A 287,089-nucleotide genomic window follows, 5' to 3' on the forward strand; every position below is an offset into this window, starting at 1 on the left:
GTTGACACGTAGGTACATACTACAATTAGGTACCCGTCACGACCCCTACTGGCTGACCTGACCTGACCTGACCCTACCTGGTCTAAATGCTTCAAGACATCATCTATGATCAAAACTAACACGATATTCGTGATCAGCACCCCGAAAAAAAACCATAGTAGCCACATTTACGACTTTCTAACAGGTCCCGACTTTCCCCGACTTTTGAGTCATTGACCTGACCTGGAAGGTCAACCGATGACCTAGGACCTTAAAATTGGGTATCATCGGCTTCCTCTCGTAACATGCTCTTGACAACATGCTCGTTTTTTCCGCGAAGCTCTAGCTCGATCAGGGGCCAAACGCGATGGGGGTCGTACCCCCCCCCCCCCCATCGTGCCGTCGAAGGACGCAAAATGGCCTGTGCCGGCGAGGGCTAGAGCTATGGCAGTGGTACCAACGCATTTGTCTTGTCAAGACGCGTCGAATGACATATATTTTGTTTGGAAAAGGTTAAGTTTTATGTTGACCTCTCGTGACCTCGGATGACCTTTGGTTGACCTTGCCACAAGAAAGACCGAATTTGATGGAATTGTAATCGCTGATCACGAAAATGGCATCCATTTTGCTCTAAGCATTCATTTTAAGCCGTAGAATGGCAAATTGTCTTAATTATCGAAGCTGTCTGGAATCAGTGAAATAGCCTCTAGCAAGGATACTTTTCCGTGACTTTAGTCTTAGCCCTATTCTTGGCGGGCTCCGCCGGGACAAGAAACTAGCGGGGGGGCCGATTCGGCCCCCCCCCCTGAGATCTCGAGAACGAAGCAAGATAGCGACAAGCGGTAAACGGCATCGGATACGCACGGCCAAGATCTACAATTTTTACTAAGGTCATTTTCAGGTCAGGTCAAAGATGACGTCACAGGGGTCGAAAAAGTCAAAATGGCGGCGCTAGATATGGAGAGAGTTTTTCTCGAATAACTTTCGAATTAGTCAAGATAGGAACAAACTAAGGGCATCATCGTGATCCTCTCGTCAATCCGCATCGAATGATATATATGTTGACCTCGAAAGGTCAAGGTCAAAGGTTGACCTCAGGTCACGTGACCTCGAGGTCATCATGTATATCATTCGATGCGTCTTGACGAGCTGAACACAATGAGACCATCCACGCGTCTGTATCTTGTTCCTGTACGGAGTTATTGGCCAAAAACCTTTGGTGACCTTTGATGACGTCACATGACCTCACAGCTGCCCAACAGCAAAACAGACCTCAAGGTAGTGAAGGTTGATCGTATATGAAGTCATGTATGGTATATGGGGCCATTCCGACCCGTTTTAGTGGTAAAAACAGGGAGTTGATTTTTCCCCCATTGACTTATAATGGGGAGGTCGCGAAATTGACCTGACCTTAGGTCACCGATATCAAAATTCCGAGATTAAAAAATTGCACATACTGGTACCCTAACTAAACCCTGAAGAGAAGAAATTGATCGGTCAAAAACTCTAGCTCTGGCGTGATTGCAAACTTTTCTTAGGTAGGGTCACCAAACCGCCTCTGGTGACCTGACTTGAGGTCAGATCAACTCAAAATTTTCAGACATGTTGCGTAGAAGCCTTTTAGGAAAAGTCAGAAAATTTGAGCTTCCTAGCTCAACGCGTTTGGGAGAAATAACCAAAAAACCTCAGGGGGGGCTCCTGAGCCCCCCCCCGCCAGGAATAGGGTTAGGGCAGCCTTGTATCGTAGGATGAACCACAAATAGGGGCCTGATAAGTGATAAGCTTAACCCGCGCCCCACTGGGGTCTGCGTATAACACGCCCTACTGGGGGGGGGGGGGGGGGGGCTATTCATAGCCCCCCTCCTAACTCCGAAACTACTGGGCCGATCGTCAAAATTCAAACGGCGTCTGATAGCCCCGGAAAAACTGTCGAGCGAAACCTAATTTCATTGACCTCGAGGTCACCGATGACGTCACAGGTCAGGTCAAAGTAAAAATTATTAGCATTTTGGCTTCTTCACGTTTTGGGCTCTGGCCGCCGTCTTACAAGTCAGATCAGGCTCATTTTTGGTTCACACACTCATGAACAGATGCTCTAGATACTCTGAGGGTATCAAACTTGTGCTTTGATTTTCAGGTCAAGGTCAGGTCATCACAGGTCACGAAAATATTATATCATCCGTCGGTCACGTGACACATGTTTTATGGTCCATTTAGGCCAAACATTTCGAATTTAATGTCGTCTGTGTCATTCGAGGTCATTTTGAGTCAAATTTAGCTTAGGTCAGGTCACTTTCAGGTCAAAAAGGTCAAATTTTGAAGTAAAAATTTTTCAACAAAAAATGTGTCTATTGGATGCAGTTTGAGCTCAGAAACACGATGGTGCTATTTATATTGGCGTATGATGTCAAATTCGTGCTGAAAAATTGATTTGAAAAATTAATAATTGTTAACCCGCGCCCTGATGGGGGGGGCCATTTTGCCCCCCCCCCCTGTGGTTTTTCTTAAATAGCGAGAAAACGGCGGCGCGCAGCGCCGCCAAATTTTGGGTACCTTACCGGGCATCAATTTGACACCTTCACACAAAATTTCAAGTCACAGGTCACCTCAGGTCAGGAGTTATTGAGGTCAAACTGAGGTCATGTTCGAGCAAAAATGAGCAAAAAACATGACATCTTGAAACGCTCACCAATTCTACAGTTAACAAGCAATTTTAAAGTTCTTTATGTGGTTGTGTAGAGAAAAGACGGCGCTACAAAACTGCGATCTCGGATTTTCGAAATTTTGGGATTTTGACCCCCAAAAATAAAAAAAATGATTTTTTTTTAGAAAAACTCAAAAAATTTCCAAAAATTTTTCGAATTTCGAAAAAACCGGAATATATGTGATAGTCCCTGCGCTCTTCGATATACATACCAAATTTTAGATCGATACCTCTTTTTTTGGCCAAGTTATAGGGAAAAAACTGTTAAAAATTGATGACGTCAAATTTTTGAACTCAATTTTTAGCAGTTCTAGACCTCGTAGCGCAAAACGGAGACCACCATTGAACTCCCCGTGACGAGCTGCATCGAATCGATACCCATTTTATGCAAAAATATCAACTTTGAAATTTGACCTAATTTGACCTGACCTTGACCTGACCTTGACCTGTCCTTGACCAAAACGTGACCTAAGCTGGCCCTAAAGTCTGTCTGACCCACATAATCGCATTTGTCATGTAAAATGGACCATAAAACATGTATCACACGACACTTTCATATTGTGACCCCCCAGTGACCTGACCTCTGTGACCTGACCTGGTATCAGTGACCTCAAATAGCAAAGTATGTGTTTGAAGAACATTTCTCCATCGATGATTTTCAATGAAATGCATTTTACTCGATTTTACAACGCATTTCTTGAAATGCCTGTAAACGGTGAAAATTCGACCTTTGACCTGACCTGTGACGTCATCGGTTTGACCGAGGTCAATGAAATTGGGTCACAAGGTAGTTCCCCGCTGGGGCTATCCAACACCGTTTACCGCTTGTCGCTATGTTGCGTGGTTCTCGAGATCTGAGGGGGGGCCAAAATGGCCCCCCCCCCCATCAGACCGCGTTGCTCGGCAGACCCCATCTGGGCGCGGGTTAATTTTTTGCAATAATGCGTATAACTTGGCCATTTTTGAAGATATTTAGCTAAAATTTGCTAGAGTTAGTCATAATAATGCGTTCTATCACATATATTCCGTTTTTTTCGAAAAGTCAATTTAAAAAAAATATAAAAATATAATTTTTTAATTTAATTATATAAAAAATCTTCTAAATTTTAAAAATTTCGAAAATCCGAGATAGCAGTTTGATAGCGCAGTCTATTCTGAGTCCTTTCATGCAAAGAAATTGGATCTAGCTTAAAAATTGAGCTCTTGGGAGTGATTGCCGTGGTTCAATGTTTTGCGTCGAAATCGGCCCAACATGACATCACTCTGACGTCATTTCCGGCCGACCTATGGTAGGTACGAAGTTCAAATTTTGACACAAGGTGTGAAATTGATGCAGCCGAAGGTACTGAAAGTGTGGCGTCGATACGTTAACCCTCGCCCGCACATGCCATTTTCCCATCCTAGAACGCACATGGGGGGGGTGGTTGCCACCCCCCCCCCGCGCCATTTCGTTCCTGTTGGAGATAGAGCTTAGCAGTAAAGACCAAAAAGATTCTTTGGGAAGAGACGAATCCAATGATACCCAGTTTTACCTTCTCAGGTCAGTCATTGACCTTCCAGGTCAGGTCAAACTAAAAAATGTTGCTGTTTTGGGTCACCGTTGGATATCAAGTGTGCTGCTTATCAAATACCGATGACGATGCTGTTTTCTGGTGCCAAGCCAGCTAGAACCTCTTTGTCACACTACCCGACCAGAATTTTGCTGCTGAGGTCATTTCAGGTCAAGTTAGGTCAAGGTCAATTATATGTGTTTGTATGTCTGTGTGTGTCTGTGTGTATACTGATGTGTGTACCGACTGTTTTTGGGTCCATATTACATGAAATCATGATCTGAGAAGCTTTTACCAAAAATGCAGTCAAAAAACCTCAAAAAAAGTAAATTCAGCTTGCCTAAAACGCAATTATCTTAGGTGACCTAGGTTGACCTTGACCCTGACCTTGACCCCTGTACATCGTCGAACAACATGTTCCATGATAGGTAGGAGGTAAGACTGGCAAAAAAGGCCGAAATCAGGGTGTCAAAAGCTCATAAGGCCCATGGCAAACGCAAGATGTTGAGAATTGGCCATTTGGGTCATGACATGACCTGAAAAACAAGGTCATATCTCCGAAACCAAAAATCACAGAAACTTGAAATTTTCAGTGGACATCAAGAAAGGATAGAGGAGCAGCTATACGAAAAATCAGCCGTCTAGCTCTAAAAATGTTGAGTGCAGAGCAGAAAGACTACCTGGGGGGGGTGGCAACCACCCCCCCCCCCCATGTGCGGGCGAGGGTTAAGCGGTTTGGAAGTTATTGCAGAAAAACGGGAGGGGGGCTATAAATAGCCCCCCCCCCAGTGGGGCGCGGGTTAAACATTTCAAAACATCTAGGAATTTAGTACACAAGGTTTACGAAAAAGTGCAAAGTTTGAGGCAAAATTTGAGCATGTCCTTGACCTAGACCTTGAATTTTGATGGCACTTGTTCGGAATCCTCAGATTCTCTTCTTTCGTTTCGCACCCATTTTGGCCGGTTTTGTGCCCCCTGCCGCCCTTTGGAACACTTTTTGAGATCACCACAGATGTTGGTTTTGGCCTTTGACCTTGACCTGTGACCTTGAAAATCGACCTGAGGTAAAAAAAAATTGGTGCTTTAGAATCGGCTCATAAAGACCTTTTGTTTTGGTACCACTTTTATTTTCCGTAGTCCATTATGTAGGTACGGAGTTAGACAGTAGGGGAGGGGGGGGGGGCGAAAAACGCCCCCGGGCCTGGCCGGGTTAAACTTAAATTATTGTTTATTCGACATGTCTCGATGATAGAGATATGATGCTCTTCGAGTTTTTCGTGAAAAGTTACTGCAGAAACTTTTTAACCCGCGCCACGTTGGGCTCTGCCGACCAACGCGGCCCGTTGGGGGGCCATTTTGCCCCCCCCCCCTAAGATCTCGAGAACCACGCAACCTAGCGACAAGCGGCAAACGGTGTTGGATAGCCCTATCAGGGAACTACCTTGTGACCCAATTTTATTAACCTAGGTCAAACCGATGACGTCACAGGTCAGGTCAAAGGTCCAATTTTCACCGTTTACAGGCATTTTAAGAAATGCTTTGTAAAATCAAGTAAAATGCATTTCATTGAAAATCATCGATGGGGAAATGTTCCTCAAACACATATTTTGCTATTTGAGGTCATTGATACCAGGTCAGGTCACAGAGGTCAGGTCACGGGGGGTCACAATATGAAAGTGTCGTGTGATACATGTTTTATGGTCCATTTTACATGACATATGCGATTATGTGGGTCAGGCAGCCTTTGGGGCCAGCTTAGGTCACGTTTTGGTCAAGGTCAGGTCAAGGTCAGGTCAAGGTCAGGTCAAATTTCGAAGTTGATATTTTTGCATAAAGTGGGTATCGAATCGATGCAGCTCGTCACGGGGAGTTCAATGGTGGTCTTTATTTTGCCGTACGTGGTCTAGAATCGCTAAAAATTGAGTTAACCCTCGCCGGACCTATTGGTTTTCTACATACGCGCCGGCCGAGGGGGGGGGGCGGGTACGACCCTCCCCCTCGCCGTTTCGCCCCTGGTGGAGCTAGCGCGTCGCGGAAAAAACGAGCGTGTGCGCCGTTACGAGACGCAGAGATTGGTACCCGATTTTAAGGTCCTAGGTCAACCGGTGACCTCTGAGGTCAGGTCAAGTGCCCCAGGGTACGGTTCAGTTTTTGGTGAATTACTTCGCAAAAAACGGCCGCAGAGCCGCGATTTTGGCAGCATCGTGTTCGCCTCGCTCAGGCGCGTCGAATGATATACTTTTTGTTCGGGTCAGGTCAACTTGGGGTGTTGACCTCAGGTCAAGGTCAGGTCAGCACCCCCAGGTCACGAAGTTGGTCGAAAGAGGTCATGTCGCATATCATTCGATTCGGCAGGTCTTCCTGAGTCCATTGGTGGCTTTCTCGACTCGCTAGCTCAATTTGATCGGGAGTTATTGACGAAAAACTAATATGACCTTGATGACGTCATAAATGACGTCACGCAAGGTCAACATTGCAAAAGTGACGCATCTAACCTTGCAAGGAGTGCATCAAATCACGATTCTGTGTGCTTGAGATAGTTGGAGATCGTTCCCGGCGCCAGAATAGCAGTTTTCATTTTTCCCCATTGACTTATAATGGTGAGGTCACGAAAATGACCTGACCTCATATGACCTTTAGGAAAAATCCGAGATATACAAGTTGTGAGACTCATAATGGATACTAGATCCTGCAAGTTTCATTTCCCTGTGACATCTCCTCTGGCAGTGAGGGCGTTGCGAAGTCGCGACATCTGAAGACCGTGCAGAGGTTCACTTATGACGTCATAGGTCAGTGACCTGACCTGACCCAAAAATGCGGTTGGTGTCAAAAGATGCGGCTTGGATCAAAGGTCAGGTATGCCAAGTTTCAGCTCTCTATCGCCAGCGTGTTCGGAGCTATCGCGAAAAAACCCTATGGGGGGGGGCGGCACCCGCCTCCCCCCCTCGGCCGGCGAGGGTTAAAGGAAATAGTTCACTTTTAACATGGGGTTTTGAGCTGGAATAGCAGTTTCGTAGCTTGAGCTGAGACTAGCACAAATCAGGAGCTTTTACGGCTCAACGATCACCCTAGACGAAGATATTCCATTTCTCGTTCCGAAAAGAGTGCCTTGTAGAGGAATGCGTGCCTTGCACAGGAATGCAGCCACGTCATCGTCAGCCAATCAGCGTGCTGCTTACAGCCAATGCAGTATGCGTAGGTTTGAGCTACGCAATATGATTGGTCAATGCGTAATAAGCTTCCGCGTCAAACATTATTTTACATAGAATATAGTTCGTCCTATATTGAAATATAGAAAATAATTGTTTTTACAAAAAGGTTTTATTTTATTTCATGATTATTTTGAGCATAAAAAATCATAAATCAATAGCAAAATACCGATTTCAGGAAAGTGGACTGTTTCCTTTAAACAATTTGACGTCATCATTTTTGAACAGTTTTTTCGCTATAACTTGGCCAAAAAACGAGACGATCTGAAATTTGGTATGTATATAGCAGAGCACAGGGGCTATCACATGTATTCCGATTTTTTCGAAATTCGGAAATTTTTTGATTTTTTTAAGTTTTTCTAAAAAAATCAATTTCTTGAATTTTTTGGGATCAAAAACCAAAAATTTTGAAAATCCGAGATAGCATTTTTGTAGCGCCGCTTTTTGTCTACTAGACTATATAAAGAACTTTGAAATTGCTTTATAACTGTAGATTTGGTGAGCGTTTCAAGATTGCATGTTTTTTGCTCATTTTTGCTCGAACATGACCTCAGTTTAACCTCAATAACTCCTGACCTAAGGTGACTTAAGACTTGAAATTTGGTGTGAAGGTGTCAAATTGATGCCCGGGAAGGTACTGAAAATTTGGCGGCGCTGCGCGCCGCCGTTTTCTTGCTATTCAGGAAAAACCACAGGAGGGGGGCAAAATGCCCCCCCCAACGGGGCGAGGGATTAAGTCTCATAAACACAGCGCATAACGTATTTGTGGCGCTGGCGCAGACCGCCCAGCCTGTATATTATTCATCCACAAACACAGGTGCAACAGAAATCACAACATTGGCACAAGAGCATCACAACGACCCGACCTGAAAGACGCTCCGGACGAACAGCAACCCAAGGTCACTCGAGTGGCAATCGTGGGGTCAAAAACACGGTGCAACATTTCTACAACGGTATTAAGTACTTCATGATGTGAATTTCGAGCACAATTTCCGACAATCTTGCCAGGTCGAGCGAGTACACAGCAGTCAACATGTTACTGACGCTTGTAGAAGCGCTTGCAGGAGATGTTGTCGACGGTCGCGATCTGCCGGAAAACATCAAAACATGTCACGTGATGTTAAAAGCCAGCACATGGCCAGCACAATCATGAAATAAATAATGTCCGTTTGAAATACTGGAAAAACCTGACGTTTAACCCGCGCCCTGGTGGGGTCTGTTTATAACGCGACCTGGTGGGGGGCTATTTTTTGCCCCCCCTCGTATCTCCGAAACTACTGAACGGATCCGCAAAATTCAAACGGCGTTCGAAAGGCCTGTCAAATTTGTCGACGGAAACCAAATTTCATTGACCTCGGGGTCACCGATGACGTCACAGGTCAGGTCAAAGATGAAATGTTTCACCGTTCACGGGTCTTCTAGGGAATGCGCTATAACACCGAGGAAAACGCATTTTGTCGAGAATCAGCGATAGGGCGTCAGTTGCCTAGTAGATATGTTGCTATTAGAGGTCACTGACAATACCAGGTCACGTCACAGGTCAGGTCACCAAGGGTCACAGGTCAGGTCACATGAGCCCAACTTTACTAAGGTTGTGTGATGCATGTTTTATGGCCAATTTTTCATTTCCAACTCAATGGTGTTGGTTATAAGACTATCAGGAACGGCTTAGGTCACTTTCTGGTGAAGTTCAGGTCAAGGTCAGGTCAAGGTCAGGCCAAAAAAGGTCAAATTTTAAAATTGATAGTTTTGCATAAAATGGGTATTGATTCGATGCAGCTCGTCACGGGGAGTCTAATGGTGGTCTTTGTTTTGCGCTACGGGGTCTAGAATTGCTAAAAATTGAGTTTGAAAATTTGACGTCATCAATTTTGAACAGTTTTTTCGCTATAACTTCGCCAAAAAAAGAGGTGTCAATCTCAAATTTGGTATGTGGATGGACGGTGGCAAGGACTATCACATATATTCCGGTTTTTGCGAAATTCAAAAAACTTTTTGGATTTTTCGATCATTATATAAAAAAAAATTATTTTTTGATTTTTGGGGGTCAAAATCCAAAAATTTCAAAAATCCGAGATAGCAGTTTTGTAGCCCTGTCATTTCTACATCTTTTATGTACTTATCATTTTTTGTATTTGCAAAGCTATAGGCCTGACAGCTCTTCCCGCGAAACCCTTTTTTGGGTCGAAAACGGCAGAACATGACGTCACTCTGACGTCATTTCCGGCCAACCTATCATAGCCTTTGGAAAAAGTTTTGGTCACCATGTGTAAAATTGATGTCCGGGAGGGTACTGAAAATTTGGTGACGATCGGCGCAGCGGTTCTGGAGATATATCGAAAAGTCTGGAGGGGGGGCAAAAATAGCCCCCCCCCCCCCCACCAGGTCGCGGGTTAAGATCGTCACGTGATCGAGCTGTCTGAGACACAGCAAATCTATTGTGGTGAGCATTGCGGCGGAGAGAGAGAGAGAGAGAGAGAGAGAGAGAGAGAGAGAGAGAGAGAGAGAGAGAGAGAGAGAGAGAGAGAGAGAGAGAGAGAGAGAGAGAGAGAGAGAGAGAGAGAGAGAGATATGGAGGAGCTGTGCCCTCGACACATCTACCAGCTCGCTTTTTTCCCACCCTCTCTGCAAATAGCTCTTCATTTCATGCCCTCAACGAGCCAACAAAAGCGTCAGGTCATTTTCCAATTTGCCGACCGCGCGTCGGATGTTGATTGTTTATCGCGTAGATCATCGTTGGGGTCGGGGAATTGGAGAAAAACCCACCCCACTGTCGCCAGGGATGCTCGGTTCGTTGAACCATGGGTCGGTCGAGTTAAGCTGAGTTAGTGGATGTGTTGGAGGGGTAGGGGGAGGAGACTCACCGAGGTGATACCGGCGTCGGAGAACTCGCGGATGATGATGGAGGTCTTGTCGCCGACCTGCTTGTCGATGATCTTGTCGCCCTCCTTGGTGACGATCGACTGTGAACAGAAGGTACGGTATGTTAGGTTAGATTAGGTCAGAAACGTGTGATCTATTCGGTCACATCTTACCTGGACAGTTAGATGAAGAGTTGTCTCATTGAAACTGGTGAGGCCTGCTCTGACATGCTGATAACAAGCAGTTTTATTGGGTATTGACTATTGGGAGTTGAGTTTTAAATGAATCGGAAACCAGATAGCATTTCGTGCACACCAACTTGTCTTTTCCAAAGTTCAGCGACAGTTTCCGCCCGTCACAACCACAAAGCCGTCTAATACCGCGGCCGAGCTGTCCGAATACCAAACTGGGCAGTTTTCCTGGACACACAGCTCCCGTCTAATTTTTGCGGCCTCGGGCCGGCTGACGGCCACTGAGTCGACACGACAGTCGGGTCATTGACGTCACACATCGTGCCACGCCACCGTGACGTCATCGGTGGTAGGTGGTCGGCCGGTAACGCGGCGAGTCCGGGGCTGCGACGGTCGAGCTGAGTGCTGAGTGCCCGGCGGCCGAAAATAGCGACAGATGGAGACGGAGAGGAGATGGACTGCACGGCGACACACCACTCGCAACCGGCTCAGTGCTAATGCACGGCGCACGCGCCTTCAAGGAAGCAAAGGACCGCCGCACCGTCGCGCGGTTGGGGCATAACGTGGCGCTTTCATTCATCATATGCTATTTATTTACACTCTAACTTCCTTAGCTATCAACAAAGTCAATGAAGCAGCCTATCCAATTTTGCGAGAGCGACTGATATACCCTATGTCCAAAATCATCCCATTTTTGGTACGCACTCAAATAAAACATCTCCGGTTTTCTTCAATTAGGTACGGGATACCTTGTGCGCATATTTGGACCCACCCTCGACCTGACAGAGCCGTATAAATGTCACTGGACCGCTGGTTTGGTCCGTTTGTCCCGCGCTATCTCAGGTGGGGCGTAACGTAATATTTTGGCCGGTCTCGGCTGAAGTAGGTACCGCCTTTATAGAATGCATGTGACGTCCGACCACGTGCTAGTGCTTGTTAGACCACTCGCTCGTTTCTCGTGACTCATTTCGCCGCCCCCTGTTTATTCCCTCCCTTCAATGTTGTCAGATTGCTCCAAGAAGTGTGCGCCTTATCTTGTGGGCCTTGAGCCCACAAAACATTGTGAGTGGTAGTGTTTATATGGAGTTAAACTCGAAGACAATTTGAAAGTATTGATGGGGGGACAGTATAGTAGCCGAACAAACGCTCGGCCATCGGCATGCCACCGAACCAAGTTAGGGGTTCAATGACACCCATACTGCCCACACCATTAGCCTGCTACCGGCGTTCACATTCAGCCAAATTTCGACAGCCACGGGGCGGGACGGATCTGGGACGGGTCATGGCTAAGTATGACGTCGGGCCAGCGTCTGCCAGAGACTCGCAGTTCAGGGCCGGTCTCTGACGGTGTCGTCGAGAGCCCGGCTGCACGTGACTGCTTCTGAGCTCCCATTGGCTTCATCATGAAGTCGAAAAAGAAGCTATAGGAATGATTGGTCGTATAGGTTGTATATTAGATCATTTGCTTGCGTTATATAACAAGTACCGTATTGTATAAAAATATCTGAATATTTTTGTATAAATATTATCATTACTTGAGAATATATGAATAAGCATGTTAATATTTTGCTCGAGAACATGTTCGTCGTGACCAGTACCTGATAAATATTTACCTATCAGTGAAGTAGCTACTCCGGGTCTATACCGACAGCCCAATCGCTTATCCTAATAGGAAATGCATCATCCTCGCAGGAGAATCAGCTTCGGAGACTGTCATACGCGACAAATGGCTCTGGACGGTCCAATTAGTTAATGGACCGACGTCCCTCCCGTATTTGCCCTGTGCAAACGGGCTGGTCCGGAGCGGGTCATTTGGTGGCCAGACACAAACGGAGACATCGCTCATCTCGCGGTGACGGCCTGTTTTCTCAGCCGGGAGCGCACCTGAACGCGGGGAAAGGGCGCCGCTGTTGACTCACTGCTGACAGCGCAGGTTGACGTGACGGCGCCGTGCCGGGCTGTTCGTTCCCATCGCTACAGGGCATTGTATAAGGGTTTGACACGGTTACCACCTATTAACGCAAAATATGTATCCAACTGAACATAAATTGAGGCATCAAAATAAAGACGCAATAAAATAATAAAGTTTATATTTTTTGTTGTACTTTTTGTCGACATTTGCAATCAGTATATTCAACAAAACTTTGTTTTAGGTTTAAACGCGAACTCCATTTTGTCTGCAGAAGGTTTAAAACTTCGAATGCCCTCGGGAGCCGTGTGTACCCATTATCTGCTGACGGAACCCATCTCCTCCCCCCCCTCGGACCGCCCCCGCGGCCGGCCGGAGGCCACGTGGCTGGGGGTTGGGCCGAGGGGAAGGGGGAGGGTGGCCTGCCTAGCAACACCCCGAGCTGGGCTCACCGCGGCGGGCTCCGGAACGATTTATCTCAATGGGACTGGTCTGTGGCAAGAGCGGACTGCAGCTGGGTGAGTGCAGCGCCGCACGCCGCTCCGCCCCCGCGCGGCCCCGCCCCTGCTCTTCTCTTAGGCACGCACCGGCCGCCCGACAGGGGCAGACTGGCCAGCCCGAGGCCAATGATGGGTCTAAGCTCGGACTATTCTATTCTATGTCGTCGCCGAACAGCTATAAGATATCTGACAGCTGAGTCTCAGATTGCGTGAGGCCTCGGCAAGGCACGGTATTCGTGCTGGATAAGATAAGTCGTAGCAGCGTGTCATTATGTAACCCCAAATGTGTCGTCCGAACCGGTCAAATCCGGTCAAATAAAAGAGCATGACATCTCTTATGCTCTTGGTACCTGACGAGCAAAAACTGATTGCGTCAAGCGTTCTGCTGCCGAGTAGGTACGCCAAACATTGACGTTCAAGAATAAATTATTGTAACAACCATACCAATTTGAGTTGCTCCGTATTCTTTGGATAACAAGCTAGCAGCCAAGATTTTTATAGATATTAAAGCAATGAAAATACTACAAAAAAAGACGGCAAGCGATAACGAACGTAGAGCTGCTTGAACACCGTTACATTCTAAATTGTGCGCCATTCAAGAATAAAAGATGATGAACGAAGGTAGCGGATAGCAATGAATGTGAACACCTCGCATCACAGTATGCCTATACTGCATTATCCATTTTACAAATGCATTGCAATTTAGATGGACGAAAATGTTGTGTTTAGTGGGTACGTGCATGACAGATGAGGGAGCAGTAAGTACCAAAACGAAACTAGGTGATGGGTTGTGTAATAAAAATCTTCAAGTGCAAAAAATTGTTGCATTTTTATCATTTCTTCGACCTCTCCTTTCAACCGTATGAAGCTTTCTTACCCGCTGACCTCGACTGTCCTCGACCCCTGAGTGATACTGACCTTGACCTTGCGGCCGTCGGGGGTGGACTTCTCCTGCTCGACACCAATGGTGAACTCCTCCTCGTGGGTCTTGAACGAGGTCACCTGCTTGATCTTCCAGTGGTCGCCGTCGACGGTCACGGTCAGCACGGGCGTGGCCGAGGCGGCCGCCTTGCGGGTCAGCATGCCCACTCCTGTCGGGTCAGGAGGAAGGAGTGTTACCACGGTGGAGACAGGTGGGACCTACCCCAGATATCGAGACAAATAACTAGAGATATTGCATGAGTTCAGTCTAGGATTGCTTGATTGTTTTGATTGCTATACCATGGATGAAGAAGAACCTCCATGGCTATACTGTTTGATCATGTTCTTATTTTATCATAATTTGATACAGCATGAATAAAAACACATACAAGAAGTATATCAAAAGGAATAAGGATTCGAATTACAGAAGGCTAATGATACGGCGGCGTCCACAAACACTGTCCAATGTGCCAGCTTCGTATCTTACCGACAGCCTTCATGTACTCGTCGAAGTTCTCCGACGTCTCCAGCTTGTACTCTCCGTTGTAGGCGACCATGGTGGCTGTTTGGGTGTCGGCGGGCCGAGGAGGGAGGAAGAGACTCAGACGAGGGCGATTGGCAGAGTGGCGACCCTCGGCGCACCCCTCGGCTCGTCACCTCGCATTCACCGATAAGGCGGCGTGGCTCGGGCAAAGTCAAAGTTTGCTCAGTCGAAAGTGCGCCCGGTGCACACGCCTGTCGCGTCGCCGAGTCGCCAGGTCGGCCGTTGAAGTCAAGTGCTTGTCTACGTATTTTTTCGTAACCTTTTTCTAGTGAGATAGTGGCTTAAGCAGTCGGTGGAATTGTCGGCAAACATTTCTTTGGGAAGTCTCAAGTGACTTGGACCATGGCGCCAGATCAATTTCAGCTTTTAAGCCATAAAAAACTTGTCGAGATTGTTTATCTCTATTTTCTTCACGTCTGCACCTAGCGTGACTCGCGATACATACAGGTGATCCGATAAGTCTTATGTGCTTGCTTAGTGCTTACATTACATACCAATTTTCATGCTTACATGCCCTTCATGCTCTAAACCGGCTAGTTTCTATAGTACAATTACTATACAAGGGTTGTATGTACTTGTTTGACAACTGCTGTCAAGCTCAGTTGTCAAATAAAGATTGAGTGGGCTTTGGCGAAGGGTGTATCAGCGGCGGTTATGTTATCATTATGTATACGTACAGTATACAGTGTACACTGTGCATTGTTCAATGTTCATTGTATGTACAGAACGTTTATTTATAAAGCGAACTGCAAATATGCAGTTGCCACATGTGCGTTACAAACCCAATGTCAGTCCCCTTTCCATATTTTGAGACAGGCGACTGTTAACACACAAGAGCGAGCCACGTTAAAATAAAAATGTTTTTTTATGAAGTCATTGACTGACTAGGAAATAGCGCTGCTGGTTCGAGCCTATTCAAATAATACGGACCACCTCGATCCCGTTTAATTTACACAAAGAAATAATCTCAAGCATGACTTCTGGCTGCGTTCAATAGTCAGCTCAAACTGAGTGCTTAGGAAAGAGCTCCTAAAGTCCGTTTTCTTGTTGCAGGGTGAAAGTGTTTATCACAATCAACTAATTGGATTATTCGCTTTCGTTTCGGAGCATTGTGTCAACATCAAATGCAGTTCGCTAGCATCGTTCCTCTCACTAATGGCTCATATTTTAAAGACAACAAATTATTTATAATGCCTCAATTCCCGCATCTGTATGAGTATCTTCTCATTTGAATCACAATTCCAAATGGAAACGGACGTATTTGTTCGTCTTTGCAGGTAATATAAACGATACGAACATTGTGTGGAAAAGTCCTTATTTGAAGAGCTCCGTTTCAGAGACCGGCAGCTGCTGGCTCCCCTCTCACCCCCCCCCCCCCCTCCCCCTGGAACGGGCAGCTGTCGGCACGGCTGCGCCTATTATGTCGCGGCGTGTGCCGGCTGGGGAGGGACAGGGGAGGGCAATTCAAACGCCACGCGCTCTGCGGCCCAGGCTTTCCGCAGTCTTCAGCCTGCGCTATCAATAGCAATGATGCATCGCCTGGCTGGGATTTGTCACCTTAGGCGTCTCTCTCTCTCTCTCTCTCTCTTTCTCTCTCTCTCTCTCTCTCTCTCTCTCTCTCTCTCTCTCTCTCTCTCTCTCTCTCTCTCTCTCTCTCTCTCTCTCTCTCTCTCTCTCTCTCTCTCTCTCTCTCTCTCTCTCTCTCTCTCTCTCCTCCACCACATTCTCTCCAGTTCTAGCCCGCCGTAATCACGTCGTTCTCCATGGCCAACAAGAGGCTGGAGTCATCCAACGCCAGGATGACCCAGGTGATCACTCGACCTGAACCCGCCCCGGTCTGAAACGGCTCGGAAATGCCTGTCGTTAGGTGGGAGCGGGGCGTGGCAGCTGGGGGGGGGGGGCAGGTTTATCGGTGCCGCGATGTCGGGAGCTCAAGTTCACCCCCCTCCCCTCATGTAACGGGGCGGGGGCGGGTCAAAGGTCAGAGACAAAGTCCGACCCGTGCCGACCGATCGAACGTACTCGATCGGTGGTCTGATGAAATTTGGTGGACTAATGCTGCGACATCATTACTACCTCATTTTCCATTTCGGACAGCGGTATATAAATGAAGACAAGCCATGATTTGCTAGCTGTCTCGATTTCAAACTGAACTTTTTATTTTGTGAAAAATATTAAACGAAGAAGTTAAGAGTCTCTTCAAACCATAAGATAATATGCAAGTCATTAACGGTAGGGGAAGTTGGGGGAACGCCGAAGACTTTTTTTCTGACGCCCGTAGCACGCAAGGTAGACAACATACGCTATTCTTGTTGGCGTCATTCGAGAGGCCAGTCTTTTGCCTTTCAAACATACCAGGTGCATTTGATGAATTCGCATACCGTTAAGCGCACAAACTAAAAATATCAAAGAAGTGACTTTTTCGGCGTTGCCCCGGACTGCGGGGAAAGCCGAAAATGGGAGAAATGATCTACGGGGAATGCCGACATTGATGTTTTGCCATTTTATCTCCAACTTTATCCAGAATTCATCAAAGCTGACACACGTTTCAAGAGCTTGAGGACGCGGTGCACACTGGAAGTTATAATTGTGTGATATAATAAGAAAATGCCAGGTAAATCATTCCTTATAGGTAACAGGCCGTTGTGTCGGTTGAAAGTGTAATTTGTGTGACTAAAAATACGCGTTGCTATTCTACAGCAGTAAAGTCCACGTAGCGTGCTTTTAACACGTGCGTAATCGCACGTTTTCGGCATTACCCCAGCCAGCCATACTTTCATTTGCAGGCCCATAACTTTTCAACGTGCTGTATAAATTTCAAATAGGCAGCACACTTATGCAAAGACATGCTAAAGATTACTTGACCGAATTGGCCAGACAAACGGTAGCATAATGAGTAAGAAATGCAGCTTCAAAGGCGCATGTAGTACAAGGGAAACGTACCTTGAAAACGCTCTTGGCGCCCTCACAGTCGAAGTATTCCGAATGACGACTCGTAACAAACATGCGATAATTGTAGTCACTTAAGCTTCAGAGCATCACTGACAGGTGGCATCCATGTCTTACGGTTTTCGAAATATCTCGAATTTCGGCTTTGCCCCAACTCCGGCATTGCCCCAGCTTCCCCTATAATGTAAAATAATAAATAATGTCATTGCCTGATTAGGTATGTGTTAAAGCTTACATATATGTAAAAACACTGGTTAAATGAACGCGCGTCAAACTCATTTTACGGTACAAACTTATTCAAATAATCCTGAGAACAACAACAGACGTCCCACAAACATTTATCCTGAGAACAACAACAGACGTCCCAAAAACATTTTCACATTTTCGACCTTCGAGACCCACCATTCGTCAAAATGAATATGACTCGGGGTTATTTCTGTGGATCTTGACTAGTTTATGGCCCTCAAAAGGATGCTCAATCTGTTCAACCATGTTCCAGAAAGCGCATCGAACGATACCGTGCAGCCTGTTAATCATTAGAATACATAGGCGCGGGAGCCGGGGGGGGGGCAGTGGGGGCAGCTTGCCCCCCCAACTCTGGGGCCGTGGGGGCGATGCCCCCACAGCTTTGAGACGGAATACCACACTTTTTTTGCAAATGTTTTCTTTTTTTGTTGAAAAAGCCGAGGGGTGAAAAATAAGTGGCCTAAAACCGGTGAGAAAACTAGATTTGGGGGTACCCTAGGTTGATCTCTATTATGGTGTGCCACCCCAGTCGGAAAGTAGTTCCCGCGCCCCTGTTAGAATCAGGGGCGTAACTTTGTATACTTTTGGGGAGGCAGGTGCCCCCCCAACTTGAAATTTTGCCACCCCAACATTCCGTTTGCCCCCCCAACCTTGGTGGGCGCCCCCAGGCCCGAAAGGCGCCCTCACGGGCCAGCGGCGTCATAGGAGCGCGTGCGCCATCTTTCAAGGGGGCGCCATCGCCTATATGGAAATGGGATGCGTGAGAGGGGAACCTCTGAGGCCGTGGGGGCGCCTGCATGCGAAAGAGGGGCGCCCATGAAGTCCTCAGGGGCGCCTCAATGCAAAACACGGGCGCCTGAGATGGCCACAGGGGCGCCTGCATGCGAAAGAGGGGCACCTTATTGGCCTCTGAGGCCCTTCGGGGTGCCTCTGAGGTCTATAGTATAGGGGGCGCCCACATGAAAAAGGGCGCCCATTAAGGCCATAATGGCGCCCCAATACGAAAGAGGGGAGACTGCATGCCAAATGGGGGCGCCTCCGAGGCCCATAGAAAGAGGAGCTCCAGTTGAAGCCCAAAGGGGCGCCTCAATGGGAATTAGAGACGCCTGTGAGGTCTATAGGGGCACCTCTGATGCCCATGTCGAGAGAGTCGTCAGTCGTTTGTGTAACGTTCCTCAGGGATGGTGCGCCGCTTGCGGCAAGTAAAAACTTAGCTAAATAGCGTGCCCCATTGGTTAAAAAGCGCCCCTCGAGCCAAAGTGGTGCCCCTCTGACAACACGCACGTCTTATGTCATCTGTTTTGCTAATAACTAATGCCCCCGCATGCAGAGCGGCGCCCATCCGTTTATCAATGTGACCCTTCAGGTGGATGAAGCGCCCCTCTGGCCAATACCTTATCATCATTGTTGCTAGAACAGCGCCCCCAGTCCGTAGACTGCCCCATTGGCTCCTGAAGGCGCCCCTCGTGCCCGTTTTGGCGCCCCTCTGCACTGAGTAATGAAATGTATGTGGCCTACCAATTCTTAAGGGCGCTCCTTGAGTCATAATCATCGCTCCTCGGGGAGGGGGGGGGGGGGGAGGCTAGAGGGCCTAGATACCATAGCACGCTATAGTGTGTTATGGCATCCCTGCTGCTAAAACGGCACACTTAGCTAGGTTAGCGCCTCAACGGTTCATACAAGCGCCCCTCGAGCCGAAGTTCGCGCTCCTCTGACTTACATAATTTCCTTGCTAAGTACGACGCCCCTCGCTGGGCATGGGGTGGCGCCCCACCAGTTAACCAACGCGCCCCTTTAGCCACATGAAGCGCTCCTCTGGTCAATGCGGTCAATACCTTATTTCATCACTGCAGCTAGAGCGGCGCCCCTATTTCGGTGGCTGTTCCATCGGTTCCTGAAGGCACCCCTCGAGACAGTTTGGAGGCCATTTGCAGTGAGCATTAAAATTGATGTGGTTAAGAATGGCGCCCTCTGCACGGTGTCGCACCGATTCTAAAGGGCGCCCCTTGAGTCAATGTAATCGTCCCACAGGGCCTTGTGTGTTATGGTATCCCTGCTGTTAAAGCGCCACTCTTGCTTGGCGTAGCGTCCCAACGGTTCATAGCACCCATCGAGCCAATGTTAGCGCTCCTCTGACTATACTGGTATCCTACATCATCTTTTTTGTTCAAAGGGTGGCAAAATGTGGACCCGAGGACCCGGTCAAAAGAACCGGTCTGGACCCATATGGGTCCGGACCGGTTCCTGGAAATTTTCTGGCGGGTCCAACCGGGTCCTTCCATAAACCATACATAGTGGACACTACATATGATTGCAAAATATGAAGTGAATGGAAAGAAAACATTTGCTCATGTATGTTCCTTTGCACACTGTAGTTCATAAGTATTATCAGTGGGAAAAGGGCTGTTTTACACGATGCAATTAATGATTTCTACAAACGGTTTGTATTAGGTAATTGACTTTTGGGGAACGGGTCCAACTGGTTCCGATTCCAACTTAGACCGGGTCCGACTGGTTCCAGAAATGTCCAGCCGGGTCTGGTTCGAGTCTGGTTCCCAAAATTTTCACGTTTTGCCACCTCTAGATCAAAGCAGGAGTAATTTGTACCTATCATTTCGTGATAACTTGATATCACCTGGTGAGCCACAGACTTCTGCATGTCTCGGTATACAGAGGTATATGGGTGACCTAAGCTTGAACGCTCTCAGCCTGGGATTAACCCGCGCCGGGCTGGTGCTCCGCGACTTCCGCGCCGGGCGGTGAGGGGGGTGTCTGGTCTAACTCGGCTCCTGGGCCACGTAGCGACACGCAGTAAGCATCATTCGAAAGAGCGTCAAAAATAATGACGGAAACACTTCGGTCATTTTTTGGGTCAGGTCAAAGGTCAGGTCGCCTGAGGTCATCGAAGGTCAAATGTAGGCCATTTCAACAATTTTGGAAACTGCAACGGCTAACTCGGGACCAATAGAGCTACAGCGCCGCGGAAAAGCGCATTCGATAGCCCTTTTACAGACCTTTCTGACCATTGTTCTCAGATTTGACCTAAGGTCAACGGTTTAGCCTCCAAAGGGCAAAAACTGTAACACAGCAGTTTTCACGAAAACTGTTTTTCGGCAATAACTTTTGACTTAAGAGTGCACCGACATTACTTTTGGCAGCATCATGTTCCTCTCGTCGAGACGCGTCGAATGAACTATTTTTTTACCTTGAAAGGTCATTTTTAAAATTTGACCTCAGGTCAAGGTCATAACCTGACCGAAAAGGGTCATGTTGCATATCAGTCGATCCGTATCGTCGAGCTGAATACATATGAAGTGTTTTCATCGCTCTAGCACGCCTTTATCAAAAGTTACAGCCAAAAAACTGGTGGTGACCGTCTATGACCTGAGATGACCTCAAGGGCACACAGAGGGGTCACAGGTGCATTTTTTCCGATTCAGTGTATCATGTTTACCTATGAAACGATGTTTGAGAGGGTTCTAAATACCATTCGTCCAAAAAAGGCTCATTTCAATTTTCTCCCATTGACTTATAATGGAGAGGTCGCAAAATTGACCTGACCATAGGTCACTGATATCAAAATTCCGAGATAAACATTTTAGACATACTGTTACTCTTATCAATCGCTGAAAGTTTCAAGGCGATCGTTCAGTCGGTGTAGCTATGACGAGGATTGCAACTTTTTTTCTGAGGTGAGGTCTTTTGACGTGACCTGGTGACCTGACCTTGAGAGCTCTGGGTCTGAAATTTGCACATGTGTAAAAAAAAAGATGCATGAACAGGTGTGCCAAAAACGGCGGCGCGGAGTTTTGAGATATCTGCGAAAAACCGCAGGGGAGGTGTTCACTGCCCCCCCCCCCGGCCCGGCGCGGGCGGGGGGGGGGGGCAATTTTTTTATTTTTTTCGATGAGGGCAAATTTTTGCCACTGGTTTGCTTCTAGAACACGTGCGGAAAAGATGCAGTATGAAGTGTGTTCTTAACTTAAAAGGGGAGGCGTAAAAACGTCCCTTGCTTCTGCGTGGGGTGAAGTTCTACCAGTGGCGTATCCAGGGGAGAGGCCAAGAGGCCATGGCCTCCCCCTTTGGCATCAAACATGCAAGTGGGCCCTTTGGGTCACTTGAGTGCAGTGACGTAGGTACCCAAGGGGGGCCACGGGGCCCTGGTCACTTGAGGGGCCCCTGGTTACCTGAGGGGCCCTGACTATCTGAGGGGCCCCTGCGTTACCTAAGGGGCCCCTGGTTATCTGAGGGCCCCTGGTTATCTGAGGGCCCCCTGATTACCTAAGGGGCCCGTAATTACCTGAGACCCCCTGGTTATCTGAGGGACCCCTGGTTACCTGAGGGGCCCCTGGTTATCTAAGGGACCCCCAGCTACCTGAGGGGTCTCTGATCCCTTGGGTTGCCCCTGGCCAGTGTTCTGAAGAAACCCTGGTCGCCCAAGGGGCCATGTTTACCCGGGGATTACCTGGTTATATGAAGGGCCCCTGCAGTCACATGAAGGCATTTAGGTACCCGTGGAGCTCCTGGTATAACCGGCCCCCGGTTATCAGAAGGTCCCCTGGTCACCTGGTGGGCCCCTGGTCAACTGAAAGGCCCCTGGTCACCTGAGAGGCCCCTGATCACCTGAACAGCCCCTGATCACTTGGATTCAACGGCATAGCCAGGGGCGAGGGGCACATGTCCGTTATAAGGTTTAGGGTCCCCTCGGGCCCGAAGGACCCTGCGGTGCCAATTGGCAGCAGAGGGTTCGCGCTGGCCACGCTTCAACTGGAAAGGACACCACAGGGCTTGTGAGAACACCCCATGGTCTCTTGTGTAGTCACACTTATCTCCAGAAGGGCCCCACGCCGGGTTCTGAGGGACCTTGCCGGCCTCTGAGGGCCGTTGCCGGCCAATCAGGGATCAGCTGTAAGGGCCCCATACCCGTTTGTTATGGCTCCACGGTCCACACCAGTTTCTGATGGCCTTCACTGCCACCTCTAAGGGTCCCACACCAGTGCCTCTTAAGGGCCTACTTCGGTGGCTCTGAGGCGCCTCTGGCGCCTCCGAGGGCCCTAGGCCAGCGCATCTGACGACCACTTACCAGCGACTCTGAGGGTCTCCCGGCCTCTGAGGGTCCCTTGCCGGCCTATGAAGGGCCACCAGTAACTTTCAGGGTCAAACTGCGTCAAACTATCTTAAAATGCCATTTGATGGCCCTCATAGGCCAGCGTAGGGCCCGAGGCCAAGGCTGAGCCCCCCAGAGGCTAGCGTGGAGCCCTCAGAGGTCGCTTTGGCGGCCATAAAAAAGCTTAGACTTGAGCGTGGGACCCTTTGACGCTGGCGTAGAGCCCTAAGGAGCCAGCGCTCAGCCCTCTAAGGCCAGCGTGGGACCCTCTAAGGCCATTGTGGGGCCTTCTAAGGCCAGTGTGGGACCCTCTATGTCCAGCGTGGGGCCGTCGATGTCCAGCATTGGGTCTTTTAAGCCCAGAGACATGGGACCTTCTTAGGTCAGATTGAAGTCCATTGGCCACGGAGACCAGCTTGGGGTCCTCTGAAGACAATGTGGAGCCCTTTTAGGCAAGTGTGGGGCCCTCTGTGACCAGCGTGAACCCTCAGAAGCCAGCGCGGGCCTTCATATAGGCTGGCGTCGGGCCATTAGAGACCACCTCGAGGGCCTCGGCAGCCACTCTTCAGACCTTATGCATGTTTGGGACCCCTGAGGCCCTAAGGTAGGGGTGGCCCTTAAAGGCATGCGTGGGACCCTCAGGGGACATCGTGGGCTTCTAGAGACCGGCGTGGGTTCGAGAGCGGCATAGGGACATCAGAGCCTGACTCAAAGGCTCCCAAGAGCCAGCGGGGGCCCTGTGAGGTCAGCCATAGCATGGGTCTCCTGAGGCCATTATGGGGCCCGGAGGCCAGCGTGGTTCACTCTGTTGCCGGTGTGGGGCTTTCAGAGGCCAGAATGAGCCTTCAGAGGTCGGAGTGAGGCCAATGTGGGCGACATAGAGCCATCAGAGTCTAGAGCAGAGCTCAAACCGAGTCGGGCCCTTCTAAAGTTAAGGGTACCAGCCCTCAACCAGCGCAAGACACTAAGAGACTGACATCTGCCCTTTGAAAAATGCTACAATCTTTAAAAAAATGGCAAAGACATTTTGCTTTTGATGATCTTTCTAGCGACGACCAAAGCAAAAAAAAAAAACTACCGGGTGGCCCAGAAAAAACGTTCCCAATTTTAAATCAATATTTCTCAGAAAGTGATAAAGATACAACATTGAAACTTCCAATAGTCAATGCAACATATATTTTCAGTGAATGGTACGATTTTTATGTTATTCGGTCAATCACTTTTTGAACGGTTCGTGTTTCTAGCATGCCATGTAAAAATCACTTTTTTGCTCTGATGTTTACCAAAAATGTGAGTGAACGGGCCACTTCCATCTCGGCACCACGGCCTACAGCCATGACTGCTACTGGCAGCTAGTCTCATTGGTGGTTCAGGCCTCAGGGTGACACATTCCCTCTAGCTTTTTTCCTTATTCGGTCGATTTATTATTTGATCTTCTTGAAGGGAGGGCGATCAGCAGTAACCCATGCACCGTGCCACTCCTTCGACTCGAAACAGGACTTGTGTTGAAACGAATGGCATCCATTAACACAACTTTGGCTTAGTATTTGAATATTTGGCACATAAGTGTGACAAAAATATATAAAACAGTAACACACGTGCTGGTGTCATTCAAACCGTTTATTTTTTATTTTTTCTAACATGGTACGTCTAAGTCAATAATTACTTCCGTTCAACAACGGCAAAAAAAGCAAAAACGTCTTACTTGATTCAACATAAGATTGCTGACTTGAAAATGATGGTACAGTGTTATAATTTGGCATACCAATGCGCAAAGAAGTGACGCAAACTTGATGAAAATTTTGCCTCGTTATTTGCACTCGTATTTGAGATATAGGCCTCCAAAGTTCGGAACTTTTTTTTTGGGCCACCCGGTATATGCCTACTGCTGAAATAATTTGTACGCTACAGAGCTATCGATATCGATGCATTTTTCACGTTTCAACATTTTGTTTTTTAGATTGCCGAGTGTGCCTAAAAAGGCTCCCTCACATGGCAAAAGTGGCAAAGAACCGCACCTGGGCGTGAGTTAAGTACGCTATACTACTGGGGCCCCTAAGGTAAGGATGGGGCCCCTCGAGCAGGTTTGGCATCCCCCTTTCCAAGATCCTGGATACGCCACTGAGTTCTACAGATTTGTTTCTTTAATCTCGCCTTTTTATCAGTTGTTTTTTTCTTTTCTTTTTGTCAATTCATCAGTTCGTCTCGTTTCTTTAGAAGAACTACCATATGCGTTGTTTAATAAGGCGTCACTACCCTGGTCCCCAATTCCACTACCCGCCCCCGGTCTCTGGTCCCCAAAGTGCTTTCAAAATGTATTTGATTACAAAATAATTCCGCGCTTTTGGCGCGCTATTTCAGAAAAAACTGCAACATAACGTGCCAAAACACGACGGCACAAAAACAACGTGCTATGGTAAAAAAAAAATGCTGCCGTAAACTGAAATAAGACTTATTTCTAGACAGTCACGGGGAGGCGCCCCCATGCCCTTAAAAAGGCGCCCCTGACAGCGTTGCCCCCCAACGAAAACCAAAAAGTTACGCCCCTGGTTAGAATATACATTAGATTATATGGAAGTTCCAAAGGTCAAGTAAGGTTATTTACCACATGCCGAGATATTCCTTTAACTTTAGCACGTGCATTTGGGAAATGGCTTCGGCCCGCCTCGGCTAATGTTGAAGGTATTTGGGAAACGATTCGGCCCTAGGGCTTTTTGATTTTCCCAGACAAAGTTTTACTGAATATTCTGAGCGGAAGAACCAATTTCAAAGAAGATATTTACGGATTGTGTGTTCACTAACAGCAACAGCAAAAGTAAGTGACTGCGTGTTTACATACTTTTGCTGTCAACGTAATTCAACTAAACAAAGTTATCGTTCCAATGCCAATGTATTTATTGCTGCAGAGCATGGTCGGAATAATCATTATTTCTACATAATGCACGGAAAAAACGAACAATTTAAATGCGTGAAGCATCTTAACGTGCCACAATGAAACATTTAAAATTGCTCCAGCTGGGATCCAAGACGCGTTTGATTCAGCGTTTCACCCAATTTTTAGTTTTCCTCACGGTTTCCTCACTCCTGCTGGACTCCATATCTTTATTCTAACTTCTGGCGTTTCACCATCTTCATCCTCAGCTTATTCAAACCCTAAATAAGGGGGAAGTAGGAATTTCATCTTTCATACTCAATGCAGCCTAATAATGAAAAACACAAATAAATAATCACGGTGACTATAAATATGAACATAGTATTAATATAATATTAACCCGCGCCCCACTGGGGGGGGGGGCTATTTATAGCCCCCCCCCCTCCCGTTTTTCTGCAATAACTTCAAAACCGCTTGACGTATCGACGCCAAACTTTCAGTACCTTCGGCTGCATCAATTTGACACCTTGTGTCAAAATTTGAACTTCGTAGCTACCATAGGTCGGCCGGAAATGACGTCAGAGTGACGTCATGTTCGTCCGATTTCGACGCAAAACATTGAGCCACGGCAATCGCTCCCAAGAGCTCAGTTTTTAAGCTAGATCCAATTTCTTTGCATGAAAGGACTCAGAATTGACCGCGCTATCAAACTGCTATCTCGGATTTTCAAAATTTTGAAAATTCCGAAAATGTTATATAATAATATTCAAAATCTATATTTTTATATTTTTTTCAAAAAGTTTTTGACTTTTCGAAAAAAACGGAATATATGTGACAGAACGCATGATTATGACTAACTCTAGCAAGTTTTAGCTAAATATCTTCAAAAATGGCCAAGTTATACGCATTATTGCAAAAAAAAATCACAATTATTAATTTTTCAAATCACTTTTTCAGTACGTATTTGACATCGTACACCAATATAAATGGCACCATCGTGTTCCGGAGCTCAAACTGCATCCAATAGACACCTTTTTTGTTGAAAAATTTTAACTTCAAAATTTGACCTTTTTTGACCTGAAAGTGACCTGACCTAAGCTAAATTCGACTCAAAATGACTTCGAATGACACAGACGACATCAAATTCGAAATCTATGGCCTAAATGGACCATAAAACATGTGTCGCGTGACCGACGCATGATATAATATTTTCGTGACCTGTGATGACCTGACCCTGACCTGAAAATCAAAGTACAAGTTTGGTACCCTCAAGGTATCTAGAGCATCTGTTCACGAGTGTGGAAACCAAAAATGAGCCTGATCTGACTTGTAAGACGGCGGCCAGAGCCCAAAATGTGAACAAGCCAAAGTGCTAATAATTTTTACTTTGATCTGACCTGTGACGTCATCGGTGACCTCGAGGTCAATGAAATTAGGTTTCGCTCGACAGTTTTCCGGGGCTATCAGACGCCGTTTGAATTTTGACGATCGGCCCAGTAGTTTCGGAGTTAGGAGGGGGGCTATGAATAGCCCCCCCCCCCTCCCAGTAGGGCGTGTTATACACAGACCCCAGTGGGGCGCGAGTTAACACAATATTAAGATTAAAGTGTAAAATATCAAATGAATATGATATTAACTGTTGCGCCGGTACGGCATGTGGTAAATCTCTTCCCAAGCTTGGGCTGTGAAAATGCAGTTTTATTCACCTCGGTTTTTTGCTACGGACCTCGTGCCTACCGGCACTCGGTCCTCCGCACAAAAACCTCGGTGAATAAAACGCATTTTACCACATGCCGAGATATCCCTTTAACATTAGCACGTGCATTTGGGAAATGGCTTCGGCCCGCCTCCGCTAATGTTGAAGGTATTTGGGAAACGATTCGGCCCTAGGGCTTTTTGATTTTCCCAGACAAAATTTTACTGAATATTCTGAGCGGAAGAACCAAATCCAAAGAAGATATTTTCGGATTGTGTGTTCACTAACAGCAACAGCAGAAGTGAGCAAAATTAAGTGACGGCGTTTTCACTTACTTTTGCTGTCAACGTAATTCAACTAAACAAGGTTAGGTATCGTTCCAATGCCAATGTATTTATTGCTGCAGAACATGGTCAGAGTACCTACTCATTATTACAACATAATGCACGCAAAAAACGAACACTTTAAATGCGCGAAGCATCTTAACGATCCACAATGAAACATTTGGATATTGTTCCAGCTGGGATCTAAGACGCGTTTGATTCAGCGTTTCACCCAATTTTCGGTTTTCCTCGCGGTTTCCTCACTCCTGGGCCCAATCTCACCAAGTGCGGTAAACTCAATTTGGGGTAAAATACCAAACTACCCCACTGCGTAACTACAAAAATACTGTCCCAAAATTAAGTTTACATAACTTGGTGAGATTGGGCCAAGTGCCCAACCTCACCAAGCTAGTTTAACTAATTTCGGAGTAGTATTTTTGTAGTTATGGAGTGGGGTAGTTTGGTATTTTACCCCAAATTGAGTTTACCGCACTTGGTGAGATTGGGCCCTGCTGGACTCCATATCTTTATAGTTTATTCTAACTTCTGGCGCTTCACCATCTTCATCCTCAGCTTTTTCAATCCCTAAATAAGGGAAAAGTAAGGAATTTCATCTTTCATACTCAACGGCCAGCGCCGCCCAATAATGAAAAACACAAAAAAATAATCGCGGTGACTATAAATATGAACATAGTATTAATAGAATATTAGTATTATATTAAGAATATAATATATAATACCAGTTTATATTATATTCTTAGGTTTTACCTCGGTTTTTGGCTACGGACCTCGTGCCTACCGGCACTCGGTCCTCCGCACAAAAACCTCGGTGAATAAAACGCATTTTCCCAGCCCCGGTCGGGAATATATATTCCCAGCCCCGGTCGGGAATATATAATCCTTACCTTACAGGGCTCGGCTGCTGCGCTATCTGCTTCACTGCGGGTCGTAAGCTTCGTTTTTTTTGCAGTCTTACGTAATTACATCATATCATTTATAGCACGCTTGTGTTGATTATGGGCATATGACGATATTAATTAAAAATACATGTCGAGGTCACTGAGCTGAGAGCTCGACAATTCATAACGTCACATTCCGGAAATAACTTTTTACGGCTTTTCCATATCTATACCGACTTGGCAAATTAAGCAGTTCGCAGACTTTGTGGCAAATTGAGCGCACACGCCCCTCGGTACTTATAGAGCGAAAAATGGGAGAGCCAACTCGTCTGCCAGACATCGGGTACAGTGAACTCGGCGGGGCCGTTAAATTTACAACATTTCCCGCCACCACCGATCACTGATCACGACAGAGCCCCTGAGCCCCCAATAGGCAATAAACTGGGGGCCGATAAAGCCGTGGGAACCGGGTGTCTGAGAGCCACGATAGCGTGTCGCGAAATTGGGCGTCTGACTTCCGCTACATTGTCCGGGATGTCACCTGTATCCTATCGTAGCGTAAGCCTGAGCAGGTGTTCCCTCAGAAATCAGAATATCACAAACCCTTCTACTCAGAACACACGCTTATGTAATATGTTGATCAATAGAGCTATAAGTGTTAATCAGTGCTCTTGTTAGCTTCTGCTGCAAAACAGTACCTATACATCTCTTGGAGTCTTGACCACATCAAAGCAGCATGCAATATAACAATAATTTCATTCTTTCCAATCGACCTGAATAAGAGCCCCGTAAGCCCGACAGTGATCCGATCACATGGTGCCAGTATTACTCTAACTAGCCCATTCAGCCAGTAAGTAGTCTATCAAAGATGACTAGAGCCGCTCATGGGAGTAGCGCGTGCGAGGAGCCAGGGGGAGATCTCGGGGTACAGGATGTGTTAACTGTAGGTAGAATGTCCGCATCGCTGTGGCTCCATGTCACTAACTAAGTAATTGTGATCTCTTTACCCTTTGCGATTGAGGGGGGAATATCTCAAAAGGATCTTTTGGGGAATCCTACTGACTTCGTGTGTTTGGCGTCGCTTGAGGTACCGGTTGATATGACGAAAAGTCGATGACAAAATCAGAATGATACGGACCGGACCCACCATTTTTTTCTTCGAATTGTAAATTAATCCACTTTACCCCCGTCGGTCACACCATACGGTCCTAAAACATTGAAATAATGGTCGCGTCCGAGAATGCGTAGCGGATTCATTCATCCCCCTATTTTTCAGGTTGCAGCATCATGCAAGCTATCCGTCGGAAACCGTCGCGTCGGTCGCGCCACGGCGCGGTGGTCCGCGATCGACCTCTCGATACCGATGGTCCGGATGCTTCTATCGCGAGGGAGGACGACCATTGCCGTTTTTTGTCCTCACTGCACATCCGGTTCACTGTGATTGCTGCTGCGCGACTTTCAGTGGCCGGAACCTACATTTACCGGTCAATGATGACGTGAGAAAAGAGCGTCCAGTTTTCGTCCGTCCAGGCAGCCTGCCCGGTAATTTACCTACCAGCGGAGCTGAAAATCACCTCCGGTCTCTGCATTCCCATAAACTTTGGGTAATCAACTAAATTGGCTTATTCGGAGAACTCCAAGCTGAAAAGCTACTTCGAAGGATAATTGGAGAATCCCCGGTACATGGCATAATTAAATATAATAACCTCATCAGCAGGCTTGCTAATGCTCGTTTACGAAAATAACTCCGTAAGATTTATTCGAGCTTTTTTGTCCCAGAAGCAACATTATTATCTCTATCGAACCACATTTTTTCTTCAATTTCTCGCAGCTCCAATTCATCGTGCGTTTCAGTATAAAACCTGCAGCTCTCCGGCTGGGTTCCATAGGTCCCGCGGGTAATGTCGGACGCCGCACTGTCGCTCACCCACCGATCAATACGGACGGGAGCGTGGGCTGGCCGGGGTGCATGGGGACCCCCATCCCCGGCCACTGAGCGGACACCAGTCGAGTTCAACAGTCCCAGCTGCCCCTCCCCGGCCCAAGCCCTCCGCTTTCAGCGAGCCCGGCGGCGTCACAGCGCTGTGGCGTGAGCGGACATCTGCTCGGTTCCGCCGCCCCCAGGCGGGGCGAGGGGGTGAATGACTGGCCCGGTTTGTCACGTTTTTGTGTGATGGACGTCACAGACTGGTTCATGGTTCCACTGGGACGGTCCCAACGAAATGCGACGGTGGTTACTGGTTACAAAGTAAGTCTGAGGAACAAAATAAGTCTAGCGTTGGCAAATGCGTTGACTGATATTTTGTCTCCCAATGATACACGCCCACGTGTTTTAGAAGCGCGCTGTTTCAGGACGCTGTTTTGTTTTGTTTTGTTTCAGGCCTCATGGTTCCCGCAGCTGTCAAAATGTTTTCCCAGACTGAAACAACAGCCCTCACTGCCGCGCCAGGCGCCATGCGTTTTCACAGGAGGCCCTTGAAAATGCGGCGGCGTTGTTATCGTTTCAGCCGTAACCAGGGCGGCGCGGCAGGTCTCGAGTTGCCACTCTGCAGCCGTCAATCTCCCGACGCGATCAATACTCTGTGCCGACTACTGTACACGTTATGAGCTAACTCCGTCCCGGACAGAGCGGAAAAACCGCCAGCGGCTTCAGTGGACGCCGACAAACCGCCGCTTCTCGAGAGCATTCATCGACTGAGAGGTCTGTCAACACTCCCGTGTCACCGAATCTCTCCGCAAACACACGCACACGCACACAGCGCACCGACATACATAGACAAGTGTATTGGAGCGAGCCCATGTCACGCGGCGTCACGCAGGACCAGTACAAATCACGGTACGCGTCACAGCGAGTTGAGATTCCGCGTCACGCCGCGCCGAGCACGACGCGTCACGGACCACGAGATTCCGTCACGTTAGGCCGAGATTCCGTCGCGTCACGCTGACTGCGTGTGTCGCTCAGTCTGAACTGACTGAAGACTGTTTGGATCCCATCAGCGAGCCGATAAGCAGCGGTGGGTGGCTCCCATTTCTGAACTGAACTCGGACTGCGCGTATAGGACGCCGAGCGGCGCGCCAGGTAACGATACACAGAGGAACTCGCGCGGCAACGGCGGCGGTCGAGCCTGACTAGCTCCGGAGTGCCGGGAGCGCCGGCCGGGCAGGGCAGGGCGGCGTGCTCACGGCTGCCGCTTGTAGACCCGGGTAGCCTTCACCTCGCTCTCACCCTCGCCGACCGAGCACGACTGTGAACAACGGAAAATTCAATCACTTTATCGGCCTGCAGACGGCGGAATTGGGTGGCATGACGAGCATGTTGAGTTCGTGGCTCCGGATGTACGGCTAGCATGTATCGGTCAGACTCTGAAGCTAGCAGGCAAAGTTCATAGACAGAGTGTCACATAACACATCACGAGGCTGTCTAGGAGCTGACACCTTCACAGTCACATCCGGCCATGAGAGGTGGCCGGTGGGGATGGGCGGGGACTTGGATCACATAACGATCCCAAGACAAACCAGCATCAATTCACGACACCATTCCGTCCTATCTACCCAATAATCTTCGTCCGCTCGCAACCACCCAGCCAGTAACTCGCCAACCCTTTCCCCTCCTCTCCCATCACGATCATGACCAATAACCCCTCCCTCCCCGCCCGGGAGCAGTCCCGCCCCGATCACGATCAGCGCCGCAGCAGACAGGAAGTGACGTCACGGTGGTGTGAGGATGGCACGAGGGACGCGCGACCGCCGTCGGCCGTCCCGCCGTCCGCTCCCAGACTGCCGACCACGCCAGCCGGAGCAGTCAAACGACCGTAATTGTTGGCTGCGTCCGCCCGGATGCACACAGGCAACCGTCATGGATGAAAGAACCGCCCGGCGAGGGGGAGGTGGGGGCGTTTGTTCGTGGTACAGCCGCATAGGATAGGATCCTTTCTCGCTGACCACCTGTCCCCAGCCGTCCGAGGTCCGAGGACCCACCGTACCGCCAGCCGCCGCAGGACCGTTGCCACAGCCGCCCGAATGATTTGGCTCCGGTGACGGGCAGTGGCTGTCATCGCTACCTCCGCGCCACGGCCCCGCCGAGGGAGCGGGCGCGGCGGCGGCGGCGGCGGCGGCGGCGGCGGGCGGGCGGGCGGGCGGGCGGTGGCCAGACAAGTGGGGAGGGGAGGAGATCACGTGGGCTGCCACGCGGCAGACGCCGGTTCACGGCAGCAGTGAGGGGTTGCCGGCACTCAACAGCTCGCGCTGAAGTGCAGGGGAGGGGTGGCGTGGCGCTCAAGAGGCACGGAATGAGACGCCCGACTAGACCGCCAAAGGTCAAGTATCATGGTCCAGTGGAAAGATCGGGTTTGATTCTATGAATAGGGTGCGGACAGGCCACGTGGCGCGACGACTAAGGCTGGGGGGATCCATGTGATCGCAAGGCACCTCGCAGTTGCGATCAAACGTAAGTTGAATCGGAACAGATATTGGAGGGATCCATCACATCGTAGGCTAAGTAGATACGCAAGTTGTATCGCAAATGGTGAAGATACGAACTAACTTTACGAATCTTCTCGGTCGATCGGAAGGCCGATCGTAGCGAAGCTTTACCTCTTTCTCAAGAGAAAAATATAAGAAATTTTCAAAATTTTCACAAAACCGAAATATATGTTAAACAAATATGGTTGATGAACACGTGTGCAAAATTTGAAGTCGATTTCTTCAAAAATGGCTGCGCTAGAGCGTTTTAAATTTACACGTTGAAAACGGTCACTTTCACGTCATTTTTGTAATTATTTTTTTCAATTTTGAAGTTTAAAAAGTGTTTTGGGCAATTTTTCGCGTTAATTGCGAAAATCTGACCAAAACATGTATCGCACCATCAATGATCCGATACGCCATCAGAGGCCGCGCCGCGGACAGGTGGGCGCGGCGATACCTAGGCCGCGTGGGGGTTACACTAGTGTTCGGGAAGGGCTATGTCAACGCGAGGCAGGCCGCGGGGGAGCCGGTTGCGGCACCGGTCCGTATTTGTCGGCGCCTAGCAGTGCAGCGGTGCGTTTATGGCGGAGGGAGGGGAAGCGGTGTAGTGTCGGCAAGGCCGCACACAGGAGAGGGCACACGGCCCCCCCCCCATTCGAGTTGGGGCCCCTAATCTTTAGACCGCCGAAGACCATGTAAAATGAACTGAAATAATGATTAAAAAGACCGGGAGGGCCCATCTCGTTCCCCAGCAGGCCCATACGAGTCCATAAATGCCCAGTAGCGCAGCCAGGGGTATTGTGGTGAAATTTCAATGGCCCTCAAAAGACCTCAAAGGGCCCACAGATGGGGTCACCGGGTCCTCAGATGGTCTCGAAAGGCCCTCGGTTAGCGTCAAATGGCCCTCATCTGGTGTCAAAGGGCCCTCAGATGGCCAAATGAAGGGCCACAAGATGGCCTCAAAGGGCCCTCAGATGGGTTCAAAGGGCTCTCAGCCAACGTTAAACCTACCTCAGAAGACCTTAAAGGGCGTCAAAGGGCCCTAAACCTGCGTCAGAGGGCCCTGAGCTCGCGTCAAACGACCCTCCGAAGGCCTTAAAGAGTCCTTAGCTTGTGTCAGAGGGCCCCCAGCTGGTGTCAGTGAGCCCTCCTCAGCTGGCGCCAAAAGTCCATCTGAAGGCCTCAAACGGTCGTCAGCTGGAGTACAACGGTCCTCAGGTGCCGTCACGCGGCCCTCAAAAGCCTCAAGGAGCCCTTATAATGTCTCAAAGGGCCCTCATTTGGCCTCAAAAGGCCCTCACCTAGCGTTAACCGGACTTCAGAAGGCCTTAAAGGGCCCTTATCTGGTGTCAGAGGGCCCCCAGCTAGTGTCAGAGGGCCCCCCGGCCCTCAGTTGGCGCAAAATGGCCATCAGAAGGCCTCAAACGGTCCGTAACTGGAGTCCAACCGCAACGGTCCTCAGGTGCCGTCAAGCGGCCCTCAAAAAGCTTCAAAGGCCGCTTAGAAGGCAGCAAAGGGCCCTCATATGCCCCCCAAGGGTCCTCTGCTGGCGTCAAACGGACCTCAGAAGGTCTCAAAGGGCGTCAAAAGGGCCCTGAGCTCGTGTCAAATATAAAAGCGCCCTTAGTTCGTGTCAGGAGGCCCCCAGTTGGTGTCAGCGTGCCCTCAGCTGGTGTCAGAGAGCCCTCAGTTGGCATCTACTGGCCATCAGAAGGCCCCAAACGGTCCTCAGATGGCGTCCAACGGTCCTCAGCTGACGTTAACCCGCGCCCTGGTGTGGGTCTGAGCCACCTTCGCCCTGGTGGGGGGGGGGGGGGGCCAAAATGACCCCCCCCCCGTCTAACTCGAAAACGAAGAGGGCTAGGAAGACGCGGAAAAAAGCAAACGAAAGCCCATAACAAGTACGTTCGAAAGTATTTCGGTCATTTTTTCGCTAAGGTCAATATTGAGGTCGCTAGAGGTCATCATAGGTCAAATTTCAGTGTTTTCGGTGTTGCCGGACATATTCCGCTGTAGCTCGGAAACTAGAAGAGCTAGAGAGCCGCGGAAAAAAGCAATCGATAGCTCTTTTCAAGCTCTTTCGCCAAGGTTCGTCAGATTTGACCTCAGCTCAACGGTTTGGCCTACAGAGGTCATGCAAGGTCAACTTGGCAAATTTCTTTGAAAATGTTTTTAACTATAGCATGCATTCACGAGAAAATAGAGAAACGATTCATGCACCATCGTGCTTGGCTCGTCGAGACGCGTCGAATGATATATAGTTTGACCTCGAAAGGTCATTTTGAAAATTTGACCTCAGGTCAAGGTCATGACCTTACCGAAATAGGTCATGCTGCATATCATTCGATCCGCATTGACGAGACAAACACGATAAACGTCGAACGGAGTCTTTATCTCTATTCAATAACAAGTAAGTGCAGAAAAACCGCTGGTGACCTCTGGTGACCAGGGAGATGACCTAGCGTGACCTCAGCGAGGTCACAAGCAAATGGTTTCACATGGGCTGTGATTTGCTGACCCAAGACACTTCAATAACGAAATATAGGAACAATCACGCCCGATTTAGCTGAAAAACAACTACTTTTCGATTATCCCATTGACTTATAATGGGGAGCAGCGATGACCTGACCTGACCTTAGGTCACATTTATAAAAAATCCGAGATAGCCATTTTGTAGAGCTGGGTGACATCTTCAAGTACTGTAAATTTTACATCGATCGGATAAAAGCTGTGCCTTTGAGAGAGCTTTGAACTTTTTTAGAGGTGGTGTCAGTTTTGGTGACCTTGTGACCTGACCTGACCTGACCCGAACCCCCCAAAAAAGGACATGATGTAAAAATGTTGAATAAACAGCTATACAAAGTTTCAGGGCGCTAACTCAAGTGGTTTCTGAGTTATCGCTGAAAAACCACAGGGGGGGGCCAAAATGGCCCCCCCCCCACCAGGGCGAAGGTTAAGAGGCCCTCAAAAAGGCCTCAAAGACCCCTCGGCTGCTGAAGAGGCCCTTAGCCTCAAAGGAAACTCAAGAGACGTTAAACGGCCCTAAAAAGGCTTGAAAGGGCCCTCTGCTGGTGGCAAAGGGCTCGCATATGACATCAATAACAGCTTTGTCAAAAACGGACCTGAGAGACCTTGCCGGTCCCTGGTTATAAGGGACTCCTGTCTCTTGCAGTAACCTGAGTGGCCCACATTTACTGAGGGGCCCCTGGTTATTGAAGGAGTCCCTGGTTATTGGAAGGACCCCTGGTTATCAGAGGGTTCCCTGGTCACCTGGTGGGTCCCTGATCAATTGAAACCTCCCGATCATCTGAGCGCCCCCTGATTGCCTTGGTCTTGGCGTTGGCGTACAGTTTAAAGTCGTCGGCACACTGCGGCCTCCTCTTTCTCAACAAGTCCCTCTATTTCTTCTGCAGCGAGGGCGATTTCGTCAAAATACTCCTCCATCGCGAAGCCTCGTGCGCAGACGCAGTCTTCGGGGCGCTCGCTGCGCCAACTCTCGACGACAACTGACGGGCTCCAAATGGAACAGATGGACTCCGAAACGAACGCGGGAATGCCGACACATGATCCCTCCAAATGTACAGAGGAGGAGATGTCCCTGACAGCCCCTTTGCAATAGGGGTCACTTTTACACTATAGACGTATGGGGAATTCGACCTTATCGACATGGTACTACGAGGTCAGCTGATCTGCTTGGCATTTAAATCGTAGTAAAACTGGCATTTAAACGCTGCGAAACAACTTACGTACAACGTAGCTCCGATTTGCCCCTCTTTCTTTTTCATCCCTCCGATTTTCTTCCGATCAAGAGAAGTTTCGTACCGAGAGAAGTTTCGCAGCCACGTCCGATATAACTTACGATAGCACGGATCCCCCCAGCCTAAGACACTCCAAAGTCGCGAGATCGCAGTCCATTGTTCACGGCGTCCACTGAGCTGGCAACTTTGGGTGAGAAGATTTGGTAAGGATAATAGAGAATGTCGTCCCTTTGAAATGCAAATGCAGCTTATACCTACTCTTTCTCTGATGCATTTCATGTCACAAGAATTACAAAGACTGCTCATCAGAGGAAAACCTTTAGGCAAAAATAACAAAAGAGCAACAAGCAACAGTCTGAAGTTTACCCACGAAGGAAGCAATTTCGCCCACATGGAAACAAATGCGCGTCCGCAACCGGAAAAGGACAAAAATGATAAGGGGAGTTGTTATTGCGTGCTATGAAACACAAATCGAGCACATTTTAACAGCAGCCGAAACAACAAGCAACTCAATGAACTAGTGTTTAAAATAGTGTTACGGCTTTGAACATCAGGTGTCAAACGTCAAGGTTTCAGGTTTGAACGGTTTTGTATATGGATGATCACTGACGAGTCTGCCCGGAATGACCATTGACGACAAGCCATTGAAAGTTGGCGCATATCACATACCGACGTATGCAGGTAGCTATATTCAATGTATATGTGCATCATTGATTTCAAATTACAAGGAACAGTGTACATTTCCTGTATGCCTAAAATAATATCTATCAATGCATACCTTTGCTTGCAATAAGCTAACGGTACATAACTATGGCGATTACCAAACAACGTTCGACATACACATTTACAGTGTCAACATGAGTGTGCTTGTTGTTAGGGACTTTTGACTATCTAAGAAACATTTGCAAACATACAAATGTAGGCAATGAAGTAGATACATAACATATCAAGAAAAGGATGAAAGCAGCCGCACCTGCATCAGAGGCGGTACCGCCCGTAATTGATTCACTCGCTCCGTGACGGAAAACAAGATATATCTGGATTAGAAACGTACTTTAATCCATTCGCCGTTATTTCGTGTGCAATCACCAACCCATCAATTCAGTCTAAACAACGAATAAGGATTAAATCAACCCTTTGTTGAAAGAGCACGTGCTGACGATTAACCAGCCAAGCCAGCACTCACAAGCGACACAGTTGTGATATAATGCCACCCCTTTAACTCAATTATATTTTTCAGCGCTCGCTCCTGTCTTTTTAGAGCGATCGCCGCGTCTGTCCCAGCTCCGCAGTACCCCGTTCGTATTAGGCGAACGGTAACCGGGCTTCGTCAGACACCATCCGCGACAGATGTGTTCCTCACAGACAGGCGTGTCGGGCGGTGCACCTGTGGGGTCGAGCCTACCCGAGCCGTGACTCACCCCCGCTGAGATACACAGACACCAACACGACACCACCTGTAGGACACCACGTCCCAGCAAAGGAGTTGTGATTCACACGGATAGAGCAGCTGTGGAACGTACTGCTTGGCTTACCCCTACTGCAGTGATTTGGCTTACCCATGTAGACTTGCGTGTTACGCTGAACATCGAGTCTTGAAGGCGTGAACGTCCGCTATTGTGAGCGTGAACGTCCGTTACGTCCACTATTGTGAACGTAAGAGAAATGCGGAAGCCAGACAGAAGTAGAATACTAAAAGACTGAGACCGAACTTCCGAAAACGTTTTCACCCTCAGGTCACTCAGCAGGTCACTCCCATGCCACCCTCAGGTCAGCCCCAGATCACCCTCAGGTCACTCCCAGGCTGCCCTCAAGTCACTCTCAGGTCACTCAGCAGGTCACTCCCAGGTCAGCCCCATTCCACTCACCAGGGTCATGGTGTCTCCGTCGAAGGTGCGCCGGATCACCGAGTCCTTCTCCTCCTTCTCCTTGTTGCCCTTCTGGTCGTGCACCAGCGTGTTGCCCTCCATGGTGAGCGTCGCCTGCAGGGAGGGCGAGAGAGTTAGATCCAGAGTTAGATATGACTGTTCGGACTTCGGAGGGAGGGCAGACTGTTTGAGGGGGGGGGGGGGTAAACGGCGGAAACAGTGGAGTGACCAAAATGAACTGTGTGGGTAATCGAATGCATGAAATAAATGAAGAAATGAAATGAAAGGATTACTATCAGCGGTCATTGCAGTGTGCATGGATTACATGCTATGATATAAAAAGTTAGGCAGCAAACACGCTTATTTTCGAAGACATGTTACCATTAATCGTTATTAACCCGCGCCCCGCTGGGGGGGGGGCAGAATCTGCCCCCCCTCCCGTTTTTCGCCAATAACTTCTAAACGCGTTACGCCAGCGACGTCAAACTTTCAGTACCTTATCATACATCAATTTGACACGTTCCCTGAAAATTTGAGCGAAATCCGTTGGAAAATTTTTGAGAAAATGACGTTTTAGTGACGTCATGTTCGCCATTTTCGCCTCAAAAATCGCGAAATTTCAAACGCCGCTAACATCTTCATTTTTAAAGGAATCAAGACGTAACAAAAAAGGTTATACGTGATTCTACTTTGTCTATCAAATGGCTATCTCGGTTTTTTGAAAATTTTGGATTTTGGCCCAAATTTTTTCAAAAAACCGACTTTTTTGGGAAAATAATTATAAAATCCAAAATTTTGAGTATATCAAAAAAAACGGAATATATGTCAGAGAAGTGGTCTATGTGCACCTACATACCAATTTTGAAAAGAATCGGTTCAAAAATGTGGGAGTTATTCAAAATTTTATGACGTCAAGACACACAAAATTTTTGAAAAATGATTTTTTTGGAAGTTCTAGACCTCGTACGGAAACAAAAATAGCACCATTCGACTCGCCGTGAAAAACTGCATCAGATAGACACCTTTTTAGGCCTTAACAACCAACTTCAAAATTTGACCCCACTTGACCTGACCTTGACCTGACCTTGACCTGAAATTCATCCAGAGGTGGTCCATATCGCTAATTGAGTGTGCCTATTGAATTCTATGAATAAAATGACCCATAAAACTTGTGTCGCACATGCCCTTTTCTATATTTTGTTTTTGGTGACCTGACCTGACCTGAACTGACCTTGACCTTGACCTTTGAATGATATTGTATGCAACGAATATTGTCTTGGTAGCCTAAGAACACATTTTGGGCAATCAGTCTCAGTCCATTCTTCGGCAATTACGGTGCAAGGCCGATACTGTAGAAACTTGCATTTTGTACCCTTGACCTGACCTTGACCTGACCTCTGACCTACTTAAGCAAAAAAAATTGAGCTCTTAAGATTCGCCTCGTTGAGAGCTTTCGATTGCTGTTTTCCCCGTCTCTCTACGACCATCGGTTCGGAAGTTAGACAGGGGGGGGGCAGAATCTGCCCCCCCCCCCCCAGCAGGGCGCGTATGGCTGAATAGCCCAGCGGGGCGCGGGTTAACAGGGAAAAGAATGCCGGTAGATAGCTCATGCAAGTCATATGGACTCGCACCATACGATTTAAAATCACTGCCGACTGTGATAAAACGATTAAAGATGTGGTGGATTGGCGCGTGCTTCTCTTATTTGAGAGAACAAACGTCCATACTTGTAACTTCCCTCCGGCTAAATATATCATCATACTACACAGAGCAATGTTCGTAGAACCAGCTACAAAGGCGACTGCCTGGCGAAGTCATTACCAGACTGACAGGAGATTTGTCCGCCCAGTTCCACATGAAGTATTCTCAGGCAGATAAATGAACCAGCGATAAATTGCTGCATGGGTGGGAATGCATCATGTGCCATCCAAGGAAAATGGTAGCCGTTATCTGAACAGAATGGCTACACATCTCGAATGTTTGAAAGGAGCAGCTCTCTCTCAGTAAAGAACGCAGTTTCGCAGTTCGTGCAATCTTTCCACACTAAAATATTTACCAGCCCATCTGGCCAAGGAGCGACTTCGACGTACCACACCCGTTCCACTATCCCTGCAGTCTACTTAAGACGGGATCGCTGGCTGCCCCTCCCCCTCCTAGGTCTCATGAAACCGACGCCAGATGGGTCTCGATGCAAACCTTGCAAATACAGCTATACGAGCCACTAGCGTTGCACTGCTTCCAGAAGCCACTGGAATGCGACGGCTCTAAACAGAGTTTTACTTTTTTTGCAACCGTTATATAAGTGATGTTCAGTGATTTGATGCGGCATTATCTTAGGCACCGGTTCTATGTAGAGACTAGAGCATACACGAGTTTTAGACGGCTTCATGCATCAGGCCCATAAAGACAGCGCTTGCGGCTATTATATCCAAGAGCTGCAGCGGGGCTGGGGAGATTCATGGAGTGGCTCCAAATCAGCCAAGTAAACTTTATAGACGACAATACACTATAAGTGGCCACACACCCCCCTGTGCTGACTCCCAATCAGGACAGATTGTTAGTAAATTATGCAGCGGAGCGGTATCTCTTCCTATGCCCCGGCGACTGGCATACCATCGAGACCAAGACATCAGGAAGACGTCGGTATAAGGTAAACAGTACGGCATAAATGCTGGGTCTGGTCGGCCTCAGCGCGACAGAAACCCTTCCGTGCGTAGTACGAGACAGACGGGAGGTAGTTTTTGTCTGTCTGGTTTGGATAGCAGGAATATCCTTAAATACAATCGTTTTGTTTCAAATTGCCATTATTAGATTGTCTGATGCGTCTCTAGTAAGATGTCAATGACAAACTGTAAGACTTAAGACTGAGCCATTTGCAGTTGCCTTTCTGAAGCGTCTCACTGCTATATGAATCAACGTTGAAGATAGGAGAACCATTTATCAAATTCAAGAGCACCGTTTGGATGGGCACGAGTCATTCCTCGACAGGTCGTTGGGTTCACAAGACATCACGGAAGAGTACGCTTTGATGCTCGCTTAGTAACGAAACCGAACTTCACATACACAAGTAACTTTATACGTATGAATATCATGACCCCGTCAATGTGATTATTGACGAAAGCCAGAAGCCATCCGAAAATACACTAGCTTGAGAGGCAGCTGCTGTCAGCTGATAAAAGGCAAACCTCAGCAGCAGTGTTTCTAAAGCGACAAGATGGTTGGATTTTCCGCCCTAAGTACACAGTACATAAAAACACATGTAGTTACCATGCGGTAAATAGATGCCTACAGTCTAAGCGTGCTTGTGAGCTGGTATTTTTTGTTGTTGCCTCTACATAGCGATTAACATCTATCTCGATGGAGAACACGCGCCAATACATTTACACCAAATAAATTAATCAAAAGGGTACTTGGAAACAGGCAGGAAGGCGGACAGTGTATGCATTCCCTAACTCCTTTCCAAATGTTGATTAACCGAGCCATATCAGGTTGGCATGCAGTACGAGTAAGCAGGCATAGGAAAGTTTACGATGCAATGCCTACCAGGCTAAGACCGCTCTCAACGTAACATTATTTGCTTGCACACAGGAAAAGCGTACAGGAAGGCGCCACACAGTCTTCACTGGCTCAGGATTGGCTCTGAAGGATTTAAGCCTCTTGGTTGGGTCTCGCAGTGACAATATAAAAAATTAACCCTACTTAGTTCAGCCTTAATGACTAAAGTTGCCAACCTCCTAAGATCACTCACAATCATACGAGTACGCTGCCTTTGGACCCATTCTCTATGCTGCTGTCTGACCTGACCCAGCTGACCTGACCCGACCTGACCCGGGTCACTCACCGTGACCTTCCGGCCGTCCGCTGTTTCCTCCTCGAACGGCTCGCCCAGCTTGAACTTGATGCTGGTGGTCTTGAACGTGGTGATGGTCTTCAGCTCGATCTCGCCGTTCTCCTCCGTGATCTCCACAGTGGGCACCATGGTGTTGCCCATCTTGCGCATCATGAACCCCACGCCTGTCCGAGGGCAGAGGGGTCAGTTAAAGGTCAGAGAGTGGTGGCAAAGGTCAGGTGTGCAGTGGAGGTTGGTGGGTCGGTCGAGCCCGCACGATATTCGGAGGATTCCCACGCCAGGGATGCGGAGCCGTGGAAATTTCAGACGGCTCCGGCTCCGGCTCCGGCTCCGGAGAAAAAAATCGGCTCCGGCTCCGGCTCTGTCTCCGGGTGAAATGTTATGGCGGCTCCGGCTCCGGCTCCGGCTCCGAGTAAAATGGTCCGGCTCCGGCGGCTCCGGCTCCGACTCAGTACATCCCCTACGCAATCAATTAAATACGGGTGGAAGAAAAATTGGATTGGTTATACGCGTTACTCTTTGCCATGACCGGCTCACCGCGTCCCTGCGCAAACGCACCTCGGAGAGAACTGGCAGAACAAAGGGCTAGGAAGCGATGGCATTGGAAACGCAGTCGCCGCGAATCGGAGTTCAGTGAACCATCGTAAGCTGACACCCGTCTCGGCTGCATTGGGGGGTGAGGGGGGGGATGAGACGGTGCTGGGAGTCGCAGTCCACTGCACTGGTTTGAAAACAATGGCCGTCACCTGATGACTGGTCCTCATGTTCTGGGGATGCAGTAGACGTGGGGGGGGGGGGAAAGAGCAAACAGGAAGTTGTTTGCGTACTGTGGGATACTGGGGATATTCGGATTTTTTCATTCACTTGATGGCCCATGACGTAAGTACCATATGTTTTACTGCCTTGTACTGTCAAACCGAACTAGGTCAATTATTTTTTTTCCTCTTCAAAAAATAAGAAGGAGCCGGAGTCGCCCCCTTTTTTGGCGGCTCCGGCTCCGGCTCCGGCTCCGGGCTATATTGTTTCACGGCTCCGGCTCCGGCTCCGGCTCCGGGCAAAATATGCCGGCTCCGGCGGCTCCGGCTCCGACTCCGGCTCCGGCTCCGCATCCCTGATTCGTGGGGACGGATTTCGTTGTTTTCATTTTAAGGGCGACATTGTTTGATTGGATTTGCGTTTCGCATAGCTAAATTGAGTGCTAATTAAATTGAGGATGCATTAAAACTTTGGTGAGAAGTGAAATAAATATTCGGAATATTCGTCGTGGAAACCATAGAAGTCGTTAAACAAACATCGTAGAACATTCAACTTCTGGTTCTCACGAGGGGTATCGGTATTTCCTAAACACACCAAGCTACATATATTCGCATAAGTTCATATAGCCTCAACAGTCAACACCGTTATGTAGTGCCCAGACCACACATATTCGAGTCGCCCTCATGAGCCCCTACCGGTCTATAATCGACCCGATAGCAGGACGGGCGTCGCCTCACGTCGGCTGCGCAATGCCACGTGTCGCACCGTTGCACGTGGCAGGCACGGGACATCCTGGCACCGGTCACTACTGGCCACTGCTAACGGCCAAACGTTATCAGTCCGCTGTCAAACGGCCGGACACGCTGCACAAGCGGCATTCAATCGATTGCCATTGGTCATTGGTCAGAAATATGAGTCAGCATGTTGCAATGCGCAGCTACAGCGATTGTATGACAAATGCACTGAACTCTATAATGTGGAATGCGCATCGGCCGCCAAATGGTGTCCAACGGTGCCGCCATGTTGCGCAGACCAGAAAGCGGCCGCCGCCTGTGCTGGGGAATAGGGAATTCGGGACCTCGATTTACGTTTGCGGTCGCTGCATCCGTTACGCTCAAGCTATGTGGACACAGAACCCGGCATCTTACGCAGAATTGAGTGGAGAACAAGATGAAATCCTAAAAAATCATCAGCTATAAGGAACTAATACGTTAAACCCTTATAAGTCAATGGGGAAATATGAAAATTGTTATTTTGGCGCCGAGAATGATCTGAAACTATCTCAAGCATATAAAATCATGATTTCATGCACTCTTTGCAAGGTTCTATGCTTCATATTTGCATTGTTGCCCTTGCGTGACGTCATTTGTGACGTCACAAGGGTCACCATTTTTCTTCAATAACTCCCGATCAAATTGAGCTAGCGAGTCGGGAAAGCCACCAATGGACTCAGGAAGACCTGCCGAATCGAATGATATGCGACATGACCTCTTTCGACCAACTTCGTGACCTGGGGGTGCTGACCTGACCTTGACCTGAGGTCAACACCCTAAGTTGACCTGACCCGAACAAAAAGTATATCACTCGATGCGCCTGAGCTAGCTGAACACGATGATGCCAAAATCGCGGCTCTACGGCCATTTTTGGCGAAGTTATTTACCAAAAACCGAACCCGTGCCTTAGATCACTTGACCTGACCTCAGAGGTCACCGGTTGACCTGAGACCCTTACAGCGGGTTCCAACCAGTCACTCTGCATTATACTTTGCCGCATACGACCACTTTACCGCTTAATTCTAGTTTAATTAGCGGTGCATTAGCGAGGTGGGTTCAATCGACCCCCTCGGCCGGGGCAAATGTAGGTCAGGCGAGTGAATTTGAGGAATTCTGAAGATACGATCGTGTTCCCCACTCAATTCTGCGTAAGATGCCGGGTTCCGTATCTACGTACCTTGAACGTAACGGATACGGCGGCCGCAAACGTAAATCGAGGTCCCGAATTCCCTATTCCTCAACACAGGCGGCAGCCGGTTTCTGGTCTGCGCAATATGGCCGCCACCGTTGGACACTACGGCCAATAGGGTTGAAGCGGCATTGCTCCCCTGTGGACAAATGAAATCAATACAGGAATCCGATGGAAGGTTAACGGGAACGACATAATCGGCACAGAGGTGGTTGAACACGCAGTCTGGACAGCTCGGGGCAAGGGAGTAATGACATACGCAAATGTTACAGGCTCGTGAAAAGGGGTGCGCTGATCTGCCACTCCGTTCAATGTATAACCATGCTTGTAGATCAAGTACGGTTCATAGCTGATCTAGTGCCCTTGTTTATAGCAATGTCAAATGGGCTGGAGCCTATGCAATCGATGCTGCCGGAGCGTTACATATAATTAACGATCTCAGATATGTAACCTTACGATCTTAAGCGCACCTCAACTGCAGCCTGTAGGACGTTCAATACCCGGCTAGCTTGAATGATTTTAACAATTCTGAACTAATATGTATTTCTACAAAGTACAACACATTTTTCTTCAAACTTAACGAAGTAAATCGTTCAGCTTCAGCTTATCACCAGCCCAGACTTTGTCACTGATGCATTTTTATTGCTGTCAGAATTAAAACCGAACACCCGAACACGCACTAGCCAAATAGCTTTTAGAGACGATCAGATATGATAGCACTGAAATGTCAGACGGCTCAGTGCAATAAGTCATAAAATCATGATGCCAGTGGACCAGCTCGACTTTAAAAGATAACAACTAAATCGATCCACACGGCCGCTCGTCCATGCCGGCCCAGATACAAGTTCTGTACGTGGAATCTTCCGAAGTCTGGTCGGCTGATAACTAGCTCACCCAACCAAACTAAATCGGACGTCAGCAGTTGTTGAAGATCTCAAAAGTAATAGACAACCAAGTTGCAGGAGGCACTTCAGCATGGGACTAAACTCTTATACGTACGTCAATAGATAATAACGTACCGATTGCAGTTTTGAATTTTATCCCAATGGACATTTGGCAAGGTTTCGTTTCAAGGGGTTTCGTAATTCGTTATTACGAGCGAGCAAAGCGAACGAAGTCTTACATTGTTAGAAAGACATTTCTGTGAATGAGCGCCAAGCGGCCTCCCGGCCGGTCGTGGTCACGCTTTTGCGAATCTTATATCTCCGCAAACATGTTAGATCGATGTACTTGCAATAATTTTTGCAGGGTAGCTTCATCCCTTCTTCCAAGCATTAGACTATTCCCGATGCATGTGGAACGGGTGACCCCTTACGCACGTGTCGCGTAGAAAGCGAAGAGGTGTCACTTTTGTAACAACTGCAACGGTAATTATTGGGCCGATTGCGCTGAAATTTGGCATGTAGGTAGGCACCCACCAGGCAATACATTTTCATGTCTCGCAATTGGGGTGCTACTGAACGTGCGCACGTACAGGGGTCACTCATAGATCTCGAGAACGGCTCACGGCTGGACCCATTGCGTTCAAAGTTGGTACACGGTTAGGGGCCGCTGAGTATAGGGCAGGGGCGCTGGAACTACTTTCAGACTGGGGGGGGGGGGCACACCATAATAGAGATCAAACTAGGGTACCCCCAAATCTAGTTTTCTCACCAGTTTTAGGACACCTATTTTTCATCCCTTGGCTTTTTCAACAAAAAAGAAAACTTTTGCAAAAAAGTGCGGTATTCCGTCTCAAAGGGTCCCAGAGTTGGGAGGGGGGGAAGCTGCCCCCACTGCCCCCCCCCCCGGTTCCCGCGCCTATGGAGTAGTGTGCCGTGCAAAAGTCAATTGGAACCTACTATGCACGTGCGCACGAGCAGGGTACCGCTTCCAGATCTCAGAATGGCTGGGCCGATCGCGCCCAAATTGGGCACACTGCAAGAGACCGATGTCCCTTGAGTAAGCCGAGACGAAATGCCTCACTTTTTTTTAACTTTTTTCGTTTCGTTCTTTTCGTTGAAAAGGCCAAGGGGCGAAAAATAAGTGGCTTAAAATCGGTGAGGAAACTAGCTTATATGGTCGTCTAATTTCCGGGAAGTATCAGGTGTGCCCCCAGCCTGAAAGTAGTTCCCGCGCCATTGGTCGGAAGGTTCGGGGTTGGTTCGGGGATCGATCCCGGTTAAGGCCGTGTTACACTGACGAATTTTGGCCAAGACCCTGTCGCCGAATCACGTCGTGTAGGAAATCGGCGAACAGTTCACCGACAGAGGCGAACAGTTCGCCGACAGAGCCCGATTTGCAGAAAACGGGTGGGGGGCCCCCCTAATCGTGCGCGGGTCGAAGCTGATCCATGATTCGGCGAACATCGCGAATGAATGGCGAATCTGCTGCGAATAGTCGGCGATACCTTGGCAACAAGTCGGCGCACGCAGCGACATGTCGGCGGCGACTCGGCGACTGTTTGGCGATCGTGTTCGTTTATTATAAGTTCGGCGAACGGCCACGAAATTTTCATTTTTCATGAAATATTCGTGGCGGTCGTGACGAACCGTAAAAGTCGCGCGGTGGACAACGACTGGTCTGCGAAATGCCAAGACATTGGAAGAAAGATCCCGAATCGGTCCGCGACATAGGATGACTTGCATATTCGTGCACATTCGTGTACCAAAATTCGACAGTGTAACAAGGGCTTTAAGCCCTTGTTACACTGCCGAATTTCGGTACACGAATGTGCACGAATATGCAAGTCATCCTATGTCGCGGATCGATTCGGGATCTTTCTTCCACGGTCTTGGCATTTCGCAGACCAGTCGGTGCCCACCGCGCGACTTTTACGGTTCGTCACGACCGCCACGAATATTTCATGAAAAATGAAAATTTCGTGGCCGTTCGCCGAACTTATAATAAACGAACATGATCGTCAAACACTCGCCGAGTCACCGCCGACATGTCGCTACGTGCGCCGACTTGTTGCCAAGGTATCGCCGACTATTCGCAACAGATTCGCCATTCATTCGCGATGTTCGCCGAATCATGGATCAGCTTCGATCCGCGCACGATAAGGGGGCCCCCCCACCCGTTGTCTGCAAATCGGGCTCTGTCGGCGAGCTGTTCGCCTCTGTCGGTGAACTGTTCGCCGATTTCCTACACGACGTGATTCGGCGACAGGGTCGTGGCCAAAATTCGGCAGTGTACCCCCCCCCCCTAAGGTTTTTCGAAGATAGCGTAAAAACGGCGGCGCGCAGCGCCGCCAAATTTGGCACAGCCTATGGGGCAACCTTTTTACATATGACTTGAAAATTTCAGGTCCGGGTGACCTTAGGTCAGGTCACCAGGTCAGAAAAACCGGTACAAGGTCATGGTCAAATTTCAATTTTCTTTTTGCACCTGTCCAGCTCACAGTTTTGGACTGATTTCCTTCAAACTTTCAGGGTGTGCTAAGTTCACCGAGTTGTATAACATGTAGTTCGGGTTTTTTTAGGTCACTGACCTGAGGTCAGTTAGAGGTCATTACGTCGTAATGTTAAGCCTATGGGAAAATAATAAATTCGGAAAATACTGGAGATATCCGCTTCGTTCTATCACTTTTGTGCTTTGAAACCACAGTACTTAACAGCAGGTCACTTGGTGCTTCTTTGTTTGGTGTTCTTATCCATGGGTCAGGTCAAATGAGGTCAACTGAGGTCAAATGACGTTTTTGCCAATAACTTGGCACATAATGACGCTAGAGCTTAAAAAATGGTGTCATTGTGTTCCTGGTGATCAGCCGAATCGAATGATATGCGATATGATGCAATTTGGTTAAATTGAACTTAATTGATTAATTAAAGTTTACTTAAAAATTAAGAAAAACTTTAAGTACACTTAAGCAAGCTAAAAAGTATATCATTCGACGCGCCTTGACGTTCTGAGTTCACTGGTGCTTTTCATTTTGCTCTAGCTTAATTAGATCGAAAGTTATAAGCGAAAAACTTTTGACCTGTTTTTAGCGAAATTTTTACATTTATACCCCCAAAACCCCCCCCTAAATATTGACCTAGAGCAACCAAATTTGCACAGGGGCGAGAACTCCGGGGGGCCCACCTACCTACCAAATTTGGTGTTTCTAGGTGCCATAGGAGCCAATCGCGAGGGGGGGTCGCATCGACCCCCCCCCCCCCCCCTGCCAAGCCGTGTTATGAAAAATGCCCTGCCAGGGCGAGGTTACCTAAGGCCACTTTCTTAACCCTCGCCCGTAAACGGCGATCTGCCACCTTCGCCCATGCAGGGGGGGGGGGGTTGGTGCGACCCCCCCCCCCCTTGGCGTTTGAAAACGGAGCGTCGTAGAGCTTAGCGGAAAAGACCAACGGATTGCTCTCGCCGAGATCTCGCGATTGGTGGTATATTTTTTGGTCCTAGGTCAACATTTGACCTACTTTTGACCGGTCAAAGGTCAAATTTTCGGAAAAATAGAATTTTTTCAACATTCCGCGGCGATTGCGGCAAAACGGTGGGAGATATCGACTTGAAACCTTCACTATCGTGTTCCTTGATCAATTTTCTATCGTTTGGTATGTATTTCGTTTCCCTAGCTCTAAAAATGGCGCGTTAGGAGCGCCGGAGGTCGGCAAGGTCACAGTCGGCGGCAGAAATTCGAAAAATCAAAATTTAAATTTTTGAAATCTGATTGTATTTTTGGATTTGGAAGGTCCATTTGCTCCCTATAGAAGCTAATATTGCTGCATATTCCCATTGAGGTGACAAGAATTAGCAAACTAGTGGTTCGGGCGCTTTTCAAAAATAGTACCGGACGCTGTTCCTCTTGTGACGTCATAGCTCCGTGACCTGACCTGACCCGGTCAAGTTTCTTATACCATATGATAGCCAATACTTGCCCCAACATGCATGGGAAGTTTCATCACGATCCATCAACCGATGTCCGTACCACCGGCAGGAAACCTCGGGCGTTGGCACTCAGTTTGTGAAAATCCGGCCGGAGGCTGTTCCCTTTGTGACGTCATAACTCCGTGACCTGACATGACCCGGTCAAATTTTTTTTAACAAAAGATGCGCAAGGTTTGCCCCATAAGGTACCCGAAATTTGGCGGCGCTGTGCGCCGCCGTTTTTGCACTATTTCCGAAAAACCTCAGGGGGGGTTGCACCAACCCCCCCCCCCTACATGGGCGAGGGTTAAAGGGACCCTCCCACCTTAACATTAGTTTTGAGTTGAGATAGCCAAGTTTGCGGCCAGGCTCAGAAACCACCATTTATCCTGGTCGCAACCCCCGCAGCTTTATGGTGTTCAAGAAATTTCTTCCCTTTACTTGCAGGGTGGGACCAGCGTGGTCCCTATCTCTTAACCATTACGGGAATCTGATGACGTCATCAGGCTTTCGAACGTCCGTTAAATGTTTGACTAAAACGTTTTGTAGCACGCGGTGGTATATGCTGCTTTGCGCGCAACAAATGCCGCACTTTCAAATAAAGTCGCTAGGAACAGCGGAGATCCCAAAAAGTAAACAAAAGTAAAAGTCTAATATCTTGAAAACCGGTGAATATTTTTCGATGAAATTTGGTAGATATTCGTTTTTGCTCTTTCTGAACCGAGCGACATCGCTTTCATGCCAATTCATTAATTTTTTTAAAGGTGGGAGGGTCCCTTTAAGGAGATATTTTGTCCGGTTAACTTTTCCAAATGTTACATTTAATAGGTCGTTGGAAAGTTAAAAGTGCAAAGTTCCTCATAATAGGTGACATAAAGTACACAGACTATGGTAAAATGGGCGGATGAGGAAAATGAGAAATATCTCAGGCTATAGTGTGCTTTCAAGCAAAAGGCTGGAGAAAAAGCGGTCAAAAATTGAGCTCTATTAAACTACTATTTCAGTTTAAAAGCTCATTTCAAAGGTGGACTCTTTCCTTTAATGTTTACAGCCCCTGAACAATAACCATTGCAAAGGTCACCGGGGTCCATTGAAACGGCCTGTGGCCCTGTTTCAACTGACCCTCAGAGAAGCGTTTCAATTGACCCCATCCGCTCCCGCCATCTCGCACGCGCCGTAAAGCACATGTCAAACGAGCTGGAGGGACGGCATCATGCTGAATGAAGGGCCAAATAAGGTGTTATTCCGGAGCCAGGAGTTCTTCTTTCAGCAAACAAAGGTATATGAGATATCACAAAATATTCATAAAAACGATTTCTCCTAAACGCCCCTCAAAAACACAAAAACAAGTGTCAAATCAAAATTACCGTCCGTTTGCCGCCCAAACGCCGTTGACAAAGGAAGTGGTCGAGCGCGGATGCGCAGTGGTGTCGGCAACGCCATATGTTGCATACTGTTGAAAATAAAGCCATGTTTCATCTGACCCCGTGTTTCAACTGGCCCCGCTCTCCCGGACCTAGGTACTATTTTCGCATCATGTGCTTTTCATACGTGATGGTCGAATCAATAACTGCCATTAATTTTGAAGCTAATTAAAAAAATGATGGGATGGGATGAATAGTAGTCATTGCCCACCATGGGGTCTAAGTGTTACATGCATACCTACCTGGCTCTAAACCCGACTAACTAGTTAAGTTAACTACCTATCAGCCAAATCTTAAAATAATGAAACAAACTTTGTCGATGTTTTGGTAGGAAGGTAAAAAAGGACAAAATAAATGAACGTATAAGGCGGAACGGGAAAAAGTATATAGAAAAACATAATTCGACAATAAAATTAGCGCGCGAGCCGGCATCACCGTCAATTCTGAGAAATACGCACCCAATGCCTTCATATATTCGTCGAAGTTGTCGCTGCTCTCCATCTTCCACTTTCCAATCATGATATCGGTCATGTTTGCACTTCACTTTATCACAACTACTCTTATCACAATAGGTTCACCTCCACAGCTCGCCCCTCAACAGCAGACGACGGAAGTTTGCGCCGGTTATCAGCACGCCGCCAAACGCGCGCTGTTTTTGTCGCGCGCTCCAAGCTGCCATATTCGCCCAACTTGGGCGCTCGGCACTGGGCAGCCAGTTTAGGCTATTATCATCGGTGCGGTTACTGTGTCCCATCGGGCGCCGAAGATCGCCGCGAATGTGTTTGCAGGGAAAATACGGTTGGAGGGCGCCCTCGGAGGGAGCCATTCCAAATACGCCCTCCAAATAAATACGATTGGAGGGCTCCCTCGGGCGCCCTCCAACCGCATTTGTAGGCTGTAGCTCTCTAAGCGTAGCGGTAGTCGCCTATGTACCTAAGCCTGTTGATCACTGCCCTCCTGCCCACTAGCGCCCTCATTTGATCGGTGTACTCCCACCTATTGGCGCTCTCCTGTAAATAGGCGCCCTCTCACCCGAAGGCGCCCACCTGTAGGTCGCCACCCTGCCCTACACAATGGCGCCCTTCTGCTGGTCGGCACCCTCATAATTATTGGCGCCCTCCCACCTATTGCGCCCTCGTGAAATTTTGATGGCCGCCCTCCTCCCTTTTGGCAACCTCTTGTTGAGTGCCACCCTTCTAGACATTGGCGCCCTGGCCTACCTATTGGTTCCCTAGTCCCCCCCTGTTGAATGTTAATCGGGAGCCTTCTACCTATTGCCGCCCTCGTGTTAATCGCCGCCCTCCTAACCACTCGCGCCTTCTTGTTGATCACCGCCCTCCTATCCACTGGCACTTTCCTGTTAAATTGACGCCCTCCTCACAGGTCCCCTCCCGTTCAATGTCATCCTCTTGGGCAAAAGCACCCTCCTCACCATTGCCATCCTCCTGTTGATCGTCACCCTTCCACTCATTGGCGACTTCCTGTTGATGACCGCCCTCCTACCCATTGGCGACCTCTTGTTGATCGCTTCCTTCCTATCTATTGGTGTTCTCCTGTTCCTTGCCGCCCGTTCACCTGGTGGCACCCTCCTGTTGATTGTTGATCGTGGCCCTCCTACCTATTGGCGCCATCCTGTTGATCGCCGCCCTTCTACCCATTGGCGCCCTCCTGCTGCTCGCCACCCTCCTACCTATCGGTGCCCTCCTGTCGAAACTCAGGATGTTGGTCGGGGCTCTCCTACCTATTAGCGCCTCCTGTCGATCGCAGTCCGCCTCATGTCGAAACTCAGGATGTTGGTCGGGGCTCTCCTATATACCTATTAGCGCCTCCTGTCGATCGCAGCCCGCCTCCTGTCGAAACTCAGGATGTTGGTCGGGGCTCTCCTACCTATTAGTGACCTCCTGTCGATCGCAGCCCTTCTACCTATTGGCGACCTCGGTTGATCGCTGCCCTCCTATCATTTATCTACTCCTTTGGCATGTTTCCCAACTTAGCAGTTCTCTTGCACATATTTGATGTCTTTCCTGTGAAAACTGCCACAAATAAACGTGCATTCACTATTCAGCATAATGAATGAAGTTTACCAAAACTGTAGGTATACGCTCTACCATGCATAAAACACGTCTTTGGTCTTAACGTATTGATCTTGTTTTATGTGCATCATGACATCTATAATGGATCACGATTAAGTATTGTCAACAGGTTCGGCCGCAACAGCAGGCTAGGCATCTGAAGTTTCGGTGATTGAAGCTGGTTATTTAGGTACTCAACACTGTATGCATCTGTGAGAAGGTCATGAGGGCTGCTCGAGGTAATTTGGATAAGTCCGAGGAGGCTAATCGATCTCATGAGGAACAGTACTGCTATGGTTTATCTTTCTGTTGCTGCCGCCTTCTCGTTGTGCACTTGTGTTTACGCACCTTGCGCTCCGGTATAAATCCGATATGGTGGTCTAGTGTGCATGCCACCGCCAATAAACTTTTCTACATCGTCACTCATGGGCGAAGCTTCCTATACAGTTTGTGTGGCACCGGCCCCACTAAACCTTAGGCATTTTTACGGTACACCCTCAAATTTGGTAAAAGAGCGAGAAGAGCTTTAAACAGTGAGCACGTAAAAGATGTGCCTAAAAAGCGGAAGAAAAGGTTGTTTTCAAAAATTTCGCGCGCCTTCGGTGCGTACTTCAACAACACTTCTTTAGTAGGAACTTAGTATAGTACCTATGCCAATCACTTGCAACCTTTTCGTCACGTGTGAGATTAACCTGCGCCAGGACGTTTCTTCAGACATGCGGTAAAAAAAAAATCAGAAAAGGTGTCACTACGCTACGCGTCAGCGGCCGCCCGCTGACGTGCCGGGCGGCCGGCTGCCGCTGCTGTGGCGAAGAGGAGGCAGACACGCCGGCACACATCCTGCTACGCTGCCCGGCACTGATGCGACTACGCCTACGACATCTAGGCAACATACACCCGAGCGAGGAGGAGGTCCGAGGCAGCGGCGTGGTGGCGGCCCTGGGGGCCGCCAGGTACCTCCAGAGCCGAGAGGCTACGTAGCGACCGCTGCGTGGGGAAAAAACAACAACAACAACAACAGCTTCCGTTTTTTTCCCTGTTGGGGGAGGGAACTGGGTGAGCGAAAGGGACACACCTTTCGGTAAGTTGCTCTTACACGTGCTCTATAAAATGCAAACCATACCTAGCAAGGGCGGATCCAGGGGGGGCCAAAGGGGCCATGACCCCCCTTTGGCTCTGAAAGGGGGGGCCAACATATCTTTTGGCCCCCCTTTCATCCGTGCTGTTTCTCACAGCCGGCTAATTTTTCAGAATTATTTTCACCATTTCCATCGACGCTAAGGCCGAACATTAACTTTTTTGTTATTAATATGAACAGGGATTTACGCACGAACATTTTTTTGGCGTGCTGGCAACCGGCTTATGCAGCACACTGCACAGACAGCTTGATTTTCGACTATGCCCGTTTGGCTGTAACTGTAAGGCGCCGAGGTTGGCCGCCGAATTCTATCTGTCTATGTCCTGCTGGAAGGTAGCCCAAAGATCCTCGCTCGGGATTAGGGTCCGGATGGTAGCCGGTTATTTCTTCAGAACTCCGGCAGGCTCGATTGACACAACCACCTGGACCATGGTAGAGCAATGAGCTTGGCGCGCCGTCCTCCATGAAAATGCATGTTGACCTTCCATCGACCGTCGAGGATATGCGTCGACTCAGAACTGAGCCGCTGGAGGCTATTGGACCGTGCAATCTTTCCCAAAATCTTTTTCCAAAATCTTTATCCCTTAGGGGTAGAAACGATTAGAAACCGGATAAGTGTTGCCCTAGGTAGAGGACAAAACTTTTGCCGGACCCTGCATAAAACCACCTTGCAGTTTCCCTCCAATCGGCTTTGATCCAGCGGAAATAGTCACGCATTAACCTCTCTCCTTAACCCGCGCCAGGCCGGTCCTCGGTGCCAACCGCTCCGGGCCGGTGGGTGTCTGAACACCCCCTCTCCTTCTAACTCGGCTCCTGGGCCACGTAGCGACACGCGGCAAGCGGCATTCGAAAGACCTTCGAAAATCAAGACGAAAGCAGTCATTTTTTAAGTCTGGTCAGAGGTCTGGTCACCAGAGAACATCAAAAGAAAAATATTGCCTATGTATGTCAACACATTTCGAAACTCCGGCGCATAACTCAAGAACTAATAGAGCTGCTGCAGCGCCGCAGAGAAACGCATTCGATAGCCCTTTCAACGCTTTTTCTAAAGACAGTGCTCAGATTTGACCTCAGGTCAACGGTTTAGCCGCCAGAGGCAAAATTGAAAATAGCTGCTTTTACGAACAATGTTTTTGTTTAATCACTTTTGAGTCTTTGACTCATGAAACGTCGAGATCTCTCGTCGAGATGGCTCGAATGAACTATAATTTGGATCTAAAAAAATATTTTGAAAATTTAGGTCAGTGACATGATCGGGAAAGGTCATTTTGCATATCAGTAGATCCGTATTGTCGACCTGAACACATCGAATGTGTTTTCATTCCTCTAGCATGTCTCCATAAAAAGTTATTGTCAAAAACTGCTGGGGGCCTTTGATGACCTAAGATGACCCCAGGGAAATGGAGGGGTCATGGTTGCAACTTGCAATTTTTCGATTTAGCTGTCTATTTTAACTGTAACCCGATGTTTGAGTGTTTGGAATGACGTTCGTCCAAAAGAGCCGCCTTTCGATTTTCTCCTATTTACTCAAAAAGGAGAGGGCGCAAAATTGACCTGACCGTAAGTCACCGATATCAAAACTCCGAGATAAACATTTTATAGGTACATACTGCTACTCGTACCAGCCGCTGAAAGTTTCAAGGCAATCATTCAGTCCGTGTAGCTATGACGAACATTCAAGTTTTTCTGAGGTGAGGTTTCTTGAAGTGACGTAGTGACTGGACCTTTTTTAGCGACCTGGGTCTGAAATGTTCATTACATGTGCGGAAGGAAAGGATGCATTGACAGGTGTGCCAAATACGGCCGCCGTTTTTTTTAGATATCCGCAAAAGACCGCAATGGGGTGTCCGAACACCTCCCCTGCCCATAGGCGGTCCCAGGGGGGGCCACGGGGGCCATGGCCCCCCTTTGGTGCTGAAAGGTGGGGCCATACCATCTTTTGGCCCCACCTTTCACATCGAGCAAAAGTCCTAGAATAGCTTTTTGTATGTTTCATTTTCTCTCTTGCGCCATCAAAGGACGTAAATTTCACTCATGAGTGGGCTCAGTTTCGCATTCTGTCAATTTGGCGGTCAGCGTCGCTGGCACCGGTTCACGAGTTATGGCCGGATCTTATATGGAATATCAGCGTGGGTTTACTTGAGGCTCTCGTAGGCCCAGCAATGGCTGGCATGAGACCCTCTTCGCCAGTGGCGGGTGGGCCCCGCCAAATGAGCATGGCTCTACGACACATAAGACCTCATGGGTTGGTGCTGTGCACCTCAGAAGCCCGGTGGTGACGCCGTATGCCGGCTCGGTTTCTTACGGATTAGCGTCGGACCTCCGGGGCCTGCATAGAGTTTGCATGAGCTAGTATGTAACCTCAGAGGCCTGTATGTAATGTGTACTTGCAGTGGCGGTCGCTGGGGGGGGGGGGGGGGCATCAGGGCCATACCCCCCAAGGCACATAAAGGGGGCCATCATATTATTTGCCCCCCCCCCCCTCAAGCAACCGATGGGCCCCCATAGGTGTATGGGGCCCTGGCCCTGATTCGATCGTCACGAGGCTAAAAAAACACGCCCAGCTATTAATATAGCTCCCACACCGGTCTTTGAGCGTCCTACACTGACCTCTGAGGGAACTTCAGTGGCGGTCAAGCGCCCACGTTGACCGCTAATAGCCCACTTCGACCTCTGAGGCCCCATATCTGGCCTATGAGGGCCCCTAACCGGCCTCAGGGGCCCCAACCGGCGTCTGAGGGTCTCACACCGGTCTCCAATGGCCTTGTTGCTATCTTTGCTGTCCCAAGACGAACATTTAGGTGCCAATGAGAGCCCCGCACTGGCTGCTGAAGACCCGATGCCGGCCTCTCAGGGCCTGCATTGGCCTCTGAGGAGGGCCCATCTTGGCCTTTGAGGGCCCTCTGCTGGCCTCTGGGGTCCAACGACGGCTCATGCCGGTCTTTTAGGGCCCCACGCTGACCTCTGAGGGCCCCATGTTGGCCTGTAATGAGTAAGGACCCACATTAGCCTCTGAGAGCCCAACTCGGTCTCTGATGGTCTCAAACTACTGGCCTTTGCAGTCTGCAGGCCCTGTACTGGTCTCTGAGGGCCCTAAACTGGCCTCTAAGTGAAAACATACATGGGTGGGCTTCTGAAGATCACAGGGCCGTCACGCAGACTCCTGCACAGCCTTACGCTGGTCCTGATTGAGATTACTTTACGTCCTGATGGTCCCGCGCAGATTCCCTCATATTTCGACGTCGGGGCCCCATGAGCCGGTGTGTGGGGCTGGCAGAGACTGATGAAGTCCTTAGGGCTCAGGGCCAGTCTTTTTAGCAGTAGGACTATAAGACAGGTTGAGTGAGCCCCAATAGAGCCGTTGCGAAGCCCCGCACGAGTCGCGCGCGGCCTTCAGATGCCAATTTTGAAAACCAGGAACCTGTGGGGCCGGGGGTCTCCAGAGGTCGGTGTACCTACTTTCTCCCGCCGCCACACAACTATATGGGTAAATGTCATGGTTTGAAAATGCTCTCTGGGTTTCACATGCTTGTTCAAAGCAAGAGGTATCTGTACTTTTCCGAATTGTTTTATAGTGGTAAGGTCATGAATCCGCGTGCCCGACCTTCCAGTATATGCTACACCGATCCGGCGCCATGGTGCAGTGGCCCGACCGGTGGAAACACCGTGGGACGGGAAATGGAACTGGTGATTTTGCCTTAACCCGCGCGGGGCTGGGGTCTCCAGCCGAACGCGCGGGGCTGGGGGGGGGGGGGTAAATTTTACCCCCCCCCCCCCTTCCCTGTTATCTCCCGAACTAATGGTCCGATTTGGAAAATTCAAACGCCAATCGAAAGCTCTCATCACGAACAACTAAAAACATGTACTTAATTTAAAGTTTGAGGTCAAGGTCAAGGTCAGGTCAAGGGTACAAATTGCAAGTTTCTACAGTATCGGCCTTGCACCGTAGTTGCCGAAGAATGGAGTCATGGACTGAGACTGATCGCCCAAAACGTGTTCTTAGGCTACCAAGACAATATTCGTTGCATACAATATCATTCAGAGGTCAAGGTCAAGGTCAGGTCAGGTCAGGTCATGTCACCAAAAAACAAAATATAGAATAGGGCATGTGCCACACATGTTTTATGGGTCATTTTACTCATAGAATTCAATAGGCACACTCAATAAGTGATATGGACCACCTCTGGATGAATTTCAGGTCGAGGTCAGGTCAAGGTCAGGTCAAGTGAGGTCAAATTTTGAAGTTGGTTGTTAAGGCCTAAAAAGGTGTCTATCTGATGCAGTTTTTCACGGCGAATCGAATGGTGCTATTCTTGTTTCCGTACGAGGTCTAGAACTTCCAAAAAAGTCATTTTTCAAAAAATTTGTGTGTCGTGACGTCATAAAATTTTGAATAACTCCCACATTTTTGAACCGATTCTTCTAAAATTTGGTATGTAGGTGCACATAGACCACTTCTCTGACATATATTCCGTTTTTTTTGATAGACTCAAAATTTTGGATTTTATAATCATTTTCCCAAAAAAGTCAGTCTTTTGAAAAAATTTAGGCCAAAATCCAAAATTTTCAAAAAACCGAGATAGCCATTTGATAGACAAAATAAAATTACGTATATTCTTTTTTGTTACGTCTTGATTCCTTTAAAAATGAAGATGTTAGCGGCGTTTGAACTTTTGCCGTTTTTGAGGCGACAATGGCGAGCATGACGTCACTAAAACGTCAATTTCTCAAAAATTTTCCGACGGATTTCGCTCAAATTTTCAGGGAACGTGTCAAATTGATGTAAGAAAAGGTACTGAAAGTTTGGCGGCGCTGCGCGCCGCCGTTTTTTAAGATATCGCAAAAATTCGCGAGGGGGGTAAAATTTACCCCCCCAGCCCCGCGCGGGTTAAATTGAGCTTAAAGATTTCACGCAAGAATGAGGTGGATGAAGCATAAGTAATGCCAACTTTTTCGGCGCCTCTTGGACGTAAAAAATTAGCCGATCACACCCCCCTCCCCCCCCCCCCCCGGTGACGGATAAATGTTATGTCCCGCGAGTGTGACTTTGGCCCCCCCCCCCCTTTTGCTAGCGGCTGCGACCGCCAGTGCCCAGCCCCGGCGTGGGTTAAAAAAGGCGCTACTTGATGTTCGGTTGGGCAGAGCCTAGGATGATGTCACAGATTGGTGTTTACTGTTTGCACGGGCGCAGCCAGGTTGGTCCTCCCTCCCCCTTCCCCCGGCCTTGATGGTCAGTGATACGTGATTTTTTTAAAGAAATTTATTTTGTCAGCTTTACAAAATAAAGTGGCCGAAATCCGGGGATAGAATAGGATTTGGGGGTAGATTAGGTTCTGCGGGCCCTATCCTAGCGAAAAACCTACTCAATGGGCCGATTTGGCCCCTCCTTTCAGCTGATCCTGGATCCGCCCTTGTCCCCTAGTCGCTAAAAGCCAGGTCACCAGACAATGTCGAGTGACCTAACTTTAAAAAAACTTTTATGCATAGTCACTTAAGCTGAGCGGGTGACTTGACCTTTTGTGACCTGGAGCAAAAACAAAATACACACGATGCGAAATCAATGCAGCATAACCTATACCTACCAAGGCACGCAAAAACTGGTGGCGTAGTAAAAAAGCCTCCCCCCGTCCGCTGAGCAATCGTTAAGAAATTTAATCTCCCGACCATATGGCGCCCTCCTTGGGTGAGGTGGCGCCCTCCAAACCCTTGCCCCCCCCCCCCCCACTTCGCGATTTTCTAAATACGCCGCTGTGCATGGGTGCAGAAATCCAGCCATCAGCTGTTGGCAGTTGGCACCACCCGTTAGGTAGGAAACACGCTGGGCTAGGCTAGACATCAGTAGCGGCGGAACACCTTCAATTAAAGGGGGGCACTGCCGACTTTTAGTCCCATTCTTTCCATGCAACGCCCATTGGGCCAATGTTAAAATGCCAAAATCAAAGGGGGCACGGTGCCCCGGTGCCCTCCCCGTTCCGCCGTCTATGCTAGAAGTAGACATACAATACATAGAATCCGCAAGTCCTCACAGTGCTAAGTCCACATTGGTGACACAGCGTTTTAGATTTATTCAGCGGTGGCTTTATTAACCGGGGTCAGTTATGTTTCTATGGAGAAATCCGTGAACAGCTGAAGTGGCCACAATAAGCGGCTGAATTTATTATCCGGGGATTTATTAACCGGATTCTACTGTAGTCCTGGGCCAGGCCCTGGGCTAGGCCTTGAGCTAGGCATAACATCATTTTGCAGTCTAGGCGAATATCAAAAGTGCTTCCATATAATCAGCTGACGAACTGGCTAAGATTTAGCCATATCCTGCGCAGTAGTTTCAAAATATTGACACGTCGCTGTTCACCTGCTGGATTTAGTGACATTATGCTGCTGATACTGCTATTGCTCACTGCTGTTTAGAATTGTTTGCGCATTCTAAGCAGCACGCACCTGGAAACCAGAACACCGTCAAGTCCGTTTTCAAGCGTTTTCGAGGGCATGCCGTGTACTTTTGTTTGCAATAGGTAGGTCGAGATCGAGACTCAAAATTTGCTGTAATTTCTTCCGATCGGTGAGTACCATGGCGTGGTGGTTGGTTACTTCTTACATCAATTGAACTTTATTAAGGTTAGACCCAGGGCTAGGGAATAAGGTTTTTGGGGGTTCCCCAGCACCCGCTGAAATTGGGAAGCACATTTCTGGTCTAGGGGTAAGGTCTTGATTCAGCCAAGGCCCTAAATACAATTCAGCCATCCAGGTTCAATGGTATATGTCATGTCTAGGTCCTAACTACAATTGTGACGCTGTTGATACGAATATGAAACAGCAAAAATTTTAGGTTTTAGGTTAGGTTAGGTTGTAGGTTTGTAGGTTTTAGGTTGTAGGTAGGTAGGTTTGTAGGTTAGATTAGGTTAGGGTAGGTTTGTAGGTTGTAGGTTGGTAGGTTGTAGGTAAGTAGGTAAGGTTAGGTCAGGTTTGATTATGTTTTTTTCTTTTATTTGCGAGACATATGAGTATCATTTTTGGATTCAGGATGTCAAATAATGTAAAAATATGAAAAATTTATCAATGAAATCTTCTTAGGACTTAAACTTGACATTTACCAGTTCAATTCCTGAACAATGCACATGGCATTGCCGCTGCCTTGCCGCTTAACATGTTTTTAAATATACTTTTATAAGCTGACGTTCGATGTCTTTAGGTCGACAAAGATTCTACACTGGCCAATCCCGTTCAAGGTCAGTGGGGGCTTCGGCTGCTGTTATGGAATGTCATTGGCCGGACGACATAGAATCTTTGTCGTCCGAGAGACATCGAATGCGGGGAAAGTCTCCAGTGAGCACTGCAGTGCATCATTTTTTAGATTATGTGTGCCAACTGCCAACACAACTGTTCAGCACAGCCTAAGGGCCCGCTTAGCTCCATGCCAATTCTGCACCACAGTCACACCATGATAAATCGGCACAGCCCTGCATCAGTGGACTGCCTGAGCACCGGCAAGATCTTGGCAAGATAACCATATAACCATTGTAACAGATACTTCGCAGTCTTCAGACCGCAAAGTACCTATCTGTACAATGGCTGATGCATTTCCATTTGTCACAGTTGGGAAGGGTAGCAACTGTTCAGGCCCCATGGCAGGGCCACTACCACATCTCAAGAAGGGTTGGACCGACTGTGCTGAAATTTTGTACATGGCTATGGATTGCTCATTCACATGCCTTGCCTGCACAATACAGTTAGGTCTTTGCATTGTCCTTGTGTACATACATGGTTCACTAGTCACTTACTGAGGTCTTAGTGGGTTGACAAATGCCAGCTAAATTTGTAACACTCTTCAGTCTGCACCCTTATGTGAATGTTGATAAAGCGGAACCCACAACATGAACTGGTGTAGTCACATGGAACAACCTAGTCTCAGCTTGGAAGGTTGATGCCTTTGCTGTCAATTGAGACAATTTCAAAACGTTATCACTCACATTTGTGTTACTTTCATTTTCAGGTGTATTTTCAGGTGTACAAATAATCATCATGAGGCGGCCAAACTTTCCAGGTAAGAATGTGAAACATTAAGCTAACCACTGATAAGTGCAAGTAGTTAGCTTATGCTTATTGATAAGCTTAGCTTACCACAGAGAATAAGCTTGCCTACAATAGGCATAGGAACTGCCTTAACATTATCATAAAAGTAGCAAAGAAAAATTATTTCCAAAATCAATTTCAAGAAAATAAATCTAACTCCAAGAAAATGTGGGAGCTTCTGAAAAAATGTGCCATGGGAGGATGCAGCAGGCAGTCCTTGCCCAGTAGCTTTGTCAATGAAAATGGTACACAACTGGATGATGAAAATGACATAGCTGCTTCATTTAACAAATATTTCATTTCAATATGTGAAAAACTGAAAAATGAAATTCCTCCAAGCAACACTGACCCTTTAAGTTATATAATAAGTGATCATGCTGAGCATATATCCAAATTTGAGCCTACTAATTCAGCTGAGCTAAACTCGATCATCAAAGCCATGAAAAATGTTGGCTCAGGTATAGATGGTATAAATGCAAAGATATTCAAGTCTACCTACTCTACAATAATACCTGAACTTGTGCACTTGGTTAATCTCTGCTTGGAAAAAGGTATCTTCCCAGAAAACATGAAAATTGCAGTTGTCAAACCTATTTACAAAGCTGGCAACAAAAGCAGCATGTGTAACTATAGACCAATAAGTATTTTGCCTTATATCTCAAAACTTGTTGAAAAGATAATTCACAAAAGACTCATGGAATATCTCCTGCAACATAATATATTGTCTGCTAGCCAATTTGGCTTTCAAAAGTCACTTTCAACATACGAGTATATGCCCATACTTCTCCTGCAGGATACAATAATGAAAGTATTTGAAAAAGGCAACATTGCCATAGCTCTGTACATCGATTTAAAAAAAGCATTTGATACTGTAGATCATGACATACTAATAAGAAAATGTAGCAAATATGGCATTGTTGAGCAAGCACTTAGCCTGATAGAATCTTACCTTACTAATAGAAAACAATGCGTAGAATATAACAGTGCAAGATCTTCAATAGAAAATGTAAACATTGGTGTACCCCAGGGCTCCATTCTTGGTCCTTTGCTTTTCTTACTTTATGTAAATGATCTTCCAAATATTTGTAAAACAGCACAATGTTTACTGTATGCAGATGATACAGTCTTCATTTTTGAAGGTGGAACAGCGTTCCAGCTTCAAAATATGATTGACGTTGAATTGCCCATTATATGCACGTGGTTGCAAGCAAATAAACTTAGCCTCAACACAAAGAAAACAGTGTATCAAATCTACAATAATACACTCAATCCAGCAGAACTTAATGTAACATTATATGGTGATCCTATTGAGGCTGTTCAATCAGTCAAGTACTTAGGAATGATTATAGATCCGAACCTTAAATGGAATCTCCATATTGACCACTTAACAACAGTTATCAGTCGTAACATTGGGGTAATGAGCAGAGCAAAATTTTTCCTTGATAATCATTTGCTAACTCTTTTGTACAATTCACTGGTCTTACCATATATCAATTATTGTTGTGTGGTATGGGGATTCACATTTCCTTCTTACTTAAACAAAATTGAGTTGCTTCAGAAGCGAGCCATTCGTATTATTACTCATCAACATCGTTTAGCACACACAGAGGAAATTTTCAAAAGCCTTAAGCTTCTCAAAGTTCATAATATAGCAAAACAGCAGGCTATTATCTTAATGCACAGAAAACTTTCTTTTTCTCTCCCATCATCTGTTGGTGGATTATTTACCCTTAGTGACCCTAGCGATTCAAGGACCAGAAATCGTCAACAGTTCATTGAACCATTTATAAAAAGATTATACTGCACTCGTAATGTAACATGGCTTGGGCCTCGCATCTGGAATAAAATTATGGCAACTCAATTTAACGCTCAATGCATTATCAACATGTCTAAATTGCAAGTAAAGAAAATAAGTAAGGAGTATTTCCTAGAACACCCTGTGTAGCTTTTGTTTACATAAGTTCAATAATCAATAGTAAAATATGCAAATAAATAAGGTACTTTCAAATAGAATAATATGCATGCTTTGTATCACGTTGTAGTTTTTTATTCAACTCCTCCAAACACCTACTCGTATAGCGTAGCCTGTCAGCCACAGTGACTGTGGCTTACACCGAACCCACCCTTACGGCGTTGTGACCGGTGACCCCGACCAGCAACAAGCTCTGCTTAGCTGGAAGGGTTCATCCGGTCACACATGACCTTTTGCAGAATACTGACCAGAACCTGTGCTTTGTGTGTATGTATGTGTCCCTTTACTAACCCTGAATGAGTGTTCTTTTACATCATAAAACATGGTATTGTAAGTAGTGATTTAGTCTCCCGCTGCTTTCAGCGGGGACATCTTTTGCCGTTTTTTTTTCTTCTAACTAACCATACTTCCTCTTACCGACTAGTTGCTTATTTTGAGTTGTTTTCCGTACAAATACAAATACAAATACAAATACAAATACAAATACAAATTCCGTTTCTTAGCAGGGAGTGCCGCGACTTTGCCATTTTTATGTTTTCTCTGGTGGTAAAGTAAGGTTCTGTGAGTCGCTGGGCTGAGGGAGGGGGCACTCCTGGTCACCTATTAATGGGTGGCGGTGTAGTTAGAAAAAAAAAAATGCTCGTAATATGCCTATATACCTAATTGTCAAGGTCCTGAAATGTTACATGCTAGAAGCAGGGGATTTCAATTGGAGAAAAAACTTTCTTATTTTTCCAGGATCCTTTGGAAATGTTTTAGTAATGTTTTCTTGCCAGTGCATGTGCCAGTCGTTTGGTAATCTCAAAAATAGCAATCATCGTCGTCTTCTGCCTTCTAGACAGTAATGTTATGATATTTTGATCCCTTTCGATCTTTGTGCGTTCGATCACAACTCTTTTCCACGCTGTTCTGATTCAGCGGACCAGCCACTCCGTGGTGGCGCGGCAGTAGAAGAGGAAAACGACCTTCTGGAGAGTGAACTCAAAGGGAAGGTGTCTGCTCTCAAGTCTGTAAGTTGCAAGATTCCAGGGCGTAAAGTAATATAATGCTAGTGACGCATCATATTGTGAACACACACACCATGACACTTGCCTGTCTCGGTCAGCGTAAGAAGGTACACACTACACACGTTTCCCAACTCAGTCCCTGGCCCATATCTCAGCTACCTTCATCTTGTGGAAGGAATGAGAGGTCAAAAAGACCTTCCGTTTACCTAAAAGTTAGATAAAACTACGATCCGATCAACAGCTGTCAACGTTTAACTATAATTTGATGCGTCTCAGTGAGACTAACTTTTCGACGCCATCTGCGGTGTTCTGCTTATGTTCCATCAGAGTTGCTGCAAAAATGGTGGATGACTTCATATGGTCTGATCAGTGGTGATTGCCAATGGAGAGAGATGTCATAATGTTCATGTGTCATGATTCTGAAAAAATGTAGTTATTGCACTTATGCTCAAAGCAAGAGCTACGTACACCTTTTTACATGTTTTGTGGTGGCGTGGTTATTGATCAGTTACCTAACCTCAGGTGGCTGGTTAACAAATTCGAAATTCATGAATTAACTAGTCACCTTATGAATGTTGTAAATCTGAAACTAAGAAAACAAGTGTAGGGTTGACACAATCGCAAACATTGTTACATAACTTACCAAGTGACCTAATCTCAAGTGGTCGTACGTCAAAAAGTTATCACGGGATACATTTTGACGATGCCAAATGTTTAGTGTCTGCTTCCCTTTGTCGCCAGGGATAAAAAAGAATCTTTAGCAGATAATGAAATGAATGACTTGTCGATGTGAGGGACAAATGCTTTATTTTTATCCCGGTGTCCACCTAACGTACTTGTCGCTATTTTTCAGCTCACGATTGATATTGGGCATGAAGTTCGGTATCAAAATAAGATGCTCAACGAAATGGTAAGTTGTGGTCGCACCTTTCTGGATTGTTTTTGCATGAGCGCTTAGTGATCCTGCCGTTTGACGTTTGAGTTTCCCTAAATCCCAACAGACAAACGATAAATGAATTTATTTTTGCCTCGAGAGGAAAACCGATTAACAATGCGGCCTTTGGCAAACTTATATCTTTCATGTTAGCCCGTAGATGTAAATAAAGGTAAATATCGAGCAAGTGGGGAATTCGAATCCGTGTGGAACTGTGGACGATGCGTATTCTCCGGAGCAAGGGTTATTTTGACGAGTCTTTTGTTTCGATGTGCGTTCACAACGCAAAATCATAGCTAAAACACAATCCATTCATAATCAAATGGATTGATGCATTGCTCAGGTAGTGGCTCAATTCATTCATTTATCCCGACTTGCTCATTGTAAGGCATTGAAAGATATTTTACTTTTTACTGGGCTTTTCCCATTGTATGTATTTACGATCGTGGGCGACCCACACATGGCGTGGCGGATTTTTATCCAAACAATATACAGGCTTGAAAGTGATGTCATGATGTCATGGTGCCCAGCTCATCTTGACGCATTGGGCGATGAGCAGCAAAATGTAGTAGGTAGTAGTAATGACCTTAAGGTATTATCAGGGTTTTTCCCAAAATTTCGAAGTTGTTGAGTGTAACCTGAATGTAGAAGAGAGTGAGTGGCTGATACCCCAATCCAAAACCATCCATCCCAGAATTGCCTTAATTTCAAATGATAGCCCTCCAAAGCTCGTCTGTCTGCCATCCAATAGCTCCTAGCGACGAGATTAGGGCGCTTGAATAATTTATCCATGAACCCATGGGCCTAACACAAGCCAGATAGTTTCTCGAGACATTGACGATGCCAGGCTAAGCGGCGCTATGCCAGCCTTATGGGACAATGATCCTTCAACATTAGATATCGAACAAAATCGAGACTTTGTCTCTCTTTTAAAAAAAGGTTGCAGCACGTAACGGCAGTCAGCCCGTTACCCGTGCCCAGATCGCGTGGCCGTTAATCTTGATTCGAATCCTCGAATAAATCGTTAGTTTAGCGTATTATTGCTTGCTTGAAGGTAATTTGGGTAAAGACCTGCGTGGCGCCAATCCGTGGACAACAAAATCGTGAGTGTACAGTTTTTGGATGTGGATAAACCACGGCCATGGATCCACGGCCAACCGACCTGGGCGCCGCTTCTTCGTTGTTCAACGAGATCGTGCTAGGTAAGGCTTATTTGAAATGATGATGCATGAAAATGAAATAGGCGAAAGATAGCAATAACTCTTTGTACAATACATTGTTCAAAATATGTCGTAAATGTTCACAAATTCAAACCCTATCTTTTGTCTCAAATGGGCCACGTTTGGAAATAGCTGAGTCAGAGGCCACTAGCTGCACTGCTGAGTAAGCATTATTTATTTGTATTATCACTATACTACAAATCAGGCAAGAGTGGCAATAAAAATGCTTGTAACTGGTACAATCAAGCACTCATATAGTTCGTATGCATATGATTAGAGTCAGCAGAACCTGAGGAATCCAACAATAGGAAAACAATTGATCACTTTCAGTTTTTCAAACCCTGATAATCCCTTTAAATGTCTTTGGATATACCTGGCATTCGATGCATATCTTTTAGAGGAATGCGATTGCTGCAAAAAAGTTATTTTTGCGGATACAAAACGAAAAAGAAATGTAGTGAGACATCTTCAAAAACCAACGCTCCTTATCAAGTCTCGTGGTTTTACGACTACCCTGTGGTCCAATCCTTCGGTATGTAAGAGAAATTCTTTCCTTGAGCTATTTGTTAAATTTTTTCACCTCCTCCTAGCTCTCACTCTTCATAGTTAACGAGCTCGGTGTTGTTTGTAGGATATTGCCAGCCTTAGTCGGAAACGCGCACAGTTTTTACCTTTGGTGTTATTTTGGCTTTCATACTTTTCTCCTCACCTTGGCAAAACATGGTTCAGTATCCACGAAAGAAGTGACTGCGTGCTCTCTAATGCGGTTTGCCGCTTCTCAACACCTTGCTCAATACCTATTCGATATTTCTTGCGGACGCCGGACAGGTATCCGCCTTCCCGTCTATATCTAGGCTGGCTTAGACTTTCCGTGCGCGTCCCAAGGATCGGTGAAGCCACGGAGCAGTTGAAAATGTCCGTTAAATTTGGCAAGTCTCGACGATGGTCTCGGTGTGTTTATTTCGTTTCAGTAATTCGCACGCGATACAGTAGAATCCGGTTAATAAATCCTCGGATAATAAATCCAGCCGTTTATTGTGGCCAATTCAGCTGTACACGGATTTGTTTATAGAAGCATAAGTGACCCCGGTTAAGAAAGCCACCGCTTGATAAATCCAAAGCGCCGTGTCACCAATGTGGATTTATTAAGCGGATTCTACTGTATTTTCAGGACGACGAATTCGACTCGACGGGCGGCCTGCTGGGAAATTCGATGAAACGAGTGATGAGGATGGCTCGCTCGGGGCACAACCGGTACCTCTTCTACCTGTTCCTCTTCTCGCTGTTCGTCTTCCTGGTCATCTGGCTGATCATCAGATCCAGATAACCCAGCTGTTGTGATCATGTGACGATCAAACTTTGGTGAAGAGAGACAGGCGTTGTGATGTTTTTTTTTTCATTGTGTGCTCGGTGTCGAAGCGATCACTGGCTTTACCATTGATATACATGTCGGCTATTCCATTTTGCGCGAAGTTATATAACTGGAATAGGTACCTAGGTATGTTTGGTCACTTCAATTGCTAATAGAAAATAGATAATGATGGACCGAGTGGTATATGCATGTTCCAAGCAAGATGCTTCATGGTATTGGCAGGTTGCTGGGATAGAATTACTTGCCAACATCAATATTTTATTGTCATCTCGATGGTCATGACATACACGAAAATATATATAGTTTTACATTGTACTTCTTATCCTTGCAGCGCCGAATTCTTCAAGCTTTGTCCACTGAGAACCATCTGTTTAGACGTAGGCCGTGCGGAGCGGCGTAATGCGTGTCGTGCGGCACAGTATGCTGCAGGCGCCAGACTCACAGAGCCATCTATGGAGGGATTTCAGCAACTACGGGTCGTGCGGCACAGTATGTTTCAGGCGCCAGACCCACAGAGCCATCTATGGAGAGTTTTCAGTAACTACGAGTCGTGCGGCACAGTATGCTGCAGGCGCCAGACTCACAGAGCCATCTATGGAGTTTTCAGCAACTACGTGTCGTGCGGCACAGTATGCTACAGGCGCCAGGCTCACAGAGCCATCTATGGGGAGTTTTCAGCAACTACGTGTCGTGCGGCACAGTATGCTACAGGCGCCAGGCATACAAAGCCATCTATGGAGAGTTTTCAGCAACTACGTGTCGTGCGGTACAGTATGCTACAGGCGCCAGGCATACAAAGCCATCTATGGAGAGTTTTTAGAAACTACGTGTCGTGCGACACAGTATGCTTCAGGCGCCAGACACACAGAGCCAAGAGCGTCCCGTGCGGCCGGCCACGTCGCAACGGGGAGGGGGAGGGGACCAGAGAGGCAGTTCCCTCTCTTCTCCCGACTTCAAACAGGACACCCTCAGATCGGTACAGTGTGGACTAGATTTTCGGGCCGGAAAATGGGGTGTGGGGTGGGTGTGGCAATTGTGTTAAATTTGTGGAAATATCGGCAATTAAATGAAAATGCTATTTGAAACTAAGCTGTAGCATTTTTGATGCTAGGTATGTAGGTTCGTAGGTATGATGCTAGATTATAGTGTTTGCACGGTAGTTGATTTAAGCATTTATGCTCAGGACCGCGGAGTCGGAGTCGGTCAGTCAATAGTTCTGGCCGGAATCGGATCGACATTGCCGAGCTTTAAAATCAAGTCATGCTTTCTGCCATTTTACGCTCGTTTCCTACCACTCGTATTAGGCTGATTCGATATGAATAACCAAGACAATCTGTCCAGCACGGTTTGGATGTTGTTTCCTGCCGTAGCTCTATCTTCCTGTGGCGGCCAGATGCCACAGACTTCGCCCGAGTCAATTGTGTAGGGGAGTAACAGATCCGTTTGGCGACGGAGAAAATGAGAGACTTTATCTATTTTCCCAGATGGAGTTGCGATCACTTGCTAAATTATTTTCTGAGCGAAGTTTAGTTTTTTTATACTTTTAAAAGCAGCGTGAATACAAAAATGCGTCCGTTTTACTAAAAAGTCAACTCGTTGGACTACTTCAAACGAGCAATAAAGTACCAGCTCTATTTTAAAATTATCCATTTTTAACGTTTTTCAAATCATGAACCGGTGATGCATGCTGCAACAATCCTTCCTTTTAGCGCGATACAGTTTATGACAGATGTAAAAGCAACAGCCAAAAACAACATGTATTTGAACAAACACAAATTGTAAAATACTTATTCCATGGTGCCTGGTTTTACCAGTTGTCAATCCTCGACCTCATGTGCAAATGTGGTTCACGGTGCTCTTTTTCTGCATTGTTTTAACGGCACTTAATGGTTACACGTAAGCTGCACATTCCAAATAAGCGTCTTTAAATGTAAACATTATTTTTTCGTAAAGCGTCCTAATAAGCATTTCAGTTTACGTATATGGTAATACCAAACAAAAGCGCTGGAAACATATTTATGTAGAATTAGATTCCAACTACACGCGAATTCTATGCATCTGACTTGTATCGATTACATGGTATGATGCTAAACAAAAGACACAAATACACACGTTGTCCGCTTTCACCGAGTCGAGCCTAGTCATGCGTGTTTCTCAGTTCCTTTTCCGTGTTATCGATCTCCGGTCATATTCTGTTGTAGGCCGAGTGCCGACGCTCCTCACTTGTTGAGCCTCATTGCCGAATTCATTCGCTGGCACCTTGTTTCTCCATCTGTGAAGGGTTTTCAAAAGTCAATATTTGAATTGTATGTCGATGACCAGGGGACGTGATCAATCGACACATATTTATAGGCCTTTTTTATCGAGACTGTTCGAAAGTCTGGCGAGTGACAAACCATTTGACGACGTGAAGCTGTCATCCACGCGTCCTTGTTCCCACTCACTTTGATAGTTTTCTTCAGCCACGACTTATTGTTGAGGTCCATCTTCCCTTCAAAGTAGAAATCGTTGACGTGGTTCAGCAGCTGGTCAACCTTTTCGGGAAACTGGTTGGACGGATCCTTTTTCTGTAGCGGCGGATGAATCAGGATCTTTAGCACATTATGGAAATCCAAGTGATGGCAATATCTGAACGTGATTTGGTAAAAGAAAACATGAAAATCGTCTATGGAGTGCAGGGCCCAGTTTCACCAAGCTCTGTTTGGGGTAGTTTCGGCGAAACTACCCCAAACCAGTTTCACCAAATGGGGTAGGTTCTGATTGGACACTTCCAAACTACCCCATGGGGCAGTTCTTATTTTACCCCAAATTTGCCATGCAAACAGATGCTCACGGTCCGTGAGCAACTGAACAAGCCAATCAATCAGCTGGCTGTCGTCGGTTCTACCCCAAATATCCGACCGAAATTACGGCAGACATTCGTGGGGTAATTTGTGAATATAATACCAATTGTGAGCAAGAATTGACAGTAAAACAATAATCAGAACATCATTTATTGAAGACCAATCACCTGTCAAGTTTGAGTATGCATTATTCATAACATACTTCAAGTTTCATCCAAGTATTTTACTGCATGTAGCCTGCGCCACCTATTCTTGTGATCTGCAAGACGAAAACAAGTATTATAGATGTCGCCCATAGCTGAATGCCGGGAATTTTACTTTTTTAGCTATTAAAGGGTTTCCTTCAACAGTGACCTTGAATACCGGATGAGGAAGCCTTGAAATATAAACAATAAAAACGCACATTCTTCACGGTGGTTACATGCTGACGCTGTGCCTTGTTGAAATGATCATAGATTCATAGTACTTCAACTTGTGTGATCTATTCGAATTATCATTTGAGGTACCTACTACCTACATATAATATGCCTTACGGTCAATGTCCAAATATCCAACAAATGTCAAGACGCTAACAACTGAACTCAAGATAAAAATGCCGTACCTAAATCAGCAAGAGGATGTGTCGTGCATACCTAGGTAATTCTCATTAGAAATAAAAAGCATATGGTGCAAGTAATTCGTAATAAGCCGTTGTTGAAAATATCAGGCCAAGTGGATTCGATACTTTCCATATCTGTTTTTCATTTTTGTCTTTGTTGTGCATATCTCAATAAAGTTGCGTTAACCCTCGCCCGTATTGGTGTTTTTCCAGCCGCGAACGTATAAGGGGGGGGGGGGGTCCGTTGGACCCTCCCCTTGCCGTTTCGCCCCTGATCGAGCTAGAGCTTCGCGGAAAAAACGAGCGTGTTGCTCGTGACGAGAGGAAGCCGATGATGCCCAATTTTAAGGTCCTAGGTCATTGGTTGACCTTGCAGGTCAGGTCAATGACCCAAAAGTCGGGAAAATCGGGACCTGTTAGAACGTCGTGAAGTGTGGCTGTTATGGGTTTTTTTGGGGTGCTGATCACGAATATCATGTTAGTTTTGATCACAGATGATGTCTTCATGCATTTAGGCCAGGTCGGGTCAGGTCAGGTCAGGTCAACCAGTAAGGGTATTCGTAGTAGGTGGCAACCGCCTCTAACAGCTTCGTAACATGTTACGAAGGCACCAAAACTACTTCGTAAATGTTCATATGGTTGCTAAATTCGAACTCAGCTCCAAAAACTGGTCTAGAAACATGTAAAACTCGAAAAAGTGAACCGAGGTCATCAAAGGTCAATGACCTGACCTGACCTTCAGGTGACCTTGACACCCACCCTAATGCATGGGGGCAACATCATATCACATGTTTGAACGCTTGAAACCACGAAAAGACTGCAAACGCGCGGCTAATGCGAGCCGACATACGCCGAATCGCGATTCCGGCCAAACATGGTCTCGAAAAGTAGGTCACAGGTCAAAGGTCATTTGGGTCAGGGTCATGAAAATTTTAGGGTAGGTGTAAAATTGATGAACGCGAGGGTACTGAAAGTTTCGTCGCGATCGGCCGCTTTTTACGCGAGTTATTTGCGAAAAACCATGGGGGGGGGGTCCGTTCGACCCCCCCCCCCCTATACGGGCGAGGGCCGTGCCGTGCATCTGTACCGTATGTATTTTGTAATGCACATTAGAAATAAAAAGCATCTGGTGCAAAAGATTTGTAGTTAAAAGTCGTCAAAAATACCAAGCAATCGATACTAAAACATGCACTAATTTACTAAAATATTCTTATTATAAAACACTTAACATCTAATCTAATTTAACATCTAATGTAATCTAAAACATCTCATCTGAACATCTAATTTACTAAAACACTAATTAATTTTGAAACATTTGATACTATTCGATAATAAAACATGCCTTTTGTTCTGTATCCATCCATCATCCATCATATCCATCCATCAAGATTCGCGGTTGTGCATTGCATTCCTTTCTCAATAAAGTTGTGAATCTTGGAAACTGAGGTGCCATGGTGCCATCGTTACCAAGGTGATTGGTAGACAAATACAAGAAGCCAAATCAAATGTGTTCTTCATTTCACGCCGTCGTGAAATGAAATTCTCGACCAATCAAAACGTTCCGTTGTTTTGCTGATGCTGCTTGCTTAGCAAACATTCACAAGAGATGCCGAAACTACCCCATGGGGGTAGTTTGAGCTGGTGAAACTGGATTTTACCCCATGGGGCAGAATGGAAATCTACCCCATGCCGAAATTACCCCACTTGGTGAAACTGGGCCCTGGAGTCATTTCAAATTAACTGTTATCGTAAAAATGATTCATTGTTGGACCCAGTTGATGCGTGTTTATTCACAGACTCTTGCTTACCGATTCATCTGTCGAAGTAGGCGCCAGGGGCCCGACGTTGTTCAGTTTTGGTTTTCCGATACCGGTCATCAGCTTCATGCGGTTCACCAGGAATTCGATCACCTCGTACTCGTTACCCTGCTTCATCAGATCCAGTTTTACCTGAAACAAACGGCATATAGCGTCAGTCACAAAACTCATTTTCGCACAGAATGATAGACTTTAGCAGGATTAATCTACAGTAGCGCAAGAAAAATGTATCCAAACCTCCTGGAAACTCACCTCCTGGAAGCTTTTAATGATGACCGTCAGGAAGATATTGATGAAGATACACGTCATAGAGATTGTGAAGGTGAAGAGCATGAGTGGACCCAGGACCCGGTTGGCTGCCGAGATCCCCATGAAGTCGAACTTTCCCAGCATCATGGCGAATGAAGCCTCCACGCTGGCGATAATGTTTGTGAAGTCGGCCATCATCGATCCGAGCAGCAGGAAGAAGGTGCTGCTGAAGGCCACGAAAATCTGAAAACGTAGAAAATGATGGTCGTTACACTATATAAAATGATGATCATTACACTATAGCTCTACTAAATTACGTCTTTTTAGTTCCGCTTTTGTAGAACACAGTCAACTTGAAATTCTTCGAAAACTGCTTAAAATGTACTATGCTGAAGCAGTAAAAAGTGTGTTCTTAAAATGACGAAAATGTCTCCAAATGGGTACTAAATTGAACGTAAGAGTGCCTATTCCGCGTAAAACCATAAACGAAGAACATTCCTAGATAGTAATGACTGTACCGTGACCTGATAATGTCTGAGCCCATTTCATTCCTCATCTGTGCACGCTTCGCCAACTTACCACTACGAAGACGACAATGAATCCCACTAGGTCTCCAGCGCACTGTTTCAATGTCGAAGTGAGGAAGCCCATCCGCTTGTTGAACCTCAGAAGCTTGATGAACTTCAGTGTGCCAAAGAAGACCAAGAAACCTATGATGTATCCAAAGGTCTGCAAAAATCGCATCGGCAATCAGTTGTCGTTCGGGTTTGCGGCCTTGTGTGGGACGTCACTTATCATAAGGATCATTCATTCACAAATAGCACGCTTATTTAACTTACCTCGTCTAGGTAGTTGACGAATTGCAGTTTAATGTAGCCTCTTCCGCGAGTTTCCTTGAATGTGTCCATGATTCGATTCGCCATAAACAGTCTGAAACGCGACGGTGAGCCCCTCATATCAGAACACCGTTGTTTATAAGCATGCATGACGGTCTAGTTTTTCAGCTAACTACGTTTGCGTAATTCTGATGCTTTGGCTCATAACGTCAAGGGAGATTACTAAAGAAAGGCTTAGATACAATTAAACAACTATAAACAAAAAAAGTCACTATAAACAACAGTCAATAGACACAAACGATAGACACAATAAATGCCGTTAGCCGAATGCATGTGTCACGTAGCGATGGGTAATCAATATCATGAAAGTGACGAAGGTATAGAGGTAATGAGTAGGAGCGAAAAGAGCAGGGGTTGATTTCAGGCAGATATGAGTTCACGAAGGACTGTTTCACGACGCGCCTTACCTATAGAGGTAGAATACAACAGAGGTGTACCCCAAAGTGATGACCGTTAGTTCAAGGTAGTTCCAAGGGTCGTTCAGATATTGACCCTTTTGCTTCTTCGCTCTCTTGACCTCTCGCACGGTGTAGTAAATAATGAAGATGACAAAAGTTACCTGCAAGAGGAGTTTGTTTCATCGTGATCTTATAGGCAGTTTTGTACACCTTGGTGTAGACAGAGTATCGCATAATTTTACCTTGGGTTTGAACACGCGTCTAGTTTATAGCATCTCAATTAATGTAGAGTTGATTCAGTGGGTCAGTGTTGATGTTCTTAATTTGTTCCTCGCTTTCTTGAGGATTGTATCGAGGCCCACTCGTTCTAAGGTAGTTGATGTAATATTAGCAAACTCATCCTAAACGATACTATGAGATTTACTGTGATTACCATCAACCATTCTAGCTTAATGGTAAAATAACGTCAATGAAGTGCCACGGTTTCAGTTTTCGTCGACGTACTCACATCACAAATGAGTACAAACAGTCCGAAGCCAGAGTTATAAGTTTGGAGACGAACCGGCTGGAACTTGAAGAATGGGATTATTCCGCCTGAAAGGACACGGGGAAGAGTCGTTACTAGAATGTCCATCGCGAGCGCTGCTCATGCTGCTTACCATTTCAAACAAACGAAACTCATATGAATCAGCCACCCTGAGGTCATATGCACGCAGCTGACGCTTATTTCATGCAGAAATATTTGCATAATGCTTGCATAATGTCGCACTGCTCCGAAATAGTTCCCACGGGCGTTCCACAAGTACCATGCTTGAGACATGACCTCTACCATTTCTCACTCACCATCCGGTCCGAACTCTGCGACAATTGTGCAGCCGACGAACAGGTTGACCTGGGCGTTGAACAGCGAGAACTCGATGAACACGGCACGGGTCTTTTCGTCAATCCACTGCTGTTCCTGGAGCCGCCACATTTCGCTGATAAGACGAGCTCGACTGCCCTTCAGCTCCACGACGTAGCTGTAGACACACGGGAGGGGACACAGTACAGTCGCGTTGGTCCTCAGAAGAGCGAGAATTCTGTCAAGGCTGTGTGTGCGTGACAAAATATTTTGCCCATATTTATATGCAATAGAAGGTGCTTTGTCAATGGCTCGTTGCATGTTAAAACATTGAAACCTGAGGAACATTAGCGATATTTAACCTTCCAGGCGGTGGGGGGGGGGGGGCAATTTTTTGCCCCCCCTTTACTTTTTTCGATATATCTCGAGAACCGCTGCGCCGATCGTCACCAAACTTTCAGTATCCTCCCGGGAGCAGCTAGCGCACATGGTGACCAAAAATTTTTCCAAAGGCCATGATAGGTTGGCCGCTAATGACGAAAGAGTGACGTCATTTTTGCCATTTTCGACCCAAAAAAAGGTTTCGCGGGAAGAGCTGTCAAGCCTACAGCTTTAGAGATACAGAAAAATGTTTTAGACATAAAAGGTGTAGAATCAAAAGGGCTACAAAACTACTATTTCGGTTTTTCGAATTTTTCGAATTTTGACCCCCAAAAATCAAAAAATAGATTTTTTGAATATAATAGCCAAAAAATCCAAAAAGTTTTTCGAATTTCGAAAAAACCGGAATATATGTGATAGTCCCTACCGCCTTCTATCTACATACCAAATTTGAGATCGATACCTCGTTTTTTGGCCAAGTTATAGCGAAAAAACTGTTCAAAATTGATGACGTCAAATTTTCAAACTCAATTTTTGGCAATTCTAGACCTCGTAGCGCAAAACAAAGACCACCATTAGACTCCTCGTGACAAGCTGCATCGAATCGATACCCATTTTGTGCAAAAATATCAACTTTGAAATTTGACCTTTTTTGACCTGACCTTGACCTGACCTCCACCAGAAAGTGGCCTAAACCGTGCCTGATGCTCTTATAACCAACACCATTGAGTTGGAAATGAAAAACTGGCCATAAAACATGCATCACATAACCTTAGTAAAGTTGGGCTCATGTGGTGACCCTTGGTGACCTTTGGTGACCTGACCTGTGACCTGACCTGGTATGACCAGTGACCTCTAATAGCAACATATGTACTAGACAACTGACGCCTTATCGCTGATTTTCGACAAAATGCGTTTTACTCGGTGTTATAGCGCTTTCCCTAGAAGCCCTGTGAACGGTGAAACATTTTATCTTTGACCTGACCTGTGACGTCATCGGTGACCCCGAGGTCAATGAAATTTGGTTTCCCTCGACAAATTTGACAGGGCTATCAAACGCCGTTTGAATTTTTCGGATCCGTCCAGTAGTTTCGGAGATACGGGGGGGGGGGGGGCAAAAAAGAGCCCCCCCCCCCCACCGCGTGGAAGGTGGCTGGTAGGCCCACCGCCTGCCGGGTTAATAGCTACAATCTATGATAAAAGAGACGCATGGCACTGCGGGGACATGGTTTCTTGCCACTTATTTAGCTGGTGCATATCAGTACATGAATATGCCCATCAGATATACGCTTACCTATGAACGCGAATATGCTACCTATACGCATGAACCCCGGAGATCCAATGTCACTCACCCTCCGCCGCCGTACCAGCCGAGGTCTCCCCAGAACGGGTACGAGTCCAGGCTGGAGGCGCTCCTGTGACGGTACTCCTTCAGGTTGAACGGTCGCCGGTGGGCCAGAGAGGCGTTCCAGCCCAGGCCAAAGTCGCCGCTCTCCTCGTATAACAAGTTGCTGAACTTGTGGCACTCGCGGGTGAGGTTCCGCATCACCTTAGGTACGCGGCATGTGTCTGAAACGCCACGGGATTATGGTCAAGATAGGGTTCCAGAGCCATGCACTGTATTTAAAAAACAAGATGATTTTATAGTACCATTCGTCAAACTTTTCTACGCACTTTCCATTGCAAATGTGGTTCTAAACACGCAGCAGTTCACGAATAGTAGCCGCCGCAATACAGGTATGTTTCAGAAAATAGAAAACCTTTTCGATGGCCGTTATTTTTTTTTTCTCAGGTGCCGCTGCACCCATGGAATTTTCACTTAAATTTGAAACATATGCCTTCAAAGCAGTACATCATTTCATGAAACAAGCTTGGTTTTTCATTTACAAGGCATTCCGGACACCTAGCTGCTATGTGCGAGGGAGGAACACGGAAATGAGGTGGTCGCATCTTTGTAACTTACTCTCCTCTCTGATGCGGACCTGTCGCATCACCCCGTTGCCTAGCAACAGATGGACTCTGTCGCTGATGAGGTTCTTCTCCTTGCCACGTGGTTTTTGTCCCGAGTAGTCTGTGTCGATTTTCAGCTGGGGAACCATCACCGAGCGAGTCCAATTCCAGAAACGGCTCGTGTTTCGAACCTGGAATGGATGGACAAAACACACCTGAGACTCTCCGATGGCACGACACAATTGTGTGTAAATTGCATGTCAGGCTCAGTTACAACGGTTCCATGACAACTGAACCAGTGACAACTGAACCAGGACAACTGAACCAGTGACAACTGAACCAGGGACAACTGAACCAGTGACAGCTGAACCAGGGACAACTGAACCAGTGACAACTGAACCAGTGACAACTGAACCAGGGACAACTGAACCAGTGACAACTGAACCAGTAACAACTGAACCAGTGGACAACTGAACCAGTGACAACTGAACCACTAACCAGTAGCCCAGCGAGCAATTTTACTCCGGGCCCAAGCAGGCTGAAGTGCGGCTTGCCCGAGATTTTTAGTCGGGCTTAAGTCGGCTAGCGCTTGGACTAAAGTCGGCTAGCGCTTGGGCTAAAGGACACAAAAACGCCGACTAAAGCCTATGCTCTGCCGGAGGTATGCCCTCTGGGCCTCTCGGCGAGCTCAGGACGGCCGTTGTTTAGCCCTAGTTGTGCGACGTTTGGCGTAAGTCCGATGTAAGCCCGAGCAGTGAATCCATTTATATACCGGAGATTCCTCTGGGCCCAGGCGGGCTGAACTCTGCCAAGCCCACGTTGCGTGCCCTGTCTGTCCCGAGTTAGGCCATCAAAGTGAATATTATTTATACGTTGCTAACTATTCGGGCGTCCCAGGTGGGCGTAACGGTTACCACACCAGTTCGCGACCACCAGGCTCTGTCAGCCCTGTCAGCCGCCGTACGGCTCTCGGACGGACACTCTAATAGATCGGACACAGATCAATTGGCAGACCGGCAGATTGGCACAGACCGTCCATCCAGCCACGCGCTACCTTATACCTATATACAGCGCAGTACGACGTTAGTTGTCCACTGGTTCAGTTGTCCGCTGGTTCAGTCGTCCACTGTTTCAGTTGCCATACTGGTTCAGTTGTCACTGGTTCAGTTGTCACTGGTTCAGTTGTCACTGGTTCAGTTGTCATACTGGTTCAGTTGTCACTGGTTCAGTTGTCACTGGTTCGGTTGTCACTGGTTCAGTTGTCACTGGCTCAGTTGTCACTGGCTCAGTTGTCACTGGTTCAGTTGTCACTGGTTCAGTTGTCCACTGGTTCAGTTGTCCACTGGTTCAGTTGTCCACTGGTTCAGTTGTCACTGGTTCAGTTGTCCCTGGTTCAGTTGTCGCTGGTTCAGTTGTCACTGGTTCAGTTGTCGCTGGTTCAGTTGTCACTGGCTCAGTTGTCACTGGTTCAGTTGTCCCTGGTTCAGTTTTACTGGTTCAGTTGTCCCTGGTTCAGTTTTACTGGTTCAGTTGTCCCTGGTTCAGTTGTCACTGGTTCAGTTGTCTGCCTACCAGTTACAACAGCTCCTGCTTGTAAAAGCAGCAATAATGCACCAGGCATTAGCGCGAACTGTACCAGCTTATCTCAAGCATACGTTATAAAGCAAATGTTTACTTTGATTATTCGATTTAGCAAAGCAACTAATGCTGGAGACTTACCGCATTAAATGATAGCATGAAGTCGTTGGGCTGCAGGAAGTGATTCTCCAGCGACTCTCGGATCAGGTAACAGTTGGGGTCGCGCGTGCCGTAGCTGATGGTGAGCAGCACCCACAGGAAGAAGGCGTAGGCGGCCATTTCCTGCAGGATGTCCCACATTTTTATCTCCTTCTGTCGCTCCCGCTTGGCGGCCTCGATCTTGGCCGGGTCCACCGGCTGGTACTTCACCTTACGGTCGGTGTTCTTCTTACCTGTGGAAATATTAAGCGGTGAAGTGACAAACTGGCATTATGTTTCCTTTCTTTTCTTTTCCCACTGTCCCTATCCTTGATTACTCTCTGCTTTGACTCGTTTCGGTTGCCACTTTGTACACTATTTTTCTCTTTTTTTAAGTTTATTTATCAAGTTTTTTTTCGATCTCCCCGAGCGACATCAACGCCCGCGAAAGTACGACTCACGTGGCACGTGCATCCACTCCTCATCCGGCTGTAGCTCTGGGTCCTTTTCGTCGTCATCAATATCGTCATGGCCGTCGTCGAGCTTCTTACAGACGGCCGATACAAACATCGCCGTGAGGAGCACCTGTATGTTACAAAGGGCATATTAGCGGCTAGTGAAATGGCAGACATTAATTCAAGTAAAAATAACAATTTGAAAATATGTATAATCACACGACCTTTCTTATGTTCCAAAAATATGTAGGCACCTATGTTATGTTAGAACATAGACCTCTGTATACATGGACTGGACACAGAAAATCCGGCCATGACCACAACGGCCCTAAAAGTAAATGCTTATAACTCGAGAGTCAGTTCACCTACGACATCCATTTTTTCACCGCCGCATAGCCCCATTCATTGAAAATGATGGGGATCATCCGCCGCACCGATGCGGTGTAACGGGGGAGCACCAGCACGTGGCGCGTGAGAGATGTTTGTGAAAATGGCGTGACAGTATCTCGGGAACGGCTTGACCGAATGAGTCCAGATTTGGCACACAGCTAGGTATTACACACCTGCCAATAACGCATGTCCCAATTTTGAGGTGCCGATGCACGTGCGCACGTGCACACCCCTTTTTTGTATCTCAGAAACTACTCGTCCGATTTCGCTCAAATTTTGTATACGGCAACAGCCTAACAACCATTGCTGGTTCACACCTCAAGCAAGGGGTGCGACTGCACGTGCGCACGTGCACACCCCTTGTTCATATCTTGGAAACTAGCCGCCCGATTTAGCTGAAACTTTGTATCTGCCTCCCTAAGAGCCAAGCTAAACGTTCCTGATACTCATCGCAAGCTTGAATTGCCGCTGCACGTGCGCACGCGCCACGCGCGCACCCCAATTCGTGGCTCGGAAACTAGCGGTTCCGTTTTGTTTTGCTGAGATCTTCTACGCAGCAATGTACTCCATAACCACTGGCGACTTATACATTTGCGGATCTTAGAAACTTATTTCCCAACTGGACTGAACTTCTGCATTATCAGGTGCGGCTGCACGTGCGCACGTACACACCCCTTGCTTATATCTTGGAAAGTATCCGTCCGATTAAGCTGGAATTTTGTCTATGCCTCCCCAAGAGCAAAGCTAACTGTTTCTGATTCTCGTCACAAGCTCGAAGTGCCGCTGCACGTGCGCACGCGCCACGCGCGCAACCCTAATTGGTAGCTCGGAAACTAGCAGTTCCGTTCTGCTGAGATCTTCTACGCAGCAATGTACTCCATAGCTTAACCACTAGCGACTTATACACTTGGTATCCTAGAAATTTGCTTTCGAACGGGACTGAACTTCTGTATAACGATGAAGTTAATTGGCAGTAAAAGCACATGCATTGTAAAATATATGTATTGCAGATCAGACTGAGCACACTTAGGTATACATAGCTGATAGTTCTTCAGCACCGAAAAAAATCCAGCTCATCAACCAGTAGGTACCCACTCATCGGTTAGCTGCACGATGTAGCATTTTCACATGACAAACAGCAAAGCAAACAACAGAGCTAACAACAATGCAGGATTCACTCGCGGACGCTTTATCAATTAGCTGTGCGATTTTTTTTCGAGAAAACTGGCTCACTGTTGAACCGCCCAATCCCGGGAAGAGCTGTTGGGTGCTTGTTCGGGTGGAAGAGGTGCCGTTTTTCCCCAATCAGTCACCATGAAGACAGGGCACTCGAAAAAGATGTGCTAGAGAGTATATGCTTTCCCGCGTCACACGGCTCACCGACCCGCCAATGGTCGAGCACTTATTGCACTTCTCGAAAAGGTTCCTTGAAATCCGCTGTAATAATAGCAAGAGCCCAACAGTGGCTATGCCCAACAATGTAATGGCTTACACAGAGCTGTTGGATGTCCGCGGATAAGTGCTGGTGCAGGTCATAGTCTTCCACCACCGATGGCGGTAGGATGAAAATGGGAAGAAGGATGAAGCGGGATGGCATTCCATTCATATGGCGCTGACGGCTACTGAGCTCTTGGTTGCTAAACTGGATCATCATGCAGTGTCCCTTGTGCGGTCTGGGTGTTCGTCAAAATGATGACAGAAAAGTACACGCGGTAGCGTTTAGCCGATACACGACCCTTGTGGGCCATGTAGCCGGTGGCCAAGGCCGCATTGGATGTCGTGGGTCGTGGTCCCCCATGACGGTGCGATACTAGCCAGCTGGCCAGTCCACCTGCCACCTCTTCTTGGTGGACCGCGCAACGACCTGCGTGAGGGTGCGGACGTCAACCGGGGTCATCTGCTGGGACAGCCCGGCCGCTTCCTTGGCCAGGGCGTCCGCCCTCTCGTTGTCGGCGAGTCCACAGTGGGCTGGGGCCCATTGCAGCTGTATTGTGCTGCCGTCAGCCGTCAGGCGCTACACTTGGGCCGCAGCGCCTCCAGCCAGGAGTTGCCTAGATTCAAAGGCGTCAGCAGTTGCTCGATCGGCGGAGCGACTCGGCCTCGCCGGCCTACCGGACACTGCGGCCGATCTTGTCGCTCCTTTTCTATCATGTCCTAAATGGGCCACTCTTTTAGAGAGCGTGCGCCGTACAACTCGGTGAGGACCTTGGCCGGCAGAATAGTTTGCTGGGCGGCGACCGGAGCCGGCTCGATCCCTGCTACTACGGCCTGTGCGGGGCTATGCAGCGGTCAGCTGACAGTCGCACGTAGCTACCGCTGGAGCAGCCAGATGGCGGAGAGCGGGATCGTTAGGACAGCGGCTGCGTGCTCCAGTGTTCCGTCCACGCATCCCGATGAACGACGCTGTAGGCAATGATTCTCCACATCAGGTCAGCCTGTGGAGCTGCATCGTGGGCTACACCCGGGAGCAAAGGCTGTATCAGCCTCACTGTGCCAAATAGTGCTTAATGAGGTCACTGTACTCTTCAGCAAGCACCGAACACTGCTGATCAATTTTCCCTCCTACATCATGTCGGCGACTGCTGCTGCTCCTGGAGTTGGCATTTCGATGATGTGCTATCCTGGGGGCATTGTTCGTTGGCGGCTCGTTGACTATCTCTGTGAGTGGCGTCACTGAAAGAAATAGAGAAAAAAGTATGTCGGTCACACTTTATAGGATAATGTGTGCTTGGCGGTAATCTTTTACTTTTAAGAACAAGCGGCCCTCGCCAAGCATGATCCACAAAGTCATTACGATAGCATGACAAGAACAAGTAAATGTGTTTGTAAAATTGAGGTTTCGGATAGATTTATGTATTGCAAAACTGCCTTTACACAGTGATACTTGATATTAACCTACGTCCTACAAGCACATCTGCATTGAGAGGCAAACGACTTAAAAGTAATAATGAATGTAAATGCGTCAAGATTGCTATTTTACAGTTTAATCAAAGACACTTACAAATAGATTGATTCGAATTCGATGACATTGATTATCTTGTCTACGAGCATGCCTTCCAACCATGGCAGGCAGTGCAGTAACTAATCTGGTTTATTGAATACCGACTTTGGCGAGCAAACATACCAGAGAAAAAGCAGCAAAGACAAATAACAATGAAGCAAGTTATAAAGCATTACTCACGCCTGGAAGGATCTGGCTAAGGGTGGATGGAACCACAGTGTATAGATGTAACGATGCGTCAATCAGGAACGTTTGCTTGCTCTTCCTGTGGGCTCTTGTAGGTAAATGGTCTTCTCCAAAATGCAGCTAAAAAACGAACAATTGTTCAACAAATAACCTTCTACTTGTGACATTTAATAACGTATCAGTTTGTATGCACACCGACACCAATTATTCAACCGAAACTTGATAAGTCCTCAATATGAAACACTTAAAAGCGAAACTTAAATATACAATTCCAACTTTATGCCTTGCTTTATGCCTATTTTATGACAAAACACGTAGGTCTGGGAATAATGCTAATGATACTTTACAGAAAGTCACGTGCTCTTTTCCGTCGCCGTCATTAAGACGAATTTATTTAAGACGGTCCGTCATGAGCGTTGCACTTTTATCCCCTTTCAGAGCAATAAAACCGATTTAACGTTATACTGTTTTTGAGAACAAGTATCCTAGAATACAACAGCATAGGAAATTAGCTCAAATGCTCACCAACTACCGGATATTTATCCGCATACAACTACAACGATCATAATCTGTTGGATTACACGATCAACAGTTTTAAGTCGTTTGTTGTTATTTTTAGTTATGATATCAACTATTCAGGTGTGAATAAGCGGTAGTTGTGGGGACCATGGTTGTATTCAAAGTTTCAACGAAATGGGACTGTTTATTTCCGAGATATAATGGAAGGGTGCGCACGTGCGCACGTGCAGCGGCACCTCAACATTGAGACAAACACCAGCAATGGTTATAAGACACTTGGGTATATGCAAAATTTCAGCTAAATCGGGCGGCTAGTTTCCAAGATATGAACAAGGGGTGTGCACGTGCGCACGTGCAGTCGCACCGGCACCTGCAATTGGGATTTTGCGTGCATCGGCACCTCAAAATTGGGACATGCGTTATTGGCAGGTGTGTAATACCTAGCTGTGTGCCAAATCTGGACTCATTCGGTCAAGCCGTTCCCGAGATACTGTCACGCCATTTTCACAAACATCTCTCACGCGCCACGTGCTGGTGCTCCCCCGTTACACCGCATCGGTGCGGCGGATGATCCCCATCATTTTCAATGAATGGGGCTATGCGCCGCGGTGGTGAAAAAATGGATGTCGTAGGTGAACTGACTCTCGAGTTATAAGCATTTACTTTTAGGGCCGTTGTGGTCATGGCCGGATTTTCTGTGTCCAGTCCATGTATACAGAGGTCTATGGTTAGAATTATATAGATTTAAATGTTTCCAAATAAATCGGCCACAGGCCTTCATCAGTGAAACAATCGAAAGACACGTTCAATCGTTGTATTCTGGATTCGACTCCAAATGCATTAGTTATTTGGTGCGCTGACGAATTTGGCAGCAAGAGTCACCTTAGAGGAATATTCTTCAAGTTAACGAAAGATGTATCAGTTGGAACCCTGACTCTTCTATCATATTGAATTTCAAACAATGCTTAAGTACATTTGCTAAAGTTGCCATGATCACGAGGCCCCGCAGATCTATGCACTAAAAGTATTGCAGCCGTGAGCCGACCTTGATGGGCTGTGTCAGCAGCACGGACGAGATGAACGAGATCATCAGCGAGGTCAGCCACTTGGTGGTCTTCTCGTTGCCGAACGTGATGCCGTACGCCCAGAGGAAGAAGATGCTGGCGCCCATGCTGGCGAACGTCAGGAACCAGGCGATGTACACGCACCACCTGTTGAGAAAAATGGTTGGAGCCGTGAAGGCTTATTGCTCTTTTTTTGTAACTTGCCACGGTAAGAAACTGACGAAAGCCACACTGGTCTCAGACAAGATCTGGCTTTAAAAAGGTAACACTGTTCGTGTAAAAACTCACCATGGGAAGGAGAAGGGTTTCTTTTTAGGCTGAGCTTTTGCAGAAGGTCTCATAGAATCTTCATCATCTTCGCCATTTTCTGAGGGGTCTTCGGTCCTTTTCGCCGTTTTGGCCCTCGCCGGCTCATCCTGGAACTTCCCAGATTTTATCTGTTCCTCTCCTGGAAACCATATGAAGAAATTTGTGAGACGCATACCTTTCCTGGATTCGATTTTATCGTAATGTAGTCTATTACCAATTCAAATGATTTTACGGAGAGCCAGCTCATTTAGCTTTAATTAATCCTTATTTCCCAATCATACTATTTAAGCTGCACTTAATGGTCTCTAAGCCAAGACGAGTAGATCGCTACTCACTTTGTTTTTTGACGGCCTGTTCGACGCGATTCTCGTGGAGGCGCCGCGGTCGCGACTTTCTGAAGAGCAGCACGATGAGGAACGACGGCGGGAACACGATCAGGTTGGCCATGACGCCGACCCCGATCTGCTCCGGACTAAGCGAGAACGGTCCGAAGGAGATGGAGCCGGTGCCCGGCTGCTGCGGCACCAGGCCGTACCACATGGCGTTCACCAGCATTGAGAGGTACAGCAGCGCCATGCAGGCCGAGACCCGCTGCACGCGCGTGAACCGGCTGCGCGGCGGCCGCATGAACACCGAGAACCACAGGTGGCCGTCGGACAGGTTCTTCCGGGAGCTGGTGTTGAAGAGGTGCTGGAACTGCAGCATCTGCTCCCGGCCGGCCACCGCCAGCAGACGGTCGATCTGGAAACGATCGGCGGTGAACGGTTCAGAAAAACTCAAAATGCTGTAGTGAGCCGGCATTTCGCTGCGATTTTATGTAAGGTCCAAATAAAACTGATACGTAAACGTCTCTAAGTGACCGTCATTCACCAAATTTTTTCGCTTTGTGCCATTCTTTTCGGTCTCGCTATTCTGTCCTATTCCTCAATATCCAAACGTAACTTTCACTTTCTACATAATAGGAGGCCCTCATCCTCCCCTCTTCAACTATCCATCACCCCCTCCACCTTCCACCTACTCCTTACATCCACAGAGAACTTCTCCCGCACCCCGTCTCACCTGTCCGTCTCCCTCCTCCACGGCGAACCACTTGTTGGCGATAAACTGCCACTTCTCTCCGGTCTGCACGTCGCGCACCACCATGAAGTTGAGGTACCAGGAGGCGGCGCCGCCCTTGCCAGAGTTGTCGTGCCAGATGCGCAGGTAGCTCAGCTGGCCCAGCGGACGCGGCGTGGCCATCACGAAACTGTCGGTGGCCGAGCGGCGCAGGATCGGACGCTGCGGGTCGGCCAGCGTGCGCACGTCCGTCTCGTCCCGCTCGCCCGACAGGATGAACTGCACCTTGCTGTCGCACTCCGAGTTGGTTTTGCTGCCCGTGATGATGAGGATTTCGTATAGATACTGTGGGGGAAAGAGCAGGTGATAAGCCGGATTGAGCTGATGGAGCATTCGTCATTCGACAACTCAGCGTCGACAATCGGTCTCGCACGTATTAACAAGTGATATCGACGATCCAGTATCCAGGTGGACCAGCCTCATGACTCGGCATTTGACCAACCTTATGGCTCGGATGGTTGTCGGGCAGCGGCGTGGCTCCAATCTGCTGAAGATCCTTCTTATCCTTCCATCTCGCCCAGAACATCAAAATCAGGTAGATAGCGAAGGAGATAATCAGCGTGAGATATATCGATAGGTTATCCATAAAACCTGAAAGAAAGAAAGTCTTCATTGATATGCTCGACAGGTCGAAACCTTCCGCCGTATTTTAAACCGTTGTTTCATCTTGTAACCAACTCGGTTTCAGATTGCAGGGATTACTTTCGTTTGAGCACACAAACAAATATGAATTACAGTATGAGTTCTTTTTCCCGGACACACCTGCATTAGCGAACACGTAGTCAAAGTCGATGGCGTTGGGCATTACGAAGAACCCTGAGCCGAAGGAAGTCAGATGGTTGCAGGTACACATGGTCGCCTTATGGTTGGCGTCAATCACCTGAAACAATAACGTCAGTCGTCAGATGAATGACGTCAGTCGTCAGATCATGCAAGATCACCATTAATGCGTAATGCGAGGCTAAAACGAAAGGTTCCTTCTCTTCTTAGGAGACGTCAAATTCTCACTTTTCTTAACATCTGGTGCTTCACATATGACCCGAATGTCGATCAATCAATCGTCGACGTTTATGTTTTCGACAGTATTAATACATCTCACCGTGCACCCGTCGCTGTCCCATGAGTCACTGAGCGTGTTGTAGAACAGGCAGCTCGAGGTGTACACCCGTACAGTGTAGTTTGTCGAATACACCCGCGTCATGTTAGACATGGTCAGGTTCACTGACAACGGGTCGTCGAAGAATTCCTGGAGGCGAAGAAACGTCGGATTCGATGGCTGAAGAAAGCAAAGTGGTTGGTTGGCAGTGACTCTCTTCATCAGTCATTTGTGATCCATTGTTCTGATATAAATTATTTTCATTTTATTGGTTTACTTATCTTTTAATCTCTCGCCCTTCGCTCCTTTTCCACTTTATTTCCCTTCATTCTCTCTCCATTTCGCTCAACCTGTTTTCTACCCCTATCCTGTCTATCATTCCCTTCCCACTCCACCATCTCCCCACCGTTGCCTCACCTCGTCGTCAGTGGTGTTGGAGAACTCGGCCACGCCGATCCAGTATTCACCAGTCATGTTGTCCACGTACCAGTCGGGTATGAAGATGTCGTACAGCGGGAAGGAGTACAGTAGCGAGTCGTTACCGTACGGGTCGTACGGCTCCAGCGCGCGGTTCGGCACTGGCGGTGACAAAGACGCCAGGTTGGGCGGTCAAACGGTACGGAAAATGATGACACAAGCTGGATAAAAAATGACTACTGAATTTTGGTAAATGTAAGGTTGATGAGGATAAATTACAAAAGGGAGGAACCGTGTAATGTAGTTTACTGATGTTCAGTGGTGGAGAATTGTGCCGAGTTGGGGTAGCACGAGCTTTCCCAATTTCACGCCGGCTTGGCTTTGGAGCCGCAACAGACGGTGGAGGTCAAGGTCACCGCTATGGCAGCGGCGGACTTGCTGCGCCCGTGCAACCCCAACTCGGCAAAAGTATCTACCACTGATGTCGTATGACCTTTTACCATGGTCCTCATGATACTATTGAACACTCAGCATTTCTATCATTTGTCAAATTCAAATTAATCCGAATGATTTCCGTCTTCTAATTGTCCCAAAAATAACATGAAAACACTTCCTCCATCTCTCAGCTCAACTCACCGACTCTGAGCCGGACATATTCTGATATGTAGTTGGTGGGCTCGACGGGACGCGGCTCGGGCGCTGCGCCGTCGGGCGGTGTCGCTGTCACCACCACCGGGGTACACACGCGTCCGTCCGGTGTTGTTGTGTTGATCTCCGAACCGACTGTGCCTTCTGTGACACTGCCGCCGTCGCCAATGCTCAGCTGTGACATGGTGGTTTCCATGGTTTGTCCCGCCGTTGTGGGTTCGGTGGTTATGAGGTCCTCGGCACAGATGATGGGAGCTGTTGGGCGAGATGTTTGGTGGTTAGTTGGCGGAAAGAACAATTATTCATGTTTGGTGTATCTGCACAGAGTTTATTAGGCATTATATCGTTTTTTTTTATACCTATGTTTTCTGAGCTGGGGCAAAGTCCGTCTCGTAACATGCAGTGCCCATGCAATAAGCTAGCAGGATACCATCCCAGTGAGAGCTACTGCCGCTACCAGAGAACCTCCCGGGCTGAGTAGTTGATGGTCTGGAATGGGTCGATTTTGTCCCCGACGACGGGCCTCTTCCTGTAATAGGCTGAAGCTTAGGATGCACACCCGCATCTCAATGCACTGCTGGCTGCTTTCTATACTCACGTTCGGTTGTTCCTCCAGGAATGCACGTTTGATTTGTTCCTCTGGTGGCATTGATACCCTCCAGTTCTTCGCAAAACGGCACTGGAATGTGACGTGAAACGTTACGGTGGTGGTGTCACGACCTATCTCCTTCGTTTATGCCCTTATGGTGTTTCTCGCATTTGATACGGATTTATCTAGCAACCTTCCTATCGTCAAGGTATATGTGATATTCATGATGGCAGAAGGAGGTGCCAGCGAGCCGTCTGCCAACTCACCTTGCACCGTTGTCATGGGGACGGCAGTCGTAATCGGTATCGGCTCTTCCATTGGCTCTTGCGATACTGAAACAGATATCCGTTGCCTTGATAAATCCATTTAAAACTTTTAAGGAACAAGATGTAATGACTTGTGATTTTGTGAAGCCAGTCCCATAATACAAACTTTTCTGATATAATTTGCTACGAAAAATATGTTGCAGCCGGTTTCAAGACTCAGCACATAAAGTCGAGGCCGACAAAGCAGTAAAGATCCGCTCGCCCACCCCCAAATTTCGTCTCCGCTCCCCGGCCACCTACCCTCCACGGTGAAGTTTTCCGGCAGCTGCACCTTCCACACCCAGTCGTAGTGCGTCAGGTTGGGCTTGTTGCCGCGCTTCAGGAACACCACCAGCTGGGCGTCCGGTCGCGACACGGACACCTCCACGTTGATGGCCACGTACGGGTGGGTGACGTTGAACGAGTGGTACACCATGAACTCCCGGTCATTCGGCTGCGGCTCCACGAACGTCGGGTCTGTCGGACGGACCAGAGGGGAGAGAGGGGAGAAGGCTAAATTTAAAGGATTGGCTGGCCAAGAGTGTTTCCACGACAACAAAGCGGTTAAAGATAAAACCGGCCGTTTTTATTCAATGGATCATCTCATAAAAAATCTCAGTACTTATTGGTGACGCTATGAGGAAATAATCATACGAAAATATACATTCTTAAACACAACATATGCATCAGTCACTATAACTCGCTCAATCATTCACCTGGTAAGACTCATCCTCCCCCTATCTACCCCTACCGCTACCCCATACGGACCCACCTGGCAGCACGGGTTTCTCTCCCTGCTTCCCTCGCGGTACGGTGATGCGCACCCGCTGGTGGCTGGGCAGGTCGTACACGGGCACCTGTTCGAGCTCATTTGTACCCGGCAGCTGCTGGACCAGTTTCAGCTGCAGGTTGGACGAGTCGCGACTGACCGCCTCCGTACCATCGCCGTATGACTGCGGGCAGAGGGCGGGGATGTAGTAACGGGAAATAGGTACGTGCATAGAGGAAAAGAGAACAGAGAGAGAAGAGAAGAGAAAGGAAGAGGAATGAAGAGAGAGAGGAAGAAAGAATGATAAAAGGGAGAGGAAAAAGTAAATCCACGGGAAGTCAGATTTCAACGGGTTTCACGACACACCACCAATTACGCATATGCATCCTGGCTTCACCAACCCACGTTCCAGGCAGGCTCTATCGCCAGTCGCCCCGCCAGTGTACTCACATAGAGCAGCGTGGGCCAGTTGATGGTCTGCAGGCCGACAGTCATGTTGTAGGCAGCGCTGCAGTTGGACTCCTCATGCAGGATGGCGCACAGACTGGGGAACTGGTACTCGGCCTCTCCCAGCCGCATTCGGTAACCGTCCAGTGCCCAGCCCTCCATCCTGTCAAATATGGACACACGGAATGTCACATCCTGGTTTATCTTCTAGTCTTCTAGAAAATATCATTGCACATATGCCATAGAAGTTTGTTGCCGTCTAAGTTTGCTTATCTCGCCGTGAAGAAATCCGGTGTGAACTGTGAATGCTGGAATGGCCCGGATGGTGACTAGTGAATGGTGCTGAGGAAATTTCTGTCAGACTCACATGACGAGCGACATCTCAAGTCCGTCGGGGGTCCTCAGGGTGAACGGGTCCTCCCCGGGCAGCACGATCGACATCAGTTTCTCCTGCAGCTGCTTCACCGACTCCATCATCGTGGGCACCTGACGCGCCGCCTTCCGCTTCAGGTCCTGACGACGTGGAGCGGTGAATTAGAAACGGGATCTGCAGAGCATATCGTCGACGTCCTCCTCCTCCTCCTCCTCTCTCTCTCTCTCTCTCTCTCTCTCTCTCTCTCTCTCTCTCTCTCTCTCTCTCTCTCTCTCTCTCTCTCTCTCTCTCTCTCTCTCTCTCTCTCTCTCTCTCTCTCTCTCTCTCTCTCTCTCTCTCTCTCTCTCTCTCTCTATTTCTTTATTTCCTTTATCCACCCACTCACTCACTCGGACTAACTCGCTCACTCACGCTCTCGTTCTTGCACGCTCGTACTCAATCAATCACTCATTCATTCGTTCACTCTCACCCACTCAGTCACTAACCACCTTCACGTCATTTTTTCCTTTTCCACTCCCTAATTTCCACTGATTTTTCTAAACCTCAATCAAATCAAAAACAAAAGGCCCACTGAAAGGTTCCACTAAATCACTCCAGTAACATACCCTAGTTTCCTCTCACCACTCACCATGACTGCCAGCTGCGTGGGCGTCTTGCAGGTGGGGGCATCCGGGTCTTCAGGATCGGGCGGCGGCGGCTCCTCACCCTCCTCACACACCTCGTACTCGGGGTAATCGGTGCTCCTCCGCCGCCTAGCCTCTACCACGTCCGACGGCACGACTGCTCCGTCCAGATTGGTGTTATCGATACCCTGGGGAGGGAGGATGAGGGGATAGACGGCGAGGACCAGAGTTTGTGCTCGTCTCGGCTTCCTGGAGCTGCTAATTCAGGGACACGATTGGATAACGCAGCCAATTATGCCTAGAAGCAATGTTGTAGATTCGTGCTGACGACAGTCGCTACGCAACAGAAGTGTAACAGCACATACTTTTTGCTGTTTGTATTACACAGCATTGTCTCGTGACCTCAGGCATCCAATTCTAACTTTGATTATTTCTAGACTTTAGACTGTTGCCACGAAAGCTCACGTTCTGTGTCATTGCTAGCTAACCGGAAAGTGTGACATTCAAGACTGAGTTTATGGCAGTGGCCAGAAATCACGAGGCCTGACATTGCTAAGTTTATGCTATATTTGGCCAATGGCCATTGGCCCGTAGCCACGCAGTCTTCCATTGATCACCGACCTTGCCGACGGCTGTGACGGATCCCAGGCTGCTGGTGGCCATTCCGGCCGCCTCTTTCGGGTCGTTGATGGTCGAATTGAGCAGCACATCCTGCAGACATTTTCCGCCGATCGCGTCGATGGCCAGGTCCTTGGCTGGTGGAGGGGACGGGGTGAATTCAACGGCACCCATTTTCTGTTATGAAAAATTGTTACGGGTCGAGCCATCAATGAGAATTGAATATGTTTACCCACACGACACACAGGTGTAAGCCAGCGTTTATAACCTGGAGTGGGGAATGAATTTCATGTGGGACAGAATCTTATCAATTCCTGGTCTATTGCTAGCAGCTTATATGCACAATTATATCGTATATATTTAGCATAACAATGCATGAACATAATGAAATCAAAACAAAGGTTTAAAAGTTGTCCGAATCCCCTTGCTCCAACCAGCGCCTACCCGTCGAGTTGACTGTCTCAGCAGGGTTGGCAGGGGGTGGCAAAAACTGGTTTTTGCCAGTGGTTTTAACCGGTTTAAACCGGCTGGCAGAAACCCTGGTGGCAAGAACTGGCAAAAACTGGCTAAAACTCAGATGGCCAAACCTTCAACTTGTCTAGTTAGGAATGGATTTGAAATGTACAAATGCATTTCTAGTAGTTATATACATAGATGCACTAAACATTCTGAAGTTGCCTCATTACTTATCCCTGCTTAAAATGTCTATGCATGTCGGTAGACATCCACAACGGAATGTTTTTCCATGTAAGGGGAGACAGGGACAAGGCGGCCACGGTAAGTAGGGTGCCATGCGGTGCCGTGCGCATATCAGTGGCAGATACCTCTTCGCACTTCTGATTGTGCAGGACTCACCCAGTCACCCTTGCACTGGCTCATTTGTCACCCCCAAAAGGCATCTTACTAGCTCCTTATGGATAGCCCATGAAAATGATTCTGAGTTAGGTATGAAACATTTCAATGGTCAATGTCGCTTCTGTTTGAAAGCATAAAGCTTTCACCGAATTCTCCTTAAAATGTTTCCTGTTCAAAATCATGTCTAGGCATAGCATTGTGATATTTCTGAGTTTTTGCCAGTTTTTGCCAGTTTTTGCCGGTTAAAACCGGTTTAAACCGGCAAATGGCATAAACTAGTTTTTGCCGGCAAAAATGCCAACCCTGTGTCTCAGTGCCTACCTGTCGAGTCGACTGCCCAAACGCCTACCTGTCTAGTCTTAGTGCCTACCTGTCGAGTCAAACTGCCTGCCCGTCGATTCGACTGCCTAAGTGCCCACCGGTCGGGTCGACTGGCTAATAACCGTACCTGTCGAGTCGACGGCCTTCCCGTCGCCGACGATGGCTGCTGTGGCGCCCAGCACCATGGTGCAGTCGTCCAGCGTGTTCTGGTTCAGGTTATCCAGCTGACCCAGCATCTGACGGTTCTCCTGCAAGCGTTCATGAAATTATGGTAGCCTTTTTTCCAGCATTTGTTGAGAAAAGGGCCTTCTGATACGCTAAACAATTGCCGTTGAATGCATTTTTGTTGCGACACTTGCTGTCTCTCAGTCTCCTGAACAAAGTACCTCGATTCTCGAACCTCGACAGTCGATAGCTATCACGAGTCGCGTTTCCATCAAAGATGTGGCAAAGGTATATAATCAAAATCAATACCATTACCACCTCAGCAGTCAAAGAAATCTAAAAATTGCTTGCAGAACTCACGGACGCCTTGCTGTTGAGCGCGTCGAGCCTCTGTCTCTCCTGTTCTGCCTGGATCTCCAGCAGCTCATCGGGATCCATGGTCTCTGTCTCGACGGACTCATCGTAATACTCGTAAGCCGGAGTGGTGGTGGCTTCCGTCTGGGGATAGAGAAGAGAGAGAGAGAGAGAGAGAGAGAGAGAGAGAGAGAGAGAGAGAGAGAGAGAGAGAGAGAGAGAGAGAGAGAGAGAGAGAGAGAGAGAGAGAGAGAGAGAGAGAGAGAGAGAGAGAGAGAGAGAGAGAGAGAGAGAGAGAGAGAGAGAGAGAGAGAGAGAGAGAGAGAGAGAGAGAGAGAGAGAGAGAGAGAGAGAGAGAGAGAGAGAGAGAGAGAGATACGGTCAATGGTTTCTGCGTCCGTTGTTCGCAACGTCGAGGTCGTTCGATAATATTTAATCCAGAGATTAGGACAGGCAATTCAAAGCCATTACTATCCACACATCAGTTAATGACAGGCTATCATTCAAGCTCGGTTGAGATGACCATTTCAGGTAGACCTACTGCCAAACCTCAAGTAATTAGTTTGTTGTTCTATGGCTGCGCAGCGTTGACATTTTTCGATATTTCTTACCGGGTCGTCGGGCAGCTCGATGTCCTGCATGGACGACCTGGCCATCAGGAGCTGGCTGAGTCGCGGCTGGTCGCCCTCACCCATCGCACGTGGGATGTCCTTTTTCATCTCCCAGGCGGCGTACTCGCCCTTTGTGGGCGCAGAGGTCTGCGAAAAAAGAGTTGTTAATGGAAACAGAAGACAAGTAACGTGTATATGCAACTTGCAACAGCAGCCGCATCGTTTACCAAGAAATACGACCTAATTGAATAAGCATTCCAACTTGTTTTCTTAGGAATGAGCGGACGGTCCTTGTCACTGAGGCCTACAATGAAAACCAAGCGATGAATAAAAGCGCTCGACTACTATCTCACCATGATGGTCTCGATGAAGACGTCTCGATAGGCGCCGTAGTTGTCGTTGATAGTGAGCCACAGCTCCCAGACACCGTATGGGAACACAAACTTGTCCTTTCGCTCCTTTCCGAACTTCATCACACGGATAAACTCATGCAGCGGGTGTTTTACTGAAACGGCGATAGGGAGACATGGTAATGTTAGTGGATTTACGGAAAATGCCTATGTTTTCTAGATCAAAGAAATCCATAGACCTGGAGACATGCTGTGCTTTTAACAGGACTATCTTGTGTTCAACCTCCGCCCCCCCCCCCCCCCCCCCCCAGCAGGGCGTGGGAATCCAGGACCCCCAGGGGGCGCAGGTTAACCAAAAAAAGGTGATCTCAGAGATGTTTCAAGCTTTTGTTTCTTTTCTCCCCAGTTTGACTGTTCCAAAGAGTGCGGCGCGCTGGACGCCGCGCTGGAAGAGATGCTCGCCAAGGTGGAGGAGTTCAGCAGCCTGCTCGACATGATGGCCGACTGTTCGGGCGGCGCGCTCAGTGAGGCGGTGCCCCGTCTCTGGCAGGCCCGCCAGCCGCTGCAGCAGCTGTTTGACCGGGTGGACGCCGTGGAGACGTTTGTGAACACGGCCGGCGACCAGGTGAGCCGCCTGGAGCAGCAGCTTCAGCTGGCTGAGAGCCGGCTCACGTCACCCGCGCCCCTCACACAGACGCTCTCAGCTCTGTGGCAGAACCGACGCGTCGACACGGCGGAGGAGCCGAAGACGTACACTCCGCCGGAGGTGTTCCAGTCGGAGGCGTTCTTTCACCGCCGGGACGAGCCGGCCGAGTGAGGCGCTGTGGCACTGACGGCCGACCGACAGGCGACTCCCGGCGCGGCGACCGGTGTCCATGCGCGAGCGAGGGTGCAGTGTAGGGGGGGGGGGGGGCGGCCGGTGCTGGAGTCTAGCTAGCAGAGGACGGGAGGTGAGCGACACACCCCGGCTGACGCTCACGTCTGTGGCCTGAGACCGCCTTACGACTGCGCCGCTGCTGCCCACGGCAGGTGGCATATCGCAAGCTGTGAGGGCTCTGGACAACGTTAATTTTTTTAGGAGGGGGAGGCATGCGGGCTCATGGCTTATCTTATCTTATCTTAGGCCCAATCTTATATGTAAAGGGCATGCTATTCTATTCACGGCATTTGGTAACATTTCCAGTGATGCCAGTGCTTCCAAATGCTTATCCGAGTCCACGTAACGATTCTTGGAAGTGTCAATATATGTATGATAGTCTATATATGACTGAAATGCGTGAATACCATTTTGCGCTAGATAGCCGTTTTCTACAGTTGAAGTTCAGTCAGTGCTGCCATATTCATTCCACGACATTTATAAACGACATTTATAAGATTTAGCAGTGGTGATGTATTCTTTTAAGTCTATCGGTGTCCTTTTAAACGAAAAATATTAAGTGCTAGGGGTTCGCTTAACAAATTGAAAAAAATGGCTTCTTAAATCAATGCATTTTCTTCACGTTTCATTACACCATTGAAATTTCAAAATGTGCACGCAACACAGATGGAAAGCGGCAATTGTTCACAATAGACTTACTGAAGAATAGATATTTGCCGATCCTGTCCTTCTCCGGGTCTTTGAAGTTCTTGCATTCAACGTACCAATCTTCAATGAGCGCTCTTCCAGGAATGGGTAGATCCGACTCCGTAGCTGCCGAATGAAAATCAACAGGTATGTAGGTACTAACCAGGAATGAGGGCACACAGATTATTAATGTATTTCCCTAAATAATTTAATTCAATACAGCATTCATTTGTCGCCTCAATAACTCGCCCAATTACAAACTTTCGACGCGCCTCGCTACACGATAAGAGATGAATCCCTCGCTCCTCACCGGTCCCGTTGTCGGCTGACGCGCCTCCGCCCGTCGCCAGTACCGTGGCTGGGTCGTAGTCCTTGACGGAGACGCCGCGGGACAGCAGGTTCACCACTCTGCCCTCGGGCGGCGTGACCGTGCACGTGCCGCCCAGGGGGGCCTGGTTCAGCAGCAGGAACATGGTGGCCTCGCCGGTCTCACCGTCCTGTGGGCAAGGAGAGATGGTAAAGGATATGTGATTTTAAAATTAGGATGGGAGGGGTGGCTAGACTATACCAGAAGAGCACCTATGGGTGTGCCTCTGCGCCACATCTTGCGCGCCAGCCAACAGCCAGCTCAAGTTATGCAAGTGCAGGGGTGCCAGGGAGCTAAATAGTGACCACATGTGACGCTGGAGGCTCATGTCTACAAAAAAATCAACACATTCTCAGCATCTCTAGTTCGAGCGTGTTTCGGCAGTCATGTGGTGTTTATGCACTATCTTTTGATCTGTCGGTTTACCCATTACCACTGACAGCTAAACCAGGCGTCCTTACCGACACTCGCATCACTCGGAGCTTGACCCTAAACTCGACCACATCAGAGTAATCTGTGTACAGCGACTTCTTGATGGCCACCGACGGTTTGCCGACGCCGATGATGTATTTGTCGCCGTCCTTGATCAGATGCTCTAAGGGTAAGATCGTGGGAGAGGTTTTGTTAGAAAAGTTGGCGAGCTAAACGCTTGGCTGATTAGGACTTTAGATGAATTAGTATGTGATGTTAATGGGGATGGCGTAACCGTCCCACCACGTTCTACCTAATTTGGGTATAAAGACCTGGCCTGCAGGTACGACTTGACCCTACGACGGCCATTATTGTTGAGGAAAAGAATGCCAAGTAAACAAACCGAAACATAATTCCGCTGAAGACAATTAAAATTGAGCAAAATACGAACCACGATATGCCTAACCGTTCAGTTTTTCCCGTTCAATGCAATACCTAAGTGGCATGCCAGTTGTGACTTGCCTGTATTGTTTCGTATGTACAGAATTCTCCAGTTCCAGCGGAGAGCACCCTCGCAGAGCTCCTCACAGAATCCGACCAGAGCCACCCGTGAGCTCGGGTTGATGATCGAGCCGCTCTCCGTGACGCGACACATGTCCTCCACCTGACACCTGGCGGCGGAAACGGTAACTAGCGTGATACTGTGCCGCATGACACCGACGCTAGGCGGCGCAGCCTAACAGCTCAGTGAGTTCTCCGACGCGGCGGCAGGCCCATTCATACGAACCACATCGTCACATCCGAAACCCTTCCATCTCCCCTGTCACCTACCTGACGGTGACGAGCGGCGGCGAGCCGGGTACGACCTCGACCAGCGTGGTGCCGGTGGCCATCCGTCCGTCACTCCGGTCCGCCTTCCGCATCTGGACGCTGATCTCGTAGGTAACGTTGTTGGTGCGGAACTGGAGCGTGTTCAACTCCAGCCGGCCGCCGGTGATGTTCAGCATTCCTTAAGGGAAAAATCGACATTCAGCGCTTAGCATTTGTTATTTAAAATGTTTTTTTAGCGAATATATCCACTGATCTTGTTACCGCTTACCATGATAAATGATCACAATTAATTATGAATGAATCGTCGATGCATTTTGCAAGCATGACAAGTACCAACTTTACTGAGGCAGCCTTTGGTCTATTCTCCCTCCTGTTAAACGTGCTTTTACAGCTCGTGAACCAATTTAACGGAAAAGCAGCGAAAGATATAAACATTGTTTATCATATCTAATGGCGGCATTTAATTGAGCACCGTTCAAGTTTGTTAGTCAATCGATTCACCCTACTCTATGATCAATATCCTCTCTCCTCTCCCAGCCCCTTCTCCCACGCCCCCACCACCATCCGCCCGTCTCACCGGGTCCCTGTCCGAAGCAGCCGCCCAGGTCGGGCCGCTCCACCTCGTACGTCGCATTGGTGACGTTGTCGTACACCCAGTCGTACAGTTCCACGGTGGCGTTCATGATGGGGTTCTGGCGCGGTTCCGTGTGCCGGAACCAGCCGGCTTTGGTGCGCGACAGGCTCTCGTCCGGTAACCGGCGGCAGAACCATGAGTAGTCCAGGTTCTGAGCGCAAAAAATTAACGTTTTTTAATTATACTAGCGAAGGAGCAGTTTATAAGCTTTATAGGAAAAGCCGCCTTTCTCTTATGCTACTAGATTATTTAGTTGCCCCCTAGCTCTTGCATTTGTTACACGTTTAGCGCTGTCCGAATTTCAACAACTACCGAGATAAGAAACAGAACTTTTATGCAGACCTGTCTCTCCCTGCCGACATAGACTCCGAGCTCCCGTACCTACCTTATCCTCCGGGTAGTCTGGGTCCATGGAGAACCGCTCGGGCTCCAGCACCACCATCTGGTTGTATCCGCGCTGGATGACCGAGCTGCCGCCCGACAGCATCGTCACCACCAGCGGCGACCGCTTCACGCGGATGTACGAGAACACGCGCTTGATGAACGGCTGGCCGGGTTCCATGCCCTCGCCTGGAGAGTGGCAGGGAGGAAGTGTGGCGTAGTTTAGTTATAGCGGCGTAGGCGGTGGCTCCTCGGCCCTTGTGGCGCGGGCCCGACCGCGGGCGTAGGAACCGCGACGCCCGTGGTTTATGGCGCGGCCCCGAATGTCAGGGGCGTGGCCCTGCGCGGCCGGCGCGGTGCTGGGTCGCCGCCGAGAGGCGGGCAGTGTGTTGGAGTCGGTGACCGGGAGCGGACGCAATAAATGAGAGTGCAAGTCTGAGGACTGTTGGCGTCGGAGACAACAACACAACATTGGCGCGGTCGAAGGTAAGAAGCCTATGTTTGCCTTCTTCTACCGAGTATCTTATCCCGGTTAGGGCACCCGTCGCTCCGGACTATTTGGTATTCTTATTTGTGCCGAGGTCAGTGAGAGGTGCACTCCACTGCTCACTCGATAACTCACCTGGAGGCGGGGGCAGCGAGAGGTGTACTCTGCTTGTCACTCGGTGCACAAAACAGAAATGGATGAGAAAGAGAAGACAGGCCAGAAATTCCAGTCGGATAAACTTCTACGCTTTACATCCCGGATCAGGAAATTTGACGGAGGTAATGATGAAGGCTGGGATGTTTGGATCCAGCGGTTTGAGCTATTGGCAGGCCTGGGGGACAAAAGCGAATGGCTCGAAGCGTTATTTATATGCCTAGATGGTAAGGCATTGGACGTGTGCGCGTCAATGCCAGAAGAGCTGCGAAGACAATACGCCGAGGTCAAGAACGCTCTAAGCGCACGCTTTGGGAAACACGTGAACACTATTCACGCATATTCGGACCTCAACCAGGCTATCAGACAAACAGGAGAATCATTCGAGGATTTCGGCGACAGAATCCAGGAGTTGGCCAAGAGGGCCTACCCCGAGAAATCTTTCTCAGACCTACAGTCGGCTATAGTGAGTCAATTTTTGTGTGGGTTAAAGGAGCCTTGGCTACAGACAAAATTGATGGACAAGCCCTTGAGCACTCTAGACGAGGCCGTAAAAGAGGTGCGATGTCTCCGTCGGACTCGGGATGCTCTGGCCGCTATCGGAGCCGTCGGTGGCTCGAACGACGCAGAGGAAAGGCCGTCCGATCAGGTGCTTGTAGCAAAAGCGCCAAGCTCAGCAGACCAGCTCGAACAAAAAGTTAATAGGCTGCAGGAGAAGCTGGACGAGGTACTGGGCGTCGTCGCTGCGATCGGAGAGGCGCAGAGTTCAAAGGACGAAATGGACCGCCAAAGAAAGAGAATAGAAGCAAGGTGCTTCGGCTGTGGGGAGCCGGGTCACTTTAGAAGAAACTGTCCGCATGCCTCACCGAGAAGACAAAAGGTGACCGAGAGACCGGAAGCATTTTGTCTGTGCTGTGGAAAGGCGGGTCACTGGATGGCTACCTGTCGGAAGCGACCCGAGCTCAGCCGTCAGAGCCAGTATCTGTCGGAAAACTAAGCGCAGCTGCGACCGGGAGGCGGGAAGCAGCTGGGAAAAGCGAGGAGCCTCGGAAGACGGCAGCAATGATCAAGGTGATGTTGGAAGGGAGGCAGATTTGGGCCTTATTGGACTCTGGAGCAGACTTCTCACTGATCAATGAAGAGCTGGCCAACTCATTGGAGGAGCAGGGCGACCGGTTGATTGATCAACGGTCAGCCTCCTCTGTTCTCGGGGCTTCTGGAGAACACATTGACATCCTGGGATGTAGACAGATTGGATTCAGGATCCAAGAGGAAACATTCACCTGCAAAGTGGCGGTGACACGAGGCCTCATTGTAGACCTGGTACTGGGGCGAGATTTCGCGTGTCGGTATCGCTCGGTTCTGGACGATGAGGCAGGCGAGTGCCGCATTGGGAAATTGAGAATTCCGCTGCCGTCTTACAGTGAAGTCCAACCGAGCAGATCAAGGGTACGCATTCTGCAGACATCGATCATTCCTCCACGTTCAGAAGCGTTCGTACTGGCAAAAGTCGAACCTTTGAACGGTGGGTCGCAAATGGACCCAGGCCAGAGCTTCCAGGGAGTCTTAGAGCCATGTGAGAAGAAGAACGCGGAACATCTATGGGTGCCACGCTCAGTGGCGATCGTCCGAGACAATCGGGTTATCCCGATCAAAGTGGTCAATACCGGCACGACCGAGGCTAAAATCATGAAGCACACAGACGTAGGAACGTTGTTCACCATCTCGGAAGGAGAAAAGGACTTGTACGATATCTGCGAGCAGGCAGATGCGTCAAACGATGCAGCACAGCTTTCAGTCACGACTGGTTCAGGCCTGGATTTGGAGAATTGTGACTTGTCAGAAGAAGTTAAACGAGAGCTAGAAGCGCTGGTGCGTGAGTTCTCTGACATATTCAGCAAGGGCGCCGATGATATCGGAAGGACTCATCTCACTCAACATGAAATTAAGACGGGAGATGCCGCTCCGATCAAGCAGAGGCCTCGCCGAATACCACTGAAGCTGCGAGATCAAGTGGAACAACAAAAGGTCGAGATGCTCAGAGACGGCGTCATAGAAGAAAGCACCAGTCCGTGGTGCTCACCGATTGTGATGGTAAGGAAAAAAGATGGAAGCTACCGATTTTGTGTGGATCTGCGAGCTGTGAACAGCGTCACTCAGGGGATGTCCCATCCCCTTCCCCGAGTGGACGATGCACTGGACACACTGGCAGGAGCGAAATATTTTTCTTCGCTGGACATGGCGTCAGGATACTGGCAAGTCGAAATAGCTCCGGAGGACAGAGAAAAGACCGCTTTTACAACAGGCAAGGGTCTTCATCACTTCAAGGTCATGGACTCATGGCCTTTGGCCTCAAAAACGCTGGACCAACATTCCAGAAGCTCATGGAACTCATTTTGGCAGGAATGGACAACAAAACGTGCCTGGTCTACATTGATGACATCATTGTCTTCAACGGCACTGAAAAGGGCCATCTCGAGACACTGACTGAGATGTTCAACAGGATCCGCGGAGCTGGCATGAAGCTGAAGCCGAGCAAGTGTCTCCTGGGCAGGCAGGAAGTGACCTTCTTGGGACACAAGGTCATGTCGGGAGGAATACTTCCAGACCCGAGAAACGTGGAAAAGGTGGCTCAGTGGCCACAACCTCAAAACGCTGATGAGCTACTGAGCTTCCTGGGCTTGTGTGGCTACTACAGCAAGTTCGTCAAAGAGTATTCCGAGGAAACTAGACTGTTACGAGAGGCTGCAGCGCGAAAGGGCCCGCTCGATTGGTCACCCGAGCTGTTGAACGCCTTTGAAAGGATGAAATACGTGCTGACCTCCGCACCGGTGCTACGACTGCCCACGTTCCGAGGCAAATTCAGGCTGGACACCGATGCGTGCAACGCGTCGATAGGCGCAGTCCTCACCGAGACAGTCGATGGTGAGGATCATGTGGTCGCCTACGCCAGTAAAGTGCTGTCTAAGTCGGAAAAAAAGATGGCCAACTTATGACAAGGAGCTTTGGGCAATTGTGTGGTCGATACGCCACTTCCGCCAATATCTGGTTGGCTCGCCGTTTACGGTGTGCACAGACCACAAGCCTTTGAGAAACTTACCAAAGTCGATTGTGATTGAAAACGACGCTACGGGCAGAAGAGGTCGCTGGGCAGTGGAGCTCAGCTCCTATGAGTTCGAGGTCGAGATCAGACCGGGCGAGAGTCACGGCAACGCTGATGCACTCTCACGAAGACCTGCAAGAGGTGAGGTGACGCAAGAGGTGGCGCCTGACGTCCAGTCAACAGCAGGGTCGCTCATGCCCCCGGTCCATTCCGTTCCGTTCGCGGGTGCGAAGGAACAGGACAGCGGTGAGGTGCCAAATTCACTGAATCGCAATGGAGATGACACGTCAGAACAGAGTCAGCACCAAACCGGAACGACAGCCGTCTGTCGAGAAGCCGAGGACCAGGCGAGCCAGATGTCCAGGTCTACCAACAGCGGACAGGGCTTCGCGAAAACAGACTGGCGGACGGTCCAGGAAGAAGACGAGGTGCTGTCTGAGGTCATTCGATGGGTGCAGGATGGCGAGGTGCATCGGTTTGATTCGAAGGCAAAAGGAGCTTGGAAGCGACGGATTTTTGCCAGAAATTTTGAAAACCTGGAAATCAGAGACCATGTTTTGGGCATCGTGAGGAAACACAATGAAGAAACCAGCTTCAGGATCCTGGTCCCACAGAGCAAGAAGGAAGAAGTTCTTCAGAGTCTGCATGATGATGAAACAGCGGGCCACATGGGTTTCCGGAGGACTCTAGACCGAGTGATGGAGAGGTTCTACTGGCCTGGTGCGTACGGAGAGGTCCGGGACTACTGCAAATCCTGCGTATTGTGTCAGCGCAGGAACCGGTCGTCTACCACAGCAAGAGCACCGCTACAAACTGAACTTGTGAGCCGACCGTTTGAACGTGTGGCAATGGACATCACTGAAATGCCCTGCTCTAGCAGAGGGAACCGCTACGCCCTGGTAATAATGGATTACTTTTCCAAAATGGTAAAAGTCTACCCCATGCAAAACCAAAAGGCTTAGACGGTGGCAGACTGCCTGCTGTTGTGGGTGTGCGACTTTAGAGTTCCGGAGCGGCTTCATTCAGACCAAGGGCGGCAGTTTGAGTCGGCCGTTTTCCAGGAACTATGCAGAAGGCTTGGTATCGAAAAGACAAGAACAACACCGTACCACCCAGAGAGCGATGGGATGGTGGAGCGGTTTATGAGGACGCTCAAGGACGTCGTCTCAAAGTTTATCGAGCCACAGGGCTCCGACTGGGATTTAAAAGTCAGAGCAGCGGCTATTAAAAGTCACGGCAGCGGGAGGTAAGCCAAAGCTTGGCCTCCCATACAAGGGGCCGGCCACCATCGTTAAATCGTATGGAGAGCAGAGTGTGGTGCACAAGGTGCAAGGGCCAGGAGGAAGAATGACGAATGTGCACCACAACCGGTTGAAACCAGCCTTCTCGAGCAGGATTTTCCGCAGGCGAGGTCGCCAGATAACAGGAGCTGGGACGAAGGACGCTCGACCACCTCAGGGGATGGCTGATGGGTCAGCATCTGCAAATAGTAAACGGAATGAACATGCCAAGCGGGGGACACCGTGGTGTCGGAGCAGTCGGCTGTCATTTTACGAGTCTCGGGATGATGACAGCCTGGAGGCAGAGGTGGAAGAAAGGGAACTCCTTCAGCCAAGGGCACAGGAAAGTGGAGCTGCGCGGACAGAGCAGGTAGAGGGCAACCGCTATTACAAAACCCGGTCGGGCAGGGTAGTAAGACCACCAGAGCGATTCCAGGCGCTAGCTGTTCAATTCTGCGAATCTGTTTAAAGGAGGGCAAGCCCGGCCACAGGCTAACTCACAGGCGGCGGAGGCAGCATCCCATGGTATACCTCCCAGATGGGGTCCATCTGATCCCAGAGGGCTGCCGGAAGATCAGTGACCTGCTCCCACGGGATACCTTGGAAGTGGTTAAGAAGACGGGGCATCACTCCACGAGCGGCATCAGCGGCAGTAGCGGCACCAGCAATAGCAGCGGCAGCAGCAGCGCAGCAGCGGCGGTAATGTTGGGAGACATTAACCCGGTTTACATAGCATTTTTGACGAGGCTCTAGCTCGTTAATTTGGCAATAATTTCGATGCAGTGGTCTTCAAATATTTAGAGGGGATCATTTTGTAAATTGTTAAGCACCATTGGCATCTTTTGCAACATCTCGGACGGAGATATAAGCTTGCAACAAACCCTATGTAAACCGGTCTATTGTCATGTTTGCTGTTCGGTGACTGCTCAGCGCAGCGAGAGTGTTCATGTTGACATGATGTGTGGTTGCCTCGTTTTGTGTTGTTTTGAAAGTGTACCGTTAATCTTACTCAGGAGGACCATCCTGTAGGGGCAATTTCTTTAGGGGGGAGGAGTGTGGCGTAGTTTAGTTATAGCGGCGTAGGCGGTGGCTCCTCGGCCCTTGTGGCGCGGGCCCGACCGCGGGCGTAGGAACCGCGACGCCCGTGGTTTATGGCGCGGCCCCGAATGTCAGGGGCGTGGCCCTGCGCGGCCGGCGCGGTGCTGGGTCGCCGCCGAGAGGCGGGCAGTGTGTTGGAGTCGGTGACCGGGAGCGGACGCAATAAATGAGAGTGCAAGTCTGAGGACTGTTGGCGTCGGAGACAACAACACAACAGAAGGATTTGTCACGGGCTGAAACAAGAAGAAACTGGCGGGGACAAGAAACTGGCGGGGGGGCCGATTCGGCCCCCCCCCTGAGATCTCGAGAACGAAGCAAGATAGCGACAAGCGGTAAACGGCATCGGATACGCATGGACAAGGTCTACAATTTTTACTAAGGTCATTTTCAGGTCAGGTCAAAGATGACGTCACAGGGGTCGAAAAAGTCAAAATGGCGGCGCTAGATATGGAGAGAGTTTTTCTCGAATAACTTTCGAATTAGTCAAGATAGGAGCAAACTAAGGGCATCATCGTGATCCTCTCGTCAATCCGCATCGAATGATATATATGTTGACCTCGAAAGGTCAAGGTCAAAGGTTGACCTCAGGTCACGTGACCTCGAGGTCATCATGTATATCATTCGATGCGTCTTGACGAGCTGAACACAATGAGACCATCCACGCGTTTGTATCTTGTTCCTGTACGGAGTTATTGGCCAAAAACCTTTGGTGACCTTTGATGACGTCACATGACCTCACAGCTGCCCAACAGCAAAACAGACCTGAAGGTAGTGAAGATTGATCGTATATGAAGTCATGTATGGTATATGGGGCCATTCCGACCCGTTTTAGTGGTAAAAACAGGGAGTTGATTTTTCCCCCATTGACTTATAATGGGGAGGTCGCGAAACTGACCTGACCTTAGGTCACCGATATCAAAATTCCGAGATATACAAATTGCACATACTGGTACCCTAACTAAAGCCTGAAGAGAAGAAATTGATCGGTCAAAAACTCTAGCTCTGGCGTGATTGCAAACTTTTTTGAGGTAGGGTCACCAAACCGCCTCTGGTGACCTGACCTGAGGTCAGATCAACTCAAAATTTTCAGACATGTTGCGTAGAAGCCTTTTAGGAAAAGTCAGAAAATTTGAGCTTCCTAGCTCGACGCGTTTGGGAGAAATAACCAAAAAACCTCAGGGGGGGGGGCTCCTGAGGCCCCCCCCCCCCGCCAGGAATAGGGTTAATGTAGGACGAGTTTTGGTCAGACTGATGTCCGCAGAGAAGCCAGTTTAGGCGCGTTACAGGGCGAACGTACCTGATATTTCCAGTCGATACACCACTCTGTAGGTTCCGTATTCCAAGAAGCGCGCAGGGAAGAAGAGGAACGACTTTTGGTACGAGCTGAGAGATGTCAAATCAATCGACTCCATCTCCGTCCCCCATCTGAAATAAGCAAAACGGCATGTAAATAAAACGCTATGGAGTGGTAATAGGCATAAAACAAACAAAAATATGATTAGCAGCTCACTAGTCACTACTGTCTTTCATTAGCAAATTCTAACGTCTCACTCTTCGATATATTTGCCGACTGGCCATTGATTTCGTAAAAAAGGTCAGACTCAGTCTAATACTTACGATTCATTTATTTTCATAGCAGACCACGTTTTGGTTGTATCCAGAGACGCATTGCAGTCGAGATTACAAACGGTGAACAGCTGAATGGGATCCTTCCGAAGGAATTCCTGAGGAATGGACATTTTCGATAAATTGCATTCAAATAATGATTGAAGGACAATTGTTAATGATCAACACTGCGTCTGTTTTAATAATGATGTGGCAAACTCCAAAACGTTAAAAAACCTACATCCAAAACTATGAATTTAATATTCACTAGAGGTACAGGTTTACGCGATAACTGTATGTATTGATTTATGTTATGTTACGGGTGCATTAGTTTTGGGTGATTGACTTGTATTTTTAGCTATATTATTTGGGTAGATTTGGGTAGCTGTTTTTAAAACTGTAAGGGATGGTGATAGTTGCGGGGTGTTCAAGTGTTTTGTATGTTGGGCCCTTTTTGAACTCAACCCTACCCCTACCCTACCCCTACCCTACCCTATCCTACCCTACCCCCTACCCTACCCTACTACCCTACCCTACCCTACCCTACCCCCTACCCTACCCTACCCTACCTTACTACCCTACCCTACCCTACTCTACCCTACCCTACCCTACCCTACCCTACCCTACCCTACACTACACTACTACTCTACCCTACCCTACCCTACCCTACCTTACCATACCCTACCCTGCTACCCTAACCTACCCTACTACCCTACCCTACCCTATCCTACCTAACTCTACCCTACCCTATCCTACCCTACCATACCCTACCCTACCATACCCTACCCTACCCTTACCCTACCCTACCCTACACTACCACCGACAGTCCAAGTTTCAGCTAAATCGGCCCAGAAACGGCTGAGATATTGCAAAAACAAATTTATTGTATTTACTGGCGAATCCCCCTGGCGAGCGGTGCCTTGTGTCGGCCTTTGTTGTCAAAGGTCAACGACCGCCCGGCTCTGATGCTTTTGACTCAGTTTTTAAAGGTAGTGTGCCACCTTTGAAAGATTTCCCGTTTTATTTTTCCTAGGATAAGAAGCTTCTGTTTTTACCTAATATCGCAAAAAATTCAAAAATTGGCCTGGAATAGTGCCTTTTTCGCCTAAAAGTTTATCGGTTTTTAGATATGCATAACAACTGTATAGTGGGCTCACCTGCAAACAGGCGTCGGGCAACAATCGCGAATGCGGCGCACTTGTGACAATAAGCAAAGGTCATTATAGTGTTACGACCATACGACGTACGGGAATGAGTTATCAGCTGTCTAATCGTAGACAACACAATGTCGAGCCTTAAACTGTAAGCCTGTATTGGTATTGTTTCTTAAATTTGGCTGTCGAACATTAATTTGTGGTTTGAAATATGATTTTATGTAAAATAATTGATATGAAACAGCCGTCTCTTAAGTTATGACCCCATTACACCACACGCAAGTGGCAGAAATGACAATGATCAGCTGACGCATTTTTCTTGGCCGAAGTCAGAGCGCGCGGCCCGACGCACCACGCGTATTTGGAAATTCCGACCTCGACGAGCATCAGAAGCCACCTAACAGGCGTGTTCGAAACCGCAGGAGATGATGATGAACGGGTTTATCGAAACTTGATTGGATGAGCCTATCGGTAATAGCGATTTTAGTGTGTGCATTTATTGTTCATAGTGGTGTGAAATGTGGTTGGGGTACGACCGACAACCCGTCGGGGCGAATTTCGCACTGGGGTACTCAAAATTTGAAGAATTTAAGACGTTTCCATAAGTTTTGAAGGTATGGATAAGTTCTAAAAATCCGGTTCTCCTTATCCGGGTCATTAACTCCATATGGTCCAGGAAAGCTGGCACACTACCTTTAAGCGAACAACTGAGCCTAAAGCACGTGCCCTCTGCTCGGCGCCGGTCGCGGCCCCACCACGTGCACACCGCTGAACCCACACCGTCGAAAATTTAATACGACAAATGAATGCACGGGCTCGACTTGGCGTGAAAATTTCACCTCCGTAGCCCTTACCGTTCCCGAGCAATAGCCTGTTTTTGCCGATTCTAATGCTAACCCTATGGCGCACATGAGCACGCGCCATGGGCGCACCCCCGGCCGCATCGTGCCCAAAATTTAATACGACCTGTTTTATTACGTGACCCACGAGTCGTGAAAATTTCACCCTCGTGCGTCAATCGACGGCGCCGTAATAAGCCTTTTAGGGAGTAACCCCGACGGCGGCGTGGGCGGCGGACTTTTTAGGATTTATAATATAGACTAGAGGTACAGGTTTACGCGATAACTGTATGTTTTGATATGTATGATTGACGGATACATTAGTTTTGGGTGTAGAAACTTGCGTTTTATTGGTATTATTTGTGTATAACTGGGTAACTGCTTTTAATTGAACTGTAAAGTATGATGGTAATGCATGCGAGTCGTTCGAGCCCTTTGTTAGTTAGGATGTTACTCGATTCAACCCTACCGTACCCTACCCTACCCTACCCTACCCTACCCTACCCTACCCTACCCTACCCTACCCTACCCTACCCTACCCTACCCCTACACTACCCTACCCTACCCTACCCTACCCTACCCTACCCCTACCATACCCTACCCTACCCTACCCTACCCCTACCCTACCCTACCCTACCCTACAGTCCCCTACCCTACCCTACAATCCCCTACCCTACCCTACCCTACCCTACAATCCCCTACCCTACCCTACCCTACCCTACCCTACCCTACCCTACCCTACCCTACCCTACCCTACCCTACCCTACCCCTACTATTGGTGCCAATCGGAATTTCTTTTCTTGGAATTCCAATTTTTGTCCAATTCCAATTTGGAATTTGGACGGAATTCTTAACATTTTTTGGAAATTAATCGGAACACAAGGCCTTTAAAATTTAAAATTTTAAAACGGAGGCCTTTAAAACGCTTTTAAACACTTTTAAAATTTACGCAAAAAATGCAAAAATCGTTAAAAATTGGAATAGCGCCCGCTTTGGACAAAGTTGGAAATTTACTTGGCAATTTCTTGGAATTGGATCGGAATTGGAATTGAAATTTCATGAAATTGGCACCACTAACCCCTACCCCTACACTACCCTACCTTACCCTACCCTACCATACCCTACCTTACCCTACCATACCCTACCCTACCCTATACTTACACTACCCTACCCTACCCTTACACTACCCTTCCCTACCCTTCCCTACCCTACCCTACCCTACCCTACCCTACCCTACCCTACCCTACCCTACCCTACCCTACCCTACCCCTACACTACCCTACCCTACCCTACCCCTACCCTACCCTACCCTACCCTACCCTTACACTACCCTACCCTACTCTACCCTACCCTACCCTACCCTACTCTACCCTACCTACTAACCCACCCTACTCTACCCTACCCTACCCTACCCTACTACCCTAACCTACCATACTATACCGTACCCTAGTCCCTACCCTACCCTACCCTACCCTATCCTACCCTACCCTACCCTATCCTACCCTACCCTACCCTACCCTATCCTACCCTACCCTACCCTAACCTACCCTACCCTACCCTACCCCTACCCCTACCCTACGGCCTGCACTACCCTACCCTACCCTACACTACACTACCACCGACAGTCCAAGTTTCAGCTAAATCGGCCCAGAAACGGGTGAGATATTGCAAAAACAAATTGATAGTATTTACTGGCGAATCCCCTTGGCGAGCGGTGCCTTGTGTCGGGCTTCGTTGTCAAAGGTCAATGACCTCCCGGCTCTGACTCGTTTCACTCAGTTTTGCAAGCGAACAACTGAGCCTAAAGCACGTGCCTTCTGCTCGGCGCCGGTCGCGGCCCCATCACGTGCACACCGCTGAACCCACACCCTCGAAAATTTAATACTACAAATGAGTGCACGCGACCGACTTGGCGTGAAAATTTCACCCCCGTAGCCCTTACTGTTCCCGAGCAATAGCCTGTTGCCGATTCTAGTGTAAACCCTATGGCACACCACGTCAGCACGCGCCACGGACGCACCCCCGCGGCCGCATCGTGCCCAAAATTTAATACGACCTGTTGAATGACGCGACCCACGATTGGCAAAAATTTCACCCTCCTGCGTCAATCGACGGCGCCGTAATAAGCCATTTTGGGAGTAACCCCGACGGCGGCGGACTTTTTAGGATTTATAATATAGACTAGAGGTACAGGTTTACGCGATAACTGTATGTTTTGATTTATGTTATGTTACGGGTGCATTAGTTTGGTTGATTGACTTGTATTTTAAGATGTATTATTTGGATAGATTTGGGTAGCTGTTTTTAATTAAACTGTAAGGGTTGGTGATAGGTGCGGGGTGTTCAAGTGTTTTGTATGGTAGTACCCTACCCTACCCTACCCTACCCTACCCTACCCTACCCCTACACTACCCTACCCTACCCTAACCTACCCTACACTACCCTACATTACCCTACCCTACCCTACCATACCCTACCCTACCCTACCCTACCCTACCCTACACTACCCTTCCCTACCCCTACCCCTACACTACCCTACCCTACCCTTCCCTAACCTACACTACCCTACCCTACCCTACCCTACCCTACCCTACAATCCCCTACCCTACCCTACAATCCCCTACCCTACCCTACCCTACCCTACCCTACAATCCCCTACCCTACCCTACCCTACCCTACCCTACCCCTACCCTACCCTACCCTACGCTACCCTACAATCCCCTACCCTACCCTATCCTACCCTACCCTACCCTACCCCACCCTACCCTACCCTACCCTACACTTACCCTACCCTACCCTACCCTACTCCTACACTACCCTACCCTCCCCTACCCTACCCTACCCTACCCTACCTTTACACTACCCTACCCTACCCTACCCTACCATACCCTACTCTACCCTACTACCTTACCCTACCCTACCCTACCCTACCCTACCCTACCCTACCCTACCCTACCTTACCCTACCCTACCCTACCCTAGTCCCCACCCTACCCTACCCTACCCTACCCTACCCTACCCTACACTACCCTACCCTTACACTACCCTACCCTACCCTTACCCTACCCTACCCTAACCTACCCTACCCTACCCTACCCTACCCTACCCCTACACTACCCTACCCTACCCTACCCTACCCTAGTCCCTACCCTACCCTACCCTACCCTACCCTACCCCACCCCACCCTACCCTACCCTACCCTACCCTACCCTACCCTACCCCTACACTACCCTACCCTTCCCTACCCTACCCCTACCCCTACCCCTACCCTACCCTACCCTACCCTACCATATACTACCACCGACAGTCCAAGTTTCAGCTAAATCGGCCCAGAAACGGCTGAGATATTGCAAAAACAAATTAATTGTATTTACTGGCGAATCCCCTTGGCGAGCGGTGCCCTGTGTCGGCCTTCGTTGTCAAAGGTCAACGACCTGCCGGCTCTGATGCTTTCACTCAGTTTTTTAAGCGAACAACTGAGCCTAAAGCACGTGCCCTCTGCTCGGCGCCGGTCGCGATTCTAATGCTAACCCTATGGCGCACATGAGCACGCGCCACGGGTGCACCCCTGGCCGCATCGTGCCCAAAATTTAATACGACCTGTTGAATTACGTGGCCCACGAGTCGTGAAAATTTCACTCTCCTGCGTCAATCGACGGCGCCGCAATAAGCGTTTTTGGGAGTAACCCCTCCTGCGTAACCCCGACGGCGGCGTGGGCGGCGTGGGCGGACTTTTTAAGATTTATAATAGTAGACTAGAGGTACAGGTTTACGCGATAACTGTATGTTTTGATTTATGTTATGTTACGGGTGCATTAGTTTGGGTGATTAACTTGTATTTTTAGCTGTATTATTTGGGTAGATTTGGTAGCTGATTTTAATTGAACTGTAAGGGATGGTGATAGTGGCGGGGTGCTCAAGTGTTTTGTATGTTGGGCCCTTTTTAACTCAACCCTACCCCTACCCTATCCCTACCCTATCCCTACCCTATCCTACCCTACCCCATACCCTACCCTACCCTACCCTACCCTACCCCTACACTACCCTACCCTACCTCTACCCCTACCCTACCCTACCCTACCCTACCCTACCCTACCCTACCCTACGCTACCCCTACCCTACCCTGCCCTACCACTACCCTACCCTACAATCCCCTACCCTACCCTACCCCTACTCCTACCCTATCCTGCCCTACCCTACCCTACCCTCCCCTACCCTACCCTACCCTACCCTACCCTACCCTACCCTACCCTACCCTACCCTACCCTACCCTACTCCTACACTAACCTACCCTACCCTACCCTATCCTACCCTACCCTACCCTATCCTATCCTATCCTACCCTACCCTACCCTACCCTACCCAACCCTTTCACTACCCTACCCTACCCTTACACCACACTACCCTACCCTACCCTACCCTACCCTACCCTACCCCTACCCTACCCTACCCTACCCCTACACTACCCTACCCTACCCTACACTATACCACCGACAGTCCAGGTTTCAGCTAAATCGGCCCAGAAACGGCTGAGATATTGCAAAAACAAATTAATTGTATTTACTGGCGAATCCCCTTGGCGAGCGGTGCCCGGCGTCGGTATTCATTGCCAAAGGTCAACGACCTCCCGGCTCTGATTTCGCTCAGGTTTGCAAGCGAAGAAACTGAGCCTAAAGCACGTCATGCCCTCTGCTCGGCGCCGGTCGCGATTCTAATGCTTACCCCATGGCGCACATGAACACGCGCCACGGGCGCACCCCCGGCCACATCGTGCCCAAAATTTAATACGACCTGTTGAATTACGTGACCCACGAGTCGTGAAAATTTCACCCTAGTGCGTCAATCGACGGCGCCGCAATAGGCGTTTTTGGGAGTAACACCGACTGCGTAACCCCGACGGCGGCGTGGGCGGCGTGGGCGGACTTTTTAAGATTTATAATAGTAGACTAGAGGTACAGGTTTACGCGATAACTGTATGTTTTGATATGTATGATTAACGGATGCATTGGTTTGGGTGTAGAAACTTGCATTTTTATTGGTATGATTTTTGTAGAACTGGGTAACTGCTTTTAATTGAACTGTAAAGTATGATGGTGATGCATGCGAGTTGTTTGAGCCCTTTGTAAGTTAGGATGTTACTGAACGCAACCCTACCCTACCATACCCTACTCTACCCTACTACCTTACCCTACCCTACCCTACCCTACCCTACCCTACCCTACCCTACCCTACCTTACCCTACCCTACCCTACCCTAGTCCCCACCCTACCCTACCCTACCCTACCCTACCCTACCCTACACTACCCTACCCTTACACTACCCTACCCTACCCTTACCCTACCCTACCCTAACCTACCCTACCCTACCCTACCCTACCCTACCCCTACACTACCCTACCCTACCCTACCCTACCCTAGTCCCTACCCTACCCTACCCTACCCTACCCTACCCTACCCCACCCCACCCTACCCTACCCTACCCTACCCTACCCTACCCTACCCCTACACTACCCTACCCTTCCCTACCCTACCCCTACCCCTACCCCTACCCTACCCCTATATTGACCCTTTCACTACCCCTTTCAACTTTGACCTTTTCACTACCTTTTTTCTAATAGTAGACTAGAGGTACAGGTTTACGCGATAACTGTATGTTTTGATATGTATGATTAACGGATGCATTGGTTTGGGTGTAGAAACTTGCATTTTTATTGGTATGATTTTTGTAGAACTGGGTAACTGCTTTTAATTGAACTGTAAAGTATGATGGTGATGCATGCGAGTTGTTTGAGCCCTTTGTAAGTTAGGATGTTACTGAACGCAACCCTACCCTACCATACCCTACTCTACCCTACTACCTTACCCTACCCTACCCTACCCTACCCTACCCTACCCTACCCTACCCTACCTTACCCTACCCTACCCTACCCTAGTCCCCACCCTACCCTACCCTACCCTACCCTACCCTACCCTACACTACCCTACCCTTACACTACCCTACCCTACCCTTACCCTACCCTACCCTAACCTACCCTACCCTACCCTACCCTACCCTACCCCTACACTACCCTACCCTACCCTACCCTACCCTAGTCCCTACCCTACCCTACCCTACCCTACCCTACCCTACCCCACCCCACCCTACCCTACCCTACCCTACCCTACCCTACCCTACCCCTACACTACCCTACCCTTCCCTACCCTACCCCTACCCCTACCCCTACCCTACCCCTATATTGACCCTTTCACTACCCCTTTCAACTTTGACCTTTTCACTACCTTTTTTCTAATTGACCCTTTCAATTGACCCTTTCATTTCATAATTGACTTTTCACTAAATTGACCCTTTCACTACCCCTTTCAACCCTTTCACTACCCCTACCCTACCCTACCTGTAGGGTAGGGTAGGGTAGTGTAGGGGTAGGGTAGGGTAGGGTAGGGGTAGGGTAGGGTAGGGTAGGGTAGGGTAGGGTAGTGTGGTGTAAGGGTAGGGTAGGGTAGTGAAAGGGTTGGGTAGGGTAGGGTAGGGTAGGGTAGGATAGGATAGGATAGGGTAGGGTAGGGTAGGATAGGGTAGGGTAGGGTAGGTTAGTGTAGGAGTAGGGTAGGGTAGGGTAGGGTAGGGTAGGGTAGGGTAGGGTAGGGTAGGGTAGGGTAGGGTAGGGGAGGGTAGGGTAGGGTAGGGCAGGATAGGGTAGGAGTAGGGGTAGGGTAGGGTAGGGGATTGTAGGGTAGGGTAGTGGTAGGGCAGGGTAGGGTAGGGGTAGCGTAGGGTAGGGTAGGGTAGGGTAGGGTAGGGTAGGGGTAGAGGTAGGGTAGGGTAGGTAGGGTATACCTTACCACTACCCTACCCTACCCTACCTTACCACTACCCTACCCTACCCTCCCTACCCTACCTTACCTACCCTACCCTACCCTACCCTACCCTACCCTACCCTACCATACCCTACCCTACCCTTACACTACCCTACCCTACCCTACCCTACCCTACCCTACCCTACCCTACCCCTACCCTACCGTACAATACCCTACCCTACCCTACCCTACCCTACCCTTACACTACCCTACCCTACCCTACCCTACCCTACCCTACCCTTACCCTACCCTACCCCTACACTACCCTACACTACCCTACCCTACCATACCCTACCCTACCTTTGCACTACCCTACCCTACACTACCCTACCCCTACCCTACCGTACCCTACCCTACCCTAGCCTACCCTTACACTACCCTACCCTACCCTTACCCTACCCTACCCTACCCTACCCCTACCCCTACACTACCCTAACCTACCCTATCCTACCATACCCTACCCCTACCCTACCTACCCCTACACTACCCTACCCTACCCTACCCCGCCCTGCCCTGCCCTACCCTACCCTACCCTACCGCTACCCTACCCTACCCTTGCACTACCCTACCCTACCCTACCCTACCCTACCCTACCCTACCCTACCCCTACCCCTACCCTACCCTAACCCTACACTACCCTACCCTACCCTACCCTACCCTACCCTACCATACCCTACCCCTACCCTACCCTACCCCTAACCCTACACTACCCTACCCTACCCTACCCAACCCTACCCCTACCCTACCCTACCCTACCCCTACCCCTACCCTACCCTACCCTACACTACCACCGATAGTCCAAGTTTCAGCTAAATCGGCCCAGAAACGGCTGAGATATTGCAAAAACAAATTTATCGTATTTACTGGCGAATCCCCTTGGCGAGGGGTGCCCGGCGCTGGTATTCGTTGTCAAAGGTCAATGACCTTCCGGCTCTGATTATTTCCAGTCAGTTTTTAGGCGAACAACTGAGCCTAAAGCACGTGCCCTCTGCTCGGCGCCGGTCGCGGCCCCATCACGTGCACACCGCTGAACCCACCCTCTCAAGAATTTAATACGACAAATGAGTGCACGCGATCGACTTACAGCGAAAATTTCACCCCCGTAGCCCTTACCGTTCCCGAGCAATAGCCTGTTTTTGGCGATTCTAATGCTAACCCTATGGCGCACATGAGCACGCGCCACGGGCGCACCCCCGGCCGCATCGTGCCCAAAATTTATTACGACCTGTTCATTTACGTGACCCACGAGTGGTAAAAATTTCACCATCCTGCGTCAATCGACGGCACCGCAATAAGCGTTTTTGGGAGTAACCCCGACGGCGGCGTGGGCGTGGGCGGCGGCGGACTTTTTAAGATTTATAATAGTAGACTAGAGGTACAGGTTTACGCGATAACTGCATATGTTTTGATTTATGTTATGTTACGGGTGCATTAGTTTGGGTGATTGACTTGTATTTTAAGATGTATTATTTGGATAGATTTGGGTAGCTGTTTTTAATTAAACTGTAAGGGTTGGTGATAGGTGCGGGGTGTTCAAGTGTTTTGTATGGTAGTACCATACCCTACCCTACCCTACCCTACCCTACCCTACCCTACCCTACCCCTACACTACCCTACCCTACCCTAACCTACCCTACCCTACCCTACCCTACCCTACCCTACCCTACCCTACCCCTACACTACCCTACCCTACCCTACCCTACCCTACCCCTACACTACCCTACCCTACCCTACCCTACCATACCCTACCCTACCCTACCCTACCCTACCCTACCTACCCTACCCTACCCTACCCTACCCTACCCTACCCTACTCCAACCCTACCCTACCCCACCCTACCTTACCCTACCCTTACCCTACCCTACCCTACTCCTACCCTACCCTACCCTACCCTACCTTTACACTACCTTTACACTACCCTACCCTACCCTACCCTACCCTACCCTACCCTTACACTACCCTACCCTACCCTACCCTACCATACCCTACCCTTACACTACCCTACCCTACCCTACCCTACCCTACCCCTACCCTACTCCTACCCTACCCTACCCTACTCCTACACTAACCTACCCTACCCTACCCTACCCTTACACTACCCTACCCTACCCTACCCTACCCTACCCTACCCTACCCTACCCTACCCTACCATACCCTACCCTTACACTACCCTACCCTACCCTACCTTACCCTACCCTACCCTACCCTACCCTACCCTACCCTACCCTACCCTACCCTACCATACCCTACCCTACTGGCTACTACCCTAACCTACCCTACTATACCCTACCCTACCCTACCCTACCTAATTCTACCCTACCTAACTCTACCCTACCCTACGCTACCCTACCCTACCTTACCCTACCCTAGTCCCTACCCTACCCTACCCTACTACCCTACCCTACCCTACCCTACCCTAACCTTACCCTACCCTTACCCTACCCTACCCTACCCTACCCTACCCTACCCTACCCTACCCTACCCTACCCTACCCTACCCTACCCTACCCTAACCTACCCTACCCTACCCTACCCTACCCTACCCCTACCTTACCCTACCCTACCCTACCCTACCCCTACCCCTACACTACCCTACACTACACTACCCTAAACTACCACCGACAGTCCAAGTTTCAGCTAAATCGGCCCAGAAACGGCTGAGATATTGCAAAAACAAATTTATTGTATTTACTGGCGAATCCCCTTGGCGAGCGGTGCCTTGTGTCGGCCTTCGTTGTCTGATTATTTTCACTCAGGTTTTTAAGCGAACAACTGAGCCTAAAGCACGAGCGTTTTGCTCGGCGCCGACCGCGGCCCCACCACGTGCACACCGCTGAACCCACACCGTCGAAAATTGATTACGACAAATGAGTGCACGCGGTCGACTTGGCGTGAAAATTTCACCCCCGTAGCCCTTACCGTTCCCGAGCAATAGCCTGTTTTTGCCGATTCTAATGCTAACCCTATGGCGCACATGAGCACGCGCCACGGGCGCACCCCCGGCCGCATCGTGCCCAAAATTTAATACGACCTGTTGAATGACGTGACCCACGAGTCGTGAAAATTTCACCCTCCTGCATGAATCGACGGCGCCGCAATAAGCCTTTTTGGGAGTAACCGGCGGCGGACTTTTTAAGATTTATAAATAGTAGATTGTTATCAATATACATAAGACATATATTTAGTGACCTCGGAACCTCACCCACCCTCTCAGACAGGGTCGGTCATTACCTTGGGGTTCCAGAACTCTGTGGAGTTGTCTCGAATCATAAGGTCCGGTGGCCGACACGGAATGGACGACACCGTGAACTGCAGCTCGTAGCGCGTCTCCGAGAGGAAGTTGAACGCGTGCACGCTCATCGTGTACTCGCCCTTCTGGTTGTACACCCACTGGAATGACGCACAAGTAGTTGGGTGTTACGAGAAAGGATTTGGATTTGCTATTGCATCCGTTCTGTAACTACCGAATTTCGACACTAAAAAAGCAATAAGCAATTGGACTTATGAGTTATGCTGTTATTGCTGTTACGAAATGAGACCACTAGATGATTAGAGGTAACCTAACATAAAGTCAACAAATTGCCAGCGTATTTATGCAGTTGATGGACAGCCCGGCTATCCTACATAGATAAATGTTTCAAGTTCATGTATTTTGATGTTGAAAAGTGAGCTAATCGTCGGTTGCAGACTGCTAGAAAATGGTAGTAGAGAGATCTGTGATACCGCATCGGAAGAAGAATCCGCTTACCGTCATTGGCATGGGATTTTTTATCTCGTTACTGTAGATATAGGACCCATCGTCGTACTTATCGCTGCACGTGTCGCGGTCACCGAAGCCATGCAGCTCTGAAAAATACGGGCTTGCTGATGCGAATGGCGATCCCATGCGTGATTTTCAGTGACGTTTTAATCCTGTCTCCAGTGCTACTTACGTATATCAGTAATACTTCAGCTACTTTTAGTTACTCCGCAAGCCATGTAAATAAATTAAGACAATAAACTCAACGACAGACCTTCTTTATTATTATGGTTTTATCGAGGTATTATTTGTTTTACACGTAATCTTTAGACTGACGCTGAAATATGTCGATTTCTTCGCTTACTGGAGCCGTCGCCGGGGTTCCAGATGAGGCAGGCATATGTGCCGATCGAGGCCATGCGGATCTCGAACATCTTGGGTGATTTGGCCTCGGACACCATCAGGTAGTCGTCAATGATAATGTTCACCGCCGACTCCAGAACTGGAATAAAGAATTGGAACGGTGAGGCTAGATTAGACAATCGGAGATGACTGACGACCCTGAATCCAAATGAAATGGGCAGACATTCATGTATTTACGGTGCCAAGTGACAAGTAGAGGGTGTATTGCTATGTCCTGACACGTGTCACGTTACCTTTGACGGTCGTGTTGATGGGGGTAGACCTTCCCTGCAGCGGGTTCCAGCCGTACAGACTGACGGAGTACGTCCCCGGCTGAAGCAGTGCAAAGGGGTGATGATGAGCCTCTAATTCTTTGAGCAGGATCTAGTTAGCATATCGGTGGAAATGGAGACAGACTGAACACCTGTGTCCACACATCAAAAACCGTGGGGAGTTACGAAATTCAACTAGTCTTGAGCAGCTTTTCTGGCCTCAAATTAAAAAAAAAAACACACAAATTATGCAAAAGTCAATTTCATCCGTCGACGCGCTCAGCCAATCCCTAGCTAAAAAAAAAACAAAAAAAAAACATAGCTTAGTGGTCACCAGAGCAAAATGCATTTCCTTTATTTCTCGCCCTCTTGGGTATGTTTTCCATAACAGAAGAGCGGATATTTACGTCTTACAACGTAAGGGCTCGCTTACCTCTGGGAAAATGTAGTCGACGGGTGACGTTGAGGAGTTCGTGAGGAACGTCCCGTTGTCCATTTCCAGAATGTACTGGAACACCTTCCCCTGGGTCATGTTCAGGAAGAAGGACACATTTCTCTCGATCGGGAATGAGTTGTACTCGGGACCATGGCCAGTCGAATATATTTCGCCACCTGGGAAATGAAGAATTCAAGGTCACGTAATACTCACTTTCATCATATAAGCACCGACGCCTATAAATCATGGCTTTAGAAATGACAGGATGTTTGTGCCGTGGGCAACACATTTTGCATGGTATGAACTATGAAGTAAAGATAGAACCTGGGGTTGTGCGAATCGCCCAGGGTCTGTATAATATTTCAGGTCATTATTTTACTTGTAACCCTTTATTTATGATAACTCAATTGATCTTTGCTGTTGATCTTCGTTCAAACCCTCACCAATCGGCAGGAATGGAAGATAGTAGGCCGATGTTGTGAGGTTTTTGATCTCGGCCCACACGGGAACGCGATTCGTCATCGTGAACTCTGAAGCCAGGTTGAAGATACGGAGGGTGGCGCGGTACCCTCCTTCGCTATCGTATGTCCTGAAGAAAAATCCGGAGGATAAATTATCTGCATCGTTGATGGTGTGAACTTCAACTGTCCAATACAAATTTATACAATCGAATATGTATGGAATGTCCTCTTATACTGACTCAAATTTCTCTAAATGTACTGTGTAAAGAAGCATAGTTATGACTGAGTAAAAAGTGCTCGTATGCTCAGATAATTAGAATCATTTAATGACTAAAAAGTCGCCGAATATCGAAGCAAAAGTTGAATTATGTGCATATTCTAATGTAACATAGTTTTTTTTGTCAATGTATAAATAACCTCACAGCAAATCACGTTAGTGCCCATGGCTGGCTGACGCCACGCCCTCCATACCTGTTGAAGCCGATCTCGTAGATCTCGTCTGCCTCGCGCTCCTCGGGAATCTCCCACTCGAACACAAACCCGTCGCCAGTGTACAGCTCGGCAGAGGCCATGGTGGGCATCGGTACACCCGCCGGGAAGACCACCGTGAAATTGACGTCACCTGCGGGAAAACACCACCGTGAAATTGACGTCACCTGCGGGAAGGCATCGGTATTCGATATCAAGTTAATGATGGAAATGGTCAAGAAAGATATTGGACCACGGAATACAGTTGCTGACCAAGACGACTGACGGCAGGACGTTGAGACCAGAGACAGAGGATCACTCACCAGGAGGGGCGCGTTGTCCACCAGGTACTGACCACGGGTCAGGTAGAGGCTACTCACCGGGAATGGGCCAGAGGACGGGCGCGTTGTCCACCAGGTACCATTTGTCGGTGACAGCCCGTTGCACGTACAACGTGTGGCGGTACGTCTCCCGACCCCACTTGTTCTCTGCAGTGATGAGCACGTAGCGTGGTCCCGGGTCACCCAGCTTGTACCAGTAGATGTGCGACCAGCCGCCGTCTTCGATTACTGAAATGAAACCAGGACGTAGTGACTAGCGAGTCATGTACATGTACAATGCTTATTGAATTTACTTTGACATATTACCTGTTTATATGTGCTTAGTTTGCATGAGTTACAGAGTTTATCTGGAAAAACTTTTATTTTTATCATGCATGCACTTCGTTGCAACATCATCGCTGCTTACTGTCGGACTCCATAACCACTTTTTTGGCGCCCAGATGCGTCTCTCCGAAGTCGAACGTGATGGTGACAAAGCTTCCCGTCTTCATGTAGACGGTGGCGTTCGTCTTATTGTTGGTGGTCACGTGCTCCGGATCCAGAGTCACACGGAACCCGGTGATAGGGACCTGCCCCGGGTCGACGGGGAGCGTAGTCAGCGGACGGTATCCGAACGTCAATCGGTGGCTTTCGGTTGCCTCAGCTTTCTAAATAATTTGTCCAACACAACCCTGCTTGACCCAACATGACCCAACGTTGCGAGCCTGACCCAATCTACATTACCTCAACCTTACCCAGCCTGACCCTAACCTGACCCAATCTGACCAGGTTGGACCTTCTCTGATGCAACCTATTTCATCTTCACCTACCTCACCTAACCTGACCCGACCCGACCCAAGCCGACCTAACCTTCACCCGCCCCCACTGAGTACCGAGAAGCCCCACCAACCGGCTGATTCAGTCTGACCCTACCTGGACATCGATGGCCTGGCCGGCGCTCGTCTCGGACGAAATGTCGCCCGTGGTCACCACCCTGGCGAACGCCTGGTAGGCGCCCACCACGTCGTACGTGTGGTTGATGGTCAGCTGAACGGGGGACGATACGATGGCCCTCAGGTAGTGACGGGACCTCATCTCGCCGGATGAGCCCGCGTCGGCCAGCGAGCCGCCCTGGATTCCTATCTCCGGATCTGTCGAATAGCGGGTCAATGTAAGATAGATTGTGATTGCAATGATAAACTAATTAGCACAAAACTGAGGGTTAATTTATGTTAGGTCCAACCGGCTGGCCACTGCTGTATTACACATGATTGACCTTTGGCTGGATCTTTATTTTGTTTGTTTTGTTGGGTTAGGCCTTCTCGGTCCATTAAGACCATTTCAGAGCCGGGAGGATGATAGGATATAGGGGAGACATTGGTCTGGGCAGGCACCCTAGTGAGTCGCCGGGGCTGAGCCCGTCCAGAGGACAGGCCACCCAGCCCCAAGGTACTCACTGCACCCGGCTACGGGGTGCGCTCCCTCGGGAGCAGCGGTGCCGCTCCAAGGGAGCAGCCCGCATGAGATAAAGTTGCCCGTCCAGCCCGGAGGGGGGTTGCGGCGTGGAGGAGAAGGATTTCAGTTTCCTGAGGATAGAAGCATGGAACGGTGTGCTGGATCTTTATGCAATGATCTGTTGTCAATATTGATGTAAAGCGCTACAAAATAACGTTTTGTTGAATCTTTCCTTACCTTCGCCTTCGCCGGTGGGTCGCCATCCGATGACGGCTCCCTGGCTGATGTAGCCGATCACATCCCCGGGCTGTAGCCAGGTAGCCGTCTGCAGCCCCGACTCCACCAGCAGGTTACCGTAGCCCACGGCAGCTACCTCCTCGATTACCGAGTAGACGGCCGTGTAGCCGGGCCCCTCGGTAAGCGGCGAGCTGCTGTTTCCGTAAGCCGCCACCAGAGGCGCGGTGGTCGGCTGGGGCGAGACGGATGGCGACCGGCATACGGTCTGCCGGTGAGGCCATCAGGTCATGTTTGATTAGTAATCCGTGCGAGGATATTTTATATATAGCTATAGTTCGTTTTTTCTAAGTTCGACCCTCACTGTAAACGTCTCTTTGAACACAGCACGAGAATTGGAAGCTAAATTACTGAGAAAACTCGTTGGCGCACAATGATTTCGCAGACGATCAATTGTATCAAAATTATTTCTACCTGGCTTCTTTTTCCCCCACTCGCAGCTCGGTATTTGCAGCCTCACAGTCACAAGGATTGAGGTCTTGTCAGGAAGTGTAACTAAAGTAATTAATGAATCGCACGGCGCTTAACGTAACAGTGTATCATCGGTGTTAGAAACTTATTTTGAAAATATTAGTTCATATCTCCAATACAAAGTGCGCTAACCAGTTTTCTCAGTAATTCAGCTAGCCATTCTCGTGCTGTTTCCAAAAAGATATTTACAGTGAGGGTCGAACTTAAAAAACAAACTATAGTTAAAAATCAATGAAAATAAACCAGCTTGTGTTGTCGCAATATGTTTCTCGAGCTAACGTTTAACGTAACAAGCTAGCGTCCTTATTTGGCTCCAAAGCCGTCGCTCTCGCAACTTAAAATCAGCGAGACCGTTATAAAGAATTAACTTCTGTGTCTATGAAAACTCGCCATATGTAATGTATCCGGTGCGAGTTATCTGAAATTACCAGTGTCATCGATTTCCTTGTAAACACATGGAACTCACGTTAGCACACTGTCGCAGTGGCGTGTAGGCTCGCCGGCCTCGCAGGCCACTGTCTCCGGGTCGAGATCCGAGCAGAGCTCGCTGTCACAGGTGCCGGACGAATGGCAGAAGGTGCCGCCGCCGCACGTCGGTCGGAACACCTGCAGAATGCGTGCGAGAGATAACGACTCTTTATGTTTCACTCCAAAGTAAAAATAAATGCAGCGATAGTTCAAGCAATAAAAAAAGATACCGTCGAGCATCCAAATGGTAGTCATTCACAACTGCTGGCCAATTGGCCTGATTGAATACTTATTTACAGTGCATATGAAAGAGTAAGAATAAAGACATGTTTCACTTACCACAAGTTTTAGCGTCCCCTCCTTGACTGCATAATACTCGAAGCCTACCAATACCGACGGGCTAGTAACCCGGGCCCACGGCATGATGATGGTCGTCGCAGCGTATGACTCGCCTGCAAGCATGAACATATATCATATGTTTCTATTGATGTAAAACAAACAGGTGTAGAACACCTCAAGCAGCTCGTATTCTACAAGGTACAAGGTACAAGGTATGTAGAAGATTGACAACAAAGATAAGCCAAGCCAGCCACCTTGGCGAACCCACTGATAACATCATCGTTACGCTCTCATTGCGCTATGAGAGCAATGCGGGATGAATTGGATCTTTTAAGGTTGAATGGTTAAAATAAATGAATGTTAACTACGATCCCTGAGACATCACCTGTCTGTCCAGCCGGGGCCGCCTGTTCAGCTGCGGTGTCTACACTGGCTCCATCGCCAGCTGGGTTGCTGTGGAAACTGCTGTCCTTTGGAACAAAGCCGGTTCGGTCGCTGAAATAGGAGATGCAAAATAAATTATGCAGCTGTGGCCGGTCAAGTCCTCACACGACACACTCAACGAACGGCCTTTGTAAGGAATTAAGTGCTCAAAGTTCAGCATCGCCTAGTAACTGAACTACATCAGCAAAACGTATATTCCAAGATTCTTATAACACACATTTTCAGCACGTTATAAATACGAATTGGAATTGTTGCTCACAGGCTCCGTTTGCTCCTGTGTCCGGAGAGCAGCGGTGCTGAATGGTCGCCCAGGTGGAAACTGGGCGCGCCGGTCTTTAGGAGCGTGGTGGGATGCTGAGGCGGCGTCTGGCCCAGGCCGCGAACGTACGGCTCTGAGAATGACCACGCGCTGATTAGAATAAATACTCTGCTCTAGTCTAAAAAGAAAGTCATGTATCAATAACTCAGGCTATGTGGTAAACCATGCGCCAGTCATCTCAGACGAAGTTGTTGATTTACATACATGTGCAATATATAAATGCCTCCATTTATATGCGTTACATGTATGTAAATAATCATGCCACGGGATCTTGTAACCTAAGGTAGCTTTCGGTCATAAAAACAAAATAACGCTATTCGCCCAGAAACAGTCACCCTTTTGCCAATCAAAATGCTAAGAACGTTAACCCAATGAAATGCGTTCTATCACCCACCGGCTAGTGCGTAGGTCTCGCCGTCGGTGAAACCCTGGTCCATTTCGACTGTGAGGCTGAGCTGAGAGCCAGTGGTGAGCCAGAGCTGGCAGCTGATCTCGTCCCCCGGCTCAGTCAGGTCCGGACAGTCGAGCTCCAGCTGGCCGACCTCTTCACTCACCGTCACGGTGGTCTGATGGTATCGCGGCTGAGGGGAGGAGCATTGTCACGGACTATTGCACTGTGGTCGTGACAAAGTCATGAAGATGATGCTGTAGTTGTGAGAGGAGGAGCAGGAGGAGCAGAATCGTTATCGACACTCACTGAGTGCAGATAACGGCTGCGAGGAGGCTGGAATGGTACCTAGATATAGAGGGCAGGGGATTTTTCTTGGGTTTGAGAGACCTGAAAACCACATGACAGCTAAGGTCTGTTACTCTGCCGACTGCCCTGCAGGTTTATTCTTACCTTAGCCACTCCCGGTACATCGGTGAAGATGGCGGTGACCGTATAGGTGCCGGGCAATCGGTACTGGTAGGTGACTGTCGTAGCCTCATCGGCGGGCTTTGGCTTCGTGGCGTCAGAACCGTCACCGAAGTCGTATCTGCGGTTACGTGCGTGAGAAATGCGTCATTTAACGATTGAGAGACATGTTAGAAATAACTCATTTGCTCACCTGCATATAGATTATAATCGGCAAGGTTTTCACAAGTATACCTACCGAGAGATCGTTTCGAATGGAATTTCTTTTCTCATACCATAACAATTTTATCGTTATATTCATTTGCATATCAGCAGTTACAACTGCCAATTTCTTTTCGACTTACGAGATGAGAACCTGTTCACCGGATTCGAAGGCCGCCTGGAATGTGAACGGTGTGCCGACCGGCTGGACGTACTTCTCGACCACGTCCAAAGTGACGCCTTCAATGTCAGCCTGTCGGACGGAACGTTCGAGAGTCAGACATGCGGAAGGTATTGCTTACGTAGGACAGTCACTGTACACACAAAAATGTAATAAGTAATATGCCATCCGCGAACATGCTTACGTATTTATTCCAGGTCAGAACATTTCACCGTGAGAAGTTATTTCTGCAATCATCACGATGGAACATTCACCTACATTTGAATGCATGTGATAATAAAAAAGCAGTGCGTGTGTTGACTGACCTTGCCTCCTGTGCGATACACTTGCACGTACTCTCCTTCTCCGCCACACGTCTCACCGGAGCCGTCCGTACAGGGCACAGAGCACAGACTGGCGGATACCCGCTCAATGCCTGAAAGATGGGGTGGGGACACAATAAAATAGGACGTAATGCCACACGTCTCACCGGAGCCGTCCGTAAGGGCACAGAGCACAGGCTGGAGCATTAACCAACTGGATGGGGCATTAACCAACAATAATATCCGTGTTGAGACAGAGATCATTGGCCAATATTTTTGCGAAGTTTTTTTTTAATTTGTACCTTTATTCGCAACTAGCCGCTATGCAAGTTCAAGATAGTTGATCACAAAAGCCTTGATACGATAGTCTTTCATAATCGCTGCGTTAGATATGTAAAAAATGCCTCGAAACAAGCTATAATCACCCTAATTCAGCGGTCAGTGATGACCTGTAGAAACCATGATGTAATCTGAGCGCCTATAAACATGTACCTATTTAATGAAGCTGAGTTACTCACGCAAAACACTGCTACAGAGGCAGAACATTCCGTTCTTCACCCCTGCGTACATGAACTTGAGAGCCTGGCAGCGGATCTTGCAGATGTCGGGGCTTAGCTGGGTAGGTTCGTAGTCTCCGGGAGACACTGCAGTGAAATTGGACACATGTGAGATGTTGGTCAGCTTTTCGTGACTTTAAGACGTATGCGAGAAAAGTTCTAAAGTGAAACAAACAACGTTTATCACAGTTATCTTAAAAAGATACATATAACGGTTATTTAATTTAGCCTGGTTGAGCTGCGAATGAAACTACAATTCGCAGTACTGCAGGCAATATCCTGGATAAACTGTCAGCTCGCTATTTTCTCTTACCTCTGAAGTCTGGGTCGTTTGGGTAAGGGTCGTCTAGAAAACAGGCGCCCTCGGGATCGATTGTTGGTACCGCGTCGCCAACCAGCTCTGTAAGAACGAATGTAATTCACTCTTAAGGAATATCTACAAACAGGTTGCTGGCATATGCTGGATTAGGTAATACCTAACTATGCCTACATATTTGCTCAAGATGGTAAGCATATGCAACGGAAGAAACGCTGTTTATTTGCTTGTTACCATCATTAATTCGTACTTATTTCGGCACGGCCTAGCATGTGCTTGTAATACGTTTATAATTATTAATGCATTCTCATTTTACTAAGTTGCGATGTCCTCGTAGTAAAACTATTAATTCGTTTCTTCGGTTCATCAAAAATGTTTTGCTATTCAAACGCAGTGACGGTCGCACAGCCTGTGGTTTCCTGGCTCGCCCGAGGCCCGCCAGACGCCCGGATCAAGGTCAGCGATCACGTGACCGGTGTGAGGCCCAATCACGGCACTCGGCCATGAGTGCCGTGTCTGACCAGTGATCACGCCACTCGGCTGATCAGACACGGCCTCGGGCGGCAACAAGACGAGCCACCCAACAGACATAGTCAGTCTAAAAATGGTTTGTTTCTCACTGAATCGAGGCCGTACCGACCAGTAGTTTTCCTATTTGAATAAAGGATGGTCGTTATACCGCAAATAAACATCACTGAACCTATATTTAGCTCACCTGAGAACGAACACGAAAAGCTCATATTTAATGCAGGACCTAGCTTCAAAAAAAGGACTTCCTAGTCGTCTGGGATCGCCTCACCGTCATATTGTATTCATCCACCTTTGTGTGCTGTGGAGCTGATGTCCTTTCGAGGGTCGCGACAGGAAAAAAAAGTTATCCACAGCAGCATTGCTAACCTATAGCGAAAAATAGACATTTAGCGACGCCAAGCAAACGATTCATTTTAGCCACTGATCAAAAATACTATAGATATTTCACGTTTGGGTGTCTCACCGGGCTGCCACTCGCAGATGTATTTGTAGGTAGCCGTGCAGGCCACAGGCGAGAGAAGTTGATGATCCGATGAGCTCCCCAGGATAGCGCAGTCCTGGCCGCTGGGTGGCGTGTCCCACAGATCCTGACAACATGACACACATTACTGTAATGTAGTACAGCGACACAGCCAAAATAATAAGCGCTCAAGCAAATGGCCCATTTGGTAGATAGCTTGCAGGTTTGCATGAATTCGCCTAAATTCAATTGGCTGAATCTAAGTATTAGGCCGTTATGTGAATACTCAATAGGCTGAGTTGGGTTACGCCTTTAAATTACTTACATCATAACAGTCACCGACTCCTATATAAGGCACCTACCTCTCCCACGATTGTTCCGTCGTAGTTTTGCCACAGGCCTGTTTCGCTGTTGAGAGCTGGGCTGACCAGCCATTTGTATGAGCGTCGATTCCACAGATCAGTGGAAGCCAGTGCGATCTGTAGTTTTACAATAAGGTCAGCCACATCGCAGCAAAGCATTGGCTTAATTATCGCCGTTAAGTAACTCACACTCTATAACGAAAGAGCATACTCGTATATGATTTACAACCACTTGTGACTCATCGCACCTAATATTCGTGTGATGTTTTTGACAGCCTATCCGTACCCTTGCCCATTGCCCAGATTCTTAACGTCACCGATTTACACCACTAACCGCTGTATCTCGCGAGTCAATCTGTGCCAGAGAGGAGGCCAGCTTCGAGCAGGCCGCGCTGGCACCGGCATGGGTGGCAGTCGTTGGTGAGAAGTAGTAGCAGCGACCTCGCAGACGCAGAAACCCGGCAGGACAGTTGGCTGGATCTGCCAAACAGGGACATACACCATCATATCCCTAGAAATGGCGGAGAAGCCATGCCCTCTTGTTTCAGTACCTACCGACACTCTTAGTCTGGCTGCCTTAGATCCAAGTCTCATAACCTGCCGCACCATAAAATGCGGCTTTTATACGCCAAAGTACAGGTCTCGCGGGTTTTAGCGGTAGGTTATGCACTTAGAAAATTTAGTATACATCAGGCTATATCTTCGTTGTCTTAAGCTTTTAACTTTTAAGTGTTATGCGATCGACTTGTTGGATAACAAGCCGGCCATGATCGTGTAAAATGGCTTCATCGTAGATCGATTAGTTTCTGAGATATAACCGGAAAGGTAAAAGTGCAAAACCTACCGCTTAATCTCGCGAGACCTGTAGGTACCTGTCCGGTGGGGTTCCGCTAACATTCGCAGATCGAGTCGAAAGATAACGTAATAAAAAACGCTGAGTTTGCTCATTTTCTTGCATGCACCATAGACGTTGACGTAACATTAAAAAAGGCCATAACCTTCCTCTCGCATCATTGTCACCGTAGGTAGTACCTGACGAGTGGAGACACATGTAGCCATCCGCCTGGTCCGCGGTGCACGACCCGTCCGCCATCTCGTTAGTTTCCGTGTGCAGGGTGGTGCAGCCGAGGGTCGCTGACGCGCCCATTCCAGTGTCCCAGGGCAGCAGTGTTGGTGCCAGTCCGTCCGGGGAGGTGAACATGTTGTTCTGCAGGGGCACAATGCGATCTGTTATTCATACCAGCTTCTGGTAGGTAAATACTTAGGTACTAGCAGAAATAATTCGTTGATCTGGAGATATTTGAAATTGTAATATCAATTAAGTATATCAATATTTTCTCTCGATTTAAGTGTATATATTGTTAGTGATGTATATTTTAGTTACCACAATTTATTTAAGTTGACATCATGACTTTGGCGCATTCCGCTGGAATTTTTAGGGTTGTGAAATGGTTTGCAACGACACCGGGATTTTGCCTCTCGGAATGCACGGTCTGTATGCAGCAAATGGATATACAACTTTTTTGTGCATTTATTCCACATATACATTTATTCCACATTTTGTGCATTTATTCCACGTATACATTTTTACCGCTTAAAAAAGTCGCCGTTACCGACCTCGGAGAGGTCGCTGATGCCCGTCCAGAGCCTCTTGTTGTCGTCTCCGCGCCACTGCAGAAGGTTGGTGAGAAAACTCTCCTCCCTGAACTCTGCCAGCGCTCCTCCGACGGCTGCGCACCGCTTCTGCGCGTCCCTCTGGGACGTGCTGTGTCGATCCATGAAGTAGAGACACTCCGACGTCTGGCCGAAAGAGATGTACCCGGGCGGGCACAACGCTCCTGAAAAGGGGTTGTAGATCGCTAAATGATGCAAAATGATATCGTACGTTTTTTGGATTTTAATCACCCAACCCTTATAAAGCCAAACGTTCGGCCTGAAGACAGAAGCTTCGCAAATATTTGTGGATCATGACATAACGATTTTGTGTTTTACGTCTACAGTTATGCCTTACTGGGTTTGTGTAAGCAGATGAAGTGGTTCTCTTGGTCGCAGTCTGCCAGCACTAGCTGGCCGTCGGCCGCCATCTTGAGACAGGTGCCGGGGCTGTCACTGTCTGAGAGGGGACCTCTGCCGTCTGTCTCAGAGAAGAGCAGGAAGAAAGGCGACCCGTTGTCGGACGTGAATCGGTAGTCTCCCGGGTACTGCAACGGTAAAAATGACCACGAGTGAAAGCGACGTTGTGTGGGATAGGAGTGATGAAAAACTAAATAAAAAACTGTTCCATGTGATGCACAGAAAAAGAATATGCCAGGGACATGAATAAATCACAATTGGCATCAGGGGCGGCGCCACGGGTTTTCGATAGGGGGGGACGGGGACTGTAGCTGTCCGAAAATCCCAAAAGTAGATACTGATCGTGTATGCAAAAAAAGAAAAAACGAGGCACGTAACGCCGCGAAACTTGGCAAAGCCCAAAACACATCGAATGGTGCATCCCGTTTCCAAACTTATCCTAGGACACCTAAGATCGATCACCTTTTCAAGCATCCTTGCCTCTAAATCAAAATTTGCAGTCTTGCCAACTCAAAGCTGGTTTCCTACAAGCTGCGAATTGCTTAGTGATACTGGCCGCGTGGCCGAGTGGATTGGGTGTCCGGCTGGAAATCCGGAGGCGGGAAGTTCGCGACCGGCCGGTCAGTGTCGAGTAGCAGTGCCAACTATTCTTACGTTTCGTACTTTCAAATTTTCGATCTTACGTCTGGTCAGCTTCATGGCTTCACCATCATATAGTCATGGAGGAAAAGTGGGAATGTCTTCTGCTCTGACAAGTGCGCCAAAACTGCAATATAATTTCAGAATCATGACATCACCACCTGATCCATATGCAACGGGCAGGGTGCAGCTAATGGCTAGCCGTCAGTGGTCATGTCATTGGCGGTCACTCAAAAGGTCATGCTAGGTCATGGAAGGTCACCAGCCGTTCTTTGATCACACTTTCTGATGGATTTTACTTACCAAGAGCTTCGCGGGAAAAACGAGCGCATGCCGCATGCACCGTTGAAAAAGAATTGAGTGAAAGGGTCTCAGGTCTGGCGGCCTCTGCAGGTGAAATGCCCCAGGGTAGGATTCCGGTCCTTGTTGATTAACTTCGTCAAAAATGGCAGTAGAGCTGTGATGTCGGCACCATTGTGTTCGTCATGATCGAGCTGGCACGACCTGCATCGTTCTCATATTCACCCTCCAATCGTAACAACACAGCAAGGGGATTGGCAAATGGCGGGGCACCCTCTTTGGGAGGTAATGAAGGTCTCTGGAAACTTCATCCCTCATCTCTTTAGCATTAGTGGCTCTCCTTATGGAACAGGTTTCTTGACTGGTCTGTTTCACCCCAGAATTCAAAGACTAGTCAAGGTAAAACCGAGCGCACCACAGTAAGCACAATTTGATAAGCTGGTGTATCTCAGTTTCCATGTATAACCTTTCACGTATCACGTACCTAAAACACTTTCGTGCACTCATGCAAAAGCAACTGCCATGTTTCAACAGCTGGTAATGGCATTTTCACAGCCGCTGACGTAAGAAGGGGAGGGGGGGCTCGATTAGACCCCCAGCCGTTCGGCCGCCGACCGAACTTAGTTTTGCAGAAAAAAAAACGAGTGCTATCGAACCCCTTGACGAGAGGGAGCCGATGCTACCCAATTATAAGGTCTTGGGCTACTGCGTGCTTTTTTGGTCCTGCCTGTGATCTATCCGAACACTTCTCCCCACAAGTGCTGGGGTTAAATGGCATAGATTTCAAATGGCTCCTGCGGTAGAACTGCCATGCTTGAATTTGACTAATTAAGAATGGAAAATATCAATATAGTAACGGAAATCTATGGAATTTCAGTTAACTTGGTTTTGTCGGCATTGGGGTCTGGCAGTGGGGTGGGGAGGTAATAACCCTGCCTGGCGCCCCAAAGGGGGGGGGGGCACGATCCCCGAGGCCCTGCCGATCACCTTATAGGCATCACAGCTCCACACCTTTTGCAGATGGCCAGGACCCCCTGCGATGCATCCCAACAGCAATCTTTATTCAGAACCTGCCTTGATTAACCAACGATGCATTAAATGCGACGGATAACTTTACAATGCATTATTATCAACTATTGAACGGGCCTCGCCGATAGGGGGGTACTGTACCCCCCTAACTTTCGATAGCGGGGGACCTGTCCCTCCCGTCCCCCCCGGTGGCGCCGCCCATGATTGGCATGATGTAAATGTCGAAGGAACGCCCTCACCCTGAAGACGTTGGACATCGCTGGGGTTCACATAAGCCGAGCGCTAGTCTGTCCAATACAGCTTCTGGAAGGTAGGCTGTGCCGCCGCACTCCGATGTGCTGCGGTACAGTCTAACAGGACGGGACTTCATTGCGCCAGCTCGTCCCCGCTTGGTCTGCGCGTCAGGCCCGCTTGATCGGTGTGCTTACAACACCACAGCTACTCACCAGTCACCACCGTTTAAATTTAAAGCGATCAAAAGTTTTCTTGTTACATATCTCGCATCAGTCCTCCCATATAACGTCGGTGCACTTCTAAAACGCAGTGGGTAGGCTTAGTACGTACGAGATAAGCAACTTTATGTATTTAGAGATTAATGAATCTAAACTTAAATTAAATGGAATAATTGCCCAGCGGGCACTCATTCTAACGTTTTTTCTGACTTGGGAGCCCTTAAAGTGAATTTAGACTGGTCGAAAAGCCATGCGATGGGGAGAATGGGGAAATGGTAAAAAAAAAAAAAACATAGAAAGCTATCCCTCTCCACTCTGCCGACTGGCCAGGGAGCCCAATCCCCGGCACCCACCTTCTCCTGCACGCCGATCCAGTGGTCGGTGGGGTGCACCTTAGCCACCAGTTCCCGGACGTCGGCCAGCAGGCCCGGCTCCCTCGGCTCGTACAGCTCAGAGTTCAGACTGCGACAGGACGCCTGCGCCTCGGTGAAGGTGGACGGTCTCTGGGAGCCGTACACGCAGGCGGAGCCGGTGCGAAGGAAACCGGCCGGACAGCCGGAGTCTGGAGGGACGGTGAGGGGAGCGGTTGGGGACTGGTTCATCAGTGTGACGCTGATGCATACTTTCAAACAGGACAATATGTACGATGTTTACAGAGCCATGCAGCACTGGATACAGAAAATAACGTGAAATCACTCGGGGTAATTACGACATGTGGTTCTCTTCAGCATATGGATCAGATGGGACGATTACATGACGCATAGCTATTTTCATCCGCGTAGCCTTTTATTCATGGGTGAATGATCAGCGGAGAAAAATCATTCATCACCACTAACTAATAAATTTGCGTGCAGGTGATGCTCGATCCATTTTCTTTCCCTCTTCTCACACATTTGCAGCCTCTGACGCACTCACCGGCCTTTGCCACACAGATCGCCGCCTTTCCTTCCGCGCAGTCGCTGGCGATTAGTTTGTTAGAGAGGCCGGGCACGCTGAGACAGGAGTGGTCTGGGTCCCTGTTCGTCACGGTAGCGTTGGCCCACTCCGAGAGACGAATGGAGGAGAAGTAGTTGAGGGCTCCCTGGGTCGGCTGCTCGTACTTCCAGTTGAAGTCGCCGTCTGTAAAAATAGCAGACTTTGTGTTTACAGTATGCATACGTTGCGTTGGATCGTTTCGAAGTCATTACGTCTCGTTTTCAGGCAGAATACGGTGCGCTTGAGCATTGCACGTTCTTATGGTATTCACTATTCTTGTGTTGTATATTGTAAATTGAATTACGGTACTTTGTAATCTGCGGCTAATTAAATCTATCAGCGCAAGTAGTTAGTTATTCAATCGTGCTTATTAATGATATCGGTGTGCACATTAACTGAAAACTTACCGCTTCTCACTTGGGCATTGAGCCAGAAAGCCTTAGATGTGAAATCACCGAGGCCGTCAAGTTCCGTCTGAAAAATGGTAGAATAAATAGCTTGACCGCGCACTTTAACAATTTAAAAAACCGGCGTGCTGCTCCTTGCTCGGTGAACGTGTTTACCTAGCTGGATCCATAACGCTGCGTTATCTTAGTGTGAATGTGTTTGTTAACGATAAATCACGTAAAGAAGTTAAATTATATTAAATTAAAGTAATTTATTGAACGAACGTTTAACAAAACACGATTACAGCCATAGATTCACAAGTTGGTATGCTTCCTCAAAAATTAAGAAAAACTAACCAGTGACATTGAGTTAAAAGAAAAACGGAGAAGCAAACAGCAAGTGCTCAGGATAAGTGAGGTTCCCCATCCATTGGAAATAAGCATGCATTGTTTGATATTCCATTACTCGCGAATGTTTTTCTTCTTTTTCTCTGAACTTCTCCCCCCGTTTCAACTAAGAGAGCTGCTGTGTAATTTGCCACTCCACCGAACACGATTATCTCACCTAACTCCACAGGGGATGGATACTACCAAAAAGGGTAGGACTGCCGAGCAGAGTAACACTCACCGGGTCTCTGGCGTAGGCCAGGGTTCGAGTCGATGTCGTGCATGCGGACCTCGCCTGAGATTGAGTGTAGCTGCTCGATATTACGTAGAAACAGGTTGTTCCCCGCTGGGCATAGCCAGTGTCGCAGAACCTTCCATCTCTGACGAAATACGGCCACGGGGGCGCAGCTAGAAAAGGGTGAATGAAGTGGTGAAATGATGATAGCTGATTCGATTTACGGAGAGGGGCGACAATGACATCGTTTACAGGGATGTCTTCGCCTCGACCTATATGTCTCCCCCTAATAAGTGTCATCCTTCTGGCTTTCAAAATGTAGGTATTACCTAACCAAATTAAGCTACTCCTGCAAAACGAACAAAATTAGCACAGACATAAGTCAGACGCCAGTTTGCATTTACGTTTGGTGTGACGCTCCTACCTGACACGACTCCTATCAGGAGAAGCGAGGCGAACTTGGTCAGCCGGCGAGGCGGCCCCGCTCCCCTGAGCCCGGCCATGACCTGGCCCCGACCGAGCCGACGCGAGACAGACGCGACCGTCGGTCCCCGGCCCTCGGACCCCCGGGGCCACCCACACCCGGGCGCCTGGCGACCGATAGAAACGGTCACACGGTCATCGGCGACTTCCGGTCGTCAGCGATACAGTCACGGCTGGAAAACGTGACCGGTGGCGGACTCAATGAATGTCGGGGAAACAGACTGGCTGACGAAATAGATACTTTTTGCTGTCGTTACTTGTATGGTTTGATATGATCACAATTCACAAGGCGTGTAAATTGTGATTCCTTTCAGGTGGATTGCTGTAGACATACGGAACGAATATGCTGGTTAAAATAACCCGTCAAAAATTAAACTGACTCTCGTACCCTTCCATGTCATGTTCGGCGCAGTCAAAATATGCAGAATAGCTGATGGGGCTAAAACGTTCAAACCGATTCTATTTTATTAACTTTGAATTATGATTAACTATAACTATGATTAACGTTCAACTTCAAACCGATTCGATTTTATTAACTATGATTAACCCGCGCATGACTGGGGGGCAGCCCCCTCCCGTTTTTCGGCAATATCTTCTAAATCGTTTCACGGATCAACACGAAACTTTCAGTACCCTCAGCGGCATCAATTTGACACCTTGTGTTAAAATTTCAGCATTCTAGCTACCATAGTTTGGCCGGAAATGACGTCAGAGTGACGTCATGTCGGCCGATTTTGATGCAAAATATTGAACTACGGCAAACGCTCTCAAGAGCTTAGTTTTAAAGCTAGATCCAATTTCTTTGCATCAGTGGACTACAAATACACGTAGCTATCAAACTGCTATCTTGAATTTTCGAAATTTCGAAAATTTCGTAAAATATGTTTTTACAATTCCAAAAATATATTTTTGATTTTTTCAAAAAGTTTTTGATGTTTTGCAAAACCCGGAATATATGTGATAAAACACACACTGATCAACTACTCTAGCAATTTTTAGCCCAATATCTTAAAAAATAGCCAAGTTATTTGCATTATTGTCAAAATTTTACAATTTGGGTAAGGTGCCTAATTAGCGACCCTTTCCGATTTGCGACCTACCTCCCTACAGAAAAACTGGCAGGAGAGAACGGGGTAAAAATGTCGTCAAAAGGTCAGCCATACTTTGGTTATCAAATTGAATTATTTTCCGGTCGTCGATCTTTCTGGTGGGACGTTTCAGGTGAGTTTAAATAAAAATGACGAGTTTCTTATCCAAAACGTGTGTGTTTGGGCCCTCTCTGATGAAAAGCGATGCACATTAGGATGATGCACCTTTTTATTCTGAATCGACATTTCTTTTTCAATTGATTACCGTTTTCCCATAGTGAATCGCTCAACTGTGCACAGCATGGCGGTTAAAAATGTGTCGCAACTCATATTTCCTATTTGCGCCTGACATGGTCGCAAATAGCTCAAGAAGGGAAAGAAAGGGAAAAGAGAGAAATGAAAATGAGGTGTTGCTGAACCTTGCAATGTGTGACAGGGGATGCCAAATGTCGTCACCGACTGCAGGGGTGCCGAATTCAGCGCGGACCTCGAATATCATACGAGATAGCCCGCAAAATTTGGGTTTCCGCCTTCTTTTCGCCTTCGGTGCATCACGTGATCAGTTTTTACTTACGTAAATGTGTTGGATAAACGTTCCTGTTCGAGTGATTGACTGCTTTGCGTATAGGTTACCTTTTTGAGATCATATTTCATCTTTTCAGGCGTCGCATTTTTTGCCATTTTTAATATGGGGAAACCCATAGACTTATTAGCGACCCTCCCCGGTCGCTAATCGGGAAGAGTTCCCTATTAACGTTGGCGTCGCCGGTGCCTGCGTGGTGTGATGAGCCTGAACTGAGGGGCCGGACCTACCCGTCTCTTACCTCGGTATCCGGGAGGATTTGGCGTAGTGCGGCCTCGACCTCCGCCAGCTCCTATTGCGTGTGTTCCAGCTCTCCCTAGCTGAAAGACGCCGGAGTTGACGGAAGGAGACAAAGGAAAAATAAGAAAAAAAAAACGAAAAACATAAGCGGCCGCCGTCTGACGTGTCACTCACGCACTGGAGGCGCCCGGCGGCCGGCTCAGTGTCCTCGCCAGGCCGGGCGGGCCGTATTTGCTTACCCGACCGCTGGCGCTTATCTAGCCTCCTATTGGCGCCCGCACCCTCTGTGGCCGTCTCCCTCATATGCCGGGCATCTCCAGGAAACGGGGGGCCGGTTGCACCTCTAACGCCAAGCGTTAATGTATTTTGCACGGATCTGACGTGAAAAGACCATTAACGTTGGCGTCGCCGGTGCCTGCGTGGTGTGATGAGCCTGAACTGAGGGGCCGGACCTACCCGTCTCTTACCTCGGTATCCGGGAGGATTTGGCGTAGTGCGGCCTCGACCTCCGCCAGCTCCTATTGCGTGTGTTCCAGCTCTCCCTAGCTGAAAGACGCCAAAATTTGCCCAAATGTATGGGCACGATGCCGGCAAGGGGCGGCATGAGGTATGCCATGCGGGCGCGGGGGGATCATAAGTACCCCGGGACTTTTGGGGTGGAATAAACGAGCTCGGTGACGGCCGCTGTGAGGTCACGGGATAGCATTAGCAAGCGTTTAATGCGTCACCAACCGGCCATGCTGGGTAGAAAGTGAGTGGAAACGGGGCGTAGCAGGGGCGCAGCGCTGGATTTCGCGCCCGGTATCGCTGTACAAACTTCCATAGCTCTCTGGGACTGAGCCTGGTCACTGGGATCCCAGAGACACACGGCGCACATGCCAACCGGGCAAACCACTGAGCCGCGAGGGCTGCCAAGGGCGGGTGGGAGGCCGGCGGATAACGGCGTCACCCATGCAAGTGCGGGCAGGGAGGAGAGTGGGCGCCTAGCAAACAAGCGCGCGGTTGGCGGTCGCCGGCGGTGGCTGGCCGCAGTCCGAGCCCGAGGGACGGCGCGGCCTCCGACAGCGGGTTAGGCAGCGGTGGGAACGACATGGCGAACGGGCGGGGCGGTGCGGTCAGCGGCGGCACGACTGATGTGTTAGATGGCAAGGCGGCGTGAGTCGGTGCGTTTTCTAGCGGCGGCATGGCGGCTGTCGCTATAGGACTATGTGCGGTGAGCCGGTCAGTGACAGCGCTCGGCATGGTGTCAGTACATACGTGACGGTCGTACGGTAATTGCGAAACGTTACGGTGCGGCTGTTAGCCGCGGCGTGCGTATACCGCTGCGCTGGGCTCAGGGCTGAGGGCTGTCGGCAGGACATGACAGTAGTATAGGCAACGGGTAAGACGCCCGTGTCGGTCACGGCACGGGTTGTCCGGAGAGGCATGACAGCAGCGGTGGGACATTGTTGAGGCGTGTTCGACAATCGACAGTGTAAGTGGAGTTGTTGGACTGACGTGAGATGGGAGGGACGCCTAGTCAGTTTGGCACAGTTATGGGGCAAAGTCAAGTGAGAACCGTCGTCTTTGAAGTGATCCGGCGAGAAGCGCTGTTAATGTAAATGATAATAGAATATAACTGAAATACAGATGCAACAGATGTGCAATGGTGGATAGGATGCGCCACCTAGGTAGCTTGTGACTGTCTCACAAATCATGTGTCGGGAGGGGTCTTGTTTATCTTTATTGTCTCCCAACATTCAGGTAGACAAAATTATTCCTGGTAGGGACGGATACCTCACAACGATGCGTTCAAGTCCGCCGATTCCTGGAATCAAGCTGGTCACCGGGCGATTTGGCCCGAATTGTCACACCGGCGGTTTCCCGCACTCTAACCAACACAACACGAGGCTGCGCTTGTCCGCGGCGAGCGAACGCGGTACAAGAGCGCTGAGGTGGGGGGGGGGGGGGAGGGCGCTGAGCAAACAGGCGCCTACGAGCAACGGCCCGAGACGAGAGGGTTATCAGGCCGGCCGCGGCGGCGGGCGCGGCGGAACGAGTGCTGTCGGCGGGCGGTCTAGGCGGCGGGTGGGGGACGGCGTGGTACACGGGCCGCCGTCGGCGTCGGACATGACCGTTGCTCTGTCAGCGGCGGAGTGACGTTGACGTGTGACAGGCCTGCGGCTAGAGCGCTGGCATGACGAAGGTTCTGTCGGCGGCGGCATGACAGCCGGGGTGGCTGGGTAGATGATAGGAGTGCTTGTGGTAACGGCGGGATGGTGGCATGTGACAGAGGGGGTGGGCCTGGCGATTGCCGTGGTAGGTGTGCCCGGTGCCGTTGGCGGCGCGGCGGCGCGGCAGCGGTTAAGACGTACGGGGTGGTCCGGGCGGCGGCCGGGATGGGTAGAACTGGAGTGTCAGCATGGCGGCGGTATGTGGGAGACGTGTCGGTCCGGGCGCTTGGGCTAGACATGATCGTGAACGGTCGGAAGCAGCGTGATAGCAGTACCTACGTATATGGCGGACGGACACTCAGTGCGTTAGACATGACAGAAGTGTCAGCGGCGGCGTGGCAGTGGTTCGTGACAGGCGGACAGCCTGTGCGGCGGGGATGATAGATGATTGTCCGCAGCGGCGTGACAGTGCCAGGTTGTCGGCAGCGGCGTGACGGCATCGGCGTGGTAGCGGTATGTGACGGATAGGCAGCTCGTGCGATGAACCTGACAGGTCGGCCGGTGGTGGTGGCTTGACAGCAGCATATGACAGACGCGGTGACCGTGTAACGGGCATGACCGGCAGCAGCGTGACGGCTCGTGACGTAGCGGCGTAGGTGGCAACAAAGGCGTGGTGCGCAGGCGCGCAGCCCCCTGTGCTGAAGATACATTGCCTAACGCAGCGCAAAGGTCCGGCGCCACCTGGGATCGAACCGGGACACCCTGGCGATAGTCCTAACGACACACAAACTGATCCGTCACGCTAACCACCACACAACTATGGGCGCAGCGTTCTGCGACAGATGAGCGCAAAACAACGAACGCTGGTGAGGAGGGCGGCGCTAAGCAAACAGACTTACGGCTGGGGGCCACCGGCCCGATACTGATAGGGTGGCCAGGGGCCGGTCGCGGCGGTGAGCGCGGCGAGACAAGTGCACCAGCTAAGGGGGGGGGGGGACGCTAGTAAACAAACGTTCGGCTGGCGCGGCGGTGGCCGGAGACAGCCCGGTCCCGGTCCAGAGAGGCGCCGCAGTGACTGGCAGGGTGACCAGGGGGATGGGTAGACGGCTCTGACGTCATGGCTGCGTCATGACGTCATGGTGGACGGTCCGCTGTGGCCAGTCCGACCGGCCACAGCGGTCGCTGCTGTGCGGTGACGGAAGGCTGACTTGGGGAAGCAGTGGGCGGAGCTTGGAGGCTGTGTACGGTCCGACCGCACACAGGGCCCGTGAACAGCCCTCAGGCTTAGGTGGAAATGGCAAACGGGAGAGACGGCCGGCGGTGATAGCGGTGGTGAAGAGCGCGGCGGGCATGAGTTTGGTATGACATGAAAGATCAGCTGATCTCGGAAATGTCATAGCTAGTTAGTGTTGTTGTTATAGCGAGTTGTTTTGTCGTCAGTGTAAGAGAGGGACGCGAGTATATGAGCAGGGCGAGCGCGATAGAATGGGCACCGGTGGGAAAGGCAGCGCTAAGCAAACAGACGGGCGGCTAGGGGCCGCGGGCGGCGGCCCGGGATGGGAGGGTGGTCAGGCCGGGGTGCGCGCGGCGGGGCGGAGCTGGTGGGAGGGAGGGCCGCCGGGAGACAAAGACACGGCCGGCGGCCTCAGGCGGTGGCAGGTGACAGTCCGGCTCGGAGAGACAGCGCGGCGGCCGGCGGGGTGGCCGAGCGGCGGTCGGCGGGGCGGCTGGGCGGCGGGGCGGCTGGGCGGCGGGCGGCCGGGCGGCCGGGCGGCGGCCGGCGGGGGGGGGGAGGGGTTGCCGGGCGGCGGCCGGCGGGGCGGCCAGTCGGCGGGCGGGTCGTGGCAAACGGCAGGACAGCCAGCGGAAGCGTCAGGTGTGACGGTGGGCTGTCGGCGGCGGCATGACAGCGGTGACGACGAACGTAGCGGGCGTGACGGTGTAATTGACAGACTAACAGTCCGTGTGACAGAAGAGGTAGTCAGCAGCGGCTTGACCACGTATGACAGACGGGACAGGCCGTGCAACGGGCGAGATAGTTGATTGTCAGCGGCGGCGTGACAGCGTATAAGACGGCACAGTCCAGGCGACTGACGATAGAAGCCAAGCTAGCGGCGGCGTGACGGCCTAATAGCCGACGGGAAATCTCACCGGCGACGGGTGAGATGGGCGTTATAGTAGGGCAGGGCGGACTGGCCGTCCGAGAAACTCTCATGACATAAGCATTGGATGTCAGCTGCGGCGTGACGGCGCGGGACGTGTCGGCGGTAAGACAAGCAAAGGAGCAGTAATCGCCACGTGATCGCCACGGCAGTAATCGACACACAAGTGGAACGTGGACCACTCTGAAATGTTCAACACAACAATACGAGGGGCGGTAGGTACGCCGGCACGGAGCGCCCGCGGGCCTAAGATTGCTGGTAGTGGGGTCGCTCGTGACAGCCTGGACACAATGGGGAGACGCTAGCCAGCAAAGGCGTGACTTACCGGATGCCCTTTCGCGTGTGGAGCGTCCCATCTCCGGGAGATAATCGCAGCGGCTTGAGCGCGCACGCACGAAAAACATAAGCGGCCGCCGTCTGACGTGTCACTCACGCACTGGAGGCGCCCGGCGGCCGGCTCAGTGTCCTCGCCAGGCCGGGCGGGCCGTATTTGCTTACCCGACCGCTGGCGCTTATCTAGCCTCCTATTGGCGCCCGCACCCTCTGTGGCCGTCTCCCTCATATGCCGGGCATCTCCAGGAAACGGGGGGCCGGTTGCACCTCTAACGCCAAGCGTTAATGTATTTTGCACGGATCTGACGTGAAAAGACCATAAGCGTTTTTTGCAATGGTTTGCCAAAATGCTCACTACAAATAAGTTGGTGAATATTGGGGCAGAAAATGACCATATTTTAATAGAAAAATGAACGATCTCTCCGAAAATCAAGCCAGTAATACAGTAGCACCCTCAGAGCGTGAGCAATGACGGTTCAAATTAAGGGGGTCGCTAATTAGGCACCTTACCCTATATATTTTTCAAAACCATTTTTCAGTACGTTTTTGACATCGTAAAGCAATATAAATGGCACCATCGTGTTCCTGAGCTCAAACACTGCCTCTGAGAGGCACCTTTTTTGCTGAAAAAAAAAAAAATTCAAAAGTTGACCTTTTCTGACCTGAAATTGACCAGACCTCCGGTAAATTCAGCTGAAAATGACCTCAAATGACCCAGACGACATTATTTTTGAAATGTACGTGTAAAATGGACCATATGCGTCACGTGACCGATACATGATATACGATTTTCGTGACCTAGGATGACCTGGCCTTGACCTGAAAAATTCGAAGTAAAAGTTCGGTACCCTCAGGGTATCTAAGGCATATATCAAGGAGTGCGTGAACCAAAAAATAGCCTGACGACTTGTCAGTCGGCGGCCAGAGCCTAAATTGTAAACAAGCAAAAATGCCGATAATTTTTACTTTGACCTGACCCGTGACGTCATCAGTGACCTCGAGGTCAATGAAAATAGGTTTCGCTCGACAGTTTTTCCAGGGCTATCAGATGCCGTTTTAATTTTGACGATCGGCCCAGTAGTTTCGGAAATAGGAGGGGGCTCTGGAGAGCCCCATCAGTCACTCGCGTTATGGAAAATACCCCAGTCATGCGCGGGTTAACTATGAAATGTATTGCAAAATACATAATGTGCAGTTCCACCAGCACATGTGCTCATGCACTGTAATATATTGCCGGTTTTTATGTATACTTTTACTTACATCTATGCGTAACTCACCGTTCCGTCATTTCCATCCTCAGGAGGACAGTCAAATCCTTCTCCACGCCTCCCCCTGATCCGGGCTGGATGGTCACCTTTATCCAACGTGAGTCGCATACGTACTCCTCGAAGCAGGCTCACACGCGGTGGGGTAACCGTTTGCGAGCTAATTGGCCTGTCGACTGTTGGCTAGGTCTCAGCGACGCAGCAGGGTGCCTGCCCAGAAATGTCTTCCCCTAATTCCTATCATGCTTCCGACTCTAAAAAGGTCTCATCAGACCGAAACAGCCCATTGGCTAACAGCACAAAACAAACAAAAGCAAACCTATGCATACATGAAACAGCAGCTTTATGCCATGCTGATGAAGATTTGTAATATTCGAAGCGCGTCCATGCACGTTCCGTGTTTTTCTACTTGTTTCTATCAATACAAATAAATGTATTCAATGTGAGCTCATGTTCGTAAAATATAAATAACTCTTCAAAAATATCACAGCGTGTAGGTACGTATACGGTATAATGTAGGATCCCAAAGCGCGCATTAAGTGTAACAAATGACACATAATTCATTCACAGGTCGCGACTTTTTAGCATTTACAAATTTAGGTACTCAACAGAAATGTATAAGATCCAAACTGTAGCCATTCTCAATTCACGATATTTCTTCATGGCACCCGTAGAGCAAATGCGTATTTTTCGGTGTGCTGAATAATTCGTGGCTTCATTTTTACGGTTTCGAAAATCTAATTATCTCGCCTACCGCAAATTTCTCACGTGTCGTCTACTCAAAACGCCTATTAGTGAGCTTGTAAAACACATCACAATATTAGTTATCATCGGTCGTTGCCGCCTGTCATTAGCAGCCTCTGCCCGTCTAGGAGTGACTGTAAGAAACCTATTTGTCGACTGTTTCTCATGTCAAGGAAAGACATCCACCTGGACATCAGAAGGCTAATTACACTACCTAATACGATTGATGACTGCAGACTACCTATAATTACAGGAGCCACTCATTACTGAGCATTAGTCATCGTGCCGTACAAAATCACTGTTGATAACCATTAACTCCTGGCATCAACACAGCGTTCTGATCGAACGGTCTGGACCTCGCTTTATTCATGAATGATGCTATGCCACTGAAGTATATCTCACTGCCATAGTGACCCGGCAATTTACACCGGTAATGACCCGACGAGCAGACGGTGTTTTTGCCCCGTCACTTTGCGGTGACATCGACGATCGTTCACGGGCATTTCTGCAGTGTTTCCGGTGATCACTGATGGGCGGAGGCCGGTTCGGCGCCCCTCCTGTCTGCATTATTAACCGACACGGGCGCGGCCGAAGGAACAGGCCGTGGGAAGGTTGAGGTATCGCCACCAGCTGTTCTTGGAGCTGACGGGCGAGACAACAGCCACCGAGCTGTCAACCTAATGTCTGGCGATACTCGGAACTGCACACGTGGGCGATTTCTATGTGGTTGGTATGAAGTCCACACCAACTTATATGTTTTATCTCTCATTTGTACTCTTCCTAGGCACATTGCACATGTCAAGTTGAAAATTGAGAATATGTTTACCATAAACCTAGGACCAAAATGATCAGTCAGTCGCATTCTAAAATCACCTCATTGAAGGTAAGAATGGTGTGACAATTAGGCGTTGTACCGAGCGATCGCCGATCACCATACTTTACGATTTAATGACTACTTAGATGAGTAAGACCGTTTCTGCCGCTATTTATGCAGTTTTTCCATAACTATCCCGCTAATGGTCGAGCAATACAAGCGCCAGGCGTTTTCTAAAAAGTGTATTCTTGACTCATAAGTGATTGGATAACACTGCAAACTCCACAACAGGTAAAACTACCGCCTGATCCATTGGACCAGGCGCGTTTTCGAGCTCTTTGATCACAGAACGGTATGGCGTCGCCGCTCACAGCTTCCATTGCCCGTCGGCACAGTCCACTCCCTAATAGTTCTTAACACTTTCTTCACTAACTGGACAAGAAAGGCCGCACACCACAGCAAACAGCACAATCACAGTCTCAATTCCAGCAGGCAGCATTAGTGTTAAGTGTTAACCCGTCTCCAATGGCGCTAACTAACCGTTTAGTGGAATGCATAGAAGAAATGGAACGGAATATGTGTGGTTATTCATCGATATGACAACAAGAAGCAAAACAGGTTGCTGAGAAGTAGGCATTTCACGCGATGACTGCATTCGTTGGCTACAAACTTCAATGCAAAACAATCTGACTTATTCAGACATACAGGACTGACCTCCAGATATCCATCTGAACAGAAATATGACACCCGAGATAAGCAACGGAATTTATATGCACATCCGCATTGGAGCACATTGAAAGTTAAAGATACGCCCAGCAACACATGTACCGAAACTCCAACCAAAAACGCTATGAACTTCTTACAAAAGAGCTGGAACGGAAACGAAGCAGGGAAACCAACCTTCCTCTTTTAAGGAAACAAAATAATCAATGCCGGAAAACGATGACACTGAGGACGAAAACAATGGCGCTGATCAGCGACGTCTCACAATTTGTCAGATTAAACCAATGACAGGACCTCTTCTTTTCACCCGATGTCAACCGCCTTCACAACAGAGACCCAAGGCACGACTATCGATCCAGGCTTCATCCAGCCTCCAATGAGCTGTAGTCCCACTATAGTTACAGCCGGTCGTGATCCTCTTGGTCCAAGCACCGCATCGCCCACCGCTCTCTCCTCTCTATTCTCAGTTGTGATCCTCCCACTGACCCGGGCTCTGCTCCTCTCTCCCAGTTGTGGCCCTCCCAGTCGCCCTCGCTCCTCCTTTCCTCTTTCAGCTGTGGTACTCCCAGCCGTCCGCCACTCCCTCCCCTCTCTCCTCTCAATAGTGGCCCTCCCAGTCGCTCTCTTTCTCATCTTCTCTCTAAGTTCTCAGTTGTGGTCATCCCAATCGCGATCTCCTTCTCTCTACTCCCCTCCTCTCTCAGTTGCGGTCCTCCCTGTCAGTCACCGCTCTCTACTTCTCTCCTCTCCTTTCAGTTGTGATCCTCCCAGTGACCGACCTCCCAGTCGTCGGTCTGACACGCCTTGCCGCAGTAGGCGCGCGGGCTGGACACCTCATCAGCCACACAGAGAGAGCACAGCTCGAACGCGCCGGGCGTCCGCTCCCGGCGCTCGCAGAAGCTGCACGAGCGCAGCGCCGCCGCGTCTGCCTCGTCCGGCTCCTCGGAGTCGGAGCTCGACTCGGGTGTGGGGGACTCGGCCACGGGCACTCCGCGCTCGGTGAGGACAGAGGTCAGCTTGGCCAGGCAGGTCTCCACCACCGACATGTCCGAACCTGTCCGGGCAGGGCGGGGGGGGGGGGGGCGTCAGTGGGGAGAACGTGACACGACAGAGCACACGAAAATACTCAACGTTCCTGCGGGAAGTAGTTATCAGAAAAGAGCTACCGAATAAACCACCAAAACAAGGATAAAAATCGTTTTCCAGATACTACGAAGGGTTCGAAAACAATATGTCTTAAAGGAAAAACACTTTACAACTCAGCTCAAAGTCCAAAAGGGCAAAACACATCCTCAACTCCCGGCCGACTCACCGGCGATGGGCCTGGCCTTTTTGGCGGCTCGTTTCCTGGAGCGTTTGCTGGCGGGCGGCGGTGCCACGGCTCCCTGCACACAGCTCACCAGCTGTAGGGCGGCGTCCCGCAGCGGTCCCTCTGGCAGCTGCTGGACGCCGTCCGACAGCCGGCCGGCGCGCCGGCCCACCCGCTCCAGCTGCGCCGGCTCCAGCGGCTCCTGGGAGGCACAGGGACAACACGGGTTAGATGTCATCATAGGGAACAGCCAGAGGTGAGAAACGATCACAGGTGGAGCTAGAGGATAGACACGGTTACACATCTTATTACCAGGCAAGATACCATAGCTCAGCTGCTAATGTCGCAATTCATTTGAGGCAAGGTTATATCGCAAGGGGTACTGGAGATTAAATAAGGTCACAGGGTCACATAGGGACACCAGAGGCGATACGATGACACAGCACATCACAAGTCGATAACGTCACAGGGCCCGCTCATGGCAGTCACATGAGTCTCCACACTAGGTCATGAAGTCAGTCTTCCGCCCCGAAAAGTCATAAATGGCTCATTGGGGTGAGAGGTCAAATTGGGGTGAAAGGTGAGGATCAGCTCTGGAGCATAAATGATATTGGCAGTTCTTAGGATATGAAAAACACACAACGAAACAGAATATACCAGCTGTCAGTATAGCTAACAATTATTATCGTAGGTGCACCATCCGTCACACAACGCCGCCTCAAAATTCGTCCGCGGCGCAGTGCCCACCTCCGGTATATCCCTGAGGTGGTCGGCAGAGAGCAGCAGGTTCTCCAGCTCGCGGCTCAGACGCTCCATGGCCGTCACTGCCGGGTCGGCCGGCTTCCCCTGCGGAACGGACATATCACAGTGTGGGAACTGACGGCCATAGACGCAGGGACGGCGCGGGGAGTAAAATTAGGTGCAATGGACAGTTATAGAATATACGGGGTCCGCCGGCTTCCCCTGCGGAACGGACAGATCACAGTGTGGGAACTGACGGCCATAGACGCAGGGATGACGCCGGTAGCAAAATTAGGTGCAATGGACAGCTATAGAATAGAATATGCAGGGTCGCCCGGCTTCCCCTGCGGAACGGACGTAGAAAGTATGAAGGACTGATGACCATAGATGTAAGTCGCAGGGACGGCGCGGGACGTAAAATTAGGTGCAATGGACAGTTATAGAATATGCAGGGTCGGCCGGCTTCCCCTGCGGAACGGACAGATCATAGTGTGGAAACTGACGGCCATAGACGCAGGGACGACGCCGGGAGTAAAATTAGGTGCAATGGACTGTTATACTAGTAGAATATACGGGTTGGCCGGCGGGTTCGCCCGGCTTCCCCTGCGGAACGGACAGATCACGGTATGGAAACAGACAGCCAGTCTCAGGAGCGGCGCGGGGTACAAATAAGGGAGCCTCTGCGTCCGAGCCAAATAGCTATGATGAATAATGGGATAGCTAAATGCGTGAAATCGGGGATTTTGGATAACTTCGAATGCCCTTAAAAACCCTATGTAGGTAAATAAAACAAATTTAATTAGACTCAAATTGGTGCTCACGACGCGTGTCACCCTGAGTGACGTCCCCTATGCAGTGTCTCACAATTCATGACTGATTTGGCGCCAGTAATTACCATCATTAACTACAACGACCGGAAACAGGGTGTTTGCCAGGACGTGTAAAAAACAACCGAGGTGCAAAAAAGACGATAATGTGTGAAAAAACGCGGGCGGGCTACAGTGGAGGTCAAACAGATATTTATACAGTACAAATGTTATTGGATTGACTAAGACTTGCTACAAGAATTGTATGGTGCCCACAACACAGGAAAGAGGTACAGTCCACAGCAGAAGTAATGTGGGGTTTCAGTCATGGGTATGTTTTGCTTCTGAAGCTTAGGAACGATTAGCCAGACTACAATGAAACTTTGAATGTAGCTTATATGTATCGTCACCCTTGCAGCTGCAACTTTAGCTATTGACATCTTCTTTTCGATCACTCCGCATTAACCCTATTAGTGGCAGGCTCCTGGCCCCCCTGCCCCCCTGCCACTATTAGTGGCAGGGGGGCTGTTTACGACCCCCCTTGATATCTCGAGATCTAACGGGCCGATTTTCAAAATTCAAACGGCATTCGATTTCGCTTAACGTGATCTACATTTCTAAAAAATAAAAATTAAAAAATGTCAATAGGGGGGGGGGGTAGAGGGGGGTAAAAACGGACATATTGCAGATACATTTTAGACTGTTTATCACGGCCAGGTTTCTGAACCAATCTTAACGCAACTTTTGCCGATCGATAGAGAATGAACCAGGAATTCACATGGATCCTAAAAACATGCATTTTCAAAAATCATAGGCGGATACAGATCATTGAGATTGGGGGTACACAAAAAGTATAGTAAATAAGGTTTTTGTTGGTACTGTTTTTAAAAAGGGTGGCAATGGTCTTGTTATGTAACAATTTTCTTATGAGAAAACGACTACAATTGTATTGGTCATGCATAGGCGGTGTCAGGGCACCTATGTTGGGAGGTAAAACATAACCCCCCCTTTTTGGACGCCTGGATCCGCCTATTATAGCAAAAACGTGTCAAAAGAGGATGCACAATAACTTTGTATACGTTATCACATGATACCTTTCATTCAATGTTCGTAAAACTGGTGTATACAGTTATTACGGAGCGAGCGAAGCGAGCGGAGTCTTACGTAGAATAACGGAAATTTCTGAGTATGAGCGGCCGGCCGGCCGGCCGGCCGTGGGGACGCTCTTCAAAAGCTAATATCTTAGGAACGGGACATCCGATTGACAAGCGGTCTTCTTTACTGAATGTCACTTGGACGTAAAAGTTCTGTGGTGTGATGGCCACCATGCGTTCTTGCCAACCACCGCACGTGGCGCGTGGTAAAGTTGGACATTTTTTAAGAACCCCCAAAATTGCAACCTCAATAACGGCACAACGGCTGGGCCGATTGAATTGAAACTCGGTACACAGTTAGGTCTCCATCAGATAATTCATCTGCATGTGTTAGGGTTGGGGTGCTGCTGCACGTGCGCACGTGCAGGGGTCGTTTCCAGATCTCGAGAACGGCTGGACCGATGGCGCTCAAATTTGGTACACGGTTAGGGACCAGTTAGTAGGGTGCCGTGCACAAGTCAGTTGGGACCCATTTTGCACGTGCGCACGTGCAGGGTGCCGCTTCCAGATCTCGAGAACGGCTGGGCCGATTGTGCTCAAATTTGGCACATCGCTAGAGACCGGTTAGTAGGGTGCCGTGCACAAGTCAGTTGGAGGTACCCCCTCGAAATTTCGCACGTGCAAGGCCCACCCTCTCGCTCGCTCCGTTAGTCGCCCCATAAGGCGTTATACTGGTAATACATCAGCATCGTGATCTTCGCCCCAAATGACTCGCTTCACGAATAGGACCCCCCATTCCCAGTGCTCTGGAGCCGCCCCTGGTAAAGGTATGAACTTGAAATTTTCAGGGAATGTGCCCAATTTAGTTTTAGGAAAAGTCAGAAAATTTCAGCATCGTAGCTTCAGCGGTTTCGGAGATATTCCCGAAAAACCTGAGGGGTGGATAAAAACACCCCCCCCCCCCTGCCACTAATAGGGTTAAACAATGATCGCCAGCCAAAGCCAACCGTTGAGATTGGTAAAACCCTACATTACTTTAGCGGTGGGCTGTACCTTTCGCCGATGAAGTAGGACAACAGGGAGTCATTCTACCGAATTCACGATTTAGAAAAGAAAAAGCAGACCGATAATCGACGTCAACATTCGGCAATCAGCACTCATGTCCAGAACGACACATCTTAAAACCTGTCATCATCCCGATCGACCAGAAAAGAGCCCGACTTTTGTCAATTTCACTTGCGATTCTTCTCAACCCACTTACTCAATTAGTCAGTATAAAGCAGTCACTCAAACATCATGCATGACCCTGCCCCTGGCCCACCCTGACGTTATCTCCAAGCAATCCCCAGTTCTCGTTCGCCTTGAAAACCGACACCAGACACCGTAAGCCATTCATCTCACCTCCAACCCCGTAAGTACCCACCTGTACAGTCTCCATGGGCGGGCCGGAGGCGCCACCGGCGGCCGGACCACCCGAGCGGCTGGCACCCCGCCGCACCTTCACAATATTCGCCGCCGCCCACTTCATGACCTCGCTCTGGGTACCGTCCTGAGAAGTGGCCCTGCTCGCCGCCGGGATGCCGCCAATCTGGGTGGATATGCTGGACGCCGGACTCCCGTCGCCCTTGGCGTCTTTGTCGGTTTCTGGCGTTGTCTTCGAGTTGCCGTCGGTTAGCACTGTCGGCTCGGAGTCTGTGCCGTATGGTGGCCACTTGCCATAGGGAAACACTGGCTCGGGTTTGGAGGCCGACGCCGGATTCGCTGGGAAAGACGAGAACACCACGAATTAATCAGAGGTTCAAACGAGCACCAAAAAAAGACACACACACATAAAACATGAACACATCGGCCTGTCTGCAAGAGCTCCGCCGACCATGTAATTCAAAGGTAACTAAACGTAAAACTTACATGGTTTCACGAAGAATCGTCGATCGGGGAAAACATGACCATTGTGGCTCAGGTAGAAGGCCGTCTTCATTGCCGCGTGGTAATTGAGCACGTGCTCCGTCAGCTCCACCATGTGGTCGGCGAATTTCATCGAGTTCACCTCCAGACCGGTGGTAAACATTCCCGCGCCGCTCATGTCCTGAGAAGGCACAGGGTGGGACAGGCGGCACACGTCAGCGGCAGCTGTTCCAGTCCAGCGAATCAGCAGCCCAGTCAGTAACAGTGTGTGAGTTTGTCTGTGTGCCTCTCCCTCCCTTCTTCTGGCCTGTCCGGTCAGTACATCTGTCTGTCACTCAATTTTTCCTTCCATTACTCTTTCGCTCCCTGCCTCCCTTACATCATACACCCTCACTCTAACTCACTCACTCACTCACTGACTCACTGACTCACTCACTCACTCCTCCCTCTCTCCCTCCCTTCCCTCCACTCTCACCTCCGGTCCATCAAAGGTGGGCAGATCGGGCAGCTGCTCAGCGGCGCAGTCCAGCTGATAGTCCAGCTGCACCAGAGTCGAATCCAGCAGGTGCGGCCGAGGCGTCGACAGCAGCACGCGACGGACCTGGTGCAGGCGCACTAACCATTCGTCCGGTATCTTCCAAACGTCGGTCATACTGCACGCTGCAACTGCTCGACCGAGAGAGGGGGGCGGGGTTAGAGCTGCCGCGCGTCAGACGCGCCCAGAGCAGGGTGGGATGCACACGTGTGACAGGGGACAGTGTGATGGGGATCACATGTGCTGCAGCAAGTAAGAGATGACCAGTACGATTCAACAATTGCAAAATGTATCGCGTGCACCACACAGCAATTAGGCAGATAAAATACTCATATGTTCATTATTACTGAAACTTGTCACCATTAAACACTCTTCATTATCATTTCAGGGCATTATTTTGTGATATACCTCACAAATTCCACCATCTGAAGACACCACAAACCCTCACCCGCCCTCGCTCGCACCTCCCCCTCCCCCCAGACCCTTGGCGCCGCTAGCCATCGTGACTCACTGCTAGCGATGGTCGGCATCGCGATGAACTGCGGTGTGCAGGTCTTCTCTCCGGCGTGGGTGATGACGGCGTTCAGGCTGGCGGCGTCTCGGCGCAGGTGGGCCGTCACGGCCAGTTGGAGGGGCACGGCGTGCGCCGGACGCAGCGCCAGGAACTCGATCAGACTGCCACCGCGCAGCGCGTTCGAGTAGGCCTTGAGGGCGCGGTTGGTGACCTCCGTCAGTTGCTCGGAGGGGGCCGTGTACTGGCGGAGACAGCAACAGTCAGGTCAGAGGGAGAGGCTCGGCACCGGTCAGAGGGGAGAGGTCAGGTACACAGAGCGAAAATGGTGTACACTGTAAAGGAACCAGCTCATGTCCGAGATTGAAAATAGTGAGAGACTCGGCGATCAGTTAAAGCGAAGGTTCAAGCATACACCAGTCGTAATAACATAGGTAATACCAGTATAACGCCTTTTGGGGGCGATTAACGGAGCGAGCGAGAGGGTGGGCCTTGCACGTGCGAAATTGCGAGGGGGTACCTCCAACTGAGTTGTACAAGCACGGCACCCTACTAACCGGTCTCTAGCGATGTGCCAAATTTGAGCACAATCGGCTCAGCCGTTCTCGAGATCTGGAAGCGGCACCCTGCACGTGCGCACGTGCAAAATGGGTCCCAACTGAATTGTGCACGGCACCCTACTAACTGCTCCGTAACCGTGTACCAAATTTGAGCGCAATCGGTTCAGCCGTTCTCGAGATCTGGAATCGACCCCCAAACTCTGGCAGCACCCCAACTCTGGCACATGGATATGCATTGCCTAGTGGGTGCCTACCTACATGCCAACTTTCAGCGCAATCGGCCAAGTAGTTATCGAGATATTGCAACTATTACAAAAGTGACACCTCTTCGTTTTGCACGTGGCACGTGCATAAGGGGTCACCCACATGCATCGGGAATAGTCCAATACTTGGTAGAAGGAATGAAGCTACCCTACAAAAAGTACCGCATGTAAATCGGTCAAGTGGTTGCTGAGATATAAGCGTCGCAGAATCGTGACCACGGCCGGCCGCTCATACTCAGAAATTTCCGTTATTCTACGTAAGATTCCGCTCGCTTCGCTCGCTTCGTAACTATCGCACAGCTTCCTTTACTACCTCACCCCACCCTGGACACCTACCGGCTCCAGTATGTCCGCCGCCGACTCGACCATTCCCTTGACGAGTCCCAGCCAACCGTAGATGTCGAGCGCCAGTGCCACCTGCGGGTCCAGTTCAGAGACGTCCACCAGGTGGCGCGACTGCTTGCCGTCCCGGTAGGCGATGAAGGGTTTCAGCAGGAGCACGGCGCCCGTCTCCATCCGCTCCAGCAGTTCCAGAGGAGCCGGGTGGACCTGCCGACCGGACCCAGTGTCACGGCAGGGTCACGGAAGAGTCACGGAAGGACGGCACTAACGGAACACGACCGCACAGTGACGTTACTGTACGGTAATGATTTTTTTATTCGTTTATTTCATTTCATTTACTCACCCTATCAGCCATGGGACACGTCCATTTACGGCCAAAGTCACAGCACATTAAAAATACAGTCTTGATAAAATTAGCTCTATGTATTGCTAAAGTACAAAATAAAATAAACAAATGTGAGCGCTGGGCATGAGTCATTGCTCGATGAAGGCCGCACGGTGATGGAAGATCAGTTGTCATGGGACTCGCATCAACACGGATTGGCCGGGCTCAGCGGATCGAATAGTGATTTATGACAGGTAATTGGGGTAGGTACCATTTTTAACTGAGCTGACAAACACGTACTCGACAGGGTTGGCATGTGATCGGCCCTAATTATAGTAAATAAATCTCGCGCGCAAATGACACCCAGTTGACATGAATGGACCGAGGTGAGCAATTGTTTGGCAGATACTCCCGCATGTCCTGATCCCATCAGATCCACATCATATGTCTTTCATGCACATAAACAAATGATTTTACCCACACACCCTCATTGAATATGCATATCCCGTGTTACACTTTTCCCATCTGTCAATAACCGTTACCGCATACCAATGAAATTAAGATGTTTCATTACAACGGTATTTAAAATAGAGAACAAATGGTATTTTTCTAACAATCACGGCCCGAGTCTTTTTCAAACCATCTAACTGAAATAGTCATTCTCTCACCTCATCCGCGACCCTCTCTCTCCCTCCCTCACCCCCTCACAGCCCATGATCTCACCTCGCAGCCCTTTTCCACGATGGGCGGCAGGCGGGTGCGGACCAGGACGAGCACGTCCATCAGCCGCTTCATCATGTCCAGGTGCATGTCGCACGCCTGGCTGAAGCTGACGGTGCGGCACAGCTGGCGGATGGGCGGGGTGGCGGATGGGAGGTCACGGCACGGGCAGAGATAGGGCAGATGGGAGGGACTCGCAGTATAACAGGCCACCCAACACATAATGGACCAATTATGAAACGTCCCTTTACCGCTAAACCGCTATACCTCCGCCAGAAATTTAGACGCGCAGTGCTCCTTTCACTAGCTTCTTTCTAAACAAGCGACCTCTCAGGGGAGGGGAAGAAGAAGCCCCTCGCCCGTTCTCTCACCGTGCTGTCGGGTTTGAGCAGGGCGTCCGCCTTCATCCAGGATCGGTCGAAACGCAGCATCCGGCCCGATCCAACTTTGGAGCGCTGCCTGCAGGAGCAGAGGGCACAGAGTGTTAGGACCCTGCACCTGCTTAAAGGTAGTGTGCCACCTTTGAAAGATTTCCCATTTTATTTTTCCTAGGATAAGAAGCTTCTGTTTTTACCTAATATCGCAAAAAAATCAAAAATGGGCCTGGAATAGTGCCTTTTTCGCCTAAAAGTTTTTCGGTTTTTAGATATGTATAACAACTGTAGTGGGCTCACCTGCAAACAGGCGTCGGGCAACAATCGCGAATGCGGCGCACTTGTGACAATAAGCAAAGGTCATTATAGTGTTACGACCATACGACGTGCGGGAATGAGTTATCAGCTGTCTAATCGTAGACAACACAATGTCGAGCCTTAAACTGTAATCCCGTATTGGTATTGTTTCTTTTATTTGGCTGTCGAACATTATTTATGGTTTGAAATATGATTTTATGTAAAATAATTGATATGAAAAAGCCGTCTTATAAGTTATGACCCCATTTCACCATACGCAAGTGGCAGAAATGACAATGATCAGCTGACGCATTTTTCTTGGCCGAAGTCAGAGCGCGCGGCCCGACGCACCACGCGTATTTGGAAATTCCGACCTCGACGAGCATCAGAAGCCACCTAACAGGCGTGTTCGAAACCGCAGGAGATGATGATGAACGGGTTTATCGAAACTTGATTGGATGAGCATATCGGTAATAGCGATTTCAGTGTGTGCATTTATTGTTCATAGTGGTGTGAAATGTGGTTGGGGTACGACCGACAACCCGTCGGGGCGAATTTCGCTCTGGGGTACTCAAAATTTGAAGAATTTAAGACGTTTCCATGAGTTTTGAAGGTATGGATAAGTTCTAAAAATCCGGTTCTCCTTATCTGGGCCATTAACTCCATACGGTCCAAGAAAGCTGGCACACTACCTTTAACTACGACACTAGTTATTCCAGTGACTGATGCCATAAGACAATGATAGTCCTCCTTCCGTTAAACAATGATGCCAAACGGCATCAAGGCAGCCGCGCCCATTATCGAATCAATAAGAAAAGCTGCTCATCATAGAACATAAGACAAAAACAAATGTTCCATCAAGTTTAGCAGTTTCGGAAAGGAGAACGGTGGTCGCCACCACAAGATATCGCATCTAAAATCTCCCATACGACAGGAAATGAAAAAAGTTACACCGCAGGCTATAACCCTGAGGCATAATTCCTTCCAATCCTATCGGTTATATCCCTCCTTGCCCCTCCACACCCAGCCGAGCCCAGTGGTGCGCGCCCGGCTCACTTGTACAGGCTGGTCAGGTTGGTCTCCAGCCAGGCGCGGCAGCCGGCGAGCACGACATTGTGCTGGGCGTAGCGGGGGTCGGTGGCCGGCCGGCCGCGGAACACGCGATCCACGCTCAGCAGGTAGGGCAGCCAGCACTCGCGCAGCACGTTCACCATCGAGGCGTGGATGCTGATGACGCCCGGCTCGGTGCAGCCCTGCAGCACGTGGATGCCGAACCTGCCGCACACGGTGGCGTGAGCGTCAGACGGGGATGTAGCGCAGTCGGCAGGACACCGGCCGTCCCAAAGCGTCTAATTAAGTGGTGAAATGGGATCAAAAGACACCATCGCCTTTGAAGATGGAATGAGACTACATCATAAATATTTCAAATCGAGTCCAGTATTACCCGGTGCAGATAGAATCCAACATTGTCGTGGCCTATTTCTGGAATAAAAATGTAAGAAAAAAAAACTTAATTTTTGGTTGCGTTTAGGCAGGCTGTCTCCGCGGGCACATCACCCACCTGATATCTCTGAGCGTCTTTAGCACGGAGCACTGCATCTTGCCGGCGTGGTCGTGCGCGCACGCGGCGTCCGTCGCCTCCGGTCCACCCGTCCGCTGGGTGCACGCCTCCTTGGCCATATCGTCGGGCGCGCGGCGTCCTTTGACACTGAGCGTGCGCACGGCGCCGGCCGGGTCGGCCACACAGCGGCGCCAGTCGAGGGTGTCCTGGTTCGCGCCGGTCAGCAGCGCCGGCCAGGTGGGCGTCAGCTGGAGACGCTGCGGCGGCATCGGCGGCAGCGGCCCCTGCGCCATCCACCCGGAGTCGTACTCGACCTCTGCTCGCGGAGAGGGGAGGGCGGTCCGTGGAGGGCATGAGTAGACTCAATGGCGGCCGGAGACTAAACTGAACTCGACCAGCCCAAACTGAGCGACGGTGAGTCACCGAATATTAACCCCACGGGAGGATAATACGGTGCTAATAACAACGATGTAGCAATACGAATACACAATGTAGCCTACACATGAAAGCTAACCGGTCATCAGAAATAGTCAGTTAGCAAAAACAAGAACAGAGCAGGCATCGTCGCCGCTACGTTTAGACGTGTTCACAGTTTGCACCAAATATATGGCAACAGTAAATAGTAAAGACCGTAGGCGTAATCCATTACTAGTAAATCAGTTTACTCACCTTTCGGGGACTGAGGTGCCCATTACCAGTCCCATGAGTGTTCCCCGGTCCCACTGCGTCAGTGCCTCACTGCTCTCAAAAGTGTCCACCTGGCATTTCACCCGATGCCCCCCCCCCCCACCCAACCTCCCATCCTCCACCCCTTCCGCTCAGTTCCTCACCCTCCAGGCGCAGCTCTTTGGCGGCCATCTGCAGCATCGGCTCGTACTCGTGCGGCCGATACGGCATCACTCTGTTCATCATTCTCTCAGAGATCTTCTTGCCGAGCTCGTCACAGGCGATCAGCATCACCTCGCGTATGCTGCCCTCGCGGTGACCCTGCACGGTGGAAGATAGCGTCAGAGCGTGCTGAAGGACGCAGGGGCTGATGGTGCCGCGAGATGGAGAGATAGCACTACATGAAGGTCAGACGAACCCAGCTAATACGCTGTAGTAAAAGAATATAAATAAAATAAGATTGGCGTAGCATTCACCCCCAAAACGCGAGAAGTGGACCGCGGTGCACCCCAGAATATCAACTGCAAAACCTGTACCGTGCCCGGTATTGGTAACAGCTTTGCAATACGTTACTATCCAATGTTTATCTATTTAATCATCAATATGTATCTAATAAATCATCAATGCTTATGTACCAAATCATCAAGCGATAGCAATCCCAATCTTATCAGTCGTACAAAGGTATATCTATCCGACAGAAGGCCGTCAGCTCAGCATGCATTATTCATTACACGAGAGGCCATAAACACAGAGCCTGTAACGGCCTCCCTCCCACCGCGCCAGTGACTCGGCCGGGGAACCCCCTCCGTTCCCCGTCGTCGCCCGCCACCCATCGGTCGTCCTTGGAGCGCGCGATACGGACGGAGCGCAGGAACTAGAGATGCCCTTTTTGAACCCGCAAACCCGCTTTCTGCGGGTTTTCAAAACCCGCAGGGTTTTTGGCGGGTTCGAGAAGCAAAACTTGTCGTGTGGCGGGTATTTGGCGGTCAGACTTTAGAACCTATAATTTTATTTTTATTTTTTTTTAGATGCAAAACACAATGCCAAGTGCATTTGCTCAGGTTAACAATACAATATTCATCAAAACAACTTTTAAAACAGAACCAAATATAAATATTATCAAGGAAGCACATTTCAAATGCAAAACTGAAAACAACCAGCAATAGCATCCACAGTCTAGCAATGACCAAACCAGGGTACAAACAACAAACTACAAAGCATAAATAAATGCTGGTGAAAGCATTCCATAAAACATAAAAGAACCTGAAAGCAAACTTATAGGAAGCTAAACTGAAGTCTATGTGCAGTTTGCACTAGATATACATTATGGAAGAACCCAGACTAAAATGAGATGTTGATGTTGAAAATCAGAGCAAATGCCACATGTTACTTTATTTGCGTCTGGTCGGTATAAAAAAGAGCTAAACAAAATTTGATGCAAATTCATTGATTACCTATCCTACTCTATGTTCTGCCCCACCCTATATTACGAAAATAACACACCAATTACCTGCAATTACCCTTACAAAAAATCAAAATATTGACTGGCATGCGGCCCAAACATAACGCAATACAATACTGGCGCACGACATTCTGACAAGGATTGGCATTTGACTGCGTCAATTTTGGTCTCTGAGGCGAAGGAAAGCTGTCATTGATGACTATTTACTGTCTCTTTATTTCCTAACCGGTGATTAACCTCTGAATTGTAAAACTTTAGCTGTTGTGTAAAACAATATTATCAGAATGGCACATTAATATGCATTATACAACGGTGTTTTCGCAACAAGTTCGCACTAACTACTGCTGCAATAATTTAGTCGCTGTAACATTCCTTGCAATCAGCTGTTGGTGACGCTTTTGACGCATGTTTCCAAAAATGCGTGGTTCATTGGTTAGTTGGTTTTTGCTGGGCTTTTGCATGATTTGTTTTATGTGTAGATCGACCGGATACGCATTATTCACCGTGTCGTCCGTGTCACTATTTATTTTTAACTGGAAATCGCATATCTTTTTATATCAACATTCATTTTGATAACAGTATCATTCCAGAAGCCTAACATTGAGAGGAACCAGAGTGAAATTTTGATCCTCAGCCAATGCTGAAGGGTAAGGTGAGAGAAAGATTTTACTGAATTCTTTTCAGAAAGGAATTTCAAATGTATTGATGCATTATTCGTTTTCCATTATCCAGTGTGCACTTCCTGAGGACTTAGCATAGCAATTTCAAGTCCTTACTATTTGTTTGGCTGTCTTTTTCTGCACAACAATGAAGCAAGTAAAGTTTATATAGCTCTAGCATTGACCCAGCTGTATTTTTCTCTTGCAAAGGCAGGTTTTTTAAAATTGCGGGTTTTTTGCGGGTCCGGCTCAGCCAAAATCAGCTTGCGGGTAGTTGTGGTTGGGCAAGGGGTAGCTGCGGGGCGGGGCGGGTAATGAAATTGCAAATTCGGTGCATCTCTAGCAGGAACCCCCGCGGACACCACTCACCAGCTGACGCATCGAAGACCGCTGGTTGGGCCCGAAATCGCACATCTTCCATATCAGCTGGTTGATGTCGGACGTCATGTAGTCTGACGGCGTAGATATAACCAGTTATTAAGGTCCATTATACAATGATTGCTGGGTAGCATTCGGTTCAGTCTCTGTGATGCGATAAAAATACGTTCACACTCCGGATATTTTTCAGAGTCAATGGAAAAATACAAGAGCACCACGATTAAACATGAATCAAACTGACATTAAAATGTATCCAACACCATCCTAAAAAAAAAAACGGAACAATAGTTCCCAGTATTGCCGATTATCCGCAGCATTTATCAGCCTTACCGTCTGCGGTTCGAACCATCCTCAAAATGTCCATAAATATCTTCTCCATAGCATCAGCCAGCTCCTAAAAAATAACACACATACTTTCTCATGACAACTCAGATTTCGTACATGTCAAGCACAGATAATGAAGAAAAAACGCACAATTATATGTAAGCTGCTAAAGCAGAATGCTAACAAAAGCAGCTGTCGAATCCGCCTCAAAGTCCTTTTTTAGAACACCATGCGTAGAAAGTTTCAGAGTACACAGTCGGCTCACCTTGCTCGGGCTGGCTTTAAAGTCCTGGACTGCCACCAGGAAGCAGGGCATGATGTGCAGGCTATCAAACACCTTACCGAGGTCGCAGCCGCTCCACAGCGTGGCGCGAATCAGGTGTGTGACGCCGCACTGACAATAGACGGAACCACAGAGTCACCCACGGAGAGACACGGGGTTACAAACGGAGAACCGCAGTGTCAACACAGAACCGCAGATTCAATGACAGAGAACCGTAGTGTAACAACGAGAATCACACACGGGGAACCACGAGTGTCACACAGCGCGACAACGCACTGTCGACTAACCAAATCGCAGTGTCAATGCCGGCTGACAGAAGCGCAGACACATTCCGTCACTCCGAGGCACAGACACACTATCGTGGGACACCCACGAAGAGTGTCACTCACGAAAATGCTGGCGAAAACGGCCACGTCATGGATGTTGTTGACGTTGAATCAACCAGTTGAAATACAACATTATGAACTAAACGACACTCAAGTTGGGCTCCTGCACGGAGACTAACTCTAGTTAGGACTAAAAGTTAAACTAGGACTAAAAAAATAAAAGTTACTCTGGTAGTAGGACTAACTTACTCTGGTAGAAGGTATTCACTCTGGTAGAGGAACACATGCACTTCACGATTATACATTTTAGGAAAACAACAGCCATAAAACCTTGGATATCTTCAGCAATTCTCACCTCAATAAATACCCGTAGCACTCTATATAGAGAAAAAACAAAGAATCCTACAAATAGAAACAAACTTGCCTATCAAAGACATAGAAACTGCCTCAATGGCTTGATAAGGGAAGCGAAGAAAAAGTACTTTCAGGAACAATTATTGCTTCATAAGACAAATTCAAAGAAAATGTGGGAAATACTCAACAGTTGTATAAATAAGAATCCTAGAAAATCTGAAGCATCTGCTTTCAGTGATGCGCATGGAAATCTCATTGAAGACACCAAGCAAGTAGCTCATTTATTTAACAATTTTTTCATATCAATTGGTGAGAAGCTAGAAAAAGAAATCCCAAATACCAGAACTGATCCCCTGGATAGTGTCACTTCCAGTGAAAACACATTTGATCATTTTCACCCAACAAATTCTGCAGAATTAGAGTCCATGATAAGAAATATGAAAAATGTTGGTGCTGGTATTGACAACATCAATTCAAAAATACTCAAAAATACATATTCAGCAATACTCAGTCAATTGGTTCATTTAATAAACATATCGTTGAGTACTGGAACATTTCCTGAAAGTATGAAGATGGCTGTGGTGAAGCCATTATACAAATCTGGAAATAAAAATATATTTAGCAACTATAGACCTATTAGTATCCTTCCCTATCTTTCCAAACTTCTAGAAAAGATTGTACACCAGAGAATCAATGCATACCTCATACAGAATGACATATTATGTAAGGATCAATTTGGCTTTCAAAAATCCTTATCAACATACATGCCTATAGTACTCCTGCAAGAACGAATAACAAAAAGCATGGAAAATGGGAAAATGTCCTCAGCGGTATTCATTGACCTTAGAAAAGCATTTGATACAGTGAACCACAACATACTCATCAGCAAATGTCGTAAATACGGATTTACTGGTTGTGCTCTTCGCTTTATCAAATCATATCTCACAAACAGACAACAATGTGTAAAATTTAAAAGTACTAGATCCTCTTTTCAAAGTATTAAGCTAGGAGTGCCCCAAGGCTCTATCCTAGGCCCCTTACTCTTCCTTATATACATAAATGACTTAAAAAATGTATGCAAAAAATCAGAATGCCTTCTATATGCTGATGACACAGCCTTACTTTTTGAAGGTGAAAATACACAGGAACTACAAGAAAATATGAATAAAGAACTTGAAGCTGTATCCATTTGGCTTCAAGCAAACAAACTCACACTCAACGTACAAAAAACCATTTACCAAGTATACAACCAAATGGGTAATATCATTAATTTGAACATTATGATACATGGTGAAAGAATTGAAATAGCAGAAAAAGTAAAATATCTAGGCATCACTATTGACCCTGCCTTGAAGTGGAAATACCACATCGATAACATAGCAATCATTATCAGTAGAAATATTGGAATCTTGAGTAGAGCGAAGTACTTTCTTCCTGAAAAATCATTACTCTTGCTCTACAACTCACTGATTCTTCCTTACTTAAACTATTGCTGCCTAATCTGGGGTTTCACATATCCAACTTATCTCCACAAAATCGAAGTATTACAAAAACGAGCAGTTCGAATTATAGTAAATGAACATCGTCTTGCACATACTATGCCCATATTTCGTAAGCTCAATGTTCTTAAAGTAAACGCACTAGCTAGACAACAACTTATCATGTTCATGTATCGAAAATTCGCTTCACATTTACCATCGCAACTTAACCAATTGTTTACTACAGTAGATCAGGATAATATAAGAACAAGAAATAGACAACATTTTCACGAACCCTTCTCGGCAAAACGTTATCGTGCACAAATAGCATCATGGATAGGACCGCGTGTCTGGAATAATGTCGTTGCATCCCAATTCTCTATAACAACCATTAATCAGATATCTAAATCTCAGCTAAAAAGATACGTCAAAGCATACATCATACAAAATATGTAAGCTTTTTCGAGAATTTCCTCTGGAATTCTCGCTATCCTTTCATTGCAACTTAATTTCAAATGTACTTGCCTCAAAACTGCACTAATTGCAAGTAAATCACGTTTCATCGAAATTATTTTCATCATCGTCACCATGAATAATCTCTGGCGCTGGAGCAAGGAGCCTGACCAGCAACAAGCTTCGCTTAGCTGGAAAGGCTTTTCTGCCCTCAGCATTGACCGGCCGAATTTTTGACCAGAGCGATTCCCCACGTATGTTTGCATGACGTGTGAATGAGCGATTGTTTTTTCTACTCTAGATGAATGCATGCCCTTCTGAGTGAATGTTGCTTTCGGTATCGTAGTAGAGAACAGTCATCTGTCTGGTTTCAGCAGTGGCTACTTTCGCATTCTGTTCTTGTCTCCGCCTAAACCCGCTACCCCTTCTCTCATTTGCTTTTTTAGTTTTATTTCCTTTCTTAGCAGGGAGTGCCGCGACTTATCAGTTTATTTTATCTGGTGTTAACGTAAGGTTCTGCTAGTCGCTGGGTTTGAGGGCGGCGGCACTCCTGGTCACCTGATCATGGGTGGCGGAGTAGTTCGAAAAAAAAATAAATATTACCATTACCATTTACAAAAAAATCACAACCCACTCATTAAGACATTCCGGCACCCAGATGGAGACGGAAAATTTCTTGCACACACCAGCGCGTCGCTTCTAACCCTCCGGTCGCCACTGAACTAGCGCCCGGTTCACAGATCAACCTGTCTCACCACGAGTCGCCGGTTGGCCATGTCGCGGGCGTGTCGCAGACAGTCGGCGCAGTGCATCGGGTTTTGGTGGGCGTTCACGTCGCACGTGTCATCGGGGAAATGACAGTGGGTATACAGCATGTCACCCTTGCCCTCGCCTTTGCCAAAGTTGCAGTTTTTAAACCCTGCGAAACAGAAAGATTTTCAGATGTCATACTTACTTCGGCACATGGACTGATTCACTGTGGTAGAGAAACCGATCCCTGGTAGAACTGACTCCCGGTAGAGCGACAAAATCACTCTGGTAGAGGGACAAACTGACTTTAGTAGAGGGACTGACTCTGGTAGGGGGACTACTCAGTACTCACTCTGGTAGAGGGATAAACTCACTCTGGCAGAGGAACTAGTTAACTCACTCTAGTTGACGAATAAACTCACTCTGGCATAGGGACAAACTCACTCTGGCAGAGAGACTTTACTCTATCTGGTAGAGGGACTATTTAGTAGAGGGCCGAACTCACTCTGGTAGAGGGCGGCGAGCCGGCGCTGCGTGCCCATCATCACCAGGTCCACGTGGTTCAGACAGTCGTTGAGTAGCTGGCTGCTGGCAGCTCGGCTGAATGCCGGGCGCCGCGGCAGCTCCAGCTCCGCTCGTGGGTACAGCCAGCGCCACTCTGCAGAAAAACGACCCGTCAGGGAACGACATTGGGGGACACGTCTGGACGGGGGTCCACTGGGTAGGTCTGTTACTATACTTTAGCTGATTCATTAAATAGGCCTATCGTAACCAGAAATGTGTCCTGAGTTAAGCGTCTAGTGGTTTATAAACGAAGTTGACTTTTCCTACATTTTACTGTTGTTTCTGGCATGCGTGCTCTGTCTTTTTTTTCTAAGCATAACTTCTGGTCACATAACTTTTTGTTGTTTTTTGCTAAGCATATTTGTTACTCACATTTGCTAGCGTTTTCAATAGACAGGCCACGATGGGAGGTTTATTCGTTGAAGGTTGAATGCACCGAGATACTCACGGGCCAGTTGTAGTTCGATCATCGAGTCGAAGAGTATGTCCAGAGAGCTGAACTTGAACGCCAGCGTGTACGCATTGGCCGCGGCCGAGACGGGAATGACGCTGAGCAGGTCTGTGACGTACAACATCTGGGGAGGAACACCAGCCACACAGAGCACTGGGTCAAAGAGACAGTGCGGCACAGACAGCTCACACCTCCAGCTGACACAGCGAGCGGCCCAACACTGACGCAACTTGAAATGTCTTTGAAAATTATTAATCCATTGTTGTAATGTTCGGGGTAACACTTAATGTGATTCGATGTCTAACATTAAACTACGTCAGCTTAAAAAAAATACATATCCAACACCGACCTCGCTAAAATATTTGACATCCGACACAATCGTGACTTTAATTCGATGAATCATGCAGACCGCTTTTATGACACTGAAACACGCAGTATAGTGATTTGTCACGGCACAATGCCGTCACGCCCCACCCTATTCGTTACCTCAGTTGCCCGGCAGCGCGTTCATCGACCCCGGTCGCCCATCCCCGTGCATTCCGCACCAGCCTACCCCAGCTACCGAACGGATCACTACAAGCCCCGTGGACATACTCCCCCGGCCGAACCTTCCACCACCAAAAGATGTCACTCCGCCCTGGGCCGTCCCCATAGACGTTTCCCGGCCTGAGTCTCACATCATTCCTCCTCTAGCGACCCTTAGGCCTTAGTGGACGTCCCTCCGCCCAGGGGCTCAACCACTGCCCCCAGCAGCCCCCTGTAAACGCCCCTCCGACCCTTTTCTACACTCACGGCGCCCAGCCGAGCCCAGTAGACATCGACGACACTCTGGCCGGTCTGCGGCCTCAGTTGCACGGGCCGCGGCGGCAGCACCCCGTCCTTCCCGGAGGTCAGATCTCGGATCTCTCCGAACACACGCTTCATGGCGGCGAACGTCACTGTAGACGAAAGAGTAGAACGGAATGTGAGCGGCGGAGTTGAGCTAGGTGAGAAGGCAGTGGGCAACGCGGAACACTGGCTGTTTTCGGTAATCCATGATTTCATCGTGCTGTCGACACGGGTGAAACAGTGACACAGACAGCAGCCAATTCGGCGCAGCTCACGCCACAGCCACCCGGTGGAAACTCGATTCTGGCGCGGGACGTGACCGGCAATACGCCTGCTCAGCCCTGCCCAACCCTAGAGACACATCAGTGAAGCTGTTTACCTAGCCCATCCCTGCACCATGCACCACCAGTCCGGCCGAGCTACCGCTCCCGCTCCCGGTCCGCTCAGTCTGCGCCAGTCCCCACCTGGGTCGGCGAGCTTGGCGTGCAGCACTTTGGCGTCATCGTTGAACGTGTAAGCTCCACGGTCTCTGACGCGCCTGCCGATCACAGTGCCCGGCATTGTCTGCCGCACCAGGTGGGCTAACAACTCTTTGGACAGCATCATCAGCTCGGGAAACCACTCGAGGGCCAGCATCGTCATCGTGCTCGCCTCGTCCTGGGTCTTGGGCGGCGCGGAGCCTACCAGAGCCAGACCCTGCATGCAAAGACGGCAGCGCAGTCAGTGTAAAAGGTGCCGAGAGTCGGTGAATACAGTCACATTGTGTCCAAAACACGGCCAACAGCGGCCGTGGACAAGAGTTTGACAAGGTGTCACTTGTGCAGCTATCATATTAAATAGCAAATATACAAAACAGATGAACAGCCTGGCAGAATGAATGAACGACTGACAGGCTGAAAAGCCGTGACCACAGCAATGCCGATAGTCGACAACATCCATGCACGTTTGGCTTAACAAACAGCAACTGCGTTGCCACAGGTGGATGGTATCCTCCTCAAAAATGTACATTGTACGTCGAGCACAGGTATTTCCCGCCTCAACAGAGCGACCTGTCGGCACCCACCTTCCGCATCAGATACCGGATGCGCGACAGGTCCACATAGACAATGCGCGAGTAGCCAAACACGTGCTCTGCCACCGAGTACTGGTAGACGAGCGGGCAGATGCGCAGCAGGTCCTGCAGCTCGTGTTTGGTGGAGTCTCGGATTCGGATCAGGTCGGCGACCGGGTCCGGGCCGGGGTTGTACCGTAGCGTCAGTACGGCAGACAGCAGCTGCGGCAGACGCACGCGGACTGGGTCTCAGAGGCAGCGGGGTCTCAGCGAACGTCAGCGGAGTGCGACACGGCGGTAGCAGCAGCGGTGGACCAGCCAAAGGTGGGATGACCTGTTGTTCTCGCGTTTCGCTACATGTTTAGGACTCGCTTGTTTTTGCTAAGTGTTTACTTCCAGTCTTTATTACAGCAAAAAAAAAAAAAAAAAACTTGAAAGGGAAACACATTTTATATGTGGTCTTCCCAGCAAATCCTTATAAATATCATCAGTGAACGAAACAGACATGCTAAAATCGAGAACTAATACACATTTAACATCACACCAGGCGCCAACACACCCGAAGTAGGGGTGAGACGGGATTCTGCGGCTGTCCTACTCACGGTGTTGCAGGTGTTGATGCGGGCGGTCAGCTCGTCCCGCTCCCGCCGCAGAGCGATCGTGCTGCTGTTGCCCTTGACAGCCAGCGCCTTCCTCGCACTTTTCAAATAATTGACCATCTTCGTCAGTTGACTCTGGAACCGGCCGTGTCGTTAGGTTCATATATATGTATACTATGATAAATTGGAAGGATGGATTTGATTTTATCTCTAGAATGGCAGTTTGGAAATACATAATTCTCATTTGACACGGAAAATCGATTAGAGAAAAAATCCGCTCTAATAAATAGAGAAAAAAGAAAGAAGCGAATGCCTTGTGTAAGAAGCGAGCAGCAGACGTCGTTATGCGACGTAAGCTTCGTTACCATGAACTTTAGCAACAAAATACCGAAAGCTCCCAGCTCCCCTCCCCCCCCCCCACATCACCAGACCGTTCGTAGCCCGTCCCGCTCCTCACCTTCACCTTGTCGCGCAGGTCAATACTGACGTGTCCCAACTCGCTCTCGTGCGAGTCTTTCATGATGTAGGTGGCCCAGGCGAGCTGCAGTTCTCCGCCGCGCACCTGGTTGTGCACCAGCCGCTTGGTGCCCACCACGGCCGTCACATACTCGTGCCAGTCGAGCGTGGCGTCCACCACGGGTCGCGGCAGCGGCGGGAAGGTCGGCGGCGCCAGCACCACAGCCGGCGGCGGCTCCAGCACCGGCGCCTCTGCGGCCGGCGCGACGGTCAGGTCAGAGGGCACATCAGGCATCAGGCCAGAGCAGTACAGTCATAGACGGCAGTGTAAAACTGTAAAGACGGCTGTTCTAACACATCTGATACATAATTGCTTTATTGCTACGGTTTCTGATTTGTGATAATATACTTTATCGCTGAATGAGTCGTTTGTACTACCTACTCGCCATTCCAACAACTCACTCGGTTTGGCTCCTGCCTTGTTCGCTCCTGCCTTATCTGGACCGGTTTTGGCTGCTGCCGTCTTATCCTTATCCACTTCAGGTTTCTCATCATCCTTGGCCGACTCATCCGAGGTAGACTTATCCCCCTTCTTTTTCTTTTTCCGTTTCTTTTTCTCGGTGGTGGTGGCGGTGGCGATTCCCTCTAGGTTGGCAGCCGCCTTCCAGACGCCTTTGGGCGCCGTCCGGGCCTTGGCGCCGTCGGTCCGGGCGCCCGCGCCCTCATCCACCACGTCTCCGGCCAGGTCCATCAGGTAGTCAAACACGACGGAGAGCGCCGAGAACTCCTCCATCGGGGGCAACGTGATGGCACCGTTCGGCCGCGTCGATTTCCACCAGACCAGTCGCTGCGGTGGCACGCCGCACACGTCTGCCGGTCGGTCAGGTGAGGGCGGGCGGGCGTGAGTGTGGGTTAGTGGGGCTAGGCGCAAGTGAAGCTTGGGGTAGGTGTGGGCATAGACCTCTGTATACAGAGGTCTATGGTGTGGATAACTGTGGCTAGGCGCGAGTGGAGCTTGGGGTAGGTGTACGAGTAGGTAGCTGTGGCTAGAAGTCATTGGCAAAGGTGCAATGGGCTTAGTGTGGGCAGGTGCAAGTGCTGGTAAGGGTAAGTGGGGCTGGTACTTCCCAATGCGCGCTCGGCACGGATAATCTTAATCATAGGTCGAACTCGAGCTGACAGTTAACTGGGCTTGAAACCGAACTGCATTTATATTTAGCTTCTGATGTAGCGTATAACAATCGAGCGTATAAATGCTAGCGCATGCGTAGTTATAATTTTCAAACAAGGCACAAAAAAACAAAATTCAACAAGACGAACTATGTGTAGATGTTATATGGCTGGGCTATTCCAGTGTCACCCTCCGTCTGCCTCCCAGCCCTTCCACCGCTCCACAGGCGCCTCAGGCCCGTCTCCAGGGTCGGCGTCCCCACTCACCGGCCAGCTCGTCACCACAGGAGTTGCGCAGGTACTGTTCGAACACGCCGGTACGCAGTGGCGTCGGCTGGGTGTAGCTGGCCGGCGGACACCACAGGGCCGGCCTGGGACGTACCCGCGGCGAGACCTTCCAGGCGGGCAGCAGTCGGATCAGCGTGCCGCCCCACTGCGGACACAGGCGCGGCGTCAGAGCTAACACAGAAACAAACAGACAGAGAGGCAGACAGACACAGACACACGCGGGCAGCAGTCGGATCAGCGTGCCGCCCCACTGCGGACAGAGGAGCGGCGTCACACTTACACAATACACAGAGAGCAGAGGCAGGCACACAGCTTCACGCGGCGGCGGTCCGAGCGCTACTGAAGGAGCCCCGCTCCGGCCGTTGCAAACCTCCCCTCCCCCCTCCACCCCGCCGACTCAGCTGTGCTATCTATACCTCATCCTGCCCGCCTGACGCATGGGGAAGAAAGGAAGGGGCATGGCGAGCAATGCGCTCCACCACAGCCAGCGACTTTGTGACGCTATCAGCGACTTTGCGACGTGATCAGTAATTTCACGACGCCCCCATGCAGCGCCACCGAACAATATATAGTCTGCACCCGAACCACAGCATAACACCCAAAATCCCGTCTCGGGTGGTCACTGAGCTGTGGTTATATGATGTCCCAGAGACGAGATTCCATTGACACGGCACTTATTACCAAAATGGCAGGCTGACAATGCCGATAGAGCATTCATGTTCAGGATGTATCATCGAGATATCCGGTGTTGCATGCGAATGCAGCAGCCAACAATAACTGCTTAGCTGTCATGGCTCTTGTAGGCCATGCAGTGCAGCAAAAACGTCAAGCTTGCAATGTCTCACAAACATAAAAATGTGGGCCTAGGCATAGACCTTATTACCCAACCGACGCCCACTAGCCCATTGGCCCGCAATGGCTGAGAAAAACGGGAAGGCAAACGACTTTCTGTCGTTCTTTATTTCGATTTTATGCCACTTTTATTGATGCTTTTATCGCGAGTACCATTCAGTAAACGGAGTTTTGAAGGATGTACGAAAGGTCTCCGGCTGGTAACACAATTTTCCATCGTGTCACGTGTCCAATTTGATAATAAAAACACCCAGGATGCTAGGGTGAGCCAAGGGTGAGCGCACAACATACAAAATGAAACAAAGGTGAGTCAGATGCTAAAGGCGACCATAATCGTAGCCATCTTTGTCATAGTTAGCACCCGGAACGCCGAGTGTAACGTAATCTTGCGCCGAGCCGTCATGTCCAGCGGCGGCACATTCCATGACACCGCTAATAGGAGCCGGGATGGCTGCAGCACAGCCGCGCCCGCTGCGGTGGCACGCACCACATATTCGGGAACGGGGCAACGCTGAACGAACTGAACAATGCGAGGGCGGAATCGGTACATATTCGCCGTGTCGCGCCGTGCAACCAAGCGCAAGAGCAAATGCACAACAAAGCAAAGACAGCTAAGTAAAGAAAAATGAACTGGGGAGGACTGAAAGGTAAAAAACGACAAAATTCCTTTGCAGCAACAGCCCAGACTCTAGCCAAAGTTGTTATTCTAAATGTTTCATAAGTGATACATCGTGTTCACTAGAGCCCTAACGATGAATATGCTCATTTTTTTTCGATCTGACTTTGACCAGTCACGCGATCTCAAATTGAGTCTGGATCTGCCCCTGTAATAAGTCAGAGTTTTTATTTATGTGCTGCTGTAGGTGCTGATAATAGCTAAATCTGAGGCCAGTTTTACCAACAGAAAAATAGCCGCTTGCCGGAACATTTTGCCCAAAGACCGCTTCACATACGGAGCGGAAACGGTAAAGCCCTATTCGCTTACGTGCCCATCGCGTTTAGGCTCCGTATGTGAAGCAGTCTTTAGGCCCCCCCAAAAAAAATCCGGCAAGCGACTATTTTTCTGTTGGTAAAACCGGCATCTGGGTCATTTTTATGTTTGGGCTCCTCGATTTCCACAACTACCTATCTGAATTCACCCCCCCCCCCCTCCCCCACTGCTCCTGAGCCACCTAGCGGCACGCAGTTGGAGGCGTTAGAAAGAGCGTTAAAATAATGACGGAATTACTTGCCACCTTTAAGGTCAGGTCAAAGGTCAGGTAACTAGAGGTCATCAAAGGTCAGATTTCGCATATTTGAACAATTTTTGACAAAACGGCACATAACTTGGAAAAAATAGAGCCACTGCGCCCAGGACAGCGCATTCAATAGCCTGTTGATGCTCTTTCTGCAAAATTCTCGTAGATTTTTCTTAAGTTCAACGGTTTAGCCTGGAGGGGACAAAAACTCCTAAAAATAACGTTTTTGCGTTTTTTTTAAACAAAAACTTTTGACTTAAAACTTTAGAGATCTTACTGTTACCAGCATCGTGTTCCTCTTTTCGAGACGCGTCGAATGAACTATAATTTGACCTTGACAGGTCAACTCACAGAGTTGACCTCAGGTCAACTTTGTAAGTTGACTCAGGTGGATTTGTTGCGTCTGGGCACCCCCAGCTCGGCACAAAGTTCCACCAATAGTCACTGATATAAGAGTTCTGAGATGTATGTTGTGTACATAGCAGCTGTTGCCCTTATCTGCAATTGCTGAAAGTTTTAACCCTCGCCAGTATAGGGAGGGGGGTCGAACGGACCCCCCCCCCCCCCATGGTTTTTCGTGAATAACTCGCGTAAAAAGCGGCCGATCGCGACGAAACTTTCAGTACCCTCGCGTTCATCAATTTCACACCTACCCTGAAAATTTCATGCCCTGACCCAAGTGACCTTTGACCTACTTTTCGAGACCATGTAAAATGACGATAATAACTCAAGTTTATTGTACAAGACAAAGCTTTCGATACATAAAGTATCTTGATCACTGTCAATGAGATGCAGAATATTTGAAAATTCACAAATAACAAAAACCGACGCAAGTCGTTGCATTTCTTTTTTGTTTTGTGAATTTTTGTTATTTGTGAATTTTCAAATATTCTACATCTCATTGACAGTGATCAAGTTACTTTATGTATCGAAAGCTTTGTCTTGTACAATAAACTTGAGTTATTATCGTCATTTTACATCTGTCATGGATTCGTTTTCGAGACCATGTTTGGCTGGAATTGCGATTCGGCGTATGTCGGCTCGCATTAGCCGCGCGTTAGCAGTCTTTTCGTGGTTTCAAGCGTTCAAACATGTGATATGATGTTGCCCCAATGCATTAGGGTGGGTGTCAAGGTCACCTGAAGGTCAGGTCAGGTCATTGACCTTTGATGACCACGGCTCACTTTTTCGAGTTTCACATGTTTCTAGGCCAGTTTTTTAGCTGAATTCGAATTTAGCAAACATATGAACATTTACGAAGTAGTTTTGGTGCCTTCGAACATATTACGAAGCTGTCAGAGGCGGTTGCCACCTACTACGAATACCCTTACTGGTTGACCTGACCTGACCTGGCCTAAATACATGAAGACATCATCTGTAATTAAAACTAACATGATATTCGTGATCAGCACCCCGAAAAACCACATAGCAGCCACACTTTACGACGTTCTAACAGGTCCCGATTTTCCCGCCTTTGGGGTCATTGACCTGACCTGCAAGGTCAACCAATGACCTAGGACCTTAAAATTGGGTATCATCGGCTTCCTCTCGTCACGGGCAACACGCTCGTTTTTTCCGCGAAGCTCTAGCTCGATCAGGGGCGAAACGGCAAGGGGGGTCCAACGGACCCCCCCCCCTATACGTTCGCGGCTGGAAAAACACCAATACGGGCGAGGGTTAAAGTGATCTATCACTGGTGTAGCTAGCAAAACCATTGAGCTTTTTCTGAGGTGAGGTCACTTGACATGACATGGTGAACTGATCTTCATAGACCTTGATCTCAAATTTTCACAACATGTGCAGGAAAGATGCAAGATTAGGCATGACAAAAATGCTGTTTGCAAGAAACAGCAAGGGGGGGGGGGTCAAACACCCTCTAGCAGGGCGCAGGCTAATAAACATCATATTTAATATTTCCTTTCAATGTGGGGCATTTCATGAAAAATGTTTCAAAACTGCAATTAAATAATACTGGCATTAAACAAAATATACATATTATCTGCTAGGAGATATACCCATGGCCCAACTACCTAGCCTCGGAAACTTGCAATCTTTATTCCAAGGCAATGGATTTACTTTCTTGCCAGAAAGGGGGACAAGACTTGCCTTTTGATGTGAGTACAAGTTGACATTAAAATACCCAAGTCAATCCATCTAGTTGATTCCATATTTATGCCCCATGATGATGAATTGTTAGTAAAACCCCTCCAACACAGTTCAAGAGGTGGGTGCCAGTGCTAATGCGTACAGTAAACAAGCAGTAAGTTGGAAGTTACCTTGAAAAGATAACGGATGATGTTGTAGAGCAGGCTCAAAACAACCAGGACAATAAAAATGATGATCTTCAGAGTCATGAGCAGCATGGAAAGGAGAACTGGCACATTTTCCTCCAATGTTTTGTACGCAAATAAGAAAACGTAGCAAGCAGAAAAAAGAATGCAAGCTATGTATGGGCCCAGTAAATGATAAATGCATGAACTTGCTGTATGCAAAATAAAATACAATAATTTCACGAAAAACACTACCACCAACAGAAGAAGCGAAGCAATGAGCTGAACAATGTCCCAGAGCAGCGCCATGTTACAACCAGCGTGGTTATGCCGCCCACGCGCGGCTCAAACCAAACTGAGCTCTGTCGTTCGCGCTATAGGTATCTTGGTTCGCGCACGCCCCCACATGTCACCGCGTGAACTCGGCATGAGCACAGCGCGAAACAATAACAGTCGGTGACACACCAGGGAAATAAGCTAAAATTAGAGCGCTCTATTTATTGCTCCCGCTACTTCACCGTCTCCCATAGGGTCCTTTGTTGAGCTGGTGTCGAGGCTCTAAAAATGACGCCGATTTTTGCACCCTTCTCACGAAAACCGCTCGGACCGCCTGGAAACTAATTGTTCCGCTCTAAAAATTTCATGATCGACGGGAAAATGAATGAGGAAAAGATTGGTCCTGAAATAATTCTGAACTCCCTGTAGAACATATCGAAATATGGCTGCAAACTAGGAGCATGTCAAAATCGACAAAACAATACAAATAAACTTACCGGGATTTTTTTATTTTCCATGCATCTGTGTATGAAATCAGTCGGTTTTTCGGAAAGATCATCTTCTGTTTAATAAATAATTCCACAATTGCAATCGAGAAAAAAAACATTTCCGCTGTGACAGCAGTTTTGGCATTGTGCCAGTAGTGTGGCGTGCGCGGTGCTGCGTGGTCGTCGGGGCGGAGTTGTGAGTATTTTCGGTGTTTTAAATGGTTGATGGCCATTTGAACCAGCTTTATATTATTTCCTACAAATTTTTGCATCAAATTATTGCTTTGAAAGACCATTGAAACCCCTTATCTCTTCATGAAACACGATCATATTCATCGTCGACGAAAATGGCGCGGGACTCCATGTGCATTCCGATCGAAATAAATCGTAAATTAAATAATATTCGATGATAAGTATCATATTCTAGTGACACATTTCATAAAATAAGGCATAAACTTTGCAAGGAAGTCAACATTGGATAATTGGATTCTTATTTTGCTCACATATCCTTGTAGTAGTCAAATGGCTCAATTGTTAGATAAATATAAGTATATGTTTTGGCTTGATGTTTGCTGTGAAACCACCCAGCCACTTGCTGGTTGAGTGGTTTTCTGATAATTACCTGATAATCATTTCTCCTTTTCCTTAAAAGAAACTAAAATTCCTTTCAAAGTAATCCATTTTTAGGAAAGGCAGCTTGCTCATTGACATTTCATGTTCTTGTTTTGTTATTGCTGGCAGTATTTTGATACAATAATGCAATATGAATTTTTTGCAATAATAAAACCTAAGACAAACTTAGTTAATGCGTCAATCAAACACCCAACAGAAAGATTGTGAGTCCTTGTGACGTGAAGTAGAATATTCTATGAATGTGTTATATAGAATATGCCAAATATTAAATTAATTTTTATTCGATACTGATAGCTGAGCATGTGAATTATGCCACAATATAATTTCATTTTCTGGTTTTGAAATAGCCGGCAGTATTTTGCCTCAACAAATGTAATATACATGGAATACATGTTGTTATGTTATGTTAAAAGTTTAATAACAGCCAACAGAAGGGGCTGTTTCAGCAGATAATGTTTGTACCTTATGCATTACCTTTCTTTTCTGCAGGACCATGCTTCCGCTGGGTGGTCGACATTTGCCTCCTGAAGAAGTTGAGCAACATGAAGACCACCAGATGAGGTGTCTGCAGTTCATGTGGAACTCTGCAGACTACAAGTGTTATGCCAACCACAACCAAAGTGCTGTGATCATGGAGGCATGAACCTCATGACAACACTTCAGATTTGCAGTTGAACCAAAGTGTGATTCAAGCCACCTGTGGCATCTCACTCAATGTGTGAACAGTGTGATTATTGTGCAGTGTTCAGCTGCAACTAAGACATTTATTAGTGACTTGTTTGGCAATTAGCCACCAAAAGCATTTTTTGGGCTGGCTGCTGTAATTTGTTGTGCACTGCGCAATAGTGGTAGTGTTTTGTCACTTGTCAAGTTGTCAGTTGTGCATGTTGCATGTTTCTCTTCCCTCGGCCCTCATTATCAGTTAAGTGGTGAATTGGCATCACTCAGTCTCCCCAGATCTCCATTGACTGTCTGTCAACCACCTAACTTGAGATGGTATTTGCTAATAGTGTCAGAAAAGAAGTGATTGTAGACATTTTTAGGAATATGAGCTCCGTTTCATGCGTGTTCCAGTGGTCATTTTGTCACATGTCCCATAGTGTAATAAATGGAAACTGTTGTTCCCTTTTGAAGGTACTCGCGGATGCAAAAAGCGTTGGGCCTAATTATTAAACGCACCCTCCTATCAGCGACGCACGAAATCGACAAATATCATCCTTTTTAGAACAGGAGGAAACGAAAACTTGTGAACATAGCTGTACCTACAACAGTGCATAAGGAATTGAAATTCTGGGAGTTTTTGAAATTCGGAGAAACTCAAGTTGTCGACAGGTATGCCCCCTTGCACGTCAGAGACCGCCTAAAAAACAAACGTCTACAAATGAAGGCAGTATTCGTATGTTCGTTGTAATTGCAGCAGCCTAGCAACATGCATTGCGGTCCGATGGCGAATTACACTCGTGCTCAAAAACTATGCCGGTAACTGCCAATGCACTTAGGTCATAGGTGAGGAGAGGAAGGGTTATGTCATGTCAACATCATAGAAATGGCTTCATCTGAGCTGTGCCTATTGTACATAATTCAACCTATCTATGCATTTCGTTGCTTGCAATCTACTCATGCTTTCACTCCAGCTTCAGAGTAATCATCCCATATTGTACGTCTTAAGATATTGATTTCTATGGCGGTTTGCAATTGCTAGCCACGTCTCACCTCAGTTTGGTGGCCCCGGATCGGCCCACTCGGCCGCTCTAAAATTGACTTACGGAGGAGGATGGTGGCTTTTATTTTAGCTTCTCCGCTGACTGCGGGTAGCGCCGTCGCCGAGGTAGGAGCAATAATTAGCTTATGTTTGGGACTAATTTCCACGCTTAATTAACATTTTAATGTTATTTTAATTAATTCATGTTAACCTTTGACGCATTCTCTTTCTATTGATACCATCCACCGGTCTGAGAATAACTGCCTTGCTGCGTAAGGGCTGGTAAAAGATCACGCTGTTAGGGGTATCTCTTCAACATGGGGCAGGAGCAATAAATAGAGCGCTCTAATTTTAGCTTATTTCCCTGGTATGTCACCAACTGATAACAAACCAAGAGCACGCGATGATTCGCTCAATACACGGCTATTTGCCCGCCCTCCAAATGTCGCAAGCGCGGCGTAATAGTAGCCGTAGTGCTACCATATCCTAAATTTCCCGCGTTTCTCCGAAGTAAAGGAAACTCGAAGTGATAACGCCGGTCGCCAATATAGATAGTCCTCGGGCCTCGGGCATGAAGCTACTTATTCTACCACCAGGGCATTGTATGTACCGTGTACGCGAAAGAAAGCTGGATCAACAGCGAGATGAGTGTTGCATGGATCATCAGTGGGGATGACGGTTTTCGCATATAGCAATCCACTGCGTATTTCAATAGGAGTGCGTGCCCGTGAGTTGACAAGACCGGCTGCGGGGCCTTGGGCTGCGGAGTCGGAGTCGTAGTCGGAGCTGGAGACGGTCGGAGTCGACAATTCTACCCGGGGTCAGAGTTGGAGTCGGAGTCACTAAAATCTTACCGACTCCGACTCCGGAGTCGGAGTTAACGCTGCATGGTTCAACGTCATGCTCTCAAGTCTCAGCTCGGCACCAGTTTGCTTGATGATACTGTGCAGATTTCGTCAAAAGAAGGCCGGTTACTGTATTGGACTAGCGTTTCAGCGAAAGAAGCAGAAAACGGCGGATTCATCGGAACCTGCTTTTTATGCTGCATGCTATCTGTAAACCACATATGCAATGCAAGGCCTTGGTACGCATAAAATATCGTTTCAGGTAAAATAAAAACGTATTCACAATGCAGATTATTACCTCGCCCGCAAATGCCATTTTCCCATCCTAGAACGCACATGGGAGGGGGTGGGGTTGCCACCCCCCCCCCCCGCGCCATTTCGTTCCTGTTGGAGATAGAGCTTCGCGGTAACGACCAAACATATTCTTTGGGAAGAGACGAATCCAATGGTACCCAGTTTTACCTTCTCAGGTCAGTCATTGACCTTCCAGGTCAGGGCAAAGTAAAAAATGTTGCTGTTTTGGGTAACCGTTGGATATCAAGTGCGCTGCTCATCATACACCGATGACGATGCCGAATGGTGGTGCCAAGCCAGCTAGAATCTCTTTGTCACACTATCCGACCAGATTTTTTGCTGCTGAAGTCATTTCAGGTCAAGTTAGGTCAAGGTCAATGATATGTGTTTGTATGTCTGTGTGTGTCTGTGTGTGTGCACCGATTGTTTATGTGTCCATATTACATCAGATCATGAAATGAGAAGCTTTTATCAAAAATGCAGTCAAAGAAACTTCACGAAAAGTAAATTCAGCTTGCCTAAAACACAATGTTTTCAGATGACCTAGGTTGACCTTGACCCTGACCTTGACATCTGTACAGCCCACCGCTAAAGTAATGTAGGGTTTTACCAATCTCAACGGTTGGCTTTGACTGGCGATTGTTTAATGCGGAGTGATCGAAAAGAAGATGTCAATGGCTAAAGTTGCAGCTGCAAGGGTAACGATACATATAAGCTACATTCAAAGTTTCATTGTAGTCTGGCTAATCGTTCCTAAGCTTCAGAAGCAGAACATACCCATGACTGATCACCCACATTACTTTTGCTGTGGACTGTACATCGTCGAACAACATGTTCCATGATAGGTGCGAGGTAAGACTGGCAAAAAAGGCCGAAATCAAGGTGTCAAAAGCTCACAAGACCCATAGCCAACGCAAGGTATTGGATATTTGTCATTTGGGTCATGACATGACCCGAAGAACAAGGTCATATCTCCGAAACCAAAAACCACAAAAACTTGAATTTTTCAGTTGACATCAAGAAAGGATAGAGGAGCAGCTATACGAAAAATCAGCCTTCTAGCTTCAAAAATGTTGAGTGCAGAGCAGAAAACTACCGGGGGGGCAACCCCCCATGTGCGGGCGAGGGTTAACCTTCGCCCCAGTGGGGGGGGGGGGCATATGTTACCACCCTGTCGCGTTTTTCGCGTGTGAATAAAAAACCGCGGCGCGTAGCGCCGCGCCGCTTGGGGTAGCTTTTTGTACATCAATTTTGGACAATGTGTGAAATTTTTGACCCCAGGTCATGTCAGGTCAGGTCACCAGGTCAAGTTAACTGACCAGGCCAAAAAAAAAGTTTGCAATCATGTCCAGCCTGCAGTGTTTGTCAGAAAGGTTTCAAACTTGATGGATTGCATGATGTTATGGGCGCCTACAATTTTTATATCTCGGATTTTTTATATCCGTGACCTAAGGTCAGGTCAGTGGCGTGACCTTACCATTATCAGTCAATGGAGAAAAATGAAAATGCCTCTAGATCCGTGTGTACGCATAGGAACAGTCCAAATTTTTCAGAATCACAATGATTTGGACCACCCGTGACGACCAAGGTGTCGTTTTTGCTGATGGCCTCTAGAAAGGTCATCCGAGGTCATTTGAGGCTACAAACATATTTTTGCCAATAACTCTCGATTGGAAAGAGATAGAACGCTGGGGATGGTCTCATTGTGTTTGTCTTGCCGAGACGCATCGACTGATATGCAACATGACCTTTTCCGGTCAGGTCATGACCTTGACCTGAGGTCAAATTTTCAAGTTGACCTTGCAAGGTCAAATTATAGTTCATTCGATGCGTCTCGGCGAGAGGAACACGATTCTGGCAATAGAAATATCGTGGCTTTTTTTAGTCAAAAGTTATTGTCGAAAAAACACTTTTCATAAAAACAACTATTTTTGGAGTTTTTGCCCTCTGGAGGCTAAACCGTTGACCTGAGGTCAATTTTGATAATAATCTTATCGAAAGAAGAGTTCAAGAGCTATCGATTGCTTTTCCATGCGTTTTTCTAGCTATCATAGTTCTTGAGATAGATGCATGTTTTTGGAAAAATATTATCACATTTGGCAAATTTTGACCTTTGATGACCTCCAGTGACCCCAATATTACTCTAAGATGAAAAATGACCGAAATACTTTCAAACGTACGCATTGAGAGCTATCGATTGCTTTTTACCGCGTCTTTCTAGCCCTCTTAGTTTTTGAGTTAGAGGTGGGTGGTAACATATGCCCCCCCCCCCGCACTAGGGCGAAGTTGGCTGAGACCGCCACTGGGGCGCGGGTTAATATAGGAATTTTGAGAGAAGTATCCGAAGTCGGAGTCGGAGTCGGAGTCGATTTTTGAAGCTGGAGTCGGAGTCACCCGAAAATCCATCGACTCCGCAGCCGAAGACGCTGACCATTTGACCACGTTTGCACCTGAATTTGTAACTTGACCTGAATACGTCAAATGCTCAGTCTTCTTACCGTAAGCATCTTCCTGTTACCGGCCTTCCCGCACTTTTCCCGAGCTACCGAGAATGGGCGGTCATCGACAACCCTACCGTGAAGGAGCTACATTGGAGTAAAGCATTCTCGGGTAATTATTTATTTTCGATTTCGTTCGACTGGTGATTGCTGAAAGATTATTGATGGCATTGGTACTTGGTATTAGGTGATAGGGCGATCAACGCGACCGCCGACCATAAGGCCGATTTCTTACCCTTTTCCAATCTGAGCCAGGGAAGCGAAACATCTGCTCTATCTACTCATAGGGTCGAAAGTGAAACCCACCGCCGTGGCTCGAAAAACTAATGATCTAATGAGGAGGCCGCAAAAGAAGTGTCGTGTTACAGAAACATCAGTAATGAAAAATATATTTTTACCGTACATATCTCGTCAATTGCTCTAAAGTGGATGGAGATTCGAAATGGAGTGGCTAAAGCAAGTTTCAGGTTGAGTCCTGTTAAAATTTTAGTTCATCACAAAAAAAAAAATAGAGGGACGGTGACGAACGAACGCCGAGCCAGTCGTCTCTAGTTATACACAACTCACCAGCCTTGCTTCGGTGGCTCGAGGCTCCACCTAGCCCGGTTGGGTTTAAAAGGCTCGCACGCACATTTCCATTGTGATCTGGCTTTAGACGTACGCACGTTCATAGGTCACTATCATGCTCGCTCGTCCGTCAACCAAAGGAGAACTGGCATTGAGAACACAATAGACCAGTTAAATGACTTGTTTGCAATTGATAACATCAGTAGGGACAAAGTCATATGTAGAGTGCCAAAGCAAGCACTTAAATAACGCACCTTCCATTCATTGTCACCCAAATATTCTGACCGACAAAAAACAAACAAACAAACAAACAAACAAACAAACAAACAAACAAACAAACAAACAAACAAACAAAAACAGCCGAAAAACACGAAACTAATGTCTGACAGCGAGAAAGCAAACTGAGAAACACTTACGCAGCAGTATGTCTCGGCAAAGATGAAGGTCCTCAGTATCCTCAGTTTCGTGTCGGGTGGTCCAAACAGGTTTCTGAACGAGTTGCGTGTCGTCGTGTTGATAAACGGGTCGAAAGCTGAGCAAACACAAAAGGGAACAATAAACGATCACTGACTGATCAGTCAACGACAGCCTATACAAAGAAGTTATCCGCATGCTAGGAGAATAAACCAATGAATGCAACTGGAAACAGGCATTATCTGGTAGGCAGTTACACGGAAATTTCTTTAGTGGAAGGAGACCGTTAAGACAAAAGTAAAAAAATAACCAAGCAATACATAAAACGGTAGCTTCGCATTACTATTCTGGATTCGAAAACATGGCTTTTGGTGGCCTCGATTTAGGCGATAGCAACAGACGATAGTGCGACATTAGCTCGGCCATAATCCTGCAGCCACGGGGAATAGTTCGAATGAAAAACTAACACCGATCAAAAGGTCGCTTTAAAGAAAACTTCTTATAGGTCACAAATCACGTCAACGCTTATAGCTAGAAAGATAAATCCGCAAGCGATATAACGTGGCCCGCGAAAGTTGTGTATGAGAAATTCAATTTTGCACTTTTCGAGCTCACGATGCCTTATACTGACAGAAGTTCAAAGCAAACGAACGAACGAAACCCTGGACACTTGTGATTTGTGAACGTCTCAGATTTGTGCTATCACAAAACGAAACAAGACAGATCCAAATACTTTACTAAGCGAGCACGGATGACAACATATCGCGGACGCTGAACTTAGATATGCTAGCAACCACTTCATCTGACTAAATAACGAGCTGGACAAGCGACTCTCCACTCACCGCAAGTAGGCTTCAGCATGTTGCCTGCCAGGTGCATGTTCCGCATGACCATGCTGATGTCGGTGAGCAGCTCATCCACATCGCCGAACGAGCCGGTCATCTTCTTGGCGATCACAATGAACGGATAGTCCAAAGCCCCGTTGCTGACCATTGCTGTATGGAAAGAGGCAGGGGTGATGCCGGGTCCGCGCAACATGGTGGCGTGGCGGATCTTTGCATGATAGCACGGAAATTTACGATTTTGTAAGACCATAAGCAAGACAAACAAACTTCTGCAATGCAATAGCAGAAATTTTTCATATGGATTAGGTACCAACAAATAGCACAGTAAACATACAGCATAAGTTGAGTATTAATAACTGAATGAATGTAATCGTAAACAGGAATACCGGAAATGTTTGAGAACTACTTACTGTTGAATGGCGATAGATTGCCATGTTTGACATTATGGATCCGAAACTTGGTGATAGCGTTGAGCCAAAATAGACGACCTTGTTCCTTCCACATCGTTCGGACAACATCTTTGTGCTCGGTGTAGTAGTGATACTCGTCGGGGGAGAAAGAACCATCAAATATTCCGTCATCTTCCTTTAGTACTAGTTCCTTCATATTCAACTTCACATGTATCTGAAACAGAGGACAATAACAAACATCAAGACACAAGTTCAAACATAGCTTACACATTGCTTGCTGCATACTGGGCTGATTGGCGTGCCCATTTTTCTGTGCTTACGACGATGGTAAAAGGAAAGCGGTTTTGGTTCGTGGATTTTTTTTTTCTAGCATTGAAGGAAATCTTAGCAACTTTTTCAAGCAGAGTTTGTTTTATTCTGCACAGCATAAGCAGTTAAACTTTTTTTAATTTGAATGAAATCATTTGAGATTCATTTAGCTAAAGGCTTGACAACATATACCCAGTTATAAAATAAAGATATGAACGGCTAAATGTGGGATCATCTCATGCATGCATTTTCGGCGTCTTTCATTGGGTCAACAGTTGTATCGTACCTACATCAATCGTATCGTACCAACAAATCTGATCGGCAAGTCATTCACAGCGGATTTGACCACTTAGCCGCGGCAAAGTGGTGGTCCTCAAGGCCTGGCAGTGCCATCAGCCATGTGCATTTCGCCCTGCCACCGAGGGACAACGCCAAACTCTCACATGAGCCGAGCGCATCTCGTTTACGAATGCTATGGAATGCAACAACCTCAGATTCTTTCGATGCAACTTATTAGCTACGTCGATCATACCCGATAAATCGTTCGTATAGACCCCTTGAAGCGGTGGAGCGGTGATGTAGCCCTGCCATCGGCCGTGCACATCTCGAGTCCCTCCCATCGCCCTGCTCATCACTCTACCGCCGGCGCCTCACAGAGCCGTGCGGTGCGTTTCGTGTCGTGGTAACAGTGCGAAGAGTGCCAACTTGCGGGCGACCCACGTGATTGATGGGACCACCAGCACTGACACAGTCGTTCTGACCACTGCACACTACCTACTGAATTACACATCAAAGCTCCAACATTGTTTTTCTTCGATTTCCTAATCTATCTCGTCTGGTCGTCATGTCTGTCGCTAAGCCAATTCCGCACCGGACTACACTAATCCGCACCGCACCAAACCAAAATCTGCACCACGCTGCACCAAATCTGCACCAGCCGAACAAGCCCGCACCGAGGAGTTCTCGTCGAAATTGCCATAGTTTGCAGACTGGCCCTACATCATACATGGGTCCTCAGAGAATATGGGCACCAGTGGGCAGTGAGACTCTCAGAGGCCCATGGGTTGGGCCCTCTGAAACTAGTTTGGGATTCCTTCTTGGAGTTCAGTGGGGCTCCTCAGTAGCCTGCGTGGAAAGCTCATGACCCCTGCAGAACTTGATTCGTACTTGAGTCGATGACTAGAGTTGGGAAAGACCCCGAATCATGGCCCCAAATATTTTGCATCCAGCGTTGAACAAAGGTTTTGTGTCAGTATTTACACAACCAGTGAAAATTGAAATTACCTTACCTTACCTTCAAGGTGTTCGGGTTAAAGAAGGCCACTTGGCCTGAGGATTCCGCTCTCATCGAGCTCGTGAGGATGTACATACTGGACTCTTAGGGGAAGGGGATGTCATACATCTGATCTTGTTCTTCCAGTGTTTGTCCAGTCGCGCCTTTAATTGGTTTACCGACGTCGCTGACACCACGGAGTCTGGGAGTGCGTTCCAGTCGTTGACTATTCTGGTACTAAAGGAGTTTCTGCGCACAAGTTTTCTAGTTTGTGGTTTGTCCAGCTTCCACCTGTGTCCTCTTGTCCGGTCAGACTCGTTCCGTGTCAGAAACTCCTCCGGTGTCAGCGCCATGTCTCCGTGCAGCAGCTGGTACACGGTGATCATGTCTCCTCGGCGGCGGCGATAGAACAGTGAAAGCATTCCGAGGCTATGTAGTCTTTCTGGGTATGACAAGTGTCTCACGGACGGGACCATTCGGGTCGCCCGGCGCTGAACTCGTTCCAGCCTCTTCTGGTTGCCTATACTGAATGGTCCCCATATCGTGTTACCGTATTCCAACAACGGCCTGACCATAGCATTAAAAAGCAATGGTAGCGTGGACTCGTTGATGATCGCAAAAGAGCGTCTCACTACAGCCAGGGTTTGAGTTTTGACGAGCTTTTGACTCGGCCGCTGATGCCTTCGCTTCAATCGGGGTACCGTGCAGCGTGTAGGTCAGGTTTGGATTGTGATGGCCAATGCGCATTACCTTGCATTTGGCGAAATTGAGCGAAAGCATCCAATTCCGAGACCACTCACCAAGCGCATCAATATCGGCTTGCAGGCCCACGTCATCCTGGTTGCCCACCATCCGACGGTAAATTTTCGTGTCGTCGGCGAAGAGCTTGATGTGACTGGAGACTTCCAGGGGCATGTCGTTCACGAAGATCGTGAAGAGGACTGGCCCGAGGACTGAGCCCTGTGGTATGCCGCTGAGGAGTGAGGACACTCGTCCATTGCGATTTTGAGCCTTGGATCACGACCCTTTGTCGGCGATCGAGCAAAGAGGCCTTGATCCAGTCAAGAAGTTTGCCTCTGATGCCGTACGCTTGAAGCTTGTGGATCAGCCGGCACGGGGCACAGAATCAAACGCTTTGGCAAAGTCGAGGTAGGCTAGTCCACCGGGTCGCCGTCCTCCATGGATGCACTCAGGTGCTCCATCGCCTCCATGAGTTGGGTGGTACACGACCTTTGTGGGAGGAATACATGTTGGGAGCTAGTGAGGCTCACAGGACGGTAATTCTCTGGTTTTTGACAGTCTCCCTTTTTAAAGATTAGAATTACCTCACCTAATTTCCAGTCCGGAGGGAGCTGTCCCGCGTCTAGGGTAAAATTGTGCTGAGTGTGGTACTCAGAGTGTGTGATGAATCCCGGAGCATGCGAGGGTGGATGGCGTCTGGTCCTGGCCTGGGGAGCTGTCGGGTCGAAGAGTGTGGCTGTATTTTAGCTGTAAAACCTAATAAAGAACCAACTCAGAAGTATGATCATTGATTGAAGCAGTGCCAAACCTGTGCCTGTTATTTACATGCAATGCTGCTTCCTGATACCTACCTACCTACCCAATGTCTTGAATAAGTCATGCAAAATAACCTGAACTTACCTTAAAATTGTTGTGATTTCCAATCAAAATAATGCTATGTGTGTTTCTCTCTGTGTTTCTCTCTCTTCCCTCTCTTCCCTCTCTCTCTGTTATGGCCCAAGGCCGCGTATAAGTTGTTATGGCCTAGGTTTTTTACAGTTATTTTTTTCACCATAAGCGTGTCCCTCAAGATTATAGAAATTAGTCTATTGATTAATAGATTTTACTTTGCTGTGACGTCATCAGCATCTTCAGTGTTGATCCCAAGATACCTATGAATCCTATAAGAAACTTGAACTATTTTGACATAGAAATAAAACTTAAAAGAAGACTTTAAAGAAATAAAGTCTTCATATCAATGTATTTGGACCGAACCATAGACATGCTATCTGTACTATCTGTGCCATCTATGCCCATAACAAAATAGTTTTTTCATTGTTTATTATATTCGCTGAATCTATCATTAAACATGGCCTATTGGTAAATTTCATTTTCCTTACAAATGATATAAGAAATTCGTGTAAAAAATAGCAAAAGATGCGTTAATTTATATCCATACCTTGTTATTAAATAGTAGCAGCGTTTTAGCGCAACAAGGCTAGGGATTTATAGAAACCTTGATGGTGTTTTGCATCGCATTCGCCCAAGATCAAGATGGCGGGGGAGGTTTGGGCCGAAACTAATGTCGATTGTGATTTTACGGAAAGAAGTAAAATGGGTCGGCCTGAAACCGATGAAAGGCTCTCTCAAATTTATCAGGTAAGATTTGATTTTTCACTAAATAGACTTTTCTGTGATTCCCTTTCCACTTGATTCAAAATGTCCAAGCATTTTGCTGATGCAATACCTAGCTTGAGGCTTGATTTTGAACACCCATATGGCAGTAATCGTAATTACTAGGCATTTGAATGGAGAATATTTTGGTTACCTACAATTTATTAGTTATGATACATTTACTGGATTATGAGTTTCTCAAACATCAGCCTCTGCAGTCGGACCCTAGCTAGGCCGTTAACGCCTGTCACTATCAAAATCGAGGGTCACTAGTCGCAAGCAAATGAATGGATCCTGGGGATGCCTCACATCATGTTTATACAAACATTGTGTTTTTTGGCTGCTCTAGCAACAGTATCTTTTCAAAATACCCCAATTAAAAAGTGAGTACAGCTCATGGCATCTCCTTGACCCACTGGCCACTGGCGTAATTTGTGATTGACACTCATTGGCAATTGGCATCAGTCTGGAAGTGTAGCTAGAGAGTTGGTTGTTTGGGTTTGAACATAGTGGGCGTTTGAACCAGTGCTGCTGGCTGCGGAGTGCGGAGTCTATGGATTTTCTAAATCTGACTCTGGCTTTCAAAAGCCAACTCTGACTCTGACTCCAGAGGGCTGTTCACGGGCCCTGTGTGCGGTCGGACCGCACACAGCCTCGAAGCTCCGCCCACTTCGTCCCTACGTCAGCCTTCCGTCACCGCACACAGCGATCGCTGTGGCCGGTCGGGACGGGCCACAGCGGACCGTCCACCGCACGCAGCCGTGACGTCAGAGCCGCCTACCCATCCCCTACCCCCACACCTGCTGGACGCACCGCACACACCGCAAGCAGCAGTGTGCGGTGCCCGTGAACACCCCTCAGGCAGAACTGTTGACTCTGCCTAACTCTGACTCCTCAGCCCTCCTGCCATGTCTGCAGAGTCAATGGATTTTTGGTGGCTTGAACACCGGTTCTGGTTTCCAAAATCAACTGACTGGTTAGCAATGTTGACTGATGCTCACCGTAGCAGATAGGAAAGAGGCATAGGGAGCAGATGCTCATGGGATGCTGCCTCTTCTCAATGTCATATGACGGTCATATCTGTTTTTCTGACACTCATATCTGTTTTTGAGAACTCTGACAGACTCGGGCTCAGAATCAACAACCCTGGTTTGAACAACCTCCACAGCTTTTGGCCAGTCTTGTCATAATCTTTTCTGCACATGTTCTGAATTCTCCAGGCCCAGGTCTCCCAAGGTCATGTCACCAGGTCATGTCAAGTGGCCACCTCAGAAAAAGTTCCTATGTTTGTGATAGCTACACTGTTTAACAAATCACTTTGAAACTTTCAGCAATTGATAGGGGTAACAGTAACAGTATGTTTTATTTTGGTATCAGTGATATAAGGTTAGGTAATTTTTGTTACCTATCCATTTTAAGTCCACAATATATTTGAAATGTGAGTCTTTTGGAGTTTGGACATACATTAGGTATTTAAACTCAACCACCAAGCTACAAATAAACATGACACACTCAACTGAAAATTTTTCCTGTGACCCCCTGTTATGTCCCTGAGGTCATCTCAGGTCACAAAAGTTATGTGACAGTTTTTGCTTTTGATAGAGGCATGCTAGAGCGATGAAAACACCTTAGATGTGTTCAGTTGGCAGACACGGATCGACCAAACGCACATCACGGCGGGCCACGTCTTTTTCCAGTCAGGTCATGACCTTGATCTTATGTCAAATTTTCAACACGACCTTTCTAGGTCAAATTATAGATCATTTGATGCGTCTTGACCAGGGATGCGGAGCCGTGGAAATTTCAGATGGCTCCGGCTACGGCTCCGGCTCTGGAGAAAAACACCGACTCCGGCTCCGGGTGAAATGTCATGGCGGCTCCGGCTCCTGCTCCGGCTCCGAGTAAAATAGTCCGGGTCCGGCGGCTGCTCCGGCTCCGACTCAGTACATCCCCTATGCGATCAATTAAAGGGACCCTCCCACCTTCAAAAAAGTTAATGAATTGGCATGAAAGTGATGTCGCTCGGTTCAGAAAGAGCAAAAACGAATATCTACCAAATTTCATCGAAAAATATTCACCGGTTTTCAAGATATTAGACTTTTACTTTTGCTTACTTTTGGGGATCTCCGCTGTTCCTAGCGACTTTATTTGAAAGTGCGGCATTTGTTGCGCGCAAAGCAACATATACCACCGCGTGCTACAAAACGTTTTAGTCAAACATTTAACGGACGTTCGAAAGCCTGATGACGTCATCAGATTCCCGTAATGGTTAAGAGATAGGGACCACGCTGGTCCCACCCTGCAAGTAAAGGGAAGAAATTTCTTGAACACCATAAAGCTGCGGGGGTTGCGACCAAGATAAATGGTGGTTTCTGAGTCTGGCCGCAAACTTGGCTATCTCAACTCAAAACTAATGTTAAGGTGGGAGGGTCCCTTTAAATACGGATGGAAGAAAAAAAAGTGATTGGATTGGTTCACACTGCTTCCGTGTTTGCATAACAGGGCTATTTTCTCAACAGCACATGCAATCAGTTTACAGGCAGGGTACCTATATAAGCACGCGGCGAAATGTGATTTATATGTACCTATCTTTCTCAGAAAGGAATACTCTAGGCATTAATGGCCGGAATCAGGAAACAGGGACGGGAGAGATGGTGCTGGGAGTCGCAGTCCACTGCACTGGCTTCAAAACAATGGCCGTCACCTGATGACCGGTCCTCAGGTTCTGGTGATACAGTAGACGTGGGGAGGGAGGACCAGACAGAAGGTTGATTGCGTACTCAGGGACACTGGGGATGCGTATTCAGTTTTTTTTTTTTCATTCACGTGATGGCCCATGTCGTACCACATGTTTTACTGCCTTTTACTGTCATACCGAACTAGGTAGGTCAATTAATTTTTCCTCTTAAAAAATGAGCCGGAGTCGCCCCCTTCTTTGATAGCTACGGCTCTGGCTCCGGGCTTTATTGTTTCACGGCTCCGGCTCCAGCTCCGGGCAAAATGTGTCGGCTCCAGCTTCACACCCCTGGTCTCTGACAAAAGGACCACGGTGCTGGTAAACGTAAGCTCACGCAAAAAAAAAACAGCTTTTGCAAAAATAGTCTATTTTGGCAGCTTTTACCCCCTGTAAGCTAAACTTTGATCTTATGGTCAAACTTGAGGCAATTACTCAGGAAGTGTGTTAACAGGGCTATCAAATGCACTTTGCTGAGGTTCTGCAGTTCCATTAGTTTTCTAGTTGTTTTTTAAGATAAATTTAGCTCGAATGTTTGAATAGACAGATTGACAGAGCCTGGGCCCACGCTAAGCAGAGCTTGCTGCATAGACCCCGACCCCTACCGTCCGATGGCGCAATTCTGGGTAACGGGAGAATTTAGATGCCAAAGTTAAACGTGCCCTTCAAAACCAGGCACGGCCTATCCCACTCAACTGACTTCACCTGGCTGCGGCTACTCCCACCAACCGCAGACCATCCCCGTCAGGAGTCTCAAATATCGATCTCCGGAGCGACTCAAACCCGGGTCTCTATACCGGGATTCCGATGCTCTACGAACTGAGCTACGGGACAGCGAAATCTCCTAGGCCGTATGTAGGCCGGTTTGTAGAAACTCGTTGAAACAGGCGAAATTTGACCTTGATGACCTTTGGGGACCTGACCTTTTGCGTACCTAACCTAAAAAATGACCGAAGTAATTTCATCATTATTTTTACGATCTTTCGAACGCCACCTACTGCGTGTCGCTATGCGGCTCAAGAGCCGAATTAGAGGCGGGGGGGGGGGGGGTCAAACACCCCATTCCATTTTACCCCAGCAGGCGTGGTAATCCAGGAGTCTCAGTAGGGCACAGGTTAATGACTTATGAAATGTAAGACGTTATTATGATGAGCGTCCTTTATTATGTCCTCTGATTGTTACATGTGTTGGATTGCTACCATTGTATGTATGTACCTGGGATCGCCCCTGTGTCGGCGACCTGCCGGTGGAGCTATTTCTGCCGTGCGGAGCCTAGTCTGGGCTCGCCACGGCGCCGCCGGGACGATGGCCGGCCAACCGGTCTGCTTGTGGCCTCAGGGCGAGCCAGTCAGGCCAGCCAGTCTGTAACATGAGTGGAGCACTCGCAAATATCAACCGCAATGGCCACGACCCTTTCAGAGGAACCGACTTACCGGATAGTTGCAAATTCAGACCAATCATTGTCGCTATGTCTTTTCTTTACAGTCACTGGAGACCGTACTAGAGAAGGCCGGCTCAGTCTACCCTGATAAAGTGGGAGCTGTGACATCATCATGGGCAGAAGTAGCGAAACTGCCCGGCCCAGCGGTCGACTCGGACAATGATGGACCCCTGAAGCTCATCCAGCACCTTCACAGGTCAGTGGAACATGTGCATTGTGCATGTGCATTGTGCAGCTTCTATGTGAGCTCTAGCTGTAGCGTGTCTGGGTCAGACACGCCAAACATCCTAACATTGTGCATGCGTTGTTGGTCAGCAGTGAATACTGTTCGTTCCTGAAAGTAATGCATCATTTTAGTGAGAAATAAATGAGTTTGTTTTGTGTTTCCACCCTGATATCAGATGCCGTTTGCCACTGCCTCTTATGGCACTCCGCACTGGACCAGCAGACAGTTTTTTTGGTGTTCCATTTCTGTGATAGATAGCTGTGCTCCCTGGCATATTGACACTAGAGCTGACTGAGTGACTGTGCTCTTTGACAAGCTGACTCTGCAGGATGTAATGTATTTAATGCATTTGTATTTACATTTAAGAGCGATCCACATACAAAGTGCGTGGCGATTACTGCTCAGGTTGACTGGTTAGCTGACTGTCCTCCCTGGCAGGCTGACGCTGGAGCTGCTGCTGCGCGGCGAGTGGGCGGAACTGCCGGTGGAGCGCCGCTCCGAGCTGCTGGCGGCAGTGTCCTCGGCCGGCAGCGCCGTACCGCTGCCCGCCGTACAGGCCGTCTGCAGCCAGGTGCAGACCCTGGCAGACGGACCGTGGCAGCAGCCCATTCTCAAACAGCTAATGGCCAAGGAGACCGTCACAGACGAGCAGGGTCAGTTACAGGGCTTTAAAGTTGGTCTGTAGCTGGTGAGAGAGCTGGCTTTGAAACTACCCATTCTTCGAGTTTTTGGTGATAGTTAATTTTTGAGCTATGGAGCAGGGAACGGGTGGGTGTTTTCAGCAATACTGTGAACTAGTGTTCAAAGAAAAATACTTCTGTTTGAGGAATAACGACAAAGGGTCATCGCATCTGGTAGTGAATAAATACACTTCGATCCGATTCCTTGCAGTCGTCGCAGGGTGTGTACTTCACGGTTTCCGTGTGTTTTTCCCAGCTCTGGAGCTGTGCTGTACAGAGCAGCCCGACCTTCTGACGCTGCGTCTCCAGACTCTGTGCGAGTCGCGCTGTGAGGACCTGGCGCTGGCCCTGGTCCGCCTGTGCCACAGGTAGGTCTAACGAACCGGCCTGGTCCGCCTCTGTCACAGGTAGGTCGGACTGACCCTCCTCCACTGGTCCGTCTGTGTCACAGGTAGGTCGAACTAACGCTCCACTGCAGCGGACCAGTGCACTGGTCCGCCTCTGTCACAGGTAGGTCTAACGAACCCTCCACTGGTCCGCCTGTCTGTCACAGGTAGATCGAACTGACCTTCCATTGGTCCGCCTCTGTCACAGGTAGGTCGGACTGACCCTCCACTGGTCCGCCTCTGTCACAGGTAGGTCTAACGAACCCTCCACTGGTCCGCCTGTCTGTCACAGGTAGATCGAACTGACCCTCCACTGGTCCGCCTCTGTCACAGGTAGGTCTAACGAACCCTCCACTGGTCCGCCTGTCTGTCACAGGTAGATCGGACTGACCCTCCACTGGTCCGCCTCTGTCACAGGTAGGTCTAACGAACCCTCCACTGGTCCGCCTGTCTGTCACAGGTAGGTCGAGCCATCCCTCCCGTCAGAACTGCCCTGGTCCGGAGTCTCATGTAGTTGGGTTGGAATAGTGCCTTCCTTGTCTCCTCTGTTACATGTATTTGGACCTCTCCGCCACCCTGATTCGTTACCGACGGAGGTAGTTACAACATCCTTCCTCTTCCCGGTTCCGCCACGAACTGGCACAGGTAGATGAGTAAAAATGAGGTTGCGTTTGATATCTTTTAATCGTCATTTGTTTCTGTTAGATGAAACTCGGACCTACTGCCTTGGGAGCTTACTTATTTTTTGTTGTTTTCAGGTGCCGAAATATGGCAGACGGCGTGTTCAACAAAATGTGCTCTGATGGACACAAGCTATTGTTTTTGGATCTCTACATTGCTCTCCTGTTCAAGTACAAAGAAAAGGATGTCATCATCACTTTGGTAAGTGATGATGAGATAATGCATTAAGTGATGAGTAAACAATGAGATGAGCTTTGGTAAGTAAACAATAGTAGTCTCGGGTTTTTAAAATGTCATGGAAGTCATTCAGCATTTTGGTAACCAACTGCAAATGGCATATAGGTAATATCTCAAAATCCAAGTGGTGTATTATTTCACAAGATGATAATTTAACTGATGTAACTGTGTCTATTCTTGTTGATCATATTCACCACTCACACATCAGCCTGTTTCAGTAGATTCCATCCCTCTCTCGATCTCGTCAATCTCCTCTGACCGAAGCCCCCTCCCCCCCCCCCCCCGTTCGCGGCAGCTATCGGACCTGGACGGCGCGGCGTCCGTGGGCCTGGTGCGCCGGTTCGTGGCGCGCCGCCATGAGTGCCGCCAGCGCATGTGGCGCCAGGCGGCACGCGTGGCCGCCTTCCTAGCTCAGCTGGTGCTCGTCCAGGCGCTGCTCAGACCCGACGACCAGCACGTCTGGTGAGTGTGGGGGCTGCCCGCGGCGCTTGGTATGTGGTTGAGTCGAAGGGTTTGGTGCTTGTGGACTTTATGCTGCACGGTAGGTGAGCGCTAATCTACCGCAATTCTTTGACATATTTATAGATAATTTGTTTTTAGCTTAAGTTAGTTACTATTTGCCAACTTCCGTTGTAAGTTAAATTTCAGACCGCCCGCCGGCATGACATTTTCGGCCTTATCCGATCATTTCTGCTAATGACGTGGACTTGTCACGCTCCGACAAACCAATTATTTTACAATTATAATCGACAACCCTTCCACTGATAACAGATGACCTCCGTGGTCGTCACTTTTAAGCTCTGTGTGGCCCAACAGTGACGTTGACCCCTCTGTAAGTTGTGACTTGGCAGTGGTCCTGACGTCTGTCTGTGTGACCCTGCCGTGACCTCGGCTCCTGTTTAACCCCTGAAGACCTGACGGTGGAGTGGGTTTTGACCTCTGTTTGACCCTGCCGTAACCTTTGACCTGTGTGACCGGGCCGTGACCTTTGACCTCTGTGTAACCCGGCAGTGACCTTTGACCTCTGTGTGACCCGGCTGTGACCTTTAACCTTTGTGTGACCCTGCCGTGACCTTGGCTCCTGTTTAACCCTTAGACACTTGACGGTGGAGTAGGTAGTGAGCTTTGACCTCTGTTTGACCCTGCCGTAACCTTTGATCTGTGTGACCGGGCCGTGACCTTTGACCTCTGTGTAACCCGGCAGTGACCTTGGCTCCTGTTTAACCCTTAGACACTTGACGGTGGAGTGGGTAGTGACATTTGACCTCTGTGTTACCCGGCTGTGACCTTTAACCTCTGTGTGACCCGGCTGTGACCTTTAACCTCTGTTGGACCCTGCCGTAACCTTTGACCTGTGTGACCGGGCCGTGACCTTTGACCTCTGTGTGACCCGGCAGTGACCTTTGACCTCTGTGTGACCCGGCAGTGACCTGACGGTGGAGTGGGCGAAGCTGGCGCGGGAGGAGGCCACCACAGCCGGCGACGTTGAACCGATCGCTCGCAGGATCTTCTCCCGGACTGAGCTGGCGTGCCATCTGATCAGCTTCGCCCGCGGTCTCAGCCAGGTGGTGAGTATCGGGAAAACGGAAGAGCAGAGTGGGCTGAATGCATAATATATGTAAGGTAAATATGCGATAAAGGGTATACTTGAGCCGTGATGTGTCTTATCTAGGATATAGCTGTGCTTTGAAGACAATGGTTTGTTGGGGCGTGGCAGACGACAGGATTCGATTATGCCTATCGGGTATTGACACAGATCATACACGCTAATCCCGGCCGCTGATAACTGAATGACTCGGCAGTTTGCTTTCGCCAGATAAGTCAGTATCGACACACCTAGATTTGGCTCCATCACAACTGTGTGGCTCTGTTAGTGCATTATGAGACTGTGTTTGACGCGCGTTCCTCCGCCTGTGTTCGACAGTTTGGCGCCGAGCTGCGGCCGCTGGCCATCGAGATTTGTGTCCGGGCGCTGACTCTGGAGACGAACCGGCTGGAACACCTGAAACTGACCGAGGAGAGCGGTAGTGGCGGCGGGGAGGGCGGCAGTGGCAGTGGTGACAGTGGCAGTGGCAGCGCCGGCGATAAACAGGAGGCCACTCGCTGCCGGCGGGTGCTAGCCTCGGGCCTCTCGTTTCTGGCCGATCTGACGGCTGACAGTCGCCGCGTGAGCCGCGAGTGCGTCCTGTCGGCCTTCTCCCTGGAGCCGAGTGAGGAGGCGCTGCGTCAGCTCCAGCAGCTCTCCGACGAGCCGGACCTGCCTGACTCTCCGGAGCCGCCGGCGCTGGAGGCGGAGCCGAAACGGGAGCCGACGCTGGGGTCTCAGACGGAGCCGAAACGGGAGCCGGTGCTGGGGTCTCAGACGGAGCCGAAACCGGAGCCGGCGCCGGGGTCTCAGGCGGGACCGAACGCGGAGTCGAAAACGGAGCCAAAACCGGACTCCGAGCTGGAGCCGACGCTAGAGTCACGGACGGCGCCGGTATTGGAACCAAAACCTGAATCAAAACCAGACTCCGGGCTGGAGGTGAAGCCAGGGTCGCAACTGGTGCCAGTTTCGGAACCGAACTCAGAGATAAAGCCGGACTCGAGAGCGGCGCCAGAGCCTGCAACAGGCCCTGCTCTCAATCATACTGCCGTTGAGATGATGGAACCGGAGCCAGTACCTGGTGCATCAGCAGAGACTAAGGGCACCAGTGGTGAAGTGAGTGAGGCGGGGACAGTTAGATCCCAGTGCGGTCGGGTGTCGATCGGTGCAGGAGGTGACGGTTCACCCCCGACAGATAAGTGCGGAGGCGGCGTGCACGTGAAGTCTGAACCCTGTGAGGAAGATTCGGCAGTGGCGATGGACAGTGAACCCCCGGACCGGCCGGGCGGGGGCGGTGAGATCACGGACAGTGGACGACCTGGAGCGCAGTCTGCGGCGGGTGGAGTGAAGAGCGAGTGGCGTGGCGCGGCGTCGGACGATGGGGCTCAGGGTAACGACTCTAATGCTGCGTTAGACCTGAGTGATGCCGCCTTCCAGGCATCGGCTGACGGTCTGATTGATCAGCTGCGACACGCGTCTGTGCGGCAGGACAGTCATGAGGGGGAGAAGGCGAGTGAGGTACTGTGTCCACAGCGCGGCCACCCTCCGCCTTACCAGGCTTGTACCGCGGCTCTGCCGTCATACCAGGCTGCCATCGCCTCTCTGCAGTACCAAGCTGGTATCGCGCCTCCGCCGTACAAGACTGTCGGCGCGCCTCCGCAGTACCACGTTGGTACAGTGTCACCGCCACACTACACTGGCGACTTGTCTCACCTTCCGATCTCCAGTCAGCTCACTCCCGCCAATTGTGAGCAGGCGCCATCTCAGAACTCCACCGAACAGAATCACATGAGCCTTGGAGTCAGTACAGAGGAGAACTCGGAGGAAAAGATAGCACAGAGGATAAATCAGCACGCTGACTTGCCAGCGGAGCGTCAGCAAGCCCAGCCTCCAGTTCAGCCGCCCGACAAGCCCCCTGATTTAGTAGCCGAGGGCCATCCGCCCGACTCACCAACCGAGCGCGCGGAGAGTCAGAGCTATGACGTTCTGGCCGACTGCGGACCGGCGCTGGATGCGCTGGGCGTCTCCGAACAGCTAGCCGCAGACCTGGTGGTTGTGCTGAGTAGCACGCGATGGAAGAGACTCAGCTGGGCGCTGGGATGGCGGCGACTGCGCGCACTGTGTCGAGCCTACCTGGCTGATCCCGCCTGTATGATGAATATCACCCGCGATCTGCGCTTCCTCGAGATTGACTACAGCAAGTTCGGAGTTCGTGGCAAGAGTGAGCCAGTGGACGAGTTTCATGGCATCGAGAAGGGGTACGAACGGTTCCTGAAAGGTGGTGGTGGAAGGGCTGTGGGAACTGCTGTGAAGTGTCCAACTAGGGCCACTGGTGACGGCAAAAGTCCAAGAAAAGCTCCACTGAAGGTCGAGAAGGTCACACCGACGCAGGATGTGAAGCCCTCCGTGCCGCTGGCGAACGGTGTCCCCCGTCCTCCGCTGCCGGTGCCGGTGCCTGTTCCGGCCGCAGGGACGCCTGTGAGCGCCACTCCGACCAAAGCCGCTGTTCGCCCTCCGCTGCGACCGCCGCCCGAGGGGAAGCGAGTGACGGCGTGCGGCCGCAGTCCGCGCCCGGGCGGCACCGGCGGCGTGCGGCGCGGACTGGAGATGTTGCGCCGCAAATTACAGGCCGAGCGGGGCTCCCTGACCGGGTGCGCGCCACGCTCGGCACCTCAGCCGCGTCCGCCCACCGGGCCGGCCGCCGGCGCTGAGGCCGCCCGCGGCGTGCCACTGGCCGGTCGGCCGCCGCCGCAGTTCCCTGGTAAACTGGAGCCAGCCGCTGACTGCCCGCTGGATATGACCATGAGCTCGGTGATGGCTGCCGAGCGGGCGCCGGACGCCGCCCGTCTGGACACGCTCGCCGCGCGCCAACAGGCGGCCGCCATCGCAGCGGCGCGTCGCGCCGCACTGGCCGCTCTGGCGTCCGCTCCTAGACGAGCTCCCGGCATCAAGTCTGCCATTAAAGCTGCGTGGCCGCCGCTCCATGCACCGATTGGCGTGGCTGCTGGCGGCGGCGGGTCAGGGGCCGCCCTGTCTGACCGACTGCACCGTCCGACCACCGAGTGTATGTCGCCACTGGCCGGTCTCGCCTCCCTGACCTCCGGCCTGGAGCTGGGTCACGGCAGTGGGGACAGCAGCGGCGGGTGGACCATGCTGGACCGCCTCTCCGTGGTGACAAACGCTCCCATCAATCTGACCGACGCTGACTCCAAGTGGCTGGGCGCCCTGGTCGCGGAGGCGGGCGGCGGTACGCGCACGGCCACCCCGGCTCGCAGCAGGCCGAAGGGCAGTCCCGGCAGGGCCCGCTCGGGCTCTGGGGGCACCCCTCCGCAGAACGGCAGACGTAAGAGCGGCGGACAGAGCAAGGATATGCTGATGAGCCCGCCGGACCGGCCGCTCTCGGTTCAGACTCCAGACGGCTCTCGCCAGCTGTCGCCGGCGGCTGGACATCGCCACCAGTCGCCCTCTCTGCCGAGCCCTCTCGGACAGTCCCCTGTGAGCGCCAGTCCTCAGTTGACACCGTACGGTGGACACAACTCCCCGGCCCCGGCTCATTCCCACTCCGCAGCGGACGCCGCCGCTCGCGCTCACCGGCCACCAGGGATCGTCCCACTGCCAGCGCATCGCTCCTCACCGAGTCCGGCCGTCGGAGGGCCAGGCCCCACCCCGCCGCTCCCGGCGCCGCCGCCTGCCGCGCACCAGCAGAGACCGGTGGGAGGAGCGGGCTCACAGCAGCTGGCCGGGCTGGGCCGCCAGGTGGCGCCGGCCGCGCACCAGCAGCCGCCGGCGGGCGCGGCGCCCCAGCGCCAGTTCGCCGCGGGAGGGTACCAGCAGCACCACCCGCCGGCGGGGTATGTCAGTGGCGCGGCCACGCACCCCCAGCAGCGCGCCACGCCCAGCCCGCAGCAGCAGTATGTGGTGAACGCGCACCAGCAGACAGCCAGTCCGCACCAGCAGCACAGGGCCGCCCCCAGCCCCCACCAGCAGGCGCGTTCCTCGCCGAGTCCTCACCAGCACTCCTCCCCCGGTCCCCACCAGCAGCTGAATCTCGTGTCCAGTCCCCATCAGCGTCCGCAGTCGACTCACAGTCCCCAGCAGCCCCAGTCCACATCCAGTCCTCATCAGCAGTCCACTCCCAGTCCTCATCAGCGCCCATTTTCCTCGCCAAGTCCTCACCAGACCCCTCATTCCACCCCCAGTCCTCAGCAACATCAGTACGCATTCAGTCCTCATCAGCATGGTCAGTCTGCTGTCAATTCGTACCATCAGCAGCAGGGTGCGCCGGGTCTTCATGCACCAGCTCGATATGATGCTTCAGCTCAGCACCAGAGTAGTGCTGTCAATCAGCACCAGCAGTACAATCAGCAGCAACCAGCGCCCAGTCCTCAGCAGTACCGACAGCCGGCACGTAATACTCAGCAGCATCCTTCTGCCCACCAGTACCAGCTGCAATCGCAACAGCAGGCCCAGCAGCAGCAACAGCAGCAGGTCCAACAGCAGCAGCTGCTGCAGGCACAACACCAGCAGCAACGGCAGCAGGTCCAGCAGCAACAGCACCAAGTCCAGCAACAACAACAACCGCAGCAGAGGGCCCAGGAGCAGCAACAGCAGCAGGTCCAACAGCAGCAGCAGCAAGTCCAGCAGCAACAGCAGAGGAACCAGGCCGAACGGCAGCGGCTGCTGGCCGCCAGCGCTCAATTGCAGGCTCTGTTGACCGCCCCGCGGACGCGACCCCTGCACCAACATCTGTTACAGCAGCAGCAGCAGCAGCAGCAGCAGCAGCAGCAGCAGCAGCAGCAGCAGCAGCCGCAGCAGTCGCAGCCGCAAAGGATGCAGCTGCCCTTCCAGCCCCAGCAGCAGCAGGACCTGGCTGGCCTGGGCGGCCTCTCCTCCGCCCCCTCAGTGGCCGCCCAGCAGTCGCCTGTCCTCAGCAAACCGCCGCAGCCGGCTCCGCTGCCCGTATCGGCCACCCACCAGCTGCAGGCGCGGCTGGGTGAGCAGGGACGGGCGTCTCCGGCGGGTGGCTCGCCCGGCGGTCACCTACCAGGCGCCCTCTCTGCGGAGATGGTCGGTCAGATGTCCGGATATCAGTCTCCGGTGAACGCGAGTCTCAGGCGACAGCTCCCGGCGCCGGCCAACTCGTACCGGCAGACACCGACGCAGGGTGTGGGTTCAGTGCAGGGACTGAGGGCAGACCAGCTGCAGGCTCAGCACACAGCAGGGCAGGTGTCTGGTCAGTCTCCAGCGCATCTACAGGGTCAGTCATTGACTCAGACTTCGCTTGGTGTCTTCGGCACTCATCAGCAGCCGCCTCAGACGGCAGGGGACTTCCTACAGCAGCAGGCCATGAACAGTTCCAACCACCATCTACCGACCAGTGTCGCGACGCCTCAGCCGACAGCAGGTGTAGTTAAACACCAGCAGATGCCATCTGGACTTAACTCTGCCGGCCAGCCAATGACTCCCTCAGCCCCCGCTACCACCACGCCGGTCGCTGCCGCCCCCACACTGCCAACTACCTTACCTGGTGGTCCGACAACTCCCTCAGCTGTGCCGACCCCGGCCGGAGCAGCGACTCCTGCGGCCAAACCACCTCGTCGGCGTCGCCCCCCACCGGCCGGTGGCGGACGGGCGGCGAAGAAGCGGCGCACAGATGGGCCAGTTGATGGTGCCGGCGGTGCTGGAGCCGGGAATGGCGGCGGTGGTGACACTGGTGGTGGTGCTGTTCTGAGTGGTGGTGGTGGTGGTGCTGTGCCGAGTGGCGGCGGTAGCGGTGGTGCCGGCGGTGGTAGTGTGACGATTGATGGCGGAGGCGGAGCAGGCGATGGCCCGGCCGGTGACGGCGCAAACGACGGCGGTATCAGTGTCATGGAGGTACTACAGGCCATGAACGACCCCGGCGGCAGCGGCGGCCAGCCGGAGACCATCACACTCTACCGGTCTCAGGAGCCGGCCGCGGGTGCGAGCGAGCCGGGCGCGGCTCAGACGCTGACTCAGCAGCCGCCGGCCGGTCAGCAGCCGGCGCCGGCTAAACAGCCCCGTCAGCGCCAGCGTCAGCAGCCGCGGCAGCGGGCTCAGCAGCGTCAGCAGCCGCAGCCGCAGCCGGCGGCCCCTCAGCAGCAGGGCACAGCCGCTCCACAGGGTCAGGTGAGTTAGTGAGCTGCATGGCTAAGGGGTGAATAATCAGACGTATTGCCAAGGTTTCGTATTGTCATTTCTTTCGTCAAGAACGTATTGTGGAAGTTTTCAGACTCAGCCCTGTACTACACAGCATTGATAGCGTAATTGTGTATGTCCATCGTCATTCAGTCATTTTTTTGTGTCTTCATCTTTCCATGAATATTCCGTTGTGTGTTGTTTCTCGGAGTGATTGCTAAATATATATTATGGACAATTTATCGCGCATCCTTCAGCTCGTCCGGCCAGGCACATTTAAAACCGGTCAGGTAAAGGCGTGTGGTTTGACACGGCTCGTTTTATTCCAGGCCCTGTCCACTCCGAGCGGACCGCGGCTGGCGGAGCAGCTGCGTGAGTTTGAGAGCGTGCTGGAGGCAGTGGTGACGGGTCAGGACCGCCCGGACCCGCCGCCCCCTCGGCAGCCGCCGCCGACCCCCGCGCGCGCCGCGCCGCCGCCTCCCCCGCCTCCCGAGGCCATAGAGGAGGACGACCAGACCCGGAACCGGATCGTGGCTATCCTGCAGCAGTACCGGCGGGACCTGGCGGCTCAGCCGCGCGCGCCGCCGGCCGCCGCCCGCGCCCGTACCGCCCAGCCGGCCGGCGGCGGCTGGCAGGCGGGCTCCGGCGCCGGCGGTGGCGGTCAGCCGACTTCGCTGCACGTGGTGTCGGTGCCTGCCCCGGCGGGCGGCGCGGCCGGCGGCGGCTGGGGCCAGCAGCAGCAGCAGCCCGGCTGGGCCGGCCAGCAGCCGCCGGCACCGATGGCTGGCTGGCAGCCGCCGCCGGCTGGCCGGACGGCGTCGGTACTGCCCGGCCCGCCGGCGCCGGCGCCGACCGGTCACTCCGGACCGGCCCAGCCACAGGCGACCGGCGGCGGCTGGATCCGCGCCGGGGGTCAGACGTTACAGCTGGCCGGGGTACCGGGGCACCTGCAGCAGAGACCCGGCCTGGCCGACCTCTCTCAGCACGCCGGTGAGTGTTGTGTAGCGTGTGATGACCCGGTACCAAACTGATGCTGAAACTCGGCCGGTTCGTGGTGTGGGTGGGATGGGGGGGGGGGGCTTTAGGACGTAAGCGCTAGCTTTGTCGCTTGTTCTTCTGGTCGTTTGCACAATATCTGGTTTCTGAAAGCACCGCAAGTAGTTCATATAACACGTTTATGTTCCCGTGGGATTAGTTATGAGTCTGCCTTTGATTGACATATCCTCTGTTGAGCTAACATCCAGCTTTGCTGGTGTTGTGTAACAGTTCTTACGCAATTTGACAACTGCTGAAATCTTAGATAAATCCAGCCACAAACCTTCGTGATTGCAAAAAAAGATCGCCGCAGCAGCCATGATACTTCGTCTACCTTACCTTTTGCAGCCTGTGTGCTATATTGCGGCCATCGTATTCTGCTTGTTCCCTCGCTAGTAATATTTATATTCATGTCAGTTATCTATGTCTACTCTCGTTTAGTGGATGATAACAGTTAGTACCCAACATTTGATAACCTTCTCTCTCGTCCACAGCTGTCGACGGCACTACCCTGCACACTGCCGCGTCTGTGGGTGAACCACCGCTCTCCGCCGGTATCTCCTGGTCTAGCGACACCGACCGCGGTCTGCCAGACTCCCCAGCCAACGGCCCGGGTCTATCCACCGGCGCCCTACAGACAGGCCGCGGCTCTCTGGCTCTCCTGACCGCCCGGCCGGCCCGCGCGGCCCGGCTGACTGACCTGAAACGGTCTCTGGCCCCGCCACCGGCAGTGTTGTCCCCGCCGAGTCGGCGCTGGAGCCGGGCGGCGCGACCGGTGGTGGCGAGACAGCCTCGCGTTACCCTGAGACCGCCGTCCTGCAGGAGGCGAAGGCGGATCCTGAGAGACAAGCGTAAAGCTGAGAGGGATCAGTCGCAGAGTTCTGGCGACAGTGAGCGTCTAGCGCGGAGAACACTGCCTCGTCAAGTCCGAGATGGGTCGGACAGTCGTGAGATGTGTGTCACAGTACGGGTGGGTGTAGAGAAACAGCAGATGGAGTCTGAAGTTGACTCGAGTGTAGCGGTTGTGCCAGAGAGGAGAGTGGCAGAGGCCGTGGAAGCGGCGGCGAGTAAGACGCCCGACAGGGAGGCTGATAGGCTAGAGGAAACGGAGGGTGACTATGGGTCAGTTGAGGAGCCCGCGGCGGAGTCGCAGCGGCGCCCATCCCCGCGAGATGATGAGGGTAGGTAGAATAGCTTGGTGGCAGATTTACCCCCCCCCCCCCAGCTGAGTACCTATGTGTTGCGGCTGGCAATATTTGCCACCACACCGCGCTGTATAGGTGCCACTCTACGTACTTTATAATTTGTGGGTGTTCTAGATGAGATTGTGTAAAATGACATTTGTGGGGATGGTTTGGGTACGGTCATTTATGGACTGCCTGTAGCGGTGTTTATATGATAGTGTAGATTGTAGCTTAGACTGAACAGCCATTGAGACGTTCAAGTGTACACGATATGCAAGCCTCGTGACTGATGCAATATTTTGGAAATTATCAAGTTATTCAAGAGTACACCGTTTTATATTTATTTTGCTTGTGTTGGTTGTGTGAAATAGTGTCGATGTTAATTAAGATGAAACTGTTCTTATCGTCCCGCTTCCATGCCATTGCCAGTGTCATCGATTGTCTGGACAAAAATGTCGTCTGCACATGACATTCGGTGAGAGACATTGCCTGCTTTATAGCATCATTCCATGTGTGTTTAATATGGCCTATGATAAAATTGACAAACTGTTACTGTGTGTTAAGAACTGCGATTCAGCACAATGGGTAGTACCGTCTTTGGGGACTCGTCACTGGGATCGTTAATGAGCATATGCCTAGAATAATTTAGATTCAAACGGTGGAAGCTGGGCCTTCCCGTGTGCGACCCCATTTTAATCAAGTAATACTTGTCGGCATCAGAAACTTGCAGTGAGGCCGGCAATATCAGAAATGATGTGAGTGAATAGTCGAGAGTCGGGATGGGGCGTTCGTGGGCGGGTGGGTTTTTTCGTGAACCTGTGACGATTCAAATTACTGAGCAATGACGCTAGTATTACACTAAACACCACACAGTGTACTGGGCTCGATGCAACTGACATCAAAATTTACACCTCTGAGCTAAGTCTGGCTACGAATACATGAGCAGGTAAAGGCGCATCAGGAACGGACTTTCCCATTCGTTCAGCTTTGTGATAAGTTTGTAATGCGCATTTACTTTGCTCGCGTATCCCCGGTCAGTGGCATGCTTTCCGGTTCTACTGCACACCTCGTCCTCAGGTTACCACCTGCTTTATAGCGTCGGACTCGGATTTGTGAGAGGCCGGGTTCGAGTCGCTCCGGCGCGCGCTCGATAGGATGGCCCACGGGGATAGCCTCCTGACAGGGGTGGCCCATGAATACAACTCCCGCCACGGCCGAGGGGGTGTTCGTTCCACCACCTCGCCCTGAGCTTTTTCGCAGCTATCTCAAAATGCGCCTTTTCCGCACAGAAGTAAACATTTCAGACCGGGGTCGCTCAAAGTGAAGTCACCAGGGCACGTCAAGAGAACTCACCTCAGAAAAGTTAGAACGCTCGTCCTATAGCTACACCGACTGAACGATCGCCTTGAAACGCCGGCGTCCATTTAGTGCTTCTCGAGGGCTAGTACTGAGTCAGTTGCAGTCTGCAGTTGCAAATAACAGATAAATCTTGGGGATCTTGGATCATACAATTTTGATATTGCATAGGATCTTCGGGATCTTGGATCCTGGAAGTTTGAGCTTGCGCGGGATCTTGTGGATTTTCGATCCTACAATTTTGATACTGCTTGGGATCTTCGGGATCTTGGATCCTGGAAGGTTGAGCTTGCGCGGGATCTTGTGGATCTTGGACCCTGAAATTTTGATTTTGCGTGGGATCCTGGGAATCTTGAATCTTGCAATTTGATTTTGTGTGGGATCTCAGGGATCTTGGATCCTGAAATTATGAAATTGTGTGGAATCTTGCGGATCTTGGATCTTGATTTTTGGTCGAGGCACAAGTCTGAAGGCGGCTCTTTTGCACAAACGTCTTTCTAAACACTCTTAACCCTCACCCCTATAGGGGGGTCGAACGGACCCCCGTCGGTTTTTCGCGAATAACTCGCGTAAAAAGCGGCTGATTTCGACGAAACTTTCAGTACCCTCGTGTTAATCAATTTTACACCTACCCTGAAAATTTCATGACCCTGACCCAAATGACCTTTGACCTGTGACCTACTTTTCGAGACCATGTTTGGCCGGAATCGCGATTCGGCGTATGTCGGCTCGCTTTAGCCGCGCGTTTGCAGTCTTTTCGTGGTTTCAAGCGTTCAAACATGTAATACATGATGTTGGTCCCATGCATTAGGGTGCAAGTGTCAAGGCCACATGAAGGTCAGGTCGGGTCATTGGCTTTTGATGACCTCGGTTCACTTTTTCGAGTTTTACATGTTATTAGGCCAGTTTTTGGAGCCGAATTCGAATTTAGCAACCATGATGAACATTTACGAAGTAGTTTTGGTGCCTTTGTAACATGTTCGAAGCTCATATCTAAAAAGTTAATTGTTTTCAAAACGGGCTTCCGCTGTACCGCTGCCTGAGGCTGATCAATGTGTACGCATGTACAATGTCAGTTATGTTCGTTCCGCACGTGTACCTACGAACATAACTGAGTCACTGACACATTCAAGTTTCAGATATGTGGCGCCCTCCTTGTTGTTGGCGCCCTCCTTGATTGGCGCCCTCTCGTCCAATGCCCTGGTCCTTCGCAAATTCCTGGGTACGCCACTGAGGTACACTGGTTGACCTGACCTGACCCGACCTGGCCTAAATGCATGAAGACTTTATCTGTGACATGGATGAGAGATATATGGATGCGAGTCTCGGCGTCGGCCCCTTTGATGTCAGCGACCAGCGCGGCCACCTAGCGGCCAACAGATGAACTAAACCTAGCCACGACGCGCGGTGGGCCGCAGTGTAAAGCGTAATGACGGGGATATGTTCCGCGAATATTTTTAGGCGTTTTGGGTTGAAAAATGTTACAACATGGCACAAGTGATGCCCATATCTGTTTTCTGATCATTTACAAACCAAGTCCCAGTATAATACGGACGGGAGTTGGAAGAGGAATTGGATGGGCTTGGCTTGCATGCTCCCCCTCACCCGCCACTCAAAATCTGCAGTGGGCACAGAAAGCCCGAAAAGACGTTCAGTGATTGATCATGATCAATTAGTTTGTTCATTGTATCCTTTGACGATAATACACTTACGATACGCCAGTCAGCCCAGTCATTTGGACACGAGATTCGTCTCTCCGTCCGCGGAGAGCGCGCCTCACGCACCCACACACTGACACAAACGGCCCGAGCTCAGCCCACGCGCAGGACGGCGGACGCCCGATCCAGTGTGGAGTCCATACCGGTCCACGATCGTGCCACTCGGTTGCAGATGGTTCGCGAGACCGTCGCTGGGGCCTGGCGGAGTCCCGAATACAGCCACTGGAGCCGCGAGGCGCCGCAGTGCGGCCCAGCAACACGGGAGCGGTGCAGCACAGGGAAACGGGAGCGGCTGGCTCCCGTTTCATCTCTAATCACTGTCATCTCGCCCGCACACGGCGACTCTCGACGGCAGCGCGCATCACCCCATTACGCCGCACATCAGCCCAAGACGCCGCACCCCGACCGATGACGTCAGAAATCATCCCATGACACACCACACACGTGGGGACTGACAGCGGAGGTCGAACCGCCAGCGACACCCTCAGTACACTCGCATCTACATATACACAAGCATACACGCGCGCGCACACGTGTCAGCCTGCCGTCACGCTATATAGTATACACACATTTAGACACATGCAAAAAAACTTTCGACATCGAGCTTGCACAACCATCACTGCAAGAGCGACTGTTCAGCCTAGTGAAATGAAAATGAGATCATTGAAAAGGATGGCACAGCCCTGCTCGTCACCCCACTATCTGACTACACTCGAGATGTGACTTTGAGCAGCTTCCTGTTTTGTTTCTGCGCAGGCGCTCGCCCAGAGGATCCCTGTTTGCAGAGCCTGTACAGGTTCAGGCGAATGAAAAGGGTGATCATGAAAACCAATGCATTCTTATCGCACAGCAAGGCCAATAGATCTAGCGCCGGCTGCGAAGTCATGACACGGTTTAAGATTACCGACAGCATTCCCGACTTTGTGAATAGAGCCGGCCACAGGACTTGGGTAGCGCGGTAAGCGTACGAGACAATCTCGTAAAAGCCCTGTGTGGGCTTTACCAGGCTTCCGGCGTCTACTTCTGATGCACCGGTAAAGCTTTTCAGTCCACACATCATCTCCCGTTCAAAACACACCAAAGGATCGGGTTTTGCGAGCACAGCAGAGCACTGAACACAGGCATGTTTCTCCGCACCACGTCGCAACACCCAGCCGCCGACGTACGTCAAAATGTTCGACATCGTAGCATCGATCGGTGCAAGTGAAACGTCAACTGGCTCGGAGTTCGCTAAGGACACTTTCACTTGCGTGAGGTTGCACCTCACCCTGCGGGACACTGACGTCACAACGGTGAGGAGCGTGTCGCCATCTGGCTCGCAGTTCGCGGTCGGTGGCGCAAGAATGTTCGTTGCCACCGTCTTACGGAGGGCCATTCGAAACTTACTGGCATCCGGCAGATCATTTTGTCCATTTCTCGACCGAATGACTGAGAAGAGATTCTCACAGGCATCCTGGTTGAGGCGCCGAGTCAGCATGAACTGCAGGACCCGTCCACCATAGGTGTCCCACAGCGATAGAACGCCAGCGATGGTGAGCTGCAGACCACGCACCGACGGTACCTGAAGGCACAAATGATCACAATTACAATAAAAAAGTTACTGCATACAAACCACTTATGATAATAACGGTTCAATACGGCCTCATAATCAAGGCGATAAAATCCTAACAAAACGACATATCAAAATCCATGCAGTAAAACTGATTTGGCGAAAATTGTGAAAATTTCGAAACGACGGTGTCACATCAGCAGGTCTTTGATCTCAAGATGTACCTAAAATAGCTGTCTTTGATCTCGTTCGAGGACTTATGAAGCAGACACGCGAATAAAAATGTTACGAATTGGAAGACGTGTGCTGTGAATAAATGTTATTGACAATGCGGAGCCGAACATCGCGCCCAACGTCAGTCTTTACCTGCACATTCCATCTTCCGAGCCACGCGGATGTATCTTGGAGGAAGCGTCTCCTGTCCTCGATGTTTCTCCCACTGATGGCTTCCTTCATCGGGTTAGCAGCTTTGAAGGTGCTGGAGTTAAGCACATCAAAAGTGTCGTTGAGGCGCTGTAGGAATACCGCCGTGTCCTCAGGATCAGCAGTCCTGGTCTCCGATCCGGTCTCACTCCCCAACATGCCTGCCAACACATATAATAATAACTATATTACCAGCATAAATGTTATAATCACTTCACGACAGAAGTAAACGAAAAATAGTTATTAAGAATAATTAAATATTCACCTGTTATACTGACAGGCAACCAGTCCATTGCCAAATGACCGTTAGGTGAGTATGTGCTTCGGTGGACATTAAATAAGGGAGCATTAAGTCTATGAAAATATGGTAAGTTTCACAATATTTCATTGGTGTTTGATTTAACGAGCTAATTCCAGTCACCAATTATTTTAGTTTTGAGTTTGGCCTACTAAAGTTTACAGTCAGGAACCGCCACTTACCGCATGCGCTGTACAGCGAGATGCCAACAGCTACGGAGCGGCTGAGCACTTGGGCGGCGTACCGAACTTTCATTTTCTGAAAGTTGTTGGGAGCGACGTGTTTCCGGGTGAGCTTCGGAGCGCTGCTCAGCGTCCTTTGAGAGTCCTTTTCGAAGAACTCGGTCACGTGAGACCAAGAGGCCCTCTTGTCATCTACGAGGATGTCATGCTTCATGAGGGTGTTCCTCAGACACTTGATGAGGTGCGGCACGTCGTGTATGCAGACTACCTCTACTCCGTCCAATTCGAATGTGGGAGCTGCTGCAGAAACGCCCAGCTTTGAGTAGAGCTCCTGGTTAGGCGTACCCATATCACTAACCACGCATGCCACAGTAAATCCAGCGAGCCGCAGCTTCCTTATACACTCCTCCAGCAGAGGACGGAGGACAGATGCGGGAGTAGGACCATGGCTTAGAGTGTATCCTACAGGCTGTTTCCACTTCGAAGTCAGACCTCTTGCTAGGAAGACCAATGCATGATCGGCCTTCCTCGCAGATTTCCCCAGCTCCCCAAAATCTTCTATTCCTTCTATGACATCATCATGAGCCAAGTATGTCAGGTTGGGTCGCACCTGCATCTCGTCAAATGACAGCACGACAAGCTTTTCATGCTCTGGGGCCTCACGGAACTTCTCCTGCATCACCGAGAGTATCCAGTCTTGAAAGCCAGGCTTAAACTGGATCATCTCAATACGCTTTTGCAGACAGCGAACACTGGGCAGCACAAACGTTTTCTGCAAGTGTTTGTAGGCCTTTTCTCCCTGGTAGTAGATAGCCAGGCTCTCCATGATCTGGGCGTCAGTGAAACGTCTGCCCTTCGCCTTGACATTCGTCATTTCCAGCTGATTTTTGAAAAACCGCTGCTGCTGTGGACTTAAGATCCCAGCCGTGAAGTCCAGCACATCTTTCACGCTCTTTGGTTTGCTATCCGCCAACCGGCCTTCCAGTGCCTGACGTTTTAAACGCAAGCGCCGCATCGCACACCGGTATCTGTTCAGCTTAGATTGAGCAGCCTTCGTCTCAGATGACACAGGGTGATTTTCCTTGGACTCCTCACCGGTTGCATCCGCGTCACAGTCTCCATCATCACTTGGCGAAATCGATGCAGAAGGCGCAACACGTTCGCCATCTCCAGTTTCCTCTGCTCCGAGGTCAGCCTCAGGCGAGAAGACAATGTCCATGGATGACCAGTCCATGCACGGTCCAGCAGGCTCTGCAGCAAAGGGCGGGGTAGCGAAGCGTGTTAGTACTATATCGTGAAATATGACGGGTTGACCCTATTCCTGGCGGGCACTGGAAGGTTCGGAATCTGGCAGGGGTCCTTCAAATCAAAAGTTATTGCCCAAAAACTGTTGGTGACCTGTGATGACGTCACATGACCTCCAATGAGCATTGCACAGGTCATGGACACACCTGTGGGCTTGAATTACCAAGGGAAACTACTTTTAGCATGGTTTTGGCTGTTTGGGACGCTTTTGACGCACATCAGAATGAGTTGAATTTTCCCCCACTGACTTATAATGGAGAGGTCACAAAATTGACCTGACCTTAGGTCACAGATAAAGAAAATCCAAGATATACATTTTGTAGGTACTGTCACGGTAATCAATGCTTAAAGTATCAAAGTGGTCGGTCAACAGTTGTAGCTTGGGCACATGTTGAAAGTTTTTCAGAGGTCGTGTCACTTAACCCGCGCCCCGTAGGGGGGGGGCCGAAACGGCCCCCCCTGTCCTTTTCGGTCGATATCTCCTAAACGGCTGCAGATATCGCCACCAAACTTTCAGGACCCCTCCGGGCATCAATTTTACACATTGTGACCAAAAATTTTTCCAGAGGCTGTGATAGGTTGGCCACAAATGACGTCAGAGTGACGTCATGTTCTGTCATTTTCGACCGAAAAAAGACCTTCGCGAGAAGACCTGTCAGGCCTACAGCTTTGAAGATACAGAAAAATGATCAAGGCATAAAAGGTGTAGAATTGACAGGGCTACAAAACTGCTATCTCGGATTTTTGAAATTTTTGAGTTTTGATCCCCAAAAATCAAAAAAGCATTTTTTTGGATATATTAGCCAAAAAATCCAAAAAGTTTTTTGAGTTTCGAAAAAAACCGGAATATATGTGATAGTACCTACCGTCTTCTATCTACATACCAAATTTCAGATCGATACCTCGTTTTTTGGCCAAGTTATAGCGAAAAAACTGTTCAAAAATGATGACGTCAAATTTTCAAACTCAATTTCTGGCAATTCTAGAACTCGTAGAGCAAAACAAAGACCACCATTAGACTCCCCGTGACGAGCTGCATCGAATGGATACCCATTTTATGCAAAAATATCAACTTTAAAATTTGACCTAATTTGACCTGACCTTGACCTGACCTTCACCAAAACGTGACCTAGGCTGGCCCCAAAGGCTGCCTAACCCACATAATCGCATTTGTCATGTAAAAGGGACCATAAAACATGTATCACACGACACATTCATATTGTGACCCCGGTGACCTGACCTCGCTGTGACCTGACCTGGTATCAGTGACCTCAGATAGCAAAGTACGTGTTTGACGAACAATGTACCATCGATGGTTTTCAATAAATTACCAATTTACTCGCTTTCACAGCACATTTCTTGAATTGCCTGTGAACGGTGAAAATCTGACCTTTGACCTGACCTGTGACGTCATCGGCTTGACCTAGGTCAATGAAATTTGGTCACAAGGTAGTTCCCGGGTGGGGCTATCGAACGCCGTTTGAATTTTGAAAATCGGCCGGTAAATTCCCGAGATCTTAGGGGGGGGCCGAAACGGCCCCCCCCCCCTACGGGTGGTAGGGTCCGCCGGTAGCCCTACGGGGCGCGGGTTAACCCTCGCCGGTCCGGGGGGGTTGATGCAACCCCCCCTGAGGTTTTTCTCAGCTGCATGCCAAACCGCTTGGAGGATCGCGCTGAAACTTTGGGTACCCAATGGGGCATCCTTTGCGCAACTTTTGGCGAAAAAAAATGACCCGGTCATGTCAGGTCACGGAGCTATGACGTCATAAAGGGAACAAAGTCAGGACGTTTTTGCACGAAATCGTAGTTTTTCGTGCTTTTAACGACGATGTTGGCTACGCTTTGGCATTGTTTGGGTCAAAAGTGACTGGCATGACACTGACACAACCTCCGGCGACCCATGTAAGGTCAAGGTCAGGTCAAGGTCAGGTCAGTGACCACTGGTGACCTCATGCAGTCTGACCTACCGGGGGTAATTTTTTGTCCTGAATTTGAATCTGACGCCAAATAAAGCTCAGACACTTGGTTTATTGAGTGTTTCAGGGCCGTGGAGAGGTCACCGACGGGTTAGAACACGTTTCCGACCCCAACTGTCAGACGGCATTTTCGGCCACCCGGCCGCGGATGTGACCCGGCCGGCTTCCCGGCGCTCTGCCGCGGAATCTATTGGGTAAATGTAGATAAACTATACACCAAATTGCTCCATATTCATTAAGGAACACGTTAGTGAAGACCACACGTCGATATCGGCAATAGCGGCGCCGCTAGCGATGCGCAAAGTTGAAAAAATGTCGATTTTCCGAAAATTTGACCTTTGACCTGCCATAACGAGGTCAAATATTGACCTAGGGTCAAAAAAGTTGTGCTCAATCGCGAGATCTCGTCGAGAGCAACACGCTGGTTTTTTCGCGAAGCGCTACCACGACGCGTTTCGAAACGGCAGGGGGGGTCGTACCAACCCCCCCCCCTTGGACCGGCGAAGGTGGCAGAATGCCGAGGACGGGCGAGGGTTAACTCGGTTCAGAGATCTGACCTGAGATGACAAGCGTCTGAAATTTTCACACAATGTCCGGAAAAGATGCATGATAAGGTGTGCCAAAAACGGCGGCGCTCCGCGCCGCCGTTGTGAGATATTCGCGAAAAACCTCAGGGGGCGTCCAAACGCCCCCCCCCCCCCAGCGTGACGCGGGTTAACTTGAGCCAGCGACCTGACCCGACATTTTTCCAAAATGAGCTCAATGAATGTCACTGTGAAATTTCCTGCATTTAATAAGGGTAGCAGGATCTACGAAATGTACATCTCAGATTTTTATATTCATGACCTAAGATCAGGTCAAATTTGTGACCTCCCCATTACAAGTCAATGGAGAACAAAAACTTGCTCGGATTTGCGTACAGACGACTTCAAACAATTAAAACAGACATAAGATGGTTTGAGATGTTTGTGATAAGCAACGTGACCAACTTTGACCTGACCTGGCCTTTGACCTAGGTCAATATTTGAACTGAACAACACTATTGCATGTCACCAACAAAGGCACAGTTAAAACAATATATCTACCTGCATTCATCATTGAAAACTCACCTTTCTTTGCTTTTTTAGCCGGTGGATCTTGGCGCTCATGCAGAACTCTTTTTGTTGCCAAAGTAGCTGGAGGGTTAGGCACGTCAAAAAGAGTTGGCACAGCAGTGCGCAGAAGGTACTTTCCACTCGTGTTGTACTGTGAAGTCTCAAAGTGCCGGGAACACAAGTAAACATTCTTGTACAAATACTCTGTACTCTTGTTTCTCAGGTCCTCTCTTCTGCAATTTTGCACCCATTTTTTGCATCTGCCGAGAGAGAAAACCCATGGATTAGAATTTAAAAACACTTAAGTCATGTACACATTGCACAGTCATGTGAATCCACCACACAAAAAAAAAAAACATGCGCCAAACTAATGGAATACTGAAAACTCCGAAAATGACCTGCATTCAGTAAGTGTTAAAAACTAAACACAAGTTACAATTTACTTGTACTTAATGCCACCAGGAACTTTAAATGCATTCCATTTGTATAATTAGAACATGTATGAACATCAGCTCAGCACCCTAAATATAATTTTTTTACACAATCTCGATTTATCAAGATGCACAGCTTTTTTACCTTTCAGCATCTTTAGGAAACCTGTGGAACTTCAGCTCAGGATTGCGTTTTTTGTAAGTGCTGCAATTGATGGCACCACACCATGAGCTTCCATCATGATCCCTCCCCATCTTGATCAAGATCTGAAACAAAAATAGCAAAGAAATTAGGATGAAACATGGCATAGATACCTAAACACTTGTTTTAAAAACAAGAATTAGGAGAAGATTTCACAGCAACACAACACTTGTGGAAGTAAGATATAATATAATATTTGTAACATTTGTAACCCTTGTAAGATATTCCCATAGGTAAGTCGCAAACAATCCACTCAAATATCATCACATTTCTAGTGAAATTTTATTTTTGCTGAGCAATAATTATTGCATGGAAAGAATTGACTTCAAGTGGACAGTGATCCGGTTTTTAAACCATTAAGAGAGGCAAAGTTGACCAAAGTCAAGAAAAGAAGCAAAGTCAAGTCAAGGCCGCAGGGAAAGGCAACCGCCCTTATAGGGGATCACCAATATCTCTCGCTGAATCATGTCTTGTACTTGTCTGATGTCCTGTAGGTACCTACATACTTGTGCTTTCACGAATACAACAAAGACAATTTTGTTTGTTTGTTTGTTGGGGTTTTAGGGCGCGTCAACAACTAAGGTCATATTGCGCCCACACAACCAATACAAGCACAACAGCCTGACATGCTTTGTTGCAAAACAGCGTCAAAGTTTCATATCGGGATGTGGATGATTGATAAAATTAATTCATAAGAAGCCAAGTGATGCTCTTCAACTTCATGATGTGAAATCATTCATGACGTCATAGATTCAAGAGGTGTAGGAAAATGTCAATGTTGAGCGGTGCAGGAAAACGTCTAGAGGTGCAGGAAAACATATTTTCCTACACGTCTGGGGAACCAATCAACATTGACTTCTTGTATGTTTCAAAAGTGTAGTATAATGCACATGCCATTTTAATGCCTGGCTTTCTCCATTTAATCATGCAATGATGCATGTATGGGGGAAAAATATCAAAAGTTATGCTAAACAACATGTTTTCAAAGCCCCATATATGAACAAATAATAAATTTAAGCTAACTCAAGCTAAATTCAAACTCCATTAAATATGAAAATATAAGAATTAGGAACCTCACCCTACTGGAAATAGAATGTGATCATGCGCCATTTTTGTCTGTATACTTTGAGTTACAATAACTTAAAAGTGAAGCAAGTCAGCTTTTATTTCATGAGCCTATTTCAATTTTGAATGCTTCGAAATTCCGAATCACTCAACTATCCAGATTTATCTGATATAATTTAATAAGAAAATGGGATGTCTGTGAAAGCCGACGCACGAGCCTTAACAAGACGCCATTACAAACCCTTGAATATCACCGATTCAAGCACTTTCACGAAGGAACCGATATGTTCACCGGCATGCCCCGGTGTTCTTACCTCAGAAAATATCCGATTCTTCGACGAACTCAATGAAATGCTCACAAAAAAAACTAAAACTCTTTCGCCGCACCACCAACCTCCATAGGCTCAGAACGCCGACTGGCCGCGCCGTCGTGGCTAGAACCTGCGCATGCGCAGAACGCACATGTGTCGCTCAAAGCGGCGGAGTTGCGCATCCAGTAATCTCTCATCCATGTCTGTGATAAAAAATAACATGATATTCGTGATCATCACCCCGAAAATCCCATGTGCGTGAAGTTGGCGTCGGATTCGGATTCGTATTCAGCGTCGAGTACCGAATCACTTGAAAACGTCATATCTGGTCAATTCGGGGACGGGGAGCACGAATATGACATTAATTTTGCCCTAGCAGGTATCCCTTATCCCTTAATCGTCCCTTAAACGACGGGGCGCGCCAAAAGTGCCTCAGGGGTTCTTCCGATCGCAAAAAGAATGGTCCCAGGCGATTCCCCGGGTCGATATCTAGCCGCACCACCACTAACTTCACACGTGCCTCATATCCCTTATCCCTTAATCGTCCCTTAAATGACGGGGCGCGCCAAAAGTGCCTCAAGGGTTCTTCCGATCGCGAAAAGAATGGTCCCAGGCGATTCCCCGGGTCGATATCTAGCCGCACCACCACTAACTTCACACGTGCCTCATATCCCTTATCCCTTAATCGTCCCTTAAATGACGGGGCGCGCCAAAAGTGCCTCAGGGGTTCTTCCGATCGCGAAAAGAATGGTCCCAGGCGATTCCCCGGGTCGATATCTAGCCGCACCACCACTAACTTCACACGTGCCTCATATCCCTTATCCCTTAATCGTCCCTTAAATGACGGGGCGCGCCAAAAGTGCCTCAGGGGTTCTTCTGATCGCGAAAATAATGGTCCCAGGCGATTCCCCGGGTCGATATCTAGCCGCACCACCACTAACTTCACACGTGCCTCATATCCCTTATCCCTTAATCGTCCCTTAAATGACGGGGCGCGCCAAAAGTGCCTCAGGGGTTCTTCCGATCGCGAAAAGAATGGTCCCAGGCGATTCCCCGGGTCGATATCTAGCCGCACCACCACTAACTTCACACGTGCCTCATATCCCTTATCCCTTAATCGTCCCTTAAATGACGGGGCGCGCCAAAAGTGCCTCAAGGGTTCTTCCGATCGCGAAAAGAATGGTCCCAGGCGATTCCCCGGGTCGATATCTAGCCGCACCACCACTAACTTCACACGTGCCTCATATCCCTTATCCCTTAATCGTCCCTTAAGGGACGATTAAGGGCAATCGGGGCGCGCCAAAAGTGCCTCAGGGGTTCTTCCGATCGCGAAAAGAATGGTCCCAGGCGATTCCCCGGGTCGATATCTAGCCGCACCACCACTAACTTCACACGTGCCTCATATCCCTTATCCCTTAATCGTCCCTTAAATGACGGGGCGCGCCAAAAGTGCCTCAAGGGTTCTTCCGATCGCGAAAAGAATGGTCCCAGGCGATTCCCCGGGTCGATATCTAGCCGCACCACCACTAACTTCACACGTGCCTCATATCCCTTATCCCTTAATCGTCCCTTAAGGGACGATTAAGGGCAATCGGGGCGCGCCAAAAGTGCCTCAGGGGTTCTTCCGATCGCGAAAAGAATGGTCCCAGGCGATTCCCCGGGTCGATATCTAGCCGCACCACCACTAACTTCACACGTGCCTCATATCCCTTATCCCTTAATCGTCCCTTAAATGACGGGGCGCGCCAAAAGTGCCTCAGGGGCTCTTCCGATCGCGAAAATAATGGTCCCAGGCGATTCCCCGGGTCGATATCTAGCCGCACCACCACTAACTTCACACGTGCCTCATATCCCTTATCCCTTAATCGTCCCTTAAATGACGGGGCGCGCCAAAAGTGCCTCAGGGGCTCTTCCGATCGCGAAAATAATGGTCCCAGGCGATTCCCCGGGTCGATATCTTGCCGCACCACCACTAACTTCACACGTGCCTCATATCCCTTATCCCTTAATCGTCCCTTAAATGACGGGGCGCGCCAAAAGTGCCTCAGGGGTTCTTCCGATCGCGAAAATAATGGTCCCAGGCGATTCCCCGGGTCGATATCTAGCCGCACCACCACTAACTTCACACGTGCCTCATATCCCTTATCCCTTAATCGTCCCTTAAATGACGGGGCGCGCCAAAAGTGCCTCAGGGGCTCTTCCGATCGCGAAAATAATGGTCCCAGGCGATTCCCCGGGTCGATATCTAGCCGCACCACCACTAACTTCACACGTGCCTCATATCCCTTATCCCTTAATCGTCCCTTAAATGACGGGGCGCGCCAAAAGTGCCTCAGGGGTTCTTCCGATCGCGAAAATAATGGTCCCAGGCAATTCCCCGGGTCGATATCTAGCCGCACCACCACTAACTTCACACGTGCCTCACATCCCTCATCCCTTAATCGTCCCTTAAACGACGGGGCGCGCCAAAAGTGCCTCAGGGGTTCTTCCGATCGCGAAAAGAATGGTCCCAGGCGATTCCCCGGGTCGATATCTAGCCGCACCACCACTAACTTCACACGTGCCTCATATCCCTTATCCCTAATCGTCCCTTAAATGACGGGGCGCGCCAAAAGTGCCTCAAGGGTTCTTCCGATCGCGAAAAGAATGGTCCCAGGCGATTCCCCGGGTCGATATCTAGCCGCACCACCACTAACTTCACACGTGCCTCATATCCCTTATCCCTTAATCGTCCCTTAAATGACGGGGCGCGCCAAAAGTGCCTCAGGGGTTCTTCCGATCGCGAAAAGAATGGTCCCAGGCGATTCCCCGGGTCGATATCTAGCCGCACCACCACTAACTTCACACGTGCCTCATATCCCTTATCCCTTAATCGTCCCTTAAATGACTGGGCGCGCCAAAAGTGCCTCAGGGGTTCTTCTGATCGCGAAAATAATGGTCCCAGGCGATTCCCCGGGTCGATATCTAGCCGCACCACCACTAACTTCACACGTGCCTCATATCCCTTATCCCTTAATCGTCCCTTAAATGACGGGGCGCGCCAAAAGTGCCTCAGGGGTTCTTCCGATCGCGAAAAGAATGGTCCCAGGCGATTCCCCGGGTCGATATCTAGCCGCACCACCACTAACTTCACACGTGCCTCATATCCCTTATCCCTTAATCGTCCCTTAAATGACGGGGCGCGCCAAAAGTGCCTCAAGGGTTCTTCCGATCGCGAAAAGAATGGTCCCAGGCGATTCCCCGGGTCGATATCTAGCCGCACCACCACTAACTTCACACGTGCCTCATATCCCTTATCCCTTAATCGTCCCTTAAGGGACGATTAAGGGCAATCGGGGCGCGCCAAAAGTGCCTCAGGGGTTCTTCCGATCGCGAAAAGAATGGTCCCAGGCGATTCCCCGGGTCGATATCTAGCCGCACCACCACTAACTTCACACGTGCCTCATATCCCTTATCCCTTAATCGTCCCTTAAATGACGGGGCGCGCCAAAAGTGCCTCAGGGGCTCTTCCGATCGCGAAAATAATGGTCCCAGGCGATTCCCCGGGTCGATATCTAGCCGCACCACCACTAACTTCACACGTGCCTCATATCCCTTATCCCTTAATCGTCCCTTAAATGACGGGGCGCGCCAAAAGTGCCTCAGGGGCTCTTCCGATCGCGAAAATAATGGTCCCAGGCGATTCCCCGGGTCGATATCTTGCCGCACCACCACTAACTTCACACGTGCCTCATATCCCTTATCCCTTAATCGTCCCTTAAATGACGGGGCGCGCCAAAAGTGCCTCAGGGGTTCTTCCGATCGCGAAAATAATGGTCCCAGGCGATTCCCCGGGTCGATATCTAGCCGCACCACCACTAACTTCACACGTGCCTCATATCCCTTATCCCTTAATCGTCCCTTAAATGACGGGGCGCGCCAAAAGTGCCTCAGGGGTTCTTCCGATCGCGAAAATAATGGTCCCAGGCGATTCCCCGGGTCGATATCTAGCCGCACCACCACTAACTTCACACGTGCCTCATATCCCTTATCCCTTAATCGTCCCTTAAATGACGGGGCGCGCCAAAAGTGCCTCAGGGGTTCTTCCGATCGCGAAAAGAATGGTCCCAGGCGATTCCCCGGGTCGATATCTAGCCGCACCACCACTAACTTCACACGTGCCTCATATCCCTTATCCCTTAATCGTCCCTTAAATGACGGGGCGCGCCAAAAGTGCCTCAGGGGCTCTTCCGATCGCGAAAATAATGGTCCCAGGCGATTCCCCGGGTCGATATCTAGCCGCACCACCACTAACTTCACACGTGCCTCATATCCCTTATCCCTTAATCGTCCCTTAAATGACGGGGCGCGCCAAAAGTGCCTCAGGGGCTCTTCCGATCGCGAAAATAATGGTCCCAGGCGATTCCCCGGGTCGATATCTTGCCGCACCACCACTAACTTCACACGTGCCTCACATCCCTCATCCCTTAATCGTCCCTTAAACGACGGGGCGCGCCAAAAGTGCCTCAGGGGTTCTTCCGATCGCGAAAAGAATGGTCCCAGGCGATTCCCCGGGTCGATATCTTAGTTAGTGGTGGTGCGGCTAGATATCGACCCGGGGAATCGCCTGGGACCATTATTTTCGTGATCGGAAGAGCCCCTGAGGCACTTTTGGCGCGCCCCGTCGTTTAAGGGACGATTAAGGGATAAGGGATATGAGGCACGTGTGAAGTTAGTGGTGGTGCGGCTAGATATCGACCCGGGGAATCGCCTGGGACCATTATTTTCGCGATCAGAAGAACCCCTGAGGCACTTTTTGCGCGCCCCGTCATTTAAGGGACGATTAAGGGATGAGGGATATGAGGCACGTGTGAAGTTAGTGGTGGTGCGGCTAGATATCGACCCGGGGAATCGCCTGGGACCATTATTTTCGCGATCAGAAGAACCCCTGAGGCACTTTTTGCGCGCCCCGTCATTTAAGGGACGATTAAGGGATGAGGGATATGAGGCACGTGTGAAGTTAGTGGTGGTGCGGCTAGATATCGACCCGGGGAATCGCCTGGGACCATTATTTTCGCGATCAGAAGAACCCCTGAGGCACTTTTGGCGCGCCCCGTCATTTAAGGGACGATTAAGGGATAAGGGATATGAGGCACGTGTGAAGTTAGTGGTGGTGCGGCTAGATATCGACCCGGGGAATCGCCTGGGACCATTCTTTTCGCGATCGGAAGAGCCCCTGAGGCACTTTTGGCGCGCCCCGTCATTTAAGGGACGATTAAGGGATAAGGGATATGAGGCACGTGTGAAGTTAGTGGTGGTGCGGCTAGATATCGACCCGGGGAATCGCCTGGGACCATTCTTTTCGCGATCGGAAGAACCCCTGAGGCACTTTTGGCGCGCCCCGTCATTTAAGGGACGATTAAGGGATAAGGGATATGAGGCACGTGTGAAGTTAGTGGTGGTGCGGCAAGATATCGACCCGGGGAATCGCCTGGGACCATTATTTTCGCGATCGGAAGAGCCCCTGAGGCACTTTTGGCGCGCCCCGTCATTTAAGGGACGATTAAGGGATAAGGGATATGAGGCACGTGTGAAGTTAGTGGTGGTGCGGCTAGATATCGACCCGGGGAATCGCCTGGGACCATTATTTTCGCGATCGGAAGAACCCCTGAGGCACTTTTGGCGCGCCCCGTCATTTAAGGGACGATTAAGGGATAAGGGATATGAGGCACGTGTGAAGTTAGTGGTGGTGCGGCTAGATATCGACCCGGGGAATCGCCTGGGACCATTCTTTTCGCGATCGGAAGAACCCTTGAGGCACTTTTGGCGCGCCCCGTCATTTAAGGGACGATTAAGGGATAAGGGATATGAGGCACGTGTGAAGTTAGTGGTGGTGCGGCTAGATATCGACCCGGGGAATCGCCTGGGACCATTCTTTTCGCGATCGGAAGAGCCCCTGAGGCACTTTTGGCGCGCCCCGTCATTTAAGGGACGATTAAGGGATAAGGGATATGAGGCACGTGTGAAGTTAGTGGTGGTGCGGCTAGATATCGACCCGGGGAATCGCCTGGGACCATTATTTTCGCGATCGGAAGAACCCCTGAGGCACTTTTGGCGCGCCCCGTCATTTAAGGGACGATTAAGGGATAAGGGATATGAGGCACGTGTGAAGTTAGTGGTGGTGCGGCTAGATATCGACCCGGGGAATCGCCTGGGACCATTCTTTTCGCGATCGGAAGAACCCCTGAGGCACTTTTGGCGCGCCCCGATTGCCCTTAATCGTCCCTTAAGGGACGATTAAGGGATAAGGGATATGAGGCACGTGTGAAGTTAGTGGTGGTGCGGCTAGATATCGACCCGGGGAATCGCCTGGGACCATTCTTTTCGCGATCGGAAGAACCCTTGAGGCACTTTTGGCGCGCCCCGTCATTTAAGGGACGATTAAGGGATAAGGGATATGAGGCACGTGTGAAGTTAGTGGTGGTGCGGCTAGATATCGACCCGGGGAATCGCCTGGGACCATTCTTTTCGCGATCGGAAGAACCCCTGAGGCACTTTTGGCGCGCCCCGATTGCCCTTAATCGTCCCTTAAGGGACGATTAAGGGATAAGGGATATGAGGCACGTGTGAAGTTAGTGGTGGTGCGGCTAGATATCGACCCGGGGAATCGCCTGGGACCATTCTTTTCGCGATCGGAAGAACCCTTGAGGCACTTTTGGCGCGCCCCGTCATTTAAGGGACGATTAAGGGATAAGGGATATGAGGCACGTGTGAAGTTAGTGGTGGTGCGGCTAGATATCGACCCGGGGAATCGCCTGGGACCATTCTTTTCGCGATCGGAAGAACCCCTGAGGCACTTTTGGCGCGCCCCGTCATTTAAGGGACGATTAAGGGATAAGGGATATGAGGCACGTGTGAAGTTAGTGGTGGTGCGGCTAGATATCGACCCGGGGAATCGCCTGGGACCATTATTTTCGCGATCAGAAGAACCCCTGAGGCACTTTTGGCGCGCCCCGTCATTTAAGGGACGATTAAGGGATAAGGGATATGAGGCACGTGTGAAGTTAGTGGTGGTGCGGCTAGATATCGACCCGGGGAATCGCCTGGGACCATTCTTTTCGCGATCGGAAGAACCCCTGAGGCACTTTTGGCGCGCCCCGTCATTTAAGGGACGATTAAGGGATAAGGGATATGAGGCACGTGTGAAGTTAGTGGTGGTGCGGCTAGATATCGACCCGGGGAATCGCCTGGGACCATTCTTTTCGCGATCGGAAGAACCCTTGAGGCACTTTTGGCGCGCCCCGTCATTTAAGGGACGATTAAGGGATAAGGGATATGAGGCACGTGTGAAGTTAGTGGTGGTGCGGCTAGATATCGACCCGGGGAATCGCCTGGGACCATTCTTTTCGCGATCGGAAGAACCCCTGAGGCACTTTTGGCGCGCCCCGTCGTTTAAGGGACGATTAAGGGATAAGGGATACCTGCTAGGGCAAAATTAATGTCATATTCGTGCTCCCCGTCCCCGAATTGACCAGATATGACGTTTTCAAGTGATTCGGTACTCGACGCTGAATACGAATCCGAATCCGACGCCAACTTCACGCACATGAAAATCCCGTAGCATCCACACGACGTTGCACGTTGCACGACGTTGACGACGACGTTACATCCGTACTACGTTGTAACAGGTCCCAACAGGGGACAGTGTGAGCTTGTAACAGGTCCCAACAGGGGACCTGTTACAACAGGGGAGGTCAACGGGATGCGGATCTAGGACCTTAAAATTGGGTATCATCGGCTTGTTCTCGTCAAGGGCAGCACGCTCGTTCTTTTCTGCGAAGCTCTAGCTCGCGACCAGGAGCTGAACGGCAATATGGTCCAACGGATCAATCCCCCATCCCCTAAACGGCCGAGGCGCTGGCAAAACACCAGTAGGGGCGAGGGATAACTTTAACGAACTTTATGATACTTTTTACTTTATTCTCTAGACTCTACATACATACAACTGTAATATCGATTCACGGTCCGTATTTTATATTTTAATGTGGAGCAGCAGCTTTGGAGTTTCAGGCGGCCATCTAAGCAAGAGGCATTAGCATGATCTGAGGAAGTGTCTCAGCTCGGGCGAGCCTCGAACCAGTCGGGAGTCAGCCGACCGTATAAGAGAAGGGTGCGGGGATTCGGTCAACGGTGCAGTCTGCTCGTGGCCCGTCCGCTGGGCAGTCATCTCCGGCGGTGGTGTGCTCATCTGCCGATATCCCCGGCTGGAACAGCTGGGAATTATAAGAAGAAAAATGGAGACACGGGTAAGTGCTCAGAACAATTGCTGTTGCATTTCATGCACTTAAAATAATTACAATAATATCCGGTTAATAATTATAATGATACCATATTTTCCGGTTAGAGATAACAATAACTTAATAACAAGTATTCACATGAACGAAACCTAAAAATAAAAATAAATATACTTAAAACTTGAATAACTATGAGAAAAAATTGTTTTTGTAAAAAAAAAAAAATAAAACGAATTTTTATTGTTTTAATAGCGACGAGATTTTAGGGACAAGGTGGCAAAAGTTTCATGACAAAATTATTAAATGACTCGTGTGCTAATTGGGTCTGTGATAATTTTAACTGTTGACCGTAATTTTCACCTTAAATTTCCTTCTGAATGATAACATATTTTTGTTAATGACACTTCTATGACAGCGGAGGCAATATTGGACCCCGCGTGTTTTAATCCTTTCGTAATATTATACTGAGCGGCGACTTAGTAAGCGACATTTACAGATAGCGGCGGAACACACTGAATTAACCCTCGCATGTGTAGGGGGGTCGGATGGACCCCCCCCCATGGTTTTTCGCGAATAACTCGCGTAAAAAGCGGCCGATCGCGACGAAACTTTCAGTACCCTCGTATTGATCAATTTTACACCTACCCTGAACATTTCAAGACCCTGACCCAAATGACCTTTGACCTGTGACCTCCCTTCCGAGACCATGTTTGGCCGGAATCGCGATTCCGCGTATGTCGGCTCGCATTAGCCGCGCGTTTGCAAGCTTTTCGTGGTTTCAAACGTTCAAACATGTGATTTGATGTTGCTCCCATGCATTAGGGTGGGTGTCAAGGTCACCTGAAGGTCAGGTCAGGTCATTGACCTTTGGTGCCCTCGGGTGACCTCGGTTCACTTTTTCGAGTTTTACATGTTTCTAGGCTAGTTTTTGGAGCTGAATTCGAATTTAGCAACCATTTGAACATTTACGAAGTAGTTTTGGTGCCTTCGTAACATGTTACGAATCTGTCAGAGGCGGTTAACACGTACTACGAATACCTGTCACAACTAGAGATTGCAATCCCGGAACGTTTTGCCAATCCCGGGATCCCGAAAGTTTTTATTTCGGGATCCCGGGATCCCGGGATCCCGGTCTTGTCACTAAATGTCGTAAGAGTGATTTCCTACTGACATATTTTGCGTCTTTTAGCTTACCACAAACAAAGAGGCAACCAAAAGCCATCCTTAGACCATGTCATTTGCATAAAAAAAACGATTCAATTTGCGAATAAAACGTTTCAATTTGATTAGCATTAGCATTTATTCCCAATTGGCCTTCATAAAACTGTGCGTCGACCGGTACGTTTACTAGACGGGTTCCAGCACATCCACGCCTTACTCACTCTTCGTCTACGCTACTGGTAGTTAACGCGACAGTTTCAAGCCATTGCCATGCTGGTATTAAAAACTCGCAACCAGTGTACGCCAAATTTGGCAGCTCCCTATTTCACAATGTTTTCAAAACGTCGCTTGGTCACTTTACCTCCTTCCGGTTCCGCTTTCATCATTAATGTCTCTCAGAATTTGCTCGAAAGTCGCTTTGATAGCAGAGTCACTGACTGGGAGAGCTCCACTCTACAGTCTTCAACGTCTGAATCAGTGAGCTCTGCCGTCACTTGCGTGACATCTGTGACATCTTTCTGCGAGACGAGCTCAAAGACTGTCTTGATGACCTCCTTTGTTCCGGCCACGGACGGGCAAGTCAGAATCGCTGAACGATCTGTGATCCTGATAAAGATGTTGCAGCGCTGATGCTGCAATTTTTTTTTGGCGTTCGGGACCCTTTTTCGTACGTATTTAAGCGGCTTAACCGCTGTGGGTGATACCCGAGAGCTACCAACACGGTCGATTGTGGACGGCAAATACGGGGTTCCAGCTAAGTAGTTTATCTGCTTAATGTCACGCAGCACCATAAACAGTGCAAACAAGACTCGTGCAGCGGCTGCATTCTTTTTAAGGTGAAAAACTGATTCTTTTCGGGATCCCGAGATTGGCGGATTTTCGGGATCGGGATCGGGATTAAAATCCTGCCGGGATCCCGGGATCCCGATCCCGGGATTGCAATCTCTAGTCACAACCCCTACTGGTTGACCTGACCTGACCTGACCCGACCTGGTCTAAATGCTTAAAGACATCATCTGTGATCAAAACTAACACGATATTCGTGATCAGCACCCCGAAAAACCCCTTAGCAGCCACACTTTACGACTTCCTAATAGGTCCCGATTTTCCCGACTTTGGGTCATTGACCTGACCTGGAAGGTCAACCAATGACCTAGGACCTTAAAATTGGGTATCATCGGCTTCCTCTCGTCACGGGCAACACGCTCGTTTTTTCCGCGAAGCTCTAGCTCGATCAGGGGCCAAACGGCAAGGGGGGGTCCAACCGACCCCCCCCCCCCCTACACATTAGAAGCTGGCAAACGCCGCACACATGCGAGGGTTAAGGCACTGCCGACTTTTGGTCCCATTCTTTCCATGCAACGCCCATAGGGCTAATGTTAAAATGCCAAAATCAAAGGGGGCACGGTGTCCCGGTGCCCTCCCCGTTCCGCCGCCTATGGACATTTATTAGCGAGTTGGGATGGGCCATAGGTATAATAAAATGAATGATGTATGGGGTAGCGGGCAAAAGTAAAAAGTATAGACCTCTGTGACGCCCCTGTAACGCTCGGGCCAAGACCTCATCAAGCATTATTTTGGGTATTGACTATTGACACTCGGGCTACAGCAACGTTACATCGGGCAATATTTTTACTATATAGCCCGCTACCCATTACAGTATTCGTATAGTGTCACAAAACGTGATAGGTAAATGCGAATAATAATAGCGAATAATAAAGAAGCCGCGGTAAGCAGCATGACCATCAACAAGGCACGAAGTAGGTAAATTCGATGTCTTCTGCCATGGACCATGGTGCACTGGCAATTTTTGACGAATGGGTAGGAGTGTTTCATACCTCTCATACCCGTCTAAACGCATTGACTTACAATCAATGACTGTAAAATAAACGCATTGACTGACAGGCTCACGGTCCTCCCTCCCCCCCCCCCCCCGTCTGCAGATTCTCCTGTGTGCGCCGGTCTGGACGGTGCTACTGCTCGGCGGTGACCCCCCCCCCCCCTCCGTCTGCAGATCCTCCTGTGTTGCGGTGGTCTGGGCCGTGCTGCTCCTCACCGGTGACCATCCCCCCTGCCGCAGGTTCTCCGCTGTCCGCTGGTCTGGGCCGTTCTGCTGTTCAGCGGTACCGCCGCCGGTCAGCAGTGCACCCCGCTGGTGCTGTGTCCGGCCATCCTCAGGGACCCAGCCTCTCACCTGGTGGGCACCCGGGCCGCCTGCCCCCTGGCCGACGGCTCCAACGGTGTCCTCTGCCCCACTGACGTCATCGACCGCAGGTACGGGACGGGCGACCTCTGTGGTCCCCGGTGACACCGGTACGATACCAGTGGCAACACTTACCGGTCGAATGACGTCACCCCCAGCACCCACTATACGGGTATCTCACATCTTATATTTTTAGTCTTACCCACATAAGGCAATTTTACGGACGCTCCGAACGTTACGCCAATGGAGCGCTGCTTGGGCGCTTTATGTGGCCGAGCTACAGACATGCTATGTTTTTAGCTAATAACTAATATTGATCAAGGATGCTGGGCTAGATGTGTCATTTCCCCCTTATTCGTTGTGGCGCATAACGGAGCAATACAATCATTTGGCAGTTTCTCACTCAATCCATGCTATTAGCTAAGTAGATACGAACTCGCTAGTCGGCTCCTTATGAGCAGGCATTACTGCTGACTGCCCGCTAGGGATTAATTGTGCCCTCCTTTGTTGGGCACAATGCATACGTCACTTCTTTTGCACTCCGAGGTCTCCACAGGGGCGGATCCAGGATTTCCTTCGGCCAGAGGTCAATGGCATGGGGGGGGGGGCGGTATGTTTTTTACCTACTAGGGGCGGCAAAATGTACGATTTGGACGCCTATAGTGAAAATTGAAGACGACGTTCTTTTTCCCGTTCTTTGATGTTGTTGATGGTTATAATAGTGAATTGATAGTGTTTCGGCGCCCTGATTCGTCGCTTCGCAAAGCGGCATATTTATTCGGCTGGGGGTTTTAGCCCTCAAAGCCCCTCCCGGCTCCCATGGATCCTACCCTGGATGTTACCGTTATTTGAATTGGAGTGGAGTCTGTCTATTTTCCCTACATATAAGCTTCAAAGGGTGTTTTGGAGAGCCGCATAGCTGGAGCTTCTAAATTTGCATGGCAGAACTAAATTAGTGATCGGTTTTAATATTGCGCGAAAACTGGTCTTTCTTACTATATAAGGTTAATCATATGCTGGCCGTTTGATCAGATGTCGCGACCGTGCTGGAAATTCAAGTGCAATGCGACAAAAAAGGTCATACTTAGAAGCCTTCCGTCTAGATAATGCGTGTTACGTTAATGCCATCACCTTAAATAAGATCAGGAAGTACCATCCACGATGCAGCTCACCACAGGATGAATAAAAAGCGAATTATATGGATGTTATGTGCTTCTGGAAATTCCTAGGAAATTTTCTTAAGCACCTACCTATTCTGATACGGTCAGTGGGACTTAGCAAATGCAGTCGCGTGACGTTTTTAAAACTTTACGGAAGTTTATTGGTTTTAAGGCTGACGATTATTTTATCATTTAAAAGGATCTGCGCTTACCGTAGATAGGAGTAACCGTATGCTCACCATCTTAAAAAGTCCAAAATTAGCCGAAAACTAAATTGAATGATAAATAAATGTTTTTTGGAAACGTTTTTTTCCTCAGTTCAAAAAGAATAATACCCCGGCTATCACCAAGGTACGGTTATATCGCGGTTCATGCCTATTCAATCATGCCGCTCGTTTTAGTACTTCGCCTCTTTATCACAATAAATGGAACTTGTTCTTGCATAGTTATGAATCTAGATGCAATAAATGCATACACACACATATAACATGACTTAGAGTGAATGAGATATTTCTTTGGCCATCCAATAACATCAAATATCGTAAATTAACTATGACATACAGGGTGGTACAGCATAATCGAGTAAAAATATCAAACGTGTTTCTTTGGTCATGAATTCAATAATACAGCTCCATTGCATTATGCAAACAGCATGTCGTCGATCGGTTACCTTTTACCTATCCCTCATCCCATCTGACCAAGGGGTTGTGATGGGTGCGGAAGCCAACTGTGGCAAGGATTTTTTTCTTCGAACAACGGTTTCCGAGATATAGCCTCGGGCAATTCCTGGAGCCTGGAGGTCACGCTGCAACCTCATGTTTGGCGGCTTATAACTCAGATACTATTACTATTAGTTTTCTTTGATAAAAACTGTAAATGGTTCAACTTACAATCAACCAACAAACATTTTGACTATCTCGGATTTTCAATTTTTGAAACTTTTGATCACGTGACCTTTTGACCTATTTTTCGAAGAGTAACCTTGATATTTTTCCCACTGAAAGTTGCAATTTTGTCTGATGGCGATTAAAGCCTTACCAATTGTCATTCATATGCGATAATAAAAAAGTGGTTATCGGCCTGCGTTGACCTCAGGTCAGGTCATTTTTATGACCTGTCCATTATTACGATCGGAAGCGACAGCGAGATCTCGAGAACAAAGCAAGATAGCGACAAGTGGTAAACGGTACAGGGTACACACGGATAAGGTCTACAACTTTTACTGCGGTCATTTTCATTTTCATGTCATGTCAAAGATGATGTCACAGGGGTTAAAAGAAAGTCAAAATAGCGGCACTACATATATAAGAAGTTTTTCTCGAATGACTTTCAAAGTATTCCAGCTAGGAACAAACAAATAGCACCATCGTGCTCCCTTCGTCGATCCGCATCGAAACATATGTATGTTGGCCTCGAAAGGTCAAGTTCAAAAGTTGACCTAAGGTCACGTGACCTAAGGTCATCATGTATATCATTCGATGCGCCTTGACGAGCTGAACACAATGAGCCCATCTGCGCAGCTGTATCTCAAATGTGTAAGGAGTTATAAGCAAAAAACCTTTGGTGACCTTTAATGACCTCACATGACCTTACAGTTGCCCAAGAGCAAAAAAAGTATCAAGGTTGTCAAAGTTGATCTATGTGAAGTCACTCATGGTATATTAGGCAATTCCGACGCGTTTTAGTTTAAAAATAAGTGAGCTGATTTTTCCCCAATTGACTTATACCTAATGGGATGGTCAAGAATTTGACCTGACCTTAGGTCATCAATATCGAAATTCAAAGCGAATTTGCGTTAGGCCAAAGCAAACACAATGGTGTCTGTTCCACGTCTCTTTCTTTATAAGATCAAAAGGTACAGCCAAAAAAGGAAAATTATTGTCGTGTGTTCAACGGGTGACCTCGGATGACCTTTCAGCAGGTCACTGATGCAAAGCTGCACCAGTGCCATCAACAATAGCCTAACTCAACATAATTCATAAGTATTTGAACCGGTCAGATGCGTTTCGGTGGTTGGTTTCTAGTTTTAATAGTTTCTGTTAACCAATAGTTTCCAATAGTTTCTAGTTAAACCAATAGTTTCTGAGTTATAAGCCGCCAAACATAGGGTTGCAGCGTGACCTCCAGGAATTGCTAGAGGCTATATCTCGGAAACCGTTGTTCGAAGAAAAAAAATCCTTGCCACAGCTGGCTTCCCCACCCATCACAACCTATGAGACCAATTATAAGCAAAAAATAAAATATGAGGGTGCAGGGCACTTGGCGATTTGTCGTGGAAGGTCAAATGATGATGACCTTGCTTGTCCATGACCGGCGACCGCCCATCAGCTTCGTACCTTGCTTGCACTGAAGACCGTCTCGGTGGCAAAAGACGGTGCTTGCATCTTACCTTTCACCACTTGTTTATCCTGTTTTCATCATCCATCCTAAGCATAGGTTACACAGTACAGATAACACCAACCTGGATCCTTATAACTGGCGATGCGAAAATGCCTTGTAGAGAATGACGGGATTGGAGTGGCTGTGCATCAGCGAGCCGTTAAAACGTCATGTCAACACGAGGTGCGATGCTGTCGCCAAGTGTCAACTGTCAAGTGTCTGCGACCTACTGGAAGCCTTCCGACAAATCCATTCGTCACTTTGCTCACATTCGGCCGACGGTTGCAGGCCGGGCTGATCCCGTTCAACTCGTTTATCCGTTTAGCACACGCTTGACACTAATACAGTGAACGTCACGCAACACCAGCTGATTTACACAATCTCGCCCTTCGTTTGCAGCCCGGGTCATGGGGGATACGACTACCGCTACCGCCCGATGCCGCAGCAGAACCGGTTCCGGAGCCAGATACCCCTCCCGCGGCGTCTGACCCGACCCGAGGAGGTCATCCTCAAAATGCTCTACCCAGATGTGGTAAGTTTGTAGTCATTGGTTTCGGAAAACAGGGAACTGTCAACACAAGATAGCGTAGTCACTTTGTATAGAACTTGCGACTTGCTGGGGGGGGGGGGGGGGGGAAGGACGTTAGACGCGATTCGCGATTCGGCGTATGTCGGCTCGCATTAGCCGTGCGTTTGCAGTCTTTTCGTGGTTTCAAGCGTTCAAACATGTGATTTGTTGTTGCTCCCATGCATGCATGCATTAGGGTGAATGTCAACGGCACCTGAAGGTCAGGTCAGGTCATTGACCTTTGATGACCTCGGTCCACTTTTTCGAGTTTTACATGTGTCTAGGCTATTTTTTAAGCTGATTTCGAATTTAGCAACCATTTGAACATTTACGAAGTAGTTTTGGTGCCTTCGTAACATGTTCCGAAGCTGTCAGAGGCGGTTGACACGTACTACGAATACCCGGTAGAACCTCTACTGTTTGACTTGCCTTGACCTGACCCGACCTGGCCTAAATTCATTAAGACATCATCTGTGATCCAAACTAACATGATATTCGTGATCAGCACCCCGAAAACCTCATAGCAGCCACACTTAACGTCTAACGATGTTCTAATAGGTCCCGATTTTCCCGACTTTTGGGTCATTGACCTGACCTGGAAGGTCAACCGATGACCTAGGATCTTAAAATTGGGCATCATCGGCTTTCTCTCGTCACAGACAGCACGCTCGTTTTTTCCGCGGAGCTCTAGCTCGATCAGCGGCCAAACGCGAGGGGAGGTCGTACTACCCCCCCCCCCCCTTGTGCCGTCGAAGGACGCAAAATGGCTTGTGCCGGCGAGGGTAAACAATCCCGGTTTGTTACTAATACATCGCTGACGTGTTCTGATGCCAGTACGTCGCCATCTTCTCCCCAGGTTCAGCGGCTGCTGAACACGGCTGACTTTTTGCTGCGCTCCAGAGAGCAGAGGGCTGCGCAGCTGACCGCCCAGGGCAGTAACGTGGCCCTGACCAACAGTGCCGAGCAGCTCCAGCTGCTGTTCTCGCGGCCTGTGCTCCAAACCACAGTGGTGCTCGGTCGCGAGGGCGAGAAAAACTCGATCCTGCTGCAGGAGGCCAGCCGCATAGGGGCTGTGTTCTCGGGTCGCGCGCTGCAGCCGCCCCTGGCCAATCACCAGAGTTTCAGCCTGCCCGATCCGCCGGCGGAGCTACTGCAGGCGGCAGTGAGACCAAATACCCCCGGCTGCGCCTCGCCCGCGCCACCGTCCTGCGGAGGCAACACCGACCGCTTCCGGACCCACGACGGCACGTGCAACAACCAGCAGCGGCCCCGCCAGGGCAGCGCGCACACCGTCTACGAGCGCTTCTTTCCGTCAGATTACGCCGATGGCCTGCACGCGCCGCGGGCCCGGGGTGCGAACGGCCGCGAGCTGCCCTCCCCGCGTCTCGTCAGCTCGCGGGTCGGCGAGAGTAACACCGCCGACAGCCTGGACGTGTTCCGGACCATCGGTCTGACGCTGTTCGGACAGTTCGTCGACCACGACCTGACGGCGACGCCCGAGTTCGCGCTGGAGAACACTAGCATCGACGAGGCCGGCGAGGGCGGCGGGTTCAGCTGCTGCAACCGCGACCACTCGTTCCCGGCCATGTCCCTGCACCCGCTGGCCTGCATTCCGATCCGCGTGCCGGCGGACGATCCGGTGTTCGGTCCGCAGGGCGTCCGATGCATGAGCCAAGTGCGCTCCCTGGTCGGAGGAAACGAGGACTGCGTCCCGAGGCCGGCCGCGCAGCAGAATCAGATCACGCACTACCTGGATGGAAGCAACATCTACGGCAGCAGCGACGAGGAGTCCACGAGACTGCGTCTGCGTGTGGGCGGTCGGATGCGCACATTGCAGCCAGGAAACCTCCTCGCCCGCGACTCGGGTCGCTGTTCCACGCACCCCGACGACTGTTTTATCTCCGGAGATCACCGAGTCGGTGAGAACATCGGCCTGGCGTACGAGCACCTGGTCTGGACCAGAGAGCACAACCGCGTGGCGGCCGCGCTGGCGGTGCGACATCCCGACTACGACGACGAGCGTCTGTACCAGGAGGCGCGTCGCATCGTCATCGGCGAGTACCAGCACATTGTGTTCAACGAGTGGCTCCCGACGATCCTCGGGTACGGATACACGCAGGCGGCCGGGCTCGCGCCGGGTTCCTCCCCAGGCTACTCTCCAGAGGCGCGAGGGGTGATTGCCAACGAGTTCTCCACGGCCGCTTTCCGCTTCGCGCACTCGATGGTGCACGACGTGTTCGAGCTAGAGTCTCAGGCGATCGCGCTGGAGCGCACCTTCTTCAACAGCTCCTTCCTGCTGCAGTTCGGCCTGGTGCGGGAGGTAGCGCGGAGTCTCACCACGCAGCGCCCCGGCTGGGTGGACCGCGCCTTCAGCAGCGCGCTGAGGGAGAGGCTCTTCATCCGACCGGGGATGCCCGGACTGGACCTGGTGGCTCTGAACATTAACCGTGGCCGTGAGCACGGCCTGCAGCCGTACATCACGGCCGTGGAGAACTGCCAAGGGCGCACCATCGCCTCCTGGGAGGACCTGGCCGACCTGATGGAGCCCGAGACCATAGCCAGGCTGCGCGGCGTCTACGACAGTGTCGAGGACGTCGACCTGTTCATCGGAGTCGTGAGCGAGCGGCGGGCGCGTAACGCTGCGGTCGGCAGGACGCTGCAGTGCCTCATCGGTCAGCAGTTCATCGACCTGCGCGACGGGGACAGGTGAGGAGTAGGTCGCTGTATACGTTTGAGGGATCATAAGACTCCCGATGACATTGGAGTTGTGTCAGTGTATTTTCGGGAATATTTCAAGCATAAAGGGGCTATGTTCTGGCTTGAGTTACATTAGGTTGACGTCAAGTTCAGTCATGAAAATGCTCACCTTTTGCATCCTTTCAAGCATGGATTTGTCGTCAGTTTCGTTTAATGTTTTTTTTTCTTCTTTTCACGCTGATATACTTAAGCCGCGTTCCCACTACGACCGTTCAACATCGTAAAGTAAAATAACGGGAGAAAACCGGCAAGATCGGCAAAATCACAGCATGCATTTTTACGATCTCTGCCGGTGGTGGTGGGAACCAGGTATTTGACACGTGTTTTCGGGTGGAGGCATTTTTAGGGTTTTGAAAGTTAGCTCCCCATGTTGGTTGGTTGGTGAGGTCGCCAAAAAGTTGAACAGTGTTCAACTTTTTGAACGTTCTTGAAGGTTTGTGCAGATATTAAATGACACTAATAAGCATTTTTAGGCAGTGCATAGAGCAGGAAGCCATTTTTGGGAAGTTTCTTGATATTCAAAGTGAGAAGACAAGCAGCAAGGCATGAAAGGTGGTGCATTTTTGCGGATAAAAGCTACATAGCTATAATTATATGCATAGATGTATAAGGCGAGCGCTAAGTGGCGATGAATAACTTAACTTTTTGGCAGATTTACCGTAGGTCTAGTGCAATTTATTCTTTTACCTACCATCAGCGCCTAGAAATAAGCATCCTACAAATAATTTCATGCCACCGCAAATGCGGCGCAAATAACAAACGTTTATTTACATCATCTGACAGCGACCGATACATGCCGTAGCAGCACTTGCTCTTGTGAAACTAAAGGCAGAGTTTCCGACCATCGTGGCCACCGGCGTCGTCGCTCACTTATGACCTCAAGCGGCCGACTACTCCTCGTTCAAGACACGCAGCTTCCGCCGTCGGATCGTCACTGAGTGCCTCATTCGAGGCTCAAACAAATCACAGTGTCTTCTGGATCAAGGCCATCTGGATCGCGCCATGTGATTGGGACTACCACATGCGAAGCATGTGATTGTCATTGGGCTGTCTGGCCTTGTTATGCACATCGCATGCGACTCTTGAGCGAATGATCCTCGCTAAGTCAGAACAGGTGCGACCTGCACTTCTGATCTCCCTCTTTTCGTAGCACCGCTCCGCAACTCAGAATCTCGGGGACAGATAAAGAAGCCATCCGGTTGCGCGCCAGCTACCAAGAGTTGCATCGTAGATTCAGGTAGATAGGCCTGGGATCTCAAACCCTTAGGCCAAGCTCTCCTCTGGAAGACCGTTGCACTGTGATGCCACGCCACATTGCAGAGCTGTCAGACAAACGTCGACAGTTGCCACCATCTGCTGTGAACTGTACTCGAATACACTTGCTTGTCTTCATTGAGCATACGGCGTCAGTTTCCTTGCTAACCTCATAGTGCTCTTGGTCTGTTCAGTTGATATTATAATTGCCTTTATACAGTTCTAGCATCGCCTGACGAGATGGCGTAGTCACATGACGATGGTGACATGAGCTGTGGCACTGCTGTAAGCTGAATGCCTCCTCCGTATAGGTACTTGTAGGTACTCGTATACCTAAATCGCTGAACCTGTGTCGACAAATTCAGTTGTATTGCAGCCTGCCTCAACTTGCTAAATGTTTTATCCAGGATTGCCATAAAAAACTGATAGGAAATCATCGGAACTTACAATTTATCGGTTACCGCTTCCCGAAGGTATTCACAGCAAAACCACAATGAGTTATATCAACTGCACACATTTTCGCTTCAAAAGTCAATAGATTGTCGTTATCACAGCTGTGAATGCTTTTCGCTGGCTTTGTTGATATATTTTCTAATGCTCGCGTACTTTTAACACGCTAATAAATATAAAAGGTTTTCTAATTTTATCATTCATTCAGTTGCACGGGCTCTTTTACCACACCAGTATAGCGCCTTTTGGGGCGACTAACGGAGCGAACCACATCAACTACCTATATTCTGAACATTATTTTTACAATAGCTTATTGTGCCGATCCCTCCTTCATCATCGCTCCTCTCAACTGGCTTTGTCCAAGCCGTTTGCCGATGTCTCACGATGTTTCCCCATCTTGCCCCGTATACCAGATCTAGGGAAGTGTTCAACTTTTTTAGAAAAGTCTCTAGATCAACGATCTCGTCCGTTTGCTCCCGTTCTTGCAATTTACGATGTTGAGCGGTGGTAGTGGGAACGCGGCCTTAGACGTTAATCAATTTGACGTAGCCCATGGCAACTTTACAACATATGACATGTACGGTTCTCCAGGGTATTAGTCGTTGGTCGCTCGGCGAGCGGGAGGGCAACCAGTTCCGCCCCTGTATCGCGTGACCCCTTGCTCCGCCCAGTTACGCACGAGCGTACTCCACGCCGCGTAGTAGCGTGGGGAGGGGAGGGTTAGGATAGTGGCATGAGTAGAGGCTAGAACCGGTTTCCACCGCCATGCCACCGCCCAGCGACATGGAGTGGGGTCAGTGACCAGGGCGCAGGGAAAGGTCAGAGGTCAGCTATAACGTAGAGCTTTGTGTCTCCCTCCCCTCCGCGTGTAACGACGCACGACAGCGGCCGGGGGCTGATCAGGCTTGACATGTCAAGGTCACCCGCAGTCAACGGGCTCAGAAGGTTGGTCGAGTGCGCGTCCGTGGCTGACGACAGTCTCGACCATGTGCTATGGTGCCGATAACTAGACTAGCGTGGGTAATAAGTTTGCAGGAAGGCGGGTGCCGCCTCCACATGTTTATTTTTGTTGATAGCTGCGAAAGCCGAAATTTGGCAAGCCTGACCTCTGATTCAAGCTGAATTTGTATGACAGCAGCTGTATTTTCACCCTCGCCCATATTGGTGTTTTGCCAGCGTCTATCGTAAGGGGGGGGGGGGGGAGGAGGGTCCGTTGGACCCCTTTGCCGTTCAGCCCCTGATCGAGCTAGAGCTTCGAGGAAAAAGAGCGTGTTGCCCGTGACGAGAGGAGGCCGATAATACCCAATTTTAAGGTCCTAGGTCATTGGTTGACAGGTCAATATAACTCAAAAGTCGGGGAATCTGGACCTGTTAGAGCTTCGTAAAGTGAAGCTGTTATAGGGTTTTGCGGGGTGCTGATCACGAATTTCAAGTTAGTTTTGATCACAGATGATGTTTCGTGCATTTAGGCCAGGTCGGGTCAGGTCAGGTCAGGTCACATGTTACGAGGAACCAAAACTACTTCTTAAATGCTCAAACGGTTTCTAAATGCGAAATCAACTCCAAAATCTACCCTAGAAACATTTAGAACTCGCAAAAGTGAACAATGGTCATCAAAGGTCAGTGACCTGACTGAACTTCACGTGACCTTGATACCCACTAGAATCCATGGGATCAACATCCTTTCACATGTTTGATCGCTTAAAGCCACAAAAAGACAATAAAACGCGCTCTACTCGAAATACGCCAAAACGCGATTCCGGCCAAACATGGTCTCGGAAAACAGGTCACAAGTCTAAGGTCTTTTGAGTCAGGGTCATATAAGTTATAGGGTAGGCGTAATATTGATTAACTCGACGGTACTGAAAGTTTTGTCGCAATCAGCCGCTTTTTGCGCGAGTTATTTGCGAAAAACTGAGGGTAGGAGGTCTGTTCGACACCCTCCTACAAGTGCGAAGGTTAAGGTCAGGCGGTTGACCAATGACGTCAAAAGTGAACCTCTGTAAGGTCCCAAAATGTCGCGACGTCGCAGCACCCTTAGTGCCCAACGGGGAATGAAGCTTATATGATCTAGTACTATCTCCCAGAGGCCTCACAACTTGTATGTAACTATCTCGTATTTTTCTTAAGAGTCACCTGAAGTCAGGTCGGTCACGCAACCTCACGATTATTAATCAATTGGGAAATATGAAAGCTGTTATTTTGGCGCCGGGAGTAATCTAAAGCTGTCTCAAGCGCATTAATTCGCGATTTTATACAATCTTTGCAAGCCCGAGCATTCACTTTTCCATTCTTAAAGTAAGGCGACTTAATTTATGACGTCACTAAGGTCACAGGAGTTTTCACCAAAAAGTCCCTATCAAATTGAGCTAGCGAGTCGGAAAGCCACCAATGGACTTGTGAGGACCTACCGAATCGAAGAAGCTATATGACCTCCTTGGGCCAGCTTCATGGCCTGAGTGGCTCTGCCCTGACCATGACCTGATGTGAACACCTTAAATTGACCTCAACAAAAACAAAGCGTATACTATTCGACGCGCTTGAGCATGCAAAACTCGATGGTGCCATTATCTTGGCTCTGTAACCACTTAAGTGGTGAAGTTGTTTACCAAAAACCGATCCCGCGACTTGGAGCACTTATACTGACCTCAGAGTTTATCGGTTGACCTGAGACATTCAACTCGGGTACCAGTTGCTGCATTTCATACGACGCACGCGCTCAGTTTTATCCGCAAGGCGCTAGCTCAATTAGGGGCAAAAAGACGGAGAGGGGTCGTAATCGCCCGCCCCCCCCCCCCTCGACCGGGGTATATGCAGAAAACCCAAAATTCCGTTGAGGGTTAAGCACTGAAGTGATATTATGATGCGAGAAGGTATAGGTCAAAACAAATATGCACACGAGCGGGTGTGAATAAAACTGTGTTCGAGGTATGCCCTTTTTATTATACATTCGGTTTGCTTCAGTTATTGGTAAGAACAGATACAACCAAGAAGAACGCCCCGGAAGAAAAGGTGGCGCACCGGACGGGTGCGATTTTAAGGTCTAAGGTCAGTCGGGGACCTCCAAGTTCGGATCAAGCGCTGCATGTTAGGGGTAAAAAATGGGGGCAAAAAAGCATCCCGATTTTGGCAGCATCGTCATGCTTTGTCATGGCACTCATCCACTCCCTCGGTGGAAATATTATTTTCTTTTTGTATGAGTTCTGGCACAATCCCGCACATTATGCTGCATGTTGTTTGCCATGAAAAAAATGCATGTTCAGCTACGTTCTACGCAGTACGCACTAACCTAACCGCTATCCCATCATCCACCACTAGCCTGACTAGCCACCATCCCGTTCTGTGCCCCCTCCTACCCCACACGAATCAGCCAAGATACTGGTCAGTCGGGCTAGCGCTATCCTATCCTCCCTTCCTGACTGCACAGCGCTAAAACCCAGAGCCGAGACTTCCCGAGCGCGACCTCTGACCCCACGCGGTCCGAAGGGTCGGCCGGTGCCTAAGGGCACGCTGCGCGCCGGCCACCCGGATAGCCTCTGCCGAGTCTCCCTTTCATACACCGTTTACTACGCGCTCGATTCATTCATGATTCTTTGTTTCCGTGTTCCTCTCGTTAGATGGCTCTACTGATGTCATAGGCGATCCCAGGAAGATTGCGGCCAGAATACCCCAAACGGCAGAAAATGAGGTTTTTGGTGAATATCTCGGAAAGTATTTGGCATACAACGATGCAATTTCACAGTCTCGTGGTAAATGTGCATACACATAATTCGGGTTGATACTTAGGCATTTGAACATTATATAGGACCAGATATGTCCGAAAAAGCAAAACCAACAAGACTTTTACTGGAGAACCGTACATTGCACAACACTTGCTAAAGTAAACGGGGTTTTAATCTTCACTTCATAATATAATAGCGTAGCACCCACTGCAACCGTGCCACGGTGGTACGCCTCTCGACGTCCACCACTCGCAGAATCGTGCGGCATTTCAAACAGGCCCAGCTCTAGAACTAAAGCCTTCGACACATCAAATCCGAAGTAATGCTTTAGATCACAGCGAGATTGTGCGGTTAAGCGGCTTTATTACAATTACTTGATGCAAATAGCTGACACCTTGACCGCAGGATTGCCAGTGAAGGGATTCCCCAATAATCCGACTCGTTCCGATATATCCCCTGAAATGACAGTAAAAGTTGTTCGAAGACGAAAGTATACGGGATCACCTCCGTGACATGAGTGTCAAGCTCGCTTTCTTCGTGATTGCCTACATAAGAACAATGCTACCTAATCATCTTTCCAGGAAAGTTGACGAACAGGGATGGCTTCATCCAGAGTCTTGCGCATAATACCAAAAGTCTCAGGTGATAGCCAACCTAATGATGCTGCAATCGAAATAACAAAAATAATTAGGCTTAAATTGCAAACTTTATCCAAAAACATTTCACGGTATGTCACAATTTAAAATGTCGCATTTTATGTAAACTTGCGATAGGCGTCTGCCGTCTATCTACCAATCAAAACACCTTCAACCACCTTCCCGCCTCTCCGCAGGTTTTTCTACGAGCACACCGGCCTGCCGAACAGCTTCACACCTGCGCAGTTGGCCGAGTTGCGCCGGTCCTCGCTGGCGCGGGTGTACTGTGACAACGTGCCGGGGCTGGACCATATCCAGCCGCTGGCCTTCTTCCAGCCGCAGTTCTTCTCCAACGGGCGCCAGAGCTGCGAAACGCTGGCAATTCCCACACCAGATCTGTCCGTGTTCTGAGGGAGCTGTGTGCGAGCAGGTGTGCGCTGTGTACCGTGAGTGTGTAGTGTGCAGGAACGTAGCCCGTAGGTGTGTTTATAGCGGTTCTGTGAAGGTAAAGCTTTAGCGTGCCATATTGAAGAGAAATGAATGTAAGATTTGATGCGTTAAGAGCTGTGACGAAATGTGTGTGCCTTGTAAGTGGTTGCGGTTGTAAAGCGCGACTTCTTCAATACCGCCAGCTGACTGCTTACTGCCTAGTGGTAGCACAAGTGTGCGTTCACAATGCAATAAGCAGCAAATTGCGAAATTTAAATCCACAGAAAGATTACAACGCCGATGGTACAGGAAAGCGGGTAATGTCCAATGTTCATTCATGGGAAAGCCGTCGACATCGGCATATGTCGTCAGATAATGATGAAACAGCACAGCTAAAATGTAAGAACATGTGATATCCACGTAAATGTGCATTGTGCAGTAAGGCCAATTATATAACAGTTGTTAAATGACACACTTAAATGAGATTCGTTCACTGCGGATAATTCAGGGACTTGCGGATCTTGCTTCACTTTCTTTTTAATCTCTGTTTACGGTGGTGAATGCATGCTTGAATGAATTACCGAATAAAATAACAAAATATTTATCCCTTTCCAATCGCATGAATATTGATATTCATTGAAACAATTCAGTCTGAAGTCTGAACTTAACGCAGTTGAACATTTGTATCGTTATTCCACCATGATAGTGCGGCAGCAGTATTATATTCTGTTCCCACATCTCACAAGCCATGTGCACAACCAAGTTGCTATGTGTGTCTGCCTTCACGATCCACATGCACGGCTCGAAGTAGGTCAGCTACGCTCAGCATTCACCCCACAATTACGTCTCACGACTCACGATCCACAGAATGAAGGATCGGTGATCTTCCACTCACGACCGACATCGGTGACAGAGTGTCTGGCCTCGTGACGGCGTGCCTGTCCTTGTGACATCCGACCACAGTAACCACGGCTATAAAACAGCTTCGTGAAAGTGAACGTCACAGCAAGCGGCTATAACCGCCACCATGGCGAGCTCGTGAAGATAACCCGTCGACTAACGAAAGCACACCGGAGTCATGGCGCTTACCAACAGTTTATACTAGCCATCATCACGACGGTTATCAGTGGCACACATTTGGTCACATTTGGCGCGATTCGGTCAAGTTATCTTTATAGTTGATTCTAAGTTACCTTCAGAGTGGGTTGAACTGTAGGTATAGGTAGCTGTATACCTTATTTATCAAATTATCAGACATTGTTTTCCAATAATGAAACAAATTAATACGAATATAATTACTTGGTAAATACCTTCATGTATTATATATAAAATAAATTTGTTTAGATTTGGTCATGTTTGGTGCATTCGCTAGATCAGCCCGTCGTGAAAATGGCTACTGCTTATCAATTTATCACGGGGCACGGCATATGGTTCAAGTTGGTTTCAAATTAATTGACTGCATGTTATTTGATTATCCATAACAGCAAGATTTTCCGATTTGCTTCATCTTCATTCTACATGCATCGGTTAACGAAAGTCTAGGTATCTTCAAAATGAAAATAAAGAACAGGCAGCAGGACTATCTCTTCATACAGCATCGACCAGGACCGGTTGTTATCTAATATGTAGGGCGTCAAGCTCACCAGGGACTTTTCATCAGCTTCTGAGCTCGCGGTCGACCCTGTCCTCCCGAGATGAGCCCTCACGCAAACTTAATCTGAGACACGCATATGCTTCATTTTGGATTGAGGCGTGCTTTACGCTGCTGCAAATAAGAGGGATTGGGCGATTTTAACTTCAAAGCCGGAGATATATAGCCGGACGTCGTTAAGCCGGAGACCCTTACCGTCAGCTTTTGAATTGCTTGGATAGGACTATTTGCGTGATCCCCTTTTTAACGCGCGACGACTTGGGGGCCGAAACCTACCTCTTTAGTTTTCTTGAATTAGATAGGTACTCACCAACCGTTTAAGTGCAATCATTTGATTCAATACTAAACATTTATCTGTAACCTGTAATGTAACTCTATGTTACTATGTTTTTTTTTTTACCGTGTACAGGCACCAGTGACTTTTTCCATCAAACTTACCTCCTGTCCACAGTTTCCAATTTCTGTGGACAGAAATTGGAAACTGTGGACTCCAAGATGTCAGTCCACAGTTTCGCTCCACAGTTTCGCTCCAAGATGTCACTTATATGAAACATATGCTTATTTCACTTATTGCTTATTATATGCTTATTTGGCAGGTAATTATCCCATGAGCAACCCGCTCCCTTTGCCTCTTTCCTTTCTACTTTGGTAAGCATTCTACTTTGGTAAGCATTCACGGAATCGTTTTGGCATGCCTATACCTAACTTTCAACAAAGAAAAATTGAGACATAAAATTGGCATTGTGTTTCTCTCGCTGAGACAATGCGAAGCAAGAAAGTGATGACATTGCCAGGTCAACCTGAGGTCGAGGTGACGTTATGAGCCAATACAGTCAGTCAAGTCATGTTCTATGTCATACGATGCGTTTTGCACAAGTTGGATGCATGTCTTCATAATGAACGAACGAACATAGGTCAAAAACGCCCCCCGAAACGTTCTTAACCGCGAAACCTTCTGACACTCAACCCAACACAGATTACTCAAACCTCTGGGCACCATCATGTAGCTGATTCTTTTTACTACGTTTTAAGACCAAGAAAAGACACCTGCGTGTGTATCTAACCCCCCAAAAAGGTTTTCGCATACTCTTACAAAAGGGCGTTTTGCCCCACACCCTGGGTAATACGCCCACACCCATGTGCAAAGCGCTCCCACTCCATCCATCAACAGAACATAATGAACATGGCAGAACTTGACGTCATTCTGACGTCATTTGTGGTCAACCTATCATAGCCTTTGGAATAAAATTTTGTTGCAATGTGTAAAATGGATGCCCGGAGGAGTCATGTGCACAATAGCAAGTTTTGTGATATAAAGAGGCAGTGGCGCAGCCAGGATTTCGTTTCGGGGGGGTCATCGCCTCCAAAGCGGGCCCCCTAGTGTGCGGGCCCCCCACTCATTTTTCAGAATCTCTCCATATTTCATACACAATCTGCTGAGCGGGCCCCCTTTACCTGCACGATAACCCTGAGCGAGTATGAATCAGAAAATTTGGATAGAGCAATAGCTCGGTAATCACCCGGTGTTCAATTTTTACGCAAATTGACCACAACAGAAATATGTTACTATGACGTATGAATTTGTATCTTTCGAGGCCGAAAAGTGCCCCTTCCGCAATATGCATAGCATATATGCAATCGGAACTGTTGCCTGCTTCTGTCGGACAAGATTTACCTACCTACCCTAGATATTTCATGACCCTGACCCAAATGACCTTTGACCTACTTTCCGAGACCATGTTTGGCCAGAATCGCGGTTCGGCGTATGCCGGCTCGCATTAGCCGCGCGTTTGCAGTCCTTTCGTGGTTTCAATTGTTCAAACATGTGATTTGATGTTGCTCCCATGCATAAGGGTGATGTCAATGTCACCTGAAGGTCAGGTCAGGTCAGGTCATTGACTTATGATGACCTCGGTACACTTTTTCAAGTAATGCATGTTTCTAGGCTAGTTTTTTTTAAGCTGAATTCGATTTTAGCAACCATTTGAACATTTCAGAAGTAGTTTTGGTGCCTTCGTAACATGTTACGAAGCTGTCAGAGGCGGTTGACACGTAGGTACTACGAATACCCGGCAGGACCCCTACTGGTTGACATGGCCTGACCTGACCCGACCTGGCCGAAATGCATAAAGACATCATCTGTGATCAAAACTAACATAATATTCGTGATCAGCACCCCGACAAATACCCTATAGCAGCCACATTTTACGAGTTCTAACAGGTCCCGATATTCCCGACATTTGGGTCATTGACCTGACCTGGAAGGTCGACCAATGACCTAGGACCTTGGAATTGGGTATTATCGGCTTCCTCTCGTCACGGGCAACACGCTCGTTTTTTTCCGCGAAGCTCTAGCTCGATCATGGGCCAAACGCGAGGAAGGGGTCGTAACCTCCCTCCCTTGTGCCGTCGAAGGACGCAAAATGGCCTGAGCCGCCGAGGGTTCGCGCTCACATGGGTCATGTATTGCCTTGGGCCAGGTTTGTTGTGGTGTGGTGATGTGGTGACGTAGATTCTGTCTGTTACCGTGGTTCCGGCATGGTGTTACTTATCCCGGGGTAGGTACAGGCCAGACCGTTGCACCTACATAGTGCGCTAAACTTTGCGCAACTTATAGAACAAGGATGGGGAACGTGCCTGTGAGGGGTCTCAGCTCGATCGGGCCGGTGGTGAGCACATGGCGCGTGCTCAAAAAGTGCGAAGTCGCGTCATAGACTTTACATGTATAAATCGGCTTGCAAAATTGGGCGAAAATGGCTAAATTTGCCCGACACGGGTCCGGTCCCCGTGCAGTATCTCGGTAACCGTGGGTCCGATCGGCATGGGGAACACAGTATTAGAGATGTCAATCGGATACCAACTTTTTGGTATACCGATACCAAACCGATACCAACTTAGTATTTGGTATTTCAATCCTAATGTGTTTGGTATTTTGTTGGTATCATGAATCCTCACTAATGCATAAGAGGCTAAGAAATCGGTAAAAAGTTGGTATTTCTCTCATGTTCCCAAGTTGGTTTGGTTTCGGTATTTCCCCATGGTTTTGGTTGGTATTTGGTTTGGTATCGGTATTCCGATTTTCTGTAATTGACATCACTACACAGTATCGTATATGAGGATCGAACGGGCTATCGAATGGTGAGCGGTGCAGGAATGGCACGCGCCACGTGCACCCGTGAGGGCACTTATGCTTGAAAAATTGACCTTTCGGACGGATTTGGGAATTAATGCTAATTTCGGGTGACTGTCAGACGGAGCGGGTTCAAACAACGCCTGTTGGCAAGAGAAATGTACCTACCGCCTCTCAAGGAAAATTTGTGAAAAGGTAATTGATCAAAAACAATGTGGAACAAATCACTGAATAAAATGGTATTTGTTCATGACTTACTTAATTACACGGGTTTTGCTGCACAACCTGATACGTTAGACAATTAAAAATGGCATCGTTGGAAAGAGCATTCAATTTTGTCCAAGATCCAATCATCGCTTTTGCAAGACGAGCAACAGTATTCTTAAAAATATAAATTTTTCAAACCTCTACATGGCAATTCATTTATGGCTCTCATTTTTCAATGACCTACGTCAACCTATGCTACAAAATACACTTGGCAAGTTCTATAGTAGACGTATGGTTATCAGACACGAGCACCTCGATGCGATGGATGTTTTTTCCCAAAACAAAATGCTTAGCCGTCAAAAGACAACCGACCGAAATGTATACATGACCCACGGACACAAGACCAACCAAACGCCCACCGATCGAAAATATCCCGCATTCGGGTTGCGAAGCAAGCGGGTCACCCTAGCGGGCCCCATCCACCCGGGGGGCCCGGGCCCCATCCACAGGGGGCTGGTCCCCGTCCACACGAGGGCCCAGGCTCCGTCCACCCGGGGCTCCGGGCCCCGTCTACCCGGGGCTCCGGGGCCCGTCCATCAGAGAGCCCGGGCCCCGTCCACCCGAGGGCCCGGGCCCCGTCCACCCGAGGACCCGGGCTCCGTCCACCCGGGGCTCCGGGGCCCGTCCACCAGGGGCCCGGGCCCCGTTCTCCCGGGGGCCCGGGTCCAATCCACCCGGGGGCCCGGGCCCCATTCACCCGAGGGCCCGGGCCACGTCCACCTGGGCTCCGAGTCCGGGCCCCGTTCTCCCGGGGGCCCGGGCCCCGTCCACTCGGGGCCCGGGGTCCGTACTCCCAGGGGCTTGGGGCCGGACCCATCCACTGGGGGCCCGGGCCCCGTTCTCCCGGGGACCCGGCCCCATCCACCCGGGACCCGGGCCCCATTCACCCGAGGGCCCGGGCCCTATCCCCACGGGGGCCCGGGCCACGTCCACCTGGGCTCCGAGTCCGGGCCCCGTTCTCCCGGGGGCCCGGGCCCCGTTCTCCCGGGGGCCCGGGCCCTATCCACCCGGGGGCCCGGGGTCTGTACTCCCGGGGGCTTGGGCCCCATCCACCCAAGGGGCCCGGGCCCCATCCACCCAGGGGGCCCGGACCCATCCAACGGGGGGCCAGGGCCCCATCCACCGGGGCCCGGGCCCTACCCACCCGGGGGGCCCGGACCCATCCAAGGGGGCCCGGGTCCCATCCACCAGGGGGCCCGGGCCCAATCTCCCGGGGGCCTGGGCCCCATCCACCCGGGGCCCGGGCCCCGTCTCTCTCTCTCTCTCTCTCTCTCTCTCTCTCTCTCTCTCTCTCTCTCTCTCTCTCTCTCTCTCTCTCTCTCTCTCTCTCTCTCTCTCTCTCTCTCTCTCTCTCTCTCTCTCTCTCTCTCTCTCTCTCTCTCTCTCTCTCTCTCTCTCTCTCTCTCTCTCTCTCTCTCGAGCGGGCCCCTGACAGAAATTTCGGGGGGGTCAGCTGACCCTCTGACCCCCCCCTGGCTGCGCCACTGTAAAGAGGGCATCAAAGTATTAGGAATCTTCTGTAAAAACAACAAAAACAACACCCAAAACCAACATCAGCACCTACCCAAGATACCTATAATAAACAGGTAGATCCGATGTTTTGAGTAAAGCCCTGGTGACGTCACTGATATTTCTTATATGGAGAATTTCACCCGTAAGGAAAATATTTTACATACAAAAATTTGTATGCTATTAGGAAAAAATACAATCTTTCAATTCCACCATGAAAATTATATAATTTAATTAATAAACTCGAAATCCTTTGAGTGTTTGTCCCAACCCCCTGTTATACCTTTGGTCACGTGACTACCATGATACACTTTGCATTTTACAAGGTTATGACTTAAACGGAAGTAATAAATGCTGCAAATGTATTATTTATGATGTTTTAGGCAGCAATCGTGTGAATATATCCTGAAATTATCAATAATCTGCTGAAAAGAAGTCACGTGATATTACCAGATTGTGCTCGGACAGCATCTTCTTGAATTTCGATTTTGAGTACTTTGTATCTTCATTGAGGCCTAATAATGGACGTTCTTAGTTATAAAATGAAGCACTAAATCTAATGAGGGCAAAATTTAATCATTTTTGCACTTTCAGGCCGGGCTATCCTGGCATGAACTTCGGCAAGTTTGTGTGTAAAGCCTATGGTGAAGGGAAAACTTCACACCCGGCTGACGTCACAGACCTCGGCTACCAAATCGTGTCCGGTGGGGGCTGCACCTACCCACGCTGCTCCTCAAGACGCAGAACCGGAAATAGAGACCTACGTAAACAAGCAGCTGACTGAAAGACAGGATAAAACACCTATCCGTCGATAAGAAATGCGATTTTTTAGCGTTTAACCCAGGGGTGCGTTTTCCCCACAGTTACCCTACAAACAAACGAATGAACGAATACACGCAAGAACAAATAAACAAGTGACAGGTAAATGAATGAATTAATGAATGAATGAATGAATGAAACGGTTCCCGATTTCAATCAGTGTTTGAATTGAATGTAAGTGAAACGCGGTTCCATCCCACAAAACTCGCGGTAGTGATGCCCCCATTCATTTATTCATCCAATACTCAGGTCATTCGGTCGTCAAAAGGCCTTAATTGATGTCAACTCAAACTAGCGGTGCCAATCGGGCTTTGCCTCCGGAATTCCGATTGTCTGATGTCCAATTCAGAATTTGGTTGGACAAAGGCAGCAGGCTTCGTAGTTCGTGCAACTTTAGAGTTTGGACGAAAGCTCGGCTGTGGCGCTAATTAAGCACTTTTGGGCTACTAATAGTAGCCGTTTTCACGACGGCCATCTGGTACACATTTAGTGCACATCTGGTGCAGATTAGGTGCAGATTTGGTCAAATTAGGTTCAGTGTGTCTCTTAATAGGCTATGAGCTAGGGTTGCACTTATTGCTTATATGCCTACTTTGTCATATTATCAGAGAGGATCATCGATTAACCCTCGCCCGTATAGGGGGGGGGGGGGGTCGAACGGACCCCCCCATGGTTTTTCGCAAATAACTCGCGTAAAAAGCGGCCGATCGCGACGAAACTTTCAGTACCCTCGCGTTCATCAATTTTACACCTACCCTGAAAATTCCATGACCCTGACCCAAATGACCTTTGACCTGTGACCTACTTTTCGAGACCATGTTTGGCCGGAATCGCGATTCGGCGTATGTCGGCTCGCATTATCCGCGCGTTTGCAGTCTTTTCGTGGTTTCAAGCGTTCAAACATGTGATATGATGTTGCCCCCATGCATTAGGGTGGGTGTCAAGGTCACCTGAAGGTCAGGTCAGGTCATTGACCTTTGATGACCTCGGTTCACTTTTTCGAGTTTTACATGTTTCTAGACCAGTTTTTGGAGCTGAATTCGAATTTAGCAACCATATGAACATTTACGAAGTAGTTTTGGTGCCTTCGTAACATGTTACGAAGCTGTTAGAGGCGGTTGCCACCTACTACGAATACCCTTACTGGTTGACCTGACCTGACCTGACCCGACCTGGCCTAAATGCATGAAGACATCATCTGTGATCAAAAGTAACATGATATTCGTGATCAGCACCCCGAAAAACCCCATAGCAGCCACACTTTACGACGTTCTGACAGGTCCCGATTTTCCCGACTTTTGGGTCATTGACCTGACCTGCAAGGTCAACCAATGACCTAGGACCTTAAAATTGGGTATCATCGGCTTCCTCTCGTCACGGGCAGCACGCTCGTTTTTTCCGCAAAGCTTTAGCTCGATCAGGGGCGAAACGGCAAGGGGGGGGGGTCCAACGGACCCCCCCCCTTATACGTTCGCGGCTGGAAAAACACCAATACGGGCGAGGGTTAAACACTGAAATAAATTAATAAAATGAAGATATTTCCAGTAAAAGAGATTAGGTACAGATTTGGTCAAATTAGGTGCATGCGCCGGATAGCCCGTCGTGAAAACGGCTAGTAGGTAGGTACCTACTTACATCAACATTAAAAGCATTAAAAGCACCTTTAATAACAGTGTTCGGGGTAAATCATTGCGTAGCTTTCGGACATCTTTAGACAAATTACTGGCTTGGACATTTTTGGACGGACAGTCGACGAAAAAAACGAACATTGAAAGTACATACATTGGACATACATTAATTTATCTGAAACTGGTACGTAACGTAGGTACTATACCTACTGGGATCAACGGACACGGCAATTGTCGTCGGCAATAAACAAACATCGCGATTCGCGTTCGAAGTAGGTTGAGGTACAGCCGGTACAGCCCTCTGCAAACTGCGTGGTAGATATTTTTTTCGACAATACCGAGAATAACGCGGATACCTACTATGCTATCGGTCACTCGGAAATCGTAACAGCAAGACGCGCGAGACTCCGCACCTTGGATTGGCATTACCATCGTATTCATTTTCCATCCAGTTTGGCAAGAAAACCCAAAAGTTTATATTTGCCCCCAAAACAGACTTTTGCATTTTGTTGCCACACGAGGCACATACTTTATTTAGTGATAGACCCAATCGAAGGAGTGGAGCATGGCGCCTCTGCCCTCTATTCCCAGGGAGTTCCGACCGACTGATGGCATAGCCTTTGAGTTATTACCGGTTTTGTCTAAAAAAGAATACCTACCACGCAGTCTGCTGAGGGCTGTACCTATTGCTCTTGGCCTGATGGCAATCAAAGGGACCCTCCCACCTTAACATTAGATTTGAGTTGAGATAGCCAAAATGGGGTCCCTGGCTCACAATTACCGGTTCATTCACAACATCGAGAAATGCCTTAAAGGGACCCTCCCACCTTAACATTAGATTTGAGTTGGGATAGCCAAAATGGGGTCCCTGGCTCACAATTACCGGTTTCGGCACTCACAACACCGAGAAATGCCTTAAATCGGAAATATTGAATTTCAAAATTGCAGCATTTTGATTCAGAGGGGCTAATGCATAGGAATACCCCTCTGAATGTGTGACGTCAGCGCAGATATCTAACGATTTTTAAATGTTTGACTAAAACGTTTTGTAGCACGCGGTGGTATATGCTGCGTTGCGCGCAACAAATGCCGCACTTTTAAATAAAATCGCTAGGAACAGCGGAGATCCCAAAAAGTAAACAAAAGTAAAAGTCTAATATCTTGAAAACCGGTGAATATTTTTCGATGAAATTTGGTAGATATTCGTTTTCGCTGTTTCTGAACCGAACGACATTTATTTCATGCCAATTCATTAACTTTTTTGAAGGTGGGAGGGTCCCTTTAAATGTGGTTACATACCTACCTACATATAATAGAAGTGACGTGGACGGTGGTGGATGTCATAGGATGACTGACTTCAGACGACGGTGTTATTTTTTGTCATCCATAAACAATGCCGATTTTATGTGCAATTTTATGTTTAGGTTTACCCATTTAGGGGAGAGTGGGGTGGGTTGTATCAGTTTTTACTCCGAGACCCATAACCTCGTAACTATCCGTGATAAACTCATTATTTCCATACTATCTCCTTCCTTGATTCTTCTGCTTTTTTGTCCAAAGTAACTTTTCCGCTACCTCTACCAGTTTTTCTTCTACGGTCTGCCGAATAGAACAATGTTTTTGATACAACTTGCCCCATGGCTTGGGTGAGTTGTATCACATGGTGGGGTAATTTGTATCACTAGGTATTTCACGTTTCAGGGAGTGTGCTTGCTACTGGTTTTGAGCATAACAACAACATTAAATGGGGTTGATACAATGTATATGCTCAAAGGCTTCACTTTTATTAGACCAAACTTAGGTCAATGGAATCCGAACGAAACATCGAAACGAACGAAACATCAACAGACTAGACGCAAAAGTGGCCCGTTAAGAGCAAAGAAGCCAACACATTGTGCCAAAATGGAACGAGTATTGACTAGCTACCTACAAACGCGAGCCAGGGCTTAGCTTTCGCGATCAAAAGCAACATACCTATACATACATACATATTACAACATACCCCACCCGGCTCTGATACAACATGTACCTCGCCGCCATCTTGGAAAAACATCCTCGTGCTCAAAAACAGCGGACAGCTGGAGAAATCCATTTTCACTCACGCAGCCTTAGAACCTACCCTCACCACCGCTACGGAGATCTTTCAAATTCGTGCACATCTAAATGTCCAAAACACACATTTTCTTGCAACTTATTTTTTTAGAATGACATTAAAAAAACATAAAATCGGCTCTCACCTCGAGACGCGTCCACCCAGCCACACGTCAGAACAGGGAAAGATGCCGCCCGGAAAACCTCGTCGGCTGGTCGTGTCACGAGCGCCATCAATTGGATAAGTTTCGCACAATTCGCCCTGATACAACTTGGACATGATACAACTCTCCCCGCTCTCCCCTATCCTAAGCGATGTCAAAGTCAGCATATATAATTTAGCACTCAATTCGTGAAGTTCATATTTGACGCACATGTTACTTATTCTTTTTCATAGTTTAGTAGCCGCAGTTTCATTTTCCACTACATTTGGTCTCATGATGTCATTAACATTTTTAATTGCGTTCTTTTGTCTCTACTCTCTAAGCATTTTTTTGGCAAAATCTTGCCATGAAAACTTTTCTTGTAACGTGTTCATCGATTCAACTGCTTACATGATGTTGAAAATTACAAAAATGTGGACTTAACTACTAGCTTTTTATCCATGATATTCCCCTCGCTAGACGTATTTATGACGTCATCAAGTACAAAATGTTTCTTGTTTTTCAATATGTTGCCGTGCTTGATGAGAGTGCTTGATGCGTGCATATTTACGTCTGGACAACGAGTATGCGTGTGTGTGAGAGGATTGAGGAAGAGTTCGTTCGCTTCTGTTGATGGACGCTTGAGCCCTGGCAGCTACGCGCCCTAATCCAACAAGAACAAGAACAAGTTCGCTTCTGTTGGGATTCTTTTTATATCTACTTTTTTTGGGTGCGATACATTATAGAGTTCAGTGGTGTGATAACATTGGAGGTCGTCATCCACAATAAAAATACTGCACTCGCCATACATTTTGCTGCACCATTGTCACAGCCCATAGGTTTTGTGACTGGGGGTGGTAGGAAGTAGAAAAATTATTAAATTATCGTCTCATGTGCATGACAGTCGTGGGGTAGCGAATATATTTAGTTCGTGAGCATCCACGAATTCAGCCATGATCAAAGCTGTTCTAGTTTTTAACAATCATGGGAAGCCAAGGCTCACCAAGTTCTACCACTATTATGTGAGTATTATGTACCTATTGATATGATTTTTGGAAAATGTGAAACAAAGTCAGAGTAGAAAAAACAATCCAACCTAACCTAACTTTATCTACTAACCTTCAACTCAACCTCCAACCAACATACTTACAACCTATCAACCTACAACCTACTAACTTTAAACCTATATGCTTACCACTCGGACTTCATCTTCACACATAGGTACCTACCTTATTATCTGGGTAGTAGGTAGAAAGCAGGTGTAACAATCATTTTTTGCAACCAAGGAGAGGTGCTGTAGGTTGTAAGATTGTAGTTTTCAGGCTTTAGGTGGTAGGTTTTATGCTGTAGGTCATAGGTTTTAGGTTGTAGGTAAGGCTAGGTCAGGTTCAGTTAGGTTTGGTTTGGCTGATAGGCGGCGGAATGTGGAGGGCACCGGGGCACTGTGCCCTCTTTGATTTTGGCATTTTAACATTAGCCCTATGGGCATTGCATGGAAAGATTGGGACCAAAAGTTGGCAGTGCCCCCCCCCCCCTTAATTGAAGGTGTTCCGCTGCTACTGGTTTGGTTAGAAAGCATCTCTGGGGACTCTGGGTACCTATATACCCTCTCCTTTGTTGCAAAAAACAAGTGTGATGCCTGCTTTAGGACTACCATTTTCTGCATATCACATTTTGCTTTCCTCTTGTTTTTGACTGTTTTGTTTTTGTTTAATTCTGCCAGATTAACATTTGACAGTTATGTTCATTAGATATTCATAAGAAGCTTTCAATTTGCAAGGTGATGAAAATGTAAAATATAAATAACTTTGATAACAAATGCATGCAAAATATCATCAAGAAACAAGTTTTTTTCTATTACTGTTTAGAATGTGAAATCATGGAGGAAGGAGTACTGGAGTGGCAACTTCACGCTTTTTTGCGACAGACACCTTCCAGCTAGTACCGTTCATAGGTTCTTATCGTAAGCAGAACTATACCATTCAGCCAATCAGCGTTGCCAACCGTCCATAATTCAACCAATGAGCGCGCTCGTAACCAGCTGACGAATAAAATGAACAGACTACATCGAGCAATATTTAATTTTATAAGTTTATAAGTTTATGTTTATAAGTTTATTATTATAAGTATAATAATAATATAAATAATATAAAATATTTATAAGTTTTAATGTCAATTTCAACGAGCCGGCGCCTGCCCGTTCTTCCCGTCCTCGTCTCCAGCTGTAGATGTACCGCCCTTCGCGCACCGGATTTGAGATTAATCTGTGAAAGTCGCTAGAACTTGAATGTAACCATTGTCTTCTCCGTTTAATTTCCTGCTCATTGATGTACAAAAATCACACGTAGCGCCCAAAATAATCTTCCTACGCCCTTTTCTCTAAACCGCTGCACGCCATAGCCCGCCATTATAAGCCGACCGCCGCGACCCGCCGATACTAGCTGGGGCGTTTCGACCCGCTCCCGCTAGGTGGCCCGTGTCTGTCGCTAACGGCCCATGCTAAAGGCATGGAGTTGCCACTCCAGTATTCTCTCCTCCATGGTGAAATCATGGATTGATGCCAGGTTTCCTAGATTTATCCTTGGCTGTAAGCTAACCCTAAACCCACAGGTTAACAACCAGCTAAAAGAAGGGGTACTGGGGTACTGCCTGCCATGTGTAGATACCTCAATGCAATGCATGCAGTAATTGCAGTAGATATGAACTAGTTTGCCCCATTTTGACTTGCCCTTGTTTCAGAATGAAGAGATGCAGCAGAAGATAATCAAGGAGACATTTCAGCTGGTGTCGAAGAGGGAAGACAATGTGTGCAACTTTCTTGAGGGAGGAACGTGAGTTATGCTGTCCTGTCCCTATCTTGTTCATTTTAGTATGCTGTTACAATTTCTGTGTTCCTTTCAAGTGGGAGCTGTGACTGCTTTGCTCTTTCATAAATGAGACTTATGATAGGTATAGGTATAGGTATAGGTATATAGATAATGGACTTGGGTTAGCAGTATGCTATTTGTTGTCCATGTCATTGTTGGCAAGGAAACATTCCAGTGCAGAGGAAGTACTGGGAAACCATGTGGCACAACTATCGGGAAGAAACATGAGCAAAGAAACAAGGAGCAAAGAATGATGATTGGGATCTCTGTGGGCTGTTTGGCTGCATGGCCAAAACAAAATATGCTGCAGCACGCATGCACAGTGAGAGCCACTGTGCCTATTAAACCCACGCACGCCAGTGCATCATCGTAGGCGTGACTTGGGCGTGACATCACCTAGGTGCTGCAGCATCCTTCTCCACTGAACAGCACAAAAATCGGTGCTGTAGGAGACAAAGGCGAAACGAGTTAAATATTACCGTCCTATATTTCTTATTGTAAGAGGTTTGTGTGTTGTTTTTTGGCTTATCATTATCACTAGTTTTAATGTGCCACACTGCTATTAATCATATTTAATTACATTCAAACCATTTTTCGAACCAAAACCGTCAGACCACCCGCGCCACGGCGTCGCCGCGCGCAGAATACGCTGCAGCCGCGCTCGGCTCTGCGTGCTGGCGGAGAGTGGGCCGAGCCGGGTGGCTGACATCGCCCAAATATGACACACACGGCACAGTTCTATGCTAGGCAGGCCTGAACAGCCCTCTGCAGTTAATGGCGGCAGTGACAGCACAGGGCAGTGAGGCTGACTGAGACTGCCTGGTGCCTCTGGGTCTGTAAATTAGAATTGAAACAAATTGTTGCTATGTTTATTGGCAAATTGTGCTTGTTTGGCAGCATTATCCTGCTCCCCGTGTATCATGTACATATAAAGTGTTGCCTTGTTTCGACAGCTTGATCGGCGGCTCCGACTACAAGCTCATCTACCGGCACTACGCCACACTCTACTTTGTGTTCTGCGTGGACTCGTCCGAGTCTGAGCTGGGAATCCTCGACCTCATCCAGGTGCTGGTCGAGACGCTCGACAAGTGCTTCGAGAACGTCTGCGAACTCGATCTCGTCTTCCACGTGAACAAGGTTAGTGGCTGGTGGGCTGAGGGGTCCTTTGCTTGGTGTTTCATTTAAGCTGAGTACTGATGCATTGGTTTTGCATTTGAGCTTTGGTTGAGTATCGATAATGCCTTCGTGTTGGACGTTCTTTGCACACCTCGTGTATGGTATATTGGAGTCTGGAGAAACGGTCAATGTCGATGCATAAGCAAAACAGCATTTTGCTCAATTTTGAATACGCACTAGGCCATCAAATGCCATTGTCCTGTTGAATGTTGAGAAGGCTGCGAGCGAGTGTATGTGCTGTTGTGTTAATGATCACTCTCCGCATTCTCTTTTAGCACTCATTAGCACTCGTTTAGCTTTCCTTTAACACTCGTTAGCGCTAGCATTCGTTGGAAGCATTAGCACTCGTTAATGAACACTCTCTGACCAGTCACCCGTTGTCCAGGTTCACTACATCCTGAACGAGATCGTGATGGGCGGTATGGTGCTGGAGACGAGCATGACGGAGATCATCACCCGAACAGAGGAGCAGAACCGGCTAGAAAAACAGGAGGTGCGTGTCAGGAGGTATCGTGAACAGGGAGCATGCGGAGGGGGTTAATGGCATGACGTGCACGTCGCCTTGAAGCCTGAAGGACTGATGCGATTGTGAGCATTGCGTCACACTTGCCAGACCAGACTGCAAAGCATGACACCTGCAGTGAGTCAGATTGGGTTCGTTATTGATGACATTTACTATCATTTGTAATAATTTTTGTTGTTTTATAAATGAACGGCGGCTTTGTAGTTCAATTCCCTCTTCATTACCCGCTACCGCTTCTGTTGCAGGGAGGATTCGCCGCCGCTCCGGCCCGTGCCGTGTCCGTGGTGAAAAACATCAACATCACCCAGCAGATCAAGGACATCAAGCTGCCCGACCTACCGGCCGCCATCAAGGATCTGAAGTTTTGATCGCTGCCACATTCCCTTCCCAGTAATTGATAACCAGCTGGAGCTCGTACATTGACCGGTGGTGTCTGGGCGGCTTGACTTGTATCGTGTTGTATATTGCATCGGGGTCGGGGCATTGTCGTGTATTTTTGTATGTACCTGCAATCGACGTTGGTGCTGTCCAATGTCAATATATCTATGGGTATGTAGATTTGTGTGTTGAGATTTGGGAGCACGCGGGCTCCACGGGCCGGGCTGATGTTTTTCATATTGGAGGGTTTTCCTCAGCGTTGCTCGACCTTCTCCCAATCTTAAATGACATGGAACTGTTGTCGTTACATCTAGATTTCAAATCATTGCTCTAAATACTCATGAAAACAGAGTACGGTTCGAGTCACCCATTCACCAGCAACATGAAAAGGTGCACCACGGCGGTGAGGAGCCGACGAGAAACTACAGCTTCCCTCGATAGATGTCGCCCCAGTCGTAATCTGGATCGGGTGCCGGCTGAATTCCGGGTAATAACGTCGGAACTCCACGCGGGGTATCCGATTCATTTACCCTGTTATCGTCTGTCGTAGCTGTTCAAGATCCCTCCTTTCCGTCTTTCCATGCTCAGGATATAATCCTCTGCGCCTCGACCCCCTGTTCCGGGCTGGATGGGCAACTTTATGATTTATCTCATTCCGGGAGCTTACATAGGAGCAAGTCCGTAGCCAGGTGCAGTCAAGGCCTTATATACCGGCACGGTGACTGTTAGGCGGCTGGGTGACCTGTCCACTTGATGGATTCAGCCCCGTCTGCCCACGAGGCTGTTCACCCAGACCAACGTATCCCCCTAATTCTTATCATCCTCCCGGCTGTAAATTGGTCTCGTTAGACCGAGAGTCTAATTCAACATTCAAGCGTAGGTTTCAGCGGTATATGTTGTGTATTGCGTTTATTTACTTACGCATGGAGGAAATAGCAATAATAAGGGCGGTAAAACTTAGGGAAAGAGACTGAGAGCGGCCTTTGGGGACTGGTAACGTTCAGCTATTATTTCGAGTCGACTGTGAATTCAACCCAGGTGGCAGGTTATGAAAATTTGGGTCATAAGTTACTGAAATAGTCAAACAATAAACACCGGCTACACCTAACCACACATGAACTATTCCATCGGCCTTGCTTTCTCGGCATCTTGAGGCAGTCTCTGTCCACATAGCACCACCCTCCCCTCCGCCAACCTGTCGGCATCTGAAGTCGACCGCGACGGGCCCTGATGAGAACGGCAGAGCCCGTGGCCTCTGACGGCACGTGCCACACTGGGCCAGTCTGACTGGACGGGTTTGTTTGGGTGAGCCGGGAGACGTCAACAGATCGTCAGTCATCTAGGACATGGGGTGGGTCGCGACTAGGAGCGACCTGGGCATGAGGACCTGGACATGAGGGTTCACACTTCCCGGATACTGAAGGACGTGACGGTTTTGCAGATGATTGCAACCCGTTGCTGTTCTCTTGTGATGTCGCTGCCTTGGTGATAACCAGTGGCGTATCTAGGATTTCTCTCAGGGGGGATCCGCAGTCAAAAGGGCCCTTGACTGACTGGGTTGAAAGGGCCCTTAAGTGGCAAAAGGGCCCTTGTAGCCTGAGTTGAAAGGGCGTTCAACCCGCGTCCCGTGGGGGGGGGGGGCGAAACGGCCCCCTGTCCTCTTCCGTAGCTATCTCCTAAATGACTGGAGATATCCCCACCAAACTTTCAGGACCTCTACGGGCATCCATTTTACACATTTTGACCATTTTTTTTTTCCAGAGGCCGCATAGGTATAAATAGGTTGGCCGCAAATGACGTCATGTTCTGCCATTTTCGACCCAAAAAAGGTTTCGCAGGAAGAGCTGTCAGCCCTACAGAGCTGTAGATACATAAAAATGTTCCGAGATAAAAGGTGTACAATTATCAGGCCTAGGTCAAATCTGAGCACAGTTTAGCCCCGCCTTGGGTTGGGCCCAGGCTGGAGCGTTGACCCTAGGTCAAATCTGAGCACAAATTACAGAAAGAATGTCAAAAGAGTTTTGTTTGTTTTGTTGGGCTATGCCCTTTCGGTCTGACCAGACCATTTCAGGGCCGGAAGGATGATAGGAATTGAGGGAGACATTGGTCTGGGCGGGCACCTTGGTGAGTCACCGGGGCTCAGGCCGACCAGCCCCCCAAGTGCTCACTGCACCCGGTTACGAGTGTGCTTCCTTAGGAGCTGCAGTGCGCTCCAATGGGAGCCGCCCGCATGGTATAAAGTTGTCCGTCCATCGCATGGTATAAAGTTGTCCGTCCAGGTCCAGCCTGGATCATGGGTTGCGGCATGGAGGAGAAGGATTTGAATGTCCTGAGGATGGAAACGGCGAAACGGGTGTTAACCCGCGCCGGGCCGGGGGGTGTTTGAACACCCCCCTGCGGTTTTTCGCAGATATCTCAAAAACGGCGGCGCCCGTTTTTGGCACACCTGTTTGTGCATCTTTTCCGCACATGTTGTGAAAATTTCAGACCCAGGTCGCCTTAGGTCAGGTCACCAGGTCACGCCAAGTGACCTCACCTCAGAAAAAATAAGAATGCTCCGCGTCATAGCTACACCGATTGATCGATTGCCTTGAAACCTTCAGCGATTGATAAGAGGAACATTATCTATAAAATGTTTATCTCGGAATTTTGATATCGGTGACCTAAGGTCAGGTCAATATCGCGGCCTCTCCATTACCTATCAGTCAATGGGAGAAAATTGAAAAGCGTCTGTTTTGCACGAACGCTATTCTAGACACTCTCTAACATCGAGATGTAAGAAAATTGGCACCCTGAATCGGAAAATGGCAACTGTGACCCCTCGTTATGTCCCCGAGGTCATCTCAGGTCACGAACAGAATCTAACAGTTTTTCGCCAATAACTTCTGATAGAGGCGTGCTAGAGCGCTGAAAACGCCTTAGATGTGTTCGACTCGACGTTGCGGATCGACTGATATGCAACATGACCTTTTCCGGTCAGGTCATGACCTTGACCTGAGGTCAAATTTTCAAGTTGACCTTTCAAGGTCCAATTATAGTTCATCCGACGCGTCTCGACGAGAGGACCACGATGCTGGCAAAATTAATGTCATGACTCTTTTGAGTGAAAAGTTATTTCCGAAAAGAACGCTTTTCGTAAAAACGGCTATTTTTGGAGTTTTTGCCCTCTGGAGGCTAAACCGTTGACCTGAGGTCAAATATCAGAACGTTAGTCAGAAAGGTCTGTAAAAGGGCTATTGAATGCCCTTTTCTCTGGCGCTGTAGCTCTATCGGTTCCCGAGATAGTCGTTGGCAGTTTCCAAAATGTTGAAATAGTCAAGATTTTACCTTTGGTGACCCCTGGTGACCTGACCTTTGACCTGACCAAAAAAAAAAATGACCTTAGTGTTTTCGTCCTTATTTTGGACGTTCTTTCGATTGCCGCTTTTCGCGTGTCGCTTCGTGGCCCAGGAGCCGAGTTAGAAGGGGGGGGTGTTCAAACACACCCCCCTTCCGGCCCGTCGCGGAATCTCAGAGCACCGGCCCGGCGCGGGTTAAAAGAGCTATTAACTACGCTTTTCCCCGGCACGGCATTCATTTCCGAGTGATGCGGTGGCTTGTTGAAAATTGTCGAAATTGGACCAGAAAATTGGCGAAATTTAGCCTTGGATGACCTATGTGAACTGACCTTTGACCTGATCTAAAAAGTGACCAGAGTAATTTCGTCATTATTGTTTGCGTCCTTTCGAACGCTGCCTTTGGCGTGCTGGTACGTGGCTCAGAAGCCGAGTTAGAAGCAGGGGTGTGGAGCCGGAGCTGGAGCCGGAGCCGCCGGAGCCGGCATACATTTGCCCGGAGCCGGAGCCGGAGCGGAGCCGTCCAAAAAGGCGGCGACTCCGGCTGCTTTTTTGAAGAGGAAAAAATTATTGACCTACATAGTTCGGTTTGACAGTACAAGGCAGTAAAACAAGTGGTATTCAAAATAGCCTTGTTATGCAAATACAGAAGCAACGTGAACGAATCCTTCATCTTTTCTCTTCCACCCGTATTTAATTGTATAGAGGATGTACTGAGTATTGGAGCCGGAGCCGCCGGAGCCGGACCATTTTACTCGGAGCCGGAGCCGGAGCCGAATCCGATTTTTTCTCCAGAGCTGGAGCCGGAGACGTCTGAAATTTCCACGGCTCCGCATCCCTGGTTAGAAGGACCCTGGCCGGCCGAGTGGGAGGGTGGGTGCCACCACATCGTTTTTTTTTTTTTTTGCGACAGCTCGGAACACGTCGGCAACAGAGAGCAAAAACTGGGCATAGCTACCTGATCTTTGATGCAAACCGGGCCTTGTGACACCTGCATTTTCAAGGGGGGCCTCTTGGTCGTCTTAAGGACCCTCTGTTACCTTCAGAGGGACCCTCTGATGGCCTCTGCAGACCATCACTGGCCTCAAAGGGCACTCTGTTGGCCTCCATGGAACTTCTGGGTACCTGAAAGGGCCCTTTGTTTTCTCTCCAGGAACCCTTGTTTACCTCAAAAGGTCCTCGTTTACTTCAGATGGCCGTATGTTTGTCTAATATATGAGGCCCCTGGTGGCCTGAGAGGCCCTGTTTGTGTCCCAAAGGGCCCTTTGTTGACCTCTTAAGGCCCCTAGTTGGCCTAAAAAGTCCTCTGATTGTCCTAAAAGGCCCTCTGTTCCCCTCAGAGGGCCAGTCTTTTCCTCAGAGTGCCTGCTGACCTCATAGAGCCCATAGTGGCCTGACATAGCCTTCATATCACCTCAGAGGGCCCTCTGGTGTAAGGCTCAAGTGACCTTCTCAGAGGGCTCCGGCTGCCCTGTGACTGACAATTGTCCACTCTTATCCCCCTTTTGGGTGACCTATTTCCCCCTCTGACACCCAAGCCAAAATACAATTTTGGGACACTGACTCCGAGGGCCAGTTGATTTTCAGAGGGCCCTCTTTAAAGTGGATGTGAGGACCCGCTATTCGCCTCAGAGGGCCCTCTGGTGGCTTCAGACTTCAGAGGACCCTATTTTGGTATCAGCGGGCGCCTCTCTGTGGCATCAGAGGGCCCTCAAAGGCTCAAATGGCCCTATTACATCTCAGAGAGCTGTCTTTGAACTCAGAGGGATCTTTTTTACTTCTTTGTGGTGTCTAAGGGGGCCCTCTGGCCTTTGTTCGCCTCAAGGGGCCTCAAGGGGTCCTCCGATGACTTCCAAGGACCCTCTTTGAGCTCAGAGGGCCTGATGACCTCATAGGGCTCATGGTGGTCTGACATAGCATCATATCACCTCAGAAGGCCCTCCAGTGGCCTGAGAGGGCACTTTGTGGCCTTTGAAGGCCCTCCATTCGCCTTAGAGGGCCCTCTTTGATCTCTTTGATCTCTTCGATCTCAGAGGGCCCTCTTTGAGGTGGCTGTGAGGGCCCTTTGTTCACCTCAGAGGGCCCTCTGGTGACCTCCAGGGACCATCTTTGATCTAAGAGGGCCGTCTGGTGGCCTCATAGGATATCTTGTGGCCTGAAATTGACCCTCGTACCTCAGAGGTCCTTCTGTTCGTCTTAACAGGCCCTCTGCTGGTCTTAGCGGACCCTTTGTGTGCCTGGGAGGGCCCCCTGAGTACCTGAGAGGGCCCTCTGTGTGTTTGAGAGGGGCCCTCTGTGTAGTTTGCCTGAGAGGGCCCTCTGTGTGTCTCAGAGGACCATATGTGTACCTGAGAGGGCCCTCTGTGTGTCTGAGAGGGCCCTTTGTGTGTCTCAGAGGGCCTTTGTGTGCCTGAGAGGGCCTCCTGTGTGCCTGAGAGGGCCCTCTGTGTGTTTGAGAGGGCCCTCTATGTGCCTGAAAGGGCCCTCTGTGTAGCTGAGAGGGCCCTCCGTGTGTTTTAGAGGGCCCTTTGTGTGCCTGAAAGGGCCCTCTGTGTACCTGAGAGGGCCCTCTGTTTGCCTGAGAGGGCCCTCTGTTCGCCTGAGAGGGCCCTCTGTGTGCCTGAGGGGGCCCTATGTGTGCCTGAGAGGGCCCTTTGTGAGCCTGAGAGGGCCCTCTGTGTACCTGAGAGGGCCCTCTGTGTGTCTCAGAGGACCATATGTGTACCTGAGAGGGCCCTCTGTGTGCCTGAGGGGGCCCTATGTGTGCCTGAGAGGGCCCTCTGTGAGCCTGAGAGGGCCCTCTGTGTGCCTGATAGGGCCCTCTGTGTACCTGAGAGGGCCCTCTGAGTGCCGAGAGGGCCCTCTGGGCTCTGGCCCCCGTTCGTCTCAGAGGGTCCCTTTATTCGCCCCTTCAGAGGGCCTTCTGTTTGCCTCAAAGGGCCCTCTGTTTGCCTAAAAGGACTCCCTATTCGCCTCAGAGGGCCCTTTGGTGACCACAGGGGGCTCTATTGTTGCATTGGAGGGCCCTCTGTTGCCTCCGAGGGCCCTTTTTTATCTCAGAGGACCCTCTTTGACCTCAGAGGGCTCTTTTCGACCTATTCGAGATGTCTGAGAGGGCCCTCGGGGCCTGAGAGGGCCCTCTGAGTGCCTGCGAGGGCCCTCTGAGTGCTTGAGAGGGCCCTCTGAGTGCCTGAGAGGGCCCTCTGAGTGCTTGAGAGGGCCCTCTGAGTGCCTGAGAGGGTCCTCTGAGTGTCTGAGAGGGCCCTCTGAGTGCCTGAGAGGGCCCTCTGGGCTCTGGCCCCCGTTCGTCTCAGAGGGTCCCTTTATTCGCCCCTTCAGAGGGCCCTCTGTTTGCCTCAAAGGGCCCTCTGTTTGCCTAAAAGGACCCCCTATTCGCCTCAGAGGGCCCTTTGGTGACCACAGGGGGCTCTATTGTTGCATTGGAGGGCCCTCTGTTGCCTCCGAGGGCCCTTTTTATCTCAGAGGGCCCTCTTTGAGCTCAGAGGGCTCTTTTTGACCTCTTTGAGATGTCTGAGAAGGCCCTCGGGCCTGAGAGGGCCCTCTGAGTGCTTGAGAGGGCTCTCTGAGAGCCTGAGAGGGCCCTCTGAGTGCCTGAGAGGGCCCTCTGAGTACCTGAGAGGGCCCTCTGAAACCTGAGAGGGCCCTCTGAGTGCCTGAGAGGGCCCTCTGAGTGCCTGAGAGGGCCCTCTGTGTGTCTGAGAGGGCGAGAAGGTCCTGTTCGTTGTAAAGGGCCCTTAATTTACTCTACAAGGTCCCTCGTTGGCCTAAAGGGGTCCTCTGATAGTCCTAAAAGGGTCCCTAAAAATGTAATTGATTCTTTTCATTATGTAAAAAAATGTAAGTGGTGAAAAGGGCCCTAAAAGTGTTTTCAATTTTTTTTTTCGAGTAAAAAAAAATTTTTTTTTGCTCCAGGGGGGATCCTAGGACCCCCAGGGTCCCCCCTTGGATACGCCACTGGTGATAACTGATAGTAAGCAGCTCAATATTGCATCGAACTATCATGTCCGATACGATGAATCGAACGCGCTAGTTGGATGTTAGCTTGCCATTGAACATTGATAATACCAAAATGGAATTTTTATCCATTATCGATAAATTTAGTCAATTTTAAACACCGATAGTTCGGGTGTTGTTCGACATTTCTTAGTCAAGAAATTGGAAGGGTTAAACCAGACTCCATGGCTTTAATTTAAGTATTGTGAACATTATTGCTTCAAGTAAACGTACATACTTTTAATTTCTTGAAAAGCCTCGTCTCATCTGCACAGCCAATGTCAAGGTTGTAACCTTCACTTTCAAGCGGAGAGCCAATTATAACTGGGGCGTGCAGTGACGGGGAGTCCCGCTTTTTCACGGACGGGCTACCTCTCGGTATTTGGCATTCTCGCTTCACGTCCCGAGGCAGTGAAGCAAAGCAGCCCGTGGGTCCCTTTGAGTAGCTTCGTCGAGAAATCGCCCGGAACAAAAAGAAAAAAGAGCAAATATGACCCATTTTGATCCGGGAATCTTCACTGCATTCCGTTTCGAGTGGCTCCTCAAAACATGTTTCTAAGAACAGCCCGTACCAACGCCTCTCCTTCCTACCCCTCCCCTCCCCTCCTTCGACCCCGCTGACTGTGAGCTGTGACTGACACGTATGTCAACACGGGCTCCGGCCGGGGCCCGCTGGTGGACCGATCAGCCCCTCCCCTCCTCCCCTCCCCGCGCCATCAGTCTCCCCAACGAGCCGTGACGTCACCGCTCCCCCCTCCCCTCTGGGAGTGATGAATGCTGCGTCGGAGTCGACTGGGCGCCGCTCCCGACAGACGGGACCCGAGACCGGCGCGGGATCCGGTGCTGACGGCTGGATTCGGAGAACAAGTCGCGGGTGTGGGAACCCGGGTCACGGTGCCGCGGTGGGTGCCGATCGCTCCCGTGACCCGGAGAAGCTTGGGACTGGTGGTTTGGTTTGGGCGAGTGCTGCGGTTTGAGCCGCAGTGGTTTGAGAAATAGGAGCTTGGGTCGCTGGGTTGTGGGAGCAGAGTAGTAAGAAGTTGTCCATGGGTAGTGGAGAGTAGCTGAGTAGTAGGTGTAGCTGGAGAGTAGCTGAGTAGAGATAGTAGTTTGTTGTTAAATTAGTGATAAGTAGACTACGCCTGGTTGGCGAGAAGTCGAATTTCGGTACCATTGCATTTTCATGTTCAGCGACGTCGAATGCTTGTTTCTTCAATTTGTTTGTTGACCTGAGGTAAAGGTCAGCTCGAATCCGGAGTGGACAGGTGGAGCCTTGGTCTAGGGGGGTCTTCTGCGTCTTATCATTCAATAATTGACGAACACCGATGACCTAAAATGACTTATAAGCTGTCGTGGCTGGCGGCTGCCTCCCGCTCGCTTTGCTCGCTCTGTTTGCCCGCGCCGTGCTGGTGGTCTGACTTTTCCATGCCGTGCTGGTGGTGGTGGTGGGGGGGGGGGGGGCGTTTTCACCCCACCCTGTCTAACTCGGCTCATACGCCACGTAGAGACACGTGCAGTAATTGGCATTCAGGAGCGTAAAGAATAATGAAAAAGCCGCTTCAATCATTTCTTAGGTCAGGTCGACGGTCCGGTCACCAAAGGTCGCGGCATTTTTGGACCGTGGGTGGTTCAATTGTTCCGTTATAGTACCAGTAAAACGCCTTTTGGGCGAAGTACGAGCGAGCGAGATAGTGAGCCCTGCACGTGCGGAAGGGCGAGAGGGTACTTCCAACGGGCTTGCGCAAAGCACCCTTCTAACCGGTCGCTAGCGGTGTACCAAATTTGAACGCAATCGGCCCAGCCGTTCCTGAGATCTGGAAGCGGCATTCTGCACGTGCGCACGTGCAAACGGGGTCCAAACTGACTTTTGCACGGCACCCTACTAACCGGTCTCTAACCGTGTACCAAATTTGAGCGCAATCGGCCCAGCCGTTCTCGAGATCTGGAAGCGCCCCTTGCACGTGCGCACGTGCAGTAGCACCTTAACCGCAACACATGGGAATGCATTGCCTGGTGGGTGCCTACCTGTATGCCAAGTTTCAGCGAAATCGCCCCAGTAATTACCGAGTTATTAAAATGGGAACAAATTTGACACCTCTTATTGTTGTATTTTGCACGTGCACTGGGGGTGACCCACATGCATCGAGAGTATCCTATTTTTGGTAGAAAGGATGCAGCTACCCTATAAAAATTACCGCAAGTCAATCGCCCAAGCGGCTGCTGAGATATGAGCCTCTCAAAATCACTACTTTTGTAAAACAGCTTGAACACCCTTGACTTTTCACGTGGCACGTGCCACGACGGTCACTGAGATGTATCAAAAGTAGCCAATTACGGGGTAGAAGGGATGGGGCTACCCAGCAAAAAAGACCGCAGGCCAATCGGTCCAGCGTATTGGTGCCAATCGGAATTTCTTTTCTTGGAATTCCAATTTTTGTCCAATTCCAATTTGGAATTTGGACGGAATTCTTAACATTTTTTGGAAATTAATCGGAACACAAGGCCTTTAAAATTTAAAATTTTAAAACGGAGGCCTTTAAAACGCTTTTAAACACTTTTAAAATTTACGCAAAAAATGCAAAAATCGTTAAAAATTGGAATAGCCCCCGCTTTGGACAAAATTGGAAATTTACTTGCAATTTCTTGGAATTGGATCGGAATTGGAATTGAAATTTCATGAAATTGGCACCACTAGTCCAGCGGTTGCTGAGATATAAGCCTCTCAAAAGCGTTACAGGCCGGGCCGGGCCGGGCCGGGCCGCTCATACTGAGATTTTTCCGTTATATTGAAAAGACTCGCTTCGCTCGCTGCGCTCGCTCGCTCGTAATAACGGGTCAGTGACATAATCTGACCACTGACCTCACTGTGTCACCCATCAGTGAGCGGAAATGGAGCGTGTGCGCCGTTTCGAGACGCAGCGATTGACAGTCTAATTGACAGTTACCTATTTTAAGTTATCAGGTCAACCGGTGACCTCTGAGATTTGGTCAAATGTCCAAGGTAGGTGTTCTGTATTTGGCGAACAGCTTCGCCAAAAAAAAAAAAAAAAAATGGTCACGTAACCGTAATTTAACAGCATCATGTTCATCATGCTTTGGCGTGACGAACGACATTTTTGGGGCAGAATTGAACATTTTTTCTCAGGTCAAGATCATATGACATATCAAACCCGCTCAAGTCATAAAGCTAAGTTGAAGGAGGCCATGACGCATGACATTCTATATTCAGCAGATCTTTTTAAAGGGACCCTCCCACCTTCAAAAAAGTTTATGAATTGGCATGAAAGTGATGTCGCTCGGTTCAGAAAGAGCGAAAACGAATATCTACCAAATTTCACCGAAAAATATTCACCGGTTTTCAAGATATTAGACTTTTACTTTTGTTTACTTTTTTGGGATCTCCGCTGTTTCTAGCGACTTTATTTTAGAAGTGCGGCGTTTGAGGCAGATGTTGCGCGCAAATAGCAAATACCACCGCGTGCTACAAAACGTTTTAGTCAAACATTTAAAAATCGTTAGATATTTGCGCTGACGTCACACATTCAGAGGGGTATTCCTAAGCATTAGCCCCTCTGAATCAAAATGCTGCAATTTTGAAATTCAATATTTCCGATTTAAGGCATTTCTCGATGTTGTGAGTGCCGAAACCGGTAATTGTGAGCCAGGGACCCCATTTTGGCTATCTCAACTCAAATCTAATGTTAAGGTGGGAGGGTCCCTTTAAGGGCATAATAGTTTTTCACTCCACTTGCTAAGCTCAGTTACGTCCGGAGTAATTTTGAGGTCACGTGGCTGACCTGACCTCTGATGACTTTTACGGAATTCCGAAACAAACAAGTTGTGAGGAAGCGAAAGATGACTGTAAGTTTCTTCTCCTTGCGAAAGATCCCAGCGGGCAATGAAGGCGTTGCGAATTTGCAACCTTTTAGGACCGTCTGCACTCTGCAGGCGCCAGATTCACTAATTAGGTAAGTTATAGGTCCTCGGTCAGTGACTTGACCTGACCTAAAAATGCAGTTGTTATCAAAACATCCTGCTTGAATCAACGGCGGGGCACTTCTGCCAACTTCCAACTTTCTTGCCAGCGTGTTCCGAGCGATCCGGCAAAAACGACAATGAGAGGGAAGCACCTCTCGGCCGGTGATGGTCAAGTTCAAATCACCGATTCATGGTCAAATCTGAATATGAGCTAAATGACTCCTGCTATACCTTCTTCTTTATCTTATCATTTCATCCAGTCAGCTGTTTCGCGATGCTCCGTCCGTGCCCCGTCGGCTGTCCCAGTAACCTTCCCACCCCCACTGCACTTCCCTGTGACCTCTGCCCCTGCCTGCTGACCTCTTCCCTCCCTCCCCTCCCCTCTGAAACGGGCCACTCACTCGAGGGTGGCGACTTACGAGTATCCGTGACACGGCGCCGGAAGCGGCCGCAGCGACCGGAAGACATCTGTCCGGTGGCTGTCGATGGTCAGCGAGGCCGGGCGCCCGGTCCGGTCTCCGGTTACACAGGGGTTCCACGGGGACACCGCACACTGGGCCGGGGGTCCGGAAAAGTGCTAGAAATTATTTGTGATTGAGTTGTTGATCTCAGTGACAAGCAAACATGCTAAAAACGAAGCGGGGCTGCTTAACCCTCGCCGGACCTATTGTCGGACCCCCCACCCCCTCGGCCGGCCGAGGGGGGAGGGTTGGTACGACCCCTTTTTGCCGTTTCGCCCCTAATGGAGCTAGAGCCTCGCGGAAAAAACAAGCATGTGCGCCGTTTCAAGGCGGAACGATTGATACCCAATTTTAAGGTCCCAGGTCAACCGGTAACCTCTGAGGTGAAGTCAAAAAGCCCAAGGTAGGGTTTGGTTTTTGGCAAATAATTTCGCAAAAAAATGGCCGCAGAGCAGCGATTTTGGCACCATCGTGTTCGCCTGGCTCAGGCGCGTCGAATGGTATACTTTTTGTTCGGCTGAGGTCAACTTAAGGTATTGACCTCGAGTCAAGGTCAGTTCAGAGACCATCAGGCCACGAACTTAATTGAAGGAGGTCGTATCGCATATCATTCGATTCGGGAGGTCTTCCCGAGTCCATTGGTGGCTTTCCCGAGTCGCTGGCTCAATTTGATCATGAGTTATTGACGAGAAACTCCTTTGACCGGTGTGACGTCATAAATGACGTCACGGAAGGTCAAAAATGCAAAAGTAAAGCATCGGATCTTGCATGGAGTGCACGAAATCACGATTCCGTGTGCTTGAGATAGTTTGAAATCATTACATGCGCAAAAACAACAGTTTCCTTATTTCCCATTCACTTTTAATGGTGAGGTCACGTGACCTCGAAGAGTAGCAGGCATTAGCAAAAATTGCGAGTAGGGCATGACAGAAAGATGATTGGTGGTTTGTATGGCATGGCCATTTTTAACGGCTCGAAATAACATTTCTAAAAAAGTCTAACTAAAGAGCAAGTTGTTGTTGATTATCACTGACTTGTGTTTAGGGGTTAATAATGACTGAATTTTTGAGTTTGGCCCAGAAATGTTGACAGCATTGTGTGCGTTGATCAATTCTGAGCTCAGGGACATATACTTCATTTAGATTATAAGCGTTTGTTTTTCACAACTTCCAGCGTTTTAAAGAGCGCCGGGCCTTCAGTAGAGCGGCGAGGTGACAATTGCCCCTACATCATGTTGTTTACTGGCGCATATCTCGAAAAGTAGCAGGGAAAAGCAGCAAAGCACCTATATGGAACAAAAGATGAGTAATCAGAGGCTAGTATGAAATGTTCATTTTTAGCCGCTCGAAATAACGTTTTTATAAAAGTCTAATTAAAAAATTGGATATGATTTTAAATTACGTCTTGCAGCTGCTTGCAAACAGCTAGCTTATCTTGCAGAAAAGCGATGCAATATGTCAGAATGATGTTGACACAGTGAACAACAGTACCCTGAACTAGTCTGACAGGAAATTTCGTTCAAAACGACGATTGGTCAACTAATAAATTACCACTAAAGTCCATCATTAAAATCGGTAAATGTGGTGGCCTATAGAGAGTCTAAATTGTCTTGTGTTTGGTGACAACTGATGACCTCAATTTTGACCTTAGGGCAAAACTAGCATCGGAATCGTATTCTTCGATCAATTTGGGATTAAATGATACCTATTTTGTTCATATTGCGGACAGTCAGTTTGGGGGAATTTCTAGCGCTTTTTCAGGCTGCCGGCCTACAGTGCACCGGCGGCCGGCCAGACAGCCTGGCGCCGCGGGCTCTCTCGCTCCCCTCCCGTCCGCCGACACCGGCACAGGGGCACGAGTCGGGACGACGCGGGGAAGGCGTGGGTAGGAGGCGGTGACAGGGCCACTTCCGCGGACGCTGGTCCCGCGCACCCAGCTGTCTGAGAGCGAGGACACTCCCATAGATCAGAGTGAGATGGGCGCAGGGAGGGATTCGATTTCGGAGGGTGCATTCCGTTGGACAGTCCAAGCTCGTCTTTTTTGTCGCAGTGAAATGTAAGCGCTTGCCTCAAATCGTTATCAGTTCTGATTGTTCGTTAGCTATCCGCGCACTCATATTACATGGCCTGTATCTCTGAGCTGTATTTAGTAGCGGTCAACGCCCGGGGTGGCAACTGGCAGCCACAATACTGGCGGAGGGCGGTCTGTTTGTGCCTCTGATTTATCCCCGCCCGGGCCGCTCTCCCATGATGAAGCGGCGCCGCGCCGGCCGCGCACCCCGTCCCGGTCCGGTTTCTCCCATGATGCGGCATCGTCAGACACCAGAGCCACGCATGCCGCGCATCACTGCCGGCTTCCAGGCGACCTTTTTTATCCGGGGTGTGATATCTGTTGACCCGAGGGTGCCATCACGGTATGAGGCAATGACCAAGTATTATCTCTATGTGGCTGCGGGCTCAGGGGTTATTGGAGGTCATAAGTTTATTCTTCATTTGTTTTCCCATGCGGTGTACATTATGTACACCGCGTTTTGTACATGATGTGTATTGTGGTAATCGGTTTACGGTAATCGTTGAATAATCTTGCGTTGAGTGTTGTCGAGTTATCGCGAATAGTCGACAGGAGAGGCGCTGCAATGAAAGCTTGAGTGTCTGATGGACTTATAGTTAATCGTTAATTATGAACTTTATCAATTAATGCATTTAATTGCCCTCAGCAAGATGTGTCTAATTTTAACATACTAACGATTTAACGACTAGCGATTAACAAATTTATGAATATTGCAAAGTAACAACGAAAGGTCTATGCTACATTTATTACGCAGCGAGCGAAGCTAGCGTAGTCTTTCCTTAGATTAACGGAAATTTCTGAGTATGAGCGGCCGGCCGGCCGTGCGGACGCTTTTGCGAGGCTTACATATATCTCAGCAACCACTTGACCGATTTACACGAGGTGATTTTTGTAGGGTAGCTTCATTCCTTCTACCAAGTATTGGACTATTCCCGATGCATGTGGATTGTGGGTGACCCCTTATGCACGTGCCACGTGCAAAACGAAGAGGTGTCAGTTTTGTAGTTGTTGCAATATCTCGGTAACCACTTGGCCGATTACGCTGAAAGTTGGCATGTAGGTAGGCACCCACTAGTCACTTCATATCCATGTGCCAGAGTTTGGGTGCTGCTGCACGTGCGCACGTGCAGGAGTCCTTTCCAGAACTCGAGAACGGCTGGACCGATGGCGCTCAAATTTGGTACACGGTTAGGGACCAGTTAGTAGGGTGCCGTGCACAAGTCAGTCGGGACCCATTTTGCACGTGCGCACGTGCACGGTGCCGCTTCCAGATCTCGAGAACGGCTGGGCCGATTGTGCTCAAATTTGGCACATCGCTAGAGACCGGTTAGTAAGGTGCCGTGCACAAGTCAGTTGGAGGTACCCCCTCGAAATTTCGCACGTGCGAGGCCCACCCTCTCGCTCGCTCCGTTAGTCGCCCCAAAAGGCGTTATACTGGTAGGTACTCTCACTTATTCGATCTACATACATGGGTGGAGAACCTGCCCCGGCCACCCCGGCCGTGGCCGGGGTAACTTTCAGCCTACCCCGGCGCGGCCGGGGTAACTTTTCTACTCTTGTAAATCCTAAAAGCTGTCCCCATACGAGAAAAGAAAACTCACGCTCTTCGAATGTTGACTTCCATGGGCGTAATATTGCAAATCAGGTAGGTATTTACCATTTACTTAACTTGCCATAATCTCCAACCCTAAGACCCGCGTGTGGTCGCCAATGCCAAGATTGCTCTCACATCCTGTTCAGTTTCGAAATTTTGGCGCGCCTTCGGCGCACTTTTTCAAAACTACTGCTTGACCTCATTGCCTTCAACTGACCTGCCACCAACCGCAACCACACCCGTTTATGAGCGTACCCGTCAGGGTGCTCATAAACACCGAGCGGCCATCATGCTTCGAACTCGGACTGTTGTAACCGGGCCGCGTGCTCTCGCCACGCGGAATCCAACGCTCTAGCAACTGAGCTACGAGACCGGGACCGGTCGATATTCCTGGATCGACTCCCTGTTTGTATTATAAGAGCCGCCCAACATTGAAAAAGGCTACGCCCGTGGATGTCAGTGACCTATTTTAGTGCTTTGCTTGGTTCGATCTGTCAATTTCTCTGTAAAGCTTCTACTATGGTGAGTTGTCTTTTTGTAGCTATTTTGAGACACAATAAAAAGCTGAAAACGCAACATTTAGGTACTCAAAATGGCATATGGTTTGGTTTGGGAATTGGGTTCGGTGTGAAATTGGAAGTTTAAGTAAAAAGAAATAATAATTTAAAAGGAAATTGCCTTTTCGATCATTCCAAAAATGTTATGAATAATACGGTGTCGGATACAACGCTCATCCTTGAGCAAACACAGCATCGTATTCCATGCGTCAGAATAGGGGTTTGATGATGACCGTTGAGAACAACGTGAGTATATCGTCTTCCCGCGACTATCGGTCGCCGGCCGGGGTAACTTTTTCAAACATTCTCCACCCATGTCTACATATCTTTAAACCCTATATGCAATTGAAACAGAATTATGGTGTGCAATACAAGGGTATTATTCCAGCCGGCGACGTTCAATTTCCAAGCAAAGTTCATCAGCACACTATAGATAAGATATTTTTTGTTTATTAACGTGCAGATGATTACAGTCGATCATTCGTGGTTTAGCTACAATATCTCGCCAACACTTAAGCCGGGCAACGACCTCATAGCTCAATGATGCCATTCTTCGAGTGTACAGCCACAAATTTACAAACAAGCTTCTGTTATTACACCAGGTAACCCATTGTGAACAGTCATTTTCACCAATTAATGCATAGGTTACTATCTTCGTCAGCCTCTGATCTCCAACTCAACACTGGGCCTCACAAGTCAGCATTTGGCCTTTAACACACAGCACCGTTTAGCCTAGCGATTAGTCTGCACAAGTTCTTCGTCAGCTTGATTATGGACTGGTACACTTCGGTCTATTCAGCGTCGTCCAAAACAGGATAAGCTCAGTGTTTGACCAAACAATGCCCTTACACGGTCTCACTTTCGCGGGACTTAACCCTATTAGTGGCAGGGGGGGTTGTTTTTATCCACCCCTCAGGTTTTTCGGGAATATCTCCGAAACCGCTGAAGCTACGATGCTGAAATTTTCTGGCTTTTCCTAAAACTAAATTGGGCACATTCCCTGAAAATTTCAAGTTCATAACTTTACCAGGGGCGGCTCCAGAGCACTGGGAATTGGGGGTCCTATTCGTGAAGCGAATCATTTGGGCGAAGATCACGATGCTGCACCAGTTTTACTAACAGTGAATGAAAGGTATCATGTGATAACATATACAAAGTTATTGTGCATCCTCTTTTGACACGTTTTTGCTATAATAGGCGGATCCAGGCGTCCAAAAAGGGGGGTTATTTTTTACCTCCCAACATAGGTGCCCTGACACCGCCTATGCATGACCAATATAATTTTAGTCGTTCTCTCATAAGAAAATTGTAACATAACAAGACCATTGCCACCCTTTTTAGAAACAGTACCAACAAAAACCTTATTTACTATACTTTTTGTGTACCCCCAATCTCAATGATCTGTATCCGCCTATGATTTTTGAAAATGCATATTTTTAGGATCCATGTGAATTCCTGGTTCATTCTCTATCGATCGGCAAAAGTTGCGTTAAGATTGGTTCAGAAACCTGGCCGTGATAAACAGTCTAAAATGTATATGCAATTTGCCCATTTTTACCCCCCTCTACCCCCCTATTGACATTTTTTAATTTTTTTTTTAGAAATGTAGATCTCGTTGAGCCAAATCGAATGCCGTTTGAATTTTGAAAATCGGCCGGTTAGATCTCGAGATATCAAGGGCCAGTCTGCAAAACGTGGCAGCCAGCTCGACGAGGTGTTTGGGGCAGCCGGAATCCTGCCCCAAATGGGGCATTTGACTTCCGGGCAGCCCAATTTCTGCCCCAAATGGGGCATCTACTCGGGGCAGGTTAGATTATGCCCTAAATGAACTACCTATATATGGCATAAAAACCACACATATTAATACATTACCCGTGCAAATGCTGAAGTCGGTCGCGGTTGAAACTCTAAACAATTTTTTACGAAAGGATCTGCTCAACGACGTAGATTCTACGTCGTCCGACCAATCACGTTCCATAACCGCAGCCGAGCCCCCGCTGACCTTGAACGGGATTGGCCGGACGACGTAGAATCTTCGTCGTCCGAGAGACATCGAACACGGGGGCAGTTAGGATGCAAAACTGCCTCATGTTGCCATGGCAACAGCGAATCAATCTGGAGCGAGGGGCGCATTTTGTTTTTGCAACAAAAGATAGGCGCTACCCGGACAATGCCCCAGCCCGCAATGCTGAATGCATAATTGAAAAACTGAAATTACACCTTGTCTCGAGTCTCGACGGTGATCAGCTAGCTTGATGGCTTGGTTTCAAGTGTGCCGAGCCGAGTGTGCTAGTCTCGTAATCTGTAGGTCGCCGGTCGCGTGTGCGCGGCATCATTTGGCCGGACGGCAACTATGTGAGGGTTATACGGCACATTTATGAGTGTTCGATTAGGCTAGGTATGGTTTGGTTTGATTTGATTTGATTTGATTCGATTTGGTTAGGCTAGAAAGGAGTTAGCCTCGGGAGCACCTTTCCTTGGTTGCTAATACGAAACACGGCGCGTAAAACATTCTTAACCCTGATGAAGGGAAGTTTGAATATGGCAGCAGTTTTAAATGACAGTTTCTGCGCTTTAGCGACGATTGTGGCGCAGCCCACTTTTTCTCGCACGTTTCAACAATACTCCGCTTCTTTATTATTTTCTCCCGGTACCGTGTGCCCCGCCGGTATATAGGGCCTTGGCCCCGCCCCGGTCCACCCCGACTGCAAACTGTCTGCCCCGGAATCGCCCAACAGTGCCCCGACTTCTCAAAAGCTGCCCCGATTTCTGCCCCTGCCCCACTGTGTCTGCCCCGACGAGATCTCGTCGAACCCTGCCACGTTTTGCAGACTGGATCAAGGGGGGTCGTAAACAGCCCCCCCCCCCCTGCCACTAATATGGGGTAGCCAGGAGCCTGCCACTAATAGGGTTAAGTGAAATGACTTCATAACACCGGCATGAAATCATTGCATATCTCAAAGAACTTCGCGACTAGCTCAATTCTCGGTACCGACTGAGCTTAGCTGAGCTCAGTTGATCTACGCCAAGCTCATGGATAAGCGCACTTTATAACCAGTCTTTTTTTTAACATTTTACTTCGTTCATATTTTATAACCAGTCTTATATGGAGTCACTTATAAACCACATCAGTTTTAAAAGCCACCTCAGTCTCGGACCAGTGCAGGCTGGGGTATACTGGGACCAGAAGAGGTCGGCCAAGACTATCAGACCGGTTGATCCTGAGGGCGACCTCCCTTGGTCCGTTTCCACTTCATCCTGCGGTTCTGGAACCACACCTTTACCTGCCGGACAAAAAAACATTTTTTAAGTCGGAAAGTCGAGATAACTATTAGGTAAGCCGATCCTTTGGGTGCAAATATATATGCATCTTACGACCTTTGCTCTCTACACTGGTATGCAGGCATTCGCACGAGCTTATTTATGAATTTCCAGTTGATCGTTAATGGAGAAGTCGCGATGGTGATCTATAAATGCATTCTTTATAAGTAATGCTGATAAGTTTCTGAGCGATAGAATCTAAGCGATTCTCGTCCGCCGTCTTCTCACCTGTCGCTCGGAGAGGTCGAGCGCCACGGCGATCTCGTATCTCCTGAGCCGGGTGAGGTAGTTGGAATGGTTGAACTCCCTCTCCAGATCCTGCAGCTGCTGTCTGGTGAACGTGGTGCGCTCCTTCCTGGGACGCTGCTCCTGCTCCTGCTCCTCGCCGTCAGGAGCGCACAGCCGCAGACCGCAGTCTGTCGAGGAAACAGGAGAGCGTCTGGTCAGGCTGTCAAATCGGTAGACATTTCGAGGGAGAAGGGTGTGAAAAGGCACGTTCAAATCTTTTAGGCAATGTCTTGGACGGCAGCATACCTAACATAGAACCCGGGCTGACCCTTTTAAAGACACTTTTACCTGGCTGTTTCCTTTATTATGTTTTATTAATTTCAACTAGCAATAGCTATTTTCTATTTATTCTGAACCCTCTAGAACCCACTAGAAATGTTTCCTAAAGCGATGAACCCAAAAATAAATCCGTGCATCACCGCTTTCGAAGCTCACCTTCTGTAGGCCAGTAGGGTGTCACTGCCTGCACCGGCGTCAGATCAGCGGCCGACACCGGTGTCTGTGTCGGATCGGTGCCAGCCCGTGTCACCGTGTCACCGGTCAGCCAGCCGTCCGTCCGGGCGGCGGTATCAGCGCGCGCTGAGAGCTGACCCAGCGCCGGTGGCCACTGCTGCTGACTGACGGCCGCTGCCCAGCCGGCCGGCCCAGCCATCTGCTGCTGCTGCTGTTGCTGCTGCTGCTGCTGCTGCTGCTGCTGCTGCTGGGTGGAGGACTGCTCCAGCAGGCAGGCCGTGCTGTACAGCAGTCGGCTGCCGTTTTCTCCCTGCGCAGAGTCCAGCAGCCGGCCGTAGTACCCCGCCGACTCCAGCCACCGGCCGCAAAAGTCCACCATCCTCACCTGGCGATCGGTCGATCCCGGGCTGAGTGACCGCATAAGGCAGTTAGTAGTTAGTAGTCGGAACTTGGGGGAACGTCGGACAGGTCACACAATGGATTTGGATTAATGTCCTCAAAATTTAACAGTTTTGCATAAATGCTGATTGCTGATACACGAAATAAAGTTAAATATGATCCGTAAAATTGATTTGCTCCTAGCAATTGTTGGCGTTTAGATCAACAGTGCCGCTGAACCCTACCTGATTATAAACGTGCTGCATTTTGAAGACAAATTGCCAGCCTACTTGACGGGTAAACTCTGTGGCGTTTTCATCACGGGCAAAGCGTAGCTCCATAGCATGATCATTTCAACGGGGTGGCAAAGCGAAAATAGATTTATATTCGTTGGAGAAGAGAAATAAGGCTAGATGGAAATGATCAACTCCCACCCCCCCCCCCTGTTTTACTCATCTGTTAGCACATTCAAAATCGCTTCAAAATGAGAAAATAACACGATCTGGAGCTGTGGTCACTGGCGACACATGCGGAAGTAATTACCTAAAAACGCAGCCGTCGCACGGGTCGCGCAGTCTCCTTCCGTGATCACCGAACCAGTCTGCACGCACCGCACGGGTCTGATGTGAGAAACACACAGATTTCGGACCCAGGCGGCCGCGCGAGGAGCTCCCGACCCGGCGGGTGGACCCGACCAATGGGCGGTCAGATTTCGGCCCGAGGTCCCGCCCAGTGGCTCCACCGACCAATGGGGGATGACACAGAGGTGGCATCCATTCGTCATTAGGTGGTGACGGCTGATGAGAGGTCGATGATCGGCCGGTTTAAATTGTCCGGCGACCGGCGCCTGCACTCACTGGCAGAAAACATTGGAGCAGTGGTGGAGGCAGTGCATTGCTCTGTACTTCTTGATCTGTGATCACCTTTTTTTTAGAATCAAAAATGGTTATCCTTTATGATTTTTTATGTTTGATGTATACCTCTTTTAAAAGCTTTTTTATCTTTTTTTCTGAAAAGAAGGTCGAAATTCGCACTTTTTGCTCTACTTACATTGCTCAATAATGCTGAAAAACTCATTAAAGAAAAAACTAAAATGGCAACGAGAAATGATACCGAGACTCGAGAGTGTCTATGCAGATATTGCCTCGAGTGGTAACTGCGGTAACAGCCATTTAATCCTTTATCATTCCAAATGTGCCATGAGCTGAACTAAATTCGATCACACTTGCCAGTACCACGCCGTCCTACCCAATACCTATTGATGGCAGCAAGGCTGGAAAATTCCCTGTCGTCAGGTGCCGTTGCATTTTTAAGTACACTCAAAACCTGTCATCTGAGAGTATATTTGAAATAAATACATGCACGCGATTCACACTCACAGAGCATGAAGGTTCTAGCAATTATCACATTCCTAGCACATTGCCTGTTGAGGTGAATAACACCACGACCTACTTCTTATTTAGAAGGAATGAGTGAAGGAATTAGATATGTGTAGAAAAAAACATCCGAACTATAACACATTTAAAGTAAAGAAATCGTCTTGATTCGGCCGTATCATGTTGAAAAGCATTTCCGGAAACTTGCATTATAATGTCGGACTTTGCAGTCATTTAGTGGTAGGCGGGAGCCGGCTTGTAGACGGGAGCGTGGTAGATAGGAGCCGGCTTGTGGTAGACGGGAGCCGGCTTGTGGTAGACGGGAGCCGGCTTGTGGTAGACGGGCGCCGGCTTGTGGTAGACGGGCGCCGGCTTGTGGTAGGCGGGCGCCGGCTTGTGGTAGGCGGGCGCCGGCTTGTAGCCGTGGCCGTGGCCGTGGCTGTGGTCGCCGTAGTAGGTGACGTGCGTGCTGCCTCCCTTGGTCTGCACGCCGTAGCGGCCCTGCACGCTGCGGCCGTCGCTGTGCTCCGACTGGGAGAACTGACCGCCGTACGGCGTGTGCACGGCGTAGTCGTACGAGTACCTACAGCATGGATAGACAGACGGGTCAGCTGAAGGTTGCTGTGACACGGTACACACAGATGGGTCAAAAGGGGTGCGATTGAAAGGACACTTTAACCACGTAACGGCAAAAATGAAATGATTCCATTTAATGAATTATTTCACGAATTCGCTTACGAATAAAGCCAGAACCCGGAAGGTTAGCAAGCATCTGTCAATTTTCTCATGAAATGATACGCTTACTTCCAAAACAAATCGTGAATACACTTCCTTCTCTCCAGCTCTATGTCATTAACACTTCGAATTTGTTTTTATACAATGCCTGCTCTTATTTACTTACGGGCGATGGTAGTCGTTGTGTCCGTACTGGGGAGCGGCCACAGCCACGGCGACGAGGCTGGCGATCAACAGGCACTGCAACAAATAAATTCCAAAATCAGATGTTACATAACTATATGTATGGGTGAAGCCATCGATAGGATCATTGCACATTCTCTAAACCGCCTATAGATTGTCAGGAAAGGCGGCGTTTCTACTGATATTTCTGTTGATCACGCTGCAGTTTAAATGAAAAATGAGAAATACCTACAGAAAATTTTGAAAGTATTTTATGAAGATAAAATGAAAAGAAAAAGTGATCTGTGATCGAACGATCTGCACAATAATTAAAGTAGACTGTTTTCACTCACAGTGGAACGACTTCAAAGTACCGGCAAGCGCTTGACTCTTGACTTGCCGGTGCAGTACGCTATTTGCTTTCTCGTCTCCCCAGTTTCAAGTCACACGCCACAAGCCAAGCGTAGCTCGTCGACAGAACACCCGTGCTACTCACCTTCATTTTGGGTTGTGTTGGGGCGCTGGGGGGCGACTGGTGCTGTGTGCCGAGGGCGACTGGTGCCGTCAGCCGGCGGCGAGTCGATCTTATACGGTTGGTTCCTCTGCAGTGACTCCCGGGGTCGAGGTCGCCCTCCACTGTGCGCCGGGGAGTGACTTGTGGTAAGGACCCGGTGACCTGGGCGTCGCCCACTGACCCTGTTCCGCCCTCCACACATGGATGGCTGCCAGTGGTGTGGCACATCGGGCGGTAAATTTCATCCGGTATGGCAAAACCACCATGTGTCCTTTGTATCATTTGTAACAAAATGACGTTATTTGGCAATAATTACTGTAGCAATGAAATAATTGGGGCGATGAAAAAATGACTCACGAAGGCAACTGGCTGCTTCAAAAGACGAGGGTTAACTGTTACCGATACGCTTTAACCACTTCCAGTGCTTTTCTAACTACTTGCAACGAAGCTTTCCAGACAACAAACCGAGAAACATATGCCACATAAGAAACTTGCACTCCTTTTGAAGCTTTCTGTAACATGCATACTATTATCATTATGCAACATCATGTCACGTACATCACGATTCTAGCGGTGTTGCGTGTTCACCAGCAGTGCCGCTTCAAGCCATGTCGTTAAATTATTTTTGTGCGTACATATATGCAGCAGCACAATGCACATTTTGCAATGATGAGGATGGTGGAACTTGCAAATGCTATACTTACAAACAGAAATTCGTATCCTAAAACTGCAGTTTCGATGCGCTAACAAACGATTCATGTTCGAAAGTAGGTATGCGCAATGAACTGCAGCTAAGTTCTTGGTAAAGATTGTTCAGGACACCAGCTTTGTTTATTTGCATCGTCTATCCGCATTGTCTGCTAACATGTGACCGAACCGCAATGTAGATAGGTATATATAACACTCGGTGCCTTTCCTGTCATAAGGCTAAAAACATCACATTTAGATCGCAAGGACTGACGCAAAATAGATCGGTAAATGCCAAATGCCCAATGCAGAAATGCTCAAAACATGAGATACCGATCAGACATTGTAAACGGTCCCTACATGTGGTCCCATTTCAGCCTCAAACCGACCATACTTGCTCCCAATATTCGCCCTCGAGATCAGCCCTGTCATGCCATGAAGGAAGTCAATTACCCCCCCCCCCCCCCGCCCCCCGCTGTCGCTCTGTGCGGGCGCCCCTCCCCACCGAGTCGGTTCCTCTGGGTGGCCCCCACGGACCGTGAATGGGTCACGGCGGCAGTTGGACAGGCACCAGCGCACCGGCACGCGCCGGCCTCTCGTTCACGCAAACCCTGCGGTCGGCGCTGGCTCTGGAGACATACGGTACGGCAGAGAATGTGTGCCGGTGTGAGCCCAACAGCGGAACAGAGTAATTATTGATGAGAAATGCTGATAAACTACTGTCTACGAGGATTGGAATAGAAGATGGATGTCTTCGTTGTGTGCTACCGATTAAAATTTGAAATGATTGATCACATATACCTTAACCTATTAAATACAATCACAGGACACATGATAATTATTATGCGTTTAGCAAGCGTCAGCCATTCCCTCCGAAGCTTCCTCATATTACCTAGTTACATAGCTACCTAACTATATAACTACTGATTGAGTCCAGAAGTTGTAGATAGCAGTGCAGCCCAGAGCAGAACCCTGCAGATCCTATCGATAGACGGAAACATCTGCACCCTCTATTTAGGTAGGCTGTGCAATTTATTGTGCAGTGCACAATAAAGCATCACTGCTTTTTCGCAAATATCTATGAACAGGATGGTAGCTTTTCATATATTTAAGCCTCACAGGTCTGGAGGAGGCGTCTTTCGCCCCCTCCCCCTCGCCCTGACGGATGTTTGCGATAGCTCCCGGATGCTTAGAGATATAGGATCGCCATTCGCCATACTTCCAATACCTTTCCCTCCATCAATTTGAGATTTTCTGAAGAAAAAAAGACCTAATCCCCCTGATGATATCACAGGACTGCCTTTTCTAGACCCCTGCACTACAAATTTCGACATCACAGACGAAATCTTCAAAACAGCTGTAAAAAAAAAGTTTTCAAGGGAATGACCAATGGCGAGTACGGCTGTGTAACATATGAAATATGCAAAAATGCACGATAATTTTGATTGCCTGAGGTAAGAGTTCATGCAAAAGACCCCGAGCTGGGGGTTTACTTTTTCACAAATAGCTTAATGAAAATGATCCTATAGTGCTTAATCAGTAGTGGCAAGTATGTACTTACATTACAACGCATTCGTCGTGTCAAGATTCGTCAAATAACACACATCTTGTTTGGAAACGGTTAAGTTATATGGTGACCCCATGCGACCTGGAATGACTTAGAATGATTTTGGATGGCCTTGAAGCACGAAAAGTCATATGCTATGTAATTTGTCGGCTGATCACGAATCCGGCATCCATTTTGCTCTAGACGTTCATTCAAGAGCCTCACTATAGCCAAATTGCTGCTGAATTATAATGGGTGACTTGAATTCGTTGAATAGCCTCTAGCAAGGAAACTCTGACACATCCGCATCCTTTGGGAAGTCTTGTTTTGTTACATGAACCATCATAGGGGCCTAATATGTTCAAAAATATTTCAAAACATTTTGAAATCCGATATATTACAAATACGAAAAATACAAGGTTTGAGGTCAATTTTTAGCATAACTTTGACCTTGGTGTTGAATTTCAAGCACATCATCGGATTCCTATGAAAGTTTTCATTAGTTTTCAACCAATTTTGCCCGATTTTACGCATCCTGCCATCCTCTGAAAACCATAGCTTGAGATCACTGCACATGAGCTGCCGGTTTCTGCATTTGGTCTTTACCTTAAAAATTGACCTAAAAATCAGATGCTATAGCATCGTCTCTTGGAGACATTTCCTTTGGCGGCCTTTCCGTAGCAGTACCTGCCACCTGGTAATGTTTCCGTAGATTCTTCTATGGGGGGGGGGGGGGTGAAGAGCGTCTCCCCTCTCTGGGCTGAGGTGGGTGGGACTACTCCCGGGGCCCGGCCGGACTAAGTCCCGACGAGAAAAACAACTGATAAGCAGTTCTTGTACAATAAAAAAGTACTGAGCAGTGAATACCCGCGTGTCTGTCTATGCAAACTTGTGACTCACGGTACGAATGGTCATGTTTGTGCCAGCCGCAGCAATGTCCTCTTGTAATCTTGTCTTATGCATGCTGGTCTGAGGCCACCCACCCTCGTCCCCCAGACGTGATACGCCGAGCGGTCTGCACGGAGGAACCCCTCAATGCGTCATGAATGAGCCCCGGAACCGTGCTGCCACTTACGTCACCGTCATTTGCATTGGGTCTACTCTTTAGGACTACCTTATCGCATAATGCCCTAAGAAATGTGAAAACAAAACAAAACAAAATGCAGCTTAAAATTTATTCAAAGACCAAGGCTTGGTCGAGAGCGGTGGAGGCGGTCGGGGGCGTGCACCACGGCTTCCCCGGCGGGGGAGGATGGTGAGTTCCAGTGAAGTCCCATCCCGTCGCTTCTTCCGCTGACGCACCGCCTCCGGTGGAAGGGATTGCGCGAGCTGCGTCTCAGATAGGGACACGTCAGCTTCCAGGGGCGTCGCATTCCCAGAACAATCCGCTCTGCATAACGATCGGGGATTTACATGTCCGTGTTATGTGTATGGTGACGTGAAGCCGAAGATGCAGGGCTCGGAGTTCCGTGGGTCAGTTGGCTGGTGGCGTCCGGACAGAACGCGGCTCACGGAGCTGGACAGAGGGATTCGTCTGTGATAGAATCTCGCGTCGAAGAAAACCCGAGGTTCATTCGTCAGCTGGCTTGCTGGCGCTGCCATGCTAGCGCCCCTGGTAGGACAATGGACGAGCAGGCTGCTGTCAACCGTGTTCAGGCCTGTGACTCTTTGGCTGCTGGTGACACTGGTGTCCCTCGTCTACCTCTACTTGTCCCGCTACCGGAGCTACTGGAGCAGCAGGAACGTGCCGCACATCCCGTATCGATTTCCTTTCGGCTTCAGCGGCTGGGAACTTGTGAAGCAGACCTATTTGGAGAGCAACATGAAGCTCTACTGGAAGGCCAAAGAGGCAGGTGGGTACATTGGTTTCATTGAACCGATGGGGCCTGCGCTGGCGGTCTCTGATCCTGAGCTCATCAAGGCGATCATGATGACTGACTTTGATCACTTTACGATCAGAAAACCCAAGAGCATTGCTGAGCATGGCGTGCAGTCGAAGATGATGACCAACCTCCACGGTCAAAGATGGAAAGATGTGAGGAGCACATCGACTCCAGTGTTCTCGACGGGAAAACTTCGCCAGATGCTCCCGGCCCTCGCCGAACAGGCGGCTGCGATAGCAGATCAGATGGTGCTGGAATCAAAGGCGCATGGTGAGATCAACATCAACCAGCTGGTGTCTCGCTACACGACCAACAACATCATCTCAGTGTCATTCGGGCTGGATGCCGACTCGATTCGTCGGCCAGACTCAGTCGTTGCCTCAAAAGCTGCACAGCTGTCGCAGCGCCCGTCGATGAAGAAGCTAGCCCTTCTGTCGCTCATTTCGGCATTGCCTGGATGTATTCGTAAGCGCTTTGAGATCCGAAAGTTCACCAAAAATAACTCTGGATCTTCGTGCTTCTTGAGCGTGACCAAGAGGATAATCCAAGAACGCCGCGCGCACCCGGAGAAGCGAAGAAACGACTTTCTTCAGCTTCTTCTGGACACACAGCAGAGTCCGAAGCCGGAGTGCAGACTGACAGACGATGAGATAACCGCTCAGTGTATCCTCTTCTACTACGTGGGTCACGACTCGACCACCCACGCTATCGCGTGGGCGGCGCGACTGCTGGCGTTCCACCCCGCCGTGCAGCAGCGACTTCAGGCTGAGATCGACGACCGCCTGCCTCCCATCTCGGACGCCATCACTTATGACACGCTGAGCTCCATGCCGTACCTGGACAGCGTCCTCATGGAGACTCTCCGGCTGTACCCGGTCGCCCAGCTGAGCCGCTGCTGTACAAGACCCTACACCCTCCCGGGAACGGAGGTCACCCTGCCAGTCAACACCATGGTCTACTTCAGCCCGTACGCCCTGCAGAGAGACCCGGACCTGTATCCGGACCCGAACTCGTTCGTTCCGGACCGGTTCCGGAAAGAGCTCGAGGGCGCGCGGCCGGCTCACGCGTTTCTCTCGTTCGGGGCGGGTCCCAGGCGGTGTATCGCGCAGCGGTTCGCGATGCTGCAGACCAAGCTGGTGCTGGTGGCGCTGCTGAAGAGGTGCTCACTGGAGCCGGGACCGAAGACCGGTGGACCGTGG

The 287,089-nt window shown here is 49.2% G+C and overlaps 11 protein-coding genes and 1 long non-coding RNA gene across 16 annotated transcripts in view; 5 read left to right on the forward strand and 7 right to left on the reverse strand.

Annotated features, from left to right (window-relative positions):
* Positions 1-8,197: 8,197 nt before the first annotated feature.
* LOC122366085 (sodium/calcium exchanger regulatory protein 1-like) lies at positions 8,198-14,908 on the reverse strand. Its single transcript, XM_043337941.1, has 4 exons — positions 14,313-14,908; positions 13,823-13,995; positions 10,307-10,405; positions 8,198-8,529 (listed from the first exon to the last, which is right to left on the reverse strand). Exons 1-4 carry the CDS (start codon positions 14,380-14,382, stop codon positions 8,479-8,481), a joined length of 393 nt encoding a protein of 130 aa, XP_043193876.1. The 5' UTR covers positions 14,383-14,908; the 3' UTR covers positions 8,198-8,478.
* A 16,320-nt stretch (positions 14,909-31,228) lies between these two features.
* On the reverse strand, positions 31,229-52,045 carry LOC122366004 (sodium/calcium exchanger regulatory protein 1-like). Of its 2 annotated transcripts, none has more exons than XR_006253834.1 (4): positions 51,847-52,026; positions 42,393-42,565; positions 36,806-38,665; positions 31,229-32,854 (listed from the first exon to the last, which is right to left on the reverse strand). XR_006253834.1 is itself a non-coding variant. In XM_043337778.1 (4 exons), exons 1-4 carry the CDS (start codon positions 51,917-51,919, stop codon positions 31,641-31,643), a joined length of 426 nt encoding a protein of 141 aa, XP_043193713.1. In that variant the 5' UTR covers positions 51,920-52,045; the 3' UTR covers positions 31,229-31,640. The 2 variants fall into 2 exon arrangements, 1 of the variants encoding a protein (XP_043193713.1); XM_043337778.1 differs by having other exon boundaries at positions 31,229-31,706; positions 38,552-38,665; positions 51,847-52,045.
* An 8,885-nt stretch (positions 52,046-60,930) lies between these two features.
* On the forward strand, positions 60,931-69,488 carry LOC122366150 (BET1 homolog). Of its 2 annotated transcripts, none has more exons than XM_043338162.1 (5): positions 60,931-61,157; positions 62,589-62,639; positions 65,559-65,650; positions 66,501-66,557; positions 68,973-69,488. In XM_043338162.1, the coding sequence occupies exons 2-5, from the start codon at positions 62,618-62,620 to the stop codon at positions 69,126-69,128; spliced, it is 327 nt and encodes a 108-aa protein (XP_043194097.1). In that variant the 5' UTR covers positions 60,931-61,157; positions 62,589-62,617; the 3' UTR covers positions 69,129-69,488. The 2 variants fall into 2 exon arrangements, with proteins under 2 accessions (XP_043194097.1, XP_043194007.1); XM_043338072.1 differs by having other exon boundaries at positions 60,970-61,110.
* Positions 69,489-71,156: 1,668 nt separating this feature from the next.
* LOC122370418 lies at positions 71,157-136,241 on the reverse strand. The gene is made up of 72 exons (XM_043346077.1): positions 136,238-136,241; positions 135,702-135,910; positions 132,867-133,056; positions 132,473-132,693; positions 131,888-132,062; positions 131,190-131,335; positions 130,856-130,972; positions 130,497-130,620; positions 129,500-129,586; positions 129,148-129,273; positions 128,633-128,742; positions 128,290-128,399; positions 127,931-128,066; positions 127,484-127,670; positions 127,030-127,162; positions 126,712-126,821; positions 126,327-126,439; positions 125,994-126,125; positions 124,992-125,256; positions 124,233-124,450; positions 123,727-123,889; positions 123,360-123,548; positions 122,983-123,133; positions 122,494-122,639; positions 122,048-122,226; positions 121,597-121,675; positions 121,305-121,442; positions 120,950-121,047; positions 120,433-120,591; positions 108,370-108,476; positions 108,050-108,177; positions 100,636-100,820; positions 100,194-100,401; positions 99,617-99,794; positions 99,308-99,456; positions 98,836-98,969; positions 98,318-98,504; positions 98,020-98,133; positions 96,447-96,598; positions 96,094-96,240; positions 95,489-95,626; positions 95,091-95,211; positions 93,791-93,924; positions 93,175-93,357; positions 92,541-92,686; positions 92,177-92,336; positions 91,730-91,910; positions 91,219-91,434; positions 90,919-90,984; positions 90,662-90,742; positions 90,052-90,318; positions 89,416-89,576; positions 89,002-89,148; positions 88,665-88,782; positions 88,345-88,493; positions 87,846-88,187; positions 87,122-87,527; positions 86,766-86,925; positions 86,459-86,624; positions 81,324-81,447; positions 80,866-81,116; positions 79,160-79,337; positions 78,549-78,765; positions 76,818-76,993; positions 76,483-76,568; positions 75,984-76,135; positions 75,520-75,610; positions 75,260-75,409; positions 74,684-74,923; positions 74,423-74,563; positions 71,618-71,740; positions 71,157-71,445 (listed from the first exon to the last, which is right to left on the reverse strand). The coding sequence occupies exons 1-72, from the start codon at positions 136,239-136,241 to the stop codon at positions 71,419-71,421; spliced, it is 11,202 nt and encodes a 3,733-aa protein (XP_043202012.1). The 3' UTR covers positions 71,157-71,418.
* A 72-nt stretch (positions 136,242-136,313) lies between these two features.
* LOC122366242 lies at positions 136,314-137,500 on the reverse strand. Its single transcript, XR_006253861.1, has 3 exons — positions 137,338-137,500; positions 136,731-136,797; positions 136,314-136,467 (listed from the first exon to the last, which is right to left on the reverse strand). It is a non-coding gene; the product is annotated as an uncharacterized LOC122366242 (long non-coding RNA).
* Positions 137,501-147,421: 9,921 nt separating this feature from the next.
* On the reverse strand, positions 147,422-188,741 carry LOC122366277. Of its 2 annotated transcripts, XM_043338384.1 has the most exons (30): positions 188,358-188,741; positions 185,135-185,348; positions 184,722-184,874; positions 183,882-183,997; positions 171,782-171,947; positions 170,807-171,214; positions 170,346-170,596; positions 169,892-170,023; positions 169,302-169,511; positions 168,703-168,934; positions 168,203-168,348; positions 167,408-167,534; positions 166,901-167,053; positions 166,401-166,564; positions 163,017-163,145; positions 162,758-162,821; positions 162,419-162,501; positions 160,093-160,249; positions 159,263-159,578; positions 158,758-158,976; positions 157,402-157,489; positions 157,034-157,156; positions 155,980-156,192; positions 154,821-155,064; positions 154,250-154,440; positions 153,778-153,955; positions 153,293-153,630; positions 149,976-150,074; positions 149,232-149,430; positions 147,422-148,973 (listed from the first exon to the last, which is right to left on the reverse strand). In XM_043338384.1, the coding sequence occupies exons 2-30, from the start codon at positions 185,328-185,330 to the stop codon at positions 148,672-148,674; spliced, it is 5,397 nt and encodes a 1,798-aa protein (XP_043194319.1). In that variant the 5' UTR covers positions 185,331-185,348; positions 188,358-188,741; the 3' UTR covers positions 147,422-148,671. The 2 variants fall into 2 exon arrangements, with proteins under 2 accessions (XP_043194319.1, XP_043194410.1); XM_043338475.1 differs by lacking the exons at positions 183,882-183,997; positions 184,722-184,874; positions 185,135-185,348; positions 188,358-188,741 and adding an exon at positions 176,169-176,614.
* Positions 188,742-189,001: 260 nt separating this feature from the next.
* Positions 189,002-204,021, forward strand: LOC122370492 (the record flags this gene model as incomplete). Its single annotated transcript, XM_043346178.1, has 9 exons — positions 189,002-189,095; positions 193,330-193,481; positions 193,950-194,164; positions 194,448-194,559; positions 195,336-195,459; positions 195,791-195,957; positions 196,922-197,063; positions 197,420-203,227; positions 203,566-204,021. Coding segments are annotated over exons 1-9 (7,221 nt in total), but the record flags the coding sequence as incomplete, so codon positions are not given.
* Positions 204,022-224,997: 20,976 nt separating this feature from the next.
* LOC122366429 (peroxidase-like) lies at positions 224,998-242,960 on the forward strand. Its single transcript, XM_043338713.1, has 5 exons — positions 224,998-225,650; positions 228,880-229,073; positions 232,941-233,073; positions 233,966-235,815; positions 242,125-242,960. Exons 1-5 carry the CDS (start codon positions 225,639-225,641, stop codon positions 242,336-242,338), a joined length of 2,403 nt encoding a protein of 800 aa, XP_043194648.1. The 5' UTR covers positions 224,998-225,638; the 3' UTR covers positions 242,339-242,960.
* A 10,884-nt stretch (positions 242,961-253,844) lies between these two features.
* LOC122366485 (AP-3 complex subunit sigma-2-like) lies at positions 253,845-258,716 on the forward strand. The gene is made up of 5 exons (XM_043338845.1): positions 253,845-254,616; positions 256,334-256,425; positions 257,415-257,598; positions 258,023-258,130; positions 258,406-258,716. Exons 1-5 carry the CDS (start codon positions 254,548-254,550, stop codon positions 258,526-258,528), a joined length of 576 nt encoding a protein of 191 aa, XP_043194780.1. The 5' UTR covers positions 253,845-254,547; the 3' UTR covers positions 258,529-258,716.
* An 18,706-nt stretch (positions 258,717-277,422) lies between these two features.
* LOC122366549 (homeobox protein MOX-1-like) lies at positions 277,423-280,145 on the reverse strand. Of its 2 annotated transcripts, none has more exons than XM_043338970.1 (4): positions 279,531-280,145; positions 278,592-279,016; positions 278,097-278,284; positions 277,423-277,831 (listed from the first exon to the last, which is right to left on the reverse strand). In XM_043338970.1, exons 1-4 carry the CDS (start codon positions 279,758-279,760, stop codon positions 277,754-277,756), a joined length of 921 nt encoding a protein of 306 aa, XP_043194905.1. In that variant the 5' UTR covers positions 279,761-280,145; the 3' UTR covers positions 277,423-277,753. The 2 variants fall into 2 exon arrangements, with proteins under 2 accessions (XP_043194905.1, XP_043194986.1); XM_043339051.1 differs by having other exon boundaries at positions 278,592-278,994; positions 279,531-279,776.
* Positions 280,146-280,313: 168 nt separating this feature from the next.
* On the reverse strand, positions 280,314-281,972 carry LOC122366648 (splicing factor 3A subunit 2-like). The gene is made up of 3 exons (XM_043339179.1): positions 281,757-281,972; positions 281,265-281,338; positions 280,314-280,946 (listed from the first exon to the last, which is right to left on the reverse strand). Exons 1-3 carry the CDS (start codon positions 281,760-281,762, stop codon positions 280,598-280,600), a joined length of 429 nt encoding a protein of 142 aa, XP_043195114.1. The 5' UTR covers positions 281,763-281,972; the 3' UTR covers positions 280,314-280,597.
* A 3,531-nt stretch (positions 281,973-285,503) lies between these two features.
* LOC122366720 (cytochrome P450 3A21-like) overlaps positions 285,504-287,089 on the forward strand; it is a 2,681-nt gene continuing 1,095 nt past the window's right edge. The window contains exon 1 of the mRNA XM_043339294.1: positions 285,504-287,089. This exon is cut by the window's right edge and continues 1,095 nt beyond it. Within this exon, the coding sequence (XP_043195229.1) occupies positions 285,608-287,089 (1,482 nt within the window). The 5' untranslated portion in view covers positions 285,504-285,607.

Source organism: Amphibalanus amphitrite, unplaced genomic scaffold, assembly GCF_019059575.1.
Source record: "Amphibalanus amphitrite isolate SeventyFive unplaced genomic scaffold, NRLGWU_Aamphi_draft 000003F_arrow, whole genome shotgun sequence".
NCBI classification, from domain to species: domain Eukaryota; kingdom Metazoa; phylum Arthropoda; class Thecostraca; order Balanomorpha; family Balanidae; genus Amphibalanus; species Amphibalanus amphitrite.

Bases quoted from the DNA above. Each gene is read 5' to 3' on its own strand.
- LOC122366085 (XM_043337941.1), bottom strand. From the start codon at position 14,382: ATGGTCGCCTACAACGGAGAGTACAAGCTGGAGACGTCGGAGAACTTC. The intron at 13,996-14,312 runs GTAAGATACGAA...CTGACCCGACAG, and splicing joins CGAGTACATGAAGGCTGTCG to GAGTGGGCATGCTGACCCGC. The intron at 8,530-10,306 runs GTGAGTCTCCTC...GTTTTCCGGCAG, and splicing joins CCGACGCCGGTATCACCTCG to ATCGCGACCGTCGACAACAT.
- LOC122366004 (XM_043337778.1), bottom strand. From the start codon at position 51,919: ATGACCGATATCATGATTGGAAAGTGGAAGATGGAGAGCAGCGACAAC. The intron at 42,566-51,846 runs GTGCGTATTTCT...GCCCTCGGACAG, and splicing joins CGAATATATGAAGGCATTGG to GCGTGGGGTTCATGATGCGC. The intron at 31,707-38,551 runs GTGAGTGGAATG...CGTTGTTCACAG, and splicing joins ACGGAGACACCATGACCCTG to TCGTGCTCGGTCGGCGAGGG.
- LOC122366150 (XM_043338162.1), top strand. From the start codon at position 62,618: ATGAGGCGGCCAAACTTTCCAG. The intron at 62,640-65,558 runs GTAAGAATGTGA...GTTCTGATTCAG, and splicing joins GAGGCGGCCAAACTTTCCAG to CGGACCAGCCACTCCGTGGT. The intron at 65,651-66,500 runs GTAAGTTGCAAG...GCTATTTTTCAG, and splicing joins AGGTGTCTGCTCTCAAGTCT to CTCACGATTGATATTGGGCA.
- LOC122370418 (XM_043346077.1), bottom strand. The intron at 121,048-121,304 runs GTAAGCGAAGAA...CGTATTTTTCAG, and splicing joins GAACCCCGGCGACGGCTCCA to AGCTGCATGGCTTCGGTGAC. The intron at 76,994-78,548 runs GTGAGTGACATT...GTGTGTCTACAG, and splicing joins GGCTGGTACGGCGGCGGAGG to CTACGTCGTGGAGCTGAAGG.
- LOC122366277 (XM_043338384.1), bottom strand. From the start codon at position 185,330: ATGAAGGAACTAGTACTAAAGGAAGATGACGGAATATTTGATGGTTCT. The intron at 183,998-184,721 runs GTGAGTGGAGAG...GTGTTTGCTCAG, and splicing joins CATGCTGAAGCCTACTTGCG to CTTTCGACCCGTTTATCAAC. The intron at 163,146-166,400 runs GTGAGACAGGTT...GTCTATTGTCAG, and splicing joins TGGCCAACCGGCGACTCGTG to TGCGGCGTCACACACCTGAT.
- LOC122366429 (XM_043338713.1), top strand. The intron at 229,074-232,940 runs GTACGGGACGGG...CTTCGTTTGCAG, and splicing joins ACTGACGTCATCGACCGCAG to CCCGGGTCATGGGGGATACG. The intron at 235,816-242,124 runs GTGAGGAGTAGG...GCCTCTCCGCAG, and splicing joins GACCTGCGCGACGGGGACAG to GTTTTTCTACGAGCACACCG.
- LOC122366485 (XM_043338845.1), top strand. From the start codon at position 254,548: ATGATCAAAGCTGTTCTAGTTTTTAACAATCATGGGAAGCCAAGGCTC. The intron at 257,599-258,022 runs GTTAGTGGCTGG...CCCGTTGTCCAG, and splicing joins TCGTCTTCCACGTGAACAAG to GTTCACTACATCCTGAACGA. The intron at 258,131-258,405 runs GTGCGTGTCAGG...CTTCTGTTGCAG, and splicing joins ACCGGCTAGAAAAACAGGAG to GGAGGATTCGCCGCCGCTCC.
- LOC122366549 (XM_043338970.1), bottom strand. From the start codon at position 279,760: ATGCCACCTCTGTGTCATCCCCCATTGGTCGGTGGAGCCACTGGGCGG. The intron at 278,285-278,591 runs GTGAGCTTCGAA...TTTCCTCGACAG, and splicing joins ACCCTACTGGCCTACAGAAG to ACTGCGGTCTGCGGCTGTGC. The intron at 277,832-278,096 runs GTGAGAAGACGG...TTTGTCCGGCAG, and splicing joins TCGACCTCTCCGAGCGACAG to GTAAAGGTGTGGTTCCAGAA.
- LOC122366648 (XM_043339179.1), bottom strand. The intron at 280,947-281,264 runs GTAAGTAAATAA...TCCATGCTGTAG, and splicing joins CACAACGACTACCATCGCCC to GTACTCGTACGACTACGCCG.